The sequence below is a fragment of the Oncorhynchus mykiss genome, chromosome 7 (genome assembly GCF_013265735.2).
Source record: "Oncorhynchus mykiss isolate Arlee chromosome 7, USDA_OmykA_1.1, whole genome shotgun sequence".
Taxonomy (NCBI): Eukaryota; Metazoa; Chordata; class Actinopteri; order Salmoniformes; family Salmonidae; genus Oncorhynchus; species Oncorhynchus mykiss.
In genome coordinates, this window is record NC_048571.1 from 53,807,869 (window position 1) to 54,051,661 (window position 243,793).

Genomic DNA, 243,793 nt, shown 5'->3' on the forward strand with positions numbered 1-243,793 from the left:
ATGTATTCATAACCACCTAGTCCTGCCCCTTAATTTATAGTGTATGTCAACACTTCCTCATGTGTATTTCACCTTGTCAAATAATTTAATGTACAGATGTAGCACAGCTGTCCTTCGACTTAGAAATTGTATGTAATTTCATGTAAATCAATATTTATTGCCTTTCTGTGAAAAACAGCAAAACATTAATGTATTTCTTGGTGATTATTTCAGGAATTGCATTGTTTTCTAGACGTTATTGATTGCTTTATTTGCTTGCACTTACGATATGTAGTCTCTGTAAATTTCAGACTGAGATTATGTCCGTTGACCGATGCCCAACATAACTGCACAAAGACTATTGAGTATCCATGTAATAAATTCCAACGAGTTGATATAGCTTTTTCTTACTAAACATATTTATGTTGCTTGACATTCATTTGATGTTTAAAATATTCAAATAAAAGGTTTTCACCAGTGTGTTAGCATACATTTTCTTTTGTTTCTACATTATCTTCTCATCCTTTCCAGAACCTGTAGTCATTTCACGAGGTGTCCCTGTAAAGCAGATACTGTAGCTGCAGTTTAAAATGTCTGAAACAGAAAGAGCATTATGATGATAATGTATCGTATGAGTCTCTTGGGGACCCTAACAACAACACCAACAGGTAGTCTCAAAGTGTGAGTGGCAGTATAATGGAAGGCTAACACAGTGTTCTTGTAGTGTCTAAAAATGCAAAGAAACCAGCATGAGAGACAATTAAAGCACTTCAAGCTTTTGACCACAGATTCTTTAACAACTCCTGGCAGCCTCTATGGATGAATTGTTATTCTCTACAAAACAAATTCGTTTTGACTGCCACATAAAATCCACTGCTTCTTGACACAATGCCAGCTTAACCCGGAGCCAGCCACACCACTGTGTCGGAGGAAACACCATACACCTGGCAAACGTGTCAGCGTGCATGCACCCGCCCCACCACAGGAGTCGCTAGAGTGCGATGGGACAAGGACGTCCCTGCTGGCCAAACCCTCCCCTAACCCAGACAACACTGGGACAATTGTGGGTCATGGGTCTCCCGGTCGTAGCCTGCTGAGACAGAGCCTGGACTCAAACCAGGATCTCTAGTGGCACAGCTAGACCACTCGGGAGGCACTATTTAGCAGTCTTATGGCCTGGAGGTAGAATCTGCTCAGGGTCCTGTTGGTTCCGCTTGCCATGTGGTAGCAGAGAGAACGGCATATGACTTCGGTGGCTGAAGTCTTTTAGGGCCTTCGTCTGACAATGCCTGGTATAGAGATCTTGGATGGCAGGGAGCTCAACCCAAGTGATGTACTGGGCTGCACGCACTACCCTCTGTAGCATCTTGCGATCGAATGCCAAGCAGTTGCTATGCCAAGCGGTGATGCAGCCAGTTAAGATGCTATCAATGGTGCAGCTGTAAAAAAAATTGAGGATATGAGGGCCCATGCCAAATAATTTCAGCCTCCTGAGGGGGTAGAGGTCGTTGTAGTGACCTCTTCATGACTGTGTTGGTGTGTGTGGACTATAATAGATCCTTAGTAATGTGGACACCAAGGAACTTGAAGCTCTCCACTACAGCCCATCATTGTGAATGGGAGCGTGCTCGGTCATCCGTTTCCTCTAGTCTATGATCAGCTCCTTGTCTTGCTGATGTTGAGGGAGATGTTGTTGTTCTTGCACCACACTGCTAGATGTCTGACCTTCTCCCTATAGGCTGTCCCATTGTGATCAGTCCTACAACTGTTGTGTCGTCAGCAAACTTATTTTTTGTATATGTATATTTTTTGTACCTTTATTTAAGTAGGCAAGTCAGTTAATAACAAATTCTTATTTACAATGACGGCCTACCAGAAGTCAAGGCCTCCTGCGGGGACGGGGGCTGGGATAAAAATAAAAAATAATAAAAAAAATAGGACAAAACACGACAAGAGAGACACCACAACACTACATAAAGAGAGACCTAAGATGACAACATAGCATGGCAGCAACACACGAAAACACAGCAGCAGCACAACATGGTAGCAACACAAGACATGGTACAAACAGTATTAGGCACAGACAACGACATAAAGGGAAAGACGGTGGAGACAACTATACATCACGTGAAGCAGCCACAACTGTCAGTAAGTGTCCATGATTGAGTCTTTGAATGAAGAGATGGAGAGAAAATGGTCCAGTTTGAGTGTTGTTTGCAGCTCGTTCCAGTCGCTAACTGCAGCGAACTGAAAAGAGGAGCGAACCAGGAATGTGAGTGCTTTGGGGACCTTAAAAAGAATGTGACTGGCAGAACTGGTGTTAAATGTGGAGAACGAGGGTGCAGTAGTTATGTCAGATAGGGGGGAGTGAGGCCTAAGAGGGCTTTATATATAAGCATCAACCATTGGGTCTTGTGACGGGTATACAGAGATAACCAGTTTACAGAGGAGTATAGAGTGCAGTGATGTGTCCTATAAGGAGCATTGGTAGCAAATCAGATTAGAGCCGAATGGTAAAGCACATCTAGCCGCTCGAGAGCACCCTTACCTGCCGATCTATAAATTACGTCTCCCTAACCTGGCATGGGTAGGATGGTCATCTGAATCAGGGTCAGTTTGGCAGTGTTGTGTCTTTAGTATCCTTAATGTGATGACATGCCATTTTATCAAATCGATTACCTAACGTTTAATTGATTACGTGATTCAGTTAAATCATGCAACAATTAACTCATTAATAATCTGGGGCACCACGGATAAGTTTATTTAAGCAGTTCCGTCTTCTGAATGAACTCTTATCAGAATTGTACGGGAAGGTCTGCTCAATCCAAGAGTATAACCAATTGATTACAGCATTGCCCCAAAAATGGAGGAGGTGGGTGGAGGTAGGGAACTGGTCTGTCTGCCCGATATAAAGGACCAAAACTGGCGGAAGGAATAAAAATAGCATAAATAGGAAAGTATATCCGTTTCATTTGAGGACCAGGATGTTGACAACTGTGCCATACAGATTGCAAAATAGTTGGGAAGAGATTTTTGATGTACCGATTCCATGGTATAGCGTGTATGAGTTGATATATAAAACAACGCAAGATTCAAGACTTCGTGCTTTTCAGCAAACTTATTATATAGAATTCTTGGCAACAACAAAATGTTGAATATTTGGGGCATAAAATCATCGAAGCTCTGACGATTTTGTTGTGCATCTGAAGGTAACGGCCGAAGATGTCACACCCGTTTCCCAAAACACCCTGCAGTGCACTCATTACGAAGTTAAACTTAACTGTGTCGGCAGGATCTGTAGATAGGCTAAATAACTCGTTGTAGCTCTTAAAAGTATTCAAAGTAATATTTTTTTTTATCATTTTTTTACACAATAGTTTTCCCATAAAGAGAAGAAATGTTCTGTAGCCTATTATCTATTTAAGTGTTTGTATTATGTTTGCCATGTGTTATGTATTCTAAGTGTTTTATCATGCTATTTTGTATGCAATGTTGGATTATGTCAATTCTGCATTCCTACAGTTTGTGTAAACTGTGAGCAAGTATGAATAAAGCCAAAGTCAAAGTCACTCGTTCTTCGTACTCCTTTATTAAAGTTAGATCAAGCTGAATCAATGTCTGAGAGATTACACAATGATTCATTAGTATTTTACTTAACATAACCAAATGTAATAGCACATGTAGCATAGCAGACCTATGATATGTTACACCAAAAACACATTGTCATGTTTCTGACTGATTAAATTATATGACAGGCTATTTTATCAAATCAATTACCTAACATTTGATTATGTGATTGAATTAAACCATGCAACAATTAACTCGTTAATAACCTGTGGCACCACGGAAGAGTCTTTATAGAGCTGCTGTCTTCTGAATAAACTCTTAAAGATCTATTTATATTTACATCAATAGCAGTCAATTATTAATCATCACCTTATTCAGTCTCATCTGAACATTGTAAATTCTTCACGAACCCTGACTAACAAGTTGAATCAGCAATACAAAAATTGGCTTAATTATTTATTTACTAAATACCTAAATAATCACACAGAATTACATATACACAGGATTACTAATCCTGTGTATATCGATTACTAATCACGTCATTAAAAAAAGTCCCTAGCGGACAAAACCGATATGACAGCTGGTTACACAAAGAAAGGGGGTTGGATTTGAATGAAAGAGCAGGAAGACTGAAGTCTCTATAGGACCTTGCTATCAAAAATACAGAATCTTATGCATTCTAATAACCACCCATTCGGAAAAGGAAAATGCAAGACATTTATTTACACTGAGCTGAGCTTCGATAGATGGGTCGAAAATGGAAGACTGGTTTGCCGAGCAGAGATCGTCCTTGTCCTTTGCACAATCTTTCTGGTCGTAGTGTTGTAGAGCGGATACGTTGAAGTACCCTGTCTTCTCATAGGATTGTCTTTCCTTTCCTAGGCCGTGTACGTTTACAGCTGCAGCTGGTAACTTGACTTCTAGGATGTATCACTTCTTTAGTGAATAAGAGTTCAAAGTTCATACCATTTCGCACTGAATTCTGGCTGGTCTAGTAGAAATTCATCCTTCCAGTATGGTGATCATCACCTCCACGTTGAAATTATCCCTTTAAACGTATGGACACCCGTCCTGACTTCCATCAACGGGCTTTTGTAGTGGGGAAGAGAAGGGCGTGTTTCATAGTTCTCAACCAATGTCTGTTCACTTTGGCGTGACCACTGAGTAAGGATAGTTTACTTAAAATTACATTTTATCTTTTCACAAATAGTTTAATATTTCAACATTTAAATGCACAACAATTCCATGTGAATCCGATAACTAGTATGTGTAGACTTCCAAGATACAATTTATGTTGTTCTGTCATCAGTAATAATGTCCCAGACAACAACTGATCTGAACAGATACTTTCAACTGGTTGGATTACAGATATGTTGTTCCATTCCCAACATTTTGATCTTACCATACTCTCTCTATGTTAACAAAGGGCTTTCCAAGAGTCCATTCTGTAGAGTGGAGAGAAAAGGGGGAACGGTATTCATGGGGGGGGGGGGGGTCATAAACCTCACCTAACAGAGTAACGCCATGACAGTCCCCCTTTGTTGGGTACGATCTTGCGATTATCCTGCAAGTTGCAAACCAACATAAAAATGACCATGGGTTGTCCTGGTTGTGGACCATAGTTGGTCGCCCTCTGGTGGTTGACCCGGGTAGGGTTTCTGCAAATGAAGCAGGCCGCTCCAAGGCTGGGCAGTGGATGTCCAGTTGGTGATCACTGTTGCGGTCCCCCTCTGGTGGTCTACCTTGGTAGGGTTTCTGGAAGTTGCAAAGCACCATAGGAATGGCCAGGAGATGTCTGGGTTGGGGATCGCCATTCCGGAACTGTTGTCTGGTCATCCAGACTGGAATATCTGGGCAGTAACTTAGGCAGATGTTAACAACGCACACACACTCATGATATAAATAATTACTTTCCCTCCCAAATGAGCGGCATTCTTGTACTATCTTATGGTTGTATGGGGAAGTTGTTTATGGCTCCATCACTTCCTAAGTGTCAAAGAAAATGAATTAAAGCATTAACAAATGTGTGTTGCTTAGGGCATTATGCTAAGTTGATAACTACAGGATACGTCTACATCTGTAAGGCATTAGTTTTGGGCAGTCTAAAGGGATGACCTATGGACTTCTGGGGGTAAACTGGTGAGTACGGTAGCTGTAGTGTCAAAGGCCCCAGCGTACATTTTCAATTTTACCCAGGCTGGCGTTTTGCTCGGACCCTTAAGTGATCCTGGCATGAATCCTAAATGGGTGTTCCGTTGTACCTGTGTGTTTATGCTTACACAAGCGTTCATGTCAAGGGAAGAAAACCAAGTATCCTCATGGACTACAACTTGTTCAGTCTGATGTAATCAGGTAATTTTCAGGTCAATGCCTGGAGGTCATTGAGAATTGGTGTTGAGGGAGTCTGTAGTGGTTACAACAAGCCACACTGTCTACCCCTAATGCTAGCTGCAACACAGTCATCCACAAGGGGTATCTGTTGAAAGCACTCCTTGGGAAAAAATACGTTTTGAAACCTTGGTGCAGAATCCGATTCAAGGAGATATTTCGATATCTCGACACATTCCATCAGCAAACCTGATTGACCGTTCTTTTCATGATTTCGAGCCAGCAGTCTCTGTGAATGAACAACTTCCCTCCTCCTTGAAGTTGTGCAATACTATAGTTGAGAGGAACTTCTCTTGTCCTTCGAACACTTCCGCAAGCACTTCGGCAGTCTCAGCAAGAAAACCGTTGATGAGCAGAGTGTACTCTGCTTCCGATGAAACATCTTCTGCTTTGTGGGGGACTGGCACCCCTTACAAGGACACTAATGGCGTCAGTCCAGCAACTGACCCAATGACTTCCACTGGTGAAACACTTTGCGATATCACAGACAGATATCCTTGTTTCAGTTCGCAGGTACTGAAGAGGTTGTCACACGCGGACGCTGTGGCAGTCACCAGGCCTCGACAGCCACTGAGTGTTTTGAAGCATAAACACCAGGGGATTTAGTTAAAAGGTAACATCCATTCTCATAACGTGGTCACAGACAACTCGTACATAGGATCTGACCTTTTCGTTTGTGCCTCGGATGCCAACACCACTCAGTAATATCTTAGACCACAAAGGAGGGAATACTTGCCCCCAGACCCATGATGAGGGGGGGTTGAGATTACGTGCAGCACCGTACGAGGCTGCCAGAGCAGAAAACAAATATAGTTGTAAACTCCCCTATGAGAACAGAGGTTAGCTCCTCTGTGGATAACATAGCTATGAAATAGACTTCTTCATACCTTTCACCACTACAATAGTGGAAGACACAGTGACTTGTAGTAAAACCACAACAGACTCCCTCGAGACCAATTCTGACTGACCTCCAGGCATTGACCAGAAAATTACCTGATTACGTCAGACTCGTTCTGAAGAAGTTGTAATCTGCAGGGATACTTGATTTTCTTCCCTTGTGTAAGCATAATGTACAATGGAACATCCAATTAGGATTTATGCTAGGATCACTTAAACCGAGCAAAACGCCATCCTGGATAAAATTGAACATTTACCTTGAGGCCTTTGACCCTACAGTACTCACCAGTTTCTCCACAGAGGTCCATAGGTCATCCCTGTAGACTGGCCGAAGCTGGTGCCTTGCAGCTGTAGACTTATCATGTAGTTATCAACTTAGGATAGTGCCTTATGCACCACACTGCAAATTAGGAACGCCTTAGAGAGGACATTAGACAATGGCATGATATGGTCATTTTGCCAACATTTTGAATGTATGTAGAATACAGTCCAATTAGATGATTACGTGATAACTATATTTTGAATATCTTTTGTTTCTGCTTTCATTCTTTTTTGGTTCAGTTCCTTTGACACTTAGGAAGTGATAGAGCCATAAACAAAGTCCCAATGCAACCATGACTTAGTGCCACAACGCCACTCGTTTGGGAAAGAAATGTATTCATGTATTTTGTGAGTGTTTGTGCGTTGCTAACATCTGCCTGAGTTACTGGCCAGATCTCCAACCAGGACATTCGCTGGCCATTCTTGTGGTGGCCTGCAGCTTGCGGAAATCCTCCCAGGGCAAACCACCAGAGGGGGACATTAACGGCGATCACCAACCCGCACATCCCTGGCCCATCCTTGGAGCGGCCTGCAGCTTGCAGAAATCCTTCCAGGGTAAACCACCTGAGGGGGACAGCAATGGAGATCTCCACCCAGGACATCCCCTGGCCAATCTTGTGGTGGCCTGTAGCTTGAAAAAATCCTCTCAGGGTAAACAAACAGAGGGGGACAGCAATGATTATCCACAATCAGGTCATCTCTGGGTCATTTCTATGGTGGGTTGCAACATGCCAAATAATACCAAGATTGAACCACCAGAGGGGGACATCAACGGCAATCACCAAACGGACCTGTGGTGCTCATCCTTGGAGCGGCCTGCAGCTTACAGAAATCCTCCCAGGGCAAACCACCAGAAGGGGACAGCAACGATGATCCGCAACCAGGTCATCTCTGGGTAATTTTTATGGTGGGTTGCAACATGCCAAATAATGCCAAGATTGAACCACCAAAGGGGGACTGTCATGACGCTAGCCCTCTAGCAGAGATGTGAACCCCCCTTCTCCTGTTACGAGGGGTCAGTTTTATGACTTTTACACCCACGTCATAAATTCTGTGCAGACTTTTCTCTCCCTGACCATGCAGTATGGAGAGAGGGTCACAGTAGAACAAAGAAACTCTCCCGCCATATACTCCTACCTCCCCGAACTGGAGAATTAAACATTGTTCCTAATTTATAGAATGTTGAAATGGTCGGTGGAGAAGTCAGCTACGACCCGGTCCATTTTGTTTCATGTTTGTGACCTCATGAAAGACAATACAGCCACATTACCCTAACTCTGTTTATACAGGTTACTCAGTTATGTGGCTTGCATCTGAATGTTGGATAAAATGTTTGACGAAGTATAAGAATACTTTTGAAAAGATAACAATGTGATTTAGTCTTCTAAAATGAAAAGTGTTTTATGGTAACATGTTCCCAGTCAGTGGCCCCGCCCAAGTGAATAGACATTGGTTGGAAATGATGAACCCCTTTTCCAATCTAGAATAAAATCCTCTGTGACGAAAAGTCACCTCAGTTCCAAATACCGTAAGCAGTTGTCCTCACGTTTAAAAAGGGCTAATTCTAATTTCAACTCTACATGCTGGAAAACGTGAGAGCTTGCTCCACACGTGAAATGGTATGAATGCTGAACTATTGATCACTCAAGAAGAAGTGAGTCCTAGATTAAAGTTTACAGCCTAACAAACTGCAGCTGTAAAGGTAGCAAATCTAGTAAGAACATTGACCCACCAAGTAAACCATAACATCGCACTCCACGAAGACCCGGAAGAATGTGTAAAGGACAATGGCGACCTCGACTGGGCAAACCAGAGCCTCACACCACCAGCTCAACTATCGAATTCAGCTTCACGTAAATACAATGCATTACCTTTCTCTGAACGAGCGATTGTTACTGGCATATGTTTTAATGTGAGATTAGCTTCCCATGTCTGATAGAGACCCATTCTTAAGGCTTGCTTCCAACCTCCCCCTTCCTTTCCTCTCTGAATCTATCATGTTATAACCAAACTGTTTTTGGTTATACTAGGGTCGGTATTTACTGTATAATGGTTATTATGTGTTGTATATTCTGTAATTATTTAATTAGTTAGTAAATAAATAACTGAGCCAATTTGTGTATGGATGAGGCTGGGTTTGTGCAGATAACCAATAATTTTACGATGTTCAGATGAGACTGATAGAAGGTAAAGAATAATTGGATGACTGATTGACTGCTTTTGATGTAAAAGATCTTCAGATCTTTAAGAGTGGATTCGGGAGAACTCTTCCATAGTGCCCCAGGTTATTAACAAGTTAATTGTTGCATGGTTTAATTCAATCACGTAATCAATCAAACGTTAGGTACTGTAATCGATTTGATAAAATAACTTGTCATCACATTAAAGAAGTCCGAGACACGACAACAACCTCAATCGTTTTGAATCTGAATAGTCCAACAAAAAAAGATGAATACAGCCAAACCCAAAAGCACACGCCACTAGGCAATATATATGCTTTGATTTAAACAAAATACCGATACAAGAAAGGCTAATAGTTTGTAAACATCATCTGCTTTAATTCTCCCATGAAACAGTAATTCAAGATCTAAATGCATATTCACATAAAACTGATTGAGATCAAATTATTGGCATGCAGTTTGGACATTTAGCTGGTAAAACGTGAAGAATTATCATTCACAATTGACATTGATGATGGTCTATTTTGAATTAAGGGATGCCTAACTTGGTGTTTGAGGCTCCCCTCCTATAGGCAGAAACTAAAACAGGAAACACCCGTGCTTAGGTCTATCCAACACTGGTCTGACCAATCAGATTCCACGCTTCAAAATTGCTTTGATCACGTGGACTGGGATATGTTCCGGGTAGCCTCAGATAACAACATTGACATATACACTGACTCGGTGAGCGAGTTTATAAGGAAGTGTATAGTAGATGTTCTACCCACTGTGACTATTAAAACCTTCCCTAACCAGAAACCGTGGATTGATGGCAGCATTCGTGCTGTGGAGAAGGTGGAAAGTTGGAAGTCCCTCTGTGTACATGTCACCGGCGAACTGAAATGCATGCAGGCAGTGTGGTGAAGAAGGTGCAACAGCGACTTTTTTTGTTGTCCATTTTTTTATATATTTTTTTAATTTTACCCCCTTTTTCTCCACAATTTCGTGGTATCCAATTGTTAGTAGCTACGATCTTGTCTCATCACTACAACTCCCGTACGGGCTCGGGAGAGACGAAGGTTGAAAGTCATGCGTCCTCCGATACACAACCCAACCAAGCCGCACTGCTTCTTAACACAGCGCGCATCCAACTCCTGTGTCGGAGGAAACACCGTGCACCTGGCAACCTTGGTTAGCGTGCACTGCGCCCAGCCTGCCACAGGAGTCGCTGGATATAGACAAGGATATCCCTACCGGCCAAACCCTCCCTAACCCGGACGACGCTAGGCCAATTGTGCGTTGCCCCACGGACCTCCCGGTCGCGGCCGGTTACGACAGAGCCTGGGCGCGAACCCAGAGTCTCTGGTAGTACAGCACCCTTAACCACTGTGCCACCCGGGAGGCCCTTTCAACAGCGACGTTTCAACCTCAAGAGGCTGAACAAATGTAGCTTGTCACCGAAAACCCTCACTAACTTTTACAGATGCACAATCAAGGGCATCCTGTCGGACTGTATCACAGCCTGGTACTGGAACTGCATTGCCCACAACCGCAGGGCTCTCCAGAGGGTGGTGCAGTCTGCACAACGCATCACCGGGGGCACACTACCTGCCCTCCAGAACACCTACAACACCTGATGTCACAGGAAGGCAAAAAAGATCATCAAGGACAATAACCACACGGGCCACTGCCTGTTCAACCCGCTTCCATCCAGAATGCGAGGTCAGTATAGGTGCATCAAAGCTGGGACAGAGAGATTGAAAAACAGCTTCTATCTCAAGGACATCAGAATGTTAAACAGACTTGACATCATTGGCCACTGTAATAAATGGAACAATAGTCACTCTAATAATGCCACTTTTAAGAATGATTACATATCTCGCATTACTTATTTCATACTATCTATTGCATCTTAGCCACTCTGTCACTGCTCATCCAAATATTTTGTATTTACAATTGAAGTCGGAAGTTAACATACACCTTAGCCAAATGCATTTAAACTACATTTTTCACAATTTCTGACATTAAATCCTAGTACAAATTCCCTGTCTTAGGTCAGTTAGGATCACCACTTTATTTTAAGAATGTGAAATGTCAGAATAATAATGGAGAGAATTATTTCTATCAGCTTTTATTTCTCTCATGACGTTCCCAGTGAGTCAGAAGTTTACATACACTCAATTAGTATTTCGTACCATTGCCTTTAAATTGTTTAACTTGGGTCAAACATTTCAGGGTGCCTTCCACAAGCTTCCCACAATAAGTTGGGTGAATTTTGGCCCATTCCCCCTGACAGAGCTTGTGTAACTGAGTCAGGTTTGTGGGCCTCCTTGCACATACACGCTTTTTCAGTTTGTGATGGCCACTCCAATACCTTGACAATGTTGTCCTTAAACCATTTTGCCACAACTTTGGAAGTATGCTTGTGGTCATTGTCCATTTGGAAGACCCATTTCTGACCAAGCTTTAACTTCATGATTGATGTCTTGAGATGTTGCCTCAATATATCCTCATAATTTTCTTTCCCATGATGCCATCTATTTTGTGAAGTGCACCAGTCCCTCCTGCAGAAAAGCACCCCCACAACATGATGCCGCCACCACCGTGCTTCACGGTTGGGATGGTGTCCTTCGGCTTGCAAGCCTCCCCCTTTTTATTCCAAACATAACAATGGTCAGTTCTATTTTTGTTTCATCAGACCAGAAAACATTTCTCCAAAAAGTACGATCTTTGTCCCCATGTGCAGTTGCAAACTGTAGTCTGTCTTTTTTTATGGTGGTTTTGGAGCAGTGATTTCTTCCTTGCTGAGCGGCCTTTCAGGTTTTGTCGATATAGGACTCGTTTTACTGTGGATATACAGTGGGGCAAAAAAGTATTTAGTCAGCTACCAATTGTGCAAGTTCTCCCACTTAAAAAGATGAGAGAGGCCTGTAATTTTCATCATAGGTACACTTCAACTATGACAGACAAAATGAGAAGAAAAAAATCCAGAAAATCACATTGTAGGATTTTTGATGAATTTATTTGCAAATTATGGTGGAAAATAAGTATTTGGTCACCTACAAACAAGCAAGATTTCTGGCTCTCACAGACCTGTAACCTCTTCTTTAAGAGGCTCCTCTGTCCTCCACTCGTTACCTGTATTAATGGTACCTGTTTAAACTTGTTATCAGTATAAAAGACACCTGTCCACAACCTCAAACAGTCACACTCCAAACTCCACTATGGCCAAGACCAAAGACCTGTCAAAGGACACCAGAAACAAAATTGTAGACCAGCACCAGGCTTGGAAGACTGAATCTGCAATAGGTAAGCAGCTTGGTTTGAAGAAATCAACTGTGAGGGAACTCTAGTTAGTCATAGCTGTATGTTTTTCCCCTACTTAGTATTACATTAGAAAATCTAAATGCCAAAGAAGAGGACCACATAAGGTTATTCTTTGTGAGTCAGTTTATGAGCTACAGATATTTGTCATATAAATCTATTCATAAGGAGGATTTAAATGAGTCCAAATTGGGATGATATTGTGCACAGTCATTCCTGGAACTATACCACTATGTCCCCAATCCCCCTTTTAAGCATATATTTTTGCTCAAAGGTTGGACTGCCAAAAGCATTTTGGTCTGTTCTCACATACAGTATACTTACTGTACAGTATGGCTACAGACACTGTAAAAGGTCTCCTTGCCAAAACATGCCAACATGATCACTATTTAAAAATGAGACTTATTTTTTGTTTGGCATGAACATATCTTGTGGATTTTTCGTAGGTCAAAAATGATCAGGCAATTCATTGATAACAAATAAAAATAAATCCATGTTTTGCTGCAGTAGAAACATACATTGCACATCTTTTGATTAATCAAAATTAAATTCATAGGGCAAGAACAAGAATGAACTTCCACTTTCAAATTCAAGTGTTACAATTTAATTGTGTTGATTGATTCCCGCATGCCATATTTCCAGTTTTGTCTTACAAATGCAATGTAAGGACAGAACAAACTGATAAAAGTAACAATGTGCAGAACATAGGAAAGACTCAATAGATGGGATAGCTGACAACATCACGAAAACGATGTGCACGCTTCCATGGGGCAGAAGACAGCATGTTGTTGTCATTCTGGATGGCCAGATTGTTAGAAAGAACGACAAGAAACTGCCATGTGGGGCTTGTTTCAGCTCATCTCATCTTGTTATTGATAACATGTCTTGTTTTGAGGTGTTTTGACTGATGCTCAATGCTAATATAGCAAAAAGTTGCTAGCTAGCTCACCAACAACTGTAACAATGTATTTGAGAGACAACAAGTTATCATTGTGCAAATGTATTTATGTTTTCAAGAGACTAAATATAGTTTACATGTTGCCAACAATCCAAGCCAAACCTGTCTATTTTGCCCCATGGTTGCATGCGCGTCGGTTTTGTTGCTAAACAACCAACCCCTCTATTACTGTGCCACAATACAGTAAATGTGTACAGTATAATATGTTTAAGGTCAGGTTACCAACTGTATAAAAATGATGAATTTGTACAATGCCATTATTTGACATGGAAATCAAAGAAAACATTATGTACAAGAGTTGACAACAATGGGTAAATTAAACACCTTTTTGTCTAGCTGTGTACCTTCTTTTGCAATGCATCATGGTATTGTCCACTCACTGTCCTCCAGCAATGTGCTCTTTCAATATAGATTATTACTATTAAATATAGGCGACAGACCCAAACAGGACCTTCATCCTGCACATTCATGCGCCTTTCCAATGTATGAGTTCAGTTAGTTCGAGAAAGTCGGCCTATGGGCTATCCTGACCACATTGTATGTATTCAGTCCTGGTGCATCGAAGCCAGGGGACAGACCTCGCTTGTCAAACACATAAAAGTTAAAGAGCTGCCCGTCTTGGGCCTCAAGGGAGACAGACGCGGTGCTGACCCGCAAGACACAAGGGTACTCTTTCTCAAACACCACCCTAAACACCCTGTCCACCAGGTAGTTGAGCTTTATTGTCCGATATCTCTCTGGGATCAGGTCCTCAATCTGGGGACCAAACTGCTGCATGATCAGAACTCCGTCTGCCCCAGCTTTGATCTCATAGAAAGTGATGTTTCCGTAGGTGAAGAAGCCTATGTAAGGGTCTGGATTAGGGGGAGGGATGAGGATCTTCTTGGACTCCCGGAAAGCCCTCTCCATAGCGGGTATTATGTGGCTGTAAGCCTTGGCCAACACATCCTGCTTCTGAGGTCTGGTGCCAGCCATCAGCACTACCAGGCCCAGCTTAAGCCTGGGCACCAGTGAAAAGGTGGCTGAGTAGCCGTCTAGGTCTCCATCTTTACGCACCACCTCGTAGCCCAACTGCTCATTCACCTCCCATGGTGTGCCGGTGCGGTTGGCAAAGTAGTCCTTATCACAGCGGAACAGAGGGGTCAGCATGATTTTCAGGGTGTCAGGCTCCAGGAGCTTGCGATGGTAGGCCCCCAACAGCATCATAGCCAGCTTGGCAAGGTCAGCGGCAGTGGAGAACATCTGGCCTGAGGGGCGGTACCAACCCAGGTCATACAGAGGGGCTGGCTGGCCACTGGAGTAGACGCCCACAGCCATCTGGCTGTGGATCCCTGGGGTGATGTCGAAGCCTGTATCCTCCATCCCCAGCCGGTCCAGGATGTTATCATTGATCCAGCGCTGGTAGTCCATGCCCACCACCTTCTCAGCCATGACGTGGGCCAATAAGGAGAAGGCTAGGTTACTGTAGTGGCATCTGCAAAACACAGAGCAGCAGAGTGAGAAGTCATTCTGATAGGGCAGACTGCAGGGTTAATATAGCCCACAGGATTGATGGAATGAAACACTTGAGCCGTCTATTTACATCCAAATGAGTGTAGAAAATATGCTCCATTATATTACACAAGTAAATATTGACTGAATGTTAAATGGCACAAGGACATGCACAACATTTGAATTACTATATTGCTCTTCTGATATCGAACGATGGGAATGACTAAGGTCTTACTTGGTGCCAGGGTCTGCAACGAGGACATCGTCTTGCAGCAGATTCACTGCAGCCTGTGTTTTCCCCTTCCATAGCAGGTTAGTGGCTCTAAGTCTTCTGGGTAGACCTGCAGTTAACAAAACACAACATCTTTAGTGTTTACGTATCAAGAAAGAAAATACATTAATTTAGCTAGTGTGACAAATAAAGCTCACAACAATTTTAATTAATTTGAACTAAAATGAGGTCCTCAACTGTTATTCCAGCATGTCATCTGCAGTGTATGTCACTGATCATTTCATTTAATGTACAGCTCAGAAATCCATCAGTATCAAAGTCTAGTCTGAAACATCAAATACTCTCCTCAACAAATTATTGAGTTCAACCTTCATGCCTCAATGATCAAAGTGCAAACCTAATCAAATCAAATCTATGTTTCAGAGCAAGGAATTGTAGGGTGCCATATTGAAGTAACAGGCTTGGATTTTGTGGTGTAATATGCTAATAAAAAGACAAGACATACTATTCTGTGGGAGGTGTATGTTACTGGTACATTGGCCTCTATATTTGTGTAGATGTTACCATTACCATTACCACCCATCAATAAGTGGAACTCATCGTCCCTCAGCACTCACAGGATCTATTTCTGATGATAAGCAGATGCAGTGACAATCTGAACAGTTTCTGTAACTTCAGAGGTGTTTAGAAGGCAATCTGGAAACCTGCTTAGAGGTTTAAGAGCTCTGACTAGAGATTGCAGTATGGTGGCATTTAAATTAAATCAATGAATAAGATCATCAATATTACATTATAGTGGCCATTTTGGTCATAATAGCATGAAAGTTTTCAACACTGCAGCTGACCACATAAGGTACAAAACGGGTGTTCCCTCACTGTCGTGTAAAGGGTCGGCATGACCTGGTTTCCAATCCCAGGTGGGATGGAGGGGCGGGGGGGGGGGGGGGGGGGGGTGAGGTCCGTATCTCACCTGAGAGCTGGCTGGCCATCCTGCGCAGGGTGACAGAGGAGGAGCGGATCTGAACCTCTCCACTGTCCAGAAAGATCAGACCGTCTGTCACGTACTTGAGCTCAGAGTCCCGTGACTTGCCCAGAGGGTTTTTAATGGTGAAGTTCTCCACATATTTCTCAAGTGGGTCATCCAGAGAGGCAATCTTCCCATCCTCCCACAGCCTGTACAGCATCAGCGTTGGGAAGATCTTTGAAAGGCTGGCAATCCTGTCCAGGGCAGGAATCAAACAGGTGTTAATTACTTCTGTAATTCCCCTGATGCCTGCAAAAAGCTTTTAAAGAAATCATTACAACAAAAACTATGGCAAGCATGCACAAATAAGTACTATTCTTCTTATTGTAACATTCTTTCATTTGTACATGCACTCTCTAAAGCTTTCTACACTCAGGCTTTTGACCTCACAACGTTTTCTCTGCCTCATATCACAGACATTCTTGCAACAGCATAATTTTTAACTCCATTAACACACTGAGGGGTTTGGAGTTTAAAATGACATCATCATACCACAGTATATGTCTATTCAAGGGCCATGCTGACACCACTCAAGACAGGGCTGGAGAAAATCTGGAGCCAATGTTGATGAAGACATGATGAATAATAGCCCATACATAGTTCAAGACATAAAGTTGGTCAGTATTCAATCAAAGGCGCATGGCAGACAAGAGTATTGCAGTCGACTTTTAAAGGTAATTTACACTTAATCCACTTAATTTATCGTGAATGCAATCTCCACAAACATCAAGTAAATTGGATTTGAAACGGGCATTGTTGACGGTACAATGGGCTTGTCTACAACACTCCTTTGATTTCATCCCGGCCATACATTTTCAAGCCAATTTTGGGCTCCAATTTATTGCTGAGATGACAACATACCACAAATCTGAAGAAAAAAAATACAGCAGTGCTGCCAAGGCAGCAACTACTCTTCCTGGGCTCCAGCAAAATTAAGGCAGTTACAATACATTCACAACAGATTTCACAACATATTAAGTGTGTGCCCTGTGACGACCCTCCCACTCTGTCTGCCGAATTCTCTCTCTTTGCTCTTGTTGATGTCGGTGTCCCAGGATAAATACACCTCTTCCCCACTCATTGAGGAGACTCTCTCCATGCAGACACAGATTTTGGTTGTGGCTGTTTTTGGTTGTTTGCGGTTGTTTTTGCGTTGGTACATTTCAACAACCCTCATTATCACATTTATGCACGCAACCACTCACTTACTGACTACACACACCATTGTTAATTATATTTAGTTAACTTTAGTTAATAAATATATTTTGTTCTTCCTTATCTCCACGTTGTCTCACTTTTTGTTACACACTTTGAGCCGGTTCGTGACAGCCCTCAGTCCCCTACTCTACTATCACATATCTACAACACAGAATCCATGTGTACGTGTGTGTATAGTGCGTATGTTATCGTGTGTATGTATGCATGTGTTTGTGCCCATGTTTGTGTTGCTTCACAGTCCCCGCCCTTCCATGTATTCATGGCTCTATGTAGTACTGTGCGCCTCCCATAGTCTATTCTGGACTTGAGGACTGCGAAAAGACCTCTGGTGGCATGTCTTGTGGGGTATGCATGGATGTCCGAGCTGTGTGCCAGTAGTTCAATCAGACAGCTCGGTGCATTCAACATGTCAATATCTCTCAGAAATACAAGTAGTGATGAAGTCAATCTCGCCTCAACTTTGAGCCAGGAGAGATTGACATGCATATTATTAATGTTAGCTTTCCTTGTACATCCAAGGGCCAGCTGTAATGCCCTGTTCTGAGCCAATTGCAATTTTCCTAAGTCCCTCTTTGTGGCACCTGACCACACGACTGAACTGTAGTCCAGGTGCGACAAAACTAGGGCCTGTATGACCTTCCTTGTTGATAGTGCTGTTAAGAATGCAGAGCAGAGCTTTATTATGGACAGACTTCTCCCCATCCTAGCTACTGTTGTATCAATATGTTTTGACCATGAAGGTTTACAATCCAGGGTTATGCCAAGCAGTTTAGTCTCCTCAAATTGCTAAATTTTCACATTATTCATTACAAGATGTAGTTATGGTTTAGGGTTTAGTGAATGATTTGTCCCAAATACAATGCTTTTCGTTTTTAAATATTTCGGACTAACATTCCTTGCCCCCCATTCTGAAACTAATGGCAGCTCTTTGTTAAATGTTGCAGTTATTTCAGTCACTGTGGTAGCTGACGTGTATAGTGTTGAGTCATCTGCATACATACATAGACTAAACTCATTGGTATAACCCTGGATTGTAAATGGTCAAAACATATGGTTTTACTCAAAGCCAGTAAGGGGCCTAGAGAATTCCTTATTCTACCTGGATTTTGTTGGTGAGGCTTCCATTAAAGAACACCCCCTGTGTTCTGTTAGCCAGGTACCTCTTTATCCACAATATAGCAGGGTGTGTAAAGCCATAACACATACGTTTTCCGGCAAAAGACTATGATCAATAATGTCAAAAGTCACAATGAAGTCTAACAAAAAAGCCCCGACAATCTTTTTTTTAATCAATTTCACTTAGCCAATCATCAGTCATTTGTGTAAGTGCTGTGCTTCTTGAATGTCCTTCCCTATAAGCGTGCTGAAAGTCTGTCAATTGGTTTACTGTAAAATAACAATTTGAAAAGGCATGATTTGGATGGGCACACACTTGTCTACAGTATATAAGGTCGCACAGTTGACAGTGCATGTCGGAGCAAAAATCAAGCCCCGAGGTCGAAGGAAGTGTCCGTAGAGCACCGAGACAGGATTGTGCTGAGGCACAGATCTGGAGAAGGGTACCAAAACATTTGAAGGTCCCCAAGATCAGTCGCCTCCATCATTCATAAATGGAAGAAGTTTTGAACCACCAAGACCCTTCCTAAAGCTGGCCGCCCGGCCAAACTGAGCAATCAGGGGAGAAGGGCTTTGGTCAGGGAGTTGACCAACAAACCGATGGTCACTCTGACAGAGCTCCAGAGTTCCTCTATGGAGATAGGAGAACCTTCCAGAAGGACAACCATCTCAGCAGCACTCCACCAATCAGGCCTTTATGCTAAAGTGGCCAAACGGAAGCCACTCCTCAGTAAAAGGCTGTCACGCCCTGACCATAGAGAGCCTTTTTATTCTCTATTTTGGTTAGGTTGGGGTGTGACTAGGGTGGGTAATCTAGGTTGTTTTATTTCTATGTTGGCATGGTATGGTTCCCAATCAGAGGCAGCTGTTTATCGTTGTCTCTGATTGGGGATCATATTTAGGCAGCCATTTTCCCACTGTGTTTTGTGGGATCTTGTTTTGAGTTAGTGCATGTGGCACCTCTGATGTCCCAGTTCGTTGTTTGTTTCTATTTGTTTGGAAGTTTCGCGTAAATAAATATGTGGAACTTTAATCACGCTGCGCCTTGGTCCGTCTCTCCACACAACCGTGACAGAAGATCCCACCACAACAGGACCAAGCAGCGTGCCCAGGAGGAGAAGGTATCCTGGCCTTGGGAGGAGATCAAGGAGGAGAAGATATCCTGGACTTGGGAGGAAATTATGACAGGAGACAAAAGCCTTCCTTGGAGGCAGATGGAAGGAGAGAAGGCACAAAAGAAAGTAAGCACAAAAGACAGCCCAGATTGTTTTGGGGGGGGGGGGAACACGAGGTGGTCGGCGGAGCCGAGGAGTGAACCAGAGCCAGTCTGGGAGAAGAGGGAGAAATTGTAGGAGAGTGAACAGAGAGAGTCAGAGACCTTCAGTGAGTTGGAGAAATTGGAGGAGAGAGAAATGGGAGAGTTGTTGTGTTGGTATCTGAGGCACGACATTTGCCCTAAGGAGCGTGTTATCAGTCTGATGCCACCTGAGTCAGCTCCCCGTACTCGTCCTGAGGAGCGTGCTATCAGTCTGGAAAAATCTGTGCCGGCTCCACGCACCAGGTCTCCAATCCTGTGCCAGCTGTCCGCACTCGCCTTGAGGAGTGTGTTATCTGTCCGGTACCATGTGTGCCGGCTCCACGCACCAGGTCTCCAGTACGCCTCCACAGCCCAGTACGTCCTGTGCCTCCTCCTTTCACTTGCCCTGAAGTGTGTGTCACCAGTCCGGTGCCACCTGTGCCGGCTCCATGCACCAGGCCTCCAGTGCGCCTCTCCAGTCCCTCTCCATGGCAGGAGCCTTCCTCTGCGCCGATGTCCAGGCACGGCGTCCAGTCCCGCTCCAAGGCCGGAGCCTTCCTCTGCGCCGGTGCCCAGTCCAGGCACGGCGTCCAGTCCCGCTCCATGGCAGGAGCCTTCCTCTGCGCTGGTGCCCAGTCCAGGCACGGCGTCCAATCCCGCTCCATGGCAAGAGCCTTCCTCTGCGCCGATGTCCAGGTCAGGCACGGCGTCCAGTCCCGCTTCAAGGCCGGAGCCTTCCCCTGCGCCGATGTCCAGTCCAGGCATGGAGTCCAGTCCCACTCCATGGCAGGAGCCTTCCTCTGCGCCGATGTCCAGGCACGGCGTCCAGTCCAGCTCCATGGCCGAAGCCTTCTTCGGTGCCAATGTCCAGTCCAGGTACGGCATCCAGTCCCGCTCCAAGGCCGGAGCCTTCCTCTGCGCTGGTGCCCAGTCCAGTCCGAGGCATGGCGTTCTACCTGGCTCCGTGGCCGGACCCGTGGTCTGGGCAGGGGCAAAGTTCCGCACCAGAGCCGCCACCGATGCTGGATCCACGGGATGAGTGGGTTCTTCGTGCCGCACCAGAGCCGCCACCGGCGCTAGATGCCCACCCGGACCCTCCCCTATAGAGTCAGGTTTTGCGGCCAGAGTCAACTCTACTGTCATGCCCTGACCATAGAGAGCCTTTTTATTCTCTATTTTGGTTAGGTCGGGGTGTGACTAGGGTGGGTAATCTAGGTTGTTGTATTTCTATGTTGGCCTGGTATGGTTCCCAATCAGAGGAAGCTTATCGTTGTCTCTGATTGGGGATCATATTTAGGCAGCCAATCCCCAACTGTGTTTTGTGGGATCTTGTTTTGAGTTAGTGCTTGTGGCACCTCTGATGTCACGGTTCATTGTTTGTTTCTTTTTGGTCCGTCTCTCCACACAACCGTGACAAAGGCACATGACAGCCCGCTTGGAGTTTGCTAAAAGTTACCTAAAGGACTCTCAGACCATGAGAAACAATATTATCTCGTCTGACGAAACCAAGATTGAACTCTTAGGCCTGAATGCCAAGTGTCACGTCTGTAGGAAACCTTGCACCATCCCTACAGTGAAGCATGGTTGTGACAGCATCAAGCTATGGGGATGTTTTCAGTGGTAGGGACTGGGAGACTAGTCATGATCGAGGGAAAGATGAACGGAGCAAAGTACAGAGAGATACATCATGAAAACTTGCTCCAGCTCGCTCAAGATATCAGACTGGGGTGAAGGTTCACCTTCCAACAGGACAGCAACCCTAAGCACACAGCCAAGACAATGCCGGAGTGTCTTCGGGACAAGTCTCTGAATGTCCTTGAGTGACCCAGCCAGAGCCTGGACTTGAACCAGATCAAACCTCTCCGGAGAGACCTGAAAATAGCTGTACAGCAATGCTCCCCATTCAACCTGACAGAGCTCGAGAGGATCTGCAGAGAGGAATGGGAGAAACTCCCTAAATACAGGTGTCAAAATTAAAGGTAGACTCACCGAGATGACATTGTAGCAGCGTGAAGTGCACCCGTTCATATGCACAGATACTCTGTGTGACTGTGTGAGAGCCAAGTCTTGCATGCCGCTCATTTAAATATCTCCGGTGCTGTTCGTTGCAGTCATCTCACTGAGTCTATCTTTAAGTAAAGCCCTAAAGCAAAGTCACATGACTTTAACAGCTCTCATTTCATTCGGTAATGATCACTCTAACTGGAAGCTGTGCATCAGTGCATCAATATAGATTCCTGTTGGTCAGTGTTGACAACTTTACTCTGAAGCCAGAATACCTATTACAGCTTTTTGGTACATGACGGTGCATTGTAGTGGCTAACTGTGTCAGAGGCTAATTGCTGTGTGACATCAATGCTTCTATCAAGAGCAGCAAGAAAGCTGTGACTGAAAGGACGTGCACATGCTCATAGCACGTAATACGTCATACAATGTAATAGTGCTATGATTGCAAGCTAATGCAATCGGACAACGGAATTACACGCATGTCCCCGAATTAAGAAATGAATAAGAAAGGGCTAAGGGTGCTTATAACTAATGACCATGAAACCAAAATGAACAGACCTGTCTTGGTCATCCCTCTGGAGGGCCCAAAGAGCCCTGAGATCTCTGCTGCTCCTTACCTATAGATGGTGTATTCATTGGGTGGAGCTGAGAGTGGGTCACTTCCATTCCTCTTGCCAAAGTTACCAGTCCACAGAACGGTGTCATTGAAAATCACAATGGCCGACAAAGAGGGAAGACTGGCAGGGTTGACACTCTGGCGCAGCAGTGTGTCCACCTGAGTGAGAACATAACACTTATGAGCATTTATATTGACTACTACAGCTGTAAACACTACAAAACAGAAATTCTTACTGAGAAACAAATTGATTCACAGACTCTCCCTCAAGGTTGAACTGTAGTTTCAGTAAACAAGACGTTCAAAAGTTACCCTGGGTCTTGAAGCTTTTTAAGGCACCATGTGGACAGAAATCGACTGCTTCCTATTGATTTGTTGTGATGGAGGTGCATTTACTGCCAAGGCTTGGCAGATGCTGAATGAACTGGCATTATTCTTAACTGTCACAGGTAATAGGCAGATGGAATGACTTCATACAATGGACACAGTCAGACTGACAATCTACCTTATAGATTATGTCTCTCTGTTTTTATGAGGTGCAAAGCAGTAATGTCTTAATGTATGCAGGGATGTTCAGTTAGTATAAAAGATACAAGGAGTTCCAATGTGGTTTTGTCATTCTGAGGACATTGTTAATAGGATTCCAATGGGAATTTCAAGACTCATCAATAATAGACCGCTGCTTATATGGGTATGTGCTGTGACTTGTAGGACTGCTCTCCTCTCCTCTCTGTTTTGTAGAATGCCCTTCACTGTCTGAGTTATATTAATGCAGGAACGGGTCACGTCCAACTCAGAGGCTTCTTTATCAAACATACTTTCTTTATCAAACATATTTCTCTGCATGGTAATACAACCCCTCTGGGGGAGTGTGTCTAGGAAATTGTTATCACTAACACATGTTCCCTGTTCTTAGTCGGACATGAACAGAATGTGCATAGTCTGAATGGCCCAAGGGAGCTCTTACCTTTTCTAGTGCCTCTTTCAGGGTAGGGATAGGGTGTTCCAGGGGGAGAGGCTCAGGGAAGCGTGGGCACATCCGTTCTGATTTGGCATTGCCTCCCATGCCTTCATCTGGCAGAGAGACAGAGAGAGATATAGGAAGAAGGGGAAAGAAGTTGGGCGTTTATTGAAATTCACACTTGATGTTGGTGGAGTAATATGTATGACATGACATGGAGACGAACACAATGTGCCATAATGGACTTGCACAGGACTTCATTAATCACCTGAGTTCCCATGTCTGTAGGTTACCACAAAGGATCCAATTTCCACACAAACACAGTCATAAAGGTGATTAATTTCGACCGCACTGTGAATTTCGAATGAGCAGTTAACGGAGACTTTCGTTTACACAGGATTAGACCTCGCCTTTATAGCTCCAATAGTTACTATAGTCAACAGGCCCATAGGCCTACAGTATGTTAATGAATTCAGATTCAGTACTAGATCATACAGCCATGGTGTGCTACTGAAGGAGTAAAAGTGTAAGAAGCAGCACTTCAGTAAAGAATGCAACTAAAGCCTAGGAGTAAAGATGAATTTGGAAAATAAAACCATTGACTACACTTTATATTTCTCTAGAAGTTCTCTATAATATTACTTTCTCAGATAGCTGCCACAGAAACTTTTAGCAAAGAAGAAATTAAGGGGAAAGTACAGTAGCATCTCACTGTCATCAAAAATAGGCGGACAATCTAAAAACACCTTTAGCATGACAGTAGGTTGCTTCACTGTGAGCACTGTAGGGGGAAATTATTTGATTAATTATTTCCTGTGTTTGATTTTGTTATCTACTGTAACGTTGATTATGAATGATATGCATTACAAATTATTATACGAGCGGAGAGATGCTGACATAGACATTCCATTGTTTGGAGAAACCGGAGTTAACCACATATTTTAAATATCATGTTAAAACCCCATGCTAACATAGTGTTAATGACATGTTTGGTCAGGTAATTTTTTCATGGTAGTCTGCAATTATCTGTTGTAACTGACTACTGATGATCATTTTACTTCTAAAACAGACCTTTGGCCTGTTTAAGTGCTGATGTTACAGTTGAAGTATGACGTTTACATACACCTTAGCCAAATACATTTAAACTCAGTATTTCACAATCCCTGACATTTGATCCTAGTAAAAATTCCCTGTCTTAGGTCAGTTAGGATCACCACTTTATTTTAAGTGTCAGAATGTCAGAATGATAGTAGAGAGAATTAGTTATTTCAGCTTTCCTTTCTTTCATCGCATTCCCAGTTGGTCAGAAGTTTTCAAACACTCAATTAGTATTTTGTGGCATTGCCTTTAAATTGTTTAACTTGGGTCAAATGTTTTGGGTATCCTTCCACAAGCTTCCCACTATAAGTTGGGTGAATTTTGGCCCATTCCTCCTGACAGAGCTGGTGTAACTGAGTCAGGTTTGTAGGCCTCCTTGCTCACACACACTTTTTCAGTTCTGCCCACACATTTTCTATAGGATTGAGGTCAGGGCTTTGTGCTAGCCAATCCAATACCTTGACTTTGTTGTCCCTAAGCCATTTTGCTACAACTTTGGAAGTATGCTTGGGGTCATTGTCCATTTGGAAGACCCATTTGTGACCAAGCTGTAACTTGACTGATGACTGATGTCTTTTTTCCCTCATGATGCCATCTATTTTGTGAAGTGCACCAGTCCCTCTTGTAGCAAAGCACCCCCACAACATGATGCCGCCACCCCCGTGCTTCGAGGATGGGATGATGTTCTTCGGCTTGCAAGCCTCCCCCTTTTTCATCAGATGGTCATTATGGGCAAACAATTATATTTTTGTTTCATCAGACCAGAGAACATTTCTCCAAAAAGTATGATATTTTTCCCCATGTGCAGTTGCAAACCGTGATCTGGCTTTTTTATGGCAGTTTTGGAGCAGTGGCTTCTTCCTTGCTGAGCGGCCTTTCAGGTCATGTTGATATAGGACTCGTTTTACTGTGGATATAGATACTTTTGTACCTGTTTCCTCTAGAATCTTCACAAGGTCCTTTGCTGTTGTTCTGGGATTGATTTGCACTTTTCGCACCAAAGTACGTTCATCTCTAGGAGACAGAACGCGTCTCCCTCCTGAGCGGTATGACGACTGCATGGTCCCATGGTGTTTATACTTGTCTAGTATTGTTTGTACAGATGAACGTGGTATCTTCAAGCGTTTGTAAATTGCTCTCAAAGATGAACCAGATTTGTGGAGGTCTACAATTTCTTTCCTGAGGTCTTGGCTGATTTCTTTTCATTTTCCCATGATGTCATGCAAAGAGGCACTGTTGGCACTGAGTTTGAAGGTAGGCCTTGAAATACATTCACAGGTACACCTGCAATTGACTCAAATGATGTCAATTAGCCTATCAGAAGCTTCTAAAGCCATGATATCATTTTATGGAATTTTCCAAGCTGTTTAAAGGCACAGTCAACTTAGTGTATGTAAACTTCTGACCCATTGGAATTGGGATACAGTGAATTATAAGTGAAATAATCTGTCTGTAAACAATTGTTGGAAAAATTGCACAAAGTAATGTCCTAACCGACTTGCCAAAACTATAGTTTGTTAACAAGACATTTGTGCTGTGGTTGAAAAATGAGTTTTAATGACCCCAACCTAAGTGTATGTAAAATTCCAACTTCAACTGTATACTTTCTTGTAAACTCTGCAGACAGTGGCTAAGCCTGCTGTCTGAGTTGGAGTCTTTAAGAAGATTTAGTGACCTTGTTCACAGAACAGTTGTCTGCTGATAGTGGAGACCAGTTAGACATTTTCTTTGCTCTAATGCTGGATATTGTCTCTCTGTTGCAACTTGTATTAAATCAGAATGATTTTGATTGACTTCATCCACAACTGCTCTTCTCTTTTATTCACCTGAAAATCCATATTTCAAGCACTGTCTGTCTAATCCATTGACCACCCACAGAAAACAGCTAATAGGATTTCACAATCACACCTCAGACAACTGTAATGACTTGCTTGGAAGCACTTCAATGTATCCTCATGTGGCTTCCAGGCAAATAATCCATTCTGAAGGAGAACTGCCATGTGTTGGAACTTTTCTCTATTTCCCTAAAACAAATGGACTTTCTAACTCATTCCTAGACGTTTCTTTGTGTGCAAAATCTCAGATTGTATGTGTCAACGTTAATGCAGAGGAAGCAGGAGCTACATACTGTAATCTCGGTTAACCCAGAACTAAAGTGTCAGGAAATTGGTCAGCTGCTCAATTAAGTTCTGGATCCATGCGTGTTAATAGAAGAGATGATGAGATGCTAGAAAGATGAGCGGAACCGTAACACGGAGCTCCACCCTCTTTCTTTGCAAGTTATGGGTGAAATGTCCCCTCCCTTTCCGAAATTTGAACGATGCTAATGCCTGCAAAATGTCTAAATAACCAGTGACAAAAAAACAAAACACCGGAATTTCTGCTGCTTTCATCCTACACATCCCATTCCTTCCTGACAGATTCTATGGTACCAGTTATGTTTCTGTAGATCTGTCCAAGAGAGATTACATGTAAAGATACTGTAATCACTAATATTCTCATAAACTTTGAGAAATCTTTACCCATTTACCTCAGACACAATGTAACAAAACCCCAAGAGATTGACAGGCTGAAATGTTTAGAGTGAATTGATGCTGTTTACTACATAATATGTTGAATTGCTTGCTCCTGACATGATTTTCAGTTTGGCACTAATGTTTTCACGGACAAGGTTGAATGCAGGGAGTGAGCCTTACCTGGCAGTAACTTTGGCAGCTGGTACTGCCAGAGGAAACATCCTGTCATGACCAGGGAGAGCAACAGGAAGAACACCATGCCCAACTGAGTCCATTTCACCTTCATCTTCTTGGTCTTGGTGAGCCCCTCAATAGCAGCAGCAGGGGCAGGCTGAAACATGCACGCCCACGCACACATACACGTGCGCGGGCGTGCGCACACACACACACACACGGTTAGGAATGGGCTTTCAGAATGCGAAGAGATCAACAGGAACGAGGGGTTTCACCATGTGGCATATGTCAATTTAGAACATTAGTGAGCTAACTTGCGGAATTATAGTACGTACAGTACTTAGATAATAAACACAATCAAGACTACTTACCACTTGACAAGGATGCATTAAGGGCAGGCAGAAGATAATAAAAAACTCTCTCTCTCTCACTGACTAAGCATCTGAACAATCCACTTAGCGCCATGGACCACCAACTCTAAAATTCCAATAGTGGTTGATGTTCTTCCCTGTAGGTTTCACTGTACAGGGTTATGGCACAGACATGGCTTCCCATTCTTACATTTCCTCACTGGCCGTGCCATAATCCTGGCCATCAGCACTCCTCTGACAATTAAATTTCCTCTCTGACAACCACGGGCCTCTGACATCATAATCCCCAGATTTACTCCACTAAAGCCCATCTGAGCGGGAGGGGAAATCTTAATCTCTAATCCCCCACGAATCAATTCACTTCAGTCCAGTTTCTGCCACTGCTGGGACCTACCGAGTAGTCCCGGCTGAAAAACATAGCGTCTACTCAACCCTTACAGGAGGAGGGTATGTTTGCCTCATGAGGCACATTAGCGGGGAACATGAGTTGACAAGGGAAATCACATGGGCACACAGAGTTAGAGCGCTCCATCGGACTAATATGTTAAGAGAAGGACACTGACTGAGACATCTTAGGAAGGAATACAACTTCACTCTCTCTCTATTCCATAGCTAACAGTCACACAACATACACACTGTACACATAGGCTGCATCCTGTAAAGTACAACTATGCATTGTGTATGGGTGTATGTTCCTTGGCTATGATTCATTCATTGATTCATTGATCTATTTGTGTGACTCAGGCCTAAGGTCATTGTATCAGGTGTCAGTGGATAGATCGTGGGCCTGAGTCTGCTCGGGGCAGACTAGGTGTTCCTAGGGTTACGGTCCTGCTTGGCTACAGGGAGAGGTAACCACCAATATATATAAACTAAATACAGGCACCAAGCTCTAGTAATGACTGTTTGCATTAGATTTAGCTCAATAATCAATAAATTAATGAATGTTGTTGTAATCAATTAGAAATGGTTGTATTTTTTTATATTTCTTTATTATTTTAACGGTTTTTTGAATGTTTAAACAGGGATTGGCTGTTTTCATTAAATAGATAATTGTGTTTTGATTAAACGGGGAATGGGCTTTCCAAACAGAGTAGCTAAGCAGAAATCAAGGATTTCAAGCACTTCTCAAGGTTCAGAAAAAAGTAGAACTTATATAATGCCCAACATCAAAAACCTGTCTTACTCAGCAATTACCATCTCTCATAGATTGGACATAAGTTTCATAACATTTTCAGTGAATCATTCAATCTTTCTAAATTCAGCTAGAATGATGGCTGTTTTGTTAGCTGTGGAAGGCTGTGAATTATTGTAGGCCCAGTAATGTATTCTGATATACATAGGACTAATGATGCTACAGAAAGAGATAATGTGTGAAAGTAATCTGGAGTTGATCCTGATTGCATAACCAGTTGATGGCTGTGGAACACGCAGCTGTCCCATTTGAACGGAGTCAGGAGATGTGGCGAGTAAGCGGCACAGAGTCAGATAAGCTCCAGCGCAGACACACAAATGACCTGCAGTCTCCCACTAAGGAAGTGTGTGTAGTGTTGTATATAAGCCTTTACCTGCTGTGGCTGAACTCCATCCAAAGATGTCTCTCTCAGCACTTTGCTGCCTGTCTTCCCCATTACTCATGAGCACATTCTGAAACATGAAAAGATGTCTACATCAAGCAGGACTTTTTTTTGCAGTTTTAGCAGTGAGCAATACTGAAAAGACATTACTATAGCTTTAATACCTGTATGATAGAAGTATATTAATAAGATAATTTGTATAAATAATTGTATACAGCCAATAAAAAACACTTGCAGGTAGTCAATGTCAAACTGAGCTGATTAAATATCAAACAAATAGATCAACACATCAAATAAGATAGTAAGGCAGGCCTTATCTAAGTGAACTATGAAGCCATCTTGTCTAGACTTCCTCTTTTTCTGAAAGTGTGAAGAGTGCAGGTGTGCAGTCTGGCACAAGAAGATTACAATTAAAGCTGACTAAGTCACTCCTGTCATTACACCAAGCTGTCAAGCATACAGAAAGAACCAAACTGGTTTCTCAGCATAGAACAGCTCCCAGGTGCTGCCATAGATAAACACCCCTGTTGTTACTAATGCAATTCACAGGTTTCCTGATGACGCCATGGGCCGACCACTCCTTCATTCTATTTCCTCTTATGGCCTTGGATTGCCTTCTTAATGAAGCTATTGAGACCATTGAGGTAAAGCTGGTAAATTGCATGCTTGAGTGTGTTGGGATAGGTTCCTTGTTCCTTGTCAATCATCTGCTTTTTGGTGAAATCAGTAATCAGACAATATCTTTAAGTAAATCAATCATTAATTTATTAATGCAATTGCAGACATATCACGCATGTTTACGAGTAAGTTCTACAAAATAGGAAAGGGTCCAAGTTGCTTTAACATGCTTGCAGTCAACCCCTAGTGATGTAACTGCCTTCGTCAACACCTTCTACTCATGAGACCAAGCCCATGCATATACAGTTATACAAACCTGCAGGAGATACAATAGTTCCAGTGTTTTCTAAGGGCTCAGCAGTAATTTTCCACTCCCCAAGTTGCTTTATAGTGGTATGACTTGTCTCTTATCTCTTTCACTCCCCTGCAGGGTTGTGTCTATGCATCTCTTTTAGCCTTGACAGACACCTTGTTTTGACTGCAATAACTCACACATCTCTCAGACCGTTTCTAAGAAGCAGAGACTAGAAAATAACTGTGGAACAATATTAAACCTTATAATGCATGTATATATTGCTAATCTGCAGTTCAGGACCCTATAAATGTAGTGGGGGAGAGGTCTTATTGCCCTTCCCCTTCTATTAATAAAACATAAGCATAATCAATTATTATAATACATCAATCATTTAGTGCAGCCCCCTGAACCCCATCAAGTGCTATCCAGCAGCACTATTCTTTTCAAAATAATATTTTAAAGTGGAACTCAGGGCTCACAAGAGTTCAACAACTTTATGACTTTGAGGTACAAGACAAATGACATTATATAGCTTCATGTATTTGGTGATTGTGTGATATTGTCATTGTGTGTGAGACAAAACTATGTTTTTCCAATGCTGGATACGGACAGTTTGAGATTCTTAATTAATTGCGAAACACGCTTTTGTACTTTAATATTTGTTCAATCCTATAAATGATGTTGACCTGTTAAAGATGCATGGTCTTCAAATGTTACAAAAGGTTCCTTGCTGTTTGCCTGAGCTGGGGTGATTCATATTGGAATAGATTAGGTTACATGCGCAAACAAAGGGCTTTTGGTACATCTTGTGCTTGCCAATAAAACACACAGCCTACTGCACTAAACAGTTGAAATCTTTTACATATTGACTTGTCTCCAATTCCTGTTGATCCTGTTGATCCAAATCCTGTTGATGGCCAATATTGGTTTACTTATACTGTCCAGGCATTGCTAGAAATGTTTTCCCCTATAATTTGTCCAATAATTTATCACTTAGATGTTCTACTTCAGCCACTCAGATCATATCCAAAGGAATAATTTCTTGCAGATCTGGTTTAGTTATACATTAGTTGCATAATGTTTATGCAATTGTCATGCAGGCAAGTTTGGCAGCAGCCAGGTTACAGTATATGATGTCATATTGATATAACATCAACAACATCATGCTTTCAACAATTAAAACATTTGTTTCAAGAATAAATTCAGATTTAAAAGTAGCATTCAGATACTGTTGTTTATTTGACTGACGTCATTCACAGATCATGCTTTGCATTCAAAGTCAATCAAACTGAGTAAAGCACTGCTCACTGAGAGGCTTAGACCTTTCCTACAAGAAAATATGATGAACTGGACATCTCACGTAATCTTATTCATGCTCTTGAAAAGATGAACCCATTAAGGAGCGCATGCAGAAGCCATGTGAAAGGATGTTTACAAATGAATGCTATTCATTTTCTCTTCTGCTGCCAAGTGTTTTGATCTACCCACTAATAATAACTATGAATTCATACTTTAGTGACGTCGGTGATGTCTTATTAACCATCCATAGCTGAGTCACTGACTAGCAAGCGTAACATTTCAGATTTGTGATGGCAAAAGGAGGCTGTATAGTGTGTTCTACTTCTGTAAACACTTTTGATAATTACTAATCTACTCACATACTTCCTTTAATATTTTTTTATTGGTTTGGGATTTGCATTTTCTCCTGTAAAAATATATCTGACAATACATATAAAATTGCTTGAAATGTTGTACACCTGTCAATATGCTAATTTGGCAAACATGAGTACAACAGAATCCAAAATGTACATTGTTTTATTCAGACTGGCTTTCTGATGTACTTTAATTCAAATGTTTATCTAAATGTATTCACATATGTGTGCACTTGCATAGAATGCAATGTAAATGCTCAAGACAGTATAATGATCATCTCTAAAAATTGTTAAGCAATAGTTTACTGTGAATTATGATGCTCTATTGAATTATTAACTACTAAGAACAACTGCACTGACTTAAATGCTCGGTACAGTGTTAATTTTTTCAGTATTTGTTTAAGATTTAAAATAATGTTCCAGTTTTAGAGGGCTACTATATCTACATCATATATAGTACCAGTCAAACATTTGGACACACCTACTCATTCAAGTTTTTATTTTCTACATTGTAAAGTAACAGTGAAGACATCAAAACTATAAAATAACACATATGACATCATGTAGTAACCAAAAAAGTGATACGTGATATACACTGCTCAAAAACATAAAGGGAACACTAAAATAACACATCCTAGATCTGAATGAATGAAATATTCTTATTTAATACTTTTTTCTTTACATAGTTGAATGTGCTGACAACAAAATCACACAGCAATTATCAATGGAAATCAAATGTATCAACCCATGGAGGTCTGGATTTGGAGTCACACTCAAAATTACAGTGGAAAACCACACTACAGGCTTATCCAACTTTGATGTAATGTCCTTAAAACAAGTCAAAATGAGGCTCAGTAGTGTGTGGCCTCCACGTGCCTGTATGATCTCCTTAGAACGCCTGGGCATGCTCCTGATGAGGTGGCGGATGGTCTCCTGAGGGATCTCCTCCCAGACCTGGACTAAAGCATCTGCCAACTCCTGGACAGTCTGTGGTGCAACGTGGCATTGGTGGATGGAGTAAGACATGATGTCCCAGATGTGCTCAATTGGATTCAGGTCTGGGGAAGTCCATAGCATCAATGCCTTCCTCTTGCAGGAACTGCTGACACACTCTAGCCACATGAGGTCTAGCATTGTCTTGCATTAGGAGGAACCCAGGGCCAACCGCACCAGCATATGGTCTCACAAGGGGTCTGAGGATCTCATCTCGGTACCTAATGGCAGTCAGGCTACCTCTGGCAAGCACATGGAGGCAAAGAAATTCCACCCCACACCTTGACTGACCCACCGCCAAACCGGTCATGCTGGAGGATGTTGCAGGCAGCAGAACATTCTCCACGGCGTCTCCAGACTGCCACGTCTGTCACATGTGCTCAGTGTGAACCTGCTTTCATCTGTGAAGAGCACAGGGCGCCAGTGGCGAATTTGCCAATCTTGGTGTTCTCTTGCAAATGCCAAATGTCCTGCACGGTGTTGGGCTGTAAGCACAACCCCCACCTGTGGACGTCGGGCCCTCATACCACCCTCATGGAGTCTGTTTCTGACCGTTTGAGCAGACACATGCACATTTGTGGCCTGCTGGATGTCATTTTGCAGGGCTCCCCCTGCTCCTCCTTGCACAAAGGCGGAGGTAGCGGTCCTGCTGCTGGGTTGTTGCCCTCCTACGGCCTCCTCCACGTCTCCTGATGTACTGGCCTGTCTCCTGGTAGCCCCTCCATGCTCTGGACACTACGCTGACAGACACAGCAAACCTTCTTGCCACAGTTCGCATCGATGTGCCATCCTGGATGAGCTGCACTACCTGAGCCACTTGTGTGGGTTGTAGACTCCGTCTCATGCTACCACTAGAGTGAAAGCACCGCCAGCATTCAAAAGTGACCAAAACATCAGCCAGGAAGCATAGGAACTGAGAAGTGGTCTTTGGTCACCACCTGCAGAACCACTCCTTTATTGGGGGTGTCTTGCTAATTGCCTATAATTTCCAATTGTTGTCTATTCCATTTGCACAACAGCATGTGAAATTTATTGTCAATCAGTGTTGCTTCCTAAGTGGACAGTTTGATTTCACAGAAGTGTGATTGAGTTGGAGTTACATTGTGTTGTTTAAGTGTTCCCTTTATTTTTTTGAGCAGTGTACATTATTATATATAGTACCAGTCAAAAGTTTGGACACAGCTACTCATTCAAGGGTTTTACTATTTTTTGCATTGTGGACATCAAAACGATGAAATAACACACATGGAATCTTGTAGTAACCCAAAAAGTTTTAAACAACATTTATTTTATATTTGAGATTATTCAAAGTAGCCACCCTTTGCCTTGATGACAGCTTTGCGCACTCTTGGCATTCTCTCAACCAACTTTATAAGGTAGTCACCTGGAATGCATTTCAATTAACAGGTGTGACCTGTTAATTTGTTGAATTTCTTTCCTTCTTAATGTGTTTGAACCAATCAGTAGTGTTGTGACAAGGTAGGGGGGTATACAGAAGATTGCCATATTTGGTTAAAGACCAAGTCCATATTATGTCAAGAACAGCTCAAATAAGCAAAGAGAAACGACAGTCCATCATTACTTTAAGACATGAAGGTCAGTCAATCCGGAAAATGTCAAGAACTTTCTTCAAAGTTGAAGAAAGTCTTGAAAGTTTCTTCAAGTGCAGCCGCAAAAACCATCAAGTGCTATGATGAAACTGGCTCTCATGAGGACCACCACGGGAAAGGAAAGACCCAGAGTTACCTCTGCTGCAGATACGTTCATTTGAATTAACTGCACCTGAGATTGCAGCCCAAATAAATGCTTCACATAGTTTAAGTAACAAACACATCTCAACATCAACTGTTCAGAGGAGACTGCGTGAGTCAGGCCTTCATGGTCGAATTGCTGCAAAGAAACCACAACTAAAGGACAAAAATAATAATAAGAGACTTGCTTGGGCCAAGAAACACAAGCAATGGACATTAGACCGGTGGAAATCTGTCCTTTGGTCTGATGAGTCCAATTTGAGATTTTTCGTTCCAACTGCCGTGTCTTTGTGAGACGCAGAGTAGGTGAACGTATGATATTCTCGTGTGGTTCCCACCGTTAAACATGGAGGAGGAGCTTTGCTGCTGACACTGTCTGTGATTTATTTAGAATTCAAGGCACACTTAACCAGCATTGCTACCACAGCATTCTGCAGCGATACACCATCCCATCTGGTTTGTGCTTAGTTGGACTAGCATCTGTTTTTCAACAGGACAATGATCCAAAACACACCTGGCTGTGGAAGGGCTATTTGACCAAGGAGAGTACTGCATCAGATGACCTGGCCTCCACAATCACCTGACCTCAACCCAATTGAGATTGTTTGGGATGAGTTGAATGAAGGAAAAGCAGCCCAAAAGTTCTCAGCATATGTGGGAAATCCTTCAAGAATGTTGGAAAAGCATTCCTCATGAAGCTGGGTGAGAGAATGTCAGGAGTATGCAAAGCTGTCATCAAGGCAAAGGGTGGCTACTTTTAGGAATCTCAAATCTAAAATATATTTAGATTTGTTTAAAACGTTTTTTTGGTTACTACATGACTCCATGTGTTATTTCATGTCTGCAATGTAGATAATAGTAAAACTAGAGAAAAACCCTTGAATGAGTAGGTATGTCCCAACTTATGACTGGTACTGGATATAATCATGTATATCATGTATGAAACATAACATGATATGTTTTGCAAAAATATTCAATCACCACATTCAATAAATGTAAATTTTGTAAAATAGCATATATTTTTCTAGATTATAAAATACAACCAACCATAGCTCTTTTTGCCAAACATTACGACAATAAATGTTCTTGTCATGAGACAACCTTAGATCAAGTATTTATTCTTGTCCATGAAACATCGGAACCCATCAATTTTCCATAAACTCACCACAAATCTTGATTCTGGGTAGCAGGTCTTGCCCCTCTTTTACCAAAATGGAAATGTACAATATCCTGTGCTGTTGCTCTGTGTGTGTTTGGAAGATCACTGCAGCATCCTGACAGATGTTGGTATCATGGCCATGGCTAAATCCAACTTGTATCAAAACCAGGATCCTGGATTATCTGCCACTGCCATCAGCGACATCTGCCAGAAAAATGTGTGCCCCTGCAGTAGGAGAATGTGTGGGAGAGTTAGTGTGTGAGTGATTGTGCATGTCCTGTTTGTTGGTGTATGTCTGTGTCAATAAGTAAGTAATTCAATTAGTTTAAGTGTGTTTTCGATGGCAGAAAAGTCCACCAAATAAAGGAACAATATCAAATCAAATTTGATTGGTCACATGCACGTTTAGCAGATGTTATTGCGGGTGTAGCGAAATGCTTGTGTTTCTAAGCTCCAACAGTGCAGTAATATCTAACAAGTAAAATCTATCAATTTCACAACGATACACATTATTTGGAAGAGCAATTTCGGAGTGGCATAGACTGAAATAAAGTAGAATAGAATACAGTATATACATATGAGATGAGTAATGCAAAATATGTAAACATTATTAAAGTGATTAGTGTTCCATTATTAAAGTGGCCAGTGATTTCAATGTATGTACAGTCGTGGCCAAAAGTTTTGAGAATGACACAAATATTAATTTTCACAAAGTCTGCTGCCTCAGTTTGCATATACTACAGAATGTTATGAAGAGTGATCAGATGATTTGCAATTAATTGCAAAGTCCCTCTTTGCCATGCAAATGAACTTAATCCCCACAAAACATTTTCACTGCATTTCAGCCCTGCCACAAAAGGACCAGCTGACATCATGTCAGTGATTCTCTTGTTAACACAGGTGTGAGTTGTCGTGTCTTTACTATCATTACATTGAAGACTTAGTTTTATCAAAGATTCTCTGTAATTAGTATTACGCGATCAAACTGATTAGTCATGTAACTGTAATTAACTAGGAAGTCGGGCACCAAGGAAAATATTCAGATAACAAAGTTATAATTTCCCAATATAACCTTTCAGATATTTTCATATCTGATCAATAGTCTTCTGATTAATGAATTATTTACTTTACCTCATGTTAGTCTCATTCCAAACGTCGTAAATGGTTGGTTATCTGCACGAACCCAGTCTTCACTATGAGTCGTCCATACATCAATTGTCTTAAATAATTTATTCATTACTAACTAAGTAATTCACAGAAATGCATAAACAAACAAACAAGGTAAATATGGTTACAAGAAATGATAGGGAAATGTGCCCTAGTGGGCTAAACCGATATCGCGACTTGGTGGACAAAAAGGGGAGTCGGGGTCAGCTGAGAAGTTAAAACAGAGTTGATAATTATAACAATTTAAATGCTAATCCTTTGCACATGAACGCTCACTCATTCGCGAACAATTGCAATCAATATACTGTATATATTTACGCTCAGTGTGTCGTCTTGATCGCTGTTGAAAAGTTTGTTTCTGTTGGAGAGTTTGTCCGCCCTCTCTCTTTCTCTCTCTCTCTCTCTCTCTCTCTCTCTCTCTCTCTCTCTCTCTCTTTTTGTCTTGGTTAGAGGGGATAGTTCAGAGCGACATTCATTCATGTTGTTGTAGAATGGATGTTTCGGCAGTTGTCGTTCTTCGCGTTCAATGATACCGAATTCATAGCTGCAGACTAGTAATTAATATCAAAGACTTGTTCTTATTCTGTCGGTATCGATAGTCTAAGAGGTTAACCACGTGGTATGGTTAAAAGATTCAGCAATGGTCTGCAACCTTCGTCCTCCCATGATTGAGAGAAACATGGTCTACTTGAGGAATTCTCAAGATTGGGGTTTTATTCGGAATTGCAGAAAAGGGGCTGTCCCAGGATGCCTGACCCTAACTGGCCTCATTGGCGGTCCTCTGATTTAGTTCAACTCAAAAGGGAATTGGAGTTTCCTTCATAAAACAGTCCAAAATCACATTATACAATTTTACAAACAGTATCATACTCACTCATTCATCTTATACAACAATTAGATGTAAACCTCATATCTGAGGCTATTATATAAACAGCGTTATGGTAATGTGGCCACACCGTCTCCCATGAGCTTCCCCAAGTTGTAACAAACGGACCAGTTCATAGCTGGATTCTTCACAGATCTTTTATACCTTCTCCGGAACGTAAACGTTGTTCGGACCTCAAGTTCTGTGAGGTGGAAGAAATTCCTTTGTTCTCTATGAAAATTCACTCTCTCTATACTACTTTGGCCATGAGGAGATCCTCTCCTCAGGAATTTACAACCTCTCTCTGACCACAGCAGCCTAGTTGAAGGAGGAAAGGGGGAGAGGGGTTTGGGGCTTGCTGTACCCCAAGAGGGCAACGTCATGGCAGAGTGTTGACGAGGACAAGGCTGGAGATCACTCTGTCATGTTGATTGAGTTCCAATAACAGACTGGTTGCTTCAAAAGGAGGGTGGTGCTTGGAATCATTGTTCTTCCTCTGTCAACATGGTTACCTGCAAGGAGACACGTGCCGTCATCATTGCTTTGCACAAAAAGGGCTTCACAGGCAAGGATATGCTGCCAGTAAGATTGCACCTAAATCAACAATTTATTGGATCATCAAGAACTTCAAGGAGAGCGGTTCAATTGTTGTGAAGAAGGCTTCAGGGTGCCCAAGAAAGTCCAGCAAACGCCAGGACTGTCTCCTAAAGTTGGTTCAGCTGCGGGATCGGGGTACCACCAGTACAGAGCTTGCTCAGGAATGGCAGCAGGCAGGTGTGAGTGCATCTGCACGCAGTGAGGCAAAGACTTTTGGAGGATGGCCTGGTGTCAAAAAGGGCAGCAAAGAAGCCACTTCCCTCCATGAAAAACATAAGGGACAGACTGATATTCTGCAAAAGGTACAGGGATTGGACTGCTGAGGACTGGGGTAAAGTCATTTTCTCTGATGAATCCCCTTTCCGATTGTTTGGGGCATCCGGAAAAAAGCTTGTCCGGAGAAGACAAGGTGAGCGCTACCATCAGTCCTGTGTCATGCCAACAGTAAAGCATCCTGAGACCATTCATGTGTGGGGTTGCTTCTCAGCCAAGGGAGTGGGCTCACTCAGAATTTTGCTTAAGAACACAGCCATGAATAAAGAATGGCACCAACACATCCTCAGAGAGCAACTTCTCCCAACCATCCAGGAACAGTTTGGTGACGAACAATGCCTTCTCCAGCATGATGGAGCACTTTGCCATAAGGCAAAAGTGATAACTAAGTGGCTCGGGGAACAAAACATTGATAATTTGGGTCTATGGCCAGGAAACTCCCCAGACTTTAATCCCATTGAGAACTTGTGGTCAATCCTCAAGAGGCAGGTGGACAAACAAAAACACACAAATTCTGACAAACTCCAAGCATTGATTATGCAAGAATGGGCTGCCATCAGTCAGGATGTGGCCCAGAAGTTAATTAACAGCATGCCAGGGCGTATTGCAGAGGTCTTGAAAAAGAAGGGTCAACACTGCAAATATTGACTCTTTGCATCAACTTTATGTATTTGTCAATGAAAGCCTTTGACACTTATGAAATGCTTATAATTATACTTCAGTATTCCATAGTAACATCTGACAAAAATATCTAAAGATACTGAGGCAGCAGACATTGTGAAAATTAATATTTGTGTCATTCTCAAAACTTTTGGCCACTTCTATGTATAGGGCAGCAGCCTCTAAAGGTACTAGTCATGGCTATTTAACAGTCTGATAGCCTTCAGATAGAATATATTCTTCCGTCTCTTGGTCCCAGCTTCAATGCACCTGTACTGACCTTGCCTTTGGGAAGGTAGCGGGGTGTACAGGCAGTTGCTCGGGTGGTTATTGTTCTTGATGATCGTTTAAGCCTTCCTGTGACATCGGGGGTGCTGTAGTTGTCCTGGAGGGAAGGTAGTTTGCCCCCAGTGATGCGTTGGGCAGACCACACCACCCTCTGGAGAGCCCTGCGGTTGTGGGCCGTGCAGTTGTAGTACAAGGCGGTGATAAAGCCCGACAATATGCTCTCAATTGCATATCTGTAAAAGTTTGTTTTGTTGACGTTGAGTGAGAGGTTATTTTCCTGGCATCACACTCCGAGGGCCCTCACCCCGTCTTGTCGTTGTTGGTAATCAGGCCTACCACCGTTGTGTCGTCTGCAAACTTGATGACTGAGTTGGAGGCGTCCGTAGCGCCGCAGTCATGGGTGAACAGGGAGTACAGGAGGGGGCTGAGCACACATCCTTGTGGGGCCCATGTGTTGAGGATCAGCAGAGGAGTTGTTTCCTACCTTCACCACCTGGATGAGGCTCGTCAGGAACTCCAGTACCCACTTGCACAGGGCAGGATTCACACCCAGTGCCCGAGCTTAATGATGAGCTTGGAGGGTACTATGGTGTTGAATGCTGAGCTGTAGTTGATGAACAGCATTCTTACATAGGTATTCCTCTTGTCCAGATGGCGATTGCATCATCTGTGGATCTATTGGGGCGGTAAGAAAATTGAAGTTTGTCTTCTAGGGTGTCAGGTAAAGTAGAGGTGATATGATCCTTGACTAGTCTCTCAAAGCACTTCATGATGACAGAAGTGAGTGCTCCAGGGAGGTAGTCATTTAGTTCAGTTACCTTAGGTACAGGAACAATGGTGGCCATCTTGAAGCATGTGGGGACAGCAGACTGGGATAAGGGGAGATTGAATATGTCCGTAAACACTCCAGCCAGCTGGTCTGTGCATGCTCTGAGGACACGGCTAGGGATGCCGTCTGGCTTGGCAGTCTTGCGAGGGTTAACACGCTTAAATGTCTTACTCACATTGGCGATGGAGTAGGAGAGCCCACAGTCCTTGGTAGCTGGCCGCGTTGGTGGCACTGTGTTTTCCTGTGTTATCTTCAAATCGTGGCTGACGTGGGCAACTACAAAGATGGATGTCATTTCACATCACCTGACAGTCACTTAGGGAAGATTGTAGGAAGATTGTATGGTCATATAATTTAGGGAGTCACAGGTGTTACAGTATCACTGTAATGTCATCTGTTGATCAGAATAAATATATATATTATCATTTCCCCCATTAATTACACCTTTGAATTAATCAACAGACTGAATATGCAAACATAAGCGTACTCCTTGACTTTCATTTGGGGTCCAGAAAGTTCATGTTGAAGGAACATTTTTAGAAAGTCTTTAAATGGATTAGTGTTAGTCACAACAAACAAGCACACTGGCAGTAGCTACTCATGTCATGCAGAAACTAGAACTAACCGATTATGTTTTTCTTTTTGGTTATATGCTAGGCCTGACCTATTTATTCCTGTTGCTATGATTTTTGGTTGGATAAGAAAACTAAAGACATCTGGGTAACGCTTTACATTAGGTTGCCCTTATTACTATGTAACTACACAGTAATAACTGTAATAACATAGTAGTTACATAGATATTGCTATGTAATTACATGCTAATAGGGTGGTAGCAGTCTTGGCTATTACACAATTGGAACAAATAATGTGTTATTTGCTTTAGGTTATTCCACATCAAATAAAATATTATTTGTCACATGCGACGAATACAACAGGTGTAGACTTTACCATGAAATGCTGACTTACAAGCCCTTTCCTAAGAATACAGAGTTAAAAAGTAACAAAAAAAGAAGTAAATAAGAAAAGGAAATAGTATAAATACGGAAATTATGCCAAAGCGATTTCTGCGTAGTGCACCTTTAAGACCTGGGTTAAAGGCTCTACCAAATCAAGTGTAATGTATGAACAATGTACACATGTAGTTACAATGTAATAACCTTTGCATACACTAGGCTAACCAGCAGAAATTAGGAGACAAGAATATATTTTTCAGTTTTACTTTTCTTTCATGGATTTGACAAATAATTATATTCAAACCGTTCAAATACAATTCCCCATTTCAGACTCAAAGCAATAGCTAACTTACTAACTCAGAGTGGAACACAGGGCGCATTCTCAGAACATGTGCAGATCAGCTGGCAGGCATATTCACGGTAATTGTCATCCTCTCCTTGTCCCAGTCTGTAATCCCCACATGTTTTAAAATGACAACCATCATTCCTGTTCCCAAGAACTCTAAGGCTTCATACCACAATGACTACCACCCTGTAGCACTCACATCTGCTTTGAAAGGATGGTTATGGCACACATCAACTCCATCATCTCAGACACCCACTCCAATTTGCGTACCGCCCGAACAGATCCATAGACGACGCAATCTCAATTGCACTCCACACTGCCCTCACCCACCTAGATAAGAGGAATACCTATGTGAGAATGCTGTTCATTGACTACAGCTCAATGTTCAACATCATAGTCCCCTTCCAAGCTTGTCACCAAGCTTAGGACCCTGGGACTGAATACCTACTTCTGCTTCTGGATCCTGGACTTCCTGACTGGCCGACACCGGATACTGAGGATAAGCAACATCTTGTCCTCAACACGGGGGCTTAACAGGTGTGTGTGTGTGCTTATTCTTCGCCTGTACTCCCTGTTCACCCACGATTGCATAACCACGCATGACTTCAACACCCATCATCAAGTTTGCTGATGACATGATATCGTAGGCCTGATCACCAGCGACGATGAGACAGCCTACAGGGAGAAAGACAGTTACCTGGGAGTGTGATGCCGGGACAACAACCTCTCCCTCAATGTCAGTAAGACCAAGGAGCCGATCGTGGACTACATGAAACTGTGGGGCGAGCAAGCCCCATCCACATCGACGGGGCTGCATTTGAGCGGGTCGAGAGCTTCAAGTTCCTCAGGGTCCAAATCATAAGAACTTAAAATGGTCCACACACACGTGCAGAGTCGTGAAGAAGGCGCTACACCGCCTCTTTCCCCTCAGGAGGTTTAAAAAACTTGGCATGGGCCCTCAAATCCTTAAAATGTTCTATAGCTGCACCCTTGAGAGCATCTTGATTGGCTGCATCACGACTTAGTAAGGCATCAGCACCACACTCGATTACATGGCACCACAGAGTTTGGGAAAATCATTAAATACTCCAGCCACCCAAGCCATAGATTGTTCTCTCCGCTTCCACACGCCAAGCGTTTCTGGTGCATCAAGTCTGACACCAACAGCTTCTATCCCAAAACCATACGACTGCTAAATAGTTAACAAAATGGCTACATGTGCTATCTGAGATGACCCTTGTATTTATATGTATTATTGCACTGTCTCTATGCACACTCACAGGACTCTACACACTCACACACACTGACACTCCAACACACACAGAACATGCACACACATTTATATTGACTCTACACACGCACATACAATCTTCACTTACGGTGCTTCCATCAGCGGTGCTTGGGTAAAATCACTGGGGAAGCCAGAAAAAAATAACATATTTCAACCTATGTGTTGTGATAATTGCGTTGTTTGCTCTATAACCTGTTAGTTCATATGCCTTGCGACGGTGACATATAGGCCTAAAGCCTGAGACAATAAGACACACATTTGTTTCATCACAAAACCGGAGAGAACCTCTATCCTGTGAAGTCCAGAAAGCATATTGCATGTAACAAACAGTTACATGACCTACAGTATGGTCAAGTAAGATAACGTTTCCGACATTTTCTGACCACTAACCAACTATTGATTTAGAAACACAGAGTTACCGCAAGTCGCATAAAACAGGAGCTGCCTCCACTATTCCAGCACCATTTCAACATTTCAACATCATCAAATCACCTATGCTTAGTCTAATACAGTGACAACTAAAATATACCAAAACAAATTAGTCCAATCACTGTAAACTAAATATGGTTAAAATATGTCCATGGTTCTGATTTCTGTGTGTGTGTGTGTGTTTGTGCAACTAGAAAAACATGTTGACTCACCCTACTTGTAGAGAAATGCCAGCGCCATCACTCTCTCATACAGGCTTTCATTTTTTGTTCATCCTCTCAGGCCATGGACACAATATATGAACTAATGGTTGGATCAGAATCGCCATTATAATCATTGGCCAGTATGGAGAATTAAGTAAAACCACAAGTCCAGATCCCTATCTCCATCCATGGCTAATTTAGGAAAGCGCCAATTTTAGCTAGCTAACTATCCACCGGAGGACAACACAACGAGATGCAACAATTCAAGATGTTTCTGTTAATGACGTATGCTCTCGATGCGATTTGATAAGAGTGATGTAGCAGCACCTCTTCAACCTCAGGAGGCTAAAGAAATGTGGCTTAACACCTAAAACCCTCACAAACTTTTACAGATAGCCACTTTAAACAATGCTACTTAATATAATGTTTACATACCCTACATTATTCATCGTATATGTATATACTGTACTCTATATAATCTACTGCATCTTTATGTAATACATGTATCACTAGCCACTTTAAACTATGCCACTTTGTTTACATACCCTACATTACTCATCTCATACAGTACTGTACTCGATAACATCTACTGCATCTTGCCTATGCCGTTCTGTACCATCACTCATTCATATCTTTATGTACATATTCTTTATCCCTTTACACTTGTGTGTATAAGGTAGTAGTTTTGGAATTGTTAGGTTAGATTACTCGTTGGTTATTATTGCATTGTCGGAACTAGAAGCACAAGCATTTCGCTACACTCGCATTAACATCTGCTAACCATGTGTATGTGACAAATAAATTTGATTTTGATTTGATTTGAGATACACAATTGTGAGCATCCTGTCAGGCTGTATCACCGCCTGGTATGGCAACTGCCCCGCCCACAACTGCAAAGATCTCCAGAGGATGGTGCGGTCTGCCCAAAGCATTACCACGGGCAAACTTCCCATCCTCCAGGACACCTACAGCACCCGATGCCATAGGAAGGCAGAAAAGTTCATCAAAGACATCAACCACCCGAGCCACTGCCTGTTCACCAAGCTATCATCCAGAAGGCGAGGTTAGTACAGGTGCATCAAAGCAGGGACCGAGAGACTGAAAAACAGCTTCTATCTCAAGGCCATCAGACTGCTAAACAGCCATCACTAGCACATCAGGGGCGGCTGCCTATAGACATAGATTAGGAATCACTGGTCACTTTAATAATGTTCCGTATCTAGCGTTACTCATCTCATATGTATACACCGCACTCCACACTATTCCACGGTATCTTAGTCACTTTTAAATTGTGTTTACATATTGCATCACCCATTTCATATGTCTATACTGTATTGTATTCTAGACTACACCACTGACTGTTAAACAGCCATCTCAAGCACATCAGAGGCTGCTGCCTATAGACATAGATTAGGAATCACTAGCCACTTTAAGGAAATGAAACACTAGCCACTTTAATAATGTCTCCATATTTTGCATTACTCATTTCATATGTATAAACTGTACTCCACACTATTCTAAGGTATCTTAGTCACTTTAATTGTTTGTAAATATTGCATCATCCATCCCATATGTATATACTGTACTCTATACTATGCCACTGTATCTTAGTCTAATGCCGCCGTGAAACTTTGATCTCATACAAGACCACCGGTGATGTGAGAAAGTCTGATCTATTAAAAGGACATTTCAGGATTTTGACTATGAAGCCCTTTATCTACTTCCCCAGAGTCAGATGAACTTGTGTCTACATCCAGTTACTAACTAGCGTTAGCGCAATTGCTAACTAGTGTTAGCGCAATGACTTGAAGTCTATGGTTACTGCTAACATGTTAGGTGATTCCATAGACTTCCAGTCATTTTTCTGACGCTAGTTAGCATTGGCTCATGAAACTACCACTAACTTTCTTCATACTGGATGCAGAAACATAAACATGGAATACATGAGTTCATCTGACCCTGGGCAAGTCGATAAAGGGCTTACTTGCTAAAACCCTGATGTGTCCCTTTAAATGATTGCATGTAGGATGAGATTTGTGGGATACATATATAACATTAATGTTTGAGATTAAATCAGAGGCTGTGCAAAAAGCTGTGCACCAATTAATTAAATATATACATTAATAATTTGTATTTTATTCCAATTAAGTTCTGTTTAATCCATGTATCTGCATTGGAGCTAGATAGAAAGGCACAGTGTAATAAAAAACTGCATTCATGATTACATGGAATTGACAATACCAATTGTGGCTTGTGTAACACTTAATTGTGTACTTTCCCCTCACAGTTACTGCTTGATTACACAGCAATACTCCATTGTTTGCTGATTTCATATTGATTAAACATTTTTGAAAGCACTATGTGTCCCTATTGTAGACTGAAATTACACAGTACCTGGTAATAATTGCCATGCAATTACATAGTTTTAGCGCCAACTAATAAGAGGGAAAGGACTAGATCTCTGGTGAGAGAAGAGCTGAACCAGACAGACATCACATGGTCCACCAACTCCTCTCAGCCATCTCAATGAGCTAACTGGATGAATCACCTGATAAGAGGTTTGAGATTCTGATCAGCCTTGGGACCAATACGATACAGCTTAGACTATCTTTCAGGGTTGTCCTGGAATGAGACGTTGCTTCTCCTCTGAACACATCAATGCAACAATCACATGGCACAGATATTTCAAATCAAATCAAATCAAATGTATTTATATAGCCCTTCGTACATCAGCTGATATCTCAAAGTGCTGTACAGAAACCCAGCCTAAAACCCCAAACAGCAAGCAATGCAGGTGTAGAAGCACGGTGGCTAGGAAAAACTCCCTAGAAAGGCCAAAACCTAGGAAGAAACCTAGAGAGGAACCAGGCTATGTGGGGTGGCCAGTCCTCTTCTGGCTGTGCCGGGTGGAGATTATAACAAAACATGGTCAAGATGTTCAAATGTTCATAAATGACCAACATGGTCGAATAATAATAAGGCAGAATAGTTGAAACTGGAGCAGCAGCACAGTCAGGTGGACTGGGGACAGCAAGGAGTCATCATGTCAGGTATTCCTGGGGCATGGTCCTAGGGCTCAGGTCCTCCGAGAGAGAGAAAGAAAGAGAGAATTAGAGAGAGCATATGTGGGATGGCCAGTCCTCTTCTGGCTGTGCCGGGTGGAGATTATAACAGAACATGGCCAAGATGTTCAAATGTTCATAAATGACCAGCATGGTCGAATAATAATAATGCAGAACAGTTGAAACTGGAGCAGCAGCACAGCCAGGTGGACTGGGGACAGCAAGGAGTCATCATGTCAGGTAGTCCTGGGGCATGGTCCTAGGGCTCAGGTCCTCCGAGAGAGAGAAAGAGAGAAGGAGAGAATTAGAGAACGCACACTTAGATTCACACAGGACACCAAATAGGACAGGAGAAGTACTCCAGATATAACAAACTGACCCTAGCCCCCCGACACATAAACTACTGCAGCATAAATACTGGAGGCTGAGACAGGAGGGGTCAGGAGACACTATTTATCACCTTTTGTCCCACAATTGTTCAATTTAATGATTGTGTCTTAATGAAATGGTACATTTTAATGTATTTATATATTATTATGTAATTATTATGTAATCCTCTTGTGCAGATAAACATGAAAACAAAAAAATGCATTGTCTGCATTAGACCCCCCCTTTATCTTTGTCCATTTGCACCATACTGTACAAATGGACAACGACAAAGGCGATCAATGAAATTACTATCTTGAAATGACATCATTGCAACCAGGGATGAGCAAAAATGACTATATAGAATTACAAAATACAATACAAAAATACCATAAAGATCAATGTATCAAAATAAACTACAACATACTTGTATTTAGAAATGTATTTAATGGACTATTCTTTGTGGGCTATACTCTGCCTTGTCTCAGGGTGGTAAGTTGGTGGTTGAAGATATCCCTCTAGTGGTGTGGGGGCTGTGCTTTGGCAAAGTGGGTGGGGTTATATCCTTCCTGTTTGGCCCTGTCCGGGGATATCATCAGATGGGGCCACAGTGTCTCCTGACCCCTCCTGTCTCAGCCTCTAGTATTTATGCTGCAGTAGTTTGTGTGTCGTTGGGCTAGGGTCAGTTTGTTATATCTGGAGTACTTCTCCTGTCTTATCCGGTGTCCTGTGTGAATTTAAGTATGCTCTCTCTTTCTCTCGTTCTTTCTTTCTCTCTCAGAGGAGGACCTGAGCCCTAGGACCATGCCTCAGTACTACCTGGTATGATGACTCCTTGCTGTCCACCTGGTGCTGCTGCTCCAGTTTCAACTGTTCTACCTGCGGCTATGGAACCCTGACCTGTTCACCGGACGTGCTGCCTGTCCCAGACCTGCTGTTTTCAACTCCCTAGAGACAGCCGGAGTGGTAGAGATACTCCGAATGATCGGCTATGAAAAGCCATCTGACATTTACTCCTGAGGTGCTGACTTGCTGCACCCTCGACAACTACTGTGATTATTATTATTTGACCATGCTGGTCATTTATGAACATTTGAACATCTTGGCCATGTTCTGTTATAATCTCCACCCGGCACAGCCAGAAGAGGACTGGCCACCCCTCATAGCCTGGTTCCTCTAGGTTTCTTCCTAGGTTTTGGCCATTCTATGGAGTTTTTCACCGTGCTTCTACACCTGCATTGCTTGCTGTTTGGGTTTGTAGGCTGGGATTCTGTACAGCACTTTGAGATATCAGCTTATGTAAGAAGGGCTATATAAATCAATTTGATTTGATTTAATTAAATTACAAGTATTTTGTATTACAGAAATACATTTGCAAGTAGCTGGCCCGAACAGCAACAACATTCTCAATAACGTTTACAGAAATGTTTTACTTGCTATGACTGTCATACTGTAAGTGTTGTTTAACCTTAGTTGTCAACCTTAGTTGACCGTACTGTAAATCACTCTGGATAAGTGTCTGCTAAATGACCAAAATGTAAATTTAAAAATGAACATACCAAATTGAACTGCAAAGCACACAGGGTATTATTATTGCCATTGTTTAAGAGGCATGTCTAGATGGGATACAGCTTAACCTAATTCTCTAAACCTGGTGCGAAAAGTAAATTTTTCCAAAAGCTGTATCTCATCTAGACAAAACCTTGTTTCGAGGTGGAGCTCGTTAGAATAATACTCAGCATGATTTGACATTTTTACAAACATTTTAATAATAATTTTTATATTTAGTTAATTTAGCAGACGATCTTATCACATCATGGTGCCATCAGACTTCTGATACCAAACGTAGGGTGAAAAGGGGCCACATAATGGTGAACCGATATAAAAAAATATATTTTCTATTTCGAAAATACTATTTACAACTCTCAAACGTATCTTGTCACTAACAGTGGAGTGTAACACTACAGTGGAGTGTAGTTCAGTCCAGTGTATACAAATGACAAAATACTCAGGAGTAATTTAAATTACATATTTCAAAAACAAGTAACAGAAATACTGATAATCTCTGATTGCATACAGTTTTCTTTCGCTTAACTGCACATACAGAACTAACATCAACAACATGCCAGTCTTTTCTGGTTAAGGTGATTAACTGCTTCTCTTCAAGTTTTTATGAGAAATACTACTGTGATGAAAATTCGAGATAGCTTTCATAATTAAAAAACATACAGTTCAGACAACCATACATACCCCACAAGACATGCCACCAGGGGTCTCTTCACAGTCCCCAAGTCCAAAATGACTTCACGGCAACGCACAGTATTATACAGAGCCATGATCGCACGGAACTCCCTTCCATCTCCAATTACACAAGCAAACAGCAAAATTACATAAAACAAATTGATAAAACAACTCATGGCACAAAAGGGACTGTGAAACGACACACAGACACACTATCACCCACACATTATTCTTTAGTTGTATTGTTTGTATATTGCTGTATTTTTTATTTGTGTGACTGTTCTTGTCTATCAGTGTTTTGTTACATGTCATGTTTTAGGTTTTTGTGTGGACCCCAGGAAGAATACTTGATGCTTCGGCAAAAGCTGATGGGGATCCGAATAAACCAATAAACTAATAGTCAGTCCACTGTTTCAGATGTATTGAATTATAATGCACATACTGTATGTGAACATATGGATATTACTGAAAAATAACTCCATGACATTTGGTATTGATAACAATCCCCCATGACGGTTCACCAACAGCAGAAACATTACTGATTATACACACAGTCATGTAATGCCCAATAATTGTCTAGAGACCACAGTGCAGATACCATTGCAACTTTGTGGAAGTCAACTGCAAAAAGTGTGGAGACTTGACTAGTTTCTTGCAAAGGTCTTGCCAAGGTAAGTGGGGTTACCATGGAGAGAAGTTCAACATGAGTAGCCTATAGACAGACATAATATATGAAAGAATCACCCAAACTTATTTTGGTTGCAAGACGCTAGACTTTTTTATTTCACAATGGGGGCGAGGGGGATCATTCACCTGCCAGCACCCTAAATCTTGCAGTTTGTTTATCAAATTCAGTTGGAAATCTCAGGGCATTGGCCTACCACCATCCCATTTACGATTGGAAGGCGAATAGATTGCTTGGAATAGATTTTCTTGGAAATGTGTTGAGGAGTGTCTCCTCACAGCCTAGGCCCAATTTTCAATTGGTACATGAATCACTATAGTAGTGCCACTTTTAGAAAAGCTATTTTAATTTATACAGGGGAATTGTCTAGGGACACTGGATGAATGAATGTCAACAAGATGGTCTTATATTATAGCCTCACTTGTCAGTTTCTACTGCTGCCTTACTAAAGTCACACAGTCTACCACCAGAAGAGGGTATTGAAGACGCATGAAAAAGGTATGATCAAATTGGGACATACTGCCCCCAAATGGATAGAAAACTATACTACAGCCTGAATATTTATCTTGTTAGATATATTGTAAGTTGAGCAGGGATCTGATTTTCATGTAATTTGATTTCAACCAGTTATGCAATAAATGATTCAGGCTACTAGAAATTCAAATGAAACAGTTTATGATTTTGATGATACAAAATACTTACTTAGGCCCATTGCCCCAGGCAGAGCGTAGGCCATAAAAAACACAGCTAGCAATGAGGAAAGCGGCCCTCTTATGTGAGGCCGGAACTGATTGAATTGGGTGTCGGACTCGGCCCGGAATCAAAATGAATGACTGCCCAGAATCGGCCCAAGTACATTGGGCTATTTCCGTCTACCGGAATTCAGTCGACTTTGCCAGCATCTTACCAGAATAACCCCAGAAGCAGCCCAATGCAAATTTAAATAAATGTATACAAAATAACCGGATTTTAGTAATTTTAAATATTACAATTATACATTTTATGCATACAAATTATACCCATCCACCCAAAAAACATTATGTCGGAGGAAACGATGTACACCTGGTGACTGCTGGGGCATGCACGCTGACATAGGAGTCGCAACAGCGCGATGGGACAAAGACATCCCGGCCAGCCAAACCCTCTCCTAACTCGAACGATGCTGGGCCAATCGTGCGTCGCCTCATGGGTCTTCCGGTCGGCAAGGTTATTGAACTAGCATTTATAGCAATGCAGTTTGCGCTACGATGCATTGTCTTAGACCGCTACGCCACTCGGGAGGCTCCACCCACAAAGTTTTGATTGCTTATCAATTGCCCTGTTGACATTGAGACTGGTGTTTTGCGGGTACTATTTAATGAAGCTGCCAGTTGAGGACTTGTGAGGCGTCTGTTTCGCAAACTAGACACTCTAATGTACTTGTCCTCTTGCTCAGTTGTGCACCTGGGCCTCCCACTCCTCTTTCTATTCTGATTAGAGCCCGTTTGCTCTGTTCTGTGAAGGGAGTAGTACACAGCTCTGTACCAGATCTTCAGTTTCTTGGCAATTTCTCGCATGGAATAGCCTTCATTTCTCAGAACAAGAATAGACTAGAATAGAGAATAGAGAATAAGAATAGAGTTTCAGAAGAAAGGTCTTTGTTTCTGGCCATTTTGAGCCTGTAATCAAACCCACAAATGCTGATGGTCCAGATACTCAACTTGTCTAAAGAAGGCCAGTTTTATTGCTTCTTTAAACAGAACAACCGTTTTCAGCTGTGCTAACATAATTGCAAAAGGGTTTTCTAATGCTCATTTAACCTTTTAAAATGATAAACTTGGATTAGCTAACACAACGTGCCATTGGAACACAGGAGTGATGGTTGTTGATAATAGGCTTCTGTACGTCTATGTAGATATTCTATAACAAATCAGCTGTTTCCAGCTACAATAGTCATTTCCAACATTAATTTAAATTTACATAGAATTTTAATGGTCAAAAAAATAGCTTTTCTTTCAAAAACAAGGACATTTCTAAGTGACCCCAAACTTTTGAATGGTAGTGTATATATAGTGGGGCAAAAAAGTATTTAGTCAGCCACCAATTGTGCAAGTTCTCCAACTTAAAAAGATGAGAGAGGCCTGTAATTTTCATCATAGGTACATTTCAACTATGACAGACAAAATGAGAAGAAAAAAATCCAGAAAATCACATTGTAGGATTTTTAATGAATTTATTTGCAAATTATGGTGGAAAATAAGTATTTGGTCACCTACAAACAAGCAAGATTTCTGGCTCTCACAGACCTGTAACTTCTTCTTTAAGAGGCTCCTCTGTCCTCCACTCGTTACCTGTATTAATGGCACCTGTTTGAACTTGTTATCAGTATAAAATACACTTGTCCACAACCTCAAACAGTCACACTCCAAACTCCACTATGGCCAAGACCAAAGAGCTGTCAAAGGACACCAGAAACAAAATTGTAGACCTCCACCAGGCTGGGAAGACTGAATCTGCAATAGGTAAGCAGCTTGGTTTGAAGAAATCAACTGTGGGAGCAATTATTAGCAAATGGAAGACATACAAGACCACTGATAATCTCCCTCGATCTGGGGCTCCACGCAAGATCTCACCCCGTGGGGTCAAAATGATCACAAGAACGGTGAGCAAAAATCCCAGAACCACACGGGGGGACCTAGTGAATGACCTGCAGAGAGCTGGGACCAAAGTAACAAAACCTACCATCAGTAACACACTATGCCGCCAGGGACTCAAATCCTGCAGTGCCAGATGTGTCCCTCTGCTTAAGCCAGTACATGTCCAGGCCCGTCTGAAGTTTGCTAGAGAGCATTTGGATGACCCAGAAGAAGATTGGGAGAATGTCATATGGTCAGATGAAACCAAAATATAACTTTTTGGTAAAAACTCAACTCGTCGTGTTTGGAGGACAAAGAATGCTGAGTTGCATCCAAAGAACACCATACCTACTGTGAAGCATGGGGGTGGAAACATCATGCTTTGGGGCTGTTTTTCTGCAAAGGGACCAGGATGGCTGATCCGTGTAAAGGAAAGAATGAATGGGGCCATGTATCGTGAGATTTTGAGTGGAAACCTCCTTCCATCAGCAAGGGCATTGAAGATGAAATGTGGCTGGGTCTTTCAGCATGACAATGATCCCAAACACAACTTTGTGGCAACAATTTGGGGAAGGCCCTTTCCTTTTTCAGCATGACAATGCTGCACGTGCACAAAGCGAGGTCCATACAGAAATGATTTATCCAGATCAGTGTGAAAGAACATGACTGGCCTGCACAGAGCCCTGACCTCAACCCCATTGACCACCTTTGGAAGGAATTGGAGCCCTGACTGGTAGCCAGGCCTAATTGCCCAACATTAGTGCCCGACCTCACTAAGTCTCCCGTGATTGAATGGAAGCACGTCCCCGCAGCAATGTTCCAACATCTAGTGGAAAGCCTTTCCAAAACAGCGGAGGCTGTTATAGCAGCAAAGGGGGGACCAACTCCATATTAATGCCTATGATTTTGAAATTAGATGTTCAATGAGCAGGTGTCCACATACTTTTGATCATGTAGTGTATGTTCTCCTTGTTTTTCTATGCTTAAGGTGGCAACCCAACTTGTGATATTGCACCCTCAATCTTTGTGCAGTATGTTATTGTCGAGTAGTTTGCAGAATAATGTTTTGAATGCACATCTTCCTTGATATGGCTATAGTGTAACGGATAAAGGGCTCTGGATAGATGGTCACATCTGCACTCACTTGTTGATATCATTTATTCCGTCAGCTATTTCAATGGGGCAACGTTGGAAAGGAGTCTTTCAAACAGCCACTAGATGGCCTCCATGATCCTCTCAAACAAGCTAATGCTATATGTTTTCTGGTCTCTATGTTACAGTAAGCATCTTAATAAATATGGTTGCATCCCAATAATCTATCCTTCCTCCTGGAGAGAACACTCGTATTGGTGTAATTATGGGTTAGAGGGAGTTTCCATACACTAGTTCTTTTCTTTCAAATCCATGAAGGAAGGCGAACAAGTGTACACTTGGGGAGAAAAGAGGGATTTTTGGCACGTAGCCTCATCCTTGTGTCCAACCAATTGTGAAGTTCAGACCTAAATCCAATATTATAAACCGATGGACACCATAAAGCCTGAGCTACACATCAATATTTGAACATCGGAAAAGAATGTGGGCAAGCTCAACCCTCACAAAATTATCCCAGTGTAGAACCCTGTGTAGTCACTGTGCCTGGTCAAGAAAGATGCATCTATGACATGGCCTGCCCCTGTGCTCCCTTGTTGAAAGGAGGACTTTGTGTTTGCCCCTCAGCCATCTTCCAAATGTTTTATTTTGCATTTACATTCCAAGTCTTCGCAGTCTTGCCAACCGTTGCCACCCACATAAACCCCACAGGATTTCCCATTCCAGATAGAAAATTAGCAATCAAGACTGAACCTCCGGGGGAAGTCAGGATGCAGTATCTCATTTTGTGATGATCCACAAAGGGCAACATACCCTTGTGTTGCATGCCAAGATCATAAAGGTCCAATACAGCCATTTTTTTTCCAATATCAAATCATTTCTGGGTAACAATTAAGTACCTTCCTGTGATTCAATAAAAATGGTCAAAAAGAAAACAAAATAGCTTCTAGGCAAAATGCTATTTCTCAAGCAATAGTTTTCCTAGGACTGTCTGAGAATGGTCTGATTGAGGGGCCTAATTGGAGGAGCATCATTAGTAGAGAGAAGGGCAAACTTTATTTGTTATTAGTCTATTAACTTATACCGCCTGATCACGTCGCCAGGTGGTCCTAATCCACACCAATGCAAAACAAGCAGAAATTTCAGGCGGTCTTTTCGAACAGTTCTTACATTAAAAGGGCAATATCATAATTTTCTAATTTCACAGTATTATTCCAACCTTAGAGTATTTACTATATAAAACACAGGGAAATCGTGTTTTTAACTTCACTGCCCCTTTAACAAGTCAGTAGTATTAGAGAGGGGATCTGGAATTTAACTGGTGCCAGAACCCTCACGTCATTGTATACACAGTAGTACTGTGATAATTCAAAGGATATGCATGTTGATCCAGGAAATGTTTATAGCGATGTAGACATGAATTACATAGTTAGAATTATGACATGAGGAAGGTTCCTTTTAATGAATGTGGCTTGTGGGGCCTCACAATTCATACAGGACACATTTTATAAGCAGCATGTAATTATCCTGAAGTACTATGGTTTTCAGTTTGAATATCCTACAATATATGATGATACAATTTTCCGATGAACATCTCACACAAATAATGTAGTACAGTACATCGATCTAAACCCTTCTGAAATCAGTTGCTGCTGAGCTTATACAAATTTCTCTCTCATAAGGCTTTTTTAGGCTTGGTCCAGTGAAGATCTACTGTACTAAATGAGGAAGACTAATCCAGAATTCTCACACATGTAAGCCAGCACACCCCCCCCCCCCCCCCCCCCTCCCTCCAACCTTCTCACCCTACCCCCTCCATGCCCCTAACATGTTGTTTTGCATGCCGGGTTGTCGCCTGCAGTGTCTAATGTGAACCAGCACAAAAAGGCTCAGCCTATCCCAATGCATTGTGGTGTAAACAGACTGGGGATCTTTTTGTTCTCCTATGAGGCCCATTGTTGATTTCCTATGCCTCCTTTTCATTTGTTTCGACTGACCTCTGACCTATTTTCAGGGACTGGCATCTGGACACAGCATACCCTTTAGGCGCTGATACTACATTGTGGTCTATGTAGGTCAGCTAAGGCCTGTCAACTTCTAGCACAAAGCACAATATGTTGCGTATGGGTGTGCCCCAGTCCACAGTCATTATTTAAATCAAATTTGATTTGTCACATGCGCCAAATACAACATGAACCTTACCGTGAAATGCTTACTTACAAGCCCTTAACCAACAATGCAGTTCAAGGAATAAAGTTGAAAAAATAAACTAAAGTAAAAAATATGTAATCAATCAAAAAGTAACACAATCCATTTACATAACAATAACGAGGCTATATACAGGGGGTACTGGTACCGAGTCAATGTACAGGATAGTCAAGTTCATTTATAAAGTGACAATGCATAGATAATTAACAGTGAGTAGCAGCAGTGTGAAAACAAAGGGGGTCAATGTAGATAGTCCGGGTTTACCGGTACCGAGTCAATGTCCGGGTGTCCATTTGATTAGTTGTTAAGCAGTCTTATGGCTTGGGGGTAGAAGTTGTTAAGGAGCCTTTTGGTCCTGGACTTGGCGCTCCGGTACTGCTTACCGTGCGGTAGCAGAGAGAACAGTCTATGACTTGGGTGTTTGACAATTTTTGGGGATTTCCTCTGACACCGCCTAGTATATAGGTCCTGGATGTCAGGAAGCTTAGCCCCAGTGATGTACTGGGCTGTACGCACTACCCTCTGTAGCACCTTACGGTCAGATGCCGAGCAGTTGCCATACCAGGCGGTGATGCAGACGGTCAGGATGTTACATCTGTCACCAGTGGTCCTTCATGCTTCACGCTTGTTCGCCCATTTGTCAGTTTCATACTTAAGGTTTCCAAATTATATTCTCTTTTTGACAATTCATGGTTCTTTGCCATGGCACCATTGCTTGCAGATTATGTCCATAACACAAAAGAAGAATGTAATCACATTTTGAAAAGATACATTTTAGTAATTTAGCAGATTCTTATCAAGTGTAACTTACTGTCGTGAGTGGATACATTTTTATATTTTTTCCCCCATACAAGTCCCTGTGGGAATCAAACCCACAACCCTGGCATTGCAAGCAACAAGCTCTATCAACTGAGCCACACATTGAACATACAACATATTTTGTTATTACCATATGGCTTTGTTTGAGGATGAATATATCAACACAGTCATATTGCACTGAGGGTTTTTAATAAACAATATCAGTAGCAACAGTGAAAAATGATTCTGCTGTATAATTAAGGAAAGCAACAGAGGCCCAAATGTTTACATGCTAGAAAGAGTGGATATGTAGTTCGATGGAACAGTTCCATTAAAAACGTGAATAGTTAGATAAAATGTTGCCTGATAAGTGGCTATATTTTTATTAAAAGAAGATTGTTGTAAAAAATATATATTTGTTGATAAAAACAGCAATTTAGCTAGTGAGATTGGAAACACCCATAGGGGATCATATAAAAATGGAAACTGATATATTGGTATTTTTTTCAATACCATGAAGACCACAATCACAATAAATAAATAAAAAGATCCAATATGAAACTGTAGTCAACACATATAGTAGAATGTCCCTCCTACCTACAGTACCTAATTGTTTCTCATATTAGTTTAGTAGATTGTTAATTACACTCCTTATGAACTGTGCAGATCAGGCCAGTGGTCTGAGGAGAGGGCCTGGTGTGTTGCGACTGCCTCTCTAACACAACTTTAACAGGCAGCATTGGGATGCCCTCGGGGTATGGGAGGTTTGATGCACTCTGCTCTGCCCTGATCAGCCAGTTCAGAGGGCCAACTCTCTCTGACCTCTGTCTAACACTCCTGATCCAGTCTGGCTGATGGCCAGGGTCAGTGTCATGGAGGCACAGACGCCCCATCAACCTAAACAGATAGCTACACCCCACAGCAGCATACCAGCCCTCACACCAGGACTGCTCATTACCACTCTGGTTAGAGCACAATTATAGAAGATTAGGAGTGCCACTGTTTAAAAGCTATTTTCAAGGCTCAGTGTTTAAATTAAGTAAAATGGCTTGGGTATTTCCCTTCTTTTATTTTTTTTATCATGTAAATATAGCCAAGCATTAAACTGAGATTATTTTGGGATTCTTGCGGGCAGGGTAATGAAAAGTAATTTATTAGAGAAATGTAAATGGATAATTGAAAGCTGGCTTTTCACAGATATGGTGATTTGCTATAATGGTGTATCTCAAGCTTCTCTCCAGAGGCCTAACTAGTCACGAAAAAACAATTAACCAAAGTGAATCTGTTATTCAATATGAGCTTGTGTTTTAACAGAAGCTTAATATGGACAATTGATCATTCCAATTATGTGCACAAGAGGACAATTTACATGCACTTGTCTTTTTTCTCTCTCTATATCTTCCTCCAACGGTATTACATAATGTTAAATGTATGTGTTTCTCAAAATAATTCTGTCATTCAATCTACGTTTTGCCTTGCTTTTAGCATCATGTTCAATTGACTCATTATGTTCACTTCACCAAACAACTAACTTCTGTCATTTACGTAAAACATTGGATCATTATGTCATTCGGAGAGCCATCAAGATGGGATCCAGCTAATAAGTAATCATATTTTAATTCATGTATTTTAATTCTTAGGAGGTGCCCAATATAGTGAAATTAATGTAATCCGAAAATATCCATACAAGTGGGCCAGGACCTGTGAATGTTCTCACACTCTCTCTCTCTCTTCACCTCCAACATAGGTCACATCGTCTGGGGATCGTCCCACAATATTCAGTAATCAAGGCCCCGGGTGGAAGTGGAGATGACAGCGCGTTGACAGCCATCAATGTTACTGTCAACAGCTTCACTGGATCATCCTGTTGAGGGAGAGAAAGATGTCGTTCCCAGAGAGTCACTGGTTCAGCGGAGGTCCATGGGGGAAAAGGAAATCTAACCCAGGGAAATGTTTGCTGTAGCTGGATAACCCGGGGCTTATTCCATTAAAGTGATCCACATAATAGAACTTCACGTTCATATCACAACTTATCAACAAACATGTGTAATAACTTTTGGGTCATGGCAACCCAGCCTCCTGCCCATCTGTGTGCCCTTTGTCACATTTGTTGGGATAACTGGAAACCTTCAAAGGACAAATTAATATGCTTGACATACATTTAGTGCAGTAGTTATAAGCTCACTGAAATTCTCTCATTTGTACATTTGGTCTAATATGCTTGTACGTGTAACCGGTGTGAAATGTCTAGCTAGTTAGCGGGGTGCGCGCTAATAACGTTTCAATTGGTGACTTCACTAGCTCTGAGACCTTGAAGTAGTTGTTTCCCTTGCTCTGCAAGGGCTGTGGCTTTTGTGGCACGATGGGTAATGATGGTTGCTGTGGAAAAGGAGGGGGTCAAAAGTAGGGTGAGTGTAACCAGTGTGAAATGGCAAGCTAGTTAGCGGGATGCGCGCTAATAGCGTTTCAATCGGTGACATCACTCAGTCTCAGACCTTGAAGTAGTTGTTCCCCTTGCTCTGCAAGGGCCGTGGCTTTTGTGGAGCGATGGGTAATGATGCTTCATGGGAGGCAGTTGTTGATGTGTGCAGAGGATCCTTGGTTCGGGGCAAGGAGAGGGACAGAAGTGAAACTGTTACATACGTAAATACAGTAAAAGTAACAAGAAAATGTGAATCACAGTACAGTAGACTACCAAAGAGCAAAAAGTCTATTCAACCTCTTTCTTTCTTCAGAGATGCTCACCCCTACTACCCTAATCTACATGTTATAGCCTTTTATTGCAGTGTCCTATATTGTTATATGCAGTTGAATTCCAATTAGACTTGCTAGTTTGCAAACAGTGCTATCTCTCACAAGGCATGAGGTTGCCCTGGTGTGGTGTCCCAGGGGCTCTCTGAAACATTCAGGTGCTGGTGTGTACGAGCTGTAACAGATGATGCTCTAGGTCGGAGAACCCTTGACTCTAATCAGCGTGTTCTGAATCTCACAGACTTTCAATGCCTCATTAGCCACAGGGACAACGAGCACAGCTTGTGAAGAGCCACTCTCTCAGAAGTAATTCATTCATTGCCTTGGCATTACCCATAAAATGTAGTCAACACACAAACGTTCAGTGATCATTGTACTGTACACCAGACCTGGGTTCAAATAATATTTAAAATATCTCAATACCTTCACTTACATTTCAAAGTAAGTATTCAGATTATATATTTTTTTAAATACAGATAGTTGAATATTGGAATGTATTATGAAAAGAAAGCTAGCCACGTTGTGGACAATAACACTGCCCTACCAGACTAGCTAAACATCCTTTTCTCACGTTTCGAACACAATGACAACTCTGAGTGGCCGAGGAGAGTCCCTGAGGGCTACGTACTTACAGTCTCCGTGGAGGATGTGTCTAAGTCATTAAAACGTGTTAACCCTCGCAAGAATGCCGGCCAAGACCGCATCCCCTAGCCTCAGAGCATGTGCAGACCAGCTGGCAGTTGTGTTTTCTGACATTGTTAATCTCTCTCTAGCTCAGGCCGCTATCCCCATCTGCGTCAAGATGTCACCTATCATCCCTGTGCCCGAGAAAGGGAAAGTAACTGAACTGTAGCATTCACCTCTGTCATCATGAAGTGCTTTGAGAGGCACCACATCCTTCCCCAAAACACTTGACCCTCTCTAATTCGCCTACCGCCCTGACAGATCCACGGATTATGCAATTGCCGTTGAACTGCACATCCTCACCCACCTGCATGAATGGAATGCATATGGAGGATGCTGTTCATCGACTACAGCTCAGCCTTCAATACCATAGTGCCCTCTAAAATTAGCACAAAGTTCAAGGCCTTGGGACTGAACTCCTCCCTATGCAACTGGGTCCTGGACCTCCTGACTGGCCATCCACCAGGTGGTCAAGGTAGGCAACGTTACCTCCTCTACAATGCTTTTCAACATGGAGGCCCCACAAGGTTGCATCCTCAGTCCCCTCCTGTACTCTCGATATACACATGACTGCGTGGACTCACACAGTTCCAACTCCATCATCAAGTTCACTGATAACACAACAGTAGGAGGCCTGATTACCAACAACAATGGGAGGGAGGGGCCTACAGGGAGGAGGTAGGCACTCTGACGGCGTGGTACCAGGTAAACAAGCTCTCCCTCAACGTCAGAGTAACAAAGGAGCTGATTGTGGACTTCAGGAGGAACCAAGCTGGGCTCACCCCCCTCCTCATCAATTGGGCTACTGTAGAGATGGTCAAAAACTTCTAGCTCCCTGATCTACGAGAAGCTGAAATGGTCAAACCACACGGACACCGTGGTGAAGAAGGCATGACAGCGACTCTTCAACCTCAGGATGCTAAAGAAATGTGTCCTGTCCCCGATTGCCCTCAAAGTGTTCTAAGGGGTACAATCGATAGCCTGGTATGGCAACTCCGCCGTGAACCACAAGGCACTATAGAGGGTGGTACGCTCACCATTGGGTGCTCACTGCCTGCCCTTTAAGACACCTACAACACCAGGTGCCACAGGAAGGCCAAAATATCAACAGGGACCCCAGCCACTGAGAGCTTCAGGTTCCTTGATGTCCACATCAACAACAAACTAGAACTAGGTCCAAACACACCATGACAGTCGTGAAGAGGGCACGACAAAGCCTATTCCCCCTCAGGAAACTAAAAAGATTTGGCATGGGTCCTGAGATCCTCGAAAGGTTCTACAGCTGCAACATCGAGAGCATCCTGACTGGTTGCATCACTGCCTGGTACAGCAATTGACCGGCCTCTGACCGCAAGGCACTACAGAGGGTACATCACTGGGGCTAAGCTGCCTGCCATCCAGGACCTCTACACCAGGCGGTGTCAGAGGAAGGCTCTAAGAATTGTCAAAGACCCCAGCCACCCCAGTCATAGACTGTTCTCTCTACTACCGCATGGCAAGCAGTACCGGAGTGCCAAGTCTAGGACAAAAAGGCTTCTCAACAGTTTTTACCCCCAAGCCATAAGACTCCTGAACAGGTAATCAAATGGCTACCCGGACTATTTGCAGTGTGTGCCCCCACCCACATCTCCCCACCCCTCTTTTTACGCTGCTGCTACTCTCTGTTCATCATACAGTATATGCATAGTCACTTTAACCATATCTACATGTACATTCTACCTCAATCAACCTGACTAACCGGTGTCTGTATGTAGTCTCGCTACTTTTACAGCCTCGCTACTGTATATAGCCTGTCTTTTTACTGTTGTTTTATTTCCTCACCTACCTATTGTTCACCTAATACCTTTTTTGCACTATTAGTTAGAGCCTGTAAGTAAGAATTTCACTGTAAGGTGTTGTATTCAGCGCACGTGACAAATAAACTTTGATTTGATTTGAAATAAATCCCTGACAGTGTCCCCAGAAAAGCACACCCACACCATAACACCTCCACCTCCATGCTTTACGGTGGGAACTACACATGCGGAGATCATGCGTTCACCCACACCACGTCTCAAAAAGACACGGTGGTTGGAACCAAAAATATCACATTTGGACACCAGACCAAAGGACAAATTTCCACCGGTCTAATGTCCATTGCTCGTGTTTCTTGACCCAAGCAAGTCTCTTCTTCTTATTGGTGTCCTTTAGTAGTGGTTTCTTTGCAGCAATTCGACCATGAAGGACTGATTCACAGTCTCCTCTGAACAGTTGATGTTGAGATGTCTGTTACTTGAACTCTGTGAAACATTTATTTGGGCTGCAATTTCTGAAGCTGGCAAAAATTAAAAAATAAACCTTGAATGAGTAGGTGTTCTAAAACTTTTGACCGGTAGTGTATATATGTTTTTTTATATTATTATCTATTTTGATTAAATGTGTATTGTTTTATTTCACTTTGTCCTACAATGTCACTGTACTCTGTAATCACATCTACAACCCTGTACTATTAAACTCTCGCTAATCTAGTAATTTCTCTCTAATCTAATTTGATAATCCACTTAGAAAGTATTGGCATGTATTTGAAAATACTCAAATAGGCTGATTAAAATACAATCCCATGCATTTAACCCAGGTATTTTAAAAATATTAGGCTATTTCTAGGACATTATTTGAAAATAATTTAAAATAATTCTAATAGAAGCAGTTGATTCGGGACACATTATTAGAAAATAGTCAAATGCAGAGAAAATATGTTTTTAAAGTAAAAAATAACAACAAATAATCAAATAGACTCAGGTGAACCCAGGTCTGCAACCTGAACTTTGCTTTCATTTACAGTATGGTACCTCAGTAATTTAAACGTTAAAGTAATACTTTATCCAGGCAGCTAACACTGTGATACAGTAGTCATCTCATCATTCACATGCTTTATATAAAGAGTTCCTCTGATACAGGTGGTAGTTGCATGCATTGGCCCTCATCCTCCAGAGCTGACACACATGGGCACATCAGCGATGGACAGATTGAGCCTGACTATTGGACCAGAGAAGGTGAGTGGGGCGATTAGGGTGGCGGGTGTACTGTGCCCCCAGCAGGGCCGGAGTTATGTGCTAACCACCCCCCTAGTCCTCCTCTCTCCCCCTGTCTCTCGCCTGTCTCCTGGATCACTGTCTGTTTCCGGGCCAGTATCCTGAGTGGTCCACGCTCATGTTCCAGATATTAAATTACTCATGAAATATTTTCTTGGCCTCCAGGCTCCGCTGCAGCTTGCTCAGAAGCCTTCACTTACACGTACGTATCAGAGAGCAGGCTTGTGTCACCTCTCCATGTAAGGTACTTTTTCCAATTGAAACCAGAGGCATTCCAGGACGATTCAGCTTGCATTAGCGTCAAAGTCGCTCTCTTGCCACCTTTTCCTCTAACTCAGTTTTTCCTCTCTTCCTAACAACCTTGTAGAGAGGCAGTTTCCTAAAACAAGGGGTCTGAAAGGTTGAACATTGCATGATTATGTATAGATAAAATAACAAAATCTGATCCCTCACGTTGAGTGCACTTGATAATACCAGAAAGTTCCATCATGTTCACTGAACCTCAGAGACATTTTAAAGACACAGTGACCCACAGTCAGAGAGGCACCCAAGAGTGAGAAGACATTTAGGTGGTGCCTAATTTCATTAGTGCACTTCTTGCCTGCTTTGGCTCTAGGTTTAAGCTTTTACTGCAGTGGGCTAAATCGGTGCCACACAGAGTGATTATTGGTAGTCTTTAATACATCTACATTGAAACAAAAGTATACACCTCGCCCACATGGCATTAGCGTCAAAGTCATCCCACATGGTTATAGGCTTAAAAAAATAAGACACCTGTACCATGTCAGACATAGAGTTGAAATCTATTCTATTTTGATTTTTTATCCCAATATTATACTTTATATACACCACAGAAGACTGAAATATAGCAAAACTGTTTGACATAGAAACACAGGATTTTTGTCAGTTTTAAAAAAAAGTATTAATAAATTGTGAAAATTATGAATAATAGTCCACCCACGAGGCCAAATAGGGCGCTTTTGGTCATTGACGAGAGGAGAGGGCTACCCTGGCACTTTCCACAGAAAATGAGCAAATATGAAAAAGTGACAACAGATCAACATTTCCAGAAGTTCTAACACCAACAACTAATTACACTGTACAATTATACAACTGTCTGAAGATAAGCTTGTTTTGAAACAATAACAATATCTGTATACCATATTGAAAAAGCAAAGCATATTCATATTATAATAACAGTCATTGGATGAAGTTAAATAAGTAAGAGTATATGCGATGGTAAGTAATTTGTTATCGTTTAAATAAAAAGACTTTAACTTCAAGAATGCGGTGTATGGTGGAGCTTTTGGGTTCCTAAGGCAGTTATCACCTCTATTTTAGGAAAATGTAATAACTTTTAAATGTCTAAACCAGATAAGTCTGACATTCACTTTCCTCCAAAATGTAACCTAATTACTTCATATCTACTGCAAAAAGTCTTATTTGGGGTACTCTCCCCCCTCTAACCACATGAATGTACCATAAGATTCATTGAAACCCCTCTCTTCCTTCTCTCTCACATTCTCTTCCTCCAGAGAAATATAGCAATTCCACCAGCTTCAGAGTAGTGCCAGGAGACATTCACATCTGGCTATTAAAAGCCTCTCTACTGTAGCCACCCCTCACTGTGTTTTATTTCCGTTTGGCTCCTATTTGCTGCAAATTCTCAGGAAAGGTGAGAATCCAGTCACCCGTGATTATTACCAGCTCACTCATGAAATCTCTGACCACAGGGCAAAGATGGAACGAGGAGAGAGAGAGAGAGATTTTAAGCTTTTTTTTGTTATTTGACCGAAGCTGCCATAGTAGAGTGCCACTTGTTTAGACTGAACATGGCAGACAAAATATCGGGGAAATATATATTTCATTACTTGTAAACTGGAGAAAAAAACATTTTGCGTCAGAGCATTAGTCGCTGAACATTGCTTACCCTCCACAACCAATACACTTTGTCGCTTTTATTTGTATTAAATATTAGCATTCCCCTGAGATGCCTGTGCTTTCTCTCCTTCTCTCCTTTTGTTTTTGTGTTTGTGATTACATCCGGATTAGATGAGCCGTCTTTATCTATGCTACTTTCTATACAGTAGTTGTACATGCGGATGAATGGGGCGTTTGTGTGCCGCATGCTTGTGACTATGTGTTTCCCTCTGTGGACCTAACCCTGTGTCTGAAAAAAAGTAATACTCTTGTACATAGAAATCAATTTTATTCATGCATAGTTCAGAATTAATACCTTAGTCAGCTTCATGGTCTGTATAACCATGAAGCTTTAACGACTATGTGATCCTCAGAGAAAGGGAGCCTGTACTCGATCCTACATTGCCATGTGAGTGGATCTGGAACCTCTTTGTAGACTTCACATAAAACCATAGGCCCGCAGAGTTTGGCTATTTGCAGGGTGATTCCGTTCCAGACATATAAATCATTCACATCTTATCTGTTTTTCTGCAGTCTTGCTGTTTGCAAAGCATTGTTATACAGTAATGTATTGGGTACCTTAGTCTCTCACCCTGATGGTTCTGGACATCAATGCTACAAAATAATGATTGTATTGATAAAATGTTTGCTAAATGCTACTCAGTATAGTGCCATATATGTTATCATTCTTTCCCTTTCAATTGTTTCCCTGCATTCGTCCATTGCTTAGAGATGAAGAGATGTTTTTACACAGTCTTAGGCATACAGTACGTCATAATTTGACGGTAAATGTAAGCACTTTGAACAATAATAAAAAAACAACTCAATTCAACCAATTCCCTTAAGTGCACCTGAAGGAGCACTGTAGTGTAGACAGAGAAGGAACAAAATGAGTCTGACTAACTGCTGGGCCAGGGTCATCCTCTATGTTTCCAACATGTCTCTAGGACCATGGGACATGTGTAGTATCTCTTCTGTCAATTTGCAGTTTTTCAGTGTTATAAAATACAAGATGTGGTTCTCAACAGTTTGACAGAGGGGTTGATATTGAATGGCTGGAAAAAATATTTTTTTCTTCTCAAAGACAAAAATGCTAAAATATTAATATAGCAGTTATTAAGAATTACCATTAAAGTTCCAATGCAGCTGTTTTTATCTCACTATCAAAAGATTTCTGGGTAATAACCTTACTGTGATTGTTTTCAATTAAAATAATTTTGCCAGGACTATGGTCTGACTTGGGACGGGAAAACCCAAAACTAGCTGTTATTGGCAGAGACGTTTGGAACTACAGTATCTTTCTTATTGGTCTATTACCCAATTTACCACCTGGTGATGTCAGGCCAAAACTCCATCACACCAAAACAGGCTGACATTTCAGGCAGTCTTTTCAAACAGCTTACACTAAAAGGGGATACTCATTATTTTCACAATTTCACAGTATCATGAAGTGGAAATATATATAAAGTACAGGAAAATCATGTTTATTACTTTACCGAGCATTTAATGTGTAATTCCAGTTGCTGTCAGCTGCAATTTCTTTCTTCATCTTTATGTGAGAGGACGTACAGTAATAGACAACCATGATTCAACACCCCACAGTGGTATTCTTAAAGTCACAGCCACTTTATCGACGACAGATGTACTATTATATTCATATCTAAGGTCGCTATTGAATTAGTCAAACTTACATGAATGGATAAGATGTAAAATATATAAAAACATATAAGTAATAGTATATATTTTATCTCAAATGTGATACTGTGAATAGGAAGATGCACTGTGAATACTGTGAATCACCCCTTTAAATCATTGACATTGGAGTCATGTATCACCAAGTTGCCAATTGATGTCACTTTGTGTATTCCTATTGCGGGGTATAATTGTATACATTAGTTCACATAGACATTTCATTGTTGGCTCCTCCCTGTTGTCATACCTAAACATGGACATTATCATAGACTTGAGCCTTGCCTGGGAGATAAGCCAGAGTGGGAACCAGTTTTGCAGTTTAATTTATGACCCTTGAGTCAAGATAGATTAGGCCTGATTGGATTGTTGGTGCCATATGTGACCTACAATCTGTGCTTCTCTAGTATTGGCAGGCAGGAGGGTCACCGATAGCCCTGGGCCAAGGTTTCCATGGGAACGACCTCTGGATCTTCCAGTCTGCTGTTTTCCAGCCCTCACTCATCTTGAGGCAGAATTGTCCTGGATTCCTTTATGTCAGTCCCATATTCTTCTGCTCTACTTCCTCACTCTTCTCTACAGTTTCAACTCTCTCTGCTTTGCCACAAACACACACATACATACTGTGAACACAAACGCGTGCAAACATTCAAGCCCACACACACACACACACACACACACACACACACACACACACACACACACACACACACACACACACACACACACACACACACACACACACACACACACACACACACACACCTCATTCCATCGGTATTGTTATACCTGAGTTCTTCTGCAGAGCTTTTATTCTTCCTTCTTTACTATGCGGCTACTATTTACTGTGCTAATGCAATTAATCGTCCTACTTTGCCCACCAAATCTCTCTTGTCACTATTCAGTAACAGCAAACACAGTCAAACAAATGGTTGCTGTCACGTTTGGTCAATCTGGCTTTACTGAGTTGGCTAGGTCCCTTTGTTCCACTATTAGGGAAGATATTAAAATTATTTTATGCTGCCATGGTTATTGCTCCATCCACTATACATAATGATTTGTGTGCTTTTACTTACTGAACATCCATACAATGTACAGTACTTGTTGCAATTGCCACACTTTTTATTATTTTTAAAACAATCAAACCACAGTATGCCCCTTTTAGTGGTAAAATAAATAGATATGAATTAACACTTTTGACTAGTGATTATCATCTGTCGATATATAAATTAATATCCAGAATTTAAGTGCTAAAAAACATGATTGGTGAAATAAGGAGATGTCAAACATTGATATTGATAAGTGTCTCATTGGTTTATTGGCATTTATAAATGATCAATATCATGTATAGGGCTAAGCTCTCCTCACACAACATTTGCTCTATACGCAAGCAGTCCACCTGTCCACCTGTTATAGGATTCACAGAATTTTCCCTGGGCTGTGATGCATTTTGTATAGAACAAATCACCTCAGAAATGTATGGCAGCCTAGTGGGAGTTATCTCCACAGTTAGCGTGTTACGATGTATCTACATTTTTCCTTAAATTGGGGAAATAAATACATTTTATACAGCAGGATTAGTGCCTTGTCATGATTTTAACACTGTTGTGCCTGACGTAACATATAAGAAATGGATGAGGTAACAAACGACTGGATGACGTTTTGGCTTGTGAGTGCCACTTCCAAACCACTAGCTGAAATTAGACAAAAGTTCCGGAGCATCGCTTTAAGTAAATAAGGGATTTCCCCTGGCCTTGCCTGGCAACTAGGCTGGTGGCTGGTCTTGGTGGTGGGGGCGGTGATAGGACTTGTGTCTCCTGGCCCACTACATCACACCCAGTTGTTCAACTGGGCGGCACCAAAAAAGGAAAGGAATCCTCTTAGCTTTAATGCCCTGTTTTTACACACTTTCATCTGTCATTTTAATAAATTTTATGGGCAGCCTGTTTTTTTTTTACATTTAGATTTATTATTGTGATAAAAAGTGCTTTCTGGCTCCTAAAGTGCCTGTACCATTCGGGCCTGTCCCCTTCCATAAACCAATAAAAAAGAGAACTATACTCTGCTCGGCAAGTGCCCTGAGAACATCCAGAGTGTATCAACTCAATACACATCAAGCATTAAAATAAGATTAAACCACCAACTATTTTCACCATGGCCATTTGACTATTCTGTCAATGGCAGACTGGGTAGACAGACACCTTTCGTATCTCCAAGGATCTCCTCACCTAATTAATGTAGTCGTCTTCAGCTGATTAGGTCAAATAATCCAACATGTATATTAATTAAACAATGCCAAGGCTTGTGGCCCTTGTGATTAAACTTGGCCCAGCTGACTTGGGTTCAATTAGTTTTTTTGGCAATGGATAAAGGTACACACTGGGCAGATGATTACGGAAGATAAGCACTGTCTCCTTCACTCGGGCTGATAGTATCAACACTGCTTCTTTCAAACCAACCAGGCTTTTGGTAGACATTACTAAATACTGCACTTTTATAATTACTGTTTGGTATATGTCTGATTGGACTGCATTTCAGACATTAATCTTTGCCTTTCACTAACACCAATACTAACTACATGTAGGTACTATGTAAGGCCCTAGTTAGCCCAGTGTTGAGGAAGGAGGATAATCCACAGTCACAGGTTCCTTCCATATTATTTATTGTGTTACTATTTCCTTTTTAAAAAGGCTGGGCCTAATATAGCGCATAAAATGTCATACAATAAGTTTCCTATGTTGTTGATGTAAAGAATATTTATTGGTAATGAGGAGCAAACAGACGCTGCGCTTGACACATTTATGAACATGGCTTATTCCAGTTATCAATAAGCATGCACCCATTGAGCTCCCGAGTGGCGCAGCGGTCTAAGGCACTGCATCTCAGTGCAGAGGCATCACTATAGTACTTGGTTTGAATCCAGGCTGTGTCACCTCTGGCCGTGATTAGGAGTCTCATTGGCCCGGCACAATTGGCCCAGCGTCGTTCAGGTTTGGCCGGAGTAGGCTGTCATTGTAAATAAGAATTTGTTCTACTTGCCTCGTTAAATAAAGGTTAAAGTAAATTTAGAAAATTACTGTTGAATCCCTGTGGATTGATGAGGAATTCAAAAATTGTATTGTTAAGAGGGAATGGCAAATACATCTGGCTGCACAACCGATTGGCAAATATTTTGCAAATTGAGAAATAATGTGATTAAACTGAATAAAAAGAAGAAGAAACTATACTAGGAAACAAAGGTAAATGATAGTAAAACACTTGAATGGAATTCTGGGAAAAAAGGCAAACTCAGTTCCATCATTCATTGAAATAGATGGCTCATTCATCACAAAACCAACTGATATTTCAAACTTAGGCATGGCATGCCAGCAGCAAACACTGACGCTACACATCCAAGTATATCTGACCAAATTATGAAAGACAAGCATTGTAATTATTTTGAATTCTGTAAATTGAGTGTGGAAGAGGTGAAAAAAATATTGTTGTCTATCAACTATGACAAGCCAACAAGGTCTGACAACTTGGATTGAAAATTACTGAGAAAAATAGCAGACGATATCGCCAGTCCTATTTGACATATTTTCAATTTAAGCCTTCTAGAAAGTGTGTGCCCCCAGGCTTGGATGGAAGCAAAAGTAATTCCGTTACCTAAGAATAGTAAAGCCCCCTTTACTGACTCAAATAGCCAAGCAATCAGCCTGTTACCAACCCTTAGCAAACTTTAGGAAAATGTTGTTTGACCAGATACAATGCTATTTTACAGTAACATTTTTTTACAAACGTTCAGCATGCTTATAGGGAAGGACATTCAACTAGCACAGCGCTTACACAGCGCTTACACAAATAACTGATGATTGGCTGAGAGAAATTGCTTATTTATAGGGAAGGACATTCAACTAGCACAGCGCTTACACAAATGACTGACGATTGGCTGAGAGAAATTGATTATAAGAAGATTGCGGGGGCTGTTTTGTTAGACTTCAGTGTGGCTTTTGACATTATTGATCATAGTCTGCTGCTGGAAAAACATATGTGTTATGGCTTTACACCCCTTGCTATATTGTGGATAAAGAGTTACCTGTCTAACAGAACACAGAGGGTGTTCTTTAATGGAAGCCTCTCCAGGGCAGCTGTCTAGGCCCCTTACTTTTTTCAATCTTTGCTATTGACAGTAAAGCCAGTGTGTCTGTGTATGCCGATGACTCAAACCGATAGATGTCAGCTACTAGAGCGACTGAAATGACTGCAACACTTAACAAGAAACTGCACTTAGTTTCAAAGTGGGTTTCAAAGTGGGTGGCAAGGAATAAGTTGGTCCTAAATATTTCAAAAACTAAAAGCATTGTATTTGTGACAAATCATTCACTAAATCCTAAACCTCAACTAAATCTTGTAATACATAATGTGGAAATTGATCAAGTTGAGGAGACTAAACTGCTTGCAATAACCCTGGATTGTAAACAGTCATGGTCAAAACAGATTGATACAACAGTAGCTAATATGGGGAGAAGTCTGTCCATAATAAAGCACTACTCTACCTTCTTAACAGCACTATCAACAAGGCAGGTCCTCTGTATATATCAATGATGTTGCTCTTGCTGCGGGCGATTCCCTAATCCACCTCTACGCAGACGACACCATTCTGTATACTTCTGGCCCTTCCTTGGACACTGTGCTATCTAACCTCCAAACGAGCTTCAATGCCATACAACACTCCTTCTGTGGCCTCCAACTGCTCTTAAACGCTAGTAAAACCAAATGCATACTTTTCAACCGTTCGCTGCCTGCACCCACACGCCCAACTAGCATCACCACCCTGGATGGTTCCGACCTAGAATATATGGACATCTATAAGTATCTAGGTGTCTGGCTAGACTGTAAACTCTCCTTCCAGACTCATATCAAACATCTCCAATCCAAAATCAAATCTAGAATCGGCTTTCTATTTCGCAACAAAGCCTCCTTCACTCATGCCGCCAAACTTACCCTAGTAAAATTGACTATCCTACCGATCCTCGACTTTGCCGATGTCATCTACAAAATTGCTTCCAATACTCTACTCAGCAAACTGGATGCAGTTTATCACAGTGCCTTCCTCTTTCTAACTAAAGCACCTTATACCACCCACCACTGCGACCTGTATGCTCTAGTCGGCTGGCCCTCGCTACATATTTGTCGCCAGACACACTGGCTCCAGGTCATCTACAAGTCCATGCTAGGTAAAGCTCCACCTTATCTCAGTTCACTGGTCACAATGGCAACACCGTCCCGTAGCACGCGCTCCAGCAGGTGTATCTCACTGATCATCCCTAAAGCCAACACCTCATTTGGCCGCCTTTCCTTCCAGTTCTCTGCTGCCTGTGACTGGAACGAATTGCAAAAATCGTTGAAGTTGGAGACTTTTTTCTCCCTAACCAACTTTAAACATCTGCTATCTGAGCAGCTAACCGATCGCTGCAGTTGGACATAGTCCATCGGTAAATAGCCCACCCAATTTACCTACCTCATCCCCATACTGTTTTATTTATTTACTTTTCTGCTCTTTTGCACACCAGTATCTCTACCTGCACATGACCATCTGATCATTTATCACTCCAGTGTTAATCTGCTAAATTGTAATTATTCGCCTACCTCCTCATGCCTTTTGCACACAATGTATATAGACTCTGTTTTTCTTTTTTTCTACTGTGTTATTGACTTGTTTATTGTTTACTCCATTTGTAACTCTGTGTTGCTGTCTGTTCACACTGCTATGCTTTATCTTGGCCAGGTCGCAGTTGTAAATGAGAACTTGTTCTCAACTAGCCTACCTGGTTAAATAAAGGTGAAATAAAAAAATAAAAAAACAGGCCCTAGTTTTGTCGCACCTGGACAACTGTTCAGTCGTGTGGTCAGGTGCCACAAAAAGGGACTTAGGAAAATTGCAATTGGCTCAGAACAGGGCAGCACAGCTGGCCCTTGGATAAATACAGAAAGCTAGTATAAATAATATGCATGTCAATCTCTCCTGGCTCAAAGTGGAGGAGAGATTGACTTCATCACTACTTGTAGTTATGAGATGTATTGACATGTTGCATGCACCGAGGTGTCTGTTTGAACTACTGGCGCACAGCTCGGACACCCATGCATACCCCACAAGACATGCCACATTTTTACAGGTTTTGTTGATCCCTTCTATTTCTACAAGTTACCACAAAATTCTGCCTAACATTTGATGGTATTGTTAAATTATGATTTAAAAATACCAACCTAACAGGGTGGAATGAAGCATAACAGGGTATGAAGCAATGACAGGGTGGAATGAAACATAAGAGGGTATAAAGCAATGACAGGGTGGAACTAACACCAATAATGATTTAAACAATTTTATGAATGTTTACATTTGTAAAATAATTGAAAAATATTACACCTATAATAAGAATGAATATTGTGCATCAGATTGCATCACTTTCTATTGATTTTATTTGTAATCTTTTTTTTTCTGTCTTTTTAATAACATTGTCATCTTGAGTTTGTAAAAAACATCAAAATAGATTATTATTTATATATATTGATGCTAGCTAATTTAATTACAATTACTAATTAAAACTATATATACATTTCATTGCAATTACTCATGTTAGGCTATAGATACATATGTAAGTGTAATTAGTAATTATAATGTAATTAGCAAAATAATATGTATTTAAATATACATAAAACATTAATATATTAGACAAACAGAATATTGACACTAGTCTTTTTTTTTACTATATTTCCTAACAAAATGTCAACTCTGTTAGGTGCATTTTCCCACTGTTATGTGCATAATCTTCTATATCAAACGTACACTGAATGTACAAAACATTAGGAACATCTGCTCTTTCCATGACATAAACTGACCAGATGAATCCAGGTGAAAGCTATGATCCCTTACTGATGTCACCTGTTAAATCGATTGAAAATGAAATACAAAAATATCAAATTTACATAACTAATCATACCCCTGAGTCAATACTTTATAGAAGCACGTTTAGCAGCGATTTACAGCTGTGAGTCTTTCTGGGTTGTTGTTTTTGCACTGTCGCACTGCTTTGCTTTATCTTGGCCACGTCGCAGTTGTAAATGAGAACTTGTTCTCAACTGGCCTATCTGGTTCAATAAAGGCAAAAATAAATGTAAATAAGTCTAAAAGCTTTTCACACCTGGAATTTTCATTTTTTTTTTTTTTTCAAGCTCCATTTTCAGGTCTTGCCATAGATTTTCAAGTAGATTCACGTCAAAACTGTAACTTTGCCACTTTACTGTTTTCTTGGTAAGCCTTCTGTGTTAGGTTATTGTCCTGCTGAAAAGTGAATTCATCTCCCAGTGTCCGGTGGAAAGCAGACTGAACCAGGTTTTCCTCTAGGATTTTGCCTATGTTTAGCTCTACTCTGTTTAATTTTTTTTAAGTATTTAATGATTAAAATCATACCCAAAACATGATACAGCCACCACTATCCTTGAAGACATGGAGAGTGGTACTCAGTAATGTGTTATATTGGATTTGCCCCAAACAAAAAACTGTATTCAGGACAACAAGTTAATTGCTTTGCTACATTCTTTGCAGTATTGTTTTATTGCCTTCTTGCAAACAGGATGCATGTTTGGGAATATTTGTATTATGTATAGGCTTCCTTATTTTCACTCTGTAATTTTGGTTAGTATTGTGGACTAACTATAATGTTTTCTCCTATCACAGACATTAAATTCTAATGGTTTTAAAGCCCCCATTGGCCTCATGGTGAAATCCCTGAGTGGTTTCCTTCCTCTCCGGCAATGGAGTTAGGAAGGACGCCTGTATCTTGTAGTGATTGGGTGTATTGAAACACCATCCAAAGTGTAATTAAAATAGTTCACCATGCTCAAAGGTATATTCAATGTCTGCTTTTTATTTGATGTTTTACCCATCTACCAATAGGTGCCCTTCTTTGTGAGGCATTGGAAAAAAAACCTGGTCTTTGTGGTTGAATCTGTTTTTGAAATGTACTGCTCGACTGAGGGACCTTAAAGATAATTGTATGTGTGGGGTACAGAGATGAGGTATTCATTCAAAAATATGTTTAAACACTATTATTACACACACTGAGTCCATGCAACTTATTATGTAACTTGTAAAGCACATCTTTATTTCTGAATTTATTTAGGCTGCCATAACAAAGGGGTTGAATACTTATTGACTCAAGACATTTCAGCTTTTAATTTTCTATATATTTGTAAACATTTCTAAAAGCATATTTCCATTTTGACATTATGGGGTATTGTGTGTAGATCAATGACACAAAATCCAAATGTAATCCATTTAAAATTCAGGCTGTAGCACAACAATGTGGAAAAAGTCAAGGGGTGTGAATACTTTCTCAACTACCTCAACTTACCTCAACTACCTCGTACCCCTGCACATTGACTCTGTACACGGTACTGCTTGTAGCCTCTTTATTGTTATTATATTGTGTTACTATTTCCTTTAAAAAACATTTTTTACATGTTCTTACTTTTTACCTGTGCATTGCAGAGAAAGGGGTCGTAAGTAAGTATTTCACTGTAAAGTCTACAACCGTTGAATTCGGCATATGTGACAAATAAAATTTGATTGGATTTTGATTTGATTGGATATTACCTGGGGACAGAAAAGGGACCGTATAGTAGGAATGACCCATCCATGGTAATAAGAACAAATAATGTTTACCCTGACTTATAGTACCATTGAAGTTTCAAGTGCAAAGATGTTCTGTTTTTAAACTCTAGATGGCACTATTGATGTAATCAGACTGATGCTGTGTTTAGCAACACAGCTGAGGAGGAGTGGTTCATGATCTTAAGGTAAGTCATATTACAGGCAGCAAGAGAAAGTATTTTATTGAGTCCTGATAAATTCCTGTTCTCTGTTTATGTCTTCTATGGATTTACATGATCTTACCTTGTACACATTAGTAACATATTACTTTCAAAGAGTACAATGAAACTACAACTCTCACCTACATTAATTCCATATTCACCCAGTGATCATATCTATATTAGTTGGACAGAGACACTGTACATTTGCTTAAAATTAACATTCACGTAGACCAGTATATGGAGTTTATACCTGTGATTATCATGTATCTACTTAAACATTTACCTTGTTTAGTTAAAAAAAAATCTTCAATGACATTTTATCTTAATTCTAATATTCACAACATAGCTTTAGCACACAAAACCAAGAAAAAAGGACACAAAATGCACTTCTTAGATTAGTAGATTACAATGCCTGTCTTAAAGCTCAAGTATGCTCAATTGCAGTTATTATCAAATTCAAGTCAAAAAGACAAAGACATTGTACACTCTTAGAAAAAATGGTTCCAAAAGGGTTATTCAGCTGTCCCCATAGGATAACCATTTTTGGTTCCAGGTAGAACCCTTTGGGTTCCATGTAGAACTCTATGTGAATAGGGTTCTACCTGGAACCAAAAAGGGTTCTTCAAAGGGTTCTCCTATGGGGACAGCCAAAAAAACATTTTAGGTTCTAGATAACACCCTTTTTTCTAAAGGTGTATGTTGTTAAATAACCCTTTGAAAGGTTAATGTTTTCAGGATGTGTAAATGTGTACTCAAATAGAAAAGCCCTATCATTCTTCAGCCTTCATATGGTAAAACATAAAGCCATGGTAAAATACAAATCCACAAATGTATCAATAAGAAATGTAAAGTTAACAATTGAATTAATATAGACTTTTAGATGGAATTAATCATTTCTTGCAAATAGAGGAATGTATAAACGTATCAGGTCCACAGTGTAAATTAACATGTCAGTAATAAAGTTATACACACAAAGTACCATATTATGACAATTATCTTAATCAGTTCCTCATATATTAACTCAGAGACTGAGCAATTGCTCTCACCGTTTAACGGTCCAACAGAGCTAGCTTAATAGGACAGATCTGATTCCTTCAGCTATTAAGAGTGTTCCTTCTTAAACTCTGCTATTACAAAGTGATGTTATATGTAGCCCAAATCTGTATGTAATCCATCATTATTATAGCAATCTTCATCACAACTCAGGTGGTCTGACTGAATATCCTTGAGTACTTTTGTTACATAAATACAATGCCTGGGTTTGGGGTTTGACATCCCTGTTTTCAATACCTTACCTTGCGAGAATAAAGTCACTGAGCCTTTTTCTAAAATGTTCTATGAGTTGGAGAACACACTGGGATGGATCTTAGACCATTCCTCCATACAGAATCCTTCAAGATCCTTGATTTTCCGTATGGACGGCCCTCTTCAATTCAAACCACTGGTTTTCTATGGGTTTCAAGTCATGTGCATTGGAAAATTTTGATTTTGTGTCCAATTAACCATTTCATTGTGGATTTTGATGTGTGCAGGGGTAATTTGATGTGTGCTTGGGGTCAGATTACATGAAAATAGAGCTCTTTGGCCATGTACAACAGTGGTGGGTTTGGTGTTAGAAAATAACCCCATACCTACTGTAAAATATGGTGGTTGATTGTTGATGATATGGGGCTTTTTAGCTTCCACTTGTCCTTGGGCATCCTGAACTTTACTCAGTACAAATATATTTTTGCCAAAAACCTGGTTGCCTCTGCCTGGAGGCTGAAACTTGGTGGATCTTCCAACAAGACAAAACCCAAGCACACATGAAAATCCACAAAGAAATCAACATTTTTTGAATTGCCATTTAGTTTCCGAACTTGAAACCCATTGAAAACCTGTGGTTTGAATTAGAGACGGCAGTCCATATGCACAGACGAAGGATATCAAGGACCTGGAATGTTTCTGTATGGAGGAATGGTCTCAGATCCCTACCCAATGTGTTCTTCAACTCATAAAATATTTTAGAAAAGGCTCAGTGCAGTTGTCCTCGGAAGGTGAGGAACTTAAAGGTATTGAAAACAGGGGTGTCAATAATTCTGACCCCTGCCTTTTGAGAAAAAAATAAAGATTACTTGTTAAACAAAATATTTTTCTCTGAGCAATTGTATTAGCATAAAATAATATAATTTCTATATTTTGGAGCATAGTTCAGTGTTTTAATTATTAATTTTGTACAGTTTTTGCTCATCTTTATCAAGGGTGTCAATAATTTTTAGCCCCACTGTACATTTTAAAGCATAGAAAATTAAACCTTGCAATTGGATGGGTAACACAGATATTTTAATTCATAAAGATTTGAAAATACCAAATTGAGGAAAAATGTGCTTTATTGTCCCATGAAGGTAAACTGTAAAACAAATTGTAATATATAGCTAGCTATATCTTACACTGCTAGAATAATGGTGCTATATAATGCCAAAAAGGTTGCTATTGCTCGCTTCATGTATGGCCCTCAACAAGGTTTAAATAGAACTGCAAAGCACCGTTATTTTTAACAGAGTAACATGTTTACATTACATTTTACATTAAGTTGCTTTTGTAGTAACACTGTAATAACACTAATAAGGCATATTTCTAATTCTGATTGATTGGCATTAAATATCCTAATATCAATACTACTAAATATGCAAGATAATATTGTGATCGGCAGGTTATTCATGGTAGAGAGCTAAACCTGCAATCCCACACTTTGTATTCGCCAATGCTGTCTAATACTACAGAAACTGTTAAATGGAATTCAATCAACAATGTTATGCTCATGGGGACTGTATATATGACCAACATATCATAAAGGATGCTAGATCTGTTTACATAATGTTGTAAAACAAGCAATTTAGTTAAAATGCTATGTAATGATTTGGCTCCATGACTCCATTGCGGTATGTCTGCTTAAGAGTCCTGAGCTCCATTTTAAGACAGCATCTCTCCCAGTGTACGTCATCTCCACATATAAAACATATCTGTTTCTTTTTTACCCATCATGCCTCAGCATCAGTACAGTCATTTGGATTACAGTACCAGCTGCTGAAACAGGAAATCGGTTTTATACTGTTTTAAATTCAAAAATTCTGTTTGTGGCTTTGCACATGAGTGACATAGATTTAGATGTAATTTCTCCACCAACCAACAATGACATTTTAGAATTGCTTTGGCAACAGTATTTTGATGGAGAGAAGTTACAGCATGGCATTTTTATATTCAAATGATTCATATTTACTCCCCCCCAAAAAATCTTTATATTTTGTAAAGTAGAAAGACAGAGTTGGAAAATGATTGGCACTTTTTCGAATGATGGCAGTACTAGTCTTTCATGTACCAACCTGATGTGCCAATTTCGGGGCTTAGTTTGATCTTAACAGCTAAGGGGGATCAATTATGGCTTGTTTTCAAGCTGCATTCATACTTTGAGCTAAATACTCTTCCACATGAAGAAGATTAATGCTGTGATTTTTTTTTTTGGGGAGGGGGGGGGATATTTACGTAATTCTGTTGTTGACAGTCAATCTTTTTTGCCCAAGGTTTCGCAGACGACCCTTTGGATATTAAGTGAAAGTATAACAACCATAACTGTATAGCCCATTACTATTACTTATGGTAGCCAATATTATGCCCATAGTACAATCAGGGTCAAAAGTTGAAATGCAATTAACTCTGTACTGTAACGCTATAACGATTTTGATGTTTCACTGCCATTGTTGGCAGTCTTAATGATTTGTGAACTCTGAATGACTCAACTGTGCCTAATCATCACGCATACATGACTTGAATAAAATGGTTATGCAGCTTTTCATCATCCTCAGGGTCTTGACCTTTCAACAAAGTATATTAATTTGAGTAACCTTCATCAGTATACTATATTGCTCATAATGTAATAGTTGTCGGCATAAGAATACTAACTACTAAAACTTTTTCAGTGACTATCGACAGCTGAATTATAAAAGGAGTAGTTTATATTTCCACACAAACCATACTGTTGCATGTTATCATACACCATTTTACACGATTCAAGTGGGACAATAACATCATCATTTCTAAAGACAAAGTTGATGCAATGAGGAGATATGGATTGTACAGCTCAAATGGCTTATAGTGTAATACAACTCCTGCAATCACTATGTTTTGATGCATTGATTACATGTACAGTACTGCATGCATGTTTTCATTCATACAGCCATACATTTCATTCATTCATTCATTCTGTATGTAAAAACCAGAAAACAAAATGGCCACTATCACTCATCTGAGATGCTGAAAAGTTTACCAAAACATATACTGGCACGTTAAGTCCTTTAATTCATATTACAGTTTCCGAGAGTAAAATACATTACCATTGATACTTTTCATATCCATTGTTAATGTTCATAATCATATTTATTTAAATATATTTTTCTGGTAGGTTCGGTACACAATAGCTTCTAGATAGCTTATTCTCCAAACTCCACCACACCGCGTAATTGTATGAACTATTAAACAAAAAGAGCTGAATGATTGAATCTACAGTGCACAAACCCAGGACCAGTCAGTCACTTTATTAGGTCCATACCCGAAAACTTTCAGGGGATTTCGGTATATGTCACCCAAAAGTGCTAAATAATTACAGTAACCATATAGAACACAACACACACACACTCATACACACATATGGATAAAATGATACATTTCCACTATCTCTGGATGATATAATATGTTTGATAAAAATGATGTTACTGTAATATACTGTATACAGTATATGTAGAACACAACCACTGTAATTACATTAACCACATAGAACACAACAGATTTGTATGATACATTATTCATGACTATTTTGTGTTATAAAACATTAATATCTATAAAACATTTATTACATTCATGAATAGGATACATCATTTATATCAACTATATTATATCACTCAGAGATAGTGGATAATTATCATTAGTTATCAATGACTCATGAAAAACACAGCAGCATCCCATACAGTACATATTAAAAGCACATAGGACTATTCCATCTAGTAATTTGAATGCTATTAATGCTATCTATTACTGCAGTGGAATATCTACAGCAGGGGATTTGAGAAAAACATTATAAATCAAATTATGAAAAACAGGATTTATACTAAATGTACCTTTTTATCACTGATACTATTGCTATATTTTGCCAACGTTTTCTTCCATATAGGTCCAAATGGCTCAAACACATGTACACTCATAAATAAAAAAGGGTTATTTGGCTGTCCTCATTGGAGGCAAACGAAGACAGTCGTGAAGAGGGCATGGCAATGCCTATTCCCTCTCAGGGAATAAACTTGGGCATGTGTCCTCAGATCCTAAAAAAGTTATACAGCTGCACCATCGAGAGCATGGTAGATCACCGCCTGGTATGGCAACTGCTCGGCCACCGACCACAAGGCACTACAGAGGGTAGTGTGTACGGCCCAGTACATCACTGGTGCCAAGCTTCCTGCCATCCAGGACCTCTATACCAGGCGGTGTCAGAGGAAGGCCGTAAAAATTGCCATAGACTGCAGCCACCCTAGTCATAAACTGTTCTCTCTGCCACCGCACGGCAAGCGTTACCAGAGCGCCAAGTCTAGGTCCAAAAGGCTTCTTAACAGCTTCTATCCCCAAGCCATAAGACTCCTGAACAGCTAATCAAATGGCTACCCAGACTATTTGCAAATGGCTACCCAGACTATTTATTATCTACGCATAGTCACTTTACCTCTACCTAGAGTACATGTACATATTACCTCAATTACCTCGACTAACCTGTGCCCCCGCACATTGACTCTGTACCGGTACCCACTCTATATTGCCTCACATCTGTTATTTTATTGTTGCTCATTAATTATTTGTTATTTTTCTATTTCCCACTTTTCAATTTGTATTTATTTTTTTTACTTCAGTTCATATTATTAAATACTTTCTTAACAATATTTTTTCTTAAAACTGCATTGTTGGTTAAGGGCTTGTACGTAATGTAAGCATTGCACTGTAATGTCCACACCTGTTGTGTTCAGCGCATGTGACAAATACAATTTGATTTGATTTGATGTATGAGGACAGCCAATGATGGCTCATGAATTGAACACGCATCCTATTATTATAATTACTTTGAAAGATATCACTCAGCCCTTCTACCCCTTATCTTAATTATACTCGAAGCATAATTATTGAGTAAATAATACTAACAGACTAAGCTAACTTTTATAGTGGGGTTTCCTATAAAGAAGACGTTCTCCTAAACAAAACAATTATAAAAAATGACCCAATGATTGGTATTTACCGGACCATTAAAAATGACTGTAACATCACTTACTCTTTGTTGAATTATCTGATCCATGATCCTTGTCACCTGCCAAGAGTGTCAAGACATTAATATAAAATACATTACTAACAACAAAATCTACATAAATGTCGTAGGCAGAAAACTTATTGCTCGACTATCACCCTTCCACGTGATTCTAAAATCCATGTTTATCAGACATAGATGAGGCAGTTAGGCGATTCTATCTTTATGATTGACAGTATCGATAGTGGAACTTCTTTTGGCAGGGGGAGAGCGTGACATGATCAACAACTACAAGCAAAAACAAAAGTCCTAGGCTTATTATGATATATTTTAGGGTTTAAATCATATATATATGCAATATGCACATGTCCTAAATTTGAGATGTGGAGCAATTTTCTTAGCGTGGATAATGCTGTGATATACACGGCACCCCTTGGTCTGCTGTTTTTGGTTTCGCCCAAACTTGGTTCAGATTTGAGTTATTTTCTATGGCGTCTGGTTTACTCTATTGAAGGTGAAGGTCCGCTCATCTCCGCCAGCATTCGCTGTCAATGGCTTTCAGGACTTATTTTATTTGAATGTCTGGGCTTTTAACACTTTCGTCCAAAGAAACCAATAATGGATATTCTATGGATTTTATGGATAATACCCACCGCTATAGCTGTAGAAGGTAAGAGCATGTTTGAATTCCATTAAAAAACGTCTTGCCGACCTGGTTGTAGAGTTTCGGATCACAGCACGTTGAGTGGTTGACTAGTTGAAACGACAAAAATCACACCTCTGTCACAGAACGTTCCGGGGACTACATTGTGGCAAGCCGCTTCTTTGATTTTTGAACTGAAATAATTAACAATAGCTATAATGAGGGTTGCACCCAACATGCCCTCATCCTCTCAGGTAACCGAACGTAGGTTATTGTTTGTTATGAAGGACATACCATATGTTTATTAGGCTACTGTATGTCATTGTATACATGCCAAGTCAATACATCTCCAGGTTTATATAATTTCAAACAGTTCAACCTTCAACACTAAAGTAAACGCGTTAGACTACTTTATAAAGCAGCATGGATTTTCCTCTTGTCTGCAATTTGTAAAATAGCAGCATGAACAACCAACAACAGTCAGTAGGCGATACATTTCCTGAAGATGATTGTGTCTAGTATGGACAGTTCTGTATTTGATTAATGAGGCATCTGTTGTATAGCTTAATCATTTGGTTGGAAATGGAAGCATCTAATTGTGCTGTGCACTGGCCGGAGCACACAGGTTTCTCTTGTGAATTATGATGAGCAGCGTGTTCAGTGGCACAATGGAACAGACTTCATGAGAGCAGAGCGCTACAGTAACCTACCAATGTTTAACCACCAAGCACGATCCATTTTTGATTGAAAATAGGGCGGTAGGTTGATTATCTACACTTCAGTTAATGTGCTATTTTGGTGTGATGATTTGTCACAGAACACGAGTCTTGTGTTTGCTTTTGAAGGGATGAGTGTTGGCGGTTTAGAATGAGTAGAGCCTACCTCTTACATACCGGTAGGATGTCAACCACAATGTAAATACGTTCCCTGCAAACATAAATATATACATTCTGTAAACCAGGGTTCCCCAACTGGCGGCCAGCGGGTGGTTTTATTTGGCACCCAAAGTTTTCTGAGCTAAATATATTTATTTTAAAAAATATATTATGAATTTACATTTTCATTGTTAGACATAAAAGAGTTTAAAAACACCAGGAAATCGGCTCCAAGTGATTTTAATTAGGAAAATCTGCTCCCTAGTATTCCCACGCATAATAGAGAGGCACAAGGGTTGAAATCATTTTGTTTTAGTCAAATATTATATCAGTTTGGGCTTCTTGCGGTCAATTTTTTGTCCATATTTTTTGTAATTATTTTCTGGCCTTGACCCTAAAGAAAAAATCGGTATGCGGCTGAATCTATCGATGATCCCTGCTGTAAAACCTACTGTACTTAGCCTACTAAGTGAATAAGAAGCGGATGCCATCTTCATGTAGCCTATAGTAGTTTTTGAAGAGAAGTGTGCTCCACATACCTTGCTAGTCCTTTAGAGTTGATAAATAAAACTTTGGTATATTTCAAACAGCATATCATTTAACTGGTATATTGGAAAAGGATGTTGCCTAAATTGTTACATAGGCAGGCCGAAATAAGCCTGGGAATTTGTACTTTCCAGTTGACATTTATAGTTGTAGAGTAGGTAGGCCCATACACATCACATATCCAATGTTGTGTTGCACTGGCAAAATAAATCAATACTTACATTTTAGTGATTTAGCAGAAGCTCTTATCCAGAGCAACTTACAAGAGCAATTAGGGTTTAGTGCCTTGCTCAAGGGCACATCGACAGAGTTTTCACCTAGTCAGAGATTCAAACCACAGCGTCATTTTCGGTTACTGGCCCGATGCTATGGTAGTGTTTAGGCATCTGTGTCTGAGCATAAGAATTTCCACACTGAACATTTATACATAATAATTGTAAAATGCTATATTTTTACAACTACAATTTTTAGTTGTCATTACATTCTGTCAATGAAAATAGTAGATGCCTTTGCTTGTCATCTAATACCAACATATATGTATTATTTTTTAACATTTACTGTAATTAGTAGTTGATGATGCTTAGCATTTGGAAATATTTTTTCTATCCTTATTCAAAATAATAATTTGACCTATAAGAGAAACACTGTTTGCAAGACCCAGGGTCTAGGAACCAGACTCATACGCAATTTATAAAATAATTTGAATATTATAAACAATGGCTTTGTGACCTAGCAACTATATATAAATATATATTTTTTTTTTATGTGTATATATATATAGAAACCTGTCCTGAGCTGCTATATTTTCAATTATATGTTATATTGTTATAACAACTATATTGTTATCATGAATTCATATTATTGATAATATTATTATTATTATTATTATTTCAATTTCATTCTTATTATTTTGTTTTCTATATAAACATATCTTAATTCAGTGAGGATTGTTTTCTACATGTTACTGGAGGTAAATTATTTAAGGCCAGACTCTTACTATACATGTTCCGGTTTGAGTTAGTTCATCATAGTTTTCACCTGAAATGAAAAATAAAGCTTGAATGGAAAAAGCTCATGGGTGTTTGCCTTTATAAGGTTAGTGATAGAATGGAGTTCTTCTCCGTTAGCGGTCTTCGGGCTCTAGGGTCATGAGTGAGGTGGAACCACAGACAGTAGGATAGAAGCTGCTTCATGACAAATAATTACAGACCAATGTATTTCAACCAATTGCGTTGAATAGAGTGGCATGCTGTTTTCTCTTTCTGGAATGCAAACGTGGCTAGATGATGTATGAGACTGCAAAATATATTTAGAAACCGCCATAAAAAACAGGCCTTTGTTTCGTATTGTGCAATGTGGCAGGCTAATACACATATTATGATGTCATTTGGTAGGCCTATTTTATCAAGAGTTTTCTATTTTATTTGTGTCGCAACCAATATATGTCATTAATGAAGCTATTTATTTTGCTTTTCTCTTTCAGAATACATTTATTTCTTGGTCATTTACAATGTAATACAAATATTTGAACGTTCAGACAAAGGTTTTATGGAAGAAAATGCTGTTTTCTTTCTGGAGAGACAATTAGGCTAATAGTTACTCCTTTTCATGTTTCTGTTTACATAATTGAATAGTCATTCATTACAATTCAACATCACTGAAGATAAAAGTATTGATTGCCGAACCCATATTTCTCAAGCAATATTAGCCAGCAACACTTGTTATGTTTATTGTATTTCAGTATCGTGACTGGTTGGTCTCATCTCCAACCCATCACAGGCCCCCCATCTTACCCTTTGTATCACCCTAGCCGATCATCCAATGAAGTTGCAGGAGTAGGCCACGTATGAAAAATCGAGAGTTGAAAAAGAGGTCACTGCAGCATTAATAAAAAAAAAAACAACACGCGACAGAGAGGAACGTTGAAGTAAATCGTATTGACGGCTCTGATGTCAGAACACGGTTGCTTTGGCGAAGGTTCTTCTGTCGGGTTTTATAAAAATTAACGTCCAAGTACACCCATAGACATTCCGGCACATCTCTGAGATCAAGCCTAATGTTGGTTATATTGCATCGTGATTTAAAAAAAATAACAGATGTTTTGGGGTGTTTTGATGTATCATTTTAATAGCTAGCTAATAAGTTTGTATATCTACCGTAATTGTATAGCCTAGCAATTGAAGAGAATACAAATAGCTACACTTTTATGTTTATGTTAGGCTAATTATTTAGCCCTACGTATCTTTCAATGTATTTGGACAACATAGATTGTTTCATGTTTTATCTTTTGTTTAGCGTTTCTTGGGCATAGCAGGTGAACTTTCTATTAATGACAGGTGATATTCTTTCAGCTACAACTGTAAAGTCTGCTTCCAACTCACACTCTCAAACACATACATCCTCTGAACGCAGCTCACTTTAGAGCCCACTTTCCAGCTCACACTCTCAAACACATAGATCCCATGAACACAGCTCACTCTCCAGATCCCAATCACCTGAATCCTGATCACCTATTCACACACCTGTATGTCATTTACACACACTATTTAGTTCAGTTCTTTGCACCCCATCATTGTGAGGTATTGTCTGTTTTGATACATCTTTCTATTCGGAGCTCTGTTTTTTCCCATATTAGTCCTCCTGTGTATCATAGTTTTGGCCATCTTTACTAACAATGTTTTTTTGCCTATTCCCTGCCTGTACTTTTGCCTATCAGATTTCCTGTCATCAACCTCTTGCCTGATCTCTTGGACTACGTTATAGCCTTTTCCCCTGCCTGTACTGTTACCTTTTTGGATTCCCTGTGTATGACCTTCTGCCTGCCCCTGGACCCTGCTACCTGCCTCCTCTGGTGGTCCTTTACTAAATAAACACCTGCTGCGCCCTGCACTTGAAACCAGCACTCTGTCTCCCATCATACTCATTACAACAGCTCTAACAACCATAGCTTCGTATATGGATTTCAGAGTGGTTAAATTTTGAGAGTGATGTAGCTAGTTATCTTTTAAACCAAAAGACAGGGATGCTGTTGGGCTAAAATACCATGAATTGTGGATTTAATGCAAGCCCCTGTTGATATGAAATCTTCTCGGTAGGCCTATGGGACATTTTTGAAGGCAAGCTGTAATAAATGGAATCGAGGTGCTCAGTAAGATAACTCCTGTTATTCCAGCAGAGCCAGGCATGCTTGTGTATTTATCTTCTCATTCTGTTTAGCTTTGCATCAGCTGCAGGTGCATTACTTACATCATACCAGGTGTATCTATGGAGCGCATCATCATCAACAACAACAACAACAAAACAACATTTATCTTGCAAATCTTACCATGGCTGTCATAAAGTGTTATCATGAAAGTATGTGTAAGTCCATTCACTCTTCATGCTATTTAAGGTCAGGCATAGTATTATAAAATCTAGTCAGTCATTGATTGAATTAGTTAACCACAAAGCTTTTGGCTGTACCAGACCTTTGGTTCTCTATATCTGATTGTGTGTCTTATTACCCTTCTCCTATCTCTGGACTGGGTAAATACTGGGTAAATACTGGTTAAATACTGGGTAAATAATGGACTGTAAAATAAAGTAACCAAATTTGGAATAAACACGGTTTATTGACTAGCTTTTTTGTGGAGTTATGATAATTGTAACAAAGTGAAGCCATTTAATTCAGTGTGAAATCATGATTTTTATTTCAATTCAATCGTCGCACGACATTCAAAATTGCACAAACAGTCAACAGTATATTTCACCACCTTTCTAACTCGTGCCTCAATAATTTGTGGGTTTAGGTAACTGACAGTTGTAGAGATGACACCATGGATGAGGCACTGTTAAAGAACTTGGGATCCAGATTACATATCTAAGGAAGGGAGTTGTTTTTTGTTAGTATCTAGTGAAAATGTCATAGCGATATCTTAGGGCGCGTTCAGATATCCCCTTATGATCAGGATCCTGGAATGTTTGGTAACCTGATCCTCACAATAAAGCATGTGTGAAATGCAAATGAACCCTAGCTGAAACAAATCCTGAGTACCAGGTATTGTACTCTTTTGCCCGTTGTAAACAAGCTAGCTTGTTAACGTCATGTAGAAGGTGCGTCTTCCTAATCGTACCATGAAACGGTTATTTTCAGGTCTTGTGAAAGCAAAATGTATTCTGTAGAATAGTCACAAATTTCTTATGTGAAAACACCCTTAGAGATAGTAAGCAGCCCCAGAGGTTTGTCTGCCATAATGCAGTTGCCTCCTCCAATAGGCTACAGTGGAAACCTGAGAGAAAACAAAGTGCTTTCAGTATTTCATTCTTTGTTACTCTGTTTTATCCTAAAATGTATTTTTTGTTGTGTGTTGTTTGAAGAGAGTTATGAACATTTGCATTTTGAGTCTGCCAAATCAATATAAACCTGCTTTCAAATGTAAATTCACAAGTCCCATTTAATTTGTACTTGCGTGGGGACTAGAAGTGTTAGCCTAACATGGAGGCGTTATGGTTTTTGAAATAGTAACAAAAGCCTATGAGAGGAGGGCCCTAAAATGGGATTAAATCAAGGTCAAATGAGCAACCATACACAATCCTGTGTTTTCTTAGTCTACCCAATGAGCAGATGCAGGGAGCTCGTCTGTACACCAACCACCACAGTAGACTTTAATAGAATCTGCCTCTATTCAAGACCTAATCCATGCTGCCCAGGGCCCAGGCATTGTCACTTTGCATGCTAAATTTCAATTAGTGCTGGTACCAGTTGTTTCACTTGAGGTTGCGTGTCACATTTCGGGGACATCCATAGGCTACCTTGAGGATGGGTTTAATGCCAGGGTATCCAAGGGGCTCAGAGATGTTGGCCGATGGCGAGAGGGGATGCCAGTTTCACAAAAACGTGTTCTCTCTGCATGGGATGACATCATTGTGGCAAAATGTTGAACTGCTGTCTTTTGTTACGTGCATGTATCAGTGCCTCATTCTCCATCCATGTTCACTCTACTATTTGTTCATCAAGAGCCAGTCAGAAAGAGCCTGCCCCCTTTGGTAACATACCATAAAAAAATAAAAAAAATAATACATTTCAGTATATTGCTAGATTATAATAATTCCAAGCAACAACTGTTGATTTATAGTCATGCTTTGATATTTCTTTAGTTTACATGCAACCTTGTTTAGATGGAAACATTTATTTTCAACCTCTCCCTCAACGTGATCAAGGCAAAGGAGACGATTGTGGACTACAGGAAAAAGAGGACTGAGCACGCCCCCATTCTCATCGACGGGGCTGCAGTGGAGGAGGTTGAAAGCTTCAAGTTCCTTACTGGGATACATCGAGCCAAGCTTCCTGCCATCCAGGACCTCTATATCAGGCGGTGTCAGAGGAAGGCCCTAAAAATTGTCAAAGACTCCAGCCACTCTAGTCATAGACTGTTCTCTCTGCTACCGCACGGTAAGCGGTACCGGAGCGCCAAGTCTAGGTCCAAGAGGCTTCTAAACAGCTTCTACCCCCAAGCCATAAGACTCCTGAACATCTAGTAAAATGGCTACCCAGACTATTTGCAGTGCTCCCCCCCCCCCCCCCCCCCCCTCACCCCCTCTTTACACCACTGCTACTCTCTGTTGTCATCTGTGCATAGTCACTTTAACAACTCTACCTACATGTACATACTACCTCAACTGACCGGTGCCCGCGCACATTGACTCTGTATCGATACCCCCCTGTATATAGTCTCGCTTGTTATTTTTATTTTACTGCTGCTCTTTAATTACTTGTTGCTTTTATCTCTTATTCTTATCTGTACTTTTTTGAAACGGCATTGTTGGTTAGGGGCTCGTAAGTAAGCAATTCACTGTAAGTTCTACTACACCTGTTGTATTCGGTGTGACTAATACAATTTGATTTGACTATTCCCAATATGCTTTTTTATGGCTTGCCTCAGAACGGTTAACTGTGCACAACATAAGCTCAGTTGGAAAAATACAATTGAATAGTTCTAAGTGTAGAATTTCAACACAAACAGGTTTGTCAACACTAGAGGTACTGTGGAATGTGGACAATTGAGCACCTATACTTTACATTCAATTGTATTCTTTACTGAGGATCACTTGAATTATTGGTCTTGGGTTTTGTTTTTCTAGCAGTGGTTAAAGTGTAGGTGTGTTGTTCTACCCTAGGGCTATAATTGTTTTAGCCTGTTGTCAGAAAATGTGTTTTGTCTAAAAGTGAGACAATCTAGACACTATGACTAATGCCCCCTTTTTTCAACCTAACATTGTATGGCACTGTTAGGGCTTGCAGTGCCCTGCACTAATATTGGTAACCTTGGTAAATATGAGCAAAACAGGCTGTGAAATGTTTTTCTTTATTGTTTATCCTCTTGGTCTTTCATTCAAAATATTCACACAAATCTAACCTTTAATTAAAGTAAAATAATTGAAAGAAATAATACATTTTAATCATAAAACAAATATTTTTTCCTTTGCCAAGATAACAGATATCAGCTCTGAGTCTTCTCCTATAATGCGTAAAGAGGTTGGAGAACACATGGCAAGGGATCTGAGACCATTCCCCCATACAGAATCTCTCCAGATCCTTCAGATTCCGAGGTCCACACTTGTGGACTCTCCTCTTCTGCTCATCCCACATGCTTTCTATGGGGTTTAGGTCACGGGATTGGGATGGCCATGTTAAAACCTTGATTCTGTGGTCAGTGAACCATTTTTGTGTTGATTTTGAGGTGTGCTTTGGATCATTGTCCTGTTGGGAGATCCAACCACCGCCCTGTTTAAGCTTCCTAGCAGACGTAGTCAGGTTTTGATTTAATATCTGCTGGTACTTGATGGAGTCCATGATACCATGTATCTTAACAAGTTGTCCAGGGCCTTTGCAAGAAAAACAGTCCCACAACATCAAAGATCCACCACCATACTTCACAGTGGGGATGATGTACTTTTTTGTATGGCTATCTTTCTGAATACACCAAACCCACCTCAGCTCTATTTTGGTCTCATCTAACCATAGAACCCGGGCCCATTGAAAATTCCAGTAACGTTTGGAAAACTGTAGGCGCTTGAGTCTGTTGTTTGATGACAGCAAAGGCTTGTATATGGCAACCCTCCCAAACAACTTGTGGTTATGTAGGTGGCGTCTGATGGAAGTTTTGGATACTTTCTGACCCCAAGACCCAACTAACGTCTCCAGTTGTGATTCTTGGAGATTTTTTGGCCACTCGAACCATCCTCCTCACTGTGCGTGTGGTCAATATAGACAAACGTCCTCTTCCAGGCTGATTGTTAACATCTCCAGTTGCTTTAAACTTCTTAAGTATTGACCTGATAGTGGAAATGGGCATTTTCAACTGTTATTTTCTTCTAACCATTTCCTGATTTGTCCAGCTCAACAACCTTTTGTCGCACATCATTGCTGTTTTCTCGGGTCTTTCCCATAGTGATGGATGACCTTGGGAACTTAGCCTGTGTGTCACCTCATATTTATACCCCAGTGGAACAGGAAGTAATAATTGTGACACGTTTTGGAGAAAAGCATTTATTTCACAGGTATTTTTTCAATAATTTTACTTCAGTTAAAGGTTTGATATTTGTGAATAATTTGAATGAAAGTAGAAGACAAACAGCAAATATTTTTTTTTCACCGCCATTTTTTTCTCATATTTACCAAAGGTGCCAATATTATTTGGGGTGCTCCCGAGTGGCGCAGCGGTCTAAGGCACTGCATCTCAGTGCTAGAGGCGTCACTACAGACCCTTGGTTGGTTCCAGGCTGTATCACAACCGGCCGTGATTGGGAGTCCCATAGGGCGGCGCACAATTGGCCCACCATCGTTAGGTTTTGGCCGGGGTAGGCCGTCATTGTAAATAAGAATTTGTTCCTAACTGACTTGCCTAGTTAAATAAAGGCCAACAAATAGTGGAGGGCACTGTATATTGAAGATTAGTCAGATTGAATGCATCATTTCTGAGACAGATAGGTATAATTATCATGTTGGATATAATTATATTATCTTCCAAGCTTCATACCTCTCAACACTGAATGTCAAACAGAATGTGGTTGATAATTAGTTCAGCTAATGATGTTAGGGTTGCTACACAGAGGTAAGGAGTTTATTCAATGGGAGCACAGTTTCTGGCCAGTACCTCATCCCTGTGGGCTATATCTTGTTATTTTTAACTGTATACATTCAATAGAAACTACAAAAGCAACCTAATGTGTACCTTTACAGGTATAACATTGTTATACCAATTGTTCAGGAACCTAGATTCAGGATAATGTTAATATATAGTTTAAATGTTTCAATCACAACTTCTTGATTTACAAATGACAAATCCCCAGCATGTCACATGCTACACTAAAAACTCAAGATGATGAGCTCCCTCCTTGTTGCCTGCATTGTTATGCATATTTGAAAGCATAAATCTCACAGCTTCTATACCTTCATTTGAATTGAGCTCAGAGGGTAAATGCAGCTGGTGTCAAGCCAAGTGAGGAGGAGCATATCCTGAGAGAGGTCAGACCTGGTCACCGAGCTGCCCTCCATACACACCCCAGGTACTGTGCCACTGCCTCGCTGAACGGGCCCACAGAACACAAACCCAGCGGATTAGTGTCTGGCTCTCAGTGTCCCCGGGAGCAGAGCCCATCGGCGGAGACAAAGAAAGGCTGATTGCGTTGCCATCTGCATCACAAAGGGAAGCCTTTTCCACCTGAACCGTTGCCTCTGCTGCGCTGCACATCCCATCTATCAGTTCCTCTGGACCCACGTGACATCTGCCTTTTTGTTTTTCTCTCTGTCTCTTTCTCTTTTCCTATATCTCAGTTTTTCTCTTTCTTTCTTTCTTTCTCTCTCGCGCGCACCCCCCACACACACAGTCTTGCCCCTCTCTCTCTGTCCCCGCTGTCTTTCCAGCGGTCGCCATATCAGCAGTGTGACGCCTCCCTCAGTGGGGACTGGGCTCGCTAGACTCTATGTAAGCTGCAGCAGATATGACCGATTTCAGCCCCCGTCGGTAGTAATGGGCCCAGCATGGGTCGTCGTTTTCCTCTTCCGAGGGAAGCACACTAACATTGGGTCTCCCCCTGCCCTCGCCCTCACTGGCTGGCTAGCCACGGTGAGCTGCTCGGTTCTGCTTTGCTCCGCGCCAATATGCAGACACACAGACAAAGGTCCTCCACTACTCCTGTCCTGCCAGAACATACCTATCAGTCTCACTCTCTGGTACAGACAGAGCACCCTGACATGATTTCCAGTGAGCTGACGTGAGTTTTATCTGATTAGTGTGAGCTGGGAAGGACCTGGTGTCCTGTAACAGATGATGCTTGTCTTTAGTTATTGTACAGGGAGGTTGAGCACCAATGTGTAATGGTACAGTAGAGCAGATGTACTGTGGGTTGTTGCCTTCTTGTGGGATCAGCACTCTTGTTCCTACTGTACATGTAGTTCTATTGTGAAGACTCAACGACTCTACCGAAGGCTCAATATTTACGTATGTACCACACATGATAACTTCCCCCTATGGTCATGCAATCATTGTTGATTTTTCGGAATCAAATACCTGATATTATAGATAGCTAATCGGAGGACAGTACATTTAAAAGGCAAAAAAAGAGAGAACATTATTATGAAACCGTTATTAAGTGTGATACGGGAGATTTTTGTTGGTATCTAACTGCATTAGCCTAGTGCAAAGGGAATTAACAGAGATAATGAACTGATTTGGCCCGTGGCTGTGACTTGACTGCATTCAGAGAGCAGGAGCTAATGTTTTGTTGTTCCCAGATTAATTCAGATACAGCATAAGTCAATTGTAAAACCTCTCAAATGCTCAAAGGGCTCCAGTTAGCTACAGTTCAGACAGTCAGATTGGTGAAAGGTACTGTAACATCAGGGGTATCAACCTAACTCTTGGCTGAAATTACACAGTGTTAGATGTGGCCACAGAGGCATGTTGTACTGTAGACAGTTAAAGAAGCAGGGGCCATTTTGATAACCTGGAAGAGTAAGAGACGAGAGCAGCCAGGAGGAGAGAAATAAAGTGCTAAAATGGACAGAGTGGTAATTGCACTTCTTCTTAGCAGTTAATCGGCTGTATTCCAATTACTCAGGACTGCCCCAGGCCAGAGAGGCTAATTCTCTGCACAGACTTAGCCCTGGTATGCACACAGGGGTTTTACCATTACCTAGGGGTGGCAGGTGGGGTGTGATGGACTTTACGGCAGTTTTGCTTTGAGGATTTAAGATGGCTTCAGAGAGTTTTCCAGATTGGACTTTTTCTTCCATGTCATTCATATCGGAGCTTAAAGAGTCTCTCTCTTTTTCTCTCTCTCAATGTTACTGTAACGGTTTTCTTGATGAGAAGGAGAGTCGGACCAAAATGCGGCGTGTCTATTGCAATCCATGTTTAATGAAGTAACACACTAAACACAAACACTATCAAAACAATAAACTTAACGAAAACCGAAACAGCCTATACTTGTGTAACCTAACACAGAACAATGACATCAGGACACTAAGGACAATCACCCACGACAAACTCAAAGAATATGGCTGCCTAAATATGGTTCCCAATCAGAGACAACGATAAACACCTGCCTCTGATTGAGAACCACTTCAGACAGCCATAGACTTAGCTAGAACACCCCACTAGCTACAATCCCCATACATACACACCACATACAAAAACCCATGCCACACCCTGGCCTGACCAAATAAATAAAGATAAACACAAAATACTTTGACCAGGGTGTGACAGAACCCCCCCCCTAAGGTGCGGACTCCCGAACGCACCTCAAAACAATAGGGAGGGTCCGGGTGGGCGTCTGTCCATGGTGGCGGCTCCGGCGCGGGACGTGGACCCCACTCAATCAATGTCTTAGTCCCTTCTCCTCGCGTCCCTGGATAGTCCACCCTCGCCGCCGACCATGGCCTAGTAGTCCTCACCCAGAACCCCACTGGACTGAGGAGCAGATCGGGACTGAGGGGCAGCTCGGGACTGAGGCAGCTCGGAACTGAGGGGAAGCTCAGGAGTGAGAGGAAGCTCAGGAGTGAGAGGAAGCTCAGGCAGGTTGATGAATCTACCAGATCCTGGCTGGCTGGCAGATCTGGAAGACTCTGGTCGGCTGGCAGATCTGGAAGACTCTGGTCGGCTGGCAGATCTGGAAGACTCTGGTCGGCTGGCAGATCTGGAAGAGTCTGGTCGGCTGGCAGATCTGGAAGAGTCTGGTCGACTGGCAGATCTGGAAGAGTCTGGTCGACTGGCAGATCTGGAAGAGTCTGGTCGACTGGCAGATCTGGAAGAGTCTGGTCGACTGGCAGATCTGGAAGAGTCTGGTCGACTGGCAGATCTGGAAGAGTCTGGTCGACTGGCAGATCTGGAAGAGTCTGGTCGACTGGCAGATCTGGGAGAGTCTGGTCGACTGGCAGATCTGGCATGCTGACTGGCTGCTCCATGATGACTGGCAGCTCTGGCTGCTCCATGCTGACTGGCTGCTCCATGCTGACTGGCTGCTCCATGCTGACTGGCTGCTCCATGCTGACTGGCAGCTCTGGCTGCTCCATGCTGACTGGCTGCTCTGGCTGCTCCATGCTGACTGGCTGCTCCATGCTGACTGGCTGCTCCATGCTGACTGGCGGCCCTGGCTGCTCCATGCTGACTGGCGGCCCTGGCTGCTCCATGCTGACTGGCGGCCCTGGCTGCTCCATGCTGACTGGCGGCCCTGGCTGCTCCATGCTGACTGGCGGCCCTGGCTGCTCCATGCTAACTGGCAGCTCTGGCGGCTCCTTGCAGACTGGCAGCTCTGGCGGCTCCTTGCAGACTGGCAGCTTTGGCGGCATCCTGCAGACAGGCAGCTCTGGCGGCTCCTTGCAGACTGGCAGCTCCTTGCAGACTGGCAGCTCTATGCAGACTGGCAGCTCCTTGCAGACTGGCAGCTCCTTGCAGACTGGCAGCTCTATGCTAACTGGCAGCTCTATGCTAACTGGCAGCTCTATGCTAACTGGCAGCTCTATGCTAACTGGCAGTTCTGAACAGGCGGGAGACTCCGGCAGCGCTGTAGAGAAGGAAGGCTCTAACAGCGCTAAACAGGCGGGAGACTCCGACAGCGCTGGAGAGGAGGAGGGCTCCGACAGCGCTGGACAGGCGAGGCGCACTATAGGCCTGATGCGTGGTGCTGGCACTGGTGGTACTGGGCCGAGGACACGCACAGGAAGCCTGGTGCGGGGAGCTGCTACCGGAGGGCTGGGGTGTGGAGGTGGCACAGGATGGGTTAGACCGTGAAGGCGTACTGGAGATCTTGAGAGCGGTGCTGGCACAGGACGTGCAAGGCTAGGGAGGTGCACAGGAGGCCTGGTACGTGAGACTGGCACCATCTTCACCAGCCGACTAACACGCACCTCAGGACGAGTATGGAGCGCTGACCCAGGTGCCATCAAATCCCCGACACGCTCCGTCGGGCGAATTCCATGTTTAAAACACCAACACAGCAACTCCCTCATTTCTCTCTCCTCCAATTTCGCCATTAACTCCTTCACAGTCTCTGTTTCGCTCACCTCCAACACCGGCTCTGGTTCTGGTCTCCTCCTTGGCTCCTCACGATAAACAGGGAGAGTTGGCTCAGGTCTGGCTCCTGACTCTGCCACACTCTCCCTGAGCCCCCCCCCAAGAAATTTTTGGGGCTGACTATGGGGCCTCCGTCCGCGCCGCCTTGCTTGCTTCGCAAACTCCATTCTCCTATATCCTTCCGCGCACTGCTCCATCGAATCCCAGGCGGGCTCCGGCACTCTCCCTGGGTCGACCGCCCACCTGTCTATCTCCTCCCAAGAAGTATAGTCCATATTGTACTCCACTTTGGGCTGTTCCTGCCTGTTGACACGCTGCTTGGTCCCTTTGTGGTGGGTGATTCTGTAACGGTTTTCTTGATGAGAAGGAGAGTCGGACCAAAATGCGGCATGTCTATTGCAATCCATGTTTAATGAAGTAACACACTAAACACAAACACTATCAAAACAATAAACTTAACGAAAACCGAAACAGCCTATACTTGTGTAACCTAACACAGAACAATGACATCAGGACACTAAGGACAATCACCCACGACAAACTCAAAGAATATGGCTGCCTAAATATGGTTCCCAATCAGAGACAACGATAAACACCTGCCTCTGATTGAGAACCACTTCAGACAGCCATAGACTTAGCTAGAACACCCCACTAGCTACAATCCCCATACATACACACCACATACAAAAACCCATGCCACACCCTGGCCTGACCAAATAAATAAAGATAAACACAAAATACTTTGACCAGGGTGTGACAGTTACTGTTATTCTTTCTGCCTGTATTTATTACCGCAAAGCTATTCATATTGATTGGAATTGCTGAGTTTGATCTGCAATTACCAAGAATTCTCATATATTTTTTAACACAATCAGAAATGGAAGTCATTATAGTGGGTTGAGGTAATCACCTCCTTTTAGAATTCTCAGACTGCTCCAGACAACCCCATATGGAGCTCCCTCATCAATCTGCAAAGGCTTAGAGCCCTAATCAATAGCACAAGCTTAGCAAATATTTAACCCTTAGCAACATTATAAGGATAACATCAATGAGGGGTCATTACAATTTCCCTTTTAATAGCTTGTATGATAAACACTCTATTCGACAGAGTAAGCACATGTGCATTTGCATAATCAACTCTCAGCAAGCAGGTTCAGGATGAGGCCGATTGGCAGCAGGATCTGTCAGACGTGCAGTTGTAATGACTCCCACTGAGGCCGTAAATTCATGTCGTGCTCTTGTTCCAACCATGTATTCATTGTTATTTTACTCTAACTTCTACCCTGTAGGAAACACTACCCCTAAAACTCACACCACGTTTTGAGAGAAGCCAAAGACAGCAATACGTGTCCACTGGGCTCGATGAAACCATGTCTATGTCTAGGGATCATTGTAGCCATGAGGTAACACAGCTCACTGAAACAGGAGCACAATATAAGGATTTGAGGAGTGATGACTATTTTCAATACCTTCCTCAGGCTCAACATTTCAGATAGTATTCACGGTGGATCATTTGGAAGGGCAGCTGGGAAATCCATGGAGAATCTCAGGAGGCCTGCTGTGGCTGTGAAATCAATGCAGCGATCCAGCCGAGAGTGTTAAATGAAATGAATAAGTCATATGATATGGTTAAATGTGTAGAATGTTATTATTCATGTGGACCAAACAACTTTATCTGTAGATAACGCAAGCTGACATTTATATCAGTGGAGCACCCCTTATACCCACCATCCATCAGTCCTTTTTAAGTTAACAACAGCCATGGCTCTTACGTTTTGAGTTGTGGACTGAATGACGAAGGAACAACTCTTGCAGAAAGCTTTTACAAAAAAAAGGATATCATACAAACAGGAAACAACTGGTTTGGAACCGAGACACATCATTGTGCTATTTACAGAGCACTCACATACGTCTGATTAAAACTGACAGTGTATTTTATATTTTCTCTTGAAATTCCCTCAGCGAATCAGTGTGTGCATCAATTTCATAGCATACACAGGTGGAGCTAACTTCTCTTTACAAATATGCTTTTTTAAATTATATTTTTTTACTATAATGATTAGATTATTTTCTCATGTCTCAACAGAGCTTCATTACCAAGAGTCCTGCATATGTAAATCTAACTTTAAATAGTTTAACCTTGCCTCTTCCCAAACAGTACATTTTTTTTCACAAGCCATTGGTGTTGTGTGGCATGAGTTGCATGCAAGTGTAGTGACTGTATAAGTCCCTTGATGGACTTGCTGTTGGAAGCCTGCCTCTTGGAGTGATTGAAGAAACATGTTTGGGGTTAGACCTGCGTCCCTGTCCCTGCACAGTTTTGACAGAATGCATGTCAGAGGGGTTGGCTAAACCCACTCGGTACCTGCCACTGCGTTGAGTGATGGCATATAGGTAGCATTATAGCTCCCCCCCCCCCCCTCCCCCTCCTCCCACCCCTGGCTGACCACAACCCTGCTGTCAAGTAAGAGGAATGAGTAGAGACTCAGAGAGTACCAGGCTTAAACCCTTACTCTGGCAGCAGCACAACTCCCTGGACATATTCAACTGTTTTCCATAGAGTGTTACCTCAGAATGTTACTTCACTTTATTACAGTATGATGCTTAGCCTCAAAGAGCATGGGAAAGCATGGTTGAATACTGTAGTGTCATGTGATTTAGCGTTGCTGCCCACAACATAAACCAACAAACCAATAGATCATGCAAAAGTATTTCCTTTTGGTCTTGGTGTTTATGGTAAGCTGTCCTACTTTTTAGAAATAGACATTCTAAATCTTATGGTGGTTTTCCTGTGGACAGACAAGCTTCTGGCATTTGCACAAACTCAACACGCCTATGTTCATACTCACAAATATACACATACGCTCTTACACTCACACACTTTCCTTATGACTAACTCAACACCTGTCTACAATGCTTTCTGGGCATTATGGTGTTAGCATGGAAGTCAAGAGGCCTGGAGCAGGATTAGACTAGGTGTGAACACAAGGCCGGATTAAAGCTGCTCTTTTAACTCATATTTTGTCACCTAACGTTCACACTTGTCGGTTAGTCACCACCACACACTGAATAGTGAGTGACTCAATTAAAATATATATTTTTCACCAAATATGTATACCATCTACATAATTTGAGACTTTGCAATGATGCTTGGTTGTATGTTTTGTTTATTTCAGATCCAAGTATGATTTCTGCCTCAGTCTACCAAACATACTGTTGAAGTAGAGTGTTGATGGATATGTCTTCACAGAAAGCTTTTTAAAGCAATGACAAACAGGCCCTGAATCTGTCTATTTGTGCGATAGACTGCCAATTTCAATGCCCATTTTGTAATGACCTTAAATAAGTACATACTCTCTCTCCCTCTCTCTTTCTCTCTCTCTCTGGCAATACATTTTAGTAGATATGTAAATGCAGTTATATAAATGATCTAAACATTGTTGTAGGGTATTATTATATGTTGCTTTATCCATGCAGTGCAATTGCGTGTCATTGCAGCCTAGTGTGTGTCTGAGTTGAGGAACCACTGTTGCATAGTTAAAGAGCAAATGTTGCATGGTGAGAACATCACCAACATATAGACTGGTAATATGGCTAAGATTCAGCAGCCCCCTTAGTTGCAGACTTATCTTTCCCTAGACTCTTCTGAATGTTGACGTTACTGAATAGACTTGACAATAATGATTCTGCTGCTCGATTGAGAGTATCAGATTGAGGATTCGAGCTGGCTTAAGGTTAGTACTCTCAGTGATCAGGGAAGTGAGACATTTGACATAGATATTCAAAGCCTCTTTTGAAAAGCTCATTTAAACGTGTTGTCTACACAGCCATGTATGACACTTAGCCTATTTAGTAAAACAGCTTCCTATGGATTAGATTAGACATGTCAGTTATGTGAGGTGTCTTGACATCCCATGAACAGTACTGTGGCAACTTGGTATATACAATATTGATACAACACTGTCAAGGTTAAAATGTAGCTGGTATGAAGTGGTCTAGTGGTTTCTGTTATTCAGCTTCATCTATGACTACAGTTTACAAAATACAATGTATATTTCCAAGTTCAACACAGTTAATGGATCATGTTCCTAATGTATTTGTCTGATTGATGCCAAAGCCTTTTGGCTGCAAACTCTTAAGGATTTTTTTCAAATAATGTGTATGTTGGACATGCAGTAGACAGCTGTACAACTAGAATCTCCATCAGCATCAATAATTAAATTAGACTATGCCTGATTTATTAAGCAACATATGACACATTACTGGTCTTACAAACCTCATAATGATTTCAAGAACTCTAGTCTTGCAGCTAAAACATTTCTGTAACTCAATTGAAAACAATCTCCGGGAGCTTTTGATCAGATTGTCATTTGGCTGGATGATAACATTATTGAACACTTTTAGTTAATCCTGATGTCCAGAAATGTTCTGACAATGACAAAGGAATTGTGTTAATTAATTTACGAGTAATTCAACTTTCATGGAACGTCCCATTGGGGTTCTTGGAATGTTTTCTCAGAAAACGGGATAAATCAAGGTTGGAACTTAGTTGGAATAATTGTTAGTTGGGAAAGTACTACGTGCCCTGTAGTTGGGTACTAAGTACTACTTGCCCTGTAACTGGCACTCTGACTCAAGTTTCCATTTGAATCTCAGGTGCTGCATTTCAGAAAGTGAATGCCACTCAAGGAGAGAAGAAAGATGAAGATATGGGTTTAGATGCCAAACCACATTGCCCAATTGTGGTTAGTTCTACAGAATCATGAGAATCACAGCATCTAATCCTTCATCTGACAAAAGGAGTGTATACAACTTTTCTGGTGTCCCACTCATGTTGGCTAGCTGGAGGGCACTTCTCCATGGCCCACTCTCAGAACAAAAGGATCTGCACTTCAAAACAGCACGTTGGCTGCCATCTTTCTCTCCTTCTGTCCCAAGTCTGTTCAGTGAAAACAGCAGTTTCAGTCTCCTTGAAACAGTATTTTCTTCCTCCACCTGTCATCCTCATGCAAATGTGAAATATTAATAGCTTAGAAGTGGGGTGGAAATCTCACCCCAGAGAAAGGCATTACCTGTCACTCTGTTTTGCATTAGGACTTCATCAGTGCCAAACGATTTAAAGGGCTTTTGCTCAGTTGTCTGGCAGACATGATTGCGCCTGTGGCCATAGGGAAACATATGTGCTCAGTTTAAAGGCGGCATGCAGGGCCAGATGTGTGGGTTGAGTGGTGTGCTTTTCTCACACTTGAACGTGTGTCAAAGCCAGTGTACAGCTGTCTGAAGACTGAAGAGTCAGTCAGGCTATCTCAGAGTGAGGAGGAAGGAGGTGAGAAACAGGATGTCTAATTGAGCTGGATAATGTGCTGTCAACAAGCATCCTTACCCATGATAAAGGTAAGCTCTTATGCATCCTATTAGTGTTAGGTTAGTAGTGAGAGCAGATCAAAACTACAGAAAATATGGAGTTTCTGTAAAGGAAATCATTGCTTAACAGTATATTTAGATACTATTGGCAGAAGTGCATCGGCTGTGATTTACTGTAGGAAATGCTGCATGCAGTGGGCCTTACAGGTGTAGGATGACATTCCCCCTCTGCTTCCACCAGCTCTAGCTCCAGATCCAGCTCCAGCTCTAACCTCAGTCCCTCCTCTGTGTGTGTGTGTATGAGGGAGGGATGCAGAGGAGGGAGGGTGGTGAAGAGGGGGGGGGGGCATCTGACCCCGCTGCCAGGGAGTTTAAGACCAGAAGGGGGAGCTCTCCTCTGGGATTTAGAGGGTGGATGCCATTTTTTCAATCTAAAATAAACGTCAGTCTTTCTTCTACACTAAGCTAGAGATGTTTTTATGACCATTTTTCATCTACATGGCCATTTTTCGTCTATCGTCTACACTTGATGCTAGCTAGCTAGCTAAGCTAACGTTTGCAAAGCTAGCTAGCTAGCTAGGTAGCTAAATATTATAGGTAAAGCGGCTTAGCTTGCTGCTAAATAACTTGCTAAGACTATGTATGTAACGAACACTGAACAAAAATATAAACAAAACATGTAAAGTGTTGGTCCCATGTTTCATGAGCTGAAATAAAAGATCCCAGAAATCTTCCAAATGCACATAAAGCTTATTTCTCTCAAAATGTGTGCACAAATTTGTTTACATCCCTGTTAATGAGCATTTCTCCTTTGCCAAGATAATCCTGATTAACCAGCATGCATGATCATTACACAGGTACAATAAAAGGCCACTCTAAAATGTGCAGTTTTGTCACACAACACAATGTCACAGATGTCTCAAGTTTTGAGGGAACGTGCAATTGGCATGCTGACTGCAGAAATGTCAACCAGAGCTGTTGCCAGAGAGTTGAATGTTCATTTCTCTACCATAAACCTCCTCCAATGTCATTTTAGAGAATTTGGCAGTGCGTCCAACCGGCCTCACAATCACAGACCACGTGTATGGTGTCATGTGGGCAAGCGGTTTGCTGATGTCAACGTTGTGAACACAGTGGGGTTGTGGTATGGGCAGGCATAAGCTACGGACAACGAACACATTTGCATTTTATCACTGACAATTTGAATGCACGGAGGTACCGTGAAAAGATCACCCGTTCTCTTGTTTCTCATGTTTCAGCATGATAATGCACAGCCCCATGTCTCAAGGATCTGTACACAATTCCTGGAAGCTGAAACTGTTCCAGTTCTTCCATGGCTTGCCCACTCACCTGACATGTCACCCGTTGAGTATGTTTGGGATCCCCTGGATCAATGTGTACTATAGCGTGTTCCATTTCCCGCCAATATCCAGCAACTTCGCACACTCATTGAAGAGGAGTGGGACAACATTCCACAGGCCACAATTAACAGCCTGATCAACTCTATGTGAATGAGATGTGCTGTGTTGCATGAGGCAAATGGTGGTCACACCAGATAATGACTAGTTCATGTTTTTGTTCAGAATATACAGTATACAATTAAATAAATATATCATGTTATTTCAAAACATTAACAGTAAACATAATGCTTTATAGGTATACCATAGCTAACGTTAGTTAACTAATGAGAAGCTGATCTCTGCTAGATGCGTTCACGTTTAGCTCGTTCGGTTTGTTGCTGTTAGCTAGCATATGGACAAGCAATACTGCAGTAGTCAGACATGACACAAATTACCAACATAGTTCTATGCTTCACGTTTTGCACTGCTCTATCATAATCCATTCAAAAGTTTATGGAGTTTTTACCCTTGTAGGATGGCCAGAAATTATTTTCGAATCTGCAGGACATAAAACAATATAGAGCGAAGATGGATGTCGATTTTGAGACAAGACATGTAGAATTTTCACATTTTAGTTATTTTTCTAATATTTCTCACAAAAACAAGCGTATCTCTGTGAAATGTCAACAGAGCACTGAGCATATACCATTATTTTTGTTTTCAAAGCCTTTTACATTTAATTCAGCTCATGTAATGTTATGATTGGTATACATTAATCCTCAAAAGATGAGAAACCTGCAGAGCTCGTGTTTATTATCAGATGTTTTAGGTTACGAAATCCAACTTTTTGGATATTACGTTAATGATATGTTAGAGAAAGACCCCACTGAACAATTCAGAACATAAATATTCATATTTGCCTTTGTAAAACTTATTTTATAACACAAGGAAGTACGATTTCATTACCAATGCACATTTTCACCCATTCTGGGAGGTGTGGGAGTACACACAAAAACCTGTCATCTTGTGTGTTTGGTTAGCCTGCTAGCTAGTAGCAATGCCATGGCAAGCAAATTTAGGAATTAAGCTAGCTAGATAGCCTGCTAGCCTGTGCTAGCGATGACACTAACAGTTTAGCTAGCTCGCCCACATGACACCATACACGCTGTCTGCCTACTGCCCGGTACAGTTGAAACCGTCAATTAATTAATTAATTAATCCGTGAAGAGCACACTTCTCCAGCGAGCCAGTAGCCACCGAAGGTGAGCCTTTGCCCACTGAAGTCAGTTATGACGCCAAACTGAGGTCAGGTCAAGACCCTGGTGAGGATGACGAGCACACAGATGAGTTTCCCGAAGACGGTTTCTGACAGTTTGTGCAGACATTTTTTGGTTGTGCAAACCCACAGTTTCATCAGTTGTCTGGGTGGCTGGTCTCAGACAATCCCGCGGTGAAGAAGCCAGATGTGGAGGTCCTGGGCTGGCGTGGTTACACGTGGTCTGCGGTTGTGAGGCCGGTTGGACGTACTGCTAAATTCTCTAAAATGACGTTGGATGCGGCTTATGGTAGATAAATTAACATTCATTTGTCTGGCAACAGCTCTTGTGGACATTTCTGCAGTCAACATACCAATTGTCTGCTCCCTCTAAACTTGACACATCTGTGGCATTGTGTTGTATGACAAAACTGCACATTTTAGAGTGGCCTGTTATTGTCCTCAGCACAAGGTGCACCTGTGTAATGATCATGCTGTTTAATCAGCTTCTTGATATGCCACACCTGTTAGATGGATGGATTATCTTGACGAATGAGAAATGCTCACTAACAGGGATGTAAACAAACATTTTAGAGAAATAAGCTTTTTGTGCTTATGGAACATTTCAGGGATAATTTATTTCAGCTCATAAAACATGGGACCAACACTTTACATTCATTTATTTTTTTTATTTCACCTTTATTTAACCAGGTAGGCCAGTTGAGAACAAGTTCTCTTTTGTTATTGACCAAATACTTATTTTCCACCATAATTTGGAAATAAACAATGTGATTTTCTGGATTTTTTTTCTCATTTTGTCTGTCATAGTTGAAGTGTACCTATGATGAAAATTACAGGCCTCTCACATCTTTTTAAGTGGGAGAACTTGTACAATTGTTGGCTGACTAAATACCTTTTTGCCCCACTGTATATTTGCAGATGATGATGTGCAAGTAGAGATACTGGGTGCAAAAGAGCAAGAGGGTAAGTAATAATATGGGGATGACGTAATTGGGTGTGCTATTTACAGATTGGCTGTGTACAGGTACAGTGATCGGTAAGCTGCTCTGACAGCTGATGCTTAAAGTTAGAGAGGGAGATATAAGACTCCAGCTTCAGAGATCATTGGCAGCAGAGACCTGGAAGGAGAGGCAGCCAAAGGAAGTGTTGGCTTTGGGGATGACCAGTGCAATATACCTGCTGGAGCGTGTGCTACAGGTGGGTGTTGCTATGGTGACCAGTGAGCTGAGATAAGGCGGGGCTTTACCTAGCAAAAACGTATAGATGACCTGGAGCCAGTGGGTTTGGCGACGGATATGTAGTGAGGGCCTGCCAACGAGAGCATACAGGTTGCAGTGGTGGGTACTATATGGGGCTTTGGTGACCAAACGGATGGCACTGTGATAGACCACATCCAGTTTGCTGAGTGGAGTGTTGGGGGCTATTTTGTAAATGACATCACCGAAGTCAAGGATCGGTAGGATAGTCAGTTTTAGGAGGGTATAATTGACGGCATGAGTGAAGGAGGCTTTGTTGCGAAATAGGAAGTCGATTCTACATTTAATTTTGGATTGGCGATGTGAGTCTGGACGGAGAGTTTACAGTCTAATCAGACACGTAGGTATTTATAGTTGTCCATATATTTTAGGTCAGAACCGTCCAGAGTAGTGATGCTAGTCAGGCGGGAGGGTGCGGTCAGCAATCGGTTGAAGAGCATGCACTTAGTTTTACTAGCATTTAAAAACAGTTGGAGGACACGGAAGGAGTGTTGTATGGCGTTGAAGCTCGTTTGGAGGTTTGTTAGCACAGTGTCCAAAGAAGGACCAGATGTATATAGAATGGTGTCATCTGCGTAGAGGTGGATCAGAGAATCACCAGCAGCAAGAGCGACATCATTGATATATACAGAGAATTGAACCCTGTGGCACCCCCATAGAGACTGCCAGAGTTCCTGACAACAGGCCCTCCGATTTGACACACTGAACTCCATCTGAGAAGTAGTTGTTGAACCAGGCGAGGCAGCCATTTGAGAATCAAGGATATTGAGTCTCCCGATAAGAATGTGATGATTGACAGAGTCGAAAGCCTTGGCCAGGTCGATGAGGACGGTTGCACAGTACTGTCTTTTATCGATGGCGGTTATGATATCGTTTAGGACCTTGAGCGTGGCTGAGGTGCACCCATGACCAGCTCGGAAACCAGATTGCATGTTGCGTATGTATAGTTGTAGTCCAACTTTTTTCTACAATTTCTAGCTAGCTAGCAAAGCTAGCTGCACAGTCACATTGGCTAGCTAGGAACATAATTTCTCTATTCTGGATTCAATGGAAACGCAATTTGAGCTAGCCCACCAAGGCCAACCCAACCCGGGTTGACATCAAAGTGTAAGGCTTTAGATATGGCAGTTTTCTTCTTGAATTCGAACAAAGAGTTACACTACAAGTCTTGTTTTTCTATTGAGAGAAAACCATACGCCTTAGAGGGGATATAAACTTAGCAAAAAAAGAAACGTCCTCTCACTGTCAACTGCGTTTATTTTCAGCAAAGCTAACACGTGTAAATATTTGTATGAACATAGCAAGATTCAACAACTGAGACATACTGAACAAGTTCCACAGACACGTGACTAACAGAAATTGAATAATGTGGGGGGGGGGGGGGGGTGAAAATCAAAAGTAACAGTCAGTATCTGGTGTGGCCACCAGCTGCATTAAGTACTGCAGTGCATTTCCTCCTCATGGACTACACCAGATTTGTCAGTTCTTGCTGTGAGATGTTACCGATGGTGGGTTTGTGCCCATAGGTGACGTTGTTGCCGGTGATGTCTGTTGAGGACCTGCCTTTACAACAGGCCTACAGGCCAGGCCCTCAGTCCAGCCACTTTCAGCCTATTGCAGACAGTCTGAGCACTGATGGAGGGATTGTGCGTTTCTGGTGTAACTCGGGCGGTTGTTACCATTAAGTATCTGTCCCATAACTGGTTTTCATAACTGTGACCTTAATTGCCTACCTGTTAGTGTCTTAACGACCGTTCCACAGGTGCATGTTTATTAATTCTTTATGGTTAATTGAACAAGTATGGGAATCCCTTTACAATGGCCTTTACAATGAAGATCTGTGAAGTTATTTGGATTTTTACGAATTATCTTTGAAAGACAGGGTCCTGAAAAAGGGACGTTTCTTTTTTTGCTGAGTTTAGTATTTCCTAGATTTTCCCAAAAACGGATGTCCCACCCTAGAAATGAGACAAAGGCTTATTAACCTCACAGCCCCTTTTCAGAGCCAGAACTAGAAGCCAGTGTTTCTTGACTTTAAAGCTACATGTTAATGATTTGGTTTGTGCAGAGTTGTTGGTATCTTTTAGTGATATCTAGTTCTTTAATGACAGTGATGTCTGGATTCTGTTCCAGGTGAAACCTACTGCCCATCTATAAAGGAAAATAAAAAATATTTAACAGGTTCTTTCTCCTCTTCTTCTTGTAATCAGTTTCAAACGAGACCCAGCCACGGGGTTTTATTTGCCATCAGCTTCTTGTAGAGTGGATGAATAGTGCATAAGGGTTCCCTGCTCATTCATAGATTTTCAAGAGAAAAGTACGATATTAAGGAATCTGTTTTTTTTGGTGTTTGTTTTATGTTTGGTGTTCGAATACCCATACTAACATACTGTATACTACATATTTAATGAGTATATACTACATTCTATATACTATTAGTTAATTTTAGTATACTGTACTGTAAACGAACAGTTTGTTTTCAGTTGAGCGTAGTAGCTCTTTGCCTGTCTACCGGAAGTTGATGCTGCTGCTTTGCAACCTCTTGCTGGCTAGTTAGCATAACAAATGACTACTTAGACATTTTCCGACTTTGCGCGTGTTCTTAAACTGAATGTGGAGTGCCAGAGTGCGCTCATAAATTCAGAGTATTGTCAGATTATGTGTTTCTAAATTCAGAGCGTTTCGCTCTCGGAAAGCACACTGGATGCTCGAGCCGAGGAGTAGGGTTGATTTGAGCGTTCTGACTTTACAACAGCAGTCAAGCACCCAAGCTAATGTTGGATAGCTTGCTAGCTACTTCCAGATACAAATGAGACCACTCTGGCGTTTGAGCGCTCGTAAATTCATTATTCTGGGTTCTAGTACACTCAGACGAGAGGGCTCTGAAATTGGAGTAGATAGCTGGAGCAAATTTACGAAAGCACCCGAATGTCCATTGAGAATGCACAACGACTATAGCATTTAACTCAGCTAAGAATGATGGGAACAATCAAGTCAATAAACGTTGGGTAGTTAGATAGCCTATAGTTAATATACTGGCATGTTTGATGTATAAGTAGCCAACTAACATACCGGTACATACTGCTGTAATGATATGCTATGTGGTTCGTAAGGACAGCATAGCTAACAAATTGTCAGCTAACATAACGTGTATGGTAATTTATTTGAAAAGTCATTACTGTATTACATTGCTCGACATTTTCTTAGCATTTGTCATAATTAGTTAAAGCAATGAATTTGTATCTTTCTCGTTGTTCTTCGGCTGCATATTTTCCGCCATTTTCTTCAAATCTGAAAACAATGTGAAGCCACGCCCATTTCCAGAAGAATTGCATTATTGGCCCTAAAGTACGGAAATAGTGTCCTCTGCGTGTATACTTCATATTTTGGTGAATTTATTACGACATCCGGGAGATTTTGGCATACTAACTATATCCATACTATGACCAATAAGCATACTATATACTCAATTCACTTCACAAATAGTATGGTTAGTGCGGTTAGTATGAGTATTCGAACACAGCTTCTGTTTAATTACAGACAAAATCAGCTTTTTTCAGTAGGTGTCCATTAGTGTTGCACGGCATATCTAAACTTCTGTACTTTTTCGATACTAGAACATGAAAAACGGTTTGGTACTATCATTTTTTTACTTTTTGAACTTCTGTCAAATGTGTCTCATGGATCAAGCCTGTCTATCATGTCTGTCCAGAAGATGATCCTATTATCATTACTGGTTAAAGAGACAGCGGATATTTTCTATAAAAGAAAAAAGAAAGGGAAAGGGGGATACCTAGTCAGTTGTACAGCTTAATGTATTCAGCTGAGCTACTTCTATGCAAATTTAGTTGATCAGTACAATAAAACAAATCCCAAATGTAAGGGAAAGAGATTGTCATCTGTAGCCCCATAAAATCAGCCATAACAAGCTCAATAACTCATTGCATGCACACCTATTGAATATGCATTTACCTGTATTGTGGATAGGCCTAGGCTACGTCTTGATTTATCCAGTTTATCAATAAAGATTTACCATTCAAATAAATTATGACCATTATGTAGTTAGATTGGTAAAAAAAAATAAGTCTTATTGATTATATATGACTGTATAATTGATTAATTAATGTATACATGGCTCTCTCTGAAAAATGTTGATGTAAAAAAAATCAAATGTAATGGTATTGAATTCAAAACATGCCCAACAATTGAACAGAGCAGTAGCTGAGTTTATCTGTCCGGATCAAGTGCCATTCTGTGACTTTGGCTAATATGCGGAGGATTGTTTTATCGTTTCGGTATCGCTTTGTTATCGAGTATCGTGATGTATCGAGTATTGTAATACTAAACCTGGCATCGGTGTCGAAGTCAAAATTCTGGTATCGTCTAGTCTCCATAGCGACGAGCCGCAGTCACCTTTATGTGGGGCTTAACGACTGTTGTGATGAGGGCTGAACGGTGGGTAAGAAGCTTTGCTTATAGCTGTGCTCTCTTCTGTCAGCATCATACACCTTTGACAGAGAAAGCACAGAGGATGATTCTCCCCGCAGTTCTCTGACTCTGAAGTTTTATAATTCTAATCCAGTGAAAGTTGATAACAGCGATGCTTTTGCTCATTTATAACTGTAAACGTGGGTGGCTTGGCGGCCCTGCAGTCACTGCCAACAGCAGTTTACACGGGTGAGTAGGAGTCTAATGTGAGTAGGAGTAGGAGTCTAAGGTTCCTGGTGTCCTCCATGTTGGTCAAAACTACCTGACAGTCAGGGGTTAAATCTCTTTACTCCTCCCCTGCCTCTCTCTCCCATCTCCCCCGCTATCTCTCCCCTCTCACTCTTTCTCCATCAGGGCCATTAGTCTCAGCCACCAGTCAACTCAAGGCAGGTTGTATATACAAGACGCAGGTCTGGGAACAGGGCGACTCTCTCCGAACAATAATCAAATGTTTTGGTTGGAAAGAACAATCCTGTTTTGTATATAACGAACGGCTTTTCCCTGTCAGCAGGGCATTTAATATTCTAATTATTCATGTGGTTCTTGGTAGGCTGCAGTCAAGCAATGCATTACACAGGCCCAGGATGTTTGGTACCAGAGCTGTGTGCAGGAAAATCATGTCTAATCGTCTCATTGTGCAGAGAAGTCAGCATCATCTGATACTATCATACAGTTCCCCCCCCCCCCCCAGTGTCTAATGATGGTCCACTAACACATCAGGAGGCTCAAGCTATCTTGCCAGATATTGCAATAGGTCTGCGTAAGGTCATAGTTGATCATTGGAGGCTGATGTAAATGCTTTATCAGAGGATATGAAGTGCATCACTATTTGTAATCATCAACATTACAGGCAATGAGCGGGTGAGGTCAGAAAGGAGGTTTCACTTAACACTTAACCTTTTCACTTAAACACGATGTATGTTCAGTTCATGTTCAGTTCAATTAACATGTCATGGACGTTCAGCTTCCTTCATCTCACTGAAACATGCATACTGTGTGATTGCGCACAACTGTGTTGTGTGGGAATTCAGCAACATTGCTACTCAGCATAAATCTTGCATAGGTAATATGCCAGAGACTAAAGTAAAGATTATTGCATCCATGTAGGGCTGGAATTGATGTTGGACTGGGAGTTAAGTTGACTCAACTGTGTGTCCTGGAGGACTATCTATGTTTCCACTGGAGGTAATCCAGCACAAGCACTGTATGGCCTACTGGCCTGCAAGGATTATATATGCTGCACTTGTTGTTTCACTGCTCTACTTTCCCCCACTGATACTGTAGGATTGTATAATAGAGAGTGCATGAGAGAAAGAAGGTGAATGTGAATATGACAAGGGCTGGAAGATCCTAAGATACCACTAGGATTTATTCTCAGCATGTTCTTGATGTTTCCTTTCCTCTAGCTTTTTAAGTGACATGTCTGGTCAGTTAACGTAAGGATTGGTCAGAGCAGGAGCTACTTTTATGTCAACATCTGCCAGATTGGCTGGGGATTTGGTCTGCTGTGTGTCACGAACCGGCTCGAAGTCCGTAACAAAAAGGGAGACAACGTGGAGATAAGGAATAACAAAAATATATGTATTAACTGAAGTAACGTAAATACAATTAACAATGGTGTGTGTAATCAGTAGTGTAAGTGAGTAGTTGCGTGCATAAATGTGATAATGAGGGGTGTTGAAAGGTGCCAAAACAAACAAACAAACAAACAAACAAACAAACAAACAAACAAACAAACAAGCCGGCCGGCCACAAACATGCCACAACCAAAATCTAACAGTGTGCCTGCATGGAGAGAGTCTCCTCAATGAGTGGGGAAGAGGTATATTTATCCCGGGACACACCCCGCCCAGGTGTGTCCCATTTAGCTGACAACCCTCCCAGCTCCTCCCACCGACATCCTATTAAGGAAAACAAGAGCAAAGAAAGAGAATTCGGCAGACAGAGTGGGAGGGTCGTCAGTTAATTACCACTTCATATTACCCACAACTTGGAGTAAACACGCACACAAACACGGACACTCTTATCATGCTCTAAGGAAAAATCAAGTTAATCTACAGATTAGTGCCCAGATTTGATCTTTAGAAGCCCCAATGTCTGCTTTTATGAAATGGAAGAGGAAATAAAAACTTGTGGGGCTGGATCTTGATTGTGTAGCCTCCAGGCCGCCGGGACCTCTTCTCTCTGGCTATCCCCTCGGGTGTCTCCTGTCAGGCCTGACAGAGAGCCCATCTGCACTGGGCCCTGGCCGTCCTCCAGAGGCTGTCCTCCCCTCCCTCAGCCTGTCAGAGAGGTGGAGCCCCAGGTCAGAGGTCACCTGCTGGAAGCTGCCACGTAGTTCACTATCTGAAAATCAAATTTTGCGATGCCCCTGACACAACACGCCAGATTCATGTCCATAACAGGCCACAAAGAGGCATGGTACTTTGGCTTTTTGGATGTTGAGTGATGTAGAGTGGTTAAAGTACCTGTATGCTAATGACTGGATGTTGTTCTTTGTTTAAATGGGCATCTCTAAATAGATAATGGCCTGTTCATTCTTGTGCATGTGAATATCCACCACAATCTAGCACTACTGTTATTCATAATCAGATAGATTGTCCTACCTATGTAGCTTTAGCACTGTCGATTACAGTTGCCCTACCATGTGAATCTACAGTGTCTTGTATGGCACAACTCTTTAGGGAGAAATGGCTAATTCAATTGGATTGCTGTGTTTCAAAGGTGAAAATATAACCCACGTCTTTACATAAAATAATCACATAATCAACCTTGTTTTGGAGAGAGAAACACATTACCCACCACACACTCAGTCTGACTCAATAGCAGTCAGATGTGGTCCCTGATGGCAGGTAAGACATTGAGTTAAACACACACACGCACACACACACACACACACACACACACACACACACACACACACACACACACACACACACACACACGTGATAGATTGTGGGAAGTGGTATTCTGACCCCATTTCTGACCCCATTTTAGTGCTGATTGTTGGATCATAGCATTAAAGCATATTTCTTTGCTGCTTAGATAGAAAATGTAAAGGCTGCCTTGAAAGCAATATTACAGAGGGTCTGGTTTGATTACATTGTATATATTGTTTCCGATGTAAATCACACCCCACTATTTTACAGTGGCATTTCAGGGCAGTCGTCTCACCTTGATAACCTGAAAGGCTCAGCAATGCATACTGTGTCATGGGTTGTTTGAATGAAATCCATGTACTTTAGTGACCCTCTGGATGATGGGACAGCCAGCCGGAGATGGGAGCGTAGCCGTGGAGAATGATGTGATCCCTAGCATGCTGTTTTTTTTAGCACCTGCCATCTGACCTTAATGGGTCAGAATCAACATCTTGTTTATAGGAATCAAGTCAACAACAGGTAAAGTGATAGATTACACGCTGTAAATTGATGGGATTTGATCATCAGAAAGGCGCGTTTTGAAGTGAGGCACATCCGAGACTAATATATTTTGGGATGTAAAAATGGATTGCCTGAGAAGTAAGTATTTTAGAGCGACACAAAATGACTGCATACATTAGAGGTCACACCTGAGCACACAGACAAGTACTCCTCAGTCTCATGACTTTTTTCACTGTAAATAAGGAATCTGGTCTTTGCATGCCCCCAGTTGGATGTTTTCTTTCCTTTTGTTTATTCAGTCAGAAGCAGTTTAGTACTACTAGTAATTGCTCATAATACTACGTTATAACAGTTTGCATGAATAAACTTTCAAGGTAGGTGCTTGGGGAATTAATATAATTTATTTTTGGAACCGGGAGGTGGGCTTTTGTGTATATGTGTGTGTTTCCGTGTACTAGTCATTTGATAGGGTCTGTTCAGTGATTCAGAGGGGAAACATTTGTCTAGTGCTAACTCCTAGGGAAGAGCATTTTAAATGTTTTGTCTGTTTGAGTACTTGCATGATTACGTTTGAGTACTCGAGTGCTCTAATGAAATAATTGCTATTTTTAAAACACAAGGCCTACACTGTAAAAAAAAAAAAAGTGCGCATTTATCTACAGTGCCTTCAGAAAGTATTCATACCTGTCACGACTTCCACCGAAGGTAGTTCCTCTCCTTGTTCGGGCGGCGATCCATTTTTTCTTTTTCCGTTTGTTTTGTCTTTGGTTCATTCACACCTGGTTTTCATTTGCTTTAATTCCTGTGTGCATATTTACCCCTGTTTCCCCGCTTAGGTTTGTGCGGGATTATTTTCATGTTGCTTGTGGAGGCTTTCCTCAGTTTATTCACGTGTGTTTATTATAGTAAGGAGCGTTGGTTTTTTCTCCTTCCGTGAGTAACTGTGAGTTCCCATTGTCTTGGGCGTTTTTTGATGATTGTACCTGTACCGTTTTTGGACTTGCCTATTAAAAAACGCTACATTGACGTCTCTGCTCTCCTGCGCTTGAATCCTTACCTACCTTCAGAACGAAATCGCAACAATACCCCTAGACTTATTACACATTTTGTTGTGTTACAGTGATGCCTTAGACCACTGTGCCACTAGGGAGGCCCTACATTATTATTTTTTTAATTCTTCAAGCTCTGTCAAGCTGGTTGTGGATCATTACTAGTCAGCCATTTTAATGTCTTCCCATAGATTTTCAAAAAACTATAACTAGTCATTTGGCAAGGAATGTAGCTTGTGTATCCCATCAGTTAGATCAGTTTTAAAGGCATGTGTTTCTATAGGCCTTACAGGAGCTTGTGTGCACACTCAGCACGCGTGTAGAGGGAGCGGTTGCAACGGAGGGGAAAGGGAATTTAAAGAGAATAATTATTTGATGCTTGGCTTGGCTTCTTGTTTGTTGTGCCCCACAAATCCACATGTGCAAATGGAACACAAGAGTCAAAGCAACATTTTGACCAAATAGTTTTACAGTATTCGTAAAAATAAAAATGTAAAAAAAAAGATCTCTGGTGAAGATCGAGTTTTGACGTCTGTTCGAGTACTCGTGTACTTGAATACTCACGCCCATTTGTAATGCTAGAACCATAAGGGCATTGGTGAGGCAGAGCCCACCGGTGCAGCAGGGTTTCTGAAAAGACATCTTTCACACTGTTGAAGCTGTGGCAGGAGTGCTGTACAATAACCAGATGCTAAAAATAGCCTGGATGGCCCAGCCAAGAAATGCTGCTGGCCTCACTCCAGTGAAAGGGCTGTGTTTGCGACATGCTCTCCCTCTTTGTTCTTCCCCTCTTTGGCGGATGGTGGGTCGTTAGGAGAATGCTGATGCTGATGTCTCTGCTTGCCTGGCCTGCCTGCGTTGTGTGTGTTCCCGGACTTTAAATACATTTTAAAGCAACAGTGAGAGAGTGTACCCTGAGTGTTTGTTGCATCTGTTTGGGTAAAAGGTGAAATGGCCTTTTGCATGTATTCTACTTAGACGGAAAACATATGTAGAACAAAATAAATGCAAAATAAATTAACTCCACACGTTTCCGCAGTGTAATGTATTCTCTGGCTGTGTATGTGTGTTGGTGGACAATGGCGTGGTCTCCTTTCAGAGTTGTTATGCCACTGACCCATGGTACCACGCATATACTCCTATATTGACTTCCATGAGCTTAGACACCAGAGTGCTATTTCAGAATGCTCTTTACTCCCTTTTTACACATCGTGTGACATAATAGTCTATATCCACAGAATGAAAGCATTTACCTCCTATCAACAGGATGTATGCCTGCTTGAAAAGGCAAAGGTGTCTTTTCTCTTCTGAAAGTGCAGTCTTGGCTGTCTTCCATGTCAGATTTTGACCAATAACCACATGATGAATAGTTATTTCCCGGCCTGTTTAGCATTCACTGGTCTCAAGGCTGAACACTCCTCTTCCATCCTTGGACCTGATTTAACTTTTTTAGCACCCAGTCTGGCTTCATGTTTTAGTCCTCCAGGATCAAATCTGACAAACATAAACTCCCTAAATGCAAAGAGGGGATTAAGGATTTATTTGACAGCTTCTATATGCACATCCATCACTCCCCCTCTCTCAATCTTCCCTCTAGCCCTCCCTTTCCTCATACACATCTCCTCTCCAGTGTGGTGTTCCCGAAGCCATTAGCTACGCTTGTGAGACCAAGTGAGATGTGTTTCCTCCAGATTAGCTCACGCAAGCAGAATAAATTGAGAGCAAGTGTCAAGAAGTGAGAATTATACAGGCGAGCAACAATTTTCACTCTCCTCGCAGGTCCTTCTCACGTGTGGGCAATGAAGGAAAGTAGGCCAAGGAGAATGCCTGGAGAGAGGAGAGACCATTAAAAGGGTGCTTCCCCAAACAACACTAGAGAGGGTGTCTCAGTGTATTTTTTGGCCCTTCTCATCCATGACAGTCTATTTTTAATGCATCTTTGAAATGCATTTTATTTCTCATGTTGTACATGAACATTCAAACCAGTGAGTATTCCAGTCACTGTAACACAAGTCAAATTATATGATGGTTATGGATCACCAAACAACCAATAATAATTTGTATCAATGATGTGGATGATCTAGTGAGCACAGATCTAGTGCCCATGGGGGTTGAGAGAGCATAGAGGGGTTAGATATTGAATGAACTATGAACTCTTGGGAAGAGGCAAAGCCTACAGGGATTCATATTATTACAACATGCATTACTACACAGTCCAGGGCACAGATGTAGCTATTATCAGTAGCTATGTAACCCATGTTCACTGTGCTCCTCATGGCCCTCATGCCTGCAGCTCTTCCTCTCCTCTGGTTCTCTCTCAGCCATGTTGCCTGTAGCCAGAGGGGGCGTGACACACACACAGGTTTGTGTGTGTACAATATACAATAAACTTTCTGAGCAAATAATGTAAGAAATAACACAGAAAAAAAGTTTGCAAGGAGCTAGAAACAGGGCGACCGTGTCTGTCGGCGCCATCTTGTCCACGCTGCTGGCTGACGGCTGGGCCTATCTGTCTGTTTTTGCCAGGAACTGTGACTGAGCAGGATTGGATTTTGATATGGCCCACCATGGGATTTCATTTTCCGCTCTGACCAGATTGTACTTTCAGTCAATGCATTGGCTGCACTCCTCTGAATCATAGACTTGGAAACAGATGGAATGAGATGAGGATTGTGTTAGTATGTCAACAGATAAAGTCACAAGTCATCGAATAGCCTCTGCGATATGCAACTTTTCAGGGAAGTCAGGAACCAATATACTCAGTTAGGGAAGCTAAGACTAGCTTTTTCAAAAAAAAATGCTCCCTGTAGCACTAATTCCAAAAAGTTTTGGGACACTGTAAAGTCCATGGAGAGTAAGAGCACCTCCTCCCAGCTGCCCACTGCACTGGGGATAGGAAACACTGTCACCACCGATAAATCTACAATAATTGATCATTTCAATAAGCATTTTTCTACGGCTGGCCATGCTTTCCACCTGGCTACCCCTACCCCGGCCAACATCTCAGCACCCCCTGCAGCATCTTGCCCAAGACCCCCCCACTTCTCCTTCACCCAATTCCAGACAGCTGATGTTCTGAAAGGGCTGCAAAATCTGGATCCCTACAAATCAGCTGGGCTAGACAATCTGGACCCTCTCTTTGTAACGATTCTCTTGTTGTGAAGTTGAGGCGGACCAAAACGCAGCGTGGTGGTTGTTCATTGTATTTTAATGAAGACACTATACATGAACAAACTAACGAAAACAAGAAACGTGAGAACTCAAAACAGCCCTATCTGGTGCAAACACAAAGACAGGAACAATCACCCACAAACACACAGTGAAACCCAGGCTACCTAAGTATGATTCTCAATCAGAGACAACTAATGACACCTGCCTCTGATTGAGAACCATACTATGCCGAAAACATAGAACTGCCCCACAACATAGAAAAACAAACATAGACTGCCCACCCAACTCACGCCCTGACCATACTAAATAAATACAACACAAAGGAAATAGAGGTCAGAACGTGACAGTACCCCCCCCCCAAAGGTGCGGACTCCGGCCGCAAAACCTTGACCTATAGGGGAGGGTCTGGGTGGGCGTCTGTCCGCGGTGGCGGCTCTGGCGCGGGACGCGGACCCCACTTCGCCATTGTCTTAGTCCGCCTTATTGTCCGCCTCCGTGGCTTACTCACCATGCCCACCCCTCTCAATGACCCCACTGGACAGAGGGGCTGCTTGGGACAGAGGGGCAGCTTCTCGGGACAGAGGGGCAGCTTCTCGGGACAGAGGGGCAGCTGCTCGGGACAGAGGGACAGCTGCTCGGGACAGAGGGACAGCTGCTCGGGACAGAGGGACAGCTGCTCGGGACAGAGGGACAGCTGCTCGGGACAGAGGGGCAGCTGCTCCGGGCGGAGGGGCAGCTGCTCCGGGCGGAGGGGCTCTAGCGGCCCCTGGCTGACTGGCGGCACTGGCGGCCCCTGGCTGACTGGCGGCCCCTGGCTGACTGGCGGCACTGGCGGCCCCTGGTTGACTGGCGGCGCTGGCGCTGGGCTGACTGGCGGCACTGGCGGCCCCTGGTTGACTGGCGGCACTGGCGGCCCCTGGCTGACTGGCGGCACTGGCGGCCCCTGGCTGACGGGCGGCACTGGCGGCCCCTGGCTGACGGGCGGCACTGGCGGCTCCTGGCAGACGGGCGGCACTGGCGGCGCTGGGCAGACGGGCGGCACTGGCGGCGCTGGGCAGACGGGCGGCACTGGCGGCGCTGGGCAGACGGGCGGCACTGGCGGCGCTGGGCAGACGGGCGGCACTGGCGGCGTTGGGCAGACTGGCGGCGCTGGGCAGACGGGAAGCTCCGGCAACGCTGGGCTGAGTAGCTCTCCTAGCGCCGAACAGGCGGGAGACTCCGGCAGCGCTGGAGAGGAGGAAGGCTCTGGTAGCGCCGGAGAGGCGGGAGACTCTGGCAGCGCTGGAGAGGAGAGAGCCCCTGCAAGGATGGGCCGGAGAGACAGCCTGGTACGGGGAGCTGCCACCGGAGGGCTGGTGCGTGGAGGTGGTGACGGATAGACCGGGCCGTGCAGGCGCACTGGAGCTCTTGAGCACCGAGCCTGCCCAACCTTACCCGGTTGAATGGTCCCGGTCGCCCTGCCAGTGCGGCGAGGTGGAATAGCCCGCACTGGGCTATGCAGGCGAACCGGGGACACCGTGCGCAAGGCTGGTGCCATGTAAGCCGGCCCAAGGAGACGCACTGGAGACCAGATGCGTAGAGCCGGCTTCATGGCACTTGGCTCGATGCCCACTCTAGCCCGGCCGATACGCGGAGCTGGAATGTACCGCACCGGGCTGTGCACCCGCACTGGGGACACCGTGCGCTCCACAGCATAACACGGTGCCTGCCCGGTCTCTCCAGCCCCCCGGTAACCACAGGAAGTTGGCTCAGGTCTCCTACCTGGCGTAGCCATACTCCCTGTTAGCCCCCCCCCAAGAAATTTTTGGGGCTGACTCCCGGGCTTCCATCCACGACGCCGCGCTGCCTCCTCATACCAGCGCCTCTCCGCTTTCGCCGCCTCCAGTTCTTCTTTGGGACGGCGATATTCTCCTGGCTGAGCCCAGGGTCCTCTTCCGTCTAATTCCTCCTCCCATGTCCATACCTCCTCGCGCTGCTCCTGCTGCTGCTTTTTCCGTTGCCCATTACCACACCGCTTGGTCCTGTTGTGGTGGGTGACTCTGTAACGATTCTCTTGTTGTGAAGTTGAGGCGGACCAAAACGCAGCGTGGTGGTTGTTCATTGTATTTTAATGAAGACACTATACATGAACAAACTAACGAAAACAAGAAACGTGAGAACTCAAAACAGCCCTATCTGGTGCAAACACAAAGACAGGAACAATCACCCACAAACACACAGTGAAACCCAGGCTACCTAAGTATGATTCTCAATCAGAGACAACTAATGACACCTGCCTCTGATTGAGAACCATACTAGGCCGAAAACATAGAACTGCCCCACAACATAGAAAAACAAACATAGACTGCCCACCCAACTCACGCCCTGACCATACTAAATAAATACAACACAAAGGAAATAGAGGTCAGAACGTGACACTCTTTCTAAAATTATCCGCCAAAATTGTTGCAACCCCTATTACTAGCCTATTTAACCTGTCTTTCGTATCGTCTGAGATCCCCAAAGATTGGAAAGCTTCCGTGGTCATCCCCCTCTTTAAAGGGGGAGACACTAGACTCAAACTGTTATAGACCTGTATCCATCCTGCCCTGCCTTTCTAAAATCTTTGAAAGCCAAGTTAACAAACAGATCACCGACCATTTCGAATCCCACCGTACCTTCTCCACTATGCAATCTGGTTTCCGAGCCAGCCATGGGTGCATCTGAACCACGCTCAAGGTCCTAAATGATATCATAACTGCCATCGATAAAAGACAGTACTGTGCAGCCGTCTTACTCGACCTGGCCAAGGCTTTCGACTCTGTCAATCATCGCATTCTTATCGGCAGACTCAATAGCCTTGGCTTCTCAAATGGCTGCCTCGCCTGGTTCACCAACTACTTCTCAGATAGAGTTCAGTGTGTCAAATCGGAGGGCCTGTTGTCTGGACCTCTGGAAGTCTCTATGGGGGTGCCACAGGGTTAAAGCAGACTCTTTTCTCTGTATATATCAATGATGTCACTCTTGCTGCTGGTGATTCTCTGATCCACCTCTACACAGACAACACCATTCTGTATACATATGGCCCTTCTTTGGACACCAACAAACCTCCAAATGAGCTTCAGCGCCATACAACACTCCTTCCGTGTCCTCCAACTGCTTTTAAATGCTAGTAAAACTAAGTGCATGCTCTTCAACCGATTGCTAACCGCACCCCCGACTAGCATCACTACTCTGGACGGTTCTGACCTAGAATATGTGGACAACTACCAATACCTAGGTTTCTGATTAAACTGTAAACTCTCCTTCCAGACTCACATTAAGCATCTCCAATCCAAAATGTTATCTAGAATCGGCTTCCTATTTCGCAACAAAGCCTCCTTCACTCATCCCGCCAAACATACCCTCGTAAAACTGACTATCCTACCGATCCTTGACTTCGGCGATGTCATTTACAAAGTAGCTGACAACATTCTACTCAGTAAATTGGATGTAGTCTATCACAGTGCCATCAATTTTGTTACCAAAGCTCCATATATTACCCACCACTGCGACCTGTATGCTCTCGTTGGCAGGCCCTCACTATATATTCGTCGCCAAACCCACTGGCTCCAGGTCATCTATAAGTCTTTGCAAGCTAAAGCCCTGCCTTATCTCAGCCCACTGGTCACCATAGCAACACCCACCCGTAGCACACGCTCCAGCAGGTATATTGCACTGGCCATCCCCAAAGCCAACACTTCCTTTGGCCGCCTTTCCTTCCAGGTCTCTGCTGCCAATGATTGGAACGAATTGCAAAAATCTCTAAAGCTGTCTTATATCTCCCTCTCTAACTTTAAGCATCAGCTGTCAAAGCAGCTTACCGATCACTGTACCTGTACACAGCCAATCTGTAAATAGCACACCCAACTAACTCATCCCCATATTATTACTTACCCTCTTGCTCTTTTGTACCCCAGTATCTCTATGTGCACATCATCATCTGCACATCTATCACTCCAGTATTAATGCTAAATTGTAATTATTTCACCTCTATGGCCTATTTATTGCCTACCTCCCTACTCTTCTACATTTGCACACACTGTACATTTTTCTATTTTTTTCTTTCTATTGTGTTATTGACTGTACGTTTGTTTATGTGTAACTCTGTGTTGTTGTTTTTGTCGCACTGCTTTGCTTTGTCTTGACCAGGTTGCAGTTGTAAATGAGAACTTGTTCTCAACTGGCCTACCTGGTTAAATAAAGGTGAAATAAACAAATATCCTTCCAGATACGTCTCCACCCTCAAATTATGTTTTGGTTTTACTTTGGTTTTGAGAAACGTTTGTGGTGAACCACCACAGGAGCCTGTTGGAGAGTACTATTCTACTACTCGAAGCAACTTAACTTACTGAGTTGTGAAGAGAGTTGTGTTGAATATTGTTTGCTGTTGTTAACCCCTATTCAATGTTTTATTAACCTTTCTGATCTCCCCATCCCGGATCCGGGTTTGTGAATACAGACTCAAGCTCATTACCATAACGCAACGTTAACTATTCATGAAAATCGCAAATGAAATGAAATAAATATGCTAGCTCTCAAGCTTAGCCTTTTGTTAACAACACTGTCATCTCAGATTTTCAAAATATGCTTCTCAACCATTGCAAAACAAGCATTTGTGTAACAGTATTGATGGCTAACGTAGCATTTAGCATTAGCATTCAGCTGGCAACATTTACACAAAAAAACAGAAAAGCATTCAAAAAAATCATTTACCTTTGAAGAACTTCAGATGTTTTCAATGAGGAGACTCTCAGATAGCAAATGTTCAGTTTTTCCTGAAAGATTATTTGTTTAGGACAAATCGCTCCGTTTTCTGCGTCACGTTTAGCTATGAAAAAAACCCTGTATCCAGGATTGTGTAAATCTATCAGCAAGCTCATTAGCATAACACAACGTTAACTATTTATGAAAATCGCAAATGAAATGAAATAAATATGCCATCTCTCAAGCTTAGCCTTTTGTAAACAACACTGTCATCTCAGATTTTCAAAATATGCTTCTCAACCATAGGAAAACAATAATTTGTGTAAAAGTAGCTAGCTAGAGTTAGCATTTCGCGTTAGCATTTAGCGTTAGCATTAGCGTTAGCATCCAGCACGCAACATTAACAAAAACATAAAAGCCTTCAAATAAAATCATTTACCTTTGAAGAACTTCTGATGTTTTCAATGAGGATACTCTCAGTTAGATAGCAGATGCTCAGTTTTTCCAAAAAGATTCCTTGTGTATTAGAAATAGCTCCGTTTTATACATCACATTTGGCTACCAAAAAAAATCCATAAATTCAGTCCTCAAAACGCAAACTTTTTTCCAAATTAACTCCATAATATCGACTGAAAACATGGCAAACGTTGTTTAGAATCAGTCATCAAGGTGTTTTTCACATATCTCTTCATTGATACATCGTTCTTGGACACATGCTTTCTCCCCTGAATCAAATGGTAAAGTGGAAGCAGCTGGCAATTGCGCACCGAATTCGACGCAGGACACCAGGCGGACACTTGGAAAATGTAGTCTCTTATGGTCAATCTTCCAATGATATGCCTACAAATACGTCACAATGCTGCTAAGACCTTGGGCGAACGACAGAAAGTGTAGGCTCATTCGTTGCGCAATCACAGCCATATAAGGAGAGAATGGAAAACAGAGCTTCAGAAATTCTGCTAATTCCTGGGTGATGCATCATCTTGGTTTCGCCTGTAGAATTAGTTCTGGGGCACTTACAGACAAAATCTTTGCAGATTCTGAAACTTCAGAGTGTTTTCTTTCCAAAACTGTCAAGAATATGCATAGTCGAGCATCTTTTCGTGACAAAATATCGCGCTTAAAACGGGAACGTTTTTTATCCAAAAATGAAATAGCGCCCCTAGAGCTCTAACAGGTTAAGGAATGTTCCCCAAAGTTCAAGAATATCCTGTTCTCATTCACAGGCAGGAATATAGTAATTATGCTAGTGTGTGCGTGTGTGCGAGTGAATGCAAGGTGTGTGTGTAAGCATTTGAAGGAATACCTGGTAGCTGACAGCCATAGAGCTTTACTTACATTTCAAACACAAGTTGAAGTTATGTAAGAAAATCTAACTGGTTCTTATTTCAGTGTGAGTCAGGCTGGGGATCGAAAGGTTTGCGGGGGCTGGGGCGCAATCTATATAGACTGTGCTTTGGAGCTCATTTGCCTAATCTTGGGAACTAGAGTGGAAGCTTGGTGTATCTTAATGAGGAGTAAAGGCTTGTCTGGTAGGAAGATGGAGGGGGTAGGGGGTGAGGGACTCTGAAAGACCTGAAGGTATTAAGGGGCAACTGAAAGTTTGAACAGAGGGGGAATGCCTGTGGAATGGTCAAGCATTTTGCATTTTGATCGCCTTTGTGCAAATTAAAAGACAGGGAGAGAAAACAAATGCAAAGGAGTGTTTGTGTTTTCAGGAGGCTCGTCTTGCAAACATTTCTCCACTTGGGAATGACAGGAACTGTGGTGACATTGCTAGAATGTGCACCACGTTGCACTTTTCATCAGGAGCCGATACCCCAGAGTGTACAGTAGTTCTGCATCACTGAGCGTTAAAGGGCAAACAGCTCAACCCCTGATAATGGAGTAACGACCACAGGCTTGGTTACTACCAGCACTCTGCATCACTGCCTTTACCTCATGGAAAAATCTGCCTGCTAAAGTCTAACACTGCCATAGCGCATTGATCATGTCCTCTCTCATGTTACACACTGCAATATGTTCATATACTGTACCAGTCAAAAGTTTGGACACACCTACTCATTTGAGTGTTTTTCTTTATTTTTACTATTTTCTACATTGTAAAGATATCAAAGATATGAAATAACACATATGGAGTCATGTAGTAACCAGAAAAGTGTTAAACAAATGAAAAGATATGTTATATTTGAGATTCTTCAAAGTAGCCACCCTTTGCCTTGATGACAGCTTTGCACACTCTTGGCATTCTCTCAACCAGCTTCATGAGTTAGTTACCTGGAATGCATTTCAATTAACACGTGTGCCTTGTTAAAAGTTTATTTGTAGAATTGATTTTCTTCGTAATGCATTTGAGCCAATCAGTTGTGTTGTGACAAGGTAGTGTTGGTATACAGAAGATAGCCCTATTTGGTAAAAGTCCAAAAGTCCAAGTCGATGTAAAGAACAGCAAGAACAGCTCAAACAAGTAAAGAGAAATGACAGGCCATCATTCCTTTAAGACATGAAGGTCAGTCAATCCGGAAAATGTCAAGAACTTTGAAAGTTTCTTCAAGTGCAGTCGCAAAACCCATCAAGCGCTATGATGAAACTGGCTCTCATGAGCCCAAATAAATGCTTCACAGAGTTCAAGTAACAGGCACATATCAACATCAACTGTTCAGAGGAGACTCTGTGAATCAGGCTTTCATGGTTGAATTGCTGCAAAGAAACCACTAATAATCTTGCTTGGGCCAAGAAACGCGAGCAATGGAAATTATACCGGTGGAAATCTGTCCTTTTGTCTGATGAGCCTAAATTTGAGATTTTTTTTGTTCCAATCACCGTGTCTTTGTGATACGCAGAGTAGGTTAACAGATGATCTCTACATGTGTTGTTCTCACTGTGAAGCATGGAGGAAGAGGTGTGATGGTGTGGGGGTGCTTTGATGGTGACACTGCCAGTAATTTATTAACTTAACCAGCATGGCTACCACAGCATTCTGTAGCGATATGTCATACCATCTGGTTCACGCTTAGTGGTAGTATCATTTGTTTTTCAACAGGACAATGGCCCAACACACTTCCAGGCTGTGTAAGAGCTATTTGACCAGGAAGGCGACTGATGGAGTGCTGCATCAGATGACCTGGCCTCCACAATCACCCGACCTCAACCCAATTTAGATGGTTTGGGATGAGTTGGACCGCAGAGTGAAGGAAAAGCAGCCAATAAGTGCTCAGCATATGTGGGAACACCTTCAAGACTGTTGTAAAAGCCTTCCAGGTGAAGCTGTTTGAGAGAATGCCAAGAGTGTACATGTAACCTAATAGGTTAGCTTAGGTAAGGATTAGTCCATTTTACCTAGGTTTACATGTAGCCAAAGCAATAGAAACCTGACATTTTACCTAGTATTTTTCATATGTCTGCTACATATTGTTCATATGCATGGTCCTTTGGCTTTCTTGATTTGTTTCCATGATTTATGCAATAGGCCACTCGGCCTTGTGTACATCTGTTAGTGTGTAATTAACTATCATTTTCCACTTACACAAGTCCCCCGGGACACATCTCATTGTGTGTGCACAACATCCCTCTCACAAACACACACACAAGTACACATTAAGTTTTTGCACACAGACATACTCCAAATAGCATCCGCACCAAGGACCACTGTCAACTTAATTTTGTAATGATATGGCCTTTATCCAGTGTAATCTAGCAGTAAATTAATTAAAAACCGCAGTCCTCCTCTACCCTCTCTGCAGTCCTTGAGGAAACAACCATGGTTGCACTGTGCCTTTTGCCAGGCTCACCATGCCAAATATAGAAGGAGCCGACACTTTGAAAGGGAAGGGCTTCACCATTTTAAATTGAAGGGTTCTTCTTCCTTCTATTTAGAATGATATATCTATACTTTCAAACTTCTCTGGTAAATGTACAGTGTGAATGTAGGAAATTGTACATTTTACACAATAAAGGCACTTCAGAACCATTTCTCGAACAGACACTTTCAAAGTTTTGTATGAGCATCCCAACTAGCTTCCTCTTTCTATGTGGACGGATGACATTTACACAGATGATGTCATTCCTGTGGGATTTTGAGCAACATGACAGCCATTCCAAATAGGTCTGAGTTGCCGAGATAATAGCTTCCTCCTAGAAAATCCTTTCACCTTGACTGTGACAAACCATATTAAGCATTCAGTTGCACCTGCAATGTGTTTGCATAAAATCTGAATATGCTAACTCTGGAAATGTATTATTCTCCTTTAAAAGCAAGGTCACTTGACATGGTTAGTTTTGCAGTAAAATCGTCCTGAAAATGTATTCGGTCTCATACTGTAAATAACAATGTATTGCAAGTACACCTGCACCAGTTAAAAGACCCTAGAAATGGTAGAGATTTAGTTTTTAACAACATGAAAGTAGTGTAAAGGTGTATTTTTTAAATAACTGATGTCATTGTAATTATTAATTATTCTAATGAAGGCAGTCTATCGATTCTACAACAATCTCTCACTCTCTCGCTCTCTCTCTTTCTCTCTCTCTCTCTTGTGCCGCTCCGTGTTTGTAGCTAGGAAAATAAAATGAGGTCAAAAGTACAAAGGCGGAAATGGTGTTGAGTTTTGTTAGTTTTACCCACTTTCAGTCCTTTGGCACAGACCACCTGCATGTAGCAGCCTGAGACCATCTGGCATAAAAACCTCCTTGGTGTCAGACGTGTGTAATCCAAGATTAAAATGTACACTTTACCCATGATCAAAAATAGAGAAAAAAAGCCTGATGCCCTGAGTGGTGAACACACACCCAGTCACAGACATATATATACACACATGGTCACAGCGACAGGCTGGCAAAATGCGTCCATCGTATGCAGGCACACGCCCAACAGGGAGAATACACAGGGAAATGAATGTGCAAACACACTCTCCCAGAGATAAGCTGTCGAAGCACGTCGTCAGGGGACTGTGGCCAGCCATATCATCAAAGCAGGGCCCACAAAATGGAGTTTGTCTACAACTGAAGATTCTCCATAGAGCCGCCCCAAAACACATATCCCACACATATTTATAAGCTCCAGAAATGTATATCCTCCAATGATTTAATGTTTATATAATCCTTTAAAAAATAAAGGCAATACCAAAGAGCATGCCAACATTATTTTTTTTACAACAATCAACTATTTGTACACTATAGCAATATATGAACTGTAACTGGTGGAGGCGTCCTTCTATCGTAACATCTTCCCTTTGCTTCTGTCATGTCAAATTCAGTACAAGACCTGGCAAGGGGTTCCCAGGAAATAATTGATGAAGAGAACACTGGCAGGTAGACAGCCTGAGACTGACAGGAAACTTGAAATGTTTACCCTGGGTATGACATTGTTACTCAACAACATTTGGATTGAGCGCACTGTGATCTCTGTGCGTTGAGATTTTCTCTTGAACTGAAGTTTTTCTTGTCGGGAAAGTTTCAAGCGGAAACTTGTAAGAAGGAACAGGTCACAGGAGTGATAAGGTTCTGGGTTGCAGTGAGAATTCATCCAGAAACATTCTGTTTAATGAACACCCTTTGGCATACCTGCTCTTAGCTGTGGCCAAGGCAAGCCTTTTCTTCCCGTTTCAGCAGCTCAATTTCTTAGAGAAAAGCAGTCAAGGTCTAACTGAATAGAAGGTTCAAAGCCAGATTCATAGAGACTACTTGTCCAATAGGGATATGAAATACTCAATCTATATGCCCTGGCTGAAAACACCATGAGAGATCAGAGGTCCTCTCATGTTTTCCCATCAACATCCCCCAGTGCTCTGAGCATGCTACAGTGAGAGACACACACATTTTTACAGATGTGGTTAATTACGAGGTGTTTTGGACAATTAGAGAATGAGTCTGACAGTAACCTCCATGCATTAATCACAGTAAATTACACAGAGGAAGGCGCAGCGCAGACTCAATTAACCTTTTAGCCTCCCTCTCAATGTGGCGGATGGTGCTGGTTATTCAGAAAAGGGCCTGACACACTCTCAGGTCACCGTGGAGAGCGTGGCACCCGGTGCGAAGGCAGGCGTGTTAGAGACACCCCCGTATTCGTCTTACAAGGCCTAGACTGACTCTCTAAAAAATGGAAAATCAACGAATACTTTGTGTTTGGTGTTTTTCTCACAGATTTTTTTAGAAACGCCCAGCTGTTGTATAATTTATATGAAGGAACAGTCTCAGAATGGCCCTGTTTATTTTCCTTAATCAGTTGAAGGTTGTAGCTGACCCCCTCCCCTACCCACCAACACAGCCTCTCCCAGGAGAAATCAGAATGCCTTGCTGGGTATCATAGCCAAGGCTTGCTCTGTGTGTGGATCAGGACTGAACAGGTCTGTGTGGGTATGGGATGAGCAGTATCAAGGCCAGGATTTGATAGATCAGTTCTTTCTCCTCTGCTTCTGAGCTCACAGCCTCACAATAATAGGCATCTTGGATATTAGGCCTAGTCCATGAGTCTGACAAGGCCCTCTCATCTCTCCCCACCCTTTCTCATCACGTTTCGCAACATACTATTTATCATTGATGGATCATGCATGGATACATACTGATAAATGTACATTTACATTACATTTACATTACATTACGACAGAACACTGTCTGGCCTGGATTTGTTGCCTTTTATTTTTCTGGCATTGGTTGTTGGTGTGAAAGGATTTTTCAATTATAAGCGGGTTATAATGTAAAGTACTTTTTCTTAGTACTGCTCTCGTAAGTGTTTTTTTGTTGAATAATTTTTTTAAACTAATCCTTTTGTGAACTAACCCAGTATGTTACCATATGCAGCCTATATCTCTGAGGTTTCTTCAACTCTGGCATCTAAGATTCCATCTAGTTTTCAGTCCTTGTGCACTCTGTCATGGAAGGAATGCAGCGGCCTGGGTGACAGACCAAAAAATCCTGTAACAGAAGATATAAAATGAGTGCTTTGTAGTTCTACACTTCCATTTCACATTTTACATGTAGTGCTTTCAGTCAATGTTGAATTGACAGCTTCCTCCACACACTAACATTGAGCTGTTTTCTGGTAGGCATGTTTTGAGAGGACAGTGGGATAAATGAGGAGTAAATAGACTCCATAGTGGTTGAGTCAGTCAGTTTTTGCCTGTGACAAACCGACACAATAGTCCCTCTGTCCCATCCAGGACAGCCTGTTCTTATGGGTTGGTGCTGATGTTTCAGGAATGATTTGCCTGTGTTCAGCAGAGAGGCACCCGACACAAACAATGACATAGGCATGCAGCCGTAATACGTGCGTGCCCTCCTGTTTCCGATGGCCCAATGCCCCCGTGAGAACCGCTGGCCACATGACCAGGCCAGTCACAGAACGAGTGAGGCACAAGGGTGAACTCCCCCTCACACACACATACACGCTAACGCTTCCAGAAACGCTTACACACAACTTGCACAATCACATTTGCCACATGTCCTCACAACCACAAATGCTTATTTGAACATGAGCCTTTGTAATCCCTAGAGGGACCCTCTTCTGGGAGGACACTCTCCCTGGTCTCAAACATTCAAGGCTTTATGCATCCAGCCCTCCCTTCCCTGTGTTCCAGCAGCCCCCTCCGACCCCCCAGGACTGCTTGCCGCTCTGCTGGAATTCCTTGCGGATCACTGCCCTCGACCTCTTTATTCCCATTCTGTGGCTGCTCCGACACCTGGCCGTTACCCTCCCCCTCTCTCCCCCCAGCTTCTCATTAATCAGCCCTGATATTGATGGGAGGTGAACGCTGGCAAATGACTGCCTCTGAAGCCCAGAGAGACCCTCCCCCCTGTGTCCACATACCGGCCTGATTTGCATGCCAATCGACACGTTTGCTCTGAGTCTTTTTCCCAGGGCAGTGCCTAGTATGCCTGTGAATCAGCTCCTGTGTGTGTCCAGCTCACTTTCTTTTCTTTCTCCTTGTTGCTCTTCTCTCCTCTCCCCTTTTCTTCCTGCCCCCTCTCCCTCCCATTTCTCTGCATCTCTGTTTCTCAGTCAGTCTTTCTCACCAGCTGGTGGATAGAGTACCTGCACATGATTCCTGAGATGTATTCTATCAAAGAAGCAGCTTGTTGTTTTTTTTATAATACTTCCAGCTTCTGTCTTCTATTCTTGATACCAGGAGTTCCTGTAGCTTTATGTCACAGGACATTAGCTTTCTTTGTGCTTTTGTGTGTGTGTGTGTGGTTTAGTTTGTACACAGTGAAAAAAACACGTCCAGCCTTCATTTGGCACCTGTTGATGCCCCTCTATCAGGATTCTGTGTGTCCTGTGTAAGAAAGGTTGTCAGCGTGAAACGACAGAACACCCGACAGAGGAGCAATTAATGGACACACACACACACACACACACACACACACACACATCTTCCTCTGTATCGCTCTCATTGAATGTTGGCACTGAGGACTTTTAAGGAACTCTTCACCTTTGAAATGGCTGTGGAAGCAGGCTTCCGCGTGTCTTTAAAAAAAGTAACAGTGTTTTACTTGTGCAGTATTGTCTGCTTGTGTCAAGGCTTCCTTTCCCTTCATGGGGACAATGACTGGAGATGTGCTTTACAGAAATCCTCTCTCTGAAAGGCCCACTGTGTGCTTCCATCCCAAGACAGAGTGTATACCCTTTCCTCTAGTTATTCTGGAAAGCCTTTTTTAAAAGATGAAATAAGTCTGTGTGGGACAGAATTTGTAGATGGTAAGTAACAATGAATTGCCTTTACTTGAGGATTGAAATTAAGACAGAAAGGGAATTGTTGGTTTTATCTCTAAAATAAGGCATGATTTTTAGATTTTTCATCTGTGCCAAAGTTAAACCAGGTGGAACAACCATAGATTAAATCGTTACCATTGACTACAGTATTTTCCTGCTGGTTAAGTGTGAATAGTGTTTAGTTAAAATTTTTAGTTTTAATGTCATATGTTGAACAATGTTGAACATACTTTTACTGTCTGTCTATAATGCTGAACTGTTATGGACTACTGAGTTCTTCCAAGCTCTCAATTCAATGGTGCTTTATTGGCTCGGGAAACATATGCTTTCATTGCCAAAGCAAGTTCAAGATGTGACTTGCCTAGTTAAATAATTTTGTATATTTTTTTGGACAGTAAACATTGGATTTATAAAGGTTTCAAAAGGATAACGATGTTTCAAATTATTATCAGCTATGCACAGTGTTTTTAACCATATGCAAATAATTGTAGGTATCTCTCTAAGACAAAGGGTTATAAAAGTATCCCTTCACACCTAGGTCCGATACCATGTGACCTCACAGGACAACAAAGGACTCTGCTGTCTCCCGCTTACTCTCTTAACCTGTTGCGACGAGCAATCCCGTATCCGGGATCCTATTTATAGCCTCAAGCTCATTAGCATAACGCAACGTTAACTATTCATGAAAATCGCAAATGAAATGAAATAAATATATTAGCTCTCAAGCTTAGCCTTTTGTTAACAACACTGTCATCTCAGATTTTCAAAATTTGCTTTTGAACCATAGCTAAACAAGCATTTGTGTAAGAGTATTGATAGCTAGCATACCATTAAGCCTAGCATCCAGCATGCAACATTTTCACAAAAACAAGAAAAGCATTCAAATAAAATAATTTACCTTTGAAGAACTTCAGATGTTTTCAATGAGGAGACTCTCAGTTAGATAGCAAATGTTCAGTTTTTCCAAAAATATTATTTGTGTAGGACAAATCGCTCCGTTTTGTTCATCACGTTTGGCTACGAAAAAAACCTGTATCCAGGAGTGTAATTATCTCCGCAAGCTCATTAGCATAACGCAACGTTAACTATTCATGAAAATCGCAAATGAAATGAAATAAATAGATTAGCTCTCAAGTTTAGCCTTTTGTTAACAACACTGTCATCTCAGATTTTCAAAATATGCTTTTGAACCATAGCTAAACAAGCATTTGTGTAAGCGTATTGATAGCTAGCATACCATTAAGCCTAGCATCCAGCATGCAACATTTTCACAAAAACAAGAAAAGCATTCAAATAAAATCATTTACCTTTGAAGAACTTCAGATGTTTTCAATGAGGAGACTCTCAGTTAGATAGCAAATGTTCAGTTTTTCCAAAAATATTATTTGTGTAGGACAAATCGCTCCGTTTTGTTCATCACGTTTGGGTAAGAAAAAACCCGAAAATTAAGTCATTACAACGCAAACCTTTTTCCAAATTAACTCCATAATATCGACAGAAACATGGCAAACGTTGTTTAGAATCAATCCTCAAGGTGTTTTTCACATTTCTATCGATGATAAATCATTCGTGGCAGTTGACTTTCTCCTCTGAAGAAAATGGAAGGCGCATGGACCTGGAGATTACGCAATAATTTCGACAGAGGACACCGGGCGGACACCTGGTAAATGTAGTCTCTTATGGTCAATCTTCCAATGATATGCCTACAAATACGTCACAATGCTGCAGACACCTTAGGGAAACAACAGAAAGTGCAGGCTCATTCCTGGCGCATTCACAGCCATATAAGGACATTGGAACACAGGGCATTCAAAATCTGGACCATTTCCTGTATGAAATTTCATCTTGGTTTCGCCTGTAGCATTAGTTGTGGGGCACTCACAGATAATATCTTTGCAGTTTTGGAAACGTTAGAGTTTTTTCTTTCCAAAGCTGTCAATTTATCCAAAAATTAAAAGAGCGCCCCCTATCTCGAAGAAGTTAAGGCATCCGCATGCTTTGGTTTGGCTGGCGGCTAGCCGGAATGGGCTAGGCGAACCAAACGAGTGTGCTTGGATACTGCCTTAAAAGGCCTTTACTTGAAAAATGAGAAAAAAGCGGCAATACCACTGTTTGTCCATTTTGAGATGCTGTAGCTCAAAATAGTCTAAGATGACTGAAGAAATCCATCATTAATTTAGATGTTTTTGCCGACGAGATCTTAGTCACGTAATTTTACATCCAACTAAGATGTTTGGTGCAGTATGTGAAAGCATCTCGCTGAATGACAACAAAGACTTAATTGAAGAATCCCTACTGTTGATCAGTCATCGATGAAGGGGCGTAGACTTTGGCTACTGAATTTCAGCTTGTCTCGAGACATTTTGTTTTTGTGCAGAACAGCTGAAAAAAACCTTGCCAAAGACCAAAGCAAACGAAAATGTCACAATGTCATAATATATGCATGAAATGTTTCGAACAGTTTCGGATGGGAAGCATGCCTCTTATCCTGCTGGTCTTCTCAAGCTGGACCTCTCTCTCTTTCTCGAGGAGGGAGAATAACCTCCATGTTCAGTAGGCTGACCACAGGACCTGGACCTTTGCATTTAATGGCAAGATCTGGTTAGGGAAATGACCTTTTAGGGAATAGTACCTGTAATCTAGTACATATGTTGGGACGGAAGAGACCATACACTAAACAGTATCAGAAGGAGACTTAGTCTTTAAAGAACTAGTGTAGGCTGAACGGTACATTTAAGCTAACCTTCTTCAAGGAAAGAAAGAGAAGACAATTTCTATCACAGCCTCTGCAACTAAAAGGAAGAGCCAGAAGACAGAGCAACCAGGGACATAACCATCCAAACTCAGAGGAAAGGAACAAGAAACCACCACCAAGGAACTCCTCGACTCAGGACAAAGAAGGACACTGCCATCTTTGCTTTGTTCACCTCCATGTGGCCTAGCCAAAGCCAAGGACAACAGACTGTTCACAGACTGAGTATCACATCTTTAATATTCAAATATCTTGAGGTCTCTTACTTGTCTTTCATTCTATTTCCTCCCTTTTCATAATCACTCATTATGTTTGTAAATATATTTTGAATAACGTTATTAAATGTTGATTGTACAAAGAACTTGTGTTTGTCTTGTTATTCTGAGAAAGAACTACAATGGTCTCACTTAAGATGATTTACAAAACAGTCCTCCATATAGAGGCCTGGACAGATCGATCAAACAGATGAACTCTTTCCTCTCGGCCAACACATCCTGATGCCATTGCTTTCAGAGAGCAGTGTGGACTAGCAGACGTCTCTGTTGAGCGCACCTATCAGAGTCAAGCTTTTGTGTGAAATATGTCCCTGGCCTTTACTCTCCATAGGACAATTGTCTGGATCTTAAGATACCTCTACAAAGAGAACAGGGATGTAATCACTGGCCTGCACTCTGTTCTGGTTACACAGTCTAAAGCAATCAGTCTTTGATCTAAGTCAGGAGGTAAACACAGTAATACAAGCCCAAACTCAAGGCATGACAGACACAAAAAACACTTATGTTTTTTAGCTGTGTGGGAGATAAGTAAAGCAAACAGCTCTGTCATCTTAAGTGACTGTAATGACTGAAAGCAAACAGACGACAAGGCTCTGCACATTAAAGGAACATCCCACATTCCAAACAGAAATAACACAAAACCCACAGACCTTGGACAAGCCAGGCTCTGTTTGTATACCTCACAGGTTTTACAATAAACATTTATCTACATTGTAAAGCCAATGGCAATGTTTGGCCTCCCCCTCCACGTTCCAAGGCTAATTTCAGGTGACACAGGCTAACAGCGGGCTATGCCGGTTTTTGTACAGGAACCTCACTCCACGTCTGGTTTGCCCTCAGTTAAAAATTAAAAAATAAATAAAAGATTGAATCAAATTTTATATGCCACATGCGCCGAATACAACAGAATACACCTTACAAGCCCTTAACCCGCAGTTTTAAGAAAATAGAGTTAAGAAATATTTTCTAAATAAACTAAAGTAAAACATGAAAAAATAAATATAATAAGTATATATTTTTGAAAAGTAACATAATAAAATAACAATAATGAGGCTATACAGGGGTTACCAGTACTTAGTCAATGTGTTAGTTAAGGTCATTTGTACGTGTAGGTAGGGTTAAAGTGACTATGCATAGATAATAAACAATGAGTAACAGCAGTGTAAAAACATTTGATTCATTGTTCAGCAGTCTTATGGCTTGGGGGTAGAAGCTGTTGAGGAGCCTTTTGGACTTAGACTTGGCGCTCCGGTAACTCTTGCCGTGCGGTAGTTGAGAGGACAGCCTATGACTTGGGTGAAAATTTTTTGGGGCCTTCCTCTGACACCGCCTAGTTATAGGTCCTGGATGGCAAGAAGCTTGGCTCCAGTGACGTACTGAGCTGTACGCACTACCCTCTGTAGTGCCTTACCGAGCAATTGCCATACCAGGCTGTGATGCAACCAGTCAGGATGCTCTTGATGGTGCAGCTGTAGAACATTTTGAGGATCTCGGGATCCATGCCAAATCTTTTCAATTTCCTGAGGGGAAAGTGCTCTTGTCACAACTTTCTTGGTGTGTTTGGACCATGATAGTTTGTTGGTGATGTGGACCCCAATGAACTTGAAACTCTTGACCCGCTCCACTACAGCCCCGTTGATGTCAATGGGGGCGTTTTTGGCCCTCCTTTTCCCTAAGTCTTAGTGTGTTTGTGGGGGTTGTATGCTCTGGTTTGAGTAGACTACCCTCTGATTGTTACAATTGACAAGGACATACAGACTATATTATTTCCCGTAATCATGCTTTGCTTTCTCTAACTCTGCATGCTTGCACATGATGAGGATTTCAAGGAGAATGCCTCTCTGTGCTGGTTTTGTGGAGGGGCCGGAGTGTAGAATTATTGAGAAATGCGTTGTGGGTGTTCTGGTCTGGGATGACTCCTTTCTGTTATCTTGCTGTGGTACAGCACCACGTTCCAGTTGGTGTGTAGGTGTATTGGAGCTCTGAGTAATGTGCAGGAGTATAGACACTTTAAGTCTTTGTGGATAGGGCTTTCTGGAAATGTGTCTGGTGAGAATTGCTTCTTGTCAACATAGACTGGTCCAGCTGAAGGGAGCACTGCTCTGCTGTCACAGGCAGCTCAATTTAACCCTGTTTATAACCATTCAGAGCTTGCCACCATAAAACCATTAGCTCTCCATCTCTGGCCTACAGGTGTCCAATATATCGGGATAGTTAGTTTTGTGTTAGAGGGACTTAAAAGTTTTTTTTTTTGGTACACACTTTCCATTGTGCTGTGTATTCAGTGATGAAGAGCATGTTGATGGCAGGGATTTGGGGTGCCAACATGTGGAGTGATATTTGGGTTATTGTGGAGGCATGTCCTGGCTGTGTGTCTTTAAGCTAGGCTCCTCAGACAGGAGTAATGGTCCCAGCAGTGCAAGACTAGACCCACTGTGGAGCCTGCATCAGAGTCTGAGCTTTATAGAACCCGAGGGGGGCATGACCGGTCATAACTCTTCCACAGGCAAGAGGACGACTAGCTCATAGGCCAGGAATCTGAAGTAGGTCTGCCATTCCTCTGTTCCCTGATACGTGTGGTCCCCAGGTCCAGGGGGTCCTGGTAAAACAGTCACGGCCGTGAGGAGGTACACTCATCTCCTATTCGGTTCAGGGAACTTAAGCGAGGTGGGCTGGATATGGAGCATCTCAGAGAGTCAGAACAAGCATGAGTGTTAGGAGGCATGTAGGGAGGGAGGGAGGAGGGAAGGGCTACCCACCTGGCTCTGCTGGAGTCTGCTGTCTACTGCTGAGCATGGCGTAATCCTTCAGTCACTACACCAGCCATGCTCACACAAAAGGTATGCACTTAAAAACACACGCACACACATAAGCACACACTCACACAGAAACCCACAGACACTCTCCATAGGAGAGATAAATATCCGTCTTTAGCCATTTGTCTGTCAGTTGGTTCATACAGGCCTTCCCACATCTTTACTATTTCAAATCTGCCTCATCATCATTTCATGCTCATGTTTGATTAAAGTCCCGAAATAACATGCATCTATGGAAGATTACGCAACACCGAGGTGAGCAAATATGTGACTAGTTACAGAATGTGAGGCGTTTGATGCGGATTCCTACCTCACAGTATGTACAGCTGTAAATGTGATGCTATAGCTCTCAAAACATTGCTGACCCAAATTTAGCTGGGTTTAAGTAGAGGTGCTAAGGCTTAAATGGGTAGGAAAGATTCTGAATGGTTGTCAACAAAGAAGAGCTCTTCAGGAAGTGTTAAAATCTGATCAAAATCTTTCAGCGGGCATTTTCTCTTGCTTGTCTGTTAAGTGAGATAACACGTTTATATACTCTCAAAGCATCAAAACTTTCCAATGTTTCTTCCAACTACAGTGTGTGATATACCACTTTGAAGCTCTGAGTCTGTACTTTTATAAATTGTAATAAGCACATCACTTACATTTGACATTAGCTTCAATAGAGAAATCTGGACACATATACAGTATGTTGGATAAGTAGACCAAGCTATTGATTATGCAGCGGGGAGGGTGGGGATGGGGATATCTGTGCAGACAGAGATCTAGAGCTTATAACTTCCCTGGCAGACAGACTGCATCGACTGGCAATGGATCAACTCTCCTAGTTTGACCCTGTGATGCTCACACATCAAGTGTCACTGCTCAAATTCCTCAGCACAGAAACTACACAGAACGGGCTGAAGGTTTAATATGGCAATCTAGGGCATCTTAAATTCTTGTGATTCATATTACTGAGAGGAGATATTAATAAGGACGCAGACTGGTGAGCTATTGTATCATTTCTCTTGTAATAGTTGTGCTTCCATGTTTTATTAGTTACACTTGGTGGGGTGGTTATGGAAAATGAATGGAGGTTATTTGAGTCCCATCATATCTCACTAATCCTCCCCTGTGAAATTAAGCTTTGACATTTTTCTGGAGGCTCCTTGGTTGGAACATCTGCCTTACAAAAAACAATGATAGCTGTTGCCAATCCCTAACACAGAGAGGCACACACACACATATGGGTTTCATACGGCAGGATGCAGGAGTTCTTATTAATGTCTGTTCTCTGATATATGTTCCTTTCATGGATCCAGATACCAATCTTTGGTTTGTTGCCAATGTGTAAAACAGTGAGAGTGAACAGTATTTGATATCAATATGCTGGTAATTAATGATATAACCACCAGTCTTGTATCAAGCCTTTTGTTCTTTTGAGTCTTCCTGGGAGGATACAGGGCCAATGCCTGTATCCCCTCCATTTGGTAAATATTTTAGACACACATAACAGTAGTTCATGCAGTGACGTTATGGTCACAGAGTTTCTAATCCCAGAGGCGCAACATCACGAGACTTCTGGGAATGCTTGTGAAACAAGCTAAGCAAACCAGGCCGGGGTTTGAGAAGTCAATGAGACAAGTGAATAATGAATCCTTAGTTTTAAATGTTCTCTAAATCTAAAGGCACAACCTAGATTCGAGCCAATGTCTTAAGTTGTTGGACATGTTATTACTCCAACCTGGTAAATTTAACAAACTAACACGTTTACATTTTCGTCAAAAACAACTTTATTTCGAAGGAGTGCCTCTGATTTGACGACCTGGCGTGAGACAACTGTTAGACTCTTACGTGTTTCTGTGCATGAGTTTAGCTATCCAACTTCACCATGACATCACCTACAAACGTGATCGGGGATTTATATTGGAGAAGCAGCTTCCCCTGTGCCCATTTTAAGTACATGCCAGGTAAGGCACAGGACATTTGAGGAACTGGCAGTTCTTAAGATTCCAGTAATGCTGGGTTAGGAAGCTTAACAGTGTGTTAAATTGCTGTCATTTTCATTACAATGTTACTTTCATGTGTCCTTATTTTCCACTTTATTTTTTTCATGTAATGATAAACACGTCTAATGATAAACGGCCACACGAAAGCACGCTTGTCTCTGCGTGAGCCAATGACTTATTTATTTACATTTCATGAATCATTCACATCTCCGGATGAGCCGGATTTATCATTCAACAATATAATGTCAGAAGCCCCATTTACAGTTCTTGTAGCACTTAACCTAGAAATGATATACCATTTTGGTGTATCAATGTTGAATCTAGGAAAGTAGTTGGCATACACAGAATGCTGTATACATGTGATGTTTGTGTATTTCTTTAGATTACCGGCTTCAATTGCTTTAGCCAATCAATAAATAAGTGGCTTGTGCCTAGAGAAAAACATCAGCATATCATACATGAATCAAGTTGAACCCTTTACATCAAGGACAGTGATTCACCCCATGGCCATATTTAGATATTCAACATGATATGGGGAGAGTGTTAGCTCAGAAGCTCAGTCTCACACTTTTTCATCTCATGCATATTTCAGGTCAGGCAGACAGCTGTGGGACATGGAAGGGTGTTGTAGTACAGCGTTTTCTCTCTGACAGCCTGAGAAATGGTCCGTCTGGACTTCCTGCTCTCCATCCACCAGGCATAACCCCCCCACTGGGCACAGACGTCAGTTCAATGTCTAGTTTGGATTTACATTTGGTTGAGTTGTCAACTCACATGAGTTCAATGTAAAAATCAACCAAAAATGTCACCCTTGGATGATTTAGGTTAAAAGTTCGGTGAAAAAAATACAAAATTCCCTTACGTTGATGACTTTTTGCAAATCCAATCAGTTTTCACTGTTGAGTCAACGTCATCACATTGACTTTTTTTGGTTGAAATTACATGGAAACAATGCTGATTCAAGCAGTTTTTGCCCAGTGGGTCAGCTCCAGCCCAGTGACATGAAGGACAGGACAGGTCACCAGGTCTCCTCTATCAGCCACCCTTTAACTGACAAGAATCAGGAGTAAACCTGGTGCTCTGAAATATACATTATGACTATGTTTAAAGGCTCTTAAAGGATGTGGAATAGGCAGTAAACTCAATTGTTTGGCAGGCTATTGGCATGGAGTGGCATTGACTGGTTAATGTGAAGGTATTTTACAGGGGTCAAGCAGACAAACAAGGTAAGACTGGCAATAAACAGAAAAATATGTATTTTTTCTTCGGTCTTTATAGCTACATTTTTGCTGACACAATGATTGGAAAGTGCTGCCTGTTTGAGTCAAGCTTGGACGGCACATCACTTGACAAGTAAAGGGCACAGATCAGTCAATCTGGAGTACTTTACCCATCTCTCTGTGACCTACAGTACACAGACAATTTCAGAGCCGTTTCCCTGCTGTGATGCCTCTCAGGCCTGCACATACAAAGCTGTTTTTCTGGCAGGTCTATGGATCTGAAATGTGGGAACAGAGATTGGTTTTCCTTAAACTCTAAGACGTGTTCATTATCCCGGCACATACTGTGAGTTGGGAAGGGACACTGAGCCCTTCCTTCCCCCCAGTTCGGTGTTCTCTACCTGGGAGGAATGCCTCCTACCCTTGGTACTCCCATGCCACCATAGGTCCTGAGGGGCCTTGGGCTCTGGTACAGCCTGCCCTGTTCAGCCCGACCTAGGAGATAGCGCCTGTCATGCGAAACCCGGTACCATACATCAATGAACAAGGAATTGCTTCATGTTTGTGCATGTGCTGTCTGTATAAAACATTTTATCACCCGCCTTTCTCCCTATGGCTTGTAGGCAAGGTGTGGGAGGCTTGCAATGATGATTTCCATCAAGTTAATTAGTATTGATGTGTGAAAAGCTGTTAGTTTGAAGTAAGGTGCTTTGTGCATCTCTGCATGACTTTCCTGCAGGTATTTCAAGTATGATGGAAGATCTCCACATTTCAGGGAACAATTATCTGACTGAAGGCTTTTCTCTGTCTATTGAAGATTTAACTCTTTTGAATGATGAGATCCATTATTACAGCCTTTTCCATTAACCACTCAAGGAAAAACCATTATCCTCCGTTAGGATTTTTGAACGAGGATTTCAGAAGTATTTGAAAAATATTAGAAACATGTTTGACTCTTCTAGCCTTGCAGCCAAGCTGAGGTTTTTCTCCCAAAGCCCCGGTGTGCTTGATTGACCAGGTGGTGACCATTCTTTCTCCAAATGTACTTTTGAGATTGATGCTTCTCAATTAACAGTGGTGCACTCAAATCATGAAATATGGTGTCTTTCAGAACTAACTACGTTTTAATGTGCAGTGAAACTGTGTGCTAATGATGCACCTACAGTTACTGCTAATAGCAATAGCACACATTCTGGATGCATGGAAAGAATTCCAAATGTTGAAAAGATTGGCAAGCCAGCGCACAGGGGTGTTGTAATCCACGATGATGTAAACCAGGTTTGGAAAATGATTAAGTCGATTACTTTGGAATAGTGATCTGTTGGAAAGTTACAGATGTAGGATCTTCATTTTAGCCAGTGTGCAACTGCAGCACAATAATCTTGCCGCAACAGGAAATGTTTTACAACTTGATGTTAGATGGTGCCTCACCCTGAAAGTAGTCTATGGGCCAAGAGAAACTGTAATCAATGGTTCAGTATCCTTTAAACATCCACTACAAACTTCAGCTAACCTTAGCCACTACAAGCTAACAATCAATGAAAGTGATGGGGGCATGTGAGCATGTTTAATGTCAAATCACCTGAAATCAACTCCATATTTGGTTTGATGTTACTTAAAGGTGATCTGGCCATATTAAGTTTTTAATGTCTATTTAAAGAGAACTGAACCATGGATTACAGTTTCTCTTGGCCCGTAGACTACTTTCAGGGTGAGCAACCATCTAACATCAAGTTGGTGTAAAATAGTGAACTACTCCTTTAATTGACATTTTTGTAGTGGTTAATACATTTTTTGTAAGGGAAAATCAAGTCTCAAATTTCAAAGTGGAAATTACAAACTTCAGAAGCCTTTTTAAACCTCAAATACACTGCACGTTTTAAGTGTCCTGCGTTGCAGTACAGTTCTGCAACAGGGTGATCAAACATCTGTATGTGCTATCATGAATAAGGGTCAGGAGTAGCTGTTATTTTTATGATCCAGTAGTTTGACACATTTACATACTTTACCTAAATAATCTAGTATTATGGATTAGATACTCTTGTGATAAAATTGGCTGATTCAGAAAAGGGTTAAAACGGGAGTGTCTTTGAGTGATTCTAAGTAGTACATAGAGGACTTGACAGTCATGTTATGGTAGAGTTTTTGCTTGATTTACTTTTCTGTTTTTGGTCATTTCTCCTTGTCCAGGCTGACAGGTTTAGTTATATTGAATGATGACACAGTGGGCTCTGTAAGGATTACTATTGAACATCCTGCCTGTAGCCCAGGGGAATGGTGTGCTGTATCATTCTGTTAGCAGTCAGGGTGCTCCACGTACTGTGTGTGGTAGCATATTTCACAGGGCACTGTCTGCTGCCAAAATCAACTGCCCAACTTCCTCTCTTTCCCTCAGAGCAGGCCTAGATCCTCAGCCTCAGTCGTGTCCCACTCCATCCCACGTCATCACTCCTCGAGCCCCTACATCATCATCAGAACCCCAGAACCGGGCCTTGCAGGAACCGACAATAACCCCTGGTTACCCATAAATCTTCCTGATAGAATGATGTCTCTCCAAAGACACATGTTAAAGTGCACCAGATACCCAGGGCAGCACGCCAAGCCCAGTTTGACTCTGAAAAAAAGCCTATGCTGTTGGGGTTTGGGCCGATGCCACCTCATCCACAAAGCCCCTGTTTCATTGTAAATGCAGGATTACTGATTCATTTACCGCACAAGGACATGTTGTAATGTGGTGGTGGTGGGAGCCCCACCTAATGGACCCTCATGGAGTTGAAAGATTTCTGAGATGGCTCAGGTTCAGGGGCTTCCTCCCTCAAATGAAACAGAGCACTCTACTTGTTATTCTGTCCAAAATGCCATACAGTAGCAGTGTGCGTCCATCATTATGGGCATCAGTCTTACCTCAGCACAGGCAGTTTTTCCAATCCCAGTGCCCATAAATCTAGGCATATTTTTTTTATCACTGTCCACAAGAAGACTGCTCTCTGGTCTATGGTATTAGCTTATGGACAGATTGTTCAGGCTATAGCTGTACCGCCATCTATAATCCACGTTTTCCATTGAATATAGCCTATGATTCCAGGTGTTTAATGAAATGGAAGTTCATTGAGTTATACACACCACAGATTTTGTGAGAAAAACACTGTGGTGCTGTAACCTGCCATTTCCACCGCATTGAAAAAAAGTGTTAGTGGATGCTTTGATGTAGAAGTCAATGTTGAGGAATTTGCTCCGTAGAGGCTAGGCTATAGTACAATTCTCCTGGGAAGGAGGATAAAAGAACATCATGCTTGCAAGCCTTTACATGCTGTGTTTTGGAGGTCAATCGCTTCTTCAGAAATACCCTCATTAAACTATTAACGTAATTTGATACAAGCCCGGTTTTGCCCATGTTGAAGCCTTAAAAAAAAAAAAAAAATGTAACCTCTATTTAACAAGGCAAGTCAGTTAACAACAAATTTACAATGACGGCCTACCCCGGTTTAACCTGGACGACGCTGGGCCAATTGTGCGCCGCCCTATGGGACTCCCAATCACGGTCGGGTGTGATACAGCCTGGATTCAAACCGGAGACTGTAGTGATGCCTCTTGCACTGAGATGCAGTGCCTTGCATTCTAGATACCATAATAGTATTTATTCTACACAGCTGTTCTGCACTGTTGTTCTGCACTATTTTTACAGACCACTACCACACATTTCGCTGAAAATTCATGCTGTATACATTTTTACAGTATAATCAATGAATCTGTGACTGCGTATGTGTGTGTGTGTGTCCGCCTTTGTGTCCACCTGTGTGTTAATGTGCTGCTATAGAGACAGGGATGTGCATCTGTTTGGAAGGCTGCACTTGTTACCTATTTCCTGCCTGGAGGAGGGCAATGGGAGCTGGCAGATAAGATGGTACACCCTGGAGGAGACAGTGTGTACATCCATCAGTCAGACTCTGCCCTGCTCAACCCTACACACTAATTGACCATCCATCTCTCAAAGCCTGACCTCTTCGCCTCAAGCCAAAGCATACTCACACAGTACCCACACAAATCAAGCACATGTGCGATCAAAAACAGACACACATGTACACACACGTGCTCTATGGCCGGCCGCCTCTCCTGTCCTCCTCTGCTGCATCCGCTGCTCTTTGGAGCTGGAGGAGAACCACTGTGCCTGGATTAAAAGGGCTAGCAACGTCCCCAAAGCTCTGAACAAAGCAAAATCACATACCTTGAATACCGACTCGATGAATGAAAATGAATTGTATTTTCACTTGGTCTCAGAGCACTTCATAGTGTGTGCAGGTATCTTGGCTCGTCCTCCAACATTGTGTATTGCCCATCTGCTAATGGGGCCTGCAATCATTTTGGAACAAACTGCTCTGCATATAACTGTCTCCTACACTTCTTAGAAATAGAAGTTATACGAGTTGCTCCTACTTTTTGGTATTTAAAACGTGGCTGCCGACCAACCAATTTCCACTACAATAATCCCAGGCCTATAACCCTTGATCCATGTCAATTAATGTGGGTATGTGTTCTGAGACTCAATTTGTTTATGAGCTTGTGAACAGCTGCTCTCTCTAACCTTCATTTAAAATGTGATGACATTCTCTGGAAAGCTGAGAGGCTGCGGCATCCCTAGCTCTCAGAGAAGACTCAGTGTTGTTGGAGCACTGCTGGCCCCTCCTGTCTGGCCCCTCTGTAACTTTAAACAACCCTCTCAGCGGAGGTTTACGATCAGCACAAAACCCTCCTTGCTTACTCTCAGGAAGTGTTTTAGGAAGCGCTCTTAGGCCTGTAAGCGTATCTAAAACTCCAAGGTCTCATTGCATATTCATGCACCTTCAGTGTTCAGGCTGAGCCTGTCTAGTAATAAAAAAGACAGCCTTGTTGAAAAGTTTAAGCTCTCACGTCCTCGGTGTGCTCAGCATCCTCTGTGTGCTCATATAACTGAAATATAGCTGGTGCCCTTTGACCTCCAGCTGAGCCAGAGGCCCAGGCTGGAATGTGTCGTCACCTCCAGACCTCAGTGTAAACAGTCAGTCCTGGTCTCTTGGCTTCATCGCTGCCATACCGTTCCCTGTTCGGGGCCAGAGCCCTCCCTCCCTCCCTCCCTCCCTCCCTCCCTCCCTCTGCCTGGTCTCCCTCCCTCCCTCCCTCCCTCCACTCTGCCTGGTCTCTCTCTCTCCCTCCCTACCTCCCTCCTTCCACTGCCTGGTCTCGCTCTCTCTCTCTCCCTCCCTCCCTCCCTCCCTCCACTCTGCCTGGTCTCTCTCTTACTGGACAGTGTGTCTGACTGAGCAGTCTTGCCCTGCCACTGTGCTGCCTGCTGAGAGCCTGAGGATTGAGGAGGGAGTGAACAGTGCTGGTTGTGACTCAGTGAGGTACTCTTAGCACTGCAGCAGGTAATGAATTGGTGTGGCTGCCTGCTATGAAGTCTAGTCAGCAGGAGGGAGAAAGGTGATCAGTCTTTCAGGGCCAGGTACTACCTGTCCAGCGTGCAGGCCTCTAATAGCAGTAAGCAAAAGGTTGTGTGAGCCTGACTGAGGGACTGGAGGGCCGTCTGTGTTCACATACCAGGGGATTTCACTCCCTCCCTCCCTTTTCTCTACACTATCACACTCCCTAAACCACCACCGAGGGGGTTCATCATTCTCACTTTACTACTCAGCTAATTATCATTATCATTACGGGGGATAATTACCATTTCACTGCCTAACACTCATGTAGACTGCTCAACCTGAAGTCGCACAAGGTTATCAATGGTAGCAAAAATGCAGCCTCATCTGCCTAATTATACTGTTTGGGCTTTGTGAGAACTGAATAGGATGTGAAATGTGCTATTATGCTTTGCGTATATTGGTGAGGCTCTTAGATTCGGCAAGTTCCTAAAAATAAATGTGCGGCATGTGGAGCCTGTTAATTAAAAGCTTTGGTTTCCTCTGGAATATTATAAATCAGAGGAAATCCATGTGTTATAAAATACTGGAACATTCTAAAATATATTGGATGCTGTTCTCTTTCTTGTGTGAGTTTAGCTGCACTGTATTGTAAAATCAGGCCATCCGGATCATTAGCCCAATAGTCATTTTCCAATTTCTGAAAGGGAAGTCTGACATCATACAGAACGCATGCTGAATAATAAATACATCTTTGAAAAATAACTTTATACTACCAATCACCAAAAGTGACTTAGTCTTGCTGGCTTGTCAAGGGGAATTGCATACATCTTTCACTGGCCTTTTGGATTTGCAGCTGGCGCCTATCACCTGATGAATGTTGTCTCCATCTGCTCAACACTGGTGCTCCTGGGCTAATAACTAGTGGAAATTCATTAGGCCTGTAGGACCCTCTTTCTGCCCCCCTCCCCATCCCCCCCCCCCCCCCCATTTCTCAGAGAGAAGGCATTGACAGACAGCCTGCCTTGCCTGCCTCTGGAATGGCATTGGCTGGCCAGAGAGGACCTCATGACAAACATATTCTCTGTGGCCCCAATTACCAGAGGTGTTCTTTTCCAGCAGCTAATCCAGCGGATCTAGAGTGGCCCCTCTCACTACCCCAGGAGCTTTTCTTTTTCCAGCCGGGAAGTTGCCCCTCAAAGCCAGGGGGTGGAACTGAAGAAGCATGTGCCTGTTGAGTGGAAGTTGACCCATGAAGTAGTAGCCTGGTGGCTGTGGTAGAGTTGACCAAGTTCCAGTGAACCCAGTGATCTGTTCTCTTCCACGTGGATGGTCACACACTGTTTACTACTACAGCACGTAGCCAAATATGCCCTGGTCTCAAACAGTTGCATTGCCATCTTTAAGAGAGGGGATAATGGAGATGTCTGAAAAATTACTACAGTAGCAGTAATTTTAAGACTGAAAATGAAATATAGTTTCATTACTATTAATTGTAATCAAATCTTATTAGGGTTTGAATGAGTACCTCATAAATGGACTCCCATCTCCCCCTATGCTCACCTACTGCACCGTTGCTACTGTATAGTATTTGTTTGAAGGTACTCTATGACTTGGATGTCGTCTGACCACCCTCTCTTTCTTCTCCACAGAGACACTAATGGACTCCACCACAGCGACAGCTGAGTTGGGCTGGACAGTCTATCCCGTGTCAGGGTCCAATGACAACAGCGTGAGTGTAAGCTCATGATCTACATGATACCATAACATTTTCATTTCAGTTGCTTAATTCATTTGATTGCTAATTAACTAATTTTCATGCAGATGCAGCAATACTACAGTGCGCCACATTTTCAGTTAATTTTAGTTCATCACAGATCAACTTGGTTTTGACACCCAACAGCAGAGCTGCGCGATAAATTGCCAGAATTGATGCGATAACAATAAATGGAAAGACAAATTTAAAATAAAATAAATTATCCTTTAAACTATGACTACTACAGTTGAAGTCGGAAGTTTACATACACTTAGGTTGGAGTCATTGAAACTCGTTTTTCCACCACTCCACAAATGTATTGTTAACAAACTATAGTTTTGGGAAGTCGGTTAGGACATCTACTTTGTGCATGACACAAGTCATTTTTCCAACAATTGTTTAGACAGATTATTTCACTGTATCACAATACCAGTGGGTCAGAAGTTTACATACACTAAGTTGACTGTTCCTTTAAACAGCTTGGAAAATTCCAGAAAATGATGTCATGGCTTTAGAAGCTTCTGATATGCAAATGTAAATAATTTAAGTCAATTGGAGGTGTACCTGTGGATGTATTTCAAGGCCTACCTTCAAACTCAGTGCCTCTTTGCTTGACATCATGGGAAAATGAAAAGAAATCAGCCAAGACCTCAGAAAAAAAATTGTAAACCTCCACAAGTCTGGTTCATCCTTGGGAGCAATTTCCAAACGCCTGAAGGAACCACGTTCATCTGTACAAACAATAGTACGCAAGTATAAACATCATGGGACCACGCAGCTGTCTTACCGCTCAGGAAGGAGCGTTCTGTATCCTAGAGTTGAATGTACTTTGGTGCGAAAAGTGCAAATCAATCCCAGAACAACAGCAAAGGACCTTGTGAAGATGCTGGAGGAAACAGGTACAAAAGTATCTATATCCACAGTAAAATGAGTCCTATATCGGCATAACCTGAAAGGCCGCTCAGCAAGGAAGAAGCCACTGCTCCAAAACGGCCATAAAAAAGTCAGACTACGGTTTGCAACTGCACATGGGGACAAAGATCGTACTTTTTGGACTAATGTTCTCTGGTCTGATGAAACAAAAATAGAACTGTTTGGTCATAATGACCATAGTTATGTTTGGAGGAAAAAGGGGGAGGCTTGCAAGCCGAAGAACCACATCCCATCCGTGAAGCACGGGGGTGGCAGCATCATGTTGTGGGTGTGCTTTGCTGCAGGAGGGACTGGTGCACATCACAAAATAGATGGCATCACGACGAAGGAAAAGTACGTGGATATATTGAAGCAACATCTCAAGACATCAGTCAGGAAGTTAAAGCTTGGTCACAAATGGGTCTTCCAAATGGACAATGACCCCAAGCATACTTCCAAAGTTGTGGCAAAATGGCTTAAGGACAACAAAGTCAAGGTATTGGAGTGGCTAGCACAAAGCCTTACCTCTATCCTACAGAAAAATTGTGGGCAGAACTGAAAAAGTGTGTGCAAGCATGTAGGCCTACAAACCTGACTCAGTTACACCAGCTCTGTCAGGAGGAATGGGCCAAAATTCGCCCAACCTATTGTGGGAAGCTTGTGGAAGGCTACCCAAAACATTTGACCAAAGTTAAGCAATTTAAAGGCAATGCTACCAAATTCTAATTGAGTGTATGTAAACTTCTGACCCACTTGGAATGTGATGGAAGAAATGAAAGCTGAAATAAATCATTCTCTCTACTATTATTCTGACATTTGACATTCTTAAAATAAAGTGATGATCCTAACTGACCTAAAACAGGGACTTTTTACTAGGATTAATTGTCAGGAATTGTGAAAAACTGAGTTTAAATGTATTTGGCTAAGGTGTATGCAAACTTCTGACTTCAACTGTATGTGTTATATTAGCTCCAGCAGCGATTGATGCGCAGTATTTCCACATGGTGCGCCAAAGCATTTGTTCTATCTAGCCACACTCAAGCCGAGCCCTATCCTGACCAGCCGAAACCAGAACCTTGGTCTCCTTCACTTCTTCCTCCACCACAGGATCCAGAATCCTCAGACTGTGTCCAAAACACAGAGACATATGCTGCATACTTACTTGATGGTGCATTTCACAAAACCACTCCCTATTTTATTCAATTATTTATACTTCTGTGGTTGGTATCAAGGGTGGTTTGAATTATACTCTATCATGCTGTGTTTCTTTAAGCACGAAAAATAAGACAAAAAAAAGAGCTCCAACAGTCCACTGGTGCAACTTCAAAGATCTTCTGCAATAATTTAGCTCAACATCATCTCCCTCAACCTGAGGGCATGCTCTCTTTCCTGCTAATTTGAGAGAACAAAGAGGCCCGGTGTCTTCCTCTCCCCAGCTCTGGATTCAATCTAAACAGAACCAGCGCTACCATTTCCCCCTTAACGAGGTTGGAAATCTTACAGGCAGTTTGCATCACATCTCCCATTCATATTGACTACATGTAAGGTTCAGAAAAGCAATCAGAAAAGTATATTTAATGATCTATATAAATAAGAAGTTGAAACTTCAGACTTGAAAGTCAAACATTTGAAAATGCCAGTGATGAAAAATCTGCCCTGTTTACTTTCATTAATCAGCATCAAAGTTTTAGGGGTTTCGATCCTCACATCAAAGTCAAGTCCCAGGGTGTTATGTATAGGTGTGCCCCTCACTTTTTAGCCTGTCTGAAGTTGCAAGAGAAGACAGCTCTAGACAGTCTAGAGTTGTCTACTCTTGCAGCTTTCGACAGGCTAACAAGTGAGGGGCACACTTCTACATAACACCCTTAGCAGAGTTGCCAACAACTGGATGCATCCGGTTGTCATGGATACAGCTATCTTCAACCTAGCTTCCGTTTCTGCTGAAAAGCATTTGACTTCAGACTAAACATTATGCCATGGCCTGTTCAAGATTATCCGATTCATTTCACTGTTATTGGAGAGCTAGAGTACCTCTCAGGCCCTGATTGATCAGGTAAAGCACCTATCAGATGCAGATGTTGGGGTTTTATAGGGAAATTATGGAGCTGGATGCGAACACAATCCATTCTGAAGTCTCGTGGGGCCTAGCTGTCCCCAGTGGACCAGCACAATAGGAACAGGTGTGGTAATTGGAATCGCTCAATATACCAGCCAGAGGTGCTTTACAGTAGCTATTGTCTTACACGCACATCACTTCACAGTCTTAACTGACAGATCAGTAACACTCAGCACAGTACCATACCAGCAGTTGGCCTTTCCTTACACTGTAAAGATTCATAAAATATATCCTAACTTGATACATGATAGTCAACTGTACATTATGACCAAAATATCATCACAATATCTTTTCATTTTTTTGACAGTATGACAATATTTATATTTTATGTTTTATAGATATGCTCATGTGTAGTTCATGACCCGAGGGTAGCAACTCATAAATGTTAAGGGATTTCAGTGGGGTTTTCTCCATTCTGATTGTTTTATACTGTTCAATCCAACTTCAAACAAACCAATTTTTCTGAATTTTCATACATTTCCTGCACTTTTGTTATAATTTCTACACAGTGCCAAAGCAATGACGCATGACATGAACAAAATAATTAAATTGAGGCCTATTTAAATGGTGAACTGCTGGAATCATGGAAAAATAATGCTTATTCTAATTCTATAGTTGGAATTTAGTGTTCAGCATTGCTGTTTGACATGACAACGAATACCATAAGTCAGGGAGGAATTACAATTGACAGTATAGGAACCTAAGTATTGGTCAGTGTTTCCAGGGGACCCTAATTTAGATGTTACATTACAGGTTTTGTTACCTCATTTAGCTAGGGAGAGGCTATATACGACAAGGTTCCCCAACTGGCGGCCCGCGGACCGTTTTATTTGCCTCCCCAAGTTGTTTTTTTTATACCATTGTTGGACATAAAAGACTGAAAAAACACCAGGAAATCAGCTCCAAGTGATTTTAATTTTGGAAATCTGTTCCCAAGTATTTCCACGCATAATAGAGAGACACATGATAATATGCAAATGTAAGCAAGATTTGACCATGTCGCTTAATGGTTTAATTCCCCCCTCCTCCCAATATTTAATTAATGGCAATTGAATTGAATACAGTCACATTTATTTCAAATACATAGTTCCTAACTTTCCAGGTATTAACATTACATAACCTAACATTCCAGTGAAACATCAACAAACCATCTTTTATGACTGTTCTCCAGGTGTGTCCATCTGATCACAGTATGTTCACCCCTTATTATAGGGGCCGCATCATTCCTGTATTACTTTTAAAAAACTGTTAAACTGAAGCAGCATCTGAAACTGCCTCCAGTAACTCCAATAACTGAAATATGTTATAATTAACATTCCATGTAATATTTAGTGAACTGTAACGTGATACTTGCCTCAGACAAGAAGATACATATTTTGTGCACAGCGCAGGACAGTGTGAGGAGAGGCTATTTGATCCAAAGCAGAGCAGCCAAGAGGTTAAGTGGTCAGTGTTTTTCCTAAGTGAGAGTTGAGAGAAGTGTGAAAACCAGGCCAGACGTTCTGACCTTCAGAGCTGCTGTGGAATAGCACCTTCTAGCCTCTCTTCCACCAACCATCTTCGGTGGACCCATATAAAGAAGATCAGTGGTCTATAAACTGTAGTACTATATTTTTATACCAGTATTATTCACTGTAGTGTTTCTGCAGAAATGACTAGTATACGGTAGTAGTTCATGTGATTTTGCGGACATGAATGTGGTATATTGTAGTAACACTGCCGACTAGGGTTAGCTAAAATGGCACAACTACCAGACTATGCCAGTAGATGCCCATAAGACGTTAGTGACAGGCCACCTATTGAGGTGGATCAGCAGTTGAGCAATGCAACAGACCTCTGCAAAAATATTGTTTTATTACAATTGTAACATCCTAAATGTTAGCCAGTTTCTAGGCCCATTAAAGGGAAACCATACAGAAGCCGATAAAGAACAAGCAAGATCCACTAGATCCACCCAAAAAAGTGACAAACGATATTGTACTTATGATAGTAGAAAAGAACAGTTAAACACTGCATTTACATAAACAGTATATTTCAGAAATACAAATTACTTTACTTAAAGACAGTCACCTTATATGTGGGTGCAGCCAATAAAACAGACAATCCTCTCCAAACAAACCAACAGTGGCTTTACATAATGAACATCTTGAATATTCACACATGAATAAACTGACTAATGGTCAAACTCAACAAATACCATTCAGAACAAATAACCACACCCCAAACAATTTTATAAGACAGCATGGTCACAAAATGGTTGTTCACAGAAATAAACCAACAGCAACAACACACAGAACCACCTGAACATGACCAAGAGGTGATTTTATACATTGCCTGCATGTCCTCCACTAATAAGGGTGCCCAGGGAAACACTAACCAAAACGATGGTTCCTAGCCTGTCATAATATTCTTCATTTACAAGATTGTAACTGATTGGGGAAAAGGGGATACCTAGTCAGTTGTACAACTGAATGCCTTCAACTGAAAGGTGTCTTCTGTATTTAACCCAACCCCTCTGAATCAGATAGGTGCAGGGGGCTGCGTTAATCGATATCCACGTCTTCGGCACTCAGGGGCAGAACAACAGATTTTTACCTTGTCAGCTCGGGATTCAGTCCAGCAACCTTTTTGTTACTGGCTCAACATTCTAACCACTAGGCTACCTGCCGCACCTCGATTGAGGTTTACGTGAGGCCCATCTACTGTGGGACTCAAGTTAAAGAGCAGAGATGCAGAGATGCAGTTCAGTTGAAGTCTTTATAGATGTAATGGAGATGCATGGCAGGGAATGATTGACATTTGTTTACATGGGGCTTGTCCCAAGTTGAGACGTGGTTGGCTTTGTATGGAGTATGGTTGATCTAAAAGGAGACAAAAGTGCAAATAGCATGCAATTACAGCAATGAACATACATTAATTGGCTGTTAATGGCAATAATTAATGACAATGGCCACAGGTAGCCTAGTGGTTAGAGCGTTGTACTAGTTACCGAAAGGTTGCAAGATCAAATCCCCGAGCTGACAAGGTAAAAATCTGTCATTCTGCCCCTGAACAAGGCAGTTAACCCACTGTTCCTAGGCTGTCATTGAAAATAAGAATTTGTTCATAACTGACTTGCCTAGTTAAATAAAGGTAAAATAAAAAACACGTTGTGCATAAATATAGCAGCAGTTAACAATGAATTGCCAGAAAGAGGGTGCAATAACATGAGGCATGGTAGGCCGGAGCTATACTATAGCAGGCTAATTTTGCAATGGCTACATGCATGGCAAACAAATAAATATAAAGCTAACAAAAGTAACAAGCATAGCCTTAAAGCATTCCTAGTTTGCATAAGCCAATGCATCAAAAGGGCAACACTTATTAACATTTGGCCATGGACACTACAAGTACCAAATAGAACAACTCATTAGACTCAAAATGGCTGTTTGACTGAGCCGTTAACATTTCGCAGACGATATCAACTACACAAAACAAACAATGGTGAGAGAGTCCTCTTTAATAAGATAAAAAGCTTGTTCTCAATTTTCAATGTCGCATACTGGTGGTTGTTGTTTGTCGTGCCCAACTACTCAGTTCGAGGAGGCACCCTCGAACCTGCCTGTATAAATACCCTGCCATAGAGTTATATATAGGGCACCCCTGCCAGGCGTGCCCTCCATCCTCCCGTGACCATAGACATTGATAGAGGGCACACCAGCCACAGTGATGTTGAAGGCACAACTTCCACATCACCGAGCAGGAAATTCTGTACAATGATTAAAAACCAACTTACAGTCATCTGCATAATTACTACAGTCAATACTACAGTAAAGTCTGTAATAACACTACAGTGAATACTGTAGTGTTTACATTCATTTTAGATCATATAAAGTGTAATATAGTATTTCATGTGGGTTAGCTTTACATGTGTAACATGTTTTATGTTTGAACTAGGACCACAATGGAATAAATGTTTTACTTTGTTGTTCTTGAAAAATGTCTAAATGCATTGTATCCATATTTGTGATTGTGTTGTGTTTTTAAATAGTCAAATAAAAATCAATCAGGGGATGCTATAGTGTGGAGTATAATATTCCACAATATACTACAACATTCCATAGCCCTCAAACTCAACTCAGGTTCCACTGCTTTTTTGCATTGTTCCCCTGTAATCAGGGACTGATTTAGACCTGGTGGATGCAATTCATTATCAGGTAAAACAGAAAACCAGCAGGCTCCAAACCTCGTAGGGTAAGAGTTGAATACCCCTGTTCTATAGTAAGAGCTACACGATATAGGGGGAACCTCAGAGGAAATCCTTGGCATGAGCTCCCCATATCAAAACAGCATTTACAAAGCTAGCAGCTAGCAGTTCCAATCGATCAAAGTGCTGTTGTTGTGAAGTGGAAACGTCTAGGAGCAACAACGGCTCTGCCGTGAAGTGGTAGGCCACACAAGCTCACAGAACGGGACCGCCAAGTGATGAAGCACGTAGCGTGTAAAAATAATCTGTCCTCGGTTGCAACACTCACTACAGAGTTCAAAACTGCCTCTGGAAGCAACGTCAGAATAAGATCTGTTTGTCGGGAGCTTCATGAAATGGGTTTCCATGGCTGATCAGCCGCACACGAGCCTAAGATCACTATGCATGATGTCAAGTTTCGGCTAGAGTGGTGTAAAGCTTGCTGCCATTGGACTCTGGAGCAGTGGAAACACGTTCTCTGGAGTGATGAATCACGCTTCACCATTTGGCAGTCCGACGAACAAATCTGTGTTTGGCAGATGCCAGAAGAACACCGCCTGCCCCAATGCATAGTGCCAACTGTAAAGTTTGTTGGAGGAGGAATAATTGTCTGGGGCTGTTTCTCATGGTTCGGGCTAGGCCCTGACCTCAACACCATCGAACATCTTTGGAATGAATTGGAACGCCGACTGCAAGCCAGGTCTAATCGCCCAACATCAGTGCACGACCTCACTAATGCTCTTGCGGCTGAATAGAAGCAAGTCCCCGCAGCAATATTCCAAAATCTAGTGGAAAGCCTTCCCAGAAGAGTGGAGGCTGTTATAGCAGCAAAGCGGGGACCAACTCCATATTAATGCCAATTATTTTGGAATGAGATATTCGACGAGCAGGTGTCCACATACTATTGGTATATAGTGTATTATATTAAGCAGTACACGATTGAGAGATACTACAGTGCGTAGTATAGAATTCTACAGTATATTACAGAATTCTATAGTAAGCACTAAACAATCGAGGGATACTATAGTCTGTAGTATAGTATTTGCCATTATACTACAAAATGCTAAAGTAAGCACTACATGAGCAAAGGCTACTACAGTGTGTAATATAGTATTCACAGTATGCTACAACATTCTAAAGTAAGTATTACACATGTTCAAGGGTTAGTACCGTGTGTTGTATAGTATTCTACAGTACACTACAAAAGTCTATAGTAAGCACTATACGGTCAAGGGATACTACAGTTCACAGTTCACAACATTTTAGAGCAACATCCGCTGAAGTTCTCATGGAAGGTACTTAGGCTACTAATATCAAATCTTGAATACCAAACACCACATAAGGCTGTGCATAATTATTGTCACAGCAATTTAGCTAAACCTTTTGTATTGCAACCTACAATACGTTCCGGGATGAGACGATGACCCAAAGATGTGTCTGAGTCAATCACAAGTGCATTTGCAGGTTTTGATTGGTTATGAAAGAGCCTGGTCATAACTTTGCATATAGCCATTTCTTTCCCTAAATGGTAATTTGTTAGAGCATTGTAGTGTATGGAACTCATTATAGAATAGAGTGACCCCGTCATTTAGTATGACTGTCAATTAAAGTGGGTCTGTAAAACTTTATTCACGTTTTTTTCGGATCTCTTCATCATGGACGAAAGCATCTTTGTGTGGTTATAATTTTATGTGAGCACTGCACTGACAATCGCAGGTTGGGAACTTGGTATGTATTCTATTGTCTTGTTGTTTTACACCGAAGGAGAAATGTGAACACAATCCTCATGTAGATTGATGGAGGCAGGTTAAAGAGGCAATAGGACACGTGTTTGTCTAACTTCACATGTTGTACATTACGAGTAAACAGTGGTCGTTGAAGTTGACTGCATCAGACAGTTCCACTTATGTCTCTCCGTGTGTCTCTCTCTGTCCTCCATGTGGCTGGGATTCCTGCAGTACTTGGCCTGTTTTGTTCCCCTCTTTGTAACTCAATGTAGAGACTGGGTGTCATTTGTCCCCTGTCCCCTTAGGGCAGAGCACTCTTACTCTGACAGATTTCCCACAACTGTAAATTGGACAACTCAGCCCCAAGAGATTTCCATCGGCTTCTTTCTCCTTTGTGTGAATTATTTATTTACTTGTATCGGTGACGGAGTGCTGGAATGTTTGGTGTGTGTGTAGCTGTTCTCTGATTCTCCAGCCACCCCAGGTTGATCCTCACACTGTAATGACAAGACGGGAGAACTGAAGTACACATTTCATGTTGTGTCATACATGCCACTGTGGCCTTTGAATGATTTAAAATGTCTCAGGAGGAAACTACAGCTCACCCTGCCAGCCGATTCCACCACAGGAAGGAGGTTCAGTTAGACACAGAAGTCCATCCTAGAGACCAGATAGACTCTATTTCTGATAGTTTCATGTTGCAAAAGCTGCCTTTTGGGAATAGTTTCTGCTTTGGAGACAGTGTCCTCTATGACTCTGACAGTGTGTTCCGCTTGGCTTTACAGATAAAGCAGAGACACATTGTCAGGGAGACTTATAGATTGCAGGTCAGCTGAATGTTCACTCCTTCCTGGAGTGGCTGGCAGCCATGTGAGGTATTGATCGCGAACCTCTTTCTCAGAGACCATTATGCTCTATCACTTCATACAGCTACAGTAAGCGGCTGGTGGGTGGCAGTCGCTATTGTGTACTTTCCCAAACTCCATACTCAGTAGAACTTGAAATCAAAGTTTATTTGTGGCGTACACAGTTTAGCAGATGTTAAGGCGGGTGCAGCGAAATGCTTATATAGCGAAATGCTATATATACTGTACTTCATAGCTTATACAGACCACATTCATGGAATTATAAGGCCATTTATCTTTAATTGAAAGGTCATATATCAACACAATTTAGCTGTTGAGATCTACTGGAAGTGTCACCATGCAGCATAATACACATGGGATAGGAATGTGAGTCAAGAGGATAAGTGGTGTTCAAACTCATTCATTTAGCTGTAATTAGAAGACTATTGACAATTGCCTCACCCACTGTACATCCCGTTCCCACTCAGTAGATCGTTGCAGCAGGGTGCACAGTGCTCTGCACCACTAGCGCCCTGATGGCTGTCTTTATATTTGGGTACGACCCTCAAAGACATAGCTGCGACCCTGGACACTTTGGCGCCCCACTCATGATGGTCCTCTTTATGTTTGGGTGCCAACCTCTGAGCCGATGACACCCCATTAGAAGGACCTCCTTTATGTGAACACAGAACCTTGAAGAGAGCAACTCCTCTGGCATGTTGTTGATTGCAAGCACTCACTTGTTCTGTCTCAGTCTGTGAGCTCTTTATGTCCATAGATCAGCCACGGCCCGTCTTTTGTAGGCCCAGGATCAGTTTCCCAAAAATAAATAAACAAATATTTTACCGTTGAGGGTTAGCATGCTAAAATATACAATGTGCAATTTGGACATTTGTTTGTGCATCGGCAGTTTTTTCTTGTTATGTCAGTCACTGGCAGTCACTAAATTAGACCATTTCAGCTGGCATTTTTTATAATCGGCCAGCTATCTGAACTTATAGTAATCATGGTCGAACACGATTTTGCTTAGGGCCCCCAAGAATGTATTTCATTGTTGAACACATTGTACAGTAGGGCTGGGACGATACCAATATCGCATAATTATTTTCCATGGCAAAATAATGACTCTTTGGTCTTTTAAAAACATGCTTTATATAAAAAATATTGTGTGCTACGGCTTTGAAAATAAATCAGTGTGACTCTGGATGACAACATAATGAAGTTTGTTTCCAACATTAGGCTGTTTTCCTAAAGAAGTTCAATCGACCTTCGTGTTTTGTTTCTTTGCCATGATAGTAACGAACTAACGAGTATCGCAATACTGGTATCATCCCTGTACAGTATCTTCTGCTTTATAGCATCCTGCTACATAGCCTACATCTAATCAAGATACTCTACATGGTGGTCATGATGGATACCCCACTCAATAGATCTGGACTCACATGTGTCCTGGAGTGGAAAAAAAACGATCTCAAAGGAGAGAGAGTTAGTGTTGTAATTCTCAGCTTCCACCACCAACTCCACCACCTTACCTAACACCTGACTGCCCTGCAGCCGCATTCCCACTCTTGTACTGGGGGAAAAGCTGTGAAAATGAAGACATTTCTTCTTATTTCACACTCAGCGCTTGATCGCTGGCATCTTGTTATGTCCCATTTGCTTCCCTCCACTGGCTCATATGAAAGCAGGGCAGCAAAGCTGTGACAGGACTTACAGGGGCCCTCCATCAAAACACATTTGTTTGGTGGCCTCTTTTTAGCCTGGCTATACCCCACCTCCCTTCCCCTTTCTCCCTTCTTCTAGTCTATCTCTCATTAGTGGCTACCCCCCCACTCTCAACCCCAGTTCACTTTATTTAAGTTTGATGGGCTGATGCTTGAGACTAAGAACAAGAGGACGTCACACTCTGTCTTTTCCTGTTTAATCGGTCCACGACCTCTGTCTGAAAAGAGCGTCAATCTATGAAGGGAGGTGGAAAGGTCAATGGCTGCCCGTGACCCTGGATGGCTGTGTCCATTTGGATGGGTGGAGAAATGGGCCAACCAACAGATTTACCCCAGGAGATCTCTACCCCATCAATCAACAATAACATTCATACACTTGTTAATATTAACATTCTAACACTTATTCATGTGTTGCTTTAATTGCACATTAATGGACCATATCTATTGCATTCTGTGAATTATAAAGGATTTGTAGATGTGTGTCCTCAAAATGAAGACATATAGCTACCATCTGGTTGAATCCCATCCAAGGACTCTTTAATCATTGTCTACAAACACAATCTTAATTGTTTTGAGTTTAGTGCCAATCTTACAAGTTTTAATCATACTTGTCTCCTTCAAATCCCTCCAGTTACTAACATCTAACAACTGTTATTAATGAACTGTACATATTTGGCATGATGTCTGTCTGTAGAGAATAATTGGGACACGGGAATAAAGCAGAAAAGCTCTAATTAGTCTGAGTGTTTGATAGAACGTGGGTCTTAAACATGAGGGCTGACTGTCTCCTCCTTACCCGTCAAACCTCTGTCAAAATCCTTGTTAAGTGGGCACTAATTTGTGAAATTATATCAGCTGTGAAGTGGAGAGTGAAGAGGGGGTGTGAGAGTTAGGGTTGAGGCAGCACGGGTGCGGCTGACTGGTGTGAAAAGACATTGGGTTAAGAAAAGGCTTTCCTCAGATGAACTGTTGAGGTCAAGGTCACGGTGGTTGGAGTCCTTGGAGTAACAGCAGATGTTGCATATAGACGCACTACTAGTAAAATAAACTCAGCAAAAAAATAAATGTCCTCTCACTGTCAAGTGAATTAAATTTCAGTGTGTAAATATGTGTAAATATGTATATGAACATAACAAGATTCAACAACTGAGACATAAACTGAACAAGTTCCACAGACACGTGTCTAACATAAATGGAATAATGTGTCCCTGAACAAGGGGGGGGGGGGGGGGGGGGGGGGGTCAAAATCAAAAGTAACAGTCAGTCTCTGGTGTGGCCACCAGCTGCATTAAGTACTGCAGTTCATCTCCTTTTCATGGACTGCACCAGATTTGCCAGTTCTTGCTGTGAGATGTTACCCCACTTTTCCACCAAGGCACCTGCAAGTTCCCGAACATTTCTGGGGGGAATGGCCCAAGCCCTCACCCTCCGATCCAACAGGTCTCAGACATGCTTAATGGGATTGAGATCCGGGCTCTTCGCTGGCCATGGCAGAACACTGACATTCCTATCTTGCAGGAAATCACGCACAGAACGAGTGCTATGGCTGGTGGCATTGTCATGCCGGAGGGTCATGTCAGGATGAGCCTGCAGGAAGGGTACCACATGGGGGGGAGGATGTCTTCCCTGTAATGCACAACGTTGAGATTGCCTGCAATGACAACAAGCTCAGTCCGATGAAGCTGTGACACACCGCCCCAGACCATGACGGACCCTCCACCTCCAAATCGATCCCGCTCCAGAGTACAGGCCTCGGTGTAATGCTCATTCCTTCGACGATAAACGCAAATCCGACCATCACCCCTGCTGAGACAAAACCGGGACTCATCAGTGAAGAGTACTTTTTGCCAGTCCTGTCTGGTCCAGCGACGGTGGATTTATGCCAATAGGCGACGTTGTTGCCGGTGATGTCTGATGAGGACCTGCCTTACAACAGGCCTACAAGACCTCAGTCCAGCCTCTCTCAGCCTATTGCGGACAGTCTGAGCACTGATGAAGGGATTTTGCATTCCTGGTGTAACTCGGGCAGTTGTTGTTTCCATCCAGTAACTGTCCCGCAGTTGTGATGTTCGGATTTACGGATCCTGTGCGGGTGTTGTTAGACGTGGTCTGCCACTGCGAGGACGATCACCTGTCCGTCCTGTCTCCCTGTCTCACAGTATGAATATTGCAGTTTATTGCCCTGGCCACATCTGCAGTCCTCATGCTTCCTTGCAGCATGCTTAAGGCACGTTCACGCAGATGAGCAGGAACCCTGGGCATATTTATTTTTGTGTTTTTCAGAGTCAGTAGAAAGGCCTCTTTAGTGTCCTAAGTTTTCATAACTGTGACTTAATTGCCTACCATCTGTAAGCTGTTAGTGTCTTAACGACCGTTCCATAGGGGCATGTTCATTAATTGTTTATGGTTCATTGAACAAGCATGGGAAACAGTGTTTAAACCCTTTACAATGAAGATCTGTGAAGTTATTTTGATTTTTACAAATTATCTTTGAAAGACAGGGTCCTGAAAAAGGGACGTTTCTTTTTTTGCTGAGTTTATGTTGTCTAGGTGTGTGTGTGTGTGTGTTGTTGTTTGTGTGTGTGTGTGCTGAAATGAAAAGTATCCCAAACACAGAAACTGAAATCTTCTCTCCCTTTGCAGATAATTACCTGTGTAATGTGATTACCTCAGTTCTGTTTTATTGTGTGACTCAGATTAGGGTTATGTTCATGTCATGCATGTGTTTCATTACAATGACTGACCTGTTTCATTCACAGTAACAGATGTGTTGGTGCTGGACTAATTCAGAGATTTGCCCATTCTAGTATTCAATAACATGTTGTAACTCAAAAACAGGAAAATTGGGTGCATCACCAATGCCCTGGAGAAAATGTTTTTTCCTCATTTATTTTAGACCAGGGGATTGTTTTCCCAGTATTTGTTACCCTTGAAGAGCTTCCGACATCGATGTTATGCAAATAGTTTATTTTTTTCTATTTGGCCAGAGGACAGAGAGGATCCAGAGAGGAGGCTACACTACAAAGCATTGCTGGCTGTATGAAGAGTAGACTTTAACACCTGTTCTCCTTTACTAGATAAATAATGCATGGTCCTGTCTCAGAGCAGAGCAGAGGGGAAAAAACAGGCCAGGTTCACAGGGAGCCAAGTGGGGTCTCTAGTGGGCACAGACAGATGCCAACCCCCCTAACTCTGTGCGAGCATTACAATGCCAGAGAGCAAATTATACCCTGCCCATATTATACCCTCCCAAACTCCTGCTGTTTAATTTCAGCCCTGACTGGGAGCACTGCCACTGGGAATGGCCCTGTCTTTATCTGTGGAGTATGGTTAGGTGGTAGTGTAGCCATGATGCTGAGTACACAATTGCCCTTGGGTTATGTGAGGTACTGTATCGGTAAAGAATTGGAGGTATTAACATGTTACTAAACCAAAATATATACGGTCAACACAAGGACAGAATAACCCTTTACCTCTGTGTCCTTCTTCCACAGTGGGAGGAGGTAAGTGGATACGATGAGAACATGAACACCATCCGCACCTACCAGGTGTGCAACGTGTTCGACAACAACCAGAACAACTGGGTCCGCACCAAGTACATCCGGCGCCGGGGTGCACAGCGGATCCACGTGGAGATGAAGTTCTCCGTGCGAGACTGCAGCTCCATCCCCAATGTGCCCGGCTCCTGTAAAGAGACTTTTAACCTGTACTACTATGAGTCAGACTCGGACACGGCCAACAAGGTGTCCCCGCCATGGATGGAGAACCCCTGGATCAAGGTGGACACCATCGCGGCCGATGAGAGCTTCTCCCAGGTCGACCTTGGCGGACGGGTGATGAAGATCAACACAGAGGTGCGGAGCTTCGGCCCCGTGTCCAAACATGGATTCTACCTGGCCTTCCAGGACTACGGCGGCTGCATGTCCCTCATCGCCGTGCGTGTCTTCTACAGGAAGTGTCCCCGCGTCATCCAGAATGGAGCTGTGTTTCAGGAGACCCTGTCTGGGGCAGAGAGCACCTCTCTGGTGGCAGCACGGGGTGTGTGTATCTCCAACGGGGAGGAGGTGGATGTGCCCATCAAACTGTACTGCAACGGGGATGGGGAGTGGATGGTGCCCATCGGGCGCTGCATGTGCAAGGCTGGCCACGAGGCTGTGGAGAACGGGACTGTGTGTAGAGGTAAGGGCCACTCTCATCCCTCTCTCTTCAACTCTGTTATCCAGAGGACACTGTAACCTTACAGAGCCAGTCAGCTGTATATTCATAACAGAGTAATCCAGAGAGCAGAGCATACACACAGTACTTAATAATGTCCCTGTCTGCATACTGCACTTCACGCTGCTCTAGGGATCAGGTTATGCCCTATGAACAGACAGTCTACGCTTGTAAAATACGCCCATGTATTGAATAAGTAAACAGGAGGATGGGATGATCACACATCACAGTGGATAGTACACGTTGGCTCTACGGTCTCATTTTCACATGAATGATCACTCCTAAGCTTTTCCAATAATTAACTGGTGAATGTTACTTCACATATGTAACAGATGTGCTTCAGGTTATACAGTATATATGGCAGAATATGTCTTTATTTTGTTGAAGTGGGCGAACATAGAACATGCCTGGTTCATTTCTAAAGCACTCTAAAGGAAGAGGACTGTCAGAGGTGTTTGGACTCCAGTCACATAGGTCTGTCATAGCCTGGAGTTATTTATTACTTTTAATACTCTACACGGTGTGATGGATGTAATCTTACACTTCCATTCAAATCCACATAGAAAGGAAACAATTTCCCTGACTGGGAGAATTCTATTAAATGCATGACTTTACCTCAAGGGAAGCTGTAATGCTAATGCGTGTAGGATGTGTGAATATGTTACATTTGATCATTTTGTCAAGCTCTTCTCATTCCGTATTCCAGCTCTGGTGGAAAAGGCTGTAAAGAGGTTAATATTTCAGTTTCTCACAGTGAAGGCTGAAGTTGATTTGATTTTAAGCCCATAAATGCTTTTCTAATGAAAACACAAACAGCCAAAATAAGATCAAAGCTGAGTAGGAGCATCAGATCTATTGTTGTAGGTGCATTGCAGTGTTGAGTCAGTTAGCTACCACACACACCTACTGGGTACACCAAAATGTACAGAGAAGATTTGCACCAAACGCCTACCACCCATCATTCTTATCTTCGACTGGAATCCCTCGTGGTCCAGATCGATTTACCATTTCAGAACATCAGTGTGCTCAGCCTCACCTGTGCTGCTACTCCCTTTTGTTGTGCGGCAGGTGATATTGGCTGGACGTGGTCAGAGAGCCTGATGGCTGACAGCAAAACAGGGGAGTTGCAGCCTGCAGCTTGCAGTCTGCAGACAAGGCCCACGCTGACATAGCCAGGCAGCCAGCCGGCAGGCACAATAAACCGCCTACCTGTGTTCCAGCTGCCTGTGTACTGCTGCCTCTGTCATAAGCCTGCCTGTAATTACCCCACAGCCCCCAGCAGCTCTGCCTCTGGTTCTGCAGAGAGGAGGGACAGTGATGGGCGCTGTTGCTCTTCGCCTTGCTCCTCAAAACAGTACCTCCGCTCAATGACTGCTAATGAGGACAAGCACAGGCCCTCCTTAAGGGATATACACCAATAAGAGGAGCATGGAGGATATCTGCTATAATTTGAAACCCCTGCATAATTAAACAAATCTGGTTGTTTTTTGACCTACATGTAATTCACTGCACTGTCGGATTGAAACGTCCCATGGGCATCCTCAATCACAGTGATTTTGTGTGAAACTGGATTATACAATTCAATTGATGGCCATTCAATTGAAATGAACGTTTTTCAATCAATCACTTCTAGAGGGCTGGGCAGTGTCAGTGTTTCATCTTCGGCACATGTTGGGGTGTAGCGTTTTACCTTCCAGTTCCTTATCACCCTCCTGTTTATTTCTCCAAATTATAGAGGCTAGCCATCCAAGGTCCTCTGCTCTGAAGAAAATTACATCTGTTTGTGATTGAGAGTCCCATAGGGCAGCGCACAATTGGCCCAACGTCGTCAGATTTGGCCAGAGTAGGCTGTCATTGTAAATAAGAATTTGTTGTTAACGGACTTGCCTAGTTAAATAAAGGTTACATTTTTTTTTAAATCATCAGAACTTCTGCTGTACTGAGAGTGGTTTCGTGTCGCAAGGCCAAGGCTCAAACATACACACCGCTACCCAGTGTGTACAAGCAGATGTTTTTTTCAGTTTTTCTCAGTGTGGCTAGGTCTTCAGCGATAACATAGACACACTCAGTGGACTATTAAAACTTTATGAGCAGGATGCATTATCTTAGAGTGGAGCTGTGGCATGCAGCAAAACACTGGCATAGAGATGGATTTTATAGGCACACAATAGTTATAAGACTCAGTGCAAAAAAGGTGAAATGTGTGTGATACAAAATAAGAAAATTAAATCATTAAAGATGAAATGTATTATTGCTTGCGGTTGGCCTATTGTATGGGAAGCCTTTTTTATTTGATTTTTGATCGAGGCCTGTCATCGTTTGGTATTTGTGGATTTATCTTTCTCCACATTGAAAGTTGATATCGCCGTGTGAGACTGTGGTAAGTGCCTTTTAACTGCCAGTGGTTGGGTAATGAATTGATTTATGAAAGATGCGCCTTTGCCCGCTCATGTTTGGGTAATGAATTGATTTGTGAAAGATGCCCTCTCAGGGAGTCTTCAGTATCCTCTTTCAGAGAGGATTATGGAACCACAGACAGAAAATAATATAACAATGAAGATGAAAGAGCAGTCTTGCGCCAATATTATTAATGAGGCAAGTGATGCTTTTTCCAACACATTGGCAACAAGACGTAATTACACATGTATCAATTAAATCCTTGGCACGGCCCTTCGCAAATAATTACACTTTGACATGAAATCTGTCAAAATATTGACAATAGACAGCGCTGTTTCAATTTAAATTGCAGGGCTTTTCTCTGTGATCGTGTTACTAACCAGATGAAGTTACTTCTCATAGTGCCAGGGGCAAATCAGGGTCTCTGAACAGAAAGGGCCCTGAAAGTAGAGATCTGATTACCCTTCGAGCCTGAGGATATGGTGGACCACAGAGACACACACATGGGGTCCTGTTCATCCTTGCCGTACCAGTTGAAATAAAAGCACTCTCTCTCTAGAAGAGTACAATGAGAGCCATGTTCAGGGGTGGAAATGCAAACTCCCTAACAATGCCCATGTGTGTTTTTTCTTGTAATCTGATCATCTAACCCCATGCCATTGTGGCTTTAAGGGTCTTGACTGTGGGAGTGTGTCTCATATTATGGAGCAATGAATGTTCAGACAGAGACGCAAAAGTCACATTTACAGTAAAAGTTTCGAACAGCACTAAGTAACCGTACAGTAGTTCTTTAACTAGTCCGTTTGAGGAAGGGGAATGCTGTAAAGTCACCAGCGTAGTTTACACAGGCAATGTCCCGCTGCACAGATATAAAAGGAAGCATTCAGCACACCACATCAAATACCTCTGCTTGACATCCATGACAGTTGAGGGTGTAGAATGTGAGGAACAGGAGACTGCATGGTCTTTCCTACTGACATGCAAAGAAAAGCCCAGTGTGAAACATGAGACAGCCTGACAGCTCACAGACTGTTACCTGAGAGAGACCATGGGGGAACGGGATGGAATGCTACATTTGCGCAGCTCACAGATTCGAAAGCATTCATTAATGCAAAATTAGAAAGAATCAAGAATCAATATTAATATTAATTAATGGACCCTCATAGCAAACATTATGTATGGTCCTCATACCAGTTTATTACTGGCTTGGTTGCTCTCTCTTTCTGCTATCCCCTACATATGAAAATATAACAACAGGCTCAGGTCAGATGAAGCGTATTCTAGGTCAGGTTGTGGAGAAACATCAATGTGTTTCTCTCCTCTTGGATGTGGTGAGATGTGGTGAGGTCTCTATCAGTAGTGTGGGCTGAGCTGCCTGATGCTAGCTCTGCTGTTGCACATCTAAAGCAAGAAGATTAACGAATGGCGCTTTAGTAATCCTTCATTCAAATGTAATGGTAGATACAGGGAGTTAGAGAGGATTAAGTGAGAAGGTGTGCCCTGGGATGGGCTGGCCATGGCATGATTGCATGGAAAAGGAAAAGGAGATGAGGAGGGGAGCCGCACCCCACCCCGCTACCCTTGCCACCACTGCTGAAAATAATCCTAGGGGAAACACTGACATTTCTGCTGCAGCTGCCTTTATTTCCCAGGATGCCCTTGCCTTTAATTATAGCTCTAATTGACTAACAGCAAACATGGGGCATACACAGCCATGCATACACTTAGACCTCCAACCCCTGCACTCTACAGCCAGGCAAAAGTAAAACAAACACACCACCCCAAGGCTTTTGCTGCATTGCATGTGCAAACAAAGGCACATGAAGGAGAATTCTGAGAGACAAGAGAAAAGCTTTAGAATCACTACATACTGTAGACACAAGAAACTCACATTGAAGCTAATCCTATACATGTGATTATACGGTTACAGATTAAATCCTTTTAATATGCACATAAGGATGTCCACATTTACAGCCACACAGTATGTAAATCATCCCAATATATGACCGACAAATATACAAAATACTAGTTGACTTTTTAAATAGATGCTTCAATTGAAAGTCTATTTCATGATTTGAGGGGGTGTTATACTGTAGGTTAATGGTGTGGTCTGTGAACCTTTACAAATAGTGTTGCAGCAGAAGGGGAACATTGGAGCTGTGGGACGTCTTAGCCAACCACAGAGACTCTGGGGAGCAGTCCCATTCCTTTATTCCTTGTTCTCAACGGTGATGGGATTTCAGCCTGACCAGGTGTTTTCTCTGTCTCTGTCTCTGAGCTCAGCACACATCTAAACAGCAGACTTCACAGAGCAGTAACCATGTACTCCAACCCCCCACCCCACCTCACACGCACACACTCACACAAACACAGAACGTATCATCCCTTTTATCCAAACAAATCCATCATATTGGAATGTGATACCGCCAGGTGAGATGTCTGCGAATCACCTCCAGCTCAGAGATCACGGCCTGTTTACTGCGTACACTTGTTCCATATGGCCATGCTTGTGTTGGGTCCTACCCCATATGGCTCCTTGTGTGCTGGGTTCAGTCCCCTGTCTGTCTCCTTATCCCACGCCATCTCTTTGGAATGCTGTGTGTCCGCCGTGCAGCCTCGGACTATCAAGACGGCCTGTTTTTCCAGACAGTGGTCTGTTGGTCTTGTGTGAAACAGGTATAGGACAATGACCCCTGTAACCCCTGGTTCAGATAGCCTTCCCTCTGGGCAGGACATTCCGTTAGTGGATGGGTGAGAGCCACGCAAGCAGAATGAGATGCCTCCCTCTTTTTCTCATTAAGGAAAGGACCAGAGCCTTCTCCAAACAAGCTCCTTTAGATGTCTCCATTCATGTCCTGTTAAAGGCTTCACTGCAATCCATCATCAAACGAATGGCCAGGGAGTGGGATGGATTGTGAGTGTCTGACAAAACATGAAAATAAGAGCTACAGTTGAAGCGACCTTGTTTGTCATTGACATATAAGCACATTGGTCAACAGACTGTAGACATACAGAATACAGTAACTCATGCAGTATGCTTTGTATACAGTCGGTCTGTTCTAAAACAAAGTGCACAGAGAGAGCTGCTCTCCATTCCTGGCGTAGGGTGAATGAATGTACCATGTGTGTTATGTGGACATAGTATCCCAGAGACAAGCCCAGTTGTTCTCACACAATTGACCCCCAGTTGCTTACTGAAAGGTAAACCCCAGATCGTGTTTCACCCCACGCTGTCATCCAATCTCATGGAACGTCATTCATGGGATGATGTTACACTAAACAGTAAGGCGTTTAATGTAGAGGCATGCATGGAGCCTTACATGGGAGGCTTAAAGTGCTGCCTTACAAAGAGTGGTAAAGATGAAGGTATATGATTCTTGGACAGATTACAGTACTGATTTAGAGATAGCGTTTGGAAGATAGAGATAAGTTGGCCATGGCACAATGTCACTATGTGTACTATACAGTAAAGTACAGGAATGTAAAGCAGAGAACAGGGATTTCTTCCTTGGTGGAGGAGACACTTTTCAAACTATAATGGAGTCTAAAATTAGAATGCCAGCCCTCCAACAAATACCTCCCCTCTTTTAAAGTTCAAGAGGTGTTTAAAGATTAAACAGTGAGTGAGTGAGGGGAGAGAGGATACATAGAGCTACGGATGACTCACTCCTCCTAGCTTGGTTATCAGTGCTAGACGCCTCACTGCTCTATGACATACTGCACTAATAACCAGAGCAACAGAGCACTTTCCTCTTGAACAGCAGGCTAAGAGGAAGGCATACAGACAGAGAGCATACACTGCTCCTCTCCACTATAGAGTTAAGTGCACTATTGACACTGAGGGCTGAGAGGTGTATTCTGTTTGCGGTATACAACCAAACAATGCTGACCGCCTGAACCTACAGTATATTTGGTAATATGTTGTCAGAGAACAGAGATGGAATGTAGAAAGCGTAGCTATACCCAAAGGAAAATCAGAAAGAGAATGTTCCATTAACATTTTATTTCACTGCTACAGCCTAGCAGGAAAACAACAGACAGCAAGTAGTACTCTTTGTGTCAAGGGCATTATCTCTCCGTAACCCCACTGAATCTCTCTGTGGTGTTTATGGCCTCCACATCTTTTATCTAACAACAGATTGATTAATCTGAAAAATCAAACCGTTTATATAGGGATATATGTTTCTCGGAGATTCCACGATGTTTAGAATTTCGTACGCTAGTGTAAACTCAAAAGTTGGAGTTGATGCTAGCATGATATTGGAAGTGCTGATATCAATGTTTTTGTCATCACTCCCATGAGACTTTCTGGCATTGTTTGAGTTTGAAATGGATCACACTCATCTACACACTCAGCCTCCAGTGCAAAGTTAAGCTCTCTCTGCTCTCTCCTATCTCCCAGAAACACACCTCAGGAGGATTACTCTCTGTTTGCTTTGTCAGATTACTCTCTGATCAACAGGGTTTATTAACGTCTCTTTCCCCCCCAGCTTCAGCTTGCCTCATTTAGCCATGGCAGGTAGAGATGCCTTCACTTTTACACTCTCAAGCACATAGGCCTGCTGAATTTTACAGGCAGAGCTGGTCGTGTTTTCTGCATGGCACAGCGAGTCTAGGGTTTACTCTATCTTTGTGTTTAGAGCAATGGGTGTTCGTCTGAACTTTGGTTGTCTACTGTGTTACATTTGGGAAAGTTGCCTGGTTTAGCTCTCAGCCGCCCGCTGCGGGGAGTCCTAGTTCACTAGCTCTAGAGGACAACCCAGCTGTGTAAATGCTTTAGTTACAGAATATTCAACATGTACGACACATTTTTCTTTCGGGCATTGACTAAGCAAATAAATGACCCAATGTAATGAGCTGTTCCACTCCTCTGTGCATACCTGTAGCTGCTGGCTGGAAGGTAGAACGCTACTACACATGTTTTGTCCTACGACTCTGGTGAAGAAATGGGTTCATCTAAAGCAGTGGTCACTTTCGCAGTCAAAAAGCAAGCTGAGATCTCCCCCGCCTGAATCGTTTTTAAACATAATGTTTTACATTAACCTAATACAGTTGTAATACATTGTCATAGCTATATGTCTTGCCTGCCAACATTGATCTTCTCAAACCATATTTTATTTCAAAACTCAAGCTTTGATAACAAAATGGATCAGTTGGCGATGCACTTGCGAGGGACAGCTGAGCATAAATTGAAATAATTTGTAAATTGTTTGCTTTTATTTTTATTTTACTGGACTGATGGTACCTGCATCTGATGGTCATGGTGCTTTCAAGACAACTAGGTCTCGGAAAAAGCTATGTCAAATCATGACGCCAGTGAACTTCAGATCGGAAAACTCGGAGCTCTAGAAAGATGCCAGAGTTTCCGAGTTGGATGACTGTTCAAAACGATGTTTCCAAGACGTTTTTTTCAGAGTTCGCTGTTGTTTTGAACACGACATTAGTCTCAGCGGAGGGGGGGAGGGAGGGAGGGAGAGAACAGCAAAGGGTCTGCCTCTCATGGTCCCTGCTCTCTCCTTCCTTTCTTCCGGTGAGGCAGAGAGGGGACATAGTCTTCGACCTGATGGCAAAACTTGAGTCTCACTGCATCTGCCTTTGGCACAAATTCATGTTGTTCCTATGACCAGAGAAAGTGAAATATTCCTCTGTATTAAAATAGACACGACGAGCTGCTAATAATAATAAAAACACATGGTAATCAATACACAATTCACTCAATACACAATTCACTCAATACACAATACACAGCCACTCATTCATTGCAGCGCGAGTGGAAGTAGACAGAAGAGCGTTTTATGTCTTGTAATAGTGTTGAATAAAAAAAGTTTTGACAGTTCTGCTGAATAAAACTTTGACATGAACTCACTCATATAAACAGCAGGTCTTGGCTGTATTCTTTAACAGTCTCTCTCTGTCCATAGTTTTAAAAGTTATGAAATCTCTCCTAGGCTAGTATCAACCTTCGCTGTGGCCAGGGTTGTGGAAGCTGTAGCTAGGCAATGTAATTTGTGCTATTCGATTGACCAGCGCATTAGGAGCACTCGATTTAACCACAGATCTGCCAGGGCGCAGGAGCGTTTGTCTTTTCAGGCAAATTAAATGGTTACAAATGGGAACACTTTGCCTACCCGGTGCTCAGGGCTTTTGAATCAACTGCACCTACTGCCAGCATCAAAAAAGGTTTTACAAAACAGGACCACAAGCCTTTATGTCTATCGTTGGCTTTTCTACCAACATTTTAGGTGATCGACTAGGAATGCCTTCAAGATCGAACAGTCAATCGCGGATAGAGACATTTTTTCACCTCTTATTTGAAAGATGAAAGAAATGACACAATTCAGTAATCCTTATCTAGTCAGTGAGGATAGTTTAGCCAGTACATTGAACGCCCATGGTTTGAATCACTCAATTGAAATCAATTCATTAGACCCTAATATTTGGATTTCACATGACTGGGAATACAGATATGTATCTGTTGGTACCTTAAAAAAAAGGTATGATCGTGGATCAGAAAAGCAGTCAGTTTCTGGTGTGACCAACATTTGCCTAATCCAGCGCAACACATCTCCTTCGCATAGAGTTGACCAGGCTGATGATTGTGGCCTGTGGAATGTTGTCCCACTCCTCTTTAATGGCTGTGCGAAATTGCTGTGTATTGGTGGGAAATTAAACATGCTGTCGTACACGTCAATCCAGAGCATTCCAAACATGGTGACATTTCTGGTGAGTATGTAGACCATGGGATATTTTCAGCTTTCAGGAATTGTGTACTGATCCTTGTGACATGGGGCTGTGCATTATCATGCTGAAACATGAGGTGATGGCAGCGGATGAATGGCACGACATTGGGCCTCAAGATCTCGTCACAGTATCCCTGTGCTTTCAAATTTGCCATCGATAAAATGCCTGCCCACACCATAACCCCACCGTCACCATGGGACACTCTTTTCACAACATTGACATCAGCAAACCGCTCGCCCACATGACGCCATACACGTGGTCTGCGGTTGTTAGGCTGCTTGGACATACATCCAAATTCTCTAAAACTATGGTAGAGAAATGAAAATTTAATTGTCTAGTAACAGCTCTGGTGGACATTTCTGCAGTCAGCATGCCAATTGCACGTTCCTTCAAAACTTGAGACATCTGTGGCATTGTGTTGTGTGACAAAAATGCACATTTTAGAGTGGCCTTTTATTGTCCCTAGCACAAGGTGCATCTGTGTAATCAACTTCTTGATATGCCACACCTGTCACGTGGATGGATTATCTTGGCAAAGGAGAAATGCTCACTAACGGGGATCTAAACAAATTTGTGCACAAATATGGAGAGAATTAAGTTTGTGCATGTGGAGAATTTCTGCTGTCTTTTATTTCAGCTCATGAAACATGAGACCAACACTTTACATGTTGCGTTTATATTTTTGTTCAGTGTATCATTTTTCACGGGTCTAGTTTGTAAACCTGTTGGGATTCTCTGTTTATACAACCTACATAACAGGAGGTATATAAATTGCTAATGACATGAAAAGTGTGATATTTTGCCTTGTGTGAAATAAATAAAGCTGTTTTCCATGTCACTCAGGGTGAGTTTAAAATGCAATGCTGGGAGAGTATGTGTTTCTTCATGCCCATAAAATAATAGTCAATTTTTTTTTTGCCTTTGTTTATTAGATAAACCTCTGAGATTCACAGTAGCCTACAACATCTATAATGAATTTAATAAGAGAGGGGAAATCCTTCGTAGTGAATTATGTATGTCAATGCTGTAAATATTGGGTGTCCATTGGACTTTATTCTCCTCTTACAGCTAACACACACTCTCCATATTCCAGGACATTCAGAATACCTTTGTGTGTTTACACATTGTCCATAGCTGATGTTTTCCATGCACCTTCAATGCACTGATAATCTCAACAAAGAAATGGGACAATACCTCTTTGTGGTAGCTTACCGCTTTACAGTGGTGGATAAAGTACCCAATTGTCATACTTGAGTAAAAGTAAAGATACACTATAGAAATGACTCAAGTAAAAATGAAAGCCACCCAGTAAACTACTTGAGTAAAAGTCTAAAAGTATTTGGTTTTAAATATACTTAAGTATCAAAAGTTAATGTAATTGATAAAATGTACTTATCCCTCCTGTTGTGTTCCGGTTGAATTGGACCGATTTACAAGTTTTCTCTCTGCAAAATGTAGTTCATTTAATTGTCATAAGGTTCCATGACTTTGTCCACACAGAGCATGTGGACACACAAAATACATTTGGATGATTCTCATAAAATTTTTAGTGTTTTATTTAACTTTTGTACACAACTTTTGTACACCCGTGGTGTTCCCGGTCAAAAATGACCGGTCAATAGAAATGAATGGGTGAGACTACAATTAGTGTCTAAAATTGAGTTCAGGCACATGCCCATTCATCAGATGGACACACTTCCTCTCCCCGAACCCCCCCCCCCCCACACACACACACACACACACACACGTCACTTTCATTTTGAGGCCTTGCTCACAATTCATTCTATGGCAGCGCAATGACCAAACGATATACTGTATGTGAGGCTCTTGATCATTTCTTTGATCATGACACTGGTGAGGAGGAGAGAGGCCAGGAAACTGACAGTGAAGATGCATTAGAGGAGGAAGTGTTAGAAGTTGAAGACAACACAGAATATGATCCAGACCAAGAGACAACCGATGTGGAACAATCCAGTGATGAGGAAGAGGGCCCTGCTGAGGTTGTTGTTACATTCCAGTCAAAGAATGGGAATTTGTCCTGGTCTTCATCCCTACCTGAGAGGAGAGGTCAGCTGTCGGCTGGAAATGTTATCAGGATGAGCCCAGGGCCAACGAGATACGCCATATCCCGGGTTGATGACATAAAATCCTGCCTCGAACTGTTCCTGACAGTCAATCGAAACTATAGTGATAAACATGACCAACTTGGAGGGGAGACGCGTTTACAAAGACAACTGGAAGGAGGTAGACCAGACAGACGTGGGTCTCTTGATTTTGTCTGGTGTGTCCATATCCAGAAACAAATGTACCACCAGTTTATGGGATCCAGAGTCTGATCGGGCAATTTTTCATGCCACTATGTTACTCCAGACATTTCACATGTTGTCACGGGTGATTCACTTCGACAACTGTGATACAAGACCAGGCCGCTGTCAACAAGACAAGCTGGCAGCGATCAGAGAGGTTTGGCACAAGTGGGTGGAGCGCCTGCCACTCATCTATAACCCAAGTCCAGACATCACAGTGGATGAGCGTCTGGTCGCTGCCCATTCAAACAGTACATGCCAAGCAGACCGTCTAAATATGGAATAAAGATATGGGCAGCATTTGATGACAGGACAAGTTATGCCTGGAACATGCAGGTTTACACCAGGAAACCTGCTGACGGTGTTCCCGTAAAGGAACCAGGGGAAGTGGGTGGTCCTGGAAATGACTGCAGGTCTCAATGGGCACAACATAACATGTGACAATTTATGCACCTCATATGCTCTTGGTTAGGAGCTGCTCCAAAAAAATTACCATGGTGGGGATGGTCAGAAGGAACATGCCTGAGTTGCCTCCTGCCTACTCACTACCAAGGACAAGGATCGTTTTTCCTCTAAATTTGCATTCCCCGATACACACACTCTTGTGTCCTACTGCCGAAGATAAAGAAGAATGTGCTCCTGATGACAACTCTGCACAGGGATGGCGCTGTGAGTACCAGGGAGGACAAGAAGCCCAACGCTGTCCTGGATTACAACAGGAACAAAGAGGAGCTGACAACCTTGACAAGGTTTGTTACTCTTTATCTTTCAAGTCTCATGTACTTTTTATTTATATTACCAGATTGTTTTATCTGCACCATAAAAATAAGACATGTTGTTGTTTGGTGAAATGCTCATTGAATTTGTGAACAATATGGTGTCAATTCTATTCATTTGAATATGTAAATATGTTTTAGATGTGATAAATTAAAACAACACTTTGATGCAATTTTTCACTATGCAAGACATTAATTGTTACTTGTATTACTTGTCATTATTTTATTTACTGATTGTTGCACTTTTGCAGGTTACTGGCATATACTCTTGTAAGAGGATGACGGCACATTGGCCCATAGTGTTCTTCAACATCCTAGATGTGTCGGCCTACAACGCCTTTGTGTTGTGGATGGAGGTGAATCCAGGCTGGAAGTAGAGGAAATTCTTCAAAAGGAGACCATTCCGAGAAGAGTTGGGGAAAGCCATGGTGGCACCCCTCATTCAAAGGCGCCAACACCTTCCTCCGACACCATCCTCTGCTGGATTGGTGAGATATACAAGGGCCAGAAGAAAGACCTACGGACACCAGAGACAGAAGAGACAAAAGGAAGAGGTGCAATCTGTGTGCACCAAGAGATGTCAAAACAAGCATTATGTGCCATAAATGCAGTGCATATATTTGTAAGGCACACGCAACAACCACCAGGGATTGTCCAACATGTGCATGAGAACACACAAAATGTAACCACCATTGATTGACAGATTGTGAAGATTTGAATGTTTTTGTTATTGTTAGTAATACGGTTATTGTTACTTTTGTTCTTTTTTGTGTTCAGACATTAACTTTGTAATATGGTAAAGTTTTCATGTGTAGTTTTGGGCCTATGTCCTTTCTTTACTAATAAAATCATACCGGTCAGTTTTGACCGGGAACACAACAGATGTTATTTTGTGCCACTATTTAAACATTTGAAATGGTTTCAAAACCAATGTCCTTGTTAAACTTTGACACAAATCTGTGATAAAGAACATAATATGTTTCATCTGAGTATTTGTTATAGTCAAAATAATCCATACATTATTATTTTTTTTTACTCAAAATTAGTTGTATGAGCTCAGGTCAATGAGGCCTACAGGCCATAAATAGCAAATAGAAGTTCAAAACTTGTAATGTTCACAAGAACTTAAGTTGATAAAAAGATCTGATTTATAATCAGCTATAATAGGGTGGTCATTTTAGACCGGGAACACAGAATTAATTAACATGAAACGAACACAACAGGAGGGTTAAGTATCAAAAGTAAAAATATAAATAATTTCAAATTCCTTATATTAAGCAAACCAGATGGCACCGCTTTCTTTTTTGTTTTTTAAATTTACAGATAGCCAGTGGCACGCTGCGGCAGGGTAGCCTAGTGGTTAGAGCGTTGGACTAGTAACTGGAAGGTTGCAAGTTCAAACCCCCGAGCTGACAAGGTACAAATCTGTCGTTCTGCCCCTGAACAGGCAGTTAACCCACTGTTCCTAGGCCGTCATTGAAAATAAGAATTTGTTCTTAACTAACTTGCCTGGTTAAATAAAGGTAAAAAAAATTAAAAAAAAAAAAACACTCAGACATCATTTACAAACAACGCATTTGTACTTAGTGAGTCTGCCACATCAGAGGCAGTAGATGAGGAGGGATGTTCTCTTGATAAGTGTGTGAATTAGACAATTTTCCTGTCCTGCAAGCATTCAAAATGTAACGAGTACTTTTAGGTGTCAGGGAAAATGTATGAAGTAAAAAGTACATTATTTTCTTTAGGAATGTAGTGAAGGAAAAGTAAAAATTGTCAAAAATAAAATGGTAAAGTACAGATACCAAAAAAGACTTCAGTAGTACTTGAAAATATTTTTACTTAATTACTTTACACCACTGCGTCTTTACTGCATACCAATCGATACTCCATATAAACCAATACTTATCTTTTATGAAAGGAAGCATTCCAAGCACCAATACAGCTCTGATAAAAGCCCAGATGCAGAATGGTGATAGTTTGGAATGCATCCTAGAAAAACACAGTGCCTTAGAAGAGTGAGTCTAAGGAATCGATGCTGTGCTGTGTGACCCACTCAGCCAGCCCAGCCGTTGTGTCGTGCTGCGTGTTAATGTGTATGGTGTAACATTGTGGCGTTTAAAGTGTGAAGGCCACAGGGTTGTGCCTCCAGGCTGTGGAGAGACAGAGGCTCAGAGGTGAGCCAGAGAGGCTGCTGGGTAAACACTATCACAATCATTGCTCTGCTCTCCCCCGCTCCTACACTGCCACGACATTAGGACATGAACCAACCACCACTGTTTACCATCAAGCCAGGATTGGCCAGTCACTGTATCGGTGCCTGGGAGCTGTTGCCTTCCTGCTGAGATTGGTGCGGTGTTATGCATTGTGGTCAACTACAAGGCTGCAGTCCTTGTTGAGTTATTTGGGCAGCATGCATGGGGGAGGTTCTTTGCGTGTTAACTGGCAATTGAGGGGTTGTTTTGTTTCTTCCTGGTGCCAGCAGACACTGTGTGGCACCGTCTCGACGCACCACGACTGCCCTGCTTCTTGTCAGGAGATGGGCATCCTCTCTTCGTGAAATAACCCGGCTCACAACAGCTAGCGTCTGGAAGACATTAGTCCTGTTATTAATGAGGTTGTTTTGATTATCTTCTTCCACTCTGTATGAAAATGACTGCGATGCTAAGGCTTTTGGTGAAACCGACAGGCTAGGCTTAGCTTAGTCAGCTCTGAGGGGGAGTCTGCTGAGGAAGCGCCCATGATAGATGTATCTTTAAACCACACTACACGATGCTATGCACTTGGCAGTGGACTGGATTCCTCTCCTCTTACAGTGAGCTATGATCCAGTGAGTTCAGTATTCCACAGTTTAAGGTTATCAACAGTATGATAACGAAACAGGGATAAGCTCAGTTGATAATCAAGGGTGTTGTATTATCCTATTTGTCAAATGGATAATACTTGATAGGACTGGTTATCCCAAACGGTTTCATGTACAGTATCATGGTGCGACATATTAGTATGTGTTCTTTGAGAATGTAGGATGTCTCTGCAGACAGTGCAATAATGAAAAATCAAGTGGCACACACTTAGAAACTGGACTGTGGGATGTAAAGGCTCCAGTCTTCACCTTGTGATGCTATCCACAGCTAATGGGGCACACACACACACTCACAAACACACACTCACAAATACACATGGTCACAAACACAGTCACTCACACATGAACACACAGTCACTCACAAACACACATGGTCACAAACACAGTCACTCACACATGAACACACAGTCACTCACAAACACACATGGTCACAAACATATGCACACACACAGACACACACACGCGTACTGTTGTCCAGAGCTAATGAAGGGTCTTGATTGATGTGTTTGCCGAACTCAAGACTAGACATTTTAACATTATTGATCCCAGAGCACAGCAGGGAAAATCAGACTGGGAACACAGAGTCTGGACTCGTCACACACTGCTACATATTTCTTCCTTGCCCAATCTCTCTACTTGAGCTTAAACATATCATTCAGTTAGTTGAAATATAAATGGCCTACATTCTATGAATATTTGATTACAATGAATATCATGTCGTGTGTGTTGCCTGGAGGGGCGCTCGTGTGACATTGACACTGAATAAAATGTGACATTCTCAAATACAGCAGGGGATATCTCCCTCTCCATGGACAGAAGCTCTCACCCGAGAAGACATTTGGAAGTCATCTCCATCTAAAATAAGCGGCCTAGACTCGAGACTGGAATGATGTCACTCGCTCCCCATACAGCCTCAACAACTCCTCCTCGTGACCTTGTTACCAAATATAGCATGTCACATATTGATTTGGGGACACAGTGTGTTAACCGCATGTTATTCACACAATGACCTATTTTACCATTAGATTGCATAGGTCCAGTAAAGGAGCCGTTGGGAAAACTCAGTTCCCCGACTAGGGGAGGAGGTGTTGTCTTTCGGATGGGACGTTAAATGGGTGTCCTGACTCTGTGTTCACTAAAGATCCCATGGCACTTATCGTAAGAGTGGGGGTGTTAACCCCGGTGTCCTGGCTAAATTCCCAATCTGGGCCTCTTACCATCATGGCCACCTAATCATCCCCAGCTTCTAATTGGCTCATTCATCTACCCTCTCCCCTGTAACTATTCCTCAGGTTGTTGCTGTAAATGAGAATGTGTTTTCAGTCAGCTTATCAGGTAAAATAAGGGTTGTATATAAAAAAAGAGACAGAGCAGTGTCCATGACAGAAGTGGACTTAACTTGTGTGTGTAGCAATGGCTGTTTATGTACAATTCATTCCTCTAATGAATACATCATGGTCTCTTGACAACACTGTGATTGTATGTCTCCTCTTGTGCAGTGCCTCTGTGTGAGTTCATTTTAAAGCAGGGCTTTTATGAAGATTTGATCCCAGCACTGACTGAAGGCTGGTGTACACTGTCAAGCAGCCAGGCCATGTTTTATCTCGACACAGTGCAAAGCTTTGAGATTACCAGAAACCAACAGGGTCTGCAAGCAGCCTTACTGAGAATGGATCATTTACAGTGTTTTACTTCAGTGGTATTAAAGTGTGGCAATAGGGAAAAGGCCAATGAAAGGTTGGCAAATGCCGGCTTGAATTCCATCTGTGTATACATAACGCCAGCATGCATGCTTCCCATGGGACTGCATTGCTGGCTATGTTAGAGATCATAGAAGTAGGGACAAGCTTCAACACAAATGTTAATATGCCGTCCTAAGCACCTGAGATCTATGAATACAGACAACAAGATGAGTGCAATATTAAAGCAATAGAGACATACAAGCCCAGACACGTCAGCCTTCTCTGCCCATCTGAAATGCAGCTCCCCTGTGAAAGGACTGCTGGAAGCTGTCTGGGAAGCACTTGACTTTGCTGACAGTGAAGCGAAGAGAGTTTGGGCTTTTGCTCTGTAGTTTTGTGTGTGCGTGTGTGTGTGTGTGTGTGTGTGTGTGTGTGTGTGTGTGTGTGTGTGTGTGTGTGTGTGTGTGTGTGTGTGTGTGTGTGTGTGTGTGTGTGGTGCAATGTATGAGGACTAGTTCTTCTCACAGGCAGAAGTAATATCTGTAGTATATGCATCTCTTACATGCGTTTCATCATCTAACTGTAATCTCTTCCTCATCTGAATCTTGAATATTGACTTAATCCTGAAGTTACTGCATTTATCTTGTTAACAGCTATCAGCTAAGGATATTGATATGAATGGGCAGAAATCCATCTCTCTTCTTCAAGTCCGCTATTAATAAGTACTTATTTCCTGTCTGGCCACACTCAGGTCTCAATCAGGTCTTTGTGGGCCAGGCCTCTGTCATCGCCCTGGTTCTGTTGATATGTGCCCCATGCTGAGAACGTGGCCCTCTCATAGACAGCCTAAGTGCTGGCTAATTGAACGTGTCTAGGCAGAACCTGTACAGTATATGTGCTGATAAGCAGGTATTTGACCTCTCAGGAGGCCCCTAGTCCTGCCCTCTAGAACTGGGCCTTTCAGCAGAAAAGCATTTCAATCCTGGAAGGGACCCCAACTAATTTCCAAGTATAGTTCATATGTTATGAAAGTAACATATGAACTATATGAACTATGACGTAACATAATGCAATTAGCAGTGTGTTGACATTGCAACAGTGTTCTGCGTTTCTCAATATTTACTTCAATATTTTATTCTCGAGCAACAAAATGACAGTGAGAGCAGGGGGTGGGGTATTACTTGAATGCAGAACACTCAAATTCTCCTAGTGACAATAATTAGATTAGTCTCTCTGTGTTAAAGAGCGACTGCCTTTTAAAAAGCATCAAATCCCTTTGAAAACAGCCTATGTGGCGTTGATATGAGAGAAACAGTTATTCTAGTGTCCAAATTGACTACAAAGTCTAAATAGGATCATTTCGGGTGTGAAGTCAGTCTCGTCTAAATTTGGAACATCCGTGCGTCACAACGGGTAAATGAAGGTTGGGTTTTTGATTTGACGATGTACATTTGCTCACTAACATGGAGTGAACATTTGCATTGATTTCTCTCTATCCGATAGCATAGACAGTGAGACAGACCTGCCCAGCAGCCCAACTTTGTTTACGTAAGACAACATGTCGCAAATTTTTTTACTTTAGAAATATTGCACCCAACACCTTAGTTAGATGTAAAATTGCGCAACTTAAACATCCTCACAAAAACATCAACATTAATTACAGATTTCTTGAGTTATCTTAGAGTCATTCTGGGGATTTTGAGGAAGTGAAATAGGCTTCCGCATCTACAGTGTCTCATGAGGGACAAACGTCATTAACCAAATGCAGAATCGGTCAGGAAACACACCTCCAAGACTGAAATCAAATCTTTCTAATGAGCAACAGAAAAACATGTGCCAATCAGCATGTTCAGTGGCTCTTTAAAATTCTGACACGTTGATGAAAGCTTGATGATGCATTCTAAGGAAAGAGACCATGTCTGTGATCTCGTCTGTAAGAGGGTTTTGCTGCATTTTCCTGTCTGTGACCTTGGCTGACAATGGTCCATAGTGCGTGTGTTTGTGTGTCCTGGATGGAATCCCATCACGTTTCCTCATCAAACTGTCATGGACCCTGCCTCCCCACGCCTGCGTCACTCCCATATTTTCTCACACTCCGGACGGGGATCTGTTTCTGAGCCCAACGGTCTCCCGACCCCCACCAGCCTCTCTTAGATAATCCTGCTGCCTCCAGGAACCCAAGACTAATCGACCACCAGTCTCCTCGGCACAGGCAGGCAGGCCACCACTGAGTTCCTAATCTCCCGGAGTTCTATTACGCCCCGCTTGGGTTTACTGACCTTTCGCTGACGCAAAAACAGGATTTTAGAAGCAAACTTGTATTAATGCAGTTTGTTTGTGTATGTGTTTAGCATCTGTGTGTCTGTGTCTGGAAGATACATGACAAACATGCAGAAGTATACCAGCATCACCAGAACAGAACAAAGATACAGTAGGCCAACCTTTGGGAAATACAGCAGTCTACATCCGCATTCTATTTGTCTTATAACCTTTTCATCACTTCAGTATTAATGTAAGAGATTAGATTTGTATCAGCCTGTCTGGATATGTCAGGTATGTGGCAGTGGAACGCTCAGAGGAGTGCCGGGGGAAAGCTAGCTAACCCTAGCACAGTGGCAGGGTATGGGTGCAGTACTCAAATCAAATCAGATTTTATTTGTCACATGCTTGGTAAACAACAGGTGTAAACCAACAGTGAAATGCTTACTTATAGGCCCTTCCCAACAATGCAGAGAGAAAGACAATAGATAAATAATAAAAAAGTAAAACACTTAATAATAAAATAATTTATTATAATAATAATACATTCACAATGAGTTACGATAAGTTGACTATATGCACAGGGTACCAGTACAGAGTCGATGTGCAGGGGTACGAGATAATTGAGGTAGATATGTACATATACCTTGGAATAAAGTGTCTAGGCAACAGGGTAGATAATAAACAGTAGCAGCAGCATATGTGATGAGTCAGAAGAGTTAGTGGAAAAGGGGTCAGTGCACAGTCCGAGTAGCTATTTGGTTAACTACTTAACTAACTATTTAGAAGTGTTATGGCTTGGGGGTAGAAGCTGTTCAGGGTCCTGTTGGTTCCAGACTTGGTGCATCGGAACCGCTTTCCGTGTTGTAGCAGAGAGAGCAGTCTATGACTTGGGTGGCTGGAGTCTGTGACAATTCTTAAGGCCTTCCTCTGACACCGCCTGGTATAGAGGTCCTGGAGGGCAGGGAAATTGTCCCCACTGATGTACTGGCTGTACGCACTACCCTCTATAGCACCTTGCGGTCGAATGCCAATCAGTTGTCATAGCAAGTGGTGATGCAGCCAGTCAAGATGCTCTCAGTGGTGCAGCTGTATAACCTTTTGAGGTTCTGAGGGCCCTGACAAATCTTTTGAGCCTCCTGAGGGAGAAGAGGCGTTGTCGTGCCCTCTTCACGACTACGTTGGAAATGCAGGAAATGCATAAATTATAAAATTGCTGAAATTTGTTTTGGTTGAAGTTGAATTGAACAGTATAAAACAATCAGTATGGAGGAAGACTAATTGAAATCACTTAGAATGTATGTGTTGCCACTATAGGATCACTCACTACTGATAAAGCAAATGTATAACTTTCATTATTCAAAAACTAAAAATACCATCATACCATTTTTAAAAATATCGTGATATATTTTGGCCATATCGCCCAGCCCTAGATAGAGTTATGGTCAAATTTGCCTAATGGAGAGAGAGTGAGAACATTGTATGCATTTCTGTGTGGAGTAAAGGTGAGCAAGAGTTTTTTTCTGTACATTAAAATAACCAGCCAATAGGAGCGCCGCCTCTGTATGAACATTTTCTTGTTTGCTTATGGCCTTATACAGCTCGTTGAGTGCAGTCTTAGTGCCAGCATTGGTTTGTGGGGGTAAATAGACAGCTATGAAAAACACAGATTAAAACGTTCTTGGTAAATTGTATGGTCTACAACTTACTATGAGGTATTCTAACTGAGGCGAGCAGAACATAAACTTTTCCTTAATATTAAAGATTGCCATTTGAGCTTCATAACCCGAAGCTGCCGTTCTGTCCTGCCGATGCATAGAAAAAACAGATAGATGTATATCTGTTCAGAAAAATAAGATATTACACCTTGTGTGTATGTATGTGTGTGTGTGTGTGTGTGTGTCAGGTGCGGTAATGTGTTTGTTTCAGTGCTGAGACATATTCTGACTTGTGATGATAGACATCATCGTCCACCACCTGCCGCCATGGTGATGCCATGGGATAGGCTGCTGGGCATGGTTACTCCCAGTTCTCCATTCCCCCATCACTGAGGCACCCAGTTGCAAAAGGAGGCTTCCCTGCCAGTCTGAAGCTCATTCCCACTCTTTCTATTTTGCAATATCTGACCATCTATAGTGTCCTATAGCAGTGTGTGGTTATTTATTAAACCCATTAATGCAGTGGTTTATCTCTAGATCAATAGCTACAATACAATACATCTTGTTTATTTATGCCCTGGGGAATGGTACTTCTGGATCATAACTCTGTGACATATGGGTTGTTTAGACTATGGAAACAATTCCAACAAGGACACACCCTCTCCCATTCCACCAGTGTTTTATCATCTCTCTGAGAAAATGAAGGGTGAAAATGTGTATATTTCATTTTGAAGTACATTTGCTTCAGTGTCATGGAGGAGTGCCATTGTTCCACTGCGCAGCCATTTTGGATCTGCCAAATAAATAAGGAGGGGACAGGGAGGGAGAAGTGGCGGTGGCTCGGCTAGCCAGCGTTACCATGGCAACAAAGGCCATGCTCATCTCCCTCATGCCCAGGCTGTGTTGGCCCCGGCTCGCTGCAGTGTGAGCTGGGTACTTAATTTCACTGACCCCCCCAGGTCTGGATTGAACAGGCTCCATTGATTAGGACAAATGGAGGGAAGCCCGGCTGGCCTAGCCCCTTTCTGTAACGGGGTTAAGGACATAGTCATGGAGGGTGGAAGACAATAAGAGCACCAAGATGAATAGCAGAGGCTTCCCTTGTTTTAGATGAATCAATTACATGTTTAAAGGCTAATCATTCAGTGTAAATGTTCTGGGGCACCACCTCACTCTGGATCTATGATTGAGCCGTTTAATGTATTCCACCCCTACATAGGCGTCATTAAACCTTTCAACTGAATCACCTCAGAACAATCCTCTGCCATTCAGGCGCAGGTGTAGTGGCATAGGGAAGCTAGCCGTTGTTAAATAGCATGTGTGTGTGTATGTCTCCTGCTGCACAGTTTGTTTAGAGTTTGTGTGAGATGAGATACCAGGTGGAATCATGTTCTGGTGGTTTGCTCGTGTGGCTTGTTTTGACACACATTTTCATGAATCAGTGGATCTTTTTTAACACCCAGTTGACAAATGAAGTTATAAACTGTGTAGTTCGAGCCCTGTATGCTGATTGGCTGACAGCCGTGGTATACCACGGGTATGACAAAACATTTATTTTTACTGCTCTAATTACGTTGGTAACCAGTTTATAATAGCAATAAGGCACCTCGGGGGTTTGTGGTATATGACCAATATACCACGACTAAGTGCTGCATCCAGGCACTCTGCGTTGTGTCAGTCAAAAGAACAGCTTTTTGCTGTGGTATATTGGCCATATACCACACCCCCTCAGACCTTATTGCTTAAGTATCTGATGAAGTATACGTGGGTCACAGGATAGGGGACATTTTGAGTTCTGCAGTGGTGAAATAGCAGGTTGATGTTTATTGTCACAAGTCTTGTCCTGGAGGCAAAACCGAGTGATTTCCCCTTAGATAGGCCAGCTGCAAAGTAAAAATTGGCTATATTATAAAAATGTATGAAAATAGGTTAGGGTTAAAGTTAGGGTTAGGTTTAAAATCTGATTTGATGTCTTTGTGGCTGTGCTAGCGAGTGACTACTCCATAGAGCTGCCTCCAGAACAACATTCATGACGAAAAAAACGCTAATTGTGGTGGAATAGGGATAATTTTTCTTCACCTCTGTGAGGCTTGGATCATGTGTTGACATTATGCATGCAATATCAGGTACAGGCAAGAACGGGTTGATTCCTGAAAGGTGTTAGTCCATGATTGAGAACTGGATTGGCTCTGCAAAAAGGCCATGATGGTTCCTTGCCAACATAATACTTCAAAATGACATGTATAAACTGTACAGGTTTGGCAGTATTTATCAACCAGTGATAAAACACAGGGGGTTGAGGGATAGGTAGACAGGGTACCTCTGTTTGTTGAAATACTCTACATGAAATACTTCAAATGACAGCCACGACTTAAAATATTTATACAGTCGTGGCCACAAGTTTTGAGAATGACACAAATATTAATTTTCACAAAGTCATTGGAATCATTGTTATTCCTCTGTCAATCATGGTTACCTGCATGGAAACACATGTTGTCATCCTTGCTTTGCACAAAAAGGGCTTCACAGGCAAGGATATTGCTGCAACTAAATCAATAATTTATCGGATCATCAAGAACTTCAAGGAGAGCGGTTCAATTGTTGTGAAGAAGGCTTCAGGGCGACCAAGAAAGTCCAGCAAGCGCCAGAACCGTCTCCTAAAGTTGATTCAGCTGCGGGATCGGGGCACCACCAGTACAGAGCTTGCTCAGGAATGGCAGCAGCCAGGTGTGAGTGCATCTGCACGCACAGTGAGGCGAAGACTTTTGGAGGATGGCCTGGTGTCAAGAAGGGCAGCAAAGAAGCCACTTCTCTCCAGAAAAAACATCAGGGACAGACTGATATTCTGCAAAAGGTGCAGGGATTGGACTGCTGAGGATTGGGGTAAAGTCATTTTCTCTGATGAATCCCCTTTCCGATTGTTTGGGGCATCCGGAAAAAGCTTGTCTGGAGAAGACAAGGTGAGCGCTACCATCAGTCCTGTGTCATGCCAACAGTAAAGCATCTTGAGACTATTCGTGTGTGGGGTTGCTTCTCAGCTAAGGGTGTGGGCTCGCTCACAATTTTGCCTAAAATAAAGAAATATACCAAAACTTCCTCGGAGAGCAACTTCTCCCAACCATCCACGAACGGATGTGACGAGCTGCCTTTTCCAGCATGATGGAGCACCTTGCCATAAGGCAAAAGTGATGACTAAGTGGCTCGGAGAACAAAACATCGATATGTTGGGTCCATGGCCAGGAAACTCCCCAGACCTTAATCCCATTGAGAACTTGTGGTCAATCCTCAAGAGACGGGTGGACAAACAAAACCCCACCAATTCTGACAAACTCCAAGCATTGATTATGCAAGAATGGGCTGCCTTCAGTGGCCCAGAAGTTAATTGACAGCATGCCAAGGCGGATTGCAGAGGTCTTGAAAAAGAAGGATCAACACTGCAAATATTGACTATTTGCATCACCTTCATGTAATTGGCAATACAAGCATTTGACACTTATGAAATGCTTGTAATTATACTTCAGTATTCCATAGTAACATCTGACAAAATATCTAAAGACACTGATTCAGCAAACTTTGTGAAAATTAATATTTGTGTCATTCTCAAAACTTTTGGCCACGACTGTACAGTACCAGTCAAAAGTTTGGACACACTTCATTCCAGGATTTTTCTTTATTTCTACCATTTTCTACATTGTAGAATAATAGTGAAGACATCAAAATGAAGAAATAACACATATGTAATCATGTAGTAACCAAAAAATAGATTATTCAAAGTAGTGTCATGACGTTGGCCTGGGGGGTAGGTTTATGACAGTCATAAATATCTCTTCCCCCCTTTTTCATCTCTCTACCCTACTGAGGTTACATTTGCAAAACCCTTGGTTAACATAGAGATTCTGGGAACATCAGAAGGTGGGGGGGAAATTAACTATATTCTGGTAATCCGACCAATTGAACATATGCAGTGGTACTTAATGAATATGATGTCAGTTCGGTTGTCATCTGAGACATTCTCATCAATGATAAGATGACATAAACTCTACAGTGGGAAGTATACACATCAGAGTTATCGGATTCACATGGAATTGTTGTTCAATTTAAATGTTTGAATATGAAATTAATGTGATTTTAGCTTCTAAAATGTGAGATTTGGGTTTTCATAAGATAGGGCTGCTCAATCAGTGGCCCGCCCCTGTGAAGAGACATGGGCTATAAAACTTTTCAAACACGCCCTCCTCTCCCTTCCTATATAAGCCCTTGACGACAACATAACCTCCTGTTCCGAGGACGTGAGGACGACGGTCCTATGTCAGAATGGTTCAGATAATAACTGCAGAACGAAGCCAACATTAGCGTGAGCTTGGTTGCGAATGGTATGAACTTTGAACTCTTATTCACTACAGAAGTGATACCTCCTAGCCGTTGAGTTAGCAACAGCAGATGCAACGAGGGTTAGGAAGGAACAGACAGAGTATCCCGTCTATCACCCAACGACGTTACTACAACATATCCAATTGACAACCAGAGACATTCTTCAAAGGACTCGGTTTGGCAACACGGCCTTCCATCTACCATCAACCTACCGGAGCGCAACTCAGAGTAAATATTTATTGCATTTTCCTTTTCCAAATGGGCGGTAATTTAGAATGCATCAGATACTGTATTTACGATAGCACAGCTTCTCCCTGTGTCCCACAATCTTCCCACTCTTTCACTCAAACCCAGCCCCTTTCCTTTGTGTAACAAGCTGTCATTTCTGTTCCGCCCGCTAGGGACGTTTTCCTTTATGATGAAATTTGTAATCAAGTTATGATTTAATTATGTGTATGTGTAATTCTGTGTGATTAGTTATGTATTTAGTAAATAAATAATTAAACCCAATTTTGTATTGCTGATTCAAATTGTTAGCCAGGGTTCGTGCAGATAACCAAGAATTTACAACTTTCAGATGAGACTGAATTAAGAGGACGATTAATATTGACTGCTATGGATGTAAAATATTACTAGGTCTTTAAGAGTTTATTCGGAAGATAACAGCTCTATAAATATTATTTAGTGGTGCCCGACTCTCTAGTTAATTACATTTACATGATTAGCTCAATCAGGTGGTATTAATTACGGATAAATTATTTTATAGAATAGCATGTCATATCACTTAATCCGGCATAGCCAAAGACACGACAGTAGACACCCTTTGCCTTGATGACAGCTTTGCACACTCTTGGCATTCTCTAAACCAGCTTCATGAGGAATGATTTTTCAACATTCTTGAAAGAGTTCCCACATATGCGGAGAACTTGTTGGCTGCTTTTCCTTCACCTTGCGGTCCAACTCATCCCAAACTATCTCAATTGGGTTGAGGTCGGGTGATTATGGAGGCCAGGTAGTCTGATGCAGCACTCCATCACTCTCCTTCTTGGTCAAATAGCCCTTACGCATCCTGGAGGTGTGTTTTGGGTTTGTTCTGTTGAAAAACAAATGACAGTCCCACTAAGCGCAAACCAGATGGAATGGTGTATCGCTGCAGAGCGATGTTGTAGCCAAGCTGGTTAATTGTGCCTTGAATTCTAAATAAATCACAGACAGTGTCACCAGCAATGCACCCTCACACCATCAAACCTCCTCCATGCTTCACGGTGGGAACCACACATGCAAAGATCATCCGTTCACCTACTCTGTGTCTCACAAAGACACGGCGGTTTGAACCAAAAATCTCAAATTTGGACTCATCAGACCAAAGGACAGATTTCCTCTGGTCTAATGTCCATTGCTCTCTTCTTCTTATTGGTGTCCTATAGTAGTGGTTTCTTTGCAGCAATTCGACCATGAAGGCCTGATTCACGCATCCTCCTCTGAACAGTTGACATTCTGTTACTTGAACTCTGTGAAGCATTTATTTGGACTGCAATCTGAGGTGCAGTTAACCTCTAATGAATTTATCCTCTGCAGCAGAGGTAACTCTGGGTCTTCCTTTCCTGTGGCGGTCCTCATGAGAGCCAGGTTTCATCATAGCGCTTGATGGTTTTAATGACTGCACTTGAAGAAACTTTTAAAGTTCTTGACATTTTCTGTATGACTGACCTTCATGTCTTAAAGTAATGATGGACTGTCATTTCTCTTTGCTTATTTGAGCAGTTCTTAACATAATATGGACTTGGTCTTTTACCAAATAGGGCTATCTTCTGTATACCACTCCTACCTTGTCACTACACAACTGATTGGCTCAAACGGATTAATGAAAGAAATTCCACAAATTACCTTTTAACAAGGCACACCTGTTAAGTGAAATGCATTCCAGGTGATTAATTATTGAAGCTGGTTGAGAGAATGCCAAATGTGTGCAAAGCTGTCACCAAGGCAAAAGGTGGCTACTTTGAAGAATCTTGATTTGTTTAACACTTTTTTGGTTACTACATGATTCCGTATGTAGAAAATAGTAAAAATATAGAAACACCCTTGAACGAGTAGGTGTGTCCAAACTTTTGATGGGACATACGTATGTGTATGTGTGTGTGACTAGGTGGGCTCGGTGCAGCTGTTGTTTTTTCTGTTGAAGATTGAATGGATAATAGAATTCAGACTCCCCATCGTCTCATTAAATCCTTGTGGTCAGAAGTGATATCATCTCTAATAAATACACTCCAGGGATAGGAGGCTTCAGATATGAGACACAGATTATGAATATGATACCCAGGGTTTCGTAAATGACGATCTTTATCTTACTATGTGTGTGTGTGGCGTGTGTGTGTGTATGTGCTTGTACGTGTGTGGGTACGTCAGAGGGTTACATAGGGACAGTGACAGGATTCAATGCCAGCTGCTCCCTGCAATGCCACCCCCACCCATCCCACTACCCCATGTTGCCTCTTTGTCTCCAGTGACGGGCAACACAGTCCCTTTATGCCTCCTGTCCATCATGCACACCCCACCTTGGGGAGCCTCTGTCACTAAGGGCTGGACTAGTACTGCTCACTGGCTTTGTTTGGACAGAGGGAGAGACAGAGAGAGAGAGAGGGAAAGAGAGAGGGAAAGAGAGAGGTAATGAGAGAGAGAGAGAGAGAGAGAGAGAGAGAGAGAGAGAGAGAGGCCCCTCCTCCATGCACACAGTAGAGACAGCCTCTGTCAGCTATTTCCTGCATCTGTCTCTTGGCAACAAAAGATCCCTCACTGCATGCTTCTCACCTACCCGGGATACCCACAGCCATCCGGGGATTAGTTGTTTTGTGCTAGGTGAAAAAATACTGCCCAGGGCTTTTGATACGGATGATTTCAATCAACAAATCATTGACAGGAATTCAAAGAATCCTCTTATTGTCATGTACACGTTGAAGTGGAACAGAAAGTGTTTTAACTACTTTTCAGATATGAAACAGACAATCATAATATCAGTCAAAATATCAAATTCCCAGTTTTGCTACAAACCAACTTTACAAGATGTTTTAAAAATAGGTTATATTTGACAAAACAAGTCCATGACGTAGAGTAAGGCAGAATAGATGGATGCAGTTCAATGCATGATTAATATAATTCACCAATACATTTCTTGGTAGTCCAACAAATATTGCTATCAGGTTGTAAATCACAGCTGGCCTGGTACATTGTTTGCTTCCTCCAGCCAATCGGGATGCACTGTTTCAGTTACAATGACTCAATATGTTCGACAAAAACTGACAAATGTAACCAAGGCCTGGAATGTCAATACAATCAAATTAGCAAGGGCAATGGTCACAAGTCAGTCATAATGTGGCTAATGGGCTAGCTTATTTATTTTTGTCCCTATTTATTTAGCAAGCTAAAAACCTGGAGCCTAATGTTTGCTGGTGCTGGGAGGATGTTGTCATTGTACGAGTGGGTAAGTTGACAACTTCCCCCCTCCCCCATATCGTTTTTCTGTTATCCACAGTTAGCATATCTCTCAGTTGTCAATCAAATGTATTTGGCATCTATCAAATGGGCGGGTAGGCAGGCAAGTTCCCATTTATTTGTTAAAACGTGGGTTGGGACGGGCATGCATTGGCAGGCAAGCTGCAGGGCGAGCAGACTACTATTCCACATTGTTTATGAGTGCAATTCTGACGGCCAACTGACAAAGTTTGAGAGGGGTTATCTACTGTTCCCTCATTAGATTTTAGTTCGTCTCGCTTTGGCTAACATTAGTTGTTGGTTTTGTCGTTGTTGATGTGCATAGGCAACTGAGGGAGAGTTAGCATTTCATGGTTGTTTGATTGATAGGAACGTAACGTTTCCAAATGTAAGAGGACACCTGTGGGATTTACATATTTGCAGAAATCTATTCAGGTGTATTTATGGCTTTTGGTGAATGATTTCTAATAATCTAAAGTCGGGTGTTGCTACTGCCTCTAATTACACAGTCCAGTTCAAAGTGAATGATGGGAGGCCCGTTTAAGTAGCTGAATTTGTCGCTAGAATCTTTTACCAAGAAAAGTCGCTAGAGGGGTCTGCCTATGTGGTAAATAGCTTATTTGCATATTGGCCTATTGTAACTCTGATTGGCTATGGCACACTGGGCTGTGTAGACTCCGGTCCTGGACATGACACATGTTTTTATTAGGTTTTATTTACTGCAGTGTCTATTAATTGTCCAAACGGACAGCTGCTTTCCCAGTCTATATTGCTATAGAATTCTCACAAATGCCTTACTCTATGTCAGTCCCAAACATTCTCTGAATGTATGAAAACGTGAAAATGAGTGCTTACTTGTCAGAAAATAACAACAAAGGCATCATATTCTTTCTGGGGGTGTATATGAACAAATGTTAATACTATTTCATGTTGTTAAAATGCTGTCCGTTCCACTTTAACGCCGTGGCTGTCTACAGGAGGTGCTCCCTCTCCTCTTTCTCCTCCTCCTGTTCTAGACAGTGTCTCTGATCACTGCTCGAAGCTCTAGGTGCAGCATGCGGAACGGTGAGGTCCTCCATGACAGGAGCTCCTGTTTCCCAGGCAACAGCCTGTCCTTGAGAAAAGGGTACATTTGGGAGTTTAGGGGCCAGGGCTCTGACAGTCGACGTCAAAACTCAGAAAGACTCCAAACACATTGATATGGATAGTGTAGTGGAGACACGCATACTCCCTAAAATACACCTATGAATCATAGCATGTTGTGTGTGTGTGTGTGTTTATATGTGTTTGTATGTGCTCTGTATATGTGTGTGTGCGCGCTGTGTGCCCTCCCTTCCCCCTATCCCAGAGGCGCGATACATTTCATAAAGCAAAAAGCATGATTTCATTATCCAAGATATTACTGTTCCAGTAAGGGGGAAATGTCATGACCAACTGCTTTATCAACCCCAATCCCCATGTTGTTGGGTATGTCCTGAGTATTGGCAGGTAAGCTGTTCCCATGGGAGGGGGTGTATAAGGGTATGTGTTCATGTCCTTTGTCCCCCTCACAGTGACGGGAGAAATTCTGACACGAGATCACTCCTACATCGTCCTGTTTCCTACTTGTCCCTTACGTCTCAAATTCTCAACAGAGAATTCCCGTTCAAGTGCTGATGGAGAAAGTCCTTTTTTTCTCCCCATCCTGGATCACTGTAACACTCCCAGTACAATAGCCACCATGACTCTCTTAAATCATGGTAGCATGCAGTGCTGAGTGAATCTGCGTTGAATCAGTCTGGGAGATACAGCTATGTGCTTTATGTAACACCATTCACAGTGTGAAGTGTTGCAGTACAAAGCCAGTAGAGTAGAATACAGTAACTCCTTTTAGCACCTGTCTGAAATGCCTTGTGTGGATAAAGACAGGAGCAGACTCTTGTCCTCCTTACCACTGACAACATCAGTGACTATAATGAGCTGGGGAGGAGTAACACCTACAGTACCAGTCAAACGTTTGGACACACCTACTCATTCCAGGGTTTTCCTTTATTTTTACTATTTTCTACATTGTAGAATAGTAGTGAAGACATCAACACCATGAAATAACATGTGAAATCATGTAGTAACCAAAAAAGTGTTTTATATTTTAGGTTCTTCAAAGTAGCCACCCTTTGCCTTGATGACAGCTTTGCAAACTCTTTCAATTCTTTCAACCAGCTTCATGAGGTAGTCACCTGGAATGCTTTTCCAACAGTCTTGAAGGAGTTCCCACATATGCTGAGTACTTGTTGGCTGCTTTTTCTTCACTCTGCTGTTCATCTCATCCCAAACCATCTTAATTGGGTTGAGGTCAGGTTATTGTGGAGGCCAGGTCATCTGGTGCAGCACTTCACAACTCTCCTTCTTGGTCAAATTTTTATTTAACTAGGCAAGTCAGTTAAGAACAAATTCTTATTTTCAATGACGGCCTAGGAACAGTGGGTTAACTGCCTGTTCAGGGGCAGAACGACAGATTTGTACCTTGTCAGCTCGGGGGTTTGAACTTGCAACCTTCCGGTTACTAGTCCAACTCTCTAACCACTAGGCTGTCCCAATTAAGGAGCCTGGAGGTTTGTTTTGGGTTATTGTCCTTTTGAAAAACAAATGATAGTCCCACTAAACCCAAACCAGATGGGATGGTGTATCGCTGCAGAATTCTGTGGTAGCCATGCTGGCTAAGTATGCCTTGAATTCTAAATAAATCACAGACAGTGTCACCAGCAAAGCACCCCCACACCATTACACCTGCTCCTCCATGCTCCACTGTGGGAACCAGACATCTGGAGATTATCCGTTCACCTACTCTGCGTCTCACAAAGACACGGCGGTTGGAAACAAAAATTTCAAATTTGGACTCATCAGACCAAAGGACAGGTTTCCTCTGGTCTAATGTACATTGCTTGTGTTTCTTGGCCCAAGCAAGTCTATTCTTCTTATTGATGTCCTATAGTAGTGGTTTCTTTGCAGCAATTTTACCATAAAGGCCTGATTCACGCATCCTCCTCTGAACAGTTGATGTTGCGATGTGTCTGTTACTTGAACTCTGTGAAGCATTTATTTGGACTGCCATCTGATGTGCAGTTAGTTGCCAATTTCTGAGGCTGGTAACTCTAATGAACTTATCATTTGCAGCAGAGGTAACTCTGGGTCTTCCATTCCTGTGAAGGATTGACTGACCTTCATGTCTTAAAGTAATGATGGACTGTTGTTTCTCTTTGCTTATTTAAGCTGTTCTTGCCATAATTTGGACATTTTTTTCCAAATAGGGCTATCTTCCGTTTGCCAACCCTACCTTGTCACTACACAACTAATTGGCTCAAACACATTAAGGAAACAAATTACACAAATGAAGTTTTAACAAGTCACATCTGTTAACTGAAATACATTCCAGGTGACTACCTCATGAATCTGGTTGAGAGAATGCCAAGAGTGTGCAATGCTGTCATCAAGGCAAAAGGTGGCTACTTTGAAGAATCTCAAATCTCAAATATATTTTGATTTGTTTAACACTTTTTTTGGTTACTACATGATTCCATATGTATTATTTCATAGTTGTGATGTCTTCACTATTATTCTACAATGTAGAAAATAGTAGAAATAAAGAAAAATCCTTGAATGACTAGGTGTGTCCAAACTTTTGACTGGTACTGTACATTCCACTTGACGTACCATTGTGTAACTTCACCAGAGAGCATGATTTAGCAACTGAGGATCAATATGTCAAGTATGGGTTTTTGTGTGCTTGACAACGGTCATCTCTATAGGCAATTCAATGCTGTATGTATCTTCCTATTTTGCTATTTCTTGTGATCATCCTAATTATCAGTAGGGAGATAAGGGGAGTTTCAGAGGTAGCTCCTGTGACTGCAGGCAGGAGATGTAGCAGGTTGAGGTTGACAGGGCATCTTTAATGAAGATTAATTATTTTACAGGGGTCTGCCTGACTCTCTCAGGCCACACCCCAACCATCTGCAGCCTCATATACCGAGGCCGGGGCTCGAGGGTCTACCTCCAACCTGATTGGCCCCCTGGACCCTCCAGAGAGCAAGCTGTCAAGTGATCTGCCTGCATGAAATGACCCTTCACAATTTTTTGTGTCGGCACAAATGCCTGTAATTTTACCATACCCCATTTCAGTTTTTATTCTCAGTGTGGAAAAAAATGAGGAAGGGAAAAAAAAGCAGCAGTGAAAATTCCAGACATTATTACTGTGCTGCATGTATGGCTCCAGAGATTCTTCCCTTTCATCTTTCCCCCATTCTATTGACACATGGTAGTTATCAGACACTATGGAAATACTGTGGTTAAGACACTTTTCCCTTTGCTGATTATACATTTTGGCGGTATTTATGACCTGATAATCATTACGACTGCGTGGTGTTCCAACTCAAGGAACACTATGGATATGTCGTTTGAATGAGAAAGATAATGTTTGCCACATGTGACAATAAGGTATGGGGAGAGGGTCTAAGTGTGTAGAGGTGTTCGTTGGTTTCTTACGTGTAATGAATGGGGATAATGAATGAGGACGTTGGGTTTCTGGAAATAACTTTACTGCTGTTATCAGGTTACAACATTTTTAATCCACCAGCAGATTATTTTTAGTGAGCTACTATGTTGACCTGGCCCTTGTGCCTTTTGTCCTTGAATGCTAACCCATACCACAGTTATACTGGGGGTTGTTTTGCGCTGAACTCATGTACTCTGTGCCCCAGTGAGAGAAACCTCTGATACCAAGACTGGGGTACAGAGTACATCTGAGCCTGGTATTTGGCACCTAGGAGATGTATAGTTAGCTGAAATTGTCCTCTGGGCTGTGGCCAGGGGTTGTTTATAAATGCATTCTGTCAGCATTGTGTGTGCGTGCGTGCGTGCGTGTGTGTGTGTTGGGACATGTGCCGGCTTTCTAGTCTGTATTGTGAGCCTGGGCCCTCCCCTCTCCAGCTGTTGAGAGGCCATTTCCCAGGTGTCACACGTTTCCTACTAATCTCCCACTCACACGGGCTCCGCCGTAGCACCTAATCTGTCTCCATGGCGCCCGCTGGGTGGATTTGGGTTGGATGCTGTCTGAGGAGAGCTCACTGACAACTGTAGAGGAACATAGCTTAGAGCAGGGGCACTGACAATGACTCACCTCCCACCTGCCAGATCCTTCTGCAGATACACACACTCACACACACATTCATGCATAATTAATACACAATGACACCATAGACTTACATACATGTGCAGTCTTCACACACATAGAATGTAAGATGAAAGCAGCCATCACTCACTGGGCCTTGAGGGGACTGCACAACCAGTGAAGGCTGCTGTTCTGACCCCAGCCTCTGAATCACTGTGAAGTCCAGCCCTCTCCTCATTAGTGCAAGTGGGCGTCCAACTTACTCACACAGGAAGTGTTCCTGTCCTGTCCAGGAAATGGAGAGAAGCTTAATTTACGTCCAGTAGGTCATTGGTCAACCTCACACCCTGCTCCCCAGTGCAAGCCACGTCGAGATACAGGCACGCTAATTGCATCAGACAGGGAAACCTAGAGAGGGAAATTAATATCTAATTTGTGCCTGTGTGTGGGGTGAAGCGAATGCCAGTCGTCTAATTGCTTTCACACCTCCTTGATTGAATTAGCTGGCGCGGCCCGGGCCCTAATTGAATTCTGGGGCCCTGTGTGTCACTGCTCAGCCAAATAGAAGTGTGTTCCCTAAGGAAGGGTCGGCATGAAGGGGACAGACTGGCTTTACCTACACCCCCTACCTACAATATGGATGCTCTCCTTAGGTTAACTTGTGGCCATGGCTTGCACAGCTGGCTGGCCCATCACAAGGTTAGCTCCTCATCACAGAGTAAACCACTGCAGAGTAAACATCTCAGGATTCAGAACAGTACAAGTGTATTCACTGTCCATATTATAGCTAACAGTTTTTGCTCTTCTAATTTGGATCCGATTTGCTCCTTCATCGGACAGTGAGTATGGTACAAAACAGCCCCTCCCTCTTTATGGTATATCCTTAATAAGGGATAACATCTGATCTATTTTTCCCAGTGATCCAAATTGTTTATACAGAAGACAGACAGTAAACAGAGAGCAGAAGTGCCATGACGACCAAGCCCATCGCTCCCTACAGTGGCCCTCTCTCTCTGTGACAATAGAAAACGTCCACACAGAGAAGCCCTGTGACTGCCCATTTTCACAGCTTTCAGCACTTTTTTTCTGCTGCGCTAACAAAACCTCACACCTCCAGTTCTTTCCCCTCCAGCCTTTTGTCTTTCACACATAATGAACACTCACACACGCACGTACGCACACACACGCACACACACCTTACCCCTTTCTGTCCCTTGTCTCTTTTTGAATGCTGCTTTCATTAAATTCAGCATTTTTGGGGGCTGGTTTTGAAGCAGCTGAATAGGAGGAATGGGGAAACAGGAGAGGGCGTGGGGGGTGTGGACAAAGGACCTCTCTGTCGGGCGGGGTTGCTGGGGGACGGGGACGGGGACGGGAGAGGTGTGGAACAGGTCATGGGTTTCTCTCAATAGACATGCCTTTGGCTGGATTAGTGGCTGTTATCAGCCAGATGATTCCCTGGCCATGGTAAGGCACTGCACAGCTCAGACAGCCATGATGGAAATGTCAAATGCCCAGCCTTTGTTTGGGTTCTTCCTGACTGTCTGGGCACACCGATTTGCTGCTGTGCTGCCTGCATATATTTCTGTCTGTGTGTGTGTGTGCGTCTGCGCGTTTGTGTACGTGTGTGTGCATGTACTGTATGTGTCTGTACGTGCACGTGTGTGTGTTGTGTGTGTCTGTTCAAACTGAGCTGGAGAAGCCAGATGCACTGTCAGCTCAGAATGCTTCCAGTAGAGTGGCTGGCTTCATCATCAGCACTGCCACTGAAAACAATGGAGCCCCACCTTTTCACACAGACTAGGCTGGATACAGTGGCTTTGAGCTGCAGGTTCTCTCTTTCAATTAACATAAATTTGCCTGGCTGAAACTTCCCGGAAGCCTTTGAAACAACCAGCAAATTACCTGCTGTAAAACCTGACTGGCTCCCTGGCACGGAGGACTTACCTCTCACAATACCCTCTTTATACAGTGAGTCAACAGTACTCCCAAATCAATTCTTTATGTCAGGATGTGTTATTAAAGTTCATAACACAGACAGAAAGGGTTGGGCTCTAGCCAGTCACTGAGTTGCCTCTGCTCTGGAGAACAGCAGTCATTGAGATGTGACAGCCAAGCCTTTCCTTTCTTGGCGTGTGCCTGGAACCACTTTGAGGTGATCTGGACCCTTTGACACAGCTGACACTAAATTAAATCTGAAGTGTTTATAAATTCCATTAGAATGTTTCTGTGCGCCTTTTCTTCTTGACTTAATGCAGCGTTTCATCACTTCTGTCAAAATCCAGAAAGCTGAGAAAACGTGCTTATTTATTTAAGGATATTAATAGAGACATATATTTTAAAAGAATCAAAAGGAGGGAAAATAAAACTCCAGCGATGTATATTCCCCTCATTATTACCTCCCCTTGCCAGAGGGATGTCTGAAGCTGCATCATAATAAGGCTTTAGCCATTGCATGTTGACTGAGCGAGTTGAGGGAGATTGTGATCAAACAGCTCAACACCACCAATCTGAGTGAGGAGGGAATCAAAGTGCTGATCTGCTTTTTAATCAGAGCTATGTACTCGTCCGCAGGGTACATCTGACACCGAGCAGCTCCCCAGCCCTCCAACACAGCCTCTTGAAAGACTGGTGGAATCCCCCCCCCCCCCAAAAAAAAAATATAAGGCCCTGGTGGTGACAAGCTGAGCCCCACATCTAACACAGCCTGGTCTGTCTGTTTCTCTGTCTGTCAGTCTGTCTGTGTCTTTGTCTGTCAGTCTTTCTATCTCTGTCATGGATGCTAGAGGACAGTAGGAACAATAAAGACAGAAAAAGCGATACCTGGCCATATCCGGCTACCAAACAATAGACAATAGGCCTAGTTGTTGACACTGTTCCCCCTTCCCAACTCCCTCTTCCATATAAAACATGCTTGCCCTAAACACCCATTACTCAATCCTAAGCGCCGCCTACTGCCTTCTGTCTTTCTCTTCTTCTCTCCTCTGCTCCACCTCTTCTCTTTTCCCTCTCCCTGGCTCTTTCTGCTATTTTCTTTGGTGGCGCTCCTCTGAGCTCTTCACTGCCATAGACCACTGTGTTCTTTAGTCTCAGTCCCAATCCACAGATCTGTAGCTGGGGCCTCATTCAGTGACTCTGGTGACTGGCAGTGTGAATGTGCCGGCCTCATGTTTCACTCTGTACCAGGTCGCTTTCCACCATCAATCACAGGAGAAGAAAAATATATTGAGACTAATATTTATTGAAGAGCTTGATCAGGTTTCCTCCATTTTATCCCCAATACTACTTCCTGTGACTGATGTTTATGACAATGATCTTTCCACAGGATGCATCAGCCTCACTGAAAATGTTGCTCTGTTTGTGTGACACTTTTTTTCTAAGGAATCTGAGTTTGATGGGCCAGGGCCAGGGATTGGGCTACTAAAGCACAGCAGTGCTCTAGTGTGTGCAGCAGTTTTGGACAGAGGATGATGATTGAGATGTGTTTTCCAGGGAGTTTGTGGGGAGTTGGGATTGGAAAAGAGCAGTAATCCTGCTCCAGCATGGTGTTCCAGCATGGTGCTCCAGCATTGTGCTCCAGCATGGTGTTCCAGCATGGTGTTCCAGCATGGTGCTCTAGCATGGTGCGCCAGCATGGTGCTCCAGCATGGTGCTCCAGCATGGTGCTCCAGCATGGTGTTCCAGCATGGTGTTCCAGCATGGTCACTGGGAACTGGTATCTGTCTTCCTAGTATAAACAGTGGGATTGAACCCAGACTTATCCTGCCTTGTGATTTGACCTTCTCCAAATAAAGTTCCAGCTGCAGACGTTTCCATATGACACACACTTTAATCCAGCTGTAATTGGCAGCTCAGACCAGGGATGATAGGGAAATTACGGTTTTATTATTCCTAGATATGGAACATAGTGAGAGTTTGTGAGATGGGTTATGGTGCAGAGTATTCAACAGGATAAGGATCCCTCCAGATGTTTTTTTTTTTTATCCCAGTGTTACATAATGTATCACAGGATAGCTCTCAGGTAGCATTGGCATAAGGACATTCATAACTGTGTGAAGGTCATTCATAAGTGTGGCACCTCCTCTGTGTGAATTTTTCATGTGTGACTTTAGCTCGTAGCGAGTCCCCACACTACTCCATTTCCTCCTTTTACGGATGGGGAGACAGGGAGGGAGGTGGGTGGTGATTATCTCAAGCTATACCAACCTCAGCTGGTTTGGCCCCAGTACAAAAACAGCTCTTGACATGGTCCTTGAGCAGGGGCTGCTGTGCATTCTGGGAAGGGTTCCGCTGTGTGTGTGTGTGTGTGTGGCGGGAGTGGGGGCAGGAGTGGGGGGTAACTGAGGTAAGGATGAAGAGGATATCAGGGAGAGTGAGTTTCACTGTAAATGGTAGTGCTTGACTGCTTTTTTTTTTTTTACATGCGTACCCATGCACACACACACACACACACACACACACACACACACACACACACACACACACACACACACACACACACACACAGTTTTGATGCAGTAGTGTGTGATCACCACCCCTAACCATGGCTGTAAGTTTTCCTGCCACTCTCCCAGCAAGAGTAGAGGACCTTTAAAGAGCACTTAACAGGAAGTAGACCACTCCAGAGGGTCTCAGGCAATTAGTGTGCTGTGAGCATGCTAAATAATTAAAGTTAAACACAGTACTGTACATGTTGTCTGTTGTTATCTCCACAGAGAAACCCTCACATGCGAGGAGGTTGCACTAATGTATATTCATGCTCAACTGTGATCTGTGTTAGTCTCTTTTGCATTGTGGTCTCTGGACCACATGTCTCGTAAAGTGAGATGAAGCCAAACAGGGAATAAAACTGACCAAACATGAAATACAGTATGTAAATGGGGATATGTTAATATCTCGTCTCTCCCTCTCTTCTGTTTTTATCCCAGCTTGTCCATCGGGCTTCTTCAAGCCTATACAGGGTGATGTATCCTGCATGCAGTGTCCAATCAACAGCCGCACCACCAACGAAGGAGCCACTAACTGTGTGTGCCGCAACGGTTACTATCGCACTGACTCAGATCCCTTCCAGATGCCATGCACAAGTATGTACTATCGACCAACACACACACACACACACACACACTCTTTTAATTTCACACCCTGGTCCTGAGGAACTGAGAGGAATCAAAGATCAAAGGACACCAGAGCCTCTCTGAGCAGAAACAGAGGAGGCCTGTCAGAGAGCAGTCCCTCACATACACCCAGCACTGCCAACAGGTCTGGCCCAAAACACATAGGCCAGCCTACCCACCTCACATCACAGAGCCCTACTGCCCTCAGCCAGAGCAGAGGTTACTGGGCCAGGCCATGCAGCATTGTAGTGGGACAGACAGGGAGAATAGACTAGGCCTAGATTCCTCTTGTCATGCCAATGAAGCCATTTGAATTTGTGGTTAACGGAGGGTCTAAGAAAAGAGAAAGAGAACACAGGCGGGATAAAGATTAAGGGGAAGACATGAACACAGAGAGGGAGAGAGAGGAATAGGCAGTATATATAGTGTGCTGAGAGAGAGAGGGAGAGAGAGAGAGAGAGAGAGAGAGAGAGAGAGAGAGAGAGAGAGAGAGAGAGAGAGAGAGAGAGAGAGAGCTCCTTTCACAACCGTGGCTGATTTTTTTCTCCTTCCCTCCTCTGTGAAAGGGAGAGGGACAGAAATATTTGAGCGCCTCCAACAAAGGAGATTTGCATAAGCCCGGCTCTGGGAACAGAGCAGCTGTTGTGAATGAGAAAGCAGCGTCACGTCGCTGGTATTAAACGCAGCGGGCCCGGGATGATTAAAAGAGGGAAACAGGCCCATCTGAGTGGCCCTCAAGCTAACAGGGGCCATTAGCCGCCCATTCCAGCCCTCCCCAGGAAAGAGACGATGTTTAGGAGGCTGTTTTGCGTGAGAGAGAGAGAGAGAGAGAGAGAGAGAGAGAGAGAGAGAGAGAGAGAGAGAGAGAGAGAGACACAGAGGGCTTCAATGGGCATTGCTCCAGGCCTGGAGGTCTGTTAATGGGAGCCAATTAAAAGGGCGGTTAAATAAGTGATCAATTCAGGTTTACGACTTTATGGGCAGGGGGAATTTTGTTGTTTATCTCATTAGCCCTGGAGAGGGCATCCTCCCTAATTAGCTGCACATGCCCGTAAAAGATAAACAGTACTCATTGTGTGTTTGTTTGGGCTGTCAGTCAAATGTGATACCATGGGGAATGTTACTTTCAACCAATAATGCCTCTATAAGTAGTGGTTGTGTATGAGCAACAGTCACTTTCTCTGTCCTGCAGTACATATTATGCTCTGCTATACATAACCAACAGATTGATACAAATATGTGACAACATGGACATGAAGTCATCCTATCTTCATGTTGATGTCCAGTGTGTTTAAATGGGCTTCCTGGGGGAAGGATTTAGTTGAGCATACCAGGCAAAGACCTCAAAGAGACTATACTGTATTTGTAGGAGTGTGGGTTCTCTCTCCTCCAGTGAAAGGGTTATTTGAGTAGGGTGATACTAGTTCTGGTATTCCTACCCTCAAGAACTCCAAGGACACAGGAAACCTAATTCCCCTGCCAACATCTGAATTAAATGTCATGAAGTAGTTATTTTGAACTAACTAGAGTACATTGAGTCCATTAGTTTTTCTTACACCTTAAATCTGTAGACAAACCACACTCCACATACACTATATATACAAAAGTACGGATACCACATCAAATTAGTGGATTCGGCTATTTCAGCCACACCCGTTGCTGCCAGGTGTATAAAATAGAGCACACAGCCATGCAATCTTCATAGACAAACATTGGCAGTAGAATGGCCTTACTGAAAAGCTCAGTGACTTTCAACATGGCACCGTCATAGGATGCCACCTTACCAACAAGTCAGTTCGTAAAAGTTCTGCCTTGCTGGAGCTGGCCTGATCAGCTGTAAGTGCTGTTATTGTGAAGTGGAAACATCTAGGAGCAAAAATGGCACAGCCGCAAAGTGGAAGGCCACACAAGCTCACAGAACGGTACCGCCGGGTGCTGAAGCGCATAGCATGTCTGTCCTCAATTGCAGCACTTACTACTGCGTTCCAAACTGCCTCTGGACGCAACGTCAGCGCAGTAACAGTTTGTCTGGAGCTTCATGAAATGGGTTTCCATGGCCGAGCAGCTGCACACAAGCCTAAGATCACCATGCGCAATGCCAAGTGTCGCCTGGAGTGGTGTAAAGCTCGCCGCCATTAGACTCTGCAGCAGTGGAAACGCATTCTCTAGAGTGATGAATCACGCTTCACCATCTGGCAGTCCAATGGACAAATCTGCATTTGGCAGATGCCAGGAGAACACTACCTGCCAGAATGCATAGTGCCAACTGTAATGTTTGGTGGAGGAGGAATAATGGTCTGGGGTGTTTTTTTATGGTTCGGGCTAGGCCCCTTAGTTCCAGTGAAGGGAAATCCTAATCCTACAGCATACAATGGCATTCTAGATGATTCTGTGCATCCAACTTTGTGGCAACAGTTTGGGGAAGGCCCTTTCCTGTTTAGTATGGCAATGCCCCCGTGAATAAATCGAGGTCCTACAGAAATTGTTTGTCGAGATCAGTGTGGAAGAATGTGTGTGTGGAACCCCATCAAACACCTTTGGGATGAATTGGAACGCCGACTGTGAGCCAGGCCTAATCATCCAACATCAGTGCCCGACCTCACTAATGCTCTTGTGGCTGAATGGAAGCAAGTCTCAACAGACATGTTCCAACATCTAGTGGAAAGCCTTCCCAGAAGAGTGGAGGCTGTTATAGCAGCAAAGGGGGGACAAACTTCAAATGAATGCCCATGATTTAGGAATGAAATGTTTCGACGAGCAGGCGACCACATTCTTTTGGTCATGTAGTGTATGAGACCACTGTAAATGCTTCTCACATTCCAAACAGAAACCATCTCAGTTGACTGTCTATTGTCTGTGTGTTTCCAGCGGTGCCATCGGCTCCTCAGAACGTTCTGTCTATCGTGAATGAGACGTCTCTGATACTGGAGTGGCAGCCTCCTAGAGAGTCAGGTGGCCGTGAGGACGTGGTCTTCAACATCATCTGTAAGAGCTGTGGAGGTGGCCGGGGAGGCTGCACGCGCTGTGGGGACAATGTCCAGTTTGTACCCCGCCAGCTGGGTCTGACAGAGCCACGTGTTTACATCAGTGACCTGCTGGCGCACACACAGTACACCTTCGAGGTGCAGGCCGTCAATGGGGTCTCCGAGCAGAGCCCCTACTCACCACAGTACTCCTCCGTCAACATCACAACCAACCAGGCTGGTGAGTACACTCTTCCTTATGCTCTCTATGTCTCTCTCGCAGGCACACACACACACACGCACAATGACGCAGTTTCATATTCCTCTAGTGTGTAGTAAGTATGCATATTTGTTCTTAAACAGGAGTGAGAGGATTGTTGATGACATCACAGGCAGGGTTTGATGGCCTCTTGGTCCCCAGAGTGTGACCTCATCAGGGCTCTCAGACAGAGTAACTCAGCTTAGTGAGCACGACACTCCCTCCTGTCTCCCCTGACTGCTGCGTGGTGATTACAGTCCTAACATCTCAGGCCCTTTGCTTCATCCAGCCACTCAGTTCTAGTGTTACTTATTAAGTTTATGAAGTCTTTGGTAATAAGCCTTGAATTCACTATGATCCCCATGCCCTCTACGAGCTGCCTTAAAAACTGCACCCAAAATAGTAATGGGAAGATTAGTAAGAAGCCATTGTATTTTCAGTGAATAATAACCTCTAATGAAAAACAGGTCTGTTTGTGATTGGCCTAACTTTTTCATCTGTGGGATCTTGGAGAAACATGCTGCAATCAATGTCTACTGTAACTATGGTAGCCGTGCATGTTTTCCACTGTGTGCTTTGTGGTTGTAAATGACTGCGCCTCCATTATCTAATCCAAGCAGCAGAATTGATTTGCTCTTTAATTGTCTGTATGAGACGCATCATTTGGTGTGCCAGGCTGTGCTGCCGGAGCACTGATGAGCGGGGATACAGGCTACAGGCTGTATCTATGCCAGGGCTTTGTGTCCTGTTGGCAGTATGAGTAAGTGCCTGTCATCTCTCATCTGACTGGCCTTCTATGACTGAGCTCCCCAAGGCCCTGTGTTACTGTGGATTATTAAAGTGGACATATAAAACTTCTCCCTCCAACTTACATTCTTACGTGGATGTGACTCACTATGATTCAAGCGAGGAAGTTTGCAGAGATGCATGTAAGATAAAAGGTATTGAAAAGGAAGAAACAGTTATGCATTCTGTGGGATACACTATATGGGCCTCATACAGCACATTTCAACACATTTGAATCAGATTTGTTTTTAAAGCAGCGTGCAATACTAGTACTGTAGGTTGCATCCTGTAGTCAGTCAAATAATAATGCTTAAAAACATCTCTCTGAGTTATTGATATAACTTGTGTTTAAAATCGATGTTTGAATGAAAGAACCACCTCTTTTTGATGGTGTGTTTTGAAGTAAGTGGTTATTTTGTGTGTATGTGGGAGGTGGCGGGGGGTAATGACGGCCTCAGAGTGCAGTAAAGCCTTCTAATGAGGCCCCTGCCTTAACTCTCACACACTGGGCCACAAGTCTGCCACCCCTGCCCCAGCCATAGAGTCCTGGCGGAAATTGGGGGGCTCTGCACTGAAGTGGCCGTCACTTTGTATTACAGCTACAGAGCTCCCGTCAGAGAGAGCTGTTAAAGAGACTGAACTCTGGCTCTCTCCCCCTCCCCCTGCCCTGTGACCAGCCTGGGTCCTGCCTGGGACAGAGGGGCAGTGCTGTGTGGTTCCACAGTGGGCTGGGGCCGGGGTCAGTGGGACCAGGGGCCCGTAATTGTGTCTGGTTTGGGAAGCTTGGAGGTTACATAAACATCATGTCACCCCTAATTAGCAGTGCCGGCCCCGTACCTCCTCCTTACCTTACAGAGAGAAAGTGAGTGTGCGTGAGTGTGTGTGTGTGTGTGTGTGTCTGTATTTTTGTTAATCAGACACATTTGGAACCTAAAGCTATGTGCTGGGGGCTTGAAAGAAACAAATAAATAAGTAAATTGGATGTGACTGGCGTGAAAGTGTTCCTCATGTGAACGACTCCCGTTCTCGGCTGCTGGAATTTGTTGACAAGGGGGAAACGAACGGGGTGTGAGGAGACGAGGGTAAGTTCTCATTCACCACCCCCAAACAAGCACATTACACATACTGTAACCCCCACCACACTCTGTTATGCTCATCAACAGTTTTCCTGTGACTGAGGACGTGCATGGTTGCCTAATAGTGCAGTATTTATTTTCATACTGTAGAGTCAGTCACATAATAAAGTGACGCTTGTTTTGTGAGGATATGACTAATTCCCACAAAATCAGAAAGGGTTCTGATTTTGGCCTTGATAAATAGCCCAGAAATCCTCATAATGATGAGTCACAACCAAACTATTCACTAATGATCAGCTTTTCTCCATCAAATATTGAAAAGAGATGATCAACGCAATGTTTTCCATAATATTTAATGGTGGGCCTATAAACAATGAAAAGAGAAAGAGCGAGAGAAGGACAGACAGAAAGAAAGGGAGAGAAGAGAGAAGTAGGGAGAGTGAAAAAAGGGAGAGGGGGAGAGAGAGGTAATTTGGTGTGGCTCTGAGGCAGCACGTCTGTGGCAGAGGAGGGGTGGCGGAACAGAGTGAGAGTTTTTTTAGTGAGACACAAATGTGTGACGATGACTTGATGAGTTAGGACAAGAGACGAAGAGAGCTGGGCAGTGATGAAACAAGCCCTCAGATGAGTAGTGATGCCTCAGTCCACCATCAGACACAGGATACTATCTGCAACCCTCTGGTAACACTATTAGAGCTGGAATGTTAATACAGGAGTTGCTTGCCTGGGTAATACTGCTTTAGTGATTCATCTGTTGTGTGGCACGGGAGCAGCCTTAACAAGGCCTTATTGAGCAAAAAAATCAATGGTTTATTTTGGCTGTCTCCTCGGGGGCTGGAATGATACCCCTGGGCTGTGGGAAGGCACAGAAAACACCCACACACATGTAGAGTGGCTAGGGGTACAGGGGACAAATGGTTGAAGACAAAGCTAGCCTTTAGCTTTCTTTCATAATGATTAATGGGGGTTAATCATTCATAACACACACAATCTCTCTCTCTCATCATCATTGCTAGGGGATGAAATGGTTGCAAAAATCCCACCACCCCCCTTTAAGTGTTTAACCAGACACATCCCTGACATCTCACTGGCAGCATGTGATTTTGTCCTGTGCTCTAAAAGACACAGAGACCGCTAGTCTAAGTCCACTTCACTTCTCTGGTCCGACACACACACACATGCACGGACACACACACACACACACACACACACTGAAGGGCTGTTTGATTAAGTGAGGAACACACATAAGCCCAACACCAGAGCTTTCAATGAGTGACTGATAAATGTTGTGATTCTGAGAGGAATTCATGTTATCACCGTGTCAGTCATGTCTGCTGGGAATGTCTTTTACACCAATCACAAAATAGGTAATGAATGGTATAGATGGTCAATGATAGTGTCCCATTTTGTGTTGCCTTACAGGCAGTGAATCACACTGATTCCACAGTAGGTGCTAGGATAGTCATGTTTTGCTCAACAGTGATTGCCCTGGTCATCAATAGTTACAGTGTACGTATGGTCGATGCAACAATGTTCCCTCATCCCTCAATCAAAACCATTAGCATTCTGCCTGGGACTTCCATGGAGCCCTGCAGTTGATGAATCAGTCCTCCATAGTCCATTTACTCATTTATGCTTCTGACTATGTTCTATACCGTGTGTAGCTCTATTAAATTGTAGAGGACATGTTTGTTTAGGCGTATCATTAGCCCAAGGTGAGCCAGGGAAGCTGCTGCTAATACAGGGAGGAAGGAGACCGACTGAATTGGTTTCTTATCGGGTGAGCAGCTCATTGTGGGACTGAATCCCATTACTCAGCTCATGGGTGGCTGCTGTAATCTGGCGCACCACTATCATACAGTTGGGGAAGATTTACCACTTAATTATCCCCTAAATTACCAGGGCAAACTGTAACCAGCCAATTAGAAACAAACTGTAACCAGGCCACTAGGAACAAACTGTAACCAGCCAATTAGAAACAAACTGTAACCAGGCCACTAGGAACAAAGTGTAACCAGGCCACTAGGAACAAAGTGTAACCAGGCCATTAGGAACGAACTGTAACCAGACCACTAGGAACAAACTGTAACCAGCCAATTAGAAACAAACTGTAAGCAGGCCACTAGGAACAAACTGTAACCAGCCAATTAGAAACAAACTGTAACCAGGCCACTAGGAACAAAGTGTAACCAGGCCACTAGGAACAAAGTGTAACCAGGCCACTAGGAATGAACTGTAACCAGGCCACTAGGAACAAAGTAAAACCAGGCCACTAGGAACATACTGTAACCAGGCCACTAGGAACAAACTGTAACCAGGCCACTAGGAACAAACTGTAACCAGCCAATTAGAAACAAACTGTAACCAGGCCACTAGGAACAAAGTGTAACCAGCCAATTAGAAACAAACTGTAACCAGGCCACTAGGAACAAACTGTAACCAGCCAATTAGAAACAAACTGTAACCAGGCCACTAGGAACAAAGTGTAACCAGCCAATTAGAAACAAACTGTAACCAGGCCACTAGGAACAAACTGTAACCAGCCAATTAGAAACAAACTGTAACCAGGCCACTAGGAACAAAGTGTAACCAGGCCACTAGGAATGAACTGTAACCAGGCCACTAGGAACAAAGTGTAACCAGGCCACTAGGAACATACTGTAACCAGGCCACTAGGAATTAACTGTAACCAGGCCACTAGGAACAAACTGTAACCAGACCACTACGAACAAGCTGTAACCGGACCACTAGGAACAAACTGTAACCAGGCCATTAGGAACAAACTGTAACCAGGCCACTGGGAACAAACTGTAACCAGGCCATTAGGAATGGACTGTAACCAGGCCACTAGGAACGAACTGTAACCAGGCCACTACGAACAAGCTGTAACCGGACCACTAGGAACAAACTGTAACCAGGCCATTAGGAACAAACTGTAACCAGGCCACTGGGAACAAACTGTAACCAGGCCATTAGGAATGGACTGTAACCAGGCCACTAGGAACGAACTGTAACCAGGCCACTAGAAACAAACTGTAACCAGGCCACTAGAAACAAACTGTAATCAGGCCACTAGAAACTAACTGTAACCAGGCCACTGGGAATTAACTGTAACCAGGCCACTAGGAACAAACTGTAACCAGGCCATTAGGAACGAACTGTAACCAGGCCACTAGGAACAAACTGTAACCAGACCACTAGGAACAAACTAAAAACCAGGCCATTAGGAACAAACTGTAACCAGGCCACTAGGAACAAACTGTAACCAGACCACTAGGAACAAACTGTAACCAGGCCATTAGGAATGAACTGTAACCAGGCAACTAGGAACAAACTGTAACCAGGCCACTAGAAACAAACTGTAATCAGGCCACTAGGAACAAACTGTAACCAGGCCACTGGGAATTAACTGTAACCAGGCCACTAGGAACAAACTGTAACCAGGCCACTAGAAACTAACTGTAACCAGTTCACTAAGAACAAACTGTAACCAGGCCACTAGGAACAAAGTTTAACCAGGCCACTAGGAATGAACTGTAACCAGGCCACTAGGAACAAAGTGTAACCAGGCCACTAGGAACAAACTGTAACCAGGCCACTGGGAATTAACTGTAACCAAGCCACTAGGAATGAACTGTAACCAGGCCACTAAGAACAAACTGTAACCAGGCCACTATTAATGAACTGTAACCAGGCCACTAGGAACAAACTGTAATCAAGCCATTAGGAATGAACTGTAACCAGGCCACTAGGAACAAACTGTAACCAGGCCACTAGAAACAAACTGTAATCAGGCCACTAGAAAGTAACTGTAACCAGGCCATTAGGAACGAACTGTAAACAGGCCACTAGGAACAAACTGTAACCAGACCACTAGGAAAAAACTGTAACCAGGCCATTAGGAACAAACTGTAACCAGACCACTAGGAACAAACTGTAACCAGACCACTAGGAACAAACTGTAACCAGGCCATTAGGAACGAACTGTAACCAGGCCACTAGGAACAAACTGTAACCAGGCCACTAGGAACAAACTGTAACCAAGCCATTAGGAATGAACTGTAACCAGGCCACTAGGAACAAACTGTAACCAGGCCACTAGAAACAAACTGTAATCAGGCCACTAGAAAGTAACTGTAACCAGGCCATTAGGAACGAACTGTAAACAGGCCACTAGGAACAAACTGTAACCAGACCACTAGGAACAAACTGTAACCAGGCCATTAGGAACGAACTGTAACCAGGCCACTAGGAACAAACTGTAACCAGACCACTAGGAACAAACTGTAACCAGGCCATTAGGAATGAACTGTAACCAGGCCCCTAGGAACAAACTGTAACCAGGCCACTAGGAACAAACTGTAACCAGGCCACCAGGAATGAACTGTAACCAGGCCACAAGGAACAAACTGTAACCAGGCCACTAGAAACAAACTGTAATCAGGCCACTAGGAACAAACTGTAACCAGGCCACTAGAAACTAACTGTAACCAGTTCACTAAGAACAAACTGTAACCAGGCCACTAGGAACAAAGTGTAACCAGGCCACTAGGAATGAACTGTAACCAGGCCACTAGGAATGAACTGTAACCAGGCCACTAGGAACAAAGTGTAACCAGGCCACTAGGAACAAACTGTAACCAGGCCACTGGGAATGAACTGTAACCAGGCCACTAGGAATGAACTGTAACCAGGCCACTAGAAACAAACTGTAACCAGGCCACTAGAAACTAACTGTAACCAGTTCACTAAGAACAAACTGTAACCAGGCCACTAGAAACTAACTGTAACCAGTTCACTAAGAACAAACTGTAATCAGGCCACTAGAAACTAACTGTAACCAGTTGACTAAGAACAAACTGTAACCAGGCCACTAGGAACAAAGTGTAACCAGGCCACTAGGAATGAACTGTAACCAGGCCACTAGGAACAAAGTGGAACCAGGCCACTAGGAACAAACTGTAACCAGGCCACTAGGGACAGCTTGGCTGCTCCAATGGGCATTGCTGAGGAACACTGGTGTAGAGCCAGCCAGGTAAACCTCTTCCAAGAATTGTTTATGCTCTGTCCAATTTAGCGACTTTGTCCAATGCCACCACAACTAAATGAAAGCAAGCTAAAACCATGAAAATAGCCCATTAAGTTCAAATTTGACACTCTTGATTCTTCATTCCTCTTATGCCTGGCTTTTATATTCATGCTTTCTAAACTACAGCTCGAAATAAAGGGGGTGTTTTCCACGCCTCTGTTGTGCTTCAGTGCTGCTAATGTGTCCAGCATTCAGTAGTAGAGGGAAGTGGGCAGAGAGAGGCTGCTAGGCTAGCCAGCATAGGATGCAGGGTGTGCGGTGTGACAGTGACAGAAGGTGTCAGGAAGGGCACATATGGAAGGTGCCAGTGTGGGTCAGGCGACCAGACAGACAGGAGGCCTCTGTAGACACCTGGAGCACAGCCCAGCCCTGACAGAGTGGCACAGCTCTACACACTGGGGCTCCAGCCAGCACAGTACGCACATACTGTGGCTACTACTTCGGACCAACTAGTGGCAGGAGAGAGAGCAGAGAGTGTGTGATTTTTATTTGCATATGGCGTTAGGTATGCAGACTGCGGAGCTAGCTGACTGTAAGGTTAGATGACTTTAGCTAGATAACCTACGCATTCAATATGCATTTAATTACTTCCTACCCTAAGAGAATTAGAGCATAGATTGGCACTTTATTAAGCCTTTTCCCCTCCACGTTCAGAAATCAATGCTTTGTACAATGCTACTAATTTTATTCAGACAAAAATAAAAATTGTATGAATAACCTATTGATTATTTTTTGGCAAGACAAAAATATAAAAACAAAGGTCATGCAGTCGGTTTTATCATATACTGTCTCTGGAGTTTAACTAAATTGTGAACACTTTTGAAAGAAGATGGCAGTAGAGATTGCATGAGCACCAAGCAGGGTTAAAAAAAGAATCAGGCCCTTTTGGCCCAGTGGTCTGTAAAGGGTTGTATCATGTGAGGATGTAACTAATTGTTGTAGGCCACAATAGCTCTGATTGATGCTGAAATGTGTAAATAAATTGCACTAATGCAGTCATTTATTCACTGTTGTTATTGCCCACAGTGTGCTCGTGGAGATGGTGAGTAAAGCATAAGTCATGAATAATTTAACATCTTTGCTTGGAATGTGTTAATATAAAAGGTCAGAATAACTGACTCTAAAAGAGATTGTGCACAACCTGATTTTCTGGTTGAAGAGCTTTCAGATTTTCAGTGCTGGTTAAACAAAACATATATAAGTAATGTGTCTTGTGAGTGAAAGGGGACATTTCTATCAATTCATGCAAAGACCAAATGATATATCTGTAATACAAATGACAATTCTTTGGCAAACACCCTTCTTCATGTTTTTGTGTATATTTTTTCAGTTGTATTTCTGTTTTTACATTTACAGTGCCATCAGAGAGTATTCATACCCCTTGACCTATTTCACATTTTGTTGTGTTACAGCCTGAATTCTAAATTCATGAAATAAAATGAAATGTCACCCATCTACACACAACACCCCTTAATGAAAATGTGAAAACATGTTTTTAGAAATTGTTGAATTTTCTTTGAAAATAAAATACATACATATCTCACTTACATAAGTATTCACACCCCTGAGTCAAAGATTTGTAGAAAAAACTTTAGCTGCGATTAAAGCTGAGTCTTGCTGGGTAAGTCTCTAAGACTGGGTTTCTCAGACTGAGTCCTCGGGACTGTGCACATTTTGGTTTCTGCCCTAGCACTACACAGCTGATTCAAATAATCAACTAATCATCAGGCTTTGATAATTTGAATCAGCTATGTAGTGTTAGGGCAAATACCAAAACGTGCACCCCTTGGGGTTCCGAGGACCGAGTTTTGGAAACACAGCACTAAGAGCTTTCCACACATGGATTGTGCAACATTTACCCATTATTCTTTAAGAATTCTTCAAGCTCTGTCAAATTGGTTGTTAATCATTGCTAGACAATCATTTTCACGGCTTGTCATAGATTTTTTTCAAGAAGATTTCAATCAAAACTGTAACATTCACTTTCCTATTGGTATGCAACTCCAGTGTAGATTTGACCTTGTGTTTTAAGTTATTGTCCTGCTGAAAGGTGAATTCATCTCCCAGTGTCTTGTTCGAAAGCAAACTGAACTAGGTTTTCCTCTAGATTTTGCCTGTGCTCAGCTCCATTACATTTATTTTTATCCTGAAAAACTGTCCAGTCCTTAATGATTACAAGCATACTGTACCCATAACATGATGCAGCCACCACTATGCTTGAAAATATGAAGAGTGGTACTCAGTAATGTGTTGTATTGGATTTGCCCCAAACATAACACTTTGTATTCAGGACAAAAAGTGAGTTGCTTTGCCACATTTTTTGCAATATTACTTTAGTGCCTTGTTGCAAACAGGAGGCATGTTTTGGAATAGTTGTATTCTGTTCGGGCATCCTTCTTTTCACTCTGTCAATTAGGATACTTTTGTGGAGTAACTACAATGATCCATTCCAAGTTTTCTCCTATAGGAGCCATTAATCACATTTTTACTCCTGAACTTATTTAGGCTTGCCATAACAAAGGGGTTGAATACTTATCGACTCAAGACATTTCAGCTTTTCATTTGGAATTAATTAGAAAAAAATTGAAGACATCATTCCACTTTGACATTATGAGGTTTTGTCTGTAGGCCAGTGACAAAAACTAAAAATGTAATACATTTTCAATTCATGCTGTAACACAACAACAAAAAAGATGAAGTCAAGGAATGTGAATACTTTCTGAAGGCATTGTAAGAACAAAGTGGGAGACAGGAAGAAGGGGGCTGTATTATCTTTACCTCTCCTCCCTCCTCCATCCCTCTCCATCTCTGGTCTCTAATTAATCTCCTGGTTGTTGAAGTATCGGAGGGAAAGATGCTCTCTGAAATATTTATGTGTTACGTTCCTGTCTGGCCTTTTTGTTCTGCTTTGATTACATTTGGAATTGCTTTCTCTTCTATTTCTGGAGCCATTTAACAGGAATGAGTGTTTTTATGTGCCGGAACGGATGAGGATTTAAGTGTCTGCTCTAAGCAAATTTACAGCAGAGTGATGGTACTGTATGTGGGTACATACTGACTCACACACACACACACACACACACACACACACACACACACACACACACACACACACACTTCACAGACACACACACACACACACACACACACACACACACACACACACACTTCACAGACACACACATACACACAAAGAGGCACATGTCTGTGTCGACTCAGACACACCACTGTAAAAAAAAATGTTGAAGCAATTATCTATTTTGTTTACAGAAGCGTGATGACTACCTAGAAAAGTGTAGAAAATTCAATATTGACATAATGATTCACACGGGGACAAAACAAAGTCACTATTGTTTAATTTAAACTTTAACCTTTAAAATAGTTTTTCTTGGAATCTGAGGGACTGCTTACTTTACCTCAACAACCTTGGTGTCCTTCCAAATATTGTCTTCCCTTTCAGTGTGACATAGGCGAGGTCAAAAGCATGAATCTCTAAGATCACGAGTTACATGCACATATCTTTCCCATGATTCACTCTGAGGTTTTAAGTAAATTGAGTTCAAGCTGAGATCATCTATTTTAAATCCTGGCCATTGTGTGTCATATAGTAAATCTTTATCTGTAAATGCAGATAAGAAATGTATAAGTGGGAAACAAAAGTGAATGTATGTGCAGTGTAATTACAGCAAATGTTCTGTATCCAGTCTTTCAATGTCCGGTACACAGTAGATTATCCAGGACAATGGTTTTGTATTATAGCATCCGCTCAGGCTCTTCTGAAGGCCTACACCCTTTTAAGGCCAAAAATGTCTTATCCACTTGACAAAAGAAACTCAAACTCATAGAACTGATTCTTGTACAATAAAAGTAGTAGTATAACCTTTTTGCGGTCCTTCAGATTTAGTGACCCCTGCTCACTCAACTATCTCCTGAAGAAGCCGGTTCAGAAGCCAGATACAGAAAATCTGAATGCAGAATAAACTAACTGTGGCTCGGCTAGAGCCTGTGAGTCAGGGCTTTGATGCCCATACATATAGCGCACTGCTAAAACTATTGACCAGACTGAATAACCAATCAGGCCCACGCCCAGCAGAGTACATGTATTGTATTGCTACCAGTAGCTGCCAAGTGACTGCAGAGAGAGTTCCCACCTTGCCCCTTAACACTGTCCCCTCACTCCTCTCCCAGTCTCTGCTTCAGGTCTTGGGTGAGCAGAACTACTTGGTGGCGTAGTGTGCTTAGATTAGATCTAACCTCCCTGTAAGCATCTGAAACTTCTTAAGCCCCTGGAGTGCCTATTTTAAAATTAGATTTTTGTGTACGAGTGCATTAAGGCCCCAATCTTTTCCAGCGCAGATGGTTTAAAGCTTGATGAACTGAAATCTTGCTTGTGTAGCTTTACTGCATTGGAAACTCTTTGGAGACTTAAAAACCCACAATTCATTGCAGATGGGGAACAGGGCCGGCTGCCAGCGTGCTAAAAGTATATGCAAATACAGGCCTCCCCTTTAAGAGCTCTCGAAGCATGCCTCGTAAACGGAGAGCAGTCGGAGGGAGAGAGAGTGCAGGCAGCACCAACAGCCTGTTTAGGAGGCTGCCTGACTGCATGGTGGAGGAGCAGCTGGCTGGCCCATTGGGAGAGACGGTGCCGTGGAGGAAACAGAGTTTTACTGTGAAAGGGGACAGGGATTTACGAGGGCTGATCTGTTCTCGCTACCCCCCAAATCATAGCATTTCTCCCTGCACTAGAACCTCAAATCAAACCATAGCCACATGGTCATTGACCATGCTGCATATTGGCAAGTCAGATATTCAAAGAGAAGTCCTAAATCCAAGTCACTTTCCCAGATTCAACAACCAAGATAGAAGGTTGACTGTTCTGTCTCTCCAACCTTGTTTTTTTAGCAGACTGGCATTTCACTAGATTTTCATTGTAATAGTGCAGAGTTTTAAAGATGGGAAGGGGAACAAAGGGAGAAAGGGGAAATCACTTGAAGTGGCATTGTCTCTCCAAACCACAAACTGCAACTGTGATTACTATAATGACTGTGCCTCCCACCCCTCGGAGTATGGCTCTGTAATGGCTGTTGCTTCTCTGTCTCTGTGGTGGCAGAAGCTCCAGCTGGCCAACGTGGTCCTGCACCCAGACCCAGGTCCTGTCCAGTCCCAAGCAGGGTGAGATGTGATGGGCAGGGGGGCCCTCTCCTGTGCCTCTCCCATCCTGCATGCCTATCAGCCATCAAAGGCCAGCCTGGTCTCAGTCCACCAGCTCGCTTAATGAAGATGCCCATCAAGCTCAGAAGGGAACAGAATCAATAGGCTGAGCTGAAAGGGGACCAGCATTCTTGGGGGAAGACAGGGAGGGAGGGAGGGAGGGAGGGAGGGGAGGGGAGGGGAGGGAGGAAGGTAAAGCCCACCAAATGAGTGTAGCAGAATAGAAGAGTATAGAACAAAGAGTAGACTGGGTAGAGGATGTACATGGGATCGATCAGTGGCCTGAGGAAATTGATTCTCTATGTTTGCAAAAGCATGCCCCATTACATTGGCATGGATTTAATAACTCTGTAAAGCCCATCTTTGATTGATTATGGAAGTTACTACAGTAGGTGTTCAAACGCAACAGTAAAACATCTATTGGGATGTTGCACAAAATAGAGCCTTTTATATTTTGTTACTGGGCCCCAGCCGGAGCGTCATGCTAGAATAGAGCCCGAAGCCTTATTGTCTTTTATCAGATCCAAGGGCTTTACAGGAACTCACTACACTTAATTCACATTAAACAGCACTGACACTACTACTTACAGTAATACACTACTAATTAAAGTATTTAGTATATTAAAAGTATTTTATTAGGATCCCCATTAGCTGTTGCTGAAGCTACTCTCCCTGGGGTCCACACAAAACATAGAACGTGACATAATACAGAACATGAGTAAACAAGAACAGCTTAAGGACTGAACTACACACATTTAAAATAAGAACAATAGAACCAAAATGGTTCATACTGAAAGTGACCCTAATTTCTGACAGTTTAATTTAATTAAATTATTTAACCTTTATTTAACTAGGCAAGTCAGTTAAGAACAAATTAATATTTTCAATGACAGCCTAGGAACAGTGGGTTAACTGCCTTGTTCAGGGGCAGAACGACAGATTTTTACCTTGTCAGCTCGGGGATTCAATCTTGCAACCTTTCGGATACTAGTCCAAAGCTCTAACCACTAGGCTACCTGTCGCCCCAGTTACCCTCATTACTGACAGTTACCCACACATCAGTACATATGCATGTGCTTAAGAGTTATTTCGGTCAGATAGGGCAGAGGTGTTGTTTTATTAGTTTTTTTTTAAAGCTAATTTTGCTGTTTGCTTGAGTCATTTGAGATGGAAGAGAGTTCCATGTGATCATTGCTCTATTGTGTGTTGCCTTGAATTCATTCTGGATTTGTGGACTGTGCCCTGATGGCATGTATGGTGGGGTAAGTATGTCTGTCAGACCAGACATAAACAAATACAATGCTTCTTGTATATCTCTCCTCTACTTTGAACCAAGAGAGACTGACATAAGACCTCTGTGTATATTGAAGGGCAAGACGTGCTGCACTGTTCTGGGCAGCTGCAGGTTTTCTAGGTCCTTTTTGACAGCACTTGACAATATCATCAGGCAATAGTCAGTATTTACGTAGGTAAAACTAAAGCCTGCAGGACTTGTTTGGTCAACTGTGGTGCTAACAATGCTGAGAATCTATTTATCACCGACAGACCTCTTCCCATCTTTACAACAATTTCATCAATATGCCTTGACCATGACAATTTACAGTCTTAAAGTGACATCAAGAAATTTAGTCCCCTTAACTTGCTTAACTGTCATGTCATTCATTACCAGATTGAGAGGTCTAGAACTGAGATCATAGGGAAATATTTGTACCAAATACAATGCTTTTAGTTTTAGATGGGTACAGGACTAGTTTATTACTAGCCACCCATTCCAAAACTGACTGCAACTCTTTGTTCAGGGTTGCAGTTATTTCGCTAGATGTGGTTGAGTCATCAGCCTACATGGACACAGGCTTTGTTGCTTTTAATGCTGTTGGTAGATCATCAGTAAAAATAGAGAACAGCAAAGGGTTCCAAACTGCCTCTGGAAGCAACTTCAGCACAATAACTTAATGAAATGGGTTTCCATGGCTAAGCAGCCGCACACAAGCCTAAGATTACCATGCGCAATGAACCTTGAACCCAGCGTCGGCTGGAGTGGTGTAAAGCTCACCGACATTGGACTCTCTGAAGTGATGAATCACGCTTTGCCATCTGGCAGTCCGACGGACGAATCTGGGTTTGGCAGACGCCAGGAGAACACTACCTGCTCAAATGCATAGTGCCAACTGCAAAGATATTGTATCTGGTCAAAGCCGGCAGCAAGCTGATTGGTCGAATGTTAGAACCAGTAAAAGGTTTTCTCCAGAACAGCCACCTTGTCCTTGAACCTCAGGGACTTTACCACTATCAACCTGGGTCTGTCACCTGGAGGTTTTTTCCAGTCCTCTTGGTGCGCTCCAGCTCAATCTCCCTGTGATCCATCATCAGCTTTTCAGTTATCATTTTCCTCAATTTCTCCTCAGAATCAGCCCAGGTCTCATGTGGAGACACTGGGATTCCATCCAGAACAATGTTATTTCACCTTGATTGTCCTTCTAGATAATCCTGTTTCCCTGTAATTGTTAACATAGATTTATAGACAGTGCTGATGTCGTTTCTCGTGGTCGTACAGTTAATGTCCATCTTGCTGCAGTCCTGCTTCATCACGTCAAGCTCTCCCTGGGTTAGAAATGCAACCATTAGCACTTTTCTGGTGAGATCGTCCATTCTTGTGTTTGTTGTATCCACCAATATTTAGACAAAGCTCTTGAAGCTTTTCTCCTGCTATTGAAACAGCTCCTTGTAAAAAATGTTGTTGTTGGTCTTTTTATTGAATTTTTATGGCAGGGGATCAAATTAAATCAAAGTTTATTTGTCACGTGCGCTGAATACAACAGTGAAATTCTTACTTACAGGCTCTAACCAACAGTGCAAAAAAAAATGTATTAGGTGAACAATAGGTAAGTAAAGAAATGAAAAACAACAGTAAAAAGACAGTGAAAAATAACAGTAGCGAGGCTATACACAGTAGCAAGGCAATAAAAGTAGCGAGGCTACATACAGGCACCGGTTAGTCGGGCTGATTGATGTAGTATGTACATGTAGATATGGTTAAAGTGACTATGCATCTTTGATAAACAGAGAGTAGCAGTAGCGTAAAAGAGGGGTTGGCGGGTGGTTCTATAGCACATCTTTCACCTGTGCTAGAGAAACATGTTCTTAAATATATATACGCAGTTCCAGCCAGTTCAGGTCGCAGGGAAACAGCAACAGGCAGCAGGGAATACAACCACACGCCTGGGACACTTCCCACCCACAAGGGCTAACAGCGTTTGCTGGATGTATTTAAGCTATTATTGGAATACCCTGCTAGCTTGATAGCTACCTGCTAGTCTAGTAGCTAGCTACGCCAAACAACTTCTGAGTTTTTGGTCTGGACAGATAGTAGTGGTCACTGCAACTGAGGCTAACCGCATCACGGGATCCAAAAAAAGTATATAAACCAAACTTTGCGAGGAAACCCTGTGAAAACTTTACAAAAAGAGCTCTCTCGTTCGGCGTTCAGCATGTGTCGCCTTAGGGTCTCTCATGTAAACCCTCCCATCTACAGATAACACAGTATTGTTGGTTTACCTTCCAAAATGTTGGGATGTTATTCAGAAACTCTGGGCCTGGATGTAGTTGAGATAAAATAATGCAAACATCCGTTCCTGATGTGTTTGTTCACAGATTCACGCTCCCTCTGAACCCTCTTTTGTGCTGGATGATCGTTCTAGTGTGTCAGCTCACAAGGCTTGCCAGGAAAAAGTTAAACACCTAGGATTCTAGAAAAATAGTCCACATCGCTGTACCGTTGCAAGCAGCAATTATTTGGAATGCTCCACCATGACTATTTTACTATATATTTTACTAGCTGGTGATTATCACCCTCCTCATGGTAGAGACTCTGCTGTTAGCCCTCTCTATGCCCTCTCTATGCTTTGGTGTATCAAGTGGAAAATTATACCATTATTTCAGTACAGTCCACACGCCACACACATTTTCCCCGTATCACCAGTAACAGTAGTCGTGTTTGGTTCTTCCTCGGTAGTTATGTTTGGTGAAATACAGATATTTTGTCTGTCATGCTGCAAGTCTGGAAGACCACAATGTCCTTCTTGGACAGATTTTAAGTTGACATGTGCCCATCCTCTGTACATGAAGACATGCAGTCCTGAATATATGTACATCTGTAATATTCCTGAGTTCCCGGTATAGTGACTATTCGTCTTATTAAGCTGTCTTGTGACTGCAAACAAAGTCAATGGACAGTGAGATTGAAGAGATGCCTGTGAGTATTCGTCCCATTTGGGTCTCTCTGAAGAGGATGATGTATGCTCATGGCAGAATCGCAGGCTATCTTTGTGCAAGTGCTGCAGGAGATGAAACTACAGGCTGCCTATTCATTATCTGTACACGCTTTATGTTTAAGGCCGCTGGCATATGGGGACATCCCTGTTTAGACAGTATCTCATGATTAGTGTCCTAGTATGGAGGCTTCTGTTGGGGTCAGAGGGCATGTGAAGCAAGGCTGACACGTTGGTGAGAACGAATAGGCCATAAAATGCCCTCTCCATCATCATGTCTTACAGCACACTGGTCACTGGGATTTGTTATGGGCTTTACACTACAGTACTGAACATGTGCATTTTAATCCAAACTCCATCTGAAATGCGCTTTTATGGCGTGGTGGATAGCATCAGCAATTAGCAGCATTTTGTTACATGAACTACAACAAAATAAATGAACACTGAGATTTATATATGAGATATTAACTACACGCACTCCCCTAGATTCCGAGATAATGGCGGGTGGGGCAGAGTGAGGGAGGATGGGAGGGTTTTCCAGTCAGTGGATTTTCCATGGAGAGCGCGTGCTGCTGGGGTGGCCTCTGTCTTTATGGCTGGGGCTCTGGGGAGCCACTGTGTTGCTGGCTGAGGGCCGTGTGTGCAGCTGAGGCCCAGGGCCCATAAATCCTGCCCTCCCAGCCCCAGACAGCGCTTTAACCTTCTACATTATCTTCACTGTGATCCACGGCACCCTGCACTAATGTTAATGGCTGTATGAGGGCGCGTGGATCGCATGCCCTTCCCTGACCCTTCAGCCTTACCAAAAAGAAAGTTGGAAGTTTTGTCCTTTGGTTTTGTTAGAATAAAGGCAGCCAACAACCCTACCCACTCAACAGTCCTTTACGGCTCAACTACTGCTGAAAGGATCTGGCTTATTCCTACACAGTGATTACCACATATTATGTGATTAAAATAAATGCTATAATTCTCTATATCTTTCCACCATGACCATGACTCTTGTCCTTGCACTTTCAAACCGTTTACTATTGTGTATTAAGTTGTCATCCACAAGAAATATGCATAAACATAGACTGCAATTACACAAATAGAAGGCTGAAAAAAACAAAATGACGATTGTGTATTGCATACTTGTGGTTATGGTGATTTTCTCTGGTTTTATGTGCCTTGCAAAATGGGCTTGCTCCGCAATTTGTCTTGCTAGGAGGATGCGGCCAGGGGAATGATTGCTAGCCAGCCAGACGGAAAGACACTGCGCTCACACCCTGACAGTGTGGGAAGCACGGATTAATCAGGGAAATAGTACTGAGTCAGTGCTGGAAAGTCCCCTCAGATGATGTGTGTTGTGACCTGTCTACATGCAGTGCATGTCTGGTCACGATGAGACCAACTATCAACCTATCACTATTACTATGGCGTTACATAGTTCAGTGAAGTAGGCATCTGTTTGATATCTGTTTGATGAGATTTTAGGATTCAGATCTATGTTTCTGAACTAATTATATGATTTACATCTATAATTCTGAACTAATTATATGATTCAGATCTATGATTCAGAGCTAATCGTGGTGACCGAATGTTGTGATGCTATATTTTTTTTGTTATGTACTTTCCTTCTTTCCCTCTGTGTCTGTATATCTCTCCCGTTCTATCTGTTACTCTCTCTGCAGCTCCGTCGACAGTGTCCATCATGCACCAGATCAGTCGTACCGTGGACAGCATCACTCTGTCCTGGTCTCAACCAGACCAGCCCAATGGAGTCATTCTGGACTATGAACTGCAGTACTATGAGAAGGTAGGTACCCACTGCACACTACCCATTAACAAACAGTCTGCTCTATCTCAGCTCCATGTACACAGACACACATGGAGATATAATTGAGTCTGCCCATCCTTCAGCTCAGCAGGGCCAAAATAAGGTATCCACTGACTGCAAAACGAGCTCTCATTTTTTTTTATCAAATTGAAATTCAGAACATCTTTGCCTGTTGGTGTACAGTGTGTTCACTGAGGCAGGCAGACATAACTTCTGAATCCCGCGTACAACTTCTGCTTGATCCCTTCCAATTATAATCACGGTCAGTCAATGGGAAAGGAAACCGCTCTCAGCCCTCCAGAGAGATTTGCGGTTGAAACAATGGAGCGTTGACTGCCATAAAAATATTATTCAACAGACAGCATACTTTCTCACAATAAATTTGACAGACAGGAGTCTGTCCGTCAAGGCGGTCGGTCGGTCACAAATACTACCACACGCAAACACATGCTCACACACTTAGATACAAGCAGACCAGAACACACACACACACACACAACGTTCAAAGAGGACTCCTCTGTGACTGCGCACCATGCTGCTCCACTTTTTAGTCTAATTATTTTCTCAGACACTGCTGAGGAGAGCTGTCAAAACAATTGTTCCGGCCCCTGCCGTGGCTTAGAACTCACAACTGTAATCATGCTGCTGAGTGATTGGTCTAAGGCAGCAGCCGGCACAGTTTTAGTCTCCTCTTCCAGACAGACCTGTCAGCTTTGTGGATAGAATGAACCGGTGTGGCAATGAAAGTTGCACTGATTGTCAGAACTCACAGCTCAAACAAACTAATTCTAGCTGACCTGAAACTGCCATCCTTTCTGCCTCCGGCTGTTGCTTTTCATTCTCTGTTCATTCTGCTTGATCAAATAGATACATCAGCATTAGAAACATTTGAGTCTCTTAGTTATTTTGCTCATCAGCCTATTTTTCTAAGGCACTGAATTATTTTTTATTTAACTAGGCAAGTCAGTTAAGAACAAACTCTGTTCAGGGGCAGAATGGCAGATTTGTACCTTGTCAGCTCGGGGGTTTGAACTTGCAACCTTCCGGTTACTAGTCCAACGCTCTAACCACTAGGCTACCCTGCTGCCCCGTGAGATTAATGCATGCGTATGGTAATTGTTCTGTGGATGGCACTGATTTGTCTTCCTCCCTCTTTCTTTCCTACTCTCTCAGGACCAGACAGAGTACAACTCAACCATCATAAAGAGCCAGACCAACACAGTGGTCATCCGCGGTCTCAAACCAGGCGCGATCTATGTGTTCCTGGTTCGCGCCAGGACCGTGGCCGGATTTGGCCGCTACAGCGGCAAGCTCTACTTCCAAACCATGACTGAGGGTGAGGGTGCAGCTAACATTCTCTCAACTCAGATAGAGCATAGAGAGATGCAGAGTTATCACATCCCATGCATGCCCATCAACCCAACCTGGACCATTACACCATAGACCTAATGACCCAACAGACACAAAGATGTTGATGGGGAAATGATTTGAGATGCGTTCTACAAGACAACTCTCCAACAATGAGTACACCCATTGTTTTATTTATGTGGATTTCATTCATTATCTTCTCAGCAGAACTCACAGGGAAGTTATTTTGTGGCATTGAATAAGATAGGTAATGCATGAATGTAGATATTTTTGTAGTTTACTGTACTTGATTAAACGTGGCCTAATGTAAACCATACATCAGATTAAAGTGTCTAATCTGTATAGAAGGACAGTGCTTGATTAGCTTCTCCCCTGGCTCCTAAGCAGCTCATCTGATGTTAGCACAGCGACCTGGGTGTTCTCTAAACATCTCATTACCTGCAGTGCCGAGGGCCATCATTAGCCTGATCTCTCCTTTGCTCTCTTCTCCTCCACGGCAAGCAGCCAGCACGCTGCCAGACAAAAGAGAACCCAGCATTACAGTTTGATGCATACAGTACCACCCTGTGACACAACCCATGACACAGCCCTCTCCAGTCTCCACCCCAGACAGAGCAGTCAGGACCTGAGGTGGTGTTTGTGAGATTATGTGCCTACTGCCATGCTGGATTCCCTGTGTTTGGCAACGCTCTGGAGGGAAGAGAGCTGGGTCTCCCCCAAACACGCTCTCTCAGTTCCAGACGAGCGGGTGGCCATATCGCTGGCATTTGAGCCCGCACAGTGGGCTTTGGAGAGAGGTCAACCAAGATGCCCATTGGTCTCTCCAACCGTCTGTCTATCTGTCTGTCTGTCTGTCTGTCTGTCTGTCTGTCTGTCTGTCTGTCTGTCTGTCTGTGTCACCCACTGTTTGCTCCATATGCATTTGCTCAGATACCGGCCCATATGTTTCAGTGTGTGATGGTGTGTTTGTCTAATCACAGAGGAGTACAACACCAGCATTCAGGAGAAACTGCCTCTTATCATCGGCTCTGCAGCTGCAGGTCTGGTCTTCCTCATCGCAGTGGTTGTCATTGTCATCGTCTGCAACCGGTGAGTCATTCATGCATCAGTCCAGCCAACCAATGCTGCATATCACAAAACAGTCAAACAAGCCAGCCAGATTAGACACATTCGCTTTAGTGTTTTTTGTTTCTCCCCTACTTCGTTATTGTACTTTAATGGGTGCTGTAGCTTGTTAAGGTGGGGTTTATAGTTTATAGGCTGGTTGTGTTTAGTGGTCATTAGCTAGCTGTGGAGCGGGTAGGCCTGGTGCATAGACCACACCCCCTCTCTGGGCCAGCGCTATAGCTCTTTGTCTTTCTCCCAGGAGGCGTGGCTTTGACCGAGCAGACTCAGAGTACACAGACAAGCTGCAGCACTACACCAGCGGCCACAGTGAGTAACCCAGCCCTCGCTCTCACTCTGTGACTGTTTGCACCTCCCCCACACTCTTGCTAACACACACACACACCTGTCTCCATGGCTACCGGCTCACACAGTCGTCTCCATGGCTAACGTTCAACCCTCTGCTGCCTCACACACCTGTCTCCATGGCTACCACCTGGCACTGTAGTGTCCTTGGCTACCTCCCAACCTTGTGCTTCTTCTCACCTCTCCATTGGTAATCTTGTCTCTCGTTTTCTTCAACCGTCTTCATGCTAGGATTTATCCCAACATAGCTTGTGTACAAATGTGTATTGGCTCTATGGTCTCATTTCATAGTCAACTAATTCCATTGTTGTGGAATTAGCATTTAGTCTTCTCATAGCTTGTTAAGTTCATTAACATGCTAATACCACGCACACCTTTTGCCATTGCTGAACAATTCTAAGGAGATTGTGAAGAAATGGCCTTTATTCATTATTTTGTTTTCCATGTTGGCCCAGAGTTCGATGAAACAGAAATGAATCTTCAAGTTGGAGCTCAGGAGCTGCAATTTAAACTAGTTTGGCTCTCTCTGGGAGCTTATGGCTTATCATTTTTCCCTCCGTCAGTCAGCTAAAAAAGAAATGGTCTGATATATTTCCTCCCTGAGCTTATTTCAGTTTTATTTATTTATACATTTTTCTATTTAGCTCTTCTGCTTTCCAGGCTTATCAATATAGACAGCTTTCCCATGTGTAATCAATAAAATCCGATTGCAGTAAATGCTGTATTTACAGAACTTGTTTCTTCCAGGATGTAATTCAGTGGGGATTATTACCAGAGAGGCTGAGGGCATTTCACAGCTAATAATACCGTTCCACTCCCCTGTGTGTGTCTTCATCGCCACACTTATGGTCATAGTTTTCCTGGCTGTCCTCCCCTGTGTCAGGTGGTTTCTGCCATGCTCTGGTGGGTGGTCTTTGGATCGTTCTATAGTTTGGGAAGAGATAGGAGGGTTCTGACTGGGAACTTTCAAGGGGCTCTCCATCTGTTCCTGAACACTTCTTCAGTTCAGTCCGCCATGCAGGTTTCATGACTGTACTAAAAAACCTCAGGCCAGATGTGGAAGTAAGAGCAAGAATAATCAGAACTGAAACCTGGGACACTTAAGTCACTAAACACTTAAGGTCCACCTTAAGCCAATTTACCTGGCATCAGAGCTTAAGAAAGCCAATTTATTTTCTGGAGCAGAGAGAAATACTGGTATAGTGACTGGCTGCCTCTCCTGGGTGTTAATGGTCTGCTATGACACTGTGGCACTTATACATACATTAACCTGCCTTATCACTGCCAATAACTCACTGGGAATACCATGTCATTGCCCATTGATTATTATAGTCCTGATACCCCCAGCCAAACCTACCGTTCCTACCTTGCACTAACACTAACCTCTCTGACTCTCTCATAATAACATACTGCATTACTCACACTCTGAATGTTAAATACAGACACGGTTGCAGAGTTTTTGTGTGTATGTCAGAATACAAAATTATATCGGCTTCTTCTTTTTCCAAGTGACTCCAGGAATGAAGATATATATCGATCCGTTTACATATGAGGACCCCAACGAGGCTGTGAGGGAGTTTGCTAAGGAGATTGACATCTCTTTTGTAAAGATTGAGCAAGTCATTGGCGCAGGTAAAGAGAAAGGCCAGTAATTTTTTACAACTAAATATTTTCAATGTTGTCTGTATTCCAATGAATTAGGGACTACATTTTGGCTCATAATGTGAATGTTTGTAACCTCTGTCAGACATCTCCTGTCATTAACTGTCTCTCTGTTATGTCTTGTAGGAGAGTTTGGGGAGGTGTGCAGTGGGAACCTGAGGCTCCCAGGCAAGAGGGAGATGTTTGTGGCCATCAAGACGCTGAAGTCGGGCTACACAGAGAAGCAGAGACGGGACTTCCTGTCTGAAGCGTCCATCATGGGTCAGTTTGACCACCCGAATGTGATCCACCTGGAGGGTGTGGTCACCAAGAGCGCCCCCGTCATGATCATCACTGAGTTCATGGAGAACGGATCACTGGACTCCTTCCTCAGAGTGAGTTACACACTGTTTGTCTTTGTCCCACTGAGTCAAATATTAACACTAATGGCTATGCAGATAGACAGGTAGACAAAGACATGCAGACACACGGATGCATGCGCACGCATACACACACACACACACACACACACACACACACACACACACACACACACACACACACACACACACACACACACACACACACAGAGACACACACAGACACACACAGACACACACACACACTCTGGGAAATGACTGCTAAATACACATCCTAATGCTAACCCATCTAGTTTCAAGTGAACATTAACATGCAGAACATTTATCATGTGGAACTCCTCTTTACTTAGCATAGTGTCCATCAGTGAGCCTTGGAGCGTGTCCTTAGAGTGAGCATTTTCTACCCAATCAAGCTGCAGTATTAATGTTCTCTGAGTGTCTGTCTGGTCCAATTATTGATTTATATTACACTGCCTCTAGCGCTGGCTGTTATACAGTATTTCCCCTTGATCCCCATGTTTGACTACAGTAAAATGGAGTCTAAGTACAGTAGCTCTCCAGCTGCTGGTGAGTGAGGCTAGCATTTCAGTGAAGTTAGTCATGCTCTCATTTTGTATTTATCATACTAACCCACATTCAGTCCTCCTGTTTGAGTCACAGAAAAGGAAAAGGATCTTAAACTTATAGGGCTTTCTACGTATGTCACAAAATGCCTCTGTTAACATGTTATTCAGCATCTTAACATTTAGTTAAACATCTTTTATGAAATACAGAACTCATAGAAGGCATATCTCAGAAAATACGTTCCAGATAGCTAACCTCACCTTGGGAGGGTTTCAAGTTATTAGCGAGAGTTAAGAAGAAAACATGTCAGCTCTCAAAGAATGAAGTTGGCTTGTAGATGAGAGGCTGCTGTCAGCTGTCAGCCAGTCCTGTGGCTTCTGTCTGTAGCATGTCAGCTGAATGGAAGCATGTTTTTCCTGATGTGACTGGGTGCCCAAAAGCTTTCATCTCTTATTGGACTCATCGGAGGTTTTAAGTAAGGAGTAAAAAACTGAGTGGAAAAGAGCTAGTGATTTATGGAAATCTTCACAAATATAAAGGATTTTTTCCCCCCATTAGTTTTACTTCACTTTAAATCAATTGTGAGTGAAAACAGCATAATTATAAAATATAGAAAAACATATCTATTTAACAAGAGCCAACTATTTCTACTGTTTGATATAAATCACTATGTTGATGTTTAGATATGTCTGATGTTGCTGCTAGCCAGTCTATGTGGATAACGTCCCCCTCCACCACCTCTGTTATAGCCCTAGGTTCATCACTCCTCATCACGTTGTCATTGTTTACCTCTCAAAATGATCATAATGAGTAAGGCTTTCGTGACTCAGGGCAAGAGAGCAAACTGACGAGTATCAACTCTGAGCTATTAGAGAATATAATAAACTCGAGATGTAAACTCTTCCTCTGTGGATCAAAATACACATCAAAATCCTCCATTAAAAAGGAGGCAGCCATCCTCCTGTCAGCAGACTGCTGCTCTGTCTACTGCTGGAGGTGCAAAACACAAACTTTATTAGCATTCTGCTTCAGACCTCCGAGACACTGTATGCCAACTCACTCTTGAATTTGACAGGGTTGTGTGTCTGTCTCTGTGTGGTAAGCATATTTGACAGCACATTTTATTTCAAACAACAGAGCATCACTGTGGCTCCTCACTGTATGACAACGTCTGCTGACAGCGTCAGTGCTTTAGAGCGTGGCGCTCTGTGAAGGAGGGCCGGGTAGCAGGGGGTCAGTTAAGACGATCACCTTAGGTAGGAGCTGCCAGCTGAAGGATCAGCTCCCCTACAGCTCCTGGTGCAGCTTACGCTGCTGTGATGCATCTCCAAGGTGGAGTTAAAGCGAGAAAATGAGAGTAGATCAATCACATCTAATAGATGGATGGAGACAACAAGCAGAGAAAGTAGGAAAAGTTGAGGGCCAGGAAAAAATGGTAGGGGTAAGTGGGGTAAGTTGATCCACTTTCTAGGAAACCATACACAAAATTAATCATTTGTCCAAATATTTAGGAATAGGTCATTATTTCATGTGAAGGACAAAATCACACGGAAAATGTGGTAAGCAAGTTAGGTCCAAAAAATTTATTTTTTTATTAATTTATTGTGCTAGATGTTTCATGATGCTTGTATCTAAACCAAAGTAGATACTTTTAAGATGTTTTATTTGTACTATTTTCTACATTGTAGAATAATAGTGAAGACATCACAACTATGAAATAACACCGGTCTCCCTCGTGCCCTGCATTCTGTCGTACAGACAAGGCCTGCTTTCCCTTACGTAAGGAATTAGGCACTTTCCCAGGTTTACTACAGTATGTATTGTAGACTGCACAGTAGCCTAATAAACTAATACGCAGAAATGATTAAAAAAATACTCTTTCAAAATGCAGATGATGATTTAGTTATGGATCCATAACGAATTACTATGGGAATAAATATCACTGATTTACGGTATTGGTGCAAAGTTGTCTAATGAAGGCAAACAATTTAGAATCCTCAAATCCTGTAGTCTACTCCCGACCGTCACGTTGTATATCGCCATGTTTTCCAATCCATCCTAATGGAGGGTTTTGTTTTTTGTTTTTCTCTGAATAGAAACATCATAATATTAGTCAAATGAATTAAGCCAGATTTCTAAAAATCAATCCCATATACTATGTTATTACAGAAAAAGGTTTTCAATTCTCTGGTAATGCCAATACAGAAGACGATCAAATGCTTTTCAAAGAAGCCCTCTGGTGGTCCAACTAGCAATAACTTGCAGTAACAGAAGAAATGGCTGAGAATGAAATGACGTGCCACAGAATGCTGCAGCAGCACGCAAGGTGTGCCTCAGTATGACGCAACTTTTAAAGGAGGAACCACTGTACATCAGTTGGGGCCTCTATAAGATTCAATATGAGGTCCTTAACCTTGCATGAAAGTGCATCTTTGTAGCTGTGTGGGCTAATATAGTCCAAATGTTTGCCTTGGGGTAAGTTGAGCAAATGGTCTTGCCAATGGCAAGTTGAACAACTTTAAGTGCTTTCTTTCCAGATGTAATGGAAGGCATTATCGCTGGGTTAAGAGGTAACAACAGAGTCCGGTCTTTGTAAAAAGTGTTTCAAAAAGTACATAATGCTTGTTATGTGTTAAAGCCTGTGTTAAAATATGCTTCAAAGTATTAAAATACTGATTGTGATTGTGTTGAATTGTGTTTGGTTTTAAAAACGTAGTAGTCATATTTAATTCAGTACATATATTTGGCGGCTTATCTAGGCCCGCAGGACAGGGTATTTTACCTCATACCCGGGATAAGTTGTGCCAAGGGACACATTTCTTTGGACAAGCTATGTTTTCCAAACTGTAATGTTTACATTAATTAATTCAGATTCATGGATATACAACATCCTGAAATACAATGCATTTGGAAAGTACTCAGACTCCTTGGCTTTTTCCACATTTTGTTACGTTACAGACTTATTCTAAAATTGATTAAATAAAAATCCTCATCAATCTAAACAAAATACCCCATAATGACAAGGTGAAAACAGGTTCCTTTCAAATGTTTGCAAATGTATTACAAATAAAAACATAAATACCTTATTTACATAAGTATTCAGACCCTTTTCTCTGTGACTCGAAATTGAGCTCAGGTGCATCCTGTTTCCACTGATCATCCTTGAGATGTTTATACAACTTGATTGGAGTCCATCTGTTGTAAATTAAATTGCTTGGACATGATTTGGAAAGGCACACACCTGTCTTTAAAAGGTCCCACTGTTGACAGTGCATGACAGAGCAAAAGGAAGGAATTGTCGGTAGAGCTCCGACACAGGATTGTGTCGAGGCACAGATCTGAGGAAGGGTACCAAAATTGTTTGCAGCATTGAAGATCCCCAAGAACACAGTGGTCTCCGTTATTCTTAAATGGAAGAAGTTTGGAACCACCAAAACACTTCATAGAGCTGGCTGGCTGCCCGGCCAAACTGAGCAATCTGGGGAGAAGGACCTTGGTCAGGGAGGTGACCAAGAACCCGATGGTCACTCTGACAGAGCTCCAGAGTTCCTCTGCGGAGAAGGGAGAACCTTCCATATGGACAACCATCTCTGCAGTACTCCACCAATTAGGCCTTTATAGTAGAGCGGCTAGACGGAATCCACTCCTCAGTAAAAGGCACATGACAGCCCGCTTAGAATTTGCCAAAATGCACCTGAAGGACTCTCAGACCATGAGAAACAATATTCTCTGGTCTGATGAAACCAAGATTGAGATCTTTGGCTTGAATGCCAAGTATCACGTGTGGAGGAAACCTGGCACCATCCCTACAGTGAAGCATGGTGGTTGCAGCGTCATGCTGTGAGGATTTTTTTCAGCGGCAGGGACTGGGAGACTAGTCAGAATCAAGGGAAAGATGAATGATGCAAATACAGAGAGATCCTTGATGAAAACCTTCTCCAGAGCGCTCAGGACCTCAGACTGGGTCGAAGGTTCATCTTCCAACAAGACAATGACCCTAAGCACACAGCCAATGCAGTAGTGGCTTCAGAATGTCCTTGAGTTGTCCAGCCAGAGCCCGGACTGGAACCCGACCTGAAAATAGCTGTGCAGCGACTCTCCCCATCCAACCTGACATATCTTGAGAGGATCTGCAGAGAATAATGGGAGAAACTCCCCAAATACAGGTGTGCCATGCGTGTAGCGTCATACCTAAGAAAACTCAAGGCTGTACTCGCTGCCAAAGGTGCTCCAACAGTCCAGGGTAAAGGGTCTGAATAATTATGTAAATATGGCATTTCATAGTTTTTTTTTTATACATTTGCTAACATTTCTAAAAGCCTGTTTTTGCTTTGTCATTATAAGGTATTGTGTGTAGATTGATGAGGGGGAAAAAATATAAAAAAAATATTCTGACTGGAATTGGGATAGAATCATTAATGGCACAGAGCATGTATTAGCCTAAGATCAAAAATAAATAAATTATACCTCTATCTGCTAATCAGATCCAAATGACTTTGGTTGAAGAATCTTCCCAATTAAAGTACAGTATGCAAACACAGTGCAGGGATGCAGAGATCAGGAGGAGCTGTGTGGTTGGGAGGCATTTCAGCCTCATGCATAATGCATAACACTTAATTGCTGTGGTACATGAGGAGCTGGTGGACGTGAGGAGAAATTCCTGCTCTGCTAATGAGCAGAAAAGTGTTTGGAAGAGACACAGAGACACAGGCTAGAGGATCTGGCTAACCATAGGCCGGGAACATGCCCAGATGAATACACAGCCAGACCTAGTCCGTCTGTGATCCATCTGTGTCCCCACCCCATCCCTGGGCCATGATACTGGGCCTGTCTGTCAACGCTCATGCTCTCTCATCTCTCGTCATGATCCTCACTGATATTCCCTAGTTGATCTCTGGTCCTCGTAGTGGGTGGTGAAGGTGCAGGTGTGCACAGTTGGAGGCACAGCTGCAGGCCAGATCCAGACACTCCCCTATGGGGTAATGCCTTGGCCAATCCAGGAAGGAGAACAGCTGCAGCCAACCAGACCAAGCTTAGCCCAGCCCAGGTCATCCTATAGCCACATCTATTCAACCATAGCCCACAGAGGCCCCTGGGGATGTATCATATTGTAATATAATGTCATTATTTTTTTTTTGCAGCAAAACGACGGTCAGTTCACGGTGATCCAGCTGGTGGGCATGCTGCGTGGCATCGCCTCTGGCATGAAGTACCTGGCCGACATGAACTACGTCCACCGCGACCTAGCCGCACGCAACATCCTGGTCAACAGCAACTTGGTCTGCAAAGTGTCTGACTTCGGCCTGTCCCGTTTTCTGGAGGACGACACGTCAGACCCCACCTACACCAGCGCCCTGGTGTGTACCATGACCTTACTGCAAACACCACACACATACACGTGTGTGCATCCACACTTGCACACACACATAGGCAACGCACGCACATGCCCTCTCCTCCCCTTTTATGGGTTTCCATATCACACACATCCAGTCCCAGGAGTTTAGCTATATCCATCTCCCAGTTGGGATTAGAGAGTATTGTTACTGTGAATAATCTCTCTCTGTAGAGCCAGGACACTGTGACGATCAGGTTTCCGTCTCAGTTCCCTCTATAAGATTGCTCCCTCATTGTGTTGTGTTTCTCAGGGAGGGAAGATCCCTATCCGATGGACAGCCCCTGAAGCCATCCAATACAGGAAGTTCACATCCGCCAGTGATGTCTGGAGCTATGGCATCGTCATGTGGGAAGTCATGTCCTATGGAGAGAGACCTTACTGGGACATGACCAATCAAGACGTATGTATAGTCCTTTATGTATAATTTGTATAATTCGTCAAGCAGAAATACTAGAAATAAACAGCCTGGCATCAAATATTCCCATTTTATTCAAACAAAGGATGATTATATACAGACGATTGTTCTTGAATGTTATTACCTCTCTGTGAACCCCCATAGAGATCCATTTTGTCATGGTGGTTTTCTTCCCCTGGCTTAACAGCAACTTTCTAACCTGGGTTTAATATGAAAGCCCCCCAGTTACCACAGAGCGATAATAAGATGATTTGGAATGCAAGGCAACGCTCCGCAGACTATTCCTGCTCTTGACTGGAGCCTCTGTTTCCAGGCTCCCTCTGGGTGGTGGAGAAGAGAGCAAATTATGGGGAGAGAGATAATGAAAATAGTTTCAAATTGAAAGTGTGAACGCTAATGCCCTAAGAGGGACTGAGGAGCTCGACGGTTATCTTATTAGCGGCTTCAGATAGTGTTTCTACTCCATCAGCATCTTGGTTGGGAGGGAGGCCTCTGAATGAGATTAATCTGGGTCTGAATGAAGCTCCATAATGTCAGTGATAATGAGCAGAGGATCGTGGGTCCTCATCAGAACCCCCCTCTGAGCTGGTCGTTCCCCAATCTTAGCCAGGCATCAACTCCCTGATCTCTCGCCCACCACCAACATCACCACAGCCACTCTTAGTCTCAAAATATACCTTTTTGGTATGACAATGACCATAGAGTTAGTAAAACAGAACAAATGGATCTGGGACCAGGCTCTCAGTTAGATATTTGTATGGCAGGAACATTACTGTACATAATTTCTAAAGGCTCTTGATGCCAGACTGACTGAGAATAAGTCACTGCTGCCACAGACTGCACGGATGTGAGGAGCCATTGGTATTAGACTGATACTTTAGTGTGACACTTAACTGGTACAGTAAGTATGCAGCCAAGACAAAACAATGTCTAAATTGTAATGGTGGTCATTTCCTACTTAGTGTTAATGCAATAATGTGTGCAGGATTAGGTATGTGTGTGGGCATGTGTGCTGCAGTTTTGACTTGTATAACACTGAGAATTGTGAGAGGATGCTCTACTATGGGATTGTCGTCTCTCTCCTCCTCCTCCTCCTCCTCGTAGAGCCTCATAGCAACCCTTAGAGATCTGTATCTCCCCCTGCAGGTGATCAATGCCATAGAGCAGGACTACCGGCTGCCCCCTCCCATGGACTGCCCTAGTGCCCTGCACCAGCTCATGCTGGACTGCTGGCAGAAGGACCGTAACAACCGGCCGAAGTTCAGCCAGATTGTCAACAACCTGGACAAGATGATCCGCAACCCCAACAGTCTGAAGGCCATGACCCCTCTGTCATCAGGGTGAGTGGAACACTTAGCACGCTCTCCTTAGATCTCCATCAGTTTATCTGTGGGTTTATCTGTCTGTCTGTCAATTAGTGTGTTTGAGTGAAAGTGTTCCTCTGTCTCTCCTGGCCAGTCATCACAATATCCAGGATTGGGCTCAAATACTACTTTCATATTTCCAGGAGGATGTAGTGCAATTGACTTCAAAGATGGAAAAACAATTACATTTTTGGTTACACTTTTGATATTCATGGTACAATTTATTTCAACCAATTACTGTCTCCTGTTTCTTTTGGCGCCGAGTGGTTATGTAAATAAAATCCGTTGGTTTCATAGATCAAGTCATTTCCATGAATTTTCAAGTACATTTTCCCTGGGGGTCAGATTCCTATGGATGCTACAATATACTGAAATCCATATAGCCTATGCTATATTTTCATTTTTGATGGTGTGTAGAATAGAGACTTAGATTTTCCACTGAAACTGTGTGGATACTCCCACTGGGCACACACTGGTTGAATCAATGTACTTTCCACACCATTTCAATGAAATTGCACCAACGTGGAATAAACGTTAAATTGACTTCTGTGCCCAGAGGGCTGGCTCTTCTAAGCCTGTCACTCCATTTGGAAAGAACATTTTATAAGAAATCAACTCTGAAAATGGCTTCCAGTAGATGACGCCAAGGCTACTTTGTTTTGTCCTTAAAACTAATCTAGTGTAGGCTCTCCACTCTTGTGTCTGTTCCAAACGTACTGATTGCCATCATAGAGGTGAGAGAGTTATGACAGTGTCTCTAGTGCTGTGTTTGACTCTTAGTATATGTATCTTCCCCAGTGTCCATCTTCCTCTCTTGGACCGCAGTGTTCCAGACTTCTCCAGCTTCAGCACGGTGGACGAGTGGCTGGATGCCATCAAGATGGGCCAGTACAAAGACAACTTTGCCAACGCTGACTTCACCAGCTTTGATGTGGTTTCCCAGATGACTATGGAGTAAGTGCCGATCCCAGACCTGTGTTTCTAATAAGGATGATAAGGATGAGGTTGAAGCGAGGCAGGTGGGCTGTTCCTGGACAGTCTCATACCTTAAAGTCTGGGTGACTGCCAGGCTCAGCCCCTGGCTCATCATAAATCTGTCTCTCACTGTATGTCATTAAGAGATAATAACGGTGCAGTACAACTGCTCTGAGCTAGAACAGAGTACAGACTCTGGCCATGTGGCTGCCAGGTTTCTTATACAACAGTTAAATTACATAATAGATATAGGAGAATGAACAGGCATAGTGATGTTTAGGAATACATTCCTGCCTCAGTAGACTTAATAAAGACATAGACAACATCTATTAGCAGATAGAGACTATTCAAGGTCTGTTTAGTAAATAAGGTACACATTACTCTGCTTATTGTCTCCTATCTATATCTCTTAATATCCTCCTAAAGTCACATTGGAAATCTGAGCCACGTAAGTCTGTTTTTTTAAATGTCCAACCACATCTCTGGTTACAATACTTAAACCAATAAGACACATCAGTCCATAGGGTTAAGGTTAGGAAACAAAGGTGTTCCGTTGTTTCCTGAATTGAAGAAGTTGTTCAACCAACAGAGTTAGTACTGAAAGCGGTCATGCCTGGACAGAATTCGGAATTTGGCAGACTGGGGCCCAGAATTTAACCTTGATCTAACTTGTTGAGTTTACCTTGGCTTATGCCATGTGACTTGTTCCATAAAACCTGTTGTGTCTTCTGTGATGGCTTTCTCCTGACTCCTGTGGTTGTGTCTCCTGCCACAGTGACATCCTGAGTGTGGGTGTAACGTTAGCAGGCCACCAGAAGAAGATCCTGAACAGTGTGCAGATGATGCGTGCCTCCATGAACCAGATCCAGTCTGTGGAAGTTTGACCATCCAGAGTGGAGCGGAGGAGAGCAGAGCAGAGGAGAGGGGATTGGGATGCAGGACCCTGGGTGCACGGATGGAGTGGATATGTTTTTGCTTGGCCGTGAACCTGGGTTTCCTACAAGACTACCGTCCATCCCTGGTCCCCCCTTCCAATCCCTCTCCTGTCCTCCTCTATGCCCTCATCCAAAGTCCCCGCAACCTTCGGGATCAGCTTTGGAAGGTTGTGGCCAACATGTCTAAATGACCAGACGTCAATCAACGTGGCTCACAACCGTCCATCTTGGAACCAGAATCATGAGAGGTTACTGACCAGAGACACATTTCTACTACCATCTTCCACCCATGTTTTTTATTTTATTTACGTTGAACTTTTACGTTTGTTTTAAGAATTTTGTAAAGAATTTTGTAAAGAAAAAAGTTAAGAACTCTAGGAGTCGATAGATGGTATACAATTGTAAGCTAGGTGAAATGACTAGAAAGGCTACCCTTTAAAAAGGGCCACAGACAAGAAGACAATGAAAACTGTGTGATTTAAGACCAACACTCTCAAAATTAATCGGATATATTCTTTGTAAACTAGGTGAACTGACTTCAGAAACAGAAATGCAACATAAATATTTGCTGCCTCCCTGAAGGCAAACAGCAGAAGAGACTGAGGAACTTGATCTATTCCCCTGACTTTGATTTGGGACATAATATAAGTGTGAGCACCATGAAATGGACCTGGCAGAAACTACTGACATGAACAAATTAAAGACATTCAGTTATCTACCAATTCAAAAGTAAAGAAATGTAAACAAAAATACATTTTCTCATATCAAGTAATTTCCTTTTCTGTGTGAAAATTGTGATGAAGATTCTCTCTCACCATGCTTCCTCTCACCATGGGAAAATTTATATTTTTTCAATATTAACATAACCTGCCAAATGGAACATCGTCCCTGTGTACCTCAGATGATGTCATGACGATGTCATGATGACGTCAAGATCCTGTACACATCAGATGCACATGACATTGGGACTGTGATGTGATCACTATGAGCCGGACATAGTTACTAATACCTGGAAGTGATGGATTTACATTTTTCTTAGGGTGACTATAGGGAGGTTTTTATCTGTTGTTATTATTATTTGATTTTTTTGCCAAAATGTTAGTTGTGGACTTTGAAGAATCAGTGTAATAAGCAGCAAACATACAGTACTTCCTCCATGGATGTATAGTGTTTACGTAGAAGGAGTGCAAGGAGTGCACATATGTTTTGGTCCTCACATTGTCTTGAGGTTTCCCTGTGTTTTCAGCTTCACCGTGTGTTTGGTTGTGTGTGTCTGCGTGCGTGCCTGGTGCATGGGTGTATATGTGTGTTTGTGTCTGCGTGCGTGTTGCTAAATGTGCTCGGTGGTACAAAGCAACGGCTCCCAAAGCTGAGGGGGTAGTGTTTGATAGCATGCTGAGTTAATGATTGATTTCACAGAGCTTTGATTTGTTACACTTTACAAAATATACATTATATTTAGCTTTTTTCTTCCAAATTGTTTTCCTTTTGAAATCATTTTATATTGAAGTGTTCGGGTTTTAACACCCTAACATTGGTACGGTCACGGGCAAATCTTTTCACAACAGGGCAGTAACATTAGCATGGGATAGTGGATTATTTTACGCATATTTGTATTATTATTATTGTACATCGTGGATGATTGACAGCTTTTCCAAGTAGTCTCTTGGCAGGGTATGTGAACGCAGATCATACTGGACAATGGATGACTATCTGGATCTTCCATGCTCTTTTGGAATTTTAGGAAATCATTATTATGTTGGTGCTCACAAATTGTAGATAACTGGAGTCCTTGAGACATCTACTTTAATTTTATAGATACGTATTGCATTTACTGTATGGCTTCTGTGGAAAAACTGCCTGGTGAATGGAGAGCTGTCTATCATTGGCTTTGTTGTTGTGGCCGATGTGTTGTTTGAGGGGTTAGGGAGCCTGATGGGTCTGTGCTAGTTAAAATCCATGGATTCCCCAGAGATGGTAAAACACGGAGTTTACATCACTACTGCAGAGCTCCTAATGGGCAGATCCACTGAGACAGGCTCAGTACTCAATACAGACTGAGGAGCCAGACATGGAGCTCCAGCTGGTCAAACATGTCCATTCCTAGTGGGAGTCCACTGCCTGATCACAGCCCCACTGGCCAGACAGTGGTTCCCTCCATCTCTCCTCAGAGCTAAACACATGCCTCAGATCTACCACTCTTCTCCTCCCACTGTTCTCTGTGCTCTTGCTTTTTCAGATCCATTGCTTTGTGACTCTGCATGTTGTCATGTTGACAGACCAGACTGAATTTATGTAGATAACACACAACCTGTGGGCCCCGTACTGGTTTCACAGCAGGTGGCTATGTAAGCAGAGGTTCTTCCACAAAAGGTCATTCTTCCATATACATCATCAGGTGTCCGCTGTCCGTTTTAAGGCACTTTGCTGTCTGAGCAGAACAGGAGAGGTGGCCTATGTAGGCCTTAGCATTAGACCCCTAAACACAGAATGCGTGAAATCCTGCCTTTGCTCTCGTCTGTCAGTTAGTCCCCATTTCATTCCACCCACTAACCCACATAGCCGTCCAGAGTCTTAATAAACGTGGGCAGGAGCATTGAGGTTTTGATCCAGCTTCTGTAATATCATCCTCCCTTTAGTTTTCCGTCAACATTTCTGTGCGTCACCATGCATATTCCAGTGCAGACTCCATGACAGATGAAACAGCAGGAAGTGCATCACTCTATTAGTCACTGCCCAGATTAAAAAGGGCAGCGATTCTGTGACCCAACTGTCACTGATGCGACCGTGCAGTTTCCTTTCAAAAAGAGCTCACAAAGTACTTTCTTCCTTTCCATTGCACAACACTTTAATATTTAAGGGCACCTCAGTGATATTCAGTTAAGCCCAGGCAGCCTGAGTCAGTCTTCCCAAGATATAGACAGATATCCCACTGTCAGAACAAGCAGTGGCAATATATGTTCAAGAAAGCAGGCCCTGCAGCACAGCACTAGTATTTGTGCTGAAGACGGGGATAGTCATAGGAAGGTGATTTAAGGTGATTATCAAGTGATTAAAAGAGCGGTGTGTAAACAAAGTGTGCTTCCACATGTGACGTTCAATCAAAATACATTACTAGGACATGTTGTTAGGATGAGATGAACTAAAACATTCAGCAATGGTGGACTCGTATTTAGAGTGATAGGAACATAAATATAGGTAGTAATAAAGTGGTTTTCTTTTATTGCATCGCTCTTGGAAGCGTAGGTTTGGTGTGTTACTTCTGTTCAGAGAAGCTAGATTCATAAGGAGTTGAGTCAACACATGTTTATTGGTTGCACAGTGTGGGGCCATGGTGACTGCCGAAAGCGCTGTGTAATGTATTTATTTATTCTGCCTCGGAACCTAATGGCACAAAGAATCCCTGTTTATATACCGATAGTTCATCCAGAGCTATCCTTTGCTATTGGCCACAGAAAAAGCTGTCATCCCTCTTTCTTTTATTTTTAAGACATTGATAGCCTCCTTTTAAGAACAGTACAGCTCAATGGTACTGGTTTCATAGCCCCGCCCTTCTGATAAAACCCCTTGGCACAGTCGCCCTATTGGCCTGTTGTAATGGACCTATTGTAAGTGATTGATCAATCTGGTGCAATTATGATGGGTTTAGTTCAGAGAAGATTATTTCCACATTGTAACGTTTTTTAGACTTTGCTGTGTGAATCCATGATGGTCATTATCTCACTGGATAGTTCTCTCTGGTGTACAATGCAAGTGTTTAAAGCACCACCCTAAGTACTGTAAATGGGTTACTTTATACATAGATTGCATCAAGGCCATTTTTGCATTGGTGAGATTTTGCAGCTCGTTGAAGACGAGTATAAGCTAAAATAGAATAAAAACCACACATTGCTTTTTGTTGAATGATAGTGTATTTTTTTCTCCCCCAAGACCACTGAAATAACAGACATTTTAAAGACAGTAAATGTACACTTCTTCAAAGCACTTATCGGTGTTTCTATGTTTACATTTTTCACGAGGAAGAAAATGTCTCAAACGTCTGCTCCGTTAATAAAAAAAATAAAAAAATACTAAATATAACATTTGGCTACCATCGTTGCATATTATTTAACAGTGCAGGGCATATACTTTGTTCTCTCCTTTTTCAATGTCCAGGCTCATGAGACAGATGGAGGAATGATGTCTAAAGTGCATAAAAATGATATAATAGCATTGAGACCAGAATACATCTGTTTGTTACAGTAAGGGTCTTTGTTTGGAATCTCAGATAACTTGCTAGTATCACAGAACTCTGTCCTCTGCTGTTTTGTACATCTAAAACTCTCGTCTTTGTTTCAATGGCTTGTATCTGCAGATACTGTTGATGTTTTACTGTCAATGTCATGATAAGTAATACATAACAATCCCCCCTCTTTTATTTATGAATCAAAACAAAACCAATGTATCTGAGATGTTGATTCAATGCACTGTGGACGCAAAGAACAATTTCCATTCGGTGTTCCAATTTTTTAAGGACGGACGGAAACCGTTATGTCTCAGTGTTAGAATGACATGACAGTGTGCATAAACACAAGCTGTGCCTGCTCATACTCGTTGGTCTGTGTTTGTGCACCATCCAAATATGTCTCGAGCAGCAGTCTGCCTGCCTGTCTTTGTGGCAGTCAGTTCAGAGTGTGTAGAAAATGGCTCCTGTGGATATCTCTTATATGTAAAGCGTTAGAGCTCCCTCTGCTGACACAGTGGCTAATAGCAGTCTAGTTGTGACAAATGTCCTTATGTTCCTTGCGTTGTCTTATCCCCCCACTTCCCCCTTCCACCCCTATCTCCCCACCTCTCTGGCTGTTGGTGAAGACAGGCTGGGGATGGCCCTGTCTCCCCTGGCCTGTTGTAGCCCTTGTAGACCAGTGCCGGCCCTGACCACTGTGACTGATGTGGGAGGTCCTGTATTTCTGTATAAATGTACATTGACTGTAATCCTGTGAATGATGTAACAATTTCATTATTTGTAATATTGTTATTGGTTTTATTTTCTAAAATGGAAAGCCCAACTCAACTCTCCTCAATAAAAAATGAGATCTGTTATACCACTCTATTATGGTATTCATGGTGTTCTTACTGTCCTCCTCTATAACCCTGTGATATCATTTCAGCTACAGAGGACATTACTTCATAATAGTTATGTCATTTTTATACTGTATGAGGAGGGGGTTAGTTATATTTTTAACTACATTGACCTGAATGTGTAAGAATTGTAAAATTCCAACCTGAATTGGACTGAATTTATCAGTGTGCACAATTGCTCGAAACTCATTTTATGGTTCAGTTACGGGAAATGCAGTTGCGGAAGACTCAATTTTAAAATTCAGTCAGAGGGAACAGATTTGGTAAAGTACAGCATCTTTTTTGTAACCATGTCTTTTCTATATGAAACTTTTAACATACAACTGCCAGACAGTGTTTTTCTTTGCTAATGTTTTGACCTAACATTTTTGGGCCACCTCATGCATCACTAATCTACTTGGTGTCCAAAACCCCTCACTCACACAGCCTCCATTTAAAAAAAATGTTTCCATGTCTTTATTCATTTGGACAAAGTACTGTACAGTTTCCCCCCAAGCTGAGGTTCCTGAATGGAGGTCAGACTCTCTTCACCTTCCTCTC

General features: G+C 42.5%; 3 protein-coding genes across 11 annotated transcripts in view; 2 read left to right on the forward strand and 1 right to left on the reverse strand.

Annotated features, from left to right (window-relative positions):
- LOC110527122 (neuromedin-U receptor 2-like) overlaps positions 1-8,051 on the forward strand; it is a 14,602-nt gene extending 6,551 nt beyond the window's left edge. Inside the window, exon 3 of the mRNA XM_021608276.2 lies at positions 7,546-8,051. Coding sequence (XP_021463951.2) covers positions 7,546-8,051 — 506 coding nt within the window. The remainder of the gene's footprint in view (positions 1-7,545) is intronic.
- Positions 8,052-12,591: 4,540 nt separating this feature from the next.
- On the reverse strand, positions 12,592-27,461 carry LOC110527124 (putative beta-lactamase-like 1). The gene is made up of 6 exons (XM_036984488.1): positions 27,350-27,461; positions 23,562-23,668; positions 22,596-22,753; positions 16,287-16,534; positions 15,320-15,425; positions 12,592-15,067 (listed from the first exon to the last, which is right to left on the reverse strand). Exons 1-6 carry the CDS (start codon positions 27,453-27,455, stop codon positions 14,089-14,091), a joined length of 1,704 nt encoding a protein of 567 aa, XP_036840383.1. The 5' UTR covers positions 27,456-27,461; the 3' UTR covers positions 12,592-14,088.
- Positions 27,462-82,506: 55,045 nt separating this feature from the next.
- On the forward strand, positions 82,507-243,224 carry LOC110528000 (ephrin type-B receptor 2). 9 transcript variants are annotated; one of them, XM_036983536.1, is made up of 16 exons: positions 82,507-82,681; positions 147,485-147,570; positions 162,632-163,316; positions 201,969-202,124; positions 205,023-205,358; positions 223,480-223,604; positions 224,799-224,961; positions 225,974-226,082; positions 226,360-226,427; positions 227,973-228,095; positions 228,252-228,499; positions 234,190-234,405; positions 234,694-234,843; positions 235,963-236,198; positions 237,021-237,176; positions 237,973-243,224. In XM_036983536.1, exons 1-16 carry the CDS (start codon positions 82,630-82,632, stop codon positions 238,079-238,081), a joined length of 3,018 nt encoding a protein of 1,005 aa, XP_036839431.1. In that variant the 5' UTR covers positions 82,507-82,629; the 3' UTR covers positions 238,082-243,224. The 9 variants fall into 9 exon arrangements, with proteins under 9 accessions (XP_036839431.1, XP_036839436.1, XP_036839434.1 ...); XM_036983541.1 differs by having other exon boundaries at positions 236,005-236,198; XM_036983539.1 differs by having other exon boundaries at positions 227,982-228,095.
- Positions 243,225-243,793: the final 569 nt, after the last annotated feature.

Excerpts from the sequence above, each read along its gene's own strand:
- LOC110527124 (XM_036984488.1), bottom strand. The coding sequence starts at position 27,455 with ATGAAGGTGAAATGGACTCAGTTGGGCATGGTGTTCTTCCTGTTGCTC. Across the intron at positions 15,426-16,286 it reads GATGGCCAGCCAGCTCTCAG|GTCTACCCAGAAGACTTAGA; the intron begins GTGAGATACGGA and ends TGTTAACTGCAG. Across the intron at positions 15,068-15,319 it reads GTTGCAGACCCTGGCACCAA|ATGCCACTACAGTAACCTAG; the intron begins GTAAGACCTTAG and ends TGTGTTTTGCAG.
- LOC110528000 (XM_036983536.1), top strand. The coding sequence starts at position 82,630 with ATGGATATTCTATGGATTTTATGGATAATACCCACCGCTATAGCTGTA. Across the intron at positions 202,125-205,022 it reads CTTCCAGATGCCATGCACAA|CGGTGCCATCGGCTCCTCAG; the intron begins GTATGTACTATC and ends GTGTGTTTCCAG. Across the intron at positions 205,359-223,479 it reads CATCACAACCAACCAGGCTG|CTCCGTCGACAGTGTCCATC; the intron begins GTGAGTACACTC and ends CTCTCTCTGCAG.